Source organism: Choloepus didactylus, chromosome 22 (genome assembly GCF_015220235.1).
Source record: "Choloepus didactylus isolate mChoDid1 chromosome 22, mChoDid1.pri, whole genome shotgun sequence".
In the NCBI taxonomy this organism is placed as follows: Eukaryota; Metazoa; Chordata; class Mammalia; order Pilosa; family Megalonychidae; genus Choloepus; species Choloepus didactylus.
Window position 1 is genome coordinate 27624553 of NC_051328.1, and position 288358 is coordinate 27912910.

At 38.3% G+C, this 288358-nt stretch overlaps 3 protein-coding genes, 1 long non-coding RNA gene, 1 other non-coding gene and 4 pseudogenes across 9 annotated transcripts; 5 read left to right on the forward strand and 4 right to left on the reverse strand.

Annotated features, from left to right (window-relative positions):
- The first annotated feature begins 2499 nt into the window (after nucleotides 1-2499).
- On the forward strand, nucleotides 2500-136672 carry AP1G1 (adaptor related protein complex 1 subunit gamma 1). 3 transcript variants are annotated; one of them, XM_037815484.1, is made up of 24 exons: nucleotides 2500-2519; nucleotides 51692-51895; nucleotides 67031-67155; nucleotides 68916-69057; nucleotides 77486-77582; nucleotides 78729-78805; nucleotides 79613-79621; nucleotides 81897-81992; nucleotides 82445-82525; nucleotides 82721-82819; nucleotides 94777-94832; nucleotides 96339-96452; nucleotides 98387-98527; nucleotides 99233-99287; nucleotides 104724-104846; nucleotides 105043-105132; nucleotides 105718-105845; nucleotides 123315-123419; nucleotides 124059-124200; nucleotides 124395-124521; nucleotides 128492-128599; nucleotides 128731-128891; nucleotides 131221-131319; nucleotides 132472-136672. In XM_037815484.1, exons 2-24 carry the CDS (start codon nucleotides 51695-51697, stop codon nucleotides 132571-132573), a joined length of 2478 nt encoding a protein of 825 aa, XP_037671412.1. In that variant the 5' UTR covers nucleotides 2500-2519; nucleotides 51692-51694; the 3' UTR covers nucleotides 132574-136672. The 3 variants fall into 3 exon arrangements, with proteins under 3 accessions (XP_037671412.1, XP_037671411.1, XP_037671413.1); XM_037815483.1 differs by lacking the exon at nucleotides 2500-2519 and adding an exon at nucleotides 15569-15890; XM_037815485.1 differs by lacking the exons at nucleotides 2500-2519; nucleotides 79613-79621 and adding an exon at nucleotides 15569-15890.
- LOC119518567 lies at nucleotides 29511-30289 on the reverse strand (annotated as a pseudogene).
- Nucleotides 42976-45148, forward strand: LOC119518382 (annotated as a pseudogene).
- On the reverse strand, nucleotides 47026-48960 carry LOC119518568 (annotated as a pseudogene).
- LOC119519077 lies at nucleotides 96763-96847 on the forward strand. The gene has a single exon (XR_005213937.1). It is a non-coding gene; the product is annotated as a small nucleolar RNA SNORD71 (small nucleolar RNA).
- Nucleotides 136673-140091: 3419 nt separating the features above from the next.
- Nucleotides 140092-215764, forward strand: PHLPP2 (PH domain and leucine rich repeat protein phosphatase 2). 2 transcript variants are annotated; one of them, XM_037815780.1, is made up of 19 exons: nucleotides 140092-140215; nucleotides 146358-146647; nucleotides 153136-153272; nucleotides 184631-184821; nucleotides 186184-186309; nucleotides 187589-187743; nucleotides 189037-189183; nucleotides 189593-189823; nucleotides 190860-191062; nucleotides 194246-194306; nucleotides 196951-197046; nucleotides 198291-198446; nucleotides 200380-200580; nucleotides 204758-204920; nucleotides 205146-205276; nucleotides 205729-205839; nucleotides 206666-206860; nucleotides 208232-208463; nucleotides 210708-215764. In XM_037815780.1, exons 1-19 carry the CDS (start codon nucleotides 140117-140119, stop codon nucleotides 211860-211862), a joined length of 4080 nt encoding a protein of 1359 aa, XP_037671708.1. In that variant the 5' UTR covers nucleotides 140092-140116; the 3' UTR covers nucleotides 211863-215764. The 2 variants fall into 2 exon arrangements, with proteins under 2 accessions (XP_037671708.1, XP_037671709.1); XM_037815781.1 differs by having other exon boundaries at nucleotides 153139-153272.
- LOC119518562 lies at nucleotides 155992-157176 on the reverse strand (annotated as a pseudogene).
- Nucleotides 215765-217542: 1778 nt separating the features above from the next.
- Nucleotides 217543-230660, reverse strand: MARVELD3 (MARVEL domain containing 3). Of its 2 annotated transcripts, none has more exons than XM_037815782.1 (3): nucleotides 230224-230660; nucleotides 227713-227840; nucleotides 217543-218931 (listed from the first exon to the last, which is right to left on the reverse strand). In XM_037815782.1, the coding sequence occupies exons 1-3, from the start codon at nucleotides 230577-230579 to the stop codon at nucleotides 218294-218296; spliced, it is 1122 nt and encodes a 373-aa protein (XP_037671710.1). In that variant the 5' UTR covers nucleotides 230580-230660; the 3' UTR covers nucleotides 217543-218293. The 2 variants fall into 2 exon arrangements, with proteins under 2 accessions (XP_037671710.1, XP_037671711.1); XM_037815783.1 differs by lacking the exon at nucleotides 217543-218931 and adding an exon at nucleotides 221859-223356.
- Nucleotides 230661-231065: 405 nt separating this feature from the next.
- On the forward strand, nucleotides 231066-238339 carry LOC119518563. The gene is made up of 3 exons (XR_005213804.1): nucleotides 231066-231279; nucleotides 232485-232692; nucleotides 238214-238339. It is a non-coding gene; the product is annotated as an uncharacterized LOC119518563 (long non-coding RNA).
- The last annotated feature ends 50019 nt before the right edge of the window (nucleotides 238340-288358 follow it).

Below are 288358 nucleotides of genomic sequence, written 5' to 3' on the forward strand. Positions count from 1 at the left end.
GTACATAATCAACGTTTGCTGATGTCAGCATTGGCCTAATAGCAGTTTAGCATTTGCCTAATAGCAGTTCAGCATTTATCTGAAACAAGTCCAGTTCTACTGTTATTTATTTTCAGAACAAAAAAAATGTTTCCTAATTTGGGCTTGGCTAAGTTTCCTTCCAACCACTGACCTCTGTTTTTACCTCAGGTTCAAATGTAGTCTCATGTCAAGATTTTTTTGCAGTAACAGAGTGACTCTTTTCATGATTCAGTTGTGCATACCACTTTTTGGGCATGGTAGTTAGACAGGGCATATACTTTGGTGGCTCAGAGGTTTTTCCTGTTCTTCTTGGAAAGACTGTATTTCTCCAGGCTCAGTCATCAGCTGATAAGACAAGGTAGTGATCCCTGGGACAGTTGACGTTTGTTACATCTCCGACATGACTCCACTTATTCATTTTATGGCATGGTGTGGTTAAAAAAAAAAAAGGTAGGAATTTGTAGCCTGAAGATTTTGCCTTGAGTTCCCATTTCACCACTTACTCCTGACCTTATGACCGTGGGCAAGACATTTAACCTCACAGAGCCTCAATTTTCTCAGCTGTAAAATGCTGGAGCGATGCAAGTAGCAATACAAACCTTCCACTAGGATTGAGAGGCATGCATGCATTTTAACTTTTAAAATAACCAATCTTTTTATTGCAAAAGCAATAAATGCTCATTGTGGAACATTTTAGAAAAATAAAGGCAAGCTATTTAGAAAAATAAAGGTAACCTGCTGTTCTAGTTTGCTAATGCTGCAGGAATGCAAAACACCAGAAATGGACTGGCTTTTATAAAGGGGGTTTATTTGGTTACACAGTTACAGTCTTAAGGCCATAAAGTGTCCAAGGTAACACATCAGCAATCGAGTACCTTCACTGGAGGATGGCCAATGGCGTCCGGAAAACCTCTGTTAGCTGAGAAGGCACGTGGCTGGCGTCTGCTCCAGAGTTCTGGTTTCAAAATGGCTTTCTCCCAGGACGTTCCTCTCTAGGCTGCAGTTCCTCAAAATTGTCATTCTTAGTTGCACTTGGGGTATTTGTCCTCTCTTAGCTTCTCCGGAGCAAGAGTCTGCTTTCAATAGCCGTCTTCAAATTGTCTTTCATCTGCAGCTACTGTGCATTCTTCAAAGTGTCCCTCTTGGCTGTAGCTTCTCTTCAAAACGTCACTCACAGCTGCACTGAGTTCCCTCTGCCCATCAGCTCATTTATGTGGCTCCACTAATCAAGGCCCACCCTGAATGGGTGGGGCCAGGCCTCCATGGAAATATCTCATCAGAGTTATCACCTACAGTTGGGTGGGGCGCACCTCCATGCAAATCTAATCAGCACCAAAACGTCTGCCCCACAAGACTGCAGCAAAGAATATGGCTTTTTCTGGGGGACATAATGCATTCAGACTGGCATACCTGCCAAACCACCATCTACAGCAGAGACTCAAAATCTTAAATAGGTATCAGAAGCCACAGGAGGGCATGTTAGAAAATACAGTTTGCTGACCTCCATGCCCTAGAGTATCAGATTCTGTGGGTCTGAGGGTCTGCTATTGCTGGACTTTGCCAACCAGTGACCGAACACAGAACACTGATAACGTTTTTCTGTTCATATATGGTGTATTGTTAAGTGTATATTGTTGTTTATTGGTTTTTATAGAAACATTGTTTCACACTATTGGATAACTGTTTTTTTTTAATTCAACAAAACATTCTTTGCACATTCAGTTTTCTATGTGTGTGCTTTGTGCTGCAACTGAGCAGGCCCAAACAGTAAGGAAGGAGATTGCCAACTATCTGACTGCTGGGAAGGGTGAAGGGGCTCACATCTAAGGGTAGCATGTTATCCTGGAACTGTACTGGAACCTGCTGCTGGCTTGGTTTAGTTTGATCCAGGCCACAAACTGAGACCTGTTGAACTTAACATCATTTCTCAGGCTGATGGGAATAGTAAGGCACCCCTTGCACCTGGTGAGGGAGGAGGTGAGCTCTAATTTGTTGGGACTGCGGTAAAGAACTTTGACTCTAATTTTGTAGTAAAAGCTAGCCTTATTTGAAGAGAATAAATCAGTCAAAAGGGGATTTTTAAAAAAACAAACAGTTGTTCCCCCCCACCCCACCTTAGTTATGTGGATATGGTATAAACTTGTGGTAGAAAAATTGGAAAATACAGGCAAAAAATTTATCCATAAGCATTTTGGTATATTTCCTTTCAGTCTATTATATCTCTCTCCATATAGACACATATATGTGTGTTGTGTGTACAGAAATATACACAGGTTTATATTCTAATTTCAATTTTTGAAAAATGTATTTATTTACCTTTATATTGTAAATACTGTCTGTGGGCCACCTTGAAAAGAGAAAAAGAAGGAAATATAAAACCCTGAGTTTAATGATTTTGTGCTTTCCTTAAGGAACTGGATTCTGGTCTGGCTGAATATATGTCTACACCAAGTTCGGCTGCCCCTTGACTCCAGTCATAGGAACCTGAGTTGAAAATAGTAAGTTTGACCCATCTTATCTGCCTGTGACACGATTGTAGGTAAGGGTATCGCCAGTGTTACTTTTTTTTAATTGTAGGATTATATGGGGTAATCTTTTCTTCTCTTAAGGGATAACCTACAAAATATTTTCTTCTGTTGGTCTTTAAGTGAAAAAGAAATACTTTTTTATGGCAATGGTAGAATAAAAAGGAAATCTGACTTCAAAACAACAACAGCAACCTTGTAACTGGGTTTCTTTTGGGGGGAGGTATAATTTATCGGGTATTTAGAATTAGAGTTTTAAGATTCACATTTAACAGACTCTTAAAAACAAAGCAAAGCATTTGTTTTGGTTTGTTGTTGTTTGGATGCTGTGCTGGTTTGGATCTGTTATGTACCCCAGAAAAGCCTATGTTCTTTTAATCCAATCTTGTGGGAACAGACCTATTGTGGGTGGGATCTTTTGATTAGATTGTTTCCATGGAGATATGAACCTGCCCATTCAAGGTGGGTGTTGCAGCCCATGAGGGCCATGCCAGTCCAGAGGCCAAAGAAGACAACGAGCATTTTCTGATACATGAACTTTTATTCAGGGCTTACTTACAGGGTGAGAAGTCGTGGAGAGATCATGATGGCTTTCTCAGGCTGGGCAGGCATCGCATTTTTAGAGAAGACGACCAAGCGATGCAAAAAGGCCAGACAGCCTTTTACAAGGGTTTAAGACAAAGGCCTTCCTAAGGGTGGGGGGAACATATATGCAGGAATAGGTCACCTGGGGGGTGGTGCAGGAAGGACTAGAATAACATTTGAGCAATTACATTTTGCTCTTTTTGTGAGACGAGAGCCTCTCACTTCCTGCCTGCTTGCATAAAGTTAAATTTTAAGGTCAATTTACCCTCTTTCTCTTTACTGACTTAGAAAGACAATAGGTTAAACATTTAGCTGCCTAGGTCATGCAGACTGCTGTGCACCAAAGATCTGCAGGCCTGTTTTGCTCAGGCCACGGGTTGCCACAATCCACCGCTGCACAACAGTTTGCATTGACCATAGGACAGACTTTACATCCATAATTTACAACAACAATACAATAAACAACATAGTAATAATACACTGATACAGAGAGATAATAAACTTATTAGCAAGTGGTGCTGTGGCCAGATTGAGTTTTACTATTTAACGTAAGTACTGCCTGGGCTAAAATAGCTAAAGGCATTTTGCTTTATTCTGTATCTAGTTTTTACCATTTTTTTTTAACTTTGACCACAGAAATAAATTTCCTTTTCCACCAACTTTCTGCAACTTTCTATATTCATTCAGGTTTTGTTCCATATCTCCTTTTTTTTTTTTTTTCTGATAGAACCAGTCATTTAGGACAGAACGACTTCCTTTTCCTTTAATAAAAAAAAAGACATCCCTCATTCCCTCTACATTCAAGTCATCAGAATAATTCTGGAAATTGTTCTTAAGCATTTCACAACATATTATTACTAATAACATTACACTTGTTAGAAGGCTAAATATTGAAAACATTTTAGTCAATGCATTATTGAAATAGTAACACTTTTTTTTAACAAGAATTAACAACACATGTAAGCATTAAATTGGACAGCTGAGTGGTTTAACAATATATATATACTGAGTCTTCAAAGTAGATAGAAGGGTTCCAGGTGAGGGGGTTTTAAATACCATGTTTCCTCCCCCTGCAGGGAGCCCCTCAGTGTCAGAACTACAGTTAGTTTTCTTTGTGATTCTAATACCCATGGGCTTAGGATTCTCAACCAGCATGGCTGCATGGGCCAGAACCAGAGCCAATTGACCATATTTTCCCCAATTTCTAGTGTTTGTGGCACAGGCAAAAGAGAGTTATTATCATTGCCCCATTGTGGCTTGAAGGCAGCCAGGCTCTTTTTCTGGAGTTAATGCTGATACAGTCCTCAAGTCCATCGTTTCTATCATCCTTTAAGTGTTTAGCCATATTCATGGTGGTGAAGGCATATTTTGTCCCTTTGGACAGAGGAAAGGGGCCAATATAGTCTACTTGCCACCAGGTGACAGCAATCTGGTGTCCTTGGTGCCCAGTCTTCTGTCACAGTCATTAAGCCACTTCATGCGTTGTTGATGTTAGGCTGTGGAATTTCTCTAGGGCATCCTTTTCTATGTTACTTGGTAATGAGTTGGTGGTGTGGGCAGAGACATGAAAAACAGTTACTATATATTTGTGGCAGGGAGTCCAGATGTCTTCCTACCAGATGGTGTCAGTACTGGGCTGGACAGTCACGGCTGTCCAGGTGGCAGGTCGTCCATGTGCCAATTCAAGCAGAGTCAGGTGCATTTCCTTGTCCATCAATGGTGGGCATGGGAGGAGCCACCTTGGGAGGATCAACAGGAAACAGGGCATGCTGCTCTTTCACGTAGGAGGCCAGTCCTAAAATTTCGTGCATCTCTGTACTTAAAGAGCCATTGTTAAAAAATGCCACATTGTAGGAGGTAGACTTTCCATTCTGTCAGTGTGCTCACCTGAGGACTCCCAAAATGGGACTCATTTATAGCGTCCTGTATCTGCATATCTGGATGGGTATGCTCTTCTGTAAGGTCACTGGACACCTGAGTTAGACCTTCAACACTTGCAACAGAGGATTACAAACTGTGCACAATTGCTCTTTTAAAGGGCTATATCTGAGTTCTGTGCCCTTCCATAGTTGAGACCAGAATCTAATAGTTACACATTTAGCTTGTTGCCTTTGTCTCAAACCCCACCCAAAGCCAATGTTGGCACTGGTCACATCCAAATCACAGGGTGTATCAAGGTCCACCCCCCTTAAAGCCTGTGCTTGCATAATAGTTTGCTTAGTCTTTTTAAACTTAGCCTGCTGTGGAAAATCCCATTCCCACACTTTTCCTTTTCTAATTAGGGTATACAAAGGTTTTAAAATCATACTAAATAGAGTATAAACACTTCCCAATAACTTAACAAACCAAGAAAAGCCATCAGCTGTTCAGAAGTAGGCAATGTGGGATAACTTTGCATTTTAACAACAGCTGAAGGAATAGCCTTAGTTTTACCCAACCAGACAAAACCCAGTCAGGCTCTTCTGGAGGTTTCCACATTTGAAGGTATCCTTGTGGAAGCACAGCAAATGTCCATTGTTATTTTCCCCACATGAAGCCTAACACAGGTTGACTGGAAAAAAATCTAAAAATATTCTAAATAACATATTAGCAAGGTTTAACACAAAATGAAATAGCAACCAGTTTGCTAATGGCTCCCTAGGTTTTTGTCAATATTGGTTACTAATAATCTCCTAATTCCCCTGGGGAAAACTCCCAGGATGAAATGAGCACCCTCCAATCAAAAGCTGCTCCCATTGCCCCGCCTTCCTCCCTCCACGGGGGATCAGGGTGCTGAACTTCCTCTGCTTTAACCCTTTGTTTTATCAGAGGTTGAGTATTTCTTAGTATCAATTTCACAGTCAGACAGGGGCTCATCATCTTTTGATGAGGAATCAGCAAGGTCCCACACTTTAGGGTCCCAGTCAGGGGAAGCCAGGATATGCCTAACTTGCCCTTTGGGCAGCTTATTCCCTCTTACTCTAGTGTGCTGGTGTGCCAATATTTCTAAACATTTATTGAGAGCATCTTTCAATTCTGCTTGTGCTAGCCTCATATCTTTTTCTAGCTTTAATTTACCTCCCAGATGGCTTAAAGCCACCTCTGTTGCTAAAGCTCCTCAGTAATGGTGTATACAGCCTCTAACAATGGGCAGCCCACCGCAGCCGCAATCTGGTGGCCCTTTATTTCTTTCTGAGTCCCCAGTGGTCCTGTGGCCTGATACAGGATGGCTATCTGTCCAACCAGAGAGTTACAAACATTTCCATACTCCTTTGGCAGATTCCACTCATCTAGGAGGGTAGCCACCCCTCCCCACATACACATCCTTTCCACTGGGAGGGTGGGCAGCCCTTCCCACATAGACATCGCAGGCCTCCCCGGCATCCCACCCGGGGCCTTCTCCTTTTCGACTGGCAGCTATTTGCTTCTCCTGGCTGGCTCACCCATTGTCATAGCCCATGAGGGACATGCCAGTCCAGAGGCCAAAGAAGACAACAAGCATTTTCTGATACATGAACTTTTATTCAGGGCTTACTTACAGGGTGAGAAGTCGTGGAGAGATCATGACAGCTCTCTCAGGCCAGGCAGGCATTGCATTTGCAGGGAAGACGACAGAGCGATGCAAAAAGGGCAGAGAGCCTTTTACAAGGGTTTAAGACAAAGGCCTTCCTAAGGGTGGGGGGAGCATACATGCAGGAATAGGCCATTCTGACCTGGGTGGTGGTGCAGGAAGGACTAGAATAACACTTCAGCAATTACATTTTGCTCTTTTTGTGAGACGAGAGCCTCTCACTTCCTGCCTGCTTGCATAAAGTTAAATTTTAAGGTCAATTTACCCTCTTTCTCTTTACTGACTTAGAAAGACAATAGGTTAAACATTTAGCTGCCTAGGTCATACAGACTGCTGTGCACCAAAGATCTGCAGGCTTGTTTTGCTCAGGCCACGGGTTGCCACAGTGGGTCTTAATCCTCTTGCTGGAGTCCTCTCTGAGAGAATAAAAGGCAAAGACATTTTGGAGAGAGCAGAGAGAAGCTAAAATATGTAATCCAGAGTTTGCCCCCAGAAGAAGCTAAGAGAAAAGCTGAAACAGAAGCCCAGAGACATTATGGAGAAAGCCACTGAAACCAGAAGCTAAACCTGGGAGACAAGAATGTGCAGAGCCAGCCATATGCCTTCCCATGTGACAGCGGAACCCCGGATGCCATTGGTCTTTCTTCAGAGAAGATATCTGTTGATGCCTTAACTGGAGCAGTACCTGATAGAAGTTGGTAAGAACAATAATGTGCTATATAAATCCAAGTCCACCATTAAGGTGGGTACTTCAAGAGGAGAGACCTGATTTAGAGCTGAGATTTTTATTGTGCATTAGGGGATATCTTCTACTTAGGGATGTGACTTCCAGAGTACATTTTATCTGCCCACATACTGTTCTTAACAGAGTTTGATTTCTGCTGTCTGATGACATTTCTAAGTTCTTAGCAATAGCATAGAAAACAGAGATGAATATACCCAAAGTGCGGGCAATTGTGCGCTTCTTTCTCATCTCAGTTAATGGTAGTTCCATGTTAGGGCAAAAAATCTTGGTGTCTTTCTTGACTCTTCACATTCTCTCAATTGCCCCCCTCCCCCCATGCTCCCAACCAATCTCTTCAAATCCTGTTGACTCTACCTTCTAAGTACATTCAGAACTGTGCCACTCCCAGTACAGCCCACAGTGATCTCTTGCCTGAATTATTGCAATAGCCTCTTGACTGGTTTTCCAGCTTCTATCCCTTTTCCCCATTAACTGATGCTCAATATAGCAGTCCTCTTAATACCCAAGTGAGATCATGTCATCCCTCTACATTTCTTTTCTTATATAATGAAATGGCTAAATTTTAAAAAGTGTGATAAATATATATAACATCAAATTTGCCACATTAAAATAGTATTAGCATCTTGCTAGACTTTTCTGAACCCTTGAAGCTCTTTATCCAAGATTTTATATTTTAGATATAATTTACACTGATTTACTTGTTGAAATTATTTGTCTGAGTTACACCTTCTGTATTGCTCAGCTTCTACTCGTGGAATGCCAGTCCTCTGGTTAAAAATGAAACAAAAACAACTTTATTATAGAAATTTTAAAACACAAAAATTAGAGGGAATAATGTAACAAACTCCTATGTACCCATCACTCAGTTTCAACAGTTATCAACATTTTGGGGCTGTTATTTCATGTATCTCCTGTTGTTCTAGTTTGTTAATGCTGCCTTTTCACAAACACCAGAAATGGATAGGCTTTTATAGAGGGGGTTTATTTGGTTACAAAGTTACAGTCTTCAGGCCATAAAGTGTCCAAGGTAAGACATCAACAATCAGGTACCTTCACTGGAGAATGGCTGTTGATATCCAGAAAACCTCTATTAGCTGGGAAGTCACATGGCTGGCGATTGTTCCAGATTTCTGGTTTCAAAATGGCTTTCTCCCAGGACGTTCCTCTCTAGGCCACAGCTCCTCAAAAATGTCACTCTTAGTTGCTCTTGGGGCATTTGTCCTCTCTTAGTTTCTCTGGGACAGAAGTCTGCTTTCAAAGGCCATCTCCAAAATGTTGCTCTGTAAGCTGCAGCTCCTCTCTCAGCTCCTGTGCATTCTTCAAAGTGTTCCTCTTGGCTTAGCAAGCTCACTCCTGTCTGAGCTTTTATAAGGCTCCAGTGAACTAATTCAGACCCACCCTGAATGGGTGGGGTCACACCTCCATGGAAATTATCCAATCAAGCTCTTGTCCACAGTTGATTGAGTCACATCTCCATGGAAATAATCAATAGGTTCCAAAATCTAATCAACAGTAATGCAACTGGCCCCACAAGATTGCATCAAAGAACATGGTGTTTTGGGGGACATAATACATTCAAACCGCATACCTGTCAACAATTTATTTTTCTGGAATACTTTAAAGCAAATTTATTGTATTCAATAAAGTTTAGTTTTCTCCTGGATCCTTATTTCTTCTGTGATTATCTCTTTTGCCAGGGAGGCAGAATGATGTGTATTTATATCCCACTCCTATATTACTAACTATAAGACTTTTGGCAAATGGTGCCTCCTGTCAAATTTGTGTGAGATAGAAGTTAGAGGAATGAATATCTTTAAAAAAAATGAGCGTCTTAAAGAAAGAATGTGTAAACATAAGAGTGAATGAAAGAAGTGTTTCCAGGAAACAAGTGGAATCCTGCATGCCTGGGTTCAGGTTTAGACTCTGCCACTTACTAGCTGCGTGCCTCCTTTTTCTCATCTGTAAAATGAGGACAAGTAGTTAGGATGAAATGAAATAATGTAAGTAAAGTTCTTTAGCTCTTAGCAATTTCAATAAATATTAGTTTACTTTTCAGTTTCTACTATTTGCTATGTTCTAGTGGACTCAGTATTAGACGTTCTATAAGACTGGAGAAAGGAGAAGCTGAGAAAACAAGACCAAATTAACGCAATTATTGGTTATGCAAAAATCTTTACTTCAGAATCCTATTTTATGTTGCCTGTTTTGCTCGTGAGAAAGTGATACCTGTAAACCAATTTCTCTTTTTAAAAAATCAGTTTGGTCTTGAATGTTTCATGCTAGGATTTTCCTCCCCTTGTAGAAAAAAACAAAAAAGTTTATTCAAAGATTATGGAGTTAGAGGGAGGCTCTTCCAAATCCAGGGCCAAAGGCCCACATGCACAGTAAACTGGCTGCCTCTCCTCTGGAGTAAAGCACCATACACTGGCACCTGCTGGGTTCCTAGACCGTCCTCTGGCATGTGTGAGTGGTTTGGCAGAGATGGAGTTTGGCACCAGGGATGGCTGCCTCACTTACTGCAGATGTCCCAACACTTCCTTGATTTCTTGGGCTAATTTTAAAGCCTTGTTTCCAACTATAGGAAGGATGGGGCTATGCACCTGAAGGAAAACAAAAACAACCATAGATCCTTCTATGCAGATGGTGGTGTCCATATTAAGGAAATAAAATTACTTGACTAGAAAACAATGAGTCAGAATTTTTCATCTGTTTTAGGATGGCATATACTCCTCTGATGGTCTCAGTTTTGTCTTACCTAACAGGAGAATAAAACCATTTCCTCCCGTTGGGTTTGAGTTGATTACAGTCTGATACCTGGTGAGATTTTCCCCCAAGGTGCCAACATAATACAGAATAATTTACAAACCAAGTGTTACTACTCTACAAAATAGAACATATTAGGACATAAAGCATCTCAGGTGGCACTTTGGGCTACCTCTTTTAAAATCTCAAAAGCAAAGAGAGAGTTTGGCTGAACTTCATGTATTCTGGGCTTTGGTCTTCACTTTGAGGGAACCTATAGTAGACTTCCCAATACTCTTGGTAGGAGGTCAAAGAGCGTATTAAGTAAAATAAAATGGCCATCTGCATTGGGCAATGCTGGGAGAAGACCACTTTCTGAGAAGGACTTTTCTAGAGGACAGAAACAATTAGCCCGCAGGGGTTTTCTGAGGAAGTGGAACACACCCTATAGGGTCGCTAATAAGCAACACCTGGTGATAAAACTGGTTTTGGTCTAGTAGAGAGAGCTTATCAGAATTGACACGCATACCAAGCTAATCCATGTGTATCTGCTCCCCACTTTGTAAGACATCCCCCTTATGTAAAATGGAAACTTCATGTCAGCCAATCAGAACATTTCCTCACTTGCTACCACATTCCCTCTATATGAGCTTCCTCTTTCCAGCCCCTACTTTCTTTCTGGGATGCTGCCCGATTCATGAATGGCTCAATAAAGCTGGCTGATGCTAAGTTGTATGAAAAGTTTTTCTTTTATCAAGTGTATAGAATTGGCTGTTGGAATTTTAATTTTCACATCATTTCTGGCTTTTGTCATGACTGAAGGATTAATTCCTAATCCCTTTTCTCAAACCAGAATGAGTTGTGATTAGAGACCATTTTTAAAAGAATTGTAAAAATGCTTTTTGTGAAAACATAACATAAAAAACAACAGAGGGACTAATTTCTCCCTGACTTTCAGGCAGATTTATAGATTTGGGTGACTCAAATGATAACAAAACAGGTCAGTGGAACTGCCTCTTTGACTCACATCACTGAGTTTCCAAGGTGGTTAGTGCCCCCTCCTCAGTCACCTTTCTCAGCTGAGATCTCTGTCAGGTGGAAAGCAGGAACTGACCCAGTTTGGCAGGAAATTTCACGTTCTGCTGTAAAGGTCATAGGGCCTCAGCTGCTGCAAATGACGTCATTTAAGTACCCCACTACATCCTTAAATCCATAAGAGAGGGCCCTCTCTAGTACTGTAACCGAAAAGTTAGAATTTAGGGGAGGATTATGATTACTGAATCACTATATAGATATTTCTTTCTACTTTTCTGGTAGGTTAGAATAGAGGAAAACACCTGAAATCCAGCTGCCTTGACCTCTGATAATGATTGTTTAACTATATAGCCATTATCCTGTGACCTTGTGATTGTAAAAACCTTGGAACTGACTCTCACTTGTACCCCTATTTCCAGTTTTTCAAATTTACAGTCTTATGATTACTAAAGACAGCCCCTAATGTTTATTAATGAAAGGTCTTGAGTCAGCCTAGCACTAACCCACTCCAATTCCAAATAATCTCTAACCTCATCATCTGGAGTCATTGTGCTCATTATCCTAAAACCTGCCCATCTTTTATTCCTATAAAACCATCAGAGTTACTGCAGTTTGTGGAGACAGATTTTTGGACCAATAGGTCATCTGTTCTCCTGCATCGCATGTAGTATCAAACTCTTTCTCTCTTTGAAACCCCAGTGTCATGGATTAGCTGTTATCCACATTGGGCAGAGAACCCACCACTTTTTTTCAGTATCAGCACCACAGGTGAAAACTGACATGTAGTCTTCTTCAACAAGCCCCAAGGAGCAAATGAGTATATGAAATACTTCTGTAAATTTTTGGACACTATGTGCTACTGTTACTTGTGGTATGCAGTCAATAAATGCTTTAGTTGAATTGTGAGGTGTTAAAACAAGTTTTTATACTGGCATCCTCTTCATGCTTTATACTTTTCAAAATGCTTTCACACATTTGATCCATTCTGGACAACAGGCCAGTTCACATCCATTTTGAAACAAGTGAAGTCATAAATAAATACCGGACTGTTGAGGAACAGGTCCAGAGATGCTAAAAGCCTTGCTAAGGACATAAAGTCATTTAAACTGAGCCAGAATGGGAACCCAAGAGGTCTGAGTCCTGGCCAATGCTTCTTCAGGTTTTTGTTGTTGTTGTTATTTAATTGAAGCATACAAGTTATCAATCATAAACAAGACCATAAAAATAATGACCTTTTCTCCCAGTTACTCGCTCTTCCTAGAAGTTTGTGAAATATCTTCAATCTATTGCTGTTTTTTTTTAAGTTTTTATTTCATAATCATAAACTTAACTCTGCAATTCAGCTAGTTTTGGAAGGGGAGGATAATGAGGAACCCAAAGAACTGCGGCGAGAGCACAAAGATGATAGGATATTGAGAGCAGACCAGGGTAGTGGAGTGCTCTCCTGAGCTACAGAAGGAATGGTTTGATGCTTAAGACAAACACAAATCAAATTTATTAACTTGTCCACTGTTGGAAATCGTGATTTCTGGCTGGTTTCGCTATTCCTGGACCCAAAGTGCTCCACAGCTTCCACAGTATTCATGCCCTCTTTTACCTTGCCAAAGACCACATGCTTGCCATCCAACCACTCAGTCTAGGCAGTGCAGAGGTAAAACCGGGAACCATTTGTTTTGGGTCCAGCATTGGCCATGGACAAGATGCCAGGACCCGTAGGCTTCAGGATGAAGTTTCCATCGTCAAACTTCTCCCCGTAGATGAACTTGCCATCAGTGCTGCAGTGGCGTGTGAAGTGACCACCTTGGCATATAAACCTAAGAATAACTCTATGAAAACAGGAACTCTTATAACCAAATCCTTTCTCCCCAGTGCTCAGAGCATAAAAATTCTCTGCTGTCTTTGGAACTTAGTCTGTGAACAGCTCAAAGGAGACACGGCCCAGGAGCTTGCCTTTGAAGGCCATGGAAAACCAGGGTGGGGCTGACCATAGCTATTGGCTGGCCTCTGCATCTTCAAGGCCTATTGCTGTTTTAAAAACAAAAATCTCCTTTGGCATTTGGATCCATACCACTGCATTATCTTATAAGGACTTTTTTCCCAAAATGTAAAGGACTGTGTTTTTCCCAATTATAAAAGTACAGTATGCTTATTGCAAAAAATAAATAAAAATCACCTGTAATTCCACCACCATTTGTAAAAAAAAATTTTTTTTACATTTTTATATTGCCCTTCAAGTTTTTCTATGTATATGTACAGTTTTTACAAGCTCATTTTATCATACTGTTTTGTAATATTGTTTTTAAAAATCTGCCATATCATGGTAATAAAGATAGAACTATAGCTTTATTTTCATTGGCAACATAGTATTCCACTGTATGGATTTTACTGTACTGTAATTTATTTATTTGGAATTAGGGATTATGTTTGAGAAGATGGGGAGTAAGAATTCCTAGATTTTCGTCATTGCCCAGGGAAACCAAAAATCACAGGATGATGATTACCACACTTTATACTGGGTCAATTATTTAAAAATTTTCAGTTGCATGTGGGAGGTGTTTGGTAATTATAAGTAACAATAAATACAAGTAAAAAATAAATGGACAGGTTTATATTTTATAATATTTATCATTTTCTCTTTAATGTTCTGCCATTAGGCAGAAAAAAGCATTTTCTTCCTTTAAGAAGATACTCTTTTCTTTTGTGGTTAGCAAACACTAACCACAAAACGTTAGTAAACATTTAAATTCCAACTTCTAAGTAAACTTTTGTGACTTTCCATAACTGAAAACTAACTCTTTAGCTAACTTTGCTTTGCAGCATGCAAAATCCTTAGTTTTATGGAAACTCCAAACTGTACTTTGGCATCTGTTCCATGCATAGCTATCCCTCAGAGGAATCAAGAGATATGGCATCATTATGGTGTTCTAGTTTTACACTACCATGTACTAGTTTATGTGATCCAAGCTGCTTTGGAGAGTAGTGCAGGGGAGAGGGTAGGATGGTGCTGAATTCCATAAGCATTCCAGTCCCCAAACCATTTGCCATGGTTTCAGTTCACCGTGTGTGTGTGTGTTTGGGGTGGGGTTACCACATCCTAATCTGCAGGATGGCACCAGATAGCAGAACTCCATTGGCAGAGGGCAGAAAAGAGAGGGTTGGGGTGGGAGCTTCCTTCAGCAGCTCACAAGTTTCCCTGAGCCTCAGTCTCCTTATTTGTAGTCTCCTTATTTGCCTAGTCTGACTCAGGAGGTCATTGGGAGGGTCAAGTTAGATCATATATACAGAGGTGCTTTGCAAACATTGTGATATCCTTAATAATAACAATAATAAAGCAATTACTACTATTATGCTCTTGGCTTCCCTTCTTTCCCATCACTTAGCATGCCCCAGTAGTTCAAGGACAAAATTGTAAAAGTGGGCCTACCCAGTTTTTTTGTTTTTTTTTTTAAGTTTTGAAATCCCTAAATGCAAGTGTCTAAGGCAAAACAAAAACAAAAACAAAAACAAAAAACAAAAAACAAAAAAAAAAGCTCTTGTCTATAACATTCAGGTCTTAAGCTCAAGATTTGTGATTAGTTCTTTTCACTTAAGCATCCAGTCTGGTGCTGTGCTTTATTCCCTTTTGGGAGTACTTAATCACCAATCTTCCTGAAGAGTTTTGGTCTGGGTAGGTCACCTTTCGTTTAAGTGGGCCAAGATATCATGGTGTTCTTTACGTTCACATGGAAAATATTTTTGTCATGTGTTAGTAATTATTTATCAAGCCAGGAATTGTCTGGTTAGAGTTTCTTTGGCTCAACTCATTAGTTCATGAAGTCACAAACAGAAAGCTCACACTGGAAGGGTTTTAGCTGTCACTAGTTCAACCCTTCTCTTTTTTATATATGAGGAAACTAAGGTTCCAAGAATTTAGATGACTTGTCCAATGCAGGAGGTAGAGGGGTGGTACTGGTTTGGAACCCATTCTTCTGAGTCACCCTCTCACGCTTTTATGCAATATATTATAAAGAAACCATAAAACCAGAGAATTCAAAATCAGTTAGAGCATGTTCCTGAAGTTGAACTAAGAGAAAGCTAAAGTCTCACAGGTGCTTGGAAAGAGGATTCTGTGGGTTAAGCGGATCAGCTGGGATCAGTGTTCTCTGCCCAACCAGCCTCGCCTCTCCCACTTCCTCCTCTACCTTGCTAGCCCCGCCCCTTCAGGTGCCTCCCGTCGCTTCCTGGTAGCCCAGTTCTCCCCACCGCCACAGGCGGAACCAATATGCGTCGGCTCCGGGTTTCGTCGGATCTTTCTCGCTCAGACTCTTCACAGAGGTGACTCGGCAGCAGCGTCTCGCGTCATCAGTGACAGCCCTGACTCTTGCTACGCTTTGCGTCGCTCTACCAGGAACAGTCGCTTCCTCCGTGGCAAATAGTCCTCGGCGGGGTCGGATTCTTGAATAAAAGGAGAAGGGAGGCACGGGAAGTTGCAGTCAGGGGACGTGGAACTGACAGAAAGAGGAGAACAAGACTCGGAGTTTTTGCCACAGTGTGTGAAGTTAGTTAAAAACTCCCTCCCTCCTAAGGATCCCTCCGCCTGCAGTAGCGGTGGTGAGGCCGAGGGAGCCGCCATTTTGGATGTTCGGTTCCTGCTGCCACTGCCGCCGCCGCCCCCGGAGCTGCTGGTTTCATTCGAGGTTTCGGGCCGGTGAGTGTCACTTGCGGCGCCCAGAGCATATTGCTTCTTTTGCCCCGCGGCTGCCGCGAGCGCTTGGCCGGAAGCTTCCTGTCAACCCCAGGGATCCGGTCCCAGGCTCTGGGAGGTGTGAAGATAGGACAGAGGCTGAGCCAGGAGGGGCACGGCGCCCCAGGGGCTGCTCCGACTTCTTGAAGGACCTGGAGGTTCCGCGCGCGGCCGCATTTCGTGCTGTGGCGTTGCCGGGCGGGTGCGGACCTCCTTGAACCCATTGACTTTCTCAGGCTCCGATCCTCCTTTGAGGGCTCATTCAGTGAGTTGGGTTAGCGGGGCGGGCCCACTTGCGCGTGTGTGCTCTGAGCCACGTATCAACGTTCTTGTGTCCTGTACCCGGGTCTCTCTCACGGAAACTCTCCTAGCATTTCTAAATGCTCGTTTAAGCGCTGTCTGTTTCTGCAATGCCGTCCTCACGGAACCGGACATCAGCCTCTCCTGATTCTAACCTTCCAACCAACTTCTTTCCCAACGGGTTTGTTTGTTTGTTTGTTTGTTTTTGTTTTTCAAACTCACCTGCGAGTATACCGGTTACCCTCCTCTCAGACTCCTTGTCCTGCTGATGTCAGTTTCTGATAATTCTCCAGATCTGACCTCCTTGACTGCCTGAAAGATTTGAGACTGTTGGTTATGTTTCCCTTTTAGGGTTTCGTGTGTGGAAGATCCGTCAAACCACCCGCTCAAAGTGTACTTCGATAGTAAATGCTTATAAAGCAGATTAAATGGCTTTTTGTGGGTGGCTGGGAGAGGGCTGTCAAATGTTTTCTCATTTGTGGATTACCTTCTGGTGCTTAGTACTTAGCTTTTTGGCTCTTATTGACACTTGTATATTTTTCGTGGTGTTGTGTATCCTTTTTAAGAATATTAATCTGATTTAGGTAGCAAGCAGGGTAACTTTTTTGGCTAATAAAGGGGCTAGTAACACTAGAGAGGAGAGAAAGAAGATTTTTTTAGTGTTGTTAATTTTCAGGTGTTTTGTATAGCAATGACCTTTGCTGGCTGACTGGAATGGTTCAGTGATTCCTCCCCCCGCCCCACACACACTCCCCCTTATGTTACAGAATTTAATTACTTTGAAAATACTTCATGAATTGGGTTTTCTGGGGATAATTGGATTGTAAATATTCGCTTCTGTTTTCCATAATACTTGTGAAACTATATACATCTTCATTTTGTTTTGAAAAATATGGACCTCCAGATACCATAATTTAATTACTTTTATGCTACTACTAAAATATGCTTGTAATATAGTATGTTTGGATAAAAAGCATTTCGCAGTAATTCGCTGATGATTTCCAACATTTCAAGTTAAGTAAGTGTATTGAATCACTACTAATGCACATCTCAGCCTGGGTTTTTACATCTGCAAAAGAGAATAATTTATTTGAGATCACAGCAGTCCAGTAACTGCTGAAATTTAAATTTCTAACTTGAACTGAATCAAAAAATTTTAATTCTTCTAATACATATATAAGTGCATTTTTCTTACCAAGTTATTGAAATGAGACTATAGATAAATTCCCATACAGGTCATACAATGTTTCAGTAAAGACAGTGTTTTCATTGTAAATGCTCAATGTTCTTGTTAACTTGTTTTAAGGAGAATTTTCAAAAATATATTATTTACTATTAGATATTAGTGAGTTTTGTGAGGATATTTACTTGGAAGCTATGCAATTTTCTCTTTTTGGTTTAAAGGAGCTGTCAGACACTGAACACTTATGGAATGCTCATTCATTCACTTAGTATCCCCTTGTAGATACTACTGAAATGTTCCATTTCTAGTTACATTTTTACAACATAGTATTCGAAGAGCCAGCAGATCGATGTTATTCATTTCATTTCATGGTATAATCTACCGATATTTAAATGTCATTCATTTTTAGGTGGTTTGCATTCATTTGGAGAAGGTGTCCTTTTTTTGCCTCCAAATAATAAGCAAAGTGCTGTTTAGTGCCTTACAGATTGATCAGCGTATGCTTGAATGTCTCCTTTGTCTCAGGTTGCTGGGATTACATTTGAAATTAACATTAGTGTTTAGGAAACCTTAATTATTTTCTTTTGGGAGCGGTTGCCTGTTCTTTGGTCTTTCACTGACAGTTCTGCGTTTGCTAGTGAACTGTAGAGTGAAACTGTAAAGTATAGAAATTTGCCAGCAATGCTTTGGTGATACTTTATCCCAGTCTTTACTTTATTTTAAAAAGGAATCTTAAATTAATGGTATGCCAAAAAAAGTTTCTTATGATTTACAAACTCTTTAACTTATACAGAATTAAAAGGTTGAACCAGTATTTTCCAAAACAACCAAGATTATTTTTATTAAAAAAAAAATTGAATTGGGAAACTGCATACCAAAACAGATTTTCACAATGCTTAATCCCCTTATTTACATTTTATGAAGATTTAAAAATTTGTGTGTACAGCAGGACTTAATTGATATCAAAGCTCTAAAACTCTCCTTTGCATTTAGTTTCCAAAAAATCTAAAATGATTATGTCTTCAAACTGCCAAAACTTGTTTGGCTGTTTTAGTTGCTTGTAATTTAATCTTTCTTTGCTTTATGGATTGAGTTTAGTTCTTGATTTTATTTTTTTCATTTCTTAGTTGCTTTTATTCAGTTTCTTTAATGAAGGATGATATTTAAGTAACAAGCAATTTTAAAATTGAGAACATGGATTTATATGAATTTATATAACCTCTTATTTCTGGCTTATAGGTTTTAAAAATCGTATCTTTGTCAAAATGCCTGTATTAAGATTTTTCCAGCTGCTTTTTTTTTGGTAGGAAATTTTACTTCAATGAAGGCAGGGAAGAGAAAGGGGAAAATAGGTGTCATTTCTATCTTGAAGATATATGTAAGATCTTTTTCTTCCATGACGGAGTTACACAAAAAACTTAATTGGCATGAGTTCTGGTTGCTGGAAGAACAATCTCCTGTCAAATTTGAAGGGTCAAGAAGTAGAAAAAACAACAACAACAACAAAAATCCACACTTGCCAAACTTGTTGAGTTAGCATTAACTGAGACTTGAGCATAAAAGGTCAAGATGTAGGATAATATGATTGGAAAAAAATGCTTTTTTCACTAAGTACTTGGAAGTTTGGCTTTTTTTTTAAGCCTACTTGGAACATTAGAGAGATAAAATTTATATTATAAATGTTGTCAGTGAAAATAAAATAAACCTAGAAGAAAAAAAGTCTTAGTTTTTTAAAGTTGGGGAAAATATGTGACCTTTGTACTTTGTGAATGATTAAAGACATTGTAAAGGCAAATAGTTTTTACCCTTCTTTCTTTGTTAGAGTACAGCAGTTACAGTGCAACCTGATATGCAGTTGCTTTACTAACTTCAGCTTGTTGTTTGTACTGACCAACCCAGGCTTTTCAGCTTCTCAGGCTTTGAGGTTAATTTTATGGATTTTTCTGAATAGTAAATATAAGAAAGACATGAATTTAGACTTTGGAACATGAAATAAGTTTTTTTTCACCCCCGTTCTCACAAGCCTTCAAGTTAAAATTAAGACCATCATAGAATATTTGGTTAGAAGAACTAACTTTTCTAAATGATTTGGCACTTGTACAACTCAAAATGAAAGGAGCTCCTTTTGTGTTTCTGCAGCTCAATTTTGTGAAGCTATTTACTGAGCGTCACTATTGGGAAATTGTTCAGTTTCAAGCTGAAGAAAAGGAAGGGAAGTTAATTTTTTATTTTATTTTTTTAAGTCTGCACAAAGATTTGGTTGCCTCCCACTTTTTGAAATTTTTGAAAGCGTTATACTTTTAAAAGTATGGTGAAAATACTGGTTTGTGATGGGTGGTTGGGAAAGTAAATGAAAATATTTAGGCATACAATGTAGTGTTAATTGAATTTTTGTAGATATTAATTTTTTGACATGTTTATTGAAGGGAAAAAACCTTATCGTAAGAATGTACCACACCAATGCAAGGTGCCAATAATAGGGTGGTATATGGGAATCCTGTATTTTATGCGTGATTGTTCTGTAAACTCTGAATATCTTTAATAAAAAAATTTTGAAAAACCTTTATTGTAAGAAGAAAGAGCCTCTTTTTCTGATAGTGCACAATATATTTGATTTTTTAAAATGTGTATTTAATTTGTCTCTATCAGTGAGGATTGTGTATTTTCTTTAGAAACTTGCCATGATGAAAGCTTAATAGATAGTGTTGATTATTCAAGAAGGTAGAATGAGGAAGTAGCTTACACTGTGATTTTACCTCCGTTTGGCTGTATTGTGTTTATTTATACACACTGAACTTTTTGTTGTTCCTTGAATCCTCTGTGTTCTTTCATTCTTATTGTTCATGTTCCACCTATACCTGGAATGCTTTTCTTTTCTCTCTTCTACCCAGTGAACCTTTTCTTCCTTCTGTACTCCCAGGCAAAGGGTAGTGTAGCACTTTTTAAGTACTTGTCCGATTGTTGTTTTTTTCTTGAGCTTCCAAAGGATATGAACTATCTAATTTATTTTGGTATTCCTAGTACAAAGCACAGTGCCTGGCACTTAGTAGTCACTTGAAGGAGTAAATGATACGAATGAAAAATGAAAAAAGTGTTCTGGTACTCAGACATGCCATAATTGGTCAATGCTAGAGTCTAAAGCAGTCAGGGTCCCAACTGAGTTATAGGAATCTACTGCAGATCATTTACTTGTGGCTAGTGGTGTAGATGTCAGTGAAATTTATTTTCAGGTTTAGATAACATGTACAAAACCTCCTAGTCTTTGAAAATATTGGAGTATTTAATATTTTACTTCCGAAATTGACATTATCCTTTCCTCTTTGTTGTTTACTCAGACTCCTATGCAAAAGCTCTAAGAGGCAGCAAAGAAATCTGCTTTTCCTGTCCTTTTCTTTCCTTTTTTTTCTTTTTTTATTAATTCCTAGTATGTAATCTTTATATTGTGGAAACCAGGTATAAGTAGGGAATGTCACTTCAGTCTTTTTTCCCCAACATCAGAAATAGGTTGATAGTTCACTGATTTGTTACTGCTTCTCCCCTTGGTTTTGAATAGTCTGTTTGTATAGTGCTGTAATTTTAAATCTGTATTTCATTTACGAAATAATAGGTGTCCATTTTAATAAGTGAAAAAAATCTAAGGATATGCTTTTTAAAAGCTATTAATTTTCCCAAACCCTTCCATTATTCCTCCCCAACCATTTTACCAGTTTATGGATATCCTTCCATGTTTTTATCCATGTTTAGTCATGTATATACTAACATAAATCTGCATATATAGGGATTCTTTTTTTTTACAGATGGAGCTCATACTATTTATATTACTTTGTAACAAACATTTCTTAAATTGTATTTTCAGTAAATGTATTTCTATCTTGTTCTTTTAAACAACCCTCTTATTTCTCATAGTATGGGTGTACCATAATATATTCAGGTATTTTCCTGTTGCCCATAAGGTTGTTTGTAGATTTTGCCACTAACAGTGTCACAATTATCATCCTTGTACCTGTATTCTTATTTTCTGATGTTTTTATTTCTTCAAGGCTAGTGTCTTCAAGATGGGATTTTGGATTAACAGAGAAGTATGTCTTAAATATCAGTAGGTTATTGCCAGATTGCTTTCTAAAATGTTTGTAATGATTTCCAGTCCCACTACCAATGGTTTGTTTATCATCACATCACTAGATGTAAAACTGTTAATTTGATTTTTACCGGTCTACTAGGGCGTAAGTGGTCTCAATTTTGTCTTAACATTAATTTCCCTGACAATTATTGGGACTAGCCTCTTGAAATAGCCATTTGAGTTTGGCCATTTGAGTTTCCTTTATTGAGAATTGTCTGTTCATGTCCTTAGTCCATTTTTCTTATATCCTTAGTCCATTTTTCTTTTCCTTTTTTTTTTTTTTTATCTTGTAGGATCACTTTATGCAATAATTTCTTTGTCCTATGGCACATGTACTTTTCTTGTCTTTAGCTTTATATATACCTTTTATGTCACAGCCATTTTATTATTTATTTATTTTTATTATGGGTTTACAGAACAATCATGAATAATATATAGGATTCCCTTATACCACCCCACTATCAGTGACTTGCTTTCGTGTGGAGCGTTTGTTACAACTTATGATAGCACATTTTTGCATTTGTACTTTTAACAAAAGCTCATGGTTTAATTTATGGTTCAGTTCCATGGATTTCCTTTAAATTTTTTATTTTGTTACCATATATAGAGTCTAACCTTTGCTGTTTTAATCATATTCAGGTGTATTTCAGTGCTGTTAATTGCATTCAGTATTGTGCTACCATCACCATCATCCATTACCAAAACATTTCCATCATTCCAAATGGGAACCCTGTACATTTTAAGCGTTAACTTCCTATTCCCTATCTCCGCCCTGTCCTTTGTAACCTGTATTCTAGCTTATTCTAATTGCTTCAAAACACTGAGATCACACAATATTTGTCCTTTTGTGTTTGGCTTATTTCTCTCAATATGATGTCTTCAGGGTTCATCCATGTTATTGTATGTATCAGGACTTCATTCCATTTTTAAAAAAATGTGATTTTATTGAGATATATTCACATATCATACAGTCACGCAAAGTGTACAGTCAGTTCATATTATCATCACATAGTTGTGCATTCATCACACAGTCAATTTTTTGAACATTTTCATTACTCCAAGGAATAAAAATGAAAATAGGAATAAAAATAAAAAGCACAAAAGAACACCCAAAACATCTACCCCCCCCCATTATTTGTTTACTTTTTGTCCCCCTTTTTTCTACTCATCTGTCCATATACTGGATAAAGGGTATATGAGCCACAGTGTTTCACAATTACACAGTCACAGTGTATAAGCTGTATAGTTATACAATTGTCTTCAAGAATCAAGGAACCAGGATTGCAGTTCAACAGTTTCAGGTATTTCTTCTAGCTATTCTAATACACAAATAACTAAAAAGGGATATCTTTAAAATTCATAAGAATAACCTCCAGAATAACCTCTCAACACCATTTGAAATCTCTCAGTCACTGAAACTTTATTTTGTTTAATTTCTCTTCCCCATTTTGGTCAAAAAGGCTTTCTCCATTCCACGATACCAGGTCCAGGCTCATATCTGGGAGTCATGTCCGATGTTGCCAGGGAGATTTACACCCCTGGGAGTCATGTCCCATGTAGAGGGGGAGGGCAGTGAGTTTACCTGCAGTGTGGGCTCAGAGAGAGAGGCCACGTCTGAGCAATGAAACAGATTCTCTAGGGGTGACTCTTAGGCACAGCTGAAGTAGTCTTAGCCTCTCATTTGCAGTAACAAGCTTCGTAAGGGCAAGCCCTAAGATTGAGGGCTTGGCCTACTACAATGGTAGTCCCCAGTGCTTGTGAGAATATCAGGAATTCCCCAGGTTGGGAAGTTTAATCTTTCCAGTTTTCCCCCAGTCCCCCAAGGGGGCTTTGCAAATACATTTTTGTTCTCTGCTCAAATTACTCTGGGATGTATCAGGGTTTCATGCTAATCTGTGCAAACCTACCAGATCTCACCCCCTATTCAATGTTCCTGTAATTATGGTGTTTGAATAAACTGACCATACAAGTTAAATTATATAGCATGCTACAGAAAATAGAGATTTTCTACCAAATAAACTCAATTCCTTTGGTCTCACACAGTAGTTGAGGTTTTAAAACATAGTATCATCCTTTTCTCTTGAGTCTGGTTGGTTTACCTTAGTCTATTTTATTTATATCTCTCATTAAATTCTGATATTTTTTTCAGCATCTTTGACATTTGCTTTATGGGGTAATGCTGACATTCATACGTGCTGAACTCTGTATCTGAGTCTCAGGTGTCACACAGATACCTGAAGTTCCAGGGACTGACCAGGTTATACACAAACAGCTCATCATCTCAGAATTTAGAAATCACCATTACAACTCATGAATAATATGACTGCTATAAGAGCTTACAATCTCGGAACCTTTACCAAAAGCCTTACCCTGATAACCTGTGCTCTCAGATTCAATTCTGAGAGTTTGCACATTATTGTTAGTCCATGTTAGTGAGGCGTTACTATGTTTATCTTTTCGATTCTGGCTTATTTCACTCAACATATTGTCCTCAAGGTCTATTCACCTAGTTACATACGTCACAACTTCATTTCTTTTGTGGCTGCTCAGTATTCCATTGAATGTATACATCACAGTTCACTTTCTGTGTATCAGTCAGTGTACCCTTAGGTCACCTCCATCTGTTATGAATTGTGAATACTGCTACCACAAACACCAGTGTGCCATGTCCATTCATGATCCTGCTCTCATTTCTTCTAGGTATATACCTAATAACGGGGTTGTAGGACCATATGGCAACTCCATAGTTAGCTTCCTGTGGAACCACCACACTGCCCTCTAAATGGGCTGCACCATTCTACTTCCCTACCAACAGTGAATAGGTATATCCCTCTTTGCATGTTTTCTCCAGCACCTTTATCCCTGTGACTATTTTTTTTAATAGTTTCATTGACACCCCATATAAACCATTCTAAATAAACAGTCAATGATTCTGGGTATACTCATGTAGTTATGCATTCACCTCCACAACATATATGAGGACATTTCTATTTCTTCCCCAAAGAAAGAGGAAAAGGAGAAAAAAAATGAATAAAAATATAAAAGATAGAAGAAAAATAAAAATAAAGTGAAACACAATGAAAAGGTCAGACACCACCACCACCACCAAGAATCCCATTGATAACCCCCTCTTATAGACATTTGGCTTTGGTATATTGCCTTTGTTACAATTAATGGAAACATCTTACAATGTTACCATTAACTATAGACTCTAGTTTGCATTGATCGTATTTTTTCCCCTTGTACCATCCAATTTTCAACACCTTGCAATGTTGACATTCATTTGTTCTCCCTCTTTAAAAACATTTTTATACTTGTACATTTAATCACCATCATTGACCACTCTAGGTTTCACTAAGTTATACAATTCCAGTCTTTATTTTCTGTCTTTCCTTCTGGTGTCCATGCTTCTAGCCTTCAACTTTGAACTGTATTCACATTTATCCTTATTCAGAGTACTTATGATATTGTGCTAACATCCCACAGTATTATGCTATCCATTTCTGCATCTCTACAATCAATCCTATATGGACCATACTCCCCTTTGTCCAGTGTATGGATGGATGAGTCAAATATCCAATTTCTAACCTCTTTCTGTCTCCTGATAACTCTGTGTTCTAAACTTTAACTCTCAGATTTTGCTCATAACTGTTAATTCATGCTAGTGAGTCCATAGAGTACCCATGTTTTGTTTCTGTCTATTTTCACTCAACATAATGTCTACTGTCTACCATTTTGACTTTTGGGATTTTTGCATCATACCTCATTTTATTTTATTTTCCCGCTCTCTTTTTACTCTCACTGATAGTCTTCATTTCTACTCTCTTCTCCAAACCTCTCTCTCCTGTCTTTCCCGATTAACCTGTAGTGCTCCCTTTACTCTTTCTTGTAGAGCAGGTTCTTGTTCACAAACTCTCTCAGTGTCTGTTTGTCTGAAAATACTTTAAACTCTGCCTCATTAAAATTTTTTTTTATTTTTTATTAATTTTTATTGAGGTATATTCACATACCATGCAGTCATACAAAGTGTACATTCACCTGTTCACAGTACCATTATATACTTGTGCATTCATCACCAAAATTAATTTTTGAACATTTTCATTACCACACACAAAAATAATAAGAATAAAAATTAAAGTGAAAAAGAACAATTAAAAGTAAAAAAGAACACTGGGTTTTTGGTTTTTTTTCCCCCTCAATTTTCTACTTATCCATCCATACACTGGACAAAGGGGAGTGTGGTCCATATAGGTTTCCCAATCATCTTGTCATCCCTCATAAGCTACATTTTTATACAGTTGTTTTCAAGATTCATGGGTTCTTGGTTGTAGTTTGATAGTTTCAGGTATTTACTGCTAGTTATTCCAATTCATTAGAACCTAAAAAGGGTTTTCTATATTGTGCGTAAGAGTGCCCACCAGAGTGACCTCTGGGGTCCTTTTGGAATCTTTCTGCCACTGAAGCTTATTTCATTTCCTTTCACATCCCCCTTTTGGTCAAGACTATGTTCTCCATCCCATGATGCCAGGTGTAGATTCCTCCCCGGGAGTCATGCTGCCAGGGAGATTTACTCCCCTGGGTGTCAGAGCCCACGTAGGGGGGAGGGCAGTGGTTTCACCTTCTGCCTCATTTTTGAAGGACAGTTTTGCCAGATACAGAATTCTTGGTTGGCAGTTTTTTCTTTCTGTATCTTAAATTTATCATGCCATTGCCTTCTTGCCTCCATGGTTTGTACTGAGAAATCTGTACATAGTCTCACTGAGCTTCCTTTGTATGTGATGTATCACTTTTCTCTTGCTGCTTTCAGAATTCTCTCTTTGTCTTTGACATTTGGTAATCTGATTATTAAGTGTCTTGGAGTAGGTCTGTTTGGATCTATTCTGTTTGGGGGTGTGCTGCACTTCTTGGATCTGCAGTTTTATGTCTTTCATAACAGATGGGAAATTTTCAGTGATTATTTCCTCCATTATTGTTTCCACCCCTTTTACCTTCTCTTCTCCTTCTGGGACACCCATGACATGTATATTCACATGCTTCATGTTGTCATTCAGTTTCCTGAGACCCTGCTCATATTTTTTCCATTCTTTTCCCTATCTGTTCTTTTTTGTTGGATTTCAGATGTCCTGTCCTCTAGTTCCTGAATCCTTTTTTCTGCCTCTTCAAATCTGTTGTATTTCCCCATTGTGTTTTTCATGTCTTCTATTGTGCCTTTCATTCTCTTAAGTTCTGCCAATTGTTTTTTCAAACTTTCAAGTTCTTCCTTATGTTCGCACAGTGTCTTCTTTATGTCCTTCATCTCTTTTGACACATCCTCTCTCAGCTCGATGATTTGATGTTTGAATGGATTTAGCATATTTGTTTGAAGATCTTTAATTAGTTGTTTCACTCCCGTATCTCATTTGAAGTGTAAGTTTTTTCCTTTGCCTAGGCCATATCTTTGTTTTTTCTAGTGTGAATCATAATTTTTTTGTTGTCTAGGCGTCTGGTTTCCTTGATTACCCTAATCAGATTTTCCTAGACCAGATGGGTCCAGGTCTCAGGAAGAGGGTGTTATCAGTATCAAATTTCCCTGAGGATGAGACCGGGAATGTTGTCAAACTTTCCTGTGAGGCCTCTAGATGCTGTGCTTTTCCTATCCTGCCCAGCAGGTGGTGCTTGTCAGCCTGCCGCTCCCCACTGGCATAAAGAGGTGTGTTGCCTTTAATTCTCAGTATACCCTGTCCCTGCCAGGGGCTCAGTGTGTCAGAAGCCAAGCTTAAGCTGTTTCTGTTTCCCCTCAACCCCCCGCCCCAGGCCCTAGGGTCTGAATTCTCTGAGGGAGGACAGACATTTGAGTAGTCCCTGCCTCCCCCTTTTCTTAGGGAAGGTAAGCCATTCAGGGATTTATCTCCTAAATTTGAATTCTTCCTTTGTCTCTCTATTTTAACTCCATCCTTGCCTGAGTCAGCACTGACAATTGAAAATGCCTGAGGCTTTCTCTAATGAGCAACTTAGAATGAGTGGAAAAAAAGAAAAAAGAAAGAAATCCCCTTTTCAGAGCCAGTCCCCCAGTCCCCCAGTTACCATGCAAGAAACAGAGTTGGTGCCCGGGTCTTTGTGCTCCTTTTCTTGGCACACGGGTCTTTTTCGGTATTCTGAGCTCAGTCAACTCCAAAATCCCGTTTTTATTTATTTTTGTAATTCTTTTCTGTCAGCCCTGCCTCTGTGCCGGGAGAAACCACTGGGTTCCTTTCCTGCTTGCTCCGGTTTTGTCTGTGCTCATGGCTTGTATTCAGTAGTCCAGATTCTTCAACTAAAACCACAGCTGGAGCTTGGTTGAGTTACCTTCCCTCCCTCACAGTAGACTGCTGTTTTTTTCCCACAAGGAAGTGTTTCAACTCAGCCTGCTGTGCTGGAGGAGGTGGGGAGGTATGCTAGCTCTGCAGTTTAGGGGGCTTTACTTACAGTTCATATGTTGAGATCTCAGCTTTTCCACCCATTCCAGACTGGTGTATGCTGTGTATTTGGTCACAGATATCCCCCAACAGTTGTTCCAGACTATTTACTAGTTGTTCCTGGCTGTATGCTAGTTGTTTCAGAGGACTAACTAAATTCCACACCTCCATATGTTGCCATCTTGCCCTGCCTTCCAGCTCTATTTTTTATGGCTGAATAATATTTCATTGTATGTTTGTACCACATTTTGTTTATCCATTCATTGGTTAATGGACACTTGTATTGCTTCCACATTTTGGCGGTTGTGAATAATGCTACTGTGAACATTGGTGTGCAAATATTGGTCACAGCCATTTTTAAGTAGTTTTAAAGTAGTCATATAGGTTCATCTTTTCCTATATTGCTTCTGAATCTCTGTTTTAGAAAAGTTTTTTCCACATCAATATTACACAGCTATTCACCTAGATATTCCTTTTTTTTTTTTTAAGAGAATGAGCATGGCTGTGCTTCAATAGAACTTTATTTATGAACACTGAAATGTGAATTTAATATTAATTTTCATGTGTCATGAAATTCTTGTTTTTTTAACCATTTAAAAATATAAACACAGTTGAGGCCATATAAAGCAGGCTGCAGGCTGGATTTGGCCCACAGACCAGATTTGGCACATGGTCTGTAGTTGGCTGTTTTCCTCATATAAGGCCTTTAGATGTTATGCAAAATGTTTAGAAATAACACGTATAAAATTTAGAGACTGTTGTTTCTAAATCTCTCATTTTAAAACTTAGATAAGGTCTCTACTTTTTGGATAAATACACTAACCCACCAATGAGAAAATAATTCAGAAAAAAAAATTAATTCCATAGTTACAAAAGACACTATAAAACCAATGTTTCACCTTAAAACACATAATTTGGAAACGTAAAATTAAACAAAGAAGGAATTTTTTAATTCTGTGCAATATAAAACAAAATGCAAAGATTTGGTACATAATCTTTTAGTTTTTACTTTAGGAAAAAGACAATGAGGGAAAAGTTTATAAATCTCTCAATCCCTTTTTTGAATTATATGTAGGAATTGGAGTTTTACCTACATCAGTTCTGGCTGCTTTTTAAAAAATACACAATTGCATCACAGAATACTGGCTTCTACAATTTGGGAGAATTTTGAAAAGCAAACTCCTGCCTCCATAATATACAGAAACAAGAATAATCTTTCCATAGTCTTCATCCAGCATGAAAAAGTTCACAGTCTGATTTACCTTTATCAGAAGGTAAAATGATACACTGCTACATTTGCATACATTATCTTGATCCTCAGTAGTTCCTAAACACAAAATAAATTTAGCCTGAACTTGTATCTGTTTGGATTTTCTAAGGCAAGATAATAATACATGATATATTAAATTGGCAGAAGTCCCTGGGCTAAAGAAAAAAGAATCAAATACAAAATGTTTCCAACTTTATCCAATTTTACAAGTTTCAGGTACTGAGACCTAATTGGTTTCTTGAGCCTATCCATTATGGATATAACTCAATCTTATATTTTAAGATGTCTCAGTGCCATCTTTTGTTTGGTACTTCACTTTGCGATGTATAAGATCATTTCGGCCAACTTCAGTCATTTGCTCTTCCCATGATTTCATTTCATTATCATAACGAATTTTATCATCTTTAGCAAGCTGAATATATACTTGCTTTTGAGAACCAGGCAGATTTTTCCAGTTTTCATTTACAGTCTTCAGCTTTGCCTGTGATGAATTTTCCTTACATTCTTGGAAGCTTTCAGATATAAAAATGTTATAAGCTGATCGAGGTCTTTTCGGTTTTCCAAGCATTGTTAACTGTCTTTTTAATTCGTGCTTTCTTTTTTAAACGTTTCTGCGTGATTTCTTTTTCTAAAGATACGATCTGACTTGGAGTTAGCCGATCTTGAATTCTGTTTATCTCTTCTTTGTATGCCTGCCAGTCTGTCCTGTAAGCATCTTCATATATTTTTTTCTCTGCATCAAGAAGTTCACCCCATAGCTGGGCGATTTTCTTAATTAAATCTGAATTTTTTGCATCGGGGTTCTGAGCTTTAAATATGGATAGCTGTTCTTTAGAAAAGCGAATGTATGAAGTCAAAGGTTTCTTTGGATAACTATCCAAGGTAGATGAAAACCATCTCTGTGTACACGCATAACTTAGACAAAAGTGCAGTCGATTTCCACAACCGGAGCAGAGCTCCGCTCCCAACTTTCCCAGGGAACTCAACAAGCCCCACATGCTCCGGAGAAGCGCCATCACACCTGCAGACAACGCAGTGACTGGGCTCCAATCTCGTAGAGTCACCTGGCTCAATAAAACCCCAACAATGACAGCCCCTCACCTAGATATTCTTTTAATATTGTGGTTTTAAAAAATTAAATACTGACACGGGGCAAGATGGTGGAGTGGTGAGGAGCAGAATTTCGTCTCTCCCCTAGAGCAGCTGGCAATTACCCAAGAACTATATGAAACAGTGTTTTCGCGGTCTCCAGTAACCAGTTACACATTGGACACAAGTTTGGAATTGGAGGAAAAGCTGAGATCGCAGCGAACATTGTAAGTTCCCAGGACCAGGGGTCTGGCGCCCCTCCCCACCCAGACCTCACAGAGTGTCTTGCTGCTGGCTCCCTGAAAGGGGGGGAAAAAAAAACAAAAAACAGCAATCTGCTGAGGGTAAGAAGGGAGGCTCAACCCAGCCTCAACTGCAGAATTAATTAACAAATTAATTAACTAACTTTGGGAGCTGGGGTGCTAAAGAAGGGCTGGGCTCCAAGAAGTGGGGGCACGTAAAAGCGGGCACCCATTCCCAGATTCCAAAAAAGCCATTTTTTTTTTCCCCCTACATTTTGTCCCTTCTGGCTTCTCACTGATCCCTTATCTTTTTTGCATTTCAGTAGCCCCAGGCAGGGGTGGAACTGAAGCTGTTGGAGAGTAATTATCAGACAATAGCCCAAAGCATATCTTTAAATGCTCTATTCTGACACTGACAAAACTTCCAGGCTGGAGAAAGACTTTTAAAAGAGACTCTTTCTTTTTTTTTTTTTTCCTTTTTTCTTTTTCTTGATTTCTTTTCTATTTTTTTTTTTTTTTTTTTTTTAAATATAAAATTACTGTATGTGGTTATTTTCTATCGGAAAGCCCAGGTTGAGGGACTAGGCTGGGCTTGAAGGGAGACAGAGTACCCACAGTGTCTCTGAATTCCGTATTCACTACTGAAGGCCCCCAGCCCCGTCTTTAATTGGCAACTCAGGCTGACCAAGGAATCTACCTGGAGAGGCCCCAAAGAGGAGAGAGGAGAAGGGAATAGTGCCCCTGAAAGACAACTGGAGTTCTGTGGATTGGGAGAGTGGAGGGAGGCCCAGCTCAACTGGCAGTCCTCCTTCCGGGAATTCAGACCCCAGGGGCTGGAATTCAGATTCCAGCTTCAGTCAGCCACGCCCCTGACAGGATCAGAGTCACCAGGAGAACTAAAGGCTCCATACCTCCTTACACTGGTGGGGGAGCTGCGGGCTGGCCAGCGCCACCTGCTGGACAGGAGAGGAAAAGCACCAATTCTAAAGGCCTCATAGGAGGGTCTCATTCTCAGGAAAACTCCATACCCTCCCAGTGAGACCTGGGCCTCACTAGACTGGGAAAATCTGACTAGGGTCGACCATATCTGAGGAGGCCCACTCACAGAAAGGTTACATAGAGGCAGAGCAAGAAACAGAAAAAACAAGAGGGGAAAAATTCTGATCAACTAAATAGAACCTAAGTTAGAGGTCTAGAATAAGTTCAACTGAATAACAGAGGCCAGAGAACAAAGCCAACCAACAAGAAAACCACTAGGTAAAAGACAGAAAACAAGCTCCAAAATAAACTAACCAAGAGAATCAGATGCCTAGACAACTTAAGATAACAAGCCATACCAGGAAACATGAAAACCTGGACCAGCCAAAGGAACAAACTAATAGCTCAGCTGAGACACAGGAGTGGAGGCAATTAATGCTAAATAAATTTAATGAAATGAAGGAAGATATAGCAAAAGCGCTGAAGGATATAAAGAAGACACTGGCTGACCATAAAGAAGAATTCATAAACTTCAAAAAACAAATGGCAGAACTCATGGGAATGAAGGCCACAATGGAGGAGATGAAAAACACAATGGAGGGACACAACAGTAGATTTGAACAGGCAGAAGAAAGGATCAGTGAACTGGAAGACAGGTCATTCGAATTCATACACACAAAAGAACAGATGATGAAAAAAATGGAAAAATATGAGCAGGGTCTTAGGGAGCTGAGTGACAACATGAAACGCACAAGTATACGTGTTATGGGTATCCCAGAAGGAGAAGAGAGGGGAAAAGGGGCAGAAAGAGTAATAGAAGACATATTCACTGAAAATTTCCCAACTCTTATAAAAGACAGAAAATTAGAGATTCAAGAAGTACAACGTACCCCAAATAGAATAGATCCCAATAGACCTACTCCAAGACACTTACTGGTCAGATTGTCCAATGTCAAAGACAAAGAGAGGATTCTGAAAGCAGCAAGAGAAAAGCAATCCATCACATACAAGGGAAGGTCAGTAAGACTATGTACAGATTTCTCTGCAGAAACCATGGAGGCAAGAAGACAGTGGCGTGATATATTTAAGATACTGAAAGAGAACAACTGCCAACCAAGAATTCTATATCCAGCAAAACTTTCCTTCAAAAATGAGGGAGAGATTAAAACATTTTCAGACAAACAGACACTGAGAGAGTTTGTGAATAAGAGACCGGCACTACAAGAAATACTAAAGGGAGTGCTACAGGCTGATAGGAAAAGACAGGAGAGAGAGAGTTGGAGAAGAGTGCAGAAATGAAGATTATCAGGAAAGGTAAAAGGAGAGGAAAAAATAAGATATGACATATAAATTCCAAAAAACAAAATGGTAGAAGAAAGTACTGCCCTTACAGTAATAACACTAAATGTAAATGGATTAAACTCCCCAATAAAAAGACACAGACTGGCAGAATGGATTAAAAAACAGGACCCATCTATATGCTGTCTACAAGAAACTCACTTTAGACACAAGGACAAACATAGACTGAAAGTGAAAGGTTGGAAAAAGATATTTCATGCAAACAACAACCAGAAAAAAGCGGGAGTAGCTATATTAATATCAGACAAGTTAGACTTCAAAAGCAAAACAATTAAAAGAGACAAAGGAGGACACTATATATTAATAAAAGGGTCAATTCATCACGAAAACATAACAATCATAAATATTTATGCACCAAGCCAGAATGCCCCAAAATTCATGAGGCAAACACTGCGATCACTGAAAGGAGAAATAGATACCTCTACAATAATAGTTGGAGACTTCAATACACCACTCTCATCAATGGATAGAACATCTAGACAGAGGATCACTAAAGAAACAGAGATGTTGAATTGTATAATAAATGAACTAGACTTGACAGACATTTATAGAACACTACATCCAACAACAGCAGGATACACTTTTTTCTCAAGTGCTCATGGAACATTCTCTAGGATAGACCACATGTTGGGTCACAAAGCAAGTCTCAACAAATTTAAAAATATTGATATTATACAAAACACTTTCTCAGACCACAATGGAATGAAGTTGGAAATAAATAAAAGGCAGAAGGTCATAAAATTCACAAACATATGGAGGCTAAACAACACCCTCTTAGAAAACCAGTGGGTAAAGGAAGAAATTACAAGAGAAATTAGTAAATACCTCGAGGCAAATAACAATGAAAACACAACTTATCAAAACTTACGGGATGCAGCAAAGGCAGTGATGAGAGGGAAATTTATTGCCCTAAATGCCTATATTAAAAGAGAAGAGAGAGCAAAAATTGAAGAGTTAACTGCTCACCTGGAGGAATTAGAGAAAGAACAGCAAACTAACCCCAAAGCAAGCAGAAGGGAAGAAATAACAAAGATTAGAGCAGAAATAAATGCAATTGAGAACAGGAAAACAATAGAGAGAATCAACAAAACCAGAAGTTGGTTCTTTGAGAAAATCAATAAAATCGATGGACCACTGGCTAGGCTAACAAAAAAAAAGAGAGAGCAGATGGAAATAAATGCAATCAGAAATGGGAAAGGAAATACAACTACCGACCCTGCAGAAATTAAGGAGATAATGAGAAGATACTATGAGCAACTGTATGCTAATAAACTAGACAGCTTAGATGAAATGGACAACTTCCTAGAAAAGCATAAACAACCAACATTAACTCAAGAAGAAACAGATGACCTCAACAAACCAATCACAAGTAAAGAGACTGAGTCAGTCATCAAAAAGCTCCCAAAAAGGAAAAGCCCAGGACCAGATGGTTTCACATGTGAATTCTACCAAGCATTCAAGAACGAATTAGTACCAATCCTGCTCAATCTCTTCAAAAAAATTGAAGAAGAGGGAAAGCTACCTAACTCTTTCTATGAAGCCATCATCACCCTAATACCAAAACCAGGCAAAGATACTACAAAAAAGGAAAATTATAGACCAATTTCTTTAATGAATATAGACGCAAAAATCCTCAACAAAATACTCGCAAATCGAATCCAGCAGCACATTAAAAGAATTATATGCCACGACTAGGTGGGATTTATTCCAGGTATGCAAGGCTGGTTCAACACAAGAAAATCAATTAATGTAATACACCACATCAATAAATCAAAGCAGAAGAACCACATGATCATCTCGATTGATGCAGAAAAGGCATTTGACAAAATTCAACATCCTTTCCTGATGAAAACACTTCAAAGGATAGGAATAGAAGGGAACTTTTTCAATATGATAAAAAATTAAATACTAGCATATTTATGCATCTGGAATAAACTTTTATAATAGTGTGAGGAAGGTTATCTTATATGGTCTTTCTTCGTATAGGGAGCCAACTGTGCCAGGACTAAATAGAACATCCATTCCACAACAAATTGAAATGCCACCTTGTCATATGTTCTTGTATATGTTTGATCTCTTTCTGGATGTTCTGTTTTTTTCTTCTTGTACTATTGTTTTTCTTTGAGTGTAATAGTTTTAGAGAAAGTTATTATCTGTTAAAAGTTCCTCTCACTATACTTTTTCAGTTCCTTGACTATTCTTAAACCTTATTATATCTATGTGGGTTGAAAATAATTTTGTTGAGTTTGGAAAATCTCAAAAAAGTCTATTGAGATTCTCCTTGGAATTGTAATATGTTCATGTACTAATTTTGGGAGACCTGACATTTTTCATTGATAGTGAGTTTTCCTTATTATGATGAGTTCAGGTCTTGTTTTAGGTCCTTCAATAAAGATTTCATAGTTTTCTTCATATAATTCCTATACCTTTTTTTGCAAAATTTATTCCTAGATATTGTATAGTTTTTGAGGCTGTTGTCAGTGGGGCTCCTTACCTTCATTTCTAGCTAGTTTATGGCAGAAACATGGGTTAAAAATGAATACTATATTTAATTTTCTACAGACTCCCCCGTCCTCATTCTTGGAATTTTGTATTCAGAATTAACAGAACTTCGATTCATGAAGACTATGCTAGGGAAAATTTGTTATCATAGTGTTGAATCACTTTCTAATATTTCTGCTGTTATCCTGTAGAAAAATGCTCTTAAATTAAGTATGACTGTCCTTTTGGAATGAATGACATCTTATTTGTTTGAAAGTTTGCAATTTTGCTTTGTCTGTTTTTGTAGTTTTGTTAGAGTTCAAAACAAATTTTATTACCAAATTTGTACATGTTCATTGTTTGAAAGATTGCAGAAAATATATAGAAGTTACGGTATCTGTATTTACACCCTGCATCAATAATCTTCCTTAACATTATACTCTTTGGTGCATGTTTTTAAAAAATTTAAATTTTGAGAATTTTGTAATGCCTCTTGATAATTGAGGACACCTGAGAATTTTTTAAAATATTGGGGTGAGTATTAGGAGAGTGAAAATGATTAGCGTCAAATTGGACCTTATTTTATTTACCTATGATTGTTTACTTTTTTTTTTGGCCTTTATTCCTTTTCATGCATCTTAATGCTATTCAGTTGTTCAGTAGGCATGTTTGCTTTTTTTTTTTTTTTTAAATCTTCATTTTATTGAGATATATTCACATACCACGCAGTCATACAAAACAAATCGTACTTTCGATTGTTTACAGTACCATTACATAGTGGTACATTCATCACCCAAATCAATCCCTGGCACCTTCATTAGCACACACACAAAAATAACAAGAATAATAATTAGAGTGAAAAAGAGCAATTGAAGTAAAAAAGAACACTGGGTACCTTTGTCTGTTTGTTTCCTTCCCCTATTTTTCTACTCATCCATCCATAAACTAGACAAAGTGGAGTGGCATGTTTGCATTTATGTATATCTTTTTAAAATCTCTGTTTTGGTAAATATTAGTTATGGATAATTAAACATAACAGAAGATTCTTGTAATTACTGAGGGAATTTAGGGAGAATTGAAATTGAGACCTCTTGAAGGGTTGCCACCTGGCTTCATGCACAGGGTAAGGTGGTATCTTGATGTGGTCACACATTCCACAGCCTGTTCTTCAGTCTTGAAGATCCAGAAATTCCATTTTAGTAGTTCATCTAGGGATGATTCAGGCTAATCAGATGCACTTATGTGTAAGTTAGATTAATAATAATTGTAATTCATAAGTGGGTTATATGCTTTTCTAGTGAATTATCTGTGTCTGTTTTCCAGAGCACTCCATTCTTTGTATGGAGGTACCTGGGAGGGAAGCAAGGTACTTGAGAATAATCAGAAAGCTGCATTCTGAGCCCCAAACCAGAGCATACAAAGTTGGATGGTCTTGAGTGTTTCATCAATCTAGGACTTAGTGACACCTGTTTAAAGAGCTATCATTGTCTCATAATGGTGTTTGCTTCTCCAGTGACAACTACTTAATCCCCAGATTTAATATCTTGTATTCAGTGATGCACTAACACTGGTCTCCCCTTTTCTTCACTTGTAGACCAATTCCCTCCTATGAGCACATTCTTTATTCATATAGGAGAAGTAGATTTGCCACCCTCTCCCTCTCCCCACTTCCACCCCCCAAAAAAAGAAAAGAAACCACAAGAACACAAAGACAGTGAAAAAAAAAATTAGGCCAGTTTAATGAGAGCTGATATTCTATATGGTATAATAGAAAGTAAAAGTCTGATTGAAGCAGAGATCAATTTGGTTTGAGCTTTCTTAGTTAGAGTCACACTCTGGTTATAGTATTTTTTTTTTCCCATTTTTATTGAGATTGTTCAGATACCATACAATTATCCAAAGATCCAAAGTGTACAATCACTTGCCCCTGGGCACCCTCATACCATCACACTTAATTTTTGTTCAATTTTTAGAAACTTTTCATTACTCCAGACAAGAAATAAAGTGAAAGATGAAAAAAGAAAAAAAGAAACAGAAACTCTAAACCTCCCCTATCCCTAACCAACCCTCCTCAATTGTTGACTCCTAGTATTGATATAGTACGTTTGTTACTGTTTATGAAAAAATGTTGAAATACTACTAACTGTAGTATATAGTTTGTAATACGTATATAGTTCTTCCCTATATGCCCCTCTATTATTAACTTCTAATTGTATTGTCATACATGTGTTCTGGTTCATGAAGTGATTTCTAGTATTTGTACAGTTGATCATGGACATTACCCACCATAGGATTCAGTTTTATACATTTCCATCTTTTGACCTCCAACTTTCCTTCTGGTGACATATATGACTCTGAGCTTCCCCTTTCCACCTCATTCACACACCATTCGGCGCTGTTAGTTGTTCTCACATCTTGCTACCAACACCCCTGTTCATTTCCAAACATTTAAGTTCATCCTAATTGAACATTCTGCTCATACTAAGCAAGAGCATCTACATTTCTTCCACAAGGCAGGAGAAGAGTCAAAGAAGGTAGAGAGGCAAAAGAAAGAGGAAACCAAAAAAATGACAGCTAGGAAGCAGCAAAAGGAAAAATAACCTTAAATCAAAGTAGAATAAAGAATCAGACAATACCACCAATGTCAAGCGTCTGACATGCCTCCCCTATCCCCCCCTCTTATCTGCATTCACCTTGGTATATCACCTTTATTACATTAAAGGAAGCATAATACAATGATTCTATTAGTTACAGTCTCTAGTTTATGCTGATTGCATCCCTCCCCCAATGCCTCCCCATTTTTAACACCTTGCAAGGTTAACATTTGCTTCTTCTCCCTCATAAAAGAACGTATTTGTACATTTTATCACAATTGTTGAATACTCTAGATTTCACCAAGTTACACAGTCCCAGTCATTATCTTTCCTCCTTTCTTGTGGTGTCTCACATGCTCCCCATCTTTCTCTCTCAACCATATTCATAGTTACCTTTGTTCAGTGCACTTCCATTGTTGTGCTACCATCTCCCAAAATTGTGTTCCAAACCACACACTCCTGTCTTCTATCACCCTGTAGTTCTCCCTTTAGTATTTCCTGTAGGGCAGTTGTCTTGTTCACAAAGTCTCTCATTGTCTGTTTGTCAGAAAATATTTTGAGCTCTCCCTCATATTTGAAGGACAGCTTTGCTGGATACAGGATTCTTGGTTGGCGGTTTTTCTCTTTCAGTATCTTAAATATATCACACCACTTCCTTCTTGCCTCCATGGTTTCTGCTGAGAGATCCGCACATAGTCTTATTAAGCTTCCTTTGTATGTAATGGATTGCTTTTCTTTTGCTGCTTTCAGGATTCTCTCTTTGTCTTTGACATTTGATAATCTGATTATTAAGTGTCTTGGTGTAGGCCTATTCATATCTCTTCTGTTTGGAGTACGCTGCGCTTCTTGGATCTGTAATTTTATGTCTTTTATAAGAGATGGGAAATTTTCGTTAATTATTTCCTCTATTATTGCTTCTGCCCCCTTTCCCTTCTCTTCTCCTTCTGGGACACCAGTGATACGTACATTATCGTACTTTGTTTCATCCTTGAGTTCCCAGAGATGTTGCTCATATTTTTTCATTCTTTTCTCCATCTGCTCCTTTGCGTGTAGGCTTTCAGGTGTTTTGTTCTCCAGTTCCTGAGTGTTTTCTTCTGCCTCTTGAGATCTGTTGTTGTATGTTTCCATTGTGTCTTTCATCTCTTGTGTTGTGCCTTTCATTTCCATAGATTCTACTAGTAGGTTTTTTGAACTTTTGATTTCTGCCGTATGCATGTCCAGTGCTTCCTTTACAGCCTCTATCTCTTTTGCAATATCTTCTCTAAACTTTTTGAATTGATTTAGCATTAGTTGTTTAAATTCCTGTATCTCAGTTGAAGTGTACGTTTGTTCCTTTGACTGGGCCATAACTTTGTTTTTCTTAGTGTAGGTTGTAATTTTCTGTTGTCTAGGCATGGTTTCCTTGGTTATCCAAATCGGGTTTTCCCAGACCAGAACAGGCTCAGGTCCCAGAGGGAAGAAATATTCAGTATCTGGTTTCCCTGCGGGTGTGTCTTAGAAAATTGCTCCACCCTTTGATACCTCGGGTCACTGTGCTTTTCTGCCCAGCAGGTGACGCCTGTTAGCCTGTAATTCTTGACTGGTGTGAGGAGGTATGGCCGTGTTCCCCCAGGCTCTGGGGTCTGGTTCTGAATGGAAAGGGCCCCACCCCTTTCCTCCTAGAGAAGACAGAGCCCCCAGGTGGAGGTCATTAGCATTTCAATGGTCTCACTCTCTGCTTGTGGTGTCTCCACCCTTCCCAGAGTCACAGCCCTGGAAACTGAAAATGACTGGGGCTTTCTCTACTGAGCCAAAAAAGAAACAGATAGTCCCCTTTAGACCCAGTCCAAGGCAACCCTCTGGCTCTCCCAAGTCAGTCGTCACCCAAAGCCTCTGTCTGTTTTTTTGGGCTGCATACCTGTAGTGAGCAGTTCACACTCGCTACTTAAAACCCCAGTTGGAGCTCAGCTGAGCTGTATTCGCTTGCTGGGAGAGAGCTTCTCTGTGGCACCACGAGGCTCCGCAGCTCGGGCTATGGGGGAGGGGGTCTCCCGACCTAGTTCCGCAGGTTTTACTTACAGATTTTATTCTGTGTTCTAGGGCATTCCTCCCAGTTCAGGTTGGTGTATGATGAATGGATGGTCTCGTTTCTCCCCCCGCAGTTATTCTGGATTATTTACTAGTTGTTTCTGGTTTTTTGTAGTTGTTCCAGGGGGACTACTTAGCTTCCACTCCTCTCTATGTGGCCATCTTGTGCCTCTGGTTATAGTATTTTGTAAGTTGTAAAATTCTGTTATACATTAGAAATAAAATATGAAATAGGGGTTCTGTGAGGAGCCTAATATAAAAACATAGGCCATATGGAGCAGACAAGAGGGAACCCACAGTAACTTCTTTGGGAGAGTTTTGCATAGTGTTACATAGGTCACTTGAACATTCTCAGCCATAGTTACAAATCTATGACTGGATGTTACACAGTAATCAGTGGCAAAGTTAATTGAATTCTGATTTCCTTTCTTGAATCTTTTCTCATTGCTTAGCAAGAAAGAGTTCTTCAAATACAAGCTTTGTGTTGGTTAGAAAGGGAGGTGATTTTATTACTGAAAAATTACTTTTAGGATTTTTAAAAATAAATTTAGAGCTCAAATACCTTTAGGTTCAGGGAAAGGAGGACCACGTAGCAGCAGGAGCTCTAGCATTTTGGTTATGTGTTCTTTGTTGACACTGGGTATGTATTAAGCTGCCGATTGGTAAGAGCTCACAGCTGGGTAGTGAGTTCAGAAATGAGAAGGGTAGAATAGTGGACTGGGTTGTACTGGCTTGAGTCCTGCCTGCCTTTTTCCATAGTTGTTGGTGAGCAGCTGGTGCACCTTTATTCAGTGTGCTTTGGAAATGACAAACACATTTTCTTTAGGTAAGAGTCTTCTAGCATTTAGGATTCAGTAAATTTAGTTCCTACTCTTTTAGGCAAGGGGAATATAGTGGTGAACAAGTCAAGGATCTAGCCTTAGGAAGAATATATTTGAGTGGGAGAAACAGACATTTCAAAGAAAAAAGATAATCGTGGCTTGAGAATGGATTACTTTATGAGGAAAATCTTTATCCCCCAAAAGGATTTGTGAAAATTTTGGAAAATCCCTCATTTTGGGGATAAATTTTTAGGAGAACTGGAACATGTGAAATCATTGTTTTGTTTGTTTGTTTTGTTTTTTTTTAAACTGCTGTTTAAAACTTTTTTTCCCTATAAGCATTTATAATTTTAATTACTCTTTGAGTATATACAGTAATCTCATTTAGTTCAAGTTTCAAAACCTGATTTTGTTTAACCATTTTGGATAGAAATCTTTCTAAAATGAATTTCACATTTCCTTTTTTCCCCCTCTGTATTTTCCTTATTAATCACATATAAACATTATGAAATACATTTATCCACAGACCCTCCAGCTCAACAAATCAAACTTTCAATTTCCATGCTTGTTCGCATATTTTTACTTTTTATTATTTGTTTGAACAGAACAAAGAGGAACATTTTATTTTGATAGTGTACAAGCCATAGTGAATATAAAACATACACATACTCATTGAATAAAGCCATTGAAATACTGAATGTAAACTTAACTTAAAAAGGGAGAAATTGATGAAACAGTCATGGTGGCAGACTTTTATGAGCTGGTTATTCCATAGATATGATTTTGTATATCATATATACATTATATACTAAGTGCTGGTCTTATTTTAATCATTTGATGAATCAGGGTGCTGTTAGAAAAATTTGTTATTTGTAATTTATTGCTGTTTTTGGACTTTAGGAGGAGTTGAATGTTTTTTGCTAGCATACTGAGTGGCTTCATACCACCATGCTTTTTAATGCTTGTTTCTGCTATATATAGGTTTTGTTTTTTTTTTTTTTTGCTGTTTTTGTTTTTCCCTTTGCTGTTAGATGACTTTTTTTTCCCATTGACTTTCTTTTAAAATTCATTTTATTGAGATACATTCACATACCATGCAGTCATACAAAACAAATCGTACATTCGATTGTTCACAGTACCATTACATAGTTGTTCATTCATCACCAAAATCAATCCCTGACACCTTCATTACCACACACAAAAATAACAAGAATAATAATTTAAGTGAAAAAGAGCAATTAAAGTAAAAAAGAACACTGTGTGCCTTTGTTTGTTTGTTTGTTTTTTTCCTTTCCCCATTTTTCTACTCATCCATCCATAAACTAGACAAAAGGGAGTGTGGTCCATATGGCCTTCCCAATCCCATTGTCACCTCTCATAAGCTACATTTTTATACAATTGTCTTCAAAATTCATGGGTTCTGTGTTTTAGTTTGATAGTTTCAAGTATCTACTGCCAGCTACCCCAATTCATTAGAATCTAAAAAGAGTTGTTTATATTGTACGTAAGAGTGCCCACCAGAGTGACCTCTCGGCTCCTTTTGGAATCTCTCTGCCACTGAAGCTTATTTCATTTCCTTTCACTTCCCCCTTTTGGTCAAGAAGATGTTCTCCATCCCACGATGCTTGGTCTGGATTCCTCCCCAGGAGTCATTCCATGTTGCCAGGGAGATTCACTCCCCTGGGTGTCTGATCCCACATGGTGGGGAGGACAGTGATTTCACAAGGTGACATTTTAAACTACCATCAGTGTCCTTTCCTAAAACAGCTTCCATCTCCTTGACCACTCCTTTCCCCTCTCTTTCTCCTCTGTTTTTCTAATTTGTAGCTTTCATTCTGGAACAAGCTGATGAGAACCTCTCTTTGGAGTAAAGTAGATATTTTAGTATGTGTAAGTGATGATCTCTATATTGGCTGCTCTCGATCATAAAAATGTTTTTTTTGGATTCTCAGCTATGTTCTTTATAGCTGAGTCATTCTATATGTTATATTCATGTTTTATAAATTTTTTAAAGGATAGCATTTGTTATTATTAATGATAGGCATTTAAGCTTTTGTATTTTAAGGAATCTCATGGTTTCTGTATAAAAACTTTCAAAAAATGAAGAGATCCTCAACATTGTAATAAAATCAAGTAGGTTGCTTTTTCGCAACGGGTGTGCTGCCAGAACACAGGTGTCATGAAAAGCATAGCTGATTCTTAAGCCAAAATGGGACAGGAAAAGACTCATATCAACATTGTCGTTATTGGACACGTAGATTCGGGCAAATCCACCACTACTGGCCACCTGATCTACAAATGTGGTGGAATCGAGAAAAGAACCATCGAAAAATTTGAGAAGGAGGCTGCTGAAATGGGAAAGGGGTCCTTCAAGTATGCCTGGGTCTTGGATAAACTGAAAGCTGAACGTGAGCGTGGTATCATCATTGATATCTCCCTGTGGAAATTTGAGACCAGCAAGTACTGTGTGACCATCATTCATGCCCCAGGGCACAGAGACTTTATTGAAAACATGATTACAGGCACATCTCAGGCTGACTGTGCTGTCCTGATTGTTGCTGCTGGTGTTGGTGAATTTGAAGCTGGTATCTCCAAGAATGGGCAGACCCGTGAGCATGCCCTTCTGGCTTACACACTGGGTTTGAAACAACTAATTGTTGGTGTTAACAAAATGGATTCCACTGAGCCACCCTACAGCCAGAAGAGATACGAGGAAATCATTAAGGAAGTCAGCACCTACATTAAGAAAATTGGCTACAACCCCGACACAGTAGCATTTGTGCCAATTTCTGGTTGGAATGGTGACAACATGCTGGAGCCAAGTGCTAACATGCCTTGGTTCAAGGGATGGAAAGTCACCCGTAAGGATGGCAATGCCAGTGGAAACGCTGCTTGAAGCTCTGGATTGCATCCTGCCACCCACTTGTCCAACTGACAAACCCTTGCGTCTCCCTCTTCAGGATGTCTACAAAATTGGTGGTATTGGTACTGTCCCTGTGGGCGGGATGGAGACTGGTGTTCTCAAACCAGGCATGGTGGTCACCTTTGCTCCAGTCAATGTTACAACTGAAGTAAAGTCTGTTGAGATGCACCATGAAGCTTTGAGTGAAGCTCTTCCTGGGGACAATGTGGGCTTCAATGTCAAGAATGTGTCTGTAAAAGATGTTCATCGTGGCAGTGTGGCTGGTGACAGCAAAAATGATCCACCGATGGAAGCAGCTGGTTTCACTGCTCAGATTATCCTGAACCATCCAGGCCAAATCAGTGCTGGCTATGCACCTGTACTGGATTGTCACACAGCTCACATTGCTTGCAAGTTTGCTGAGCTGAAGGAGAAGATTGATCGTCGTTCTGGTAAGAAGTTGGAAAGATGGCCCCAAATTTCTGAAATCTGGTGATGCTGCCATCGTTGATATGGTTCCTGGCAAGCCCATGTGTGTTGAGAGCTTCTCTGATTATCCTCCTCTGGGTTGTTTTGCTTTTTGGGATATGAGACAGACAGTTGCTGTGGGTGTCATCAAGACAGTGGACAAGAAGGCTGCTGGAGCTGGCAAGATCACCAAGTCTGCCCAGAAAGCTCAGAAGGCTAAATGAATATTACCTATAACACCTGCCACCCCAGTCTTAATCAGTGGTGGAAGAACGGTCTCAGAACTGTTTGTCTCAATTGGCCATTTAAGTTTAATAGTAAAAGACTGGTTAATGATGACAATGCATCGTAAAACTTTCAGAAGGAAAGGAATGTTTATTGGACCATTTGTTTTTGTGTGGCAGTTTTAAGTTAATAGTTTTCAAAATCAGTACTTTTTAAATGGAAACGACCAAAAATCTGTCACAGAATTTTGAGACCCATTAAAACAAAGTTTAATGAGAAACCTGTGTCTTCTTTTGAAAAGTCAGCCTTGAATTGCTCAGGCAAAAGACAAGTGCTCATAACCTATTTCCGGTGTTTCATCTGCTGAAATTTGATATGATAGTTCAGTTAAACAGTTTTTTTAGGACAAATTGAGGCATTTTTTCATCCGCTAATTGGAGGGATCATCATTTAAGTTGATTTAAGTACTTAGTAAAAAACGGGGTGGTTTATTGGTGGCAACCTTAGAATGGAAAAGCAAAGGGTAATTTGTAATGTTCATAAGCTACCTTAGAAGGCCAAGTTCTGTTACAGAGGCCATGTGTTGCATATAGAATTTTAATTTTGTGTAGTTATGTCTATATCAATATTGAGTAAATGAGTTTATTGTATCTAGGAAAAATAAAAGATACTGGAAGTTGAAAAAAAAAGTAGGTTAGGTTTTACAGATTGTGTGGCTCACAACATTCACTACATAGATTATATATATTTGAATTTAACTTTTAATATTAAATATTTCAGATGTAAAAAGTATGGAAAATAATAATCATCCATTATCCATTTACGTACTGCCTAGTCTTAAGAAATAGAGCATTCTCAATATTGCTGAAGCCTCCTGTATATCAATTTGTCCCTGATGATTTTCTGCTCCCTCCCTAATGTACTACTGTGTTAGATTTGATACCTCTTTCCCATGCATGTTTTATTACTGCACTTTTGTATCCCTAATGAATATGTACTCTTACATGTTTTAAATTTTTATGCTCACATGGTGGATGAGTTATGACATATAGTATATGTCATATACTATATTACCTTTCTAAAATCCAAAAATTCTGAATTCTGAATCATGTCTGCCCTAAAGGTTTTGCATGAGAGGTTGTGGACTTGACTGTGCTACAGATCTCTTTCTATATGGGATTTTTGAGTTGTTGGACTGATCCAGAAAGAATTTCATAAAAGAAAAAATGCCTAAATATATTGAATTACTTTTGTCGTGACAAAATTTGGCTTATCAGAATTTTATATTTTAAAATTATAATGTAATTTTCTGTTCTGTCATTGGTCAGCAAATTCTCCGTTTTTATTATTTGGCTGGAATTGTAAAATCTGTTTCCCTCACTACACTTTTGAATTCTTTAAGATAAGATGTCCTTGGCAATCCCAGTACCTACTGCATTGCCTGGCATAGAGAATGCTTAGCAACCATTTGTTAAATGAGTGATTGGCACTTTTTGATATAGTATGTTTCCCCAATATTTATATCATCAATGGGATAGTGTAACTAATTGAATTGAACAAGGAGGAAAAAAGATGTGCATCCAGCTGACTTCTAATTCCATTTTTTATGATAGTCATACTGATGTCATTTATGATATTTTTCTCTATATTCTTAAACTAGATAGTATTTTATAACTGTAGTCTAATGAACCCTGAACTGTTAACTATTTTTTTCACTTTTTTGATTAAAGACCTTGATTCTGCTGTTTTCTGAAATCAAGATTTTCAAATTTAATGGCTGCGTTTTGGTTACTTCCTTATTGAAGTTTGGTTTAACTTATCTTTTCCTTGTAGTGATATATATATATAATATGATCATCAAATATTTGTTTTCATAGATTTTTAGAGCTAATTCTATGCCCTTGATTTTCAGTTGATGGACCAAAGGCTTAGAGAAGTCAGAAGGCTTCAGCTAGGTTGCTTGATTGACCTTGCTAATTGATTATTAGGATTTTTCTTTTATTGTTTTGACTCTAGACTTATTTTTTCGTTTTCCCTTTTAATTGAAGATGTTTTTGCTTAGTACACCAAACAGAATGCAAACGCTGTCTTAACAAATATATAGAAATATACAGATCAATGCAAAATAGCAATTTAGTTTAAATGAAGGGAAATCTTTAAATGTCCTGGTGACATAGTCCCAAGAAAAATCTTTTCTTCAGTTAATTATACATTTCAATAAATAAAGGGTGGTGATAGATTAAATAGAAGTTAGCTTGTGTGAATTTTCCTGAAAAATAAAACTCCAACATTGAATCCATATCAGTTAAACACTATAACCCAGATTTTCAAATAGGTATAAAAGGAGAGAAAGGAGTTAGTTGCTTTTTTTGTTTGAACAGTCCAGAGAAAAATGGTACTACACATACAACAGGCAAACTGTTAGGACTGACTTATCTAAAACATAGTGTAATACTGAATTTCAATCTCAAATTGTGCTAAATGCTCTGCATTAGGTTGGCACACATTGGTCCTTGATGTGGTTTAATGCCCAGCTAGATCTCTGTTTGTTACAGAAACACATAGATTACTGTTGCTTTTTGTTTGTTTTTAAATATATATACATATATTTAAAAGCCAGGTATACTTCTACATTCAGAGGCAGGTTTTCTGAGGAGAAATTTAACAGGAAGTAGTCTGGAGTGCACTGGGTATCATGAGGCTCTCCACAATGAAGCACTAGGTCATAATGAAGGAAGTAATATTTTAAAGTGTCATCTAATTCCATGATAACAGCTTGGTTTCCGCATTGATAACAATAATTGGGTGCACTGACAGTAGTAAACACATTCTGATCATGACACCTATTGTATCCCTCCATTACAAGTTGGTGAGCATGAGAAACCAGTGTGAGACCATTGGCATGGTTAAATATTTTTAGAAATGTTTTGTCCAGATGTGTAGCCAGCACCATGTGGAGATACCACCCACCATGATCATCTGGATCTGACCATAACAAATCATACAGTGGTACCCTCATGTGGAGCATCTTGTAAATGATCCAGGGTTCTTATATGATCCAATGTATATACAGATAGATGGAGGCCACCAGGGAGGCAGAATATCTGTCCATCTGCTAAAGTTGTAGGTGGAAGATAATCATATATATCTGTGAAATATTATTTCCAAACCTTGGCATTTCCATATTTTTATAGACATTCAACCTAAAAGCCATATGCTTGGATAATTTGTTAGCTTTTATGGTTTCTTCTCAATATTGTAATGAATTCTGGATATTGCATCTTTAATAACACAGGAAGAGTCAGTTTCCACCTCTCTCAACATACTTGCCCATAAATAGATAGTTTGGGTCTGGTGATTTTCCACCAGTTCTGAATGGCTCCATGGAATTTACCATGCACATCTCCACAGGCAGTTAATAGGACAGCGAACCTCTTGCACATTTGATTCTGTTGTTGAAACTTCTGCCTTTTTGCCCAGGGTTCACACTTGTTTCTCGCTAAGCTGTTTACTTTCTTTCAACTGCTGGAACCACTGGTTCAGCTCCTCGGTGAGCTTATCATTGATGGTGGCCTAATCCCCTTCCTAGTCGTCTCCCTCCCCTTTCCCTGCACCCACCTAAATTTTCTTTAAGTATGTTCTTTTCTTTAGTGGAATTTCCTGTGTCTGAGGAATATTTTTTATATATATATATTTATTAGAGAAGTTGTAAGTTTACAGAAGAATCATGCAGAAAATACAGAGCTCCTATATATCCCCTCTATTAACAGTTTGCATTAGTGTGTTACTTTTGTTACAGTTGATGAAAGGATATTATTATAATTGCACTATTAACTATAATCCGTGGTTTACAGTAGGGTTCACTGTGTTGTACAGGCCTATGGCTGTTTTTTTTTTTTAATTTTATTCTTGTAACATACAACCTGAAATTTCCCCTTTTAACCACATTCAAAATAAATAATTCAGTATGTTAATTACATTCACAATGTTATACTACCGTCATCACCATCCATTACCAAAACTTTTCCATCACCCAGGTAGAAATTCGTACCAATTAAGCATTAATTTCTTGTTCTCTACCCCTACCCTGGCTCCTGGTAACCTTTATTCTAGTTTCTGACTCTATGAATTTGCTTATTCTAATTATTTCAAATCAGTGTCAGGCATATTGCACTCAACATAATGATTTCAAGGTTCATCCATGTTGTTGGAGTTATCAGAACTTTATTCCTTTTTATGGCTGAACAATATTTATTCTTTTGTATATATATACCACATTTTGTTTATCCTTTTATCAGTTGATGGACACTTGTGTTGCTTCCACATTTTGGCAGTTGTGAATAATGCTGCTACAAACATTGAGTGTGCACATATCTGTTCAAGTCCCTGCTTTCAATTCTTTTGGTTATATTCCTGGAAGTGGGAGTGCTAGATCATATGGTAATTTTATACTTACCTCTCTGAGGATCCACCAAACTGTCTTCCACAGTGGCTGTACCATCTTACGTTTCCACCAAAATGAATGAGTGTTCCTATTTCGCGACATCCTCTTCAGCACTTGTAATTTCCATTTTTTAAAAAAATAGTAGCCATTCTAGTGGGTGTGAAAAGTTATCTCATTGTGATTTTGATTTGCATTTCCCTCATGACTAAAGATGTGCATCTTTTCATGTGTTTTTTGGCTATTTGTATCTCTTCTTTGGAGAAAGGTCTTTTGAAGTCTTTTGCTCATTTTGTAATTGGGTTGTTAGTCTTTTTGTTGTAGAGTTGTAGGGTTTCTTTATGTATTCTGGATGTTAAACCCTATCAGAAATGTTGTTTCCAAATATTTTCTCCCATTTTGTAGGTTGTATTTTTACTTTCATGGTAAAGTCTTTTGATGCACGAGTTTTAAATTTTGATGAAGTCCCATTTATCTGTTTTTTTCTCTTGTTGCCTGTGCTTTGGGTGTAATACCTATAAGAAACCACTGCCTAACATAAGGTCATGAAGATACTTTCCTATGTTTTCTTCTAGGAGTTTTATAGATTTAGTTCTTATGTTTAGGTCTTTGATCCATTTGGAGTTAATTTTTGTATTGGTATGAGGTAGGGGTCTACCTTCATTATTTTGCATATGTATATCCAGTTTTTCTAGTACCATTTATTGAAGAGACTATTCTTTCCTCATTGATTGGATTTGGCACCCTTGTCAAAAATCAGTTGGCCATAGATGTGAGGGTTTATTTCTGAACTCTCAATTCAATTCCATTTGTCTGTATGTCTGTCCTTGTTTCAGTACCATGTGGTTTTGATTACTGTGACTTTGTGATAAATTTTAAAATTGGGAAGTCTGAGTCCTCCATCTTCATCTTCTTTTTCAAGAGGGTTTTGGCTAACCAGGACCCCTTACCTTCCATATAAATTTGATGATTGGCTTTTCCATTTCTACAAAGAAGGCTATTGGAATTTTGGGATTGCATTGAGTCTATAAGTTGCTTTGGGTAGAATTGACATCTTAACAATATTTAATCATCCAACCCATGAACGTGGAATGTTCTTCCATTTATTTAGGTCTTCTTTGATTTCTTTTAGCAATGTTTTGTAGTTTTCTGTATACAAGTCCTTTATATCCTTGGTTAGATTTATTCCTAGATAGTTGATTTTTTTAGTTGCTGTTGTAAATGGAATTTTTTTCTTGATTTCTTCAAATTGTTCATTATTAGTGTATAGAAACCCTACTGATTATTGTTGTGTTGATTTTGTACAATGCCACTTTGCAGAATTTGTTTATTAGGTATAGTAGCTTTGTTGTGGATTTTTCAGGTTTTTCTGTATGTAGAATCATGTCATCTGCAAATAGGGAAAGTTTTACTTCTTCTTTTCCAATTTGGATGTCTTTTATTTCTTTTTCTTGCCTGCTTGCTCTGGCTAGAACTTCCAGTGTAATGTTGAATAACATTGGTAACAGTAGGCATCCTTGTCTTCTTAGAGGGAAAGCCTTAATCTTGGTAGGTGAGTGGGTGGTAGAGACTTCATGTGGATTGGAGGAAATCTTTATTTCTCAAGTGAAAATAAAACTGCAGTGAGAGTTGTTACTGTGGTATGTCTGAGTCACTTTAAGAAAACTGTGAAGTCACTGACCCTGGAAATGTAGCTCTCCTTCCCCTTCTTCACCATTTCCACCTGGACAGAGTCTGCTTTTCTACACACACACACACACACACACACACACACACACACACAGCAACTGCAGGAAGAAAATCCAAACAACTGCCTAACCCCAAGATCACACACACACACACACACACACACACACACACACACACAGCAACTGCAGGAAGAAAATCCAAACAACTGCCTAACCCCAAGATCACACACACACACACACACACACACACACACACAGCAACTGCAGGAAGAAAATCCAAACAACTGCCTAACCCCAAGATCACACACACACACACACACACACAGCAACTGCAGGAAGAAAATCCAAACAACTGCCTAACCCCAAGATCTGTTACCAGAGAAGGAGGAAAAGGGAAGGGACTCGGAAGGACACCTCTTGTCCAAATCATGGCTTTTCAGAGTGGAAGGGCATTAGCTTCTGGTCCAATTTGCAGACAAGGAAGTAGACTCAGAGAGAAGTATAGTAAGTTAGTGACAGAGCTGAGGGAAAGTGTAGGTTCCCTAACTCATGATTGTGTGCTGTGAAAATTGCCACACTGATCTGGATAGCACAGAATATTTAGTATGCCAGATTTTGAAATGGGCATGTTTGTGCTCTCCCTTTTCCCCCCATTCTCTTCATTCCACAGGTTTCAGTTTTGTGAGCCTCAGTAGCTCTTTCAGAAGGACAGCTGGCAATTGGCACACTCTTCTTAGGAAGAGAGCTCACATTACACTTGTTTAATATGAGCTGCATTTCTGTCTGAGCCACCACTCCTGGTAACCCAGCCCAGGCCTAGGCACCACCCTGAAAGCTCAGTAATTTCAGATGATACATCCATAGCCTATAAGTCTGTTCCTAAGGTAGAACAGCCACTTTTTCTCCAAGCCTATCACACATCCCACTTGTGTCCTCACCTTCCCAGTTGAGGGGTTTTGTGGAATAGATTTGCTGAAACTTTGTCATTAGAACTTACCAAGTCTTGAATTCTTAAAAATCAAAAATTTATGTGGGAAGTCATATGAACGGTTTTTGGCAGTAAAAAATATGAACATTTCTGTTTAATGTCTTTTCATATCCAGAGGATGCCAGCCCCCATCAGATTGAGGGAGCTGATCCGGACTATCCGGACAGCCCGAACCCAAGCCGAAGAACGAGAAATGATCCAGAAAGAATGTGCTGCAATACGGTCATCTTTTAGAGAAGAAGACAATACATACCGATGTCGGAATGTGGCAAAATTACTATATATGCACATGCTGGGCTATCCTGCTCACTTTGGACAGGTAGGCTGGTCTGAGACTACATCTAGCAAGGGTTTTCATGTTTAAATGACATTGTAACTTAGGGGATGTCATCATGTTCCTAGCAAAACATTCTTTTGATAGCTCTGTGGTCTGGTGATTATTCTAGAACTGAGGGTAGGTTTGAGAGGGCAAGTTGCACACTTGGGAGGGCATGATTTTGCCATCAATTTTGTTTTCCATTGGGAATTTCTCATCGTATGGATCAGAAGAATGTTTTGGTGGTGGTAGTTAGCTTATTTAAAGATTGACTAGGATTAAATTGTGATTGACACATCAGAGGGTCTACACTATGTGGGTATTCAAGAAATATTTCCTTATTTATTTTCTTTGTGTATAATATACTATAAAAAACTCATGACAAATATTTTTAAGTTAATTTAGATGGTTGCCAAGTAGTGACATCCAAGGATTTTGTATTAATTACCTCTGCCTTGGTTGCTACATTAACTTTCATGTGGTCTCCTGCTGATTCTCTCTCACACAGTAGTGCATACTATTTGCTATAGCCAGTCTGGGCTTTGAGCATGATGTACTTTGGTGATAAGTGTTTTTTTCTTTCCTTGTTTGTATTGTGGTAAGGGGGATTCGAGTCATAGAAAAGAGGGTAGTGGGTTGTTTTCTATTTCTTACCAATGCTCTTAAATTGTATTTCACTGAAATTTAAGAATTGTATTATATACTAAATAATCTTTTAAAGAAAAAATGCTGCAAAATTAAAAGAAATGATATGCAACTGTAGCTAGAAAGGGAAAAATACCACCCATATTTCTATTATTGAAAGATAACCATCACTAATATTTTGACATATTTATCAGGAAGGTTTTCCTCTAGGGTATAATGGCCACCTGCTTATCTCCTATTTGTTATGTAACTTCAGTGGAAAGAGAAACTCCCCTTGCACCCTCCCTACATAGTCCCTTGTTTTTAAAGAAAGTACTGGGATTGAATTTTTTTCTTTTAATTCAGTTTTATTGAGATATATCCATATACCATGCAATCATCCACAGTGTACAAATCAGTTGTTCATAGTACCATCATATAGTTGTGCATTCATCACCAACATCAATTTTTGAACATTTTCCTTTATCCAAAATAAATAAAAATAAAAGCAAAAAAGAACACCCAAATCATCACCCCCTGGTTTTCATTTAGTTTTTGTCCCCATTTTTGTGCTCATCCATCCATACACTGGATAAAGGGGGTGAGAGCCACAAGGATTTCACAATCACACTCTCACTCCTTGTAAGCTACGTAGTTATGCAATCATCTTCAAGAGTCAAGGCTACTGGGTTGGAGTTTGATAGTTTCAGGTTTTTACTTTTAGCTGTTCCAATACATTAAAACCTAAAAAGAGATATCTATATAGTGCCTAAGAATGCCCACCAGAGTGACTCTTGACTCCATTTGAAATCTGTGCCTGGCTTTTTCACTTAGAATAATGTTTTCAAGGTTCAGCCATGCTTAATTGCCATTTGATTTTAAGTAGACAAGTCAAGGCAATGTGATTGGGAAAGCCATATGGACCACACTCCCCTTTGTCCAGTGTATGGATGGATGAGTAGAAAAATGGGGGCAAAAAAAAAACAACAAAAAAACACCCAGTGTTCTTTTTTACTTTAATTGTTCTTTTTCACTTTAACTTTTATTCTTATTTTTGTGTGTGTGGTAATGAAAATGTTCGAAAATTAATTTTGGTGATGAACACACAACTATGTAATGGTATTGTGAACAATTGAATGTACGCTTTGTATGATTGCATGGTATGTGAATATATCTCAGTAAAAATGTAAAAATGTAAAAAAAAAAATAATGAAGTGTAAAAAAAAAAAAAAGAAGATGGTCAAGGGAGGACTTTAATTCCTCTCACTCAGAGGTAACCACTATTAAACAATAGATTTACGTATTCCCAGGGGAGTTCTTTTTTTTTTAATCTTCATTTTATTGAGATATATTCATATACCACGCAGTCATACAAAACAAATCGTCCTTTCGATTGTTCACAGTACCATTACATAGTTGTACATTCATCACCTAAATCAATCCCTGACACCTTCATTAGCACACACACAAAAATAACAAGAATAATAATTAGAGTGAAAAAGAGCAATTGAAGTAAAAAAGAACACTGGGTACCCTTGTCTGTTTGTTTCCTTCCCCTATTTTTCTACTCATCCATCCATAAACTAGACAAAGTGGAGTGTGGTCCTTATGGCTTTCCCAATCCCATTGTCACCAGGGGAGTTCTTTAAAGACACACTCTTGAATTTTAAATCATAGGATGGGTTTATAACTTTTGGAATATTTCTTTTCATGAAAGAGCTATATATATTTTTTGAAGATTCATTTCCCTAACATATTTAAATAAAATCTGCTTCCCAGGTTTGTCTAGATAGTATTTCTTCTTGTTATGGAACATAATTATTTGATAATAATGTAATTCTTAGATAGAAAGTGTTAATACTCAAGGAACCCCCCCCCAAAAAAAAAAGATTTTTCCAAGTGGGAATAGGAATCATAATTTTAAGCCCTGTTTTCTGTTGAAGGGTCTATCCATATCAGTAATTTGGTATCCCATAAAAAGGTTCATGTCAAGATTCTCTCTTGCATGAATGAATCGCAGTGCCATTTTTATTTAATTAGTATAATGATAGTCACTTTTTAATTCCACTTTATGTGTTGACTTACGCTTTTCATTACTTTATCCACTAGCCATGTGTAGCTGTTGATATCTTCAAATGTGGTTAGTGTACCTGAAGTGAAAGAAAATGATTTTTTTTTTGGTACTTGGCCCAGGTATTGGAAAACTTATAAATATGTTTGAAACAACGTGGGCATGTGAAAATATTTAATCAATTGCAAATTTTATGAAATCTGAATACAATTCAAGTATTTCTGATGAAAAGTAGTATTCGAATTGAGATGTGCTATAAGGTAAAACACATACTGTATTTAGGAGACTTTGTACAAAAGAAATGTAAAATATCTAATTAATAATTTTTATATTGATTATATGTTAAAATGATAATATTTTAGGTAAAATATATTATTAAAACTAATTCCAACTGTTTTTACTTTTTACTGTAGTGTCTAATATGGTACTGTCAGTAGAAATAAAATATGAGCCACATATGTAGTGCTAAAATTTCTAGTAGCCGCATTTAAAAGTCTCAGTTAAATTTACAGGAAACCAGACTTTACACCAAAAGCATGAGCAACAAAAGAAAAAATAAATTGGACTTCATCAAAATTAAAAACTTTTGTGTATCAAAGGACATTGTCAAGAAAGTGAAAAGATAACCAGTAGAATGGGAGAAAATATTTAGAAACCATTTATGTGATAAAAGTTTAGTATCTGGAATATATAAAGAACTCCTACAACTCAGCAAAAAGGAAAAAATAACCCAATTTAAAAGTGGGCAAAGGACTTGAATAGACATTTCTTCAGAGTGTATATACAAAGGAGCAAATAAGCCCATGAAAAGATGCTCAGATCATTAGCCATTAGGGAAATGCAGATTAAAACCACGATGAGGTACCACCTCATACCTACTAGGATGGCTGTTGTTTAAAAAATGGAAAATAGCAAGTGCTGTCAAGGATGTGGAAAAATAGGAACCTTAGTGTACATAGTTGGTGGGAATATAAAATGGTGCACTCACTGTGGAAAATAATTTGGCAGTTCCTCAAAAAGCTAAACATAGAACTACCACATGACCTGACAATCCCACTTCTAGGTATATACCAAAAGAATTGAAAGCAGGAACTCGGGCAGATATTTGTACAACAGTGTTCATAACTATTGTTCACAATAGCCAAAAGGTGGAAGCAACTCAGATGTCCAGCAGCAGATGAATAGATAACAAATTGTGGTATATGAATACAATGGAATAATATTTAGCATTATTAAGGAATAAATTCTGATACATACTACTACATGAATAAATCTTGAAGATAGTATGTTGAGTGAAGTAGGTCAGACACAAAGTGGCAGATTGTTCTAGTTTGCTAATGCTGCAGAATGCAAAACACCAGAGATGGACTGGCTTTTATAAAAAGGGGGTTTATTTGGCTATACAGTTACAGTCTTAAGGCCATAAAGTGTCCAAGGTAACACATCAGTAATCAGGTACCTTCACTGGAGGATGGCCAATGGCGTCCGGAAAACGTCTGTTAGCTGGGAAGGCACATGGCTGGCGTCTGCTCCAAAGTTCTGGTTTCAAAATGGCTTTCTCCCAGGATGTTCCTCTCTACACAACGCTTAGTTGGCCTCTTTGGGTTTTGGAGACAGCATATTCCTCATTTAGGTGTGCTACTCCGGCCCATTTACCAAGTGACTAGAAAAGCTTCTAGTTTTGAGTGGGGACCAGAACAAGATGAGGCTCTGCGACAGGTCCAGGCTGCTGTGCAAGCTGCTCTGCCACTTGGACCATATGATCCAGCTGACCCAATGGTGCTGGAAGTATCAGTGGCAAATAGAGATGCTGTTTGGAGCCTTTGGCAGGCTCCTATAGGAGAATCACAATGCAGGCCCTTATTTTGGAGTAAAGCTTTACCATCCTCTGCAGATAACTACTCTCCATTTGAGAAACAGCTGTTGGCCTGCTACTGGGCCTTAGTAGAGACAGAACGCTTAACCATGGGCCACCAAGTTACCATGAGACCTGAGTTACCTATCATGAGCTGGGTGTTGTCTGACCCACCAAGCCATAAAGTTGGGTGTGCACAGCAGCACTCCATCGTAAAATGGAAATGGTATATACGAGATAGAGCTCTAGCAGGTCCTGAAGGTACAAGTAAGTTACATGAGGAAGTGGCTCAAATGCCCATGGCTCCCACTCCTTCCACCTTACCTTCTCTTTCTCAGCCCATAGCTATGGCATCTTGGGGAGTTCCTTACAGTCAGTTGACTGAGGAAGAGAAGAGTCGGGCCTAGTTTACAGATGGTTCTGCACGATATGCAGGCATCACCCGAAAGTGGACAGCTGCAGCACTGCAGCCCCTTTCTGGGATGTCCCTGAAGGACAGTGGTGAGGGGAAATCCTCCCAGTGGGCAGAACTTTGAGCAGTGCACCTGGTTGTTCACTTTGCTTGGAAGGAGAACTGACCAGAGGTGCATTTGTATACTGATTCCTGGGCTGTTGCTAATGGTTTGGCTGGATAGTCAGGGACTTGGAAGGAACATGATTGGAAGATTGGCGACAAAGAAGTCTGGGGAAGGGGTATGTGGATAGATCTTTCTGAGTGGGCAAACAACATGAAGATATTTGTGTCCCATGTGAATGCTCACCAGAGGGTGACTTCAGCAGAAGAAGGTTTTAATAACCAAGTGGATAAAATGACCCGTTTGGTAGATACCAATCAGCCTCTTTCCCCAGCAACTCCTGTCATTGCCCAATGGGCTCTTGAACAAAGTGGTCATGGTGGTAGGGATGGAGGTTATGCATGGGCTCAGGAACGTGGACTTCTACTCACCAAGGCTGACCTGGCCACAGCCACTGCTGAGTGTCCAGTCTGCCAGCAGCAGAGACCCACACTCAGTCCCCGATATGGCACTGTTCCCCGAGGTGATCAGCCTGCTACCTGGTGGCAGGTTGTGATTACATTGGACCACTTCCATCATGGAAGGGGCAGCGATTTGTTCTTACTGGAATAGACACATACTCCGGATATGGGTTTGCCTTCCCTGCACGACATGCTTCTGCCAAAACTACAATCCATGGACTTACAGAATGCCTTATCTACCGTCATGGTATTCCACACAGCATTGCTTCGGACCAAGGAACCCAGTTCACAGCAAATGGAGTGAGGGAATGGGCACACGCTCATGGAATTCTGTGGTCTTACCATGTTCCCTATCATCCAGAGGCAGCTGGGTTGATAGAACGGTGGAATGGCTTGTTGAAGACTCAATTACGGTGCCAACTAGGTGGCAATACCTTTCAGGGTTGGGGCAGTGTTCTCCAGGAGGCTGTGTATGCTCTGAATCAGCATCCACTCTATGGTGCTGTTTCTCCCATAGCCAGGATTCATGGGTCCAGGAATCAAGGGGTGGAAACAGGAGTGGCACCTCTCACTATCATTCCTGGTGATCCACTAGGTAAATTTTTGCTTCATGTCCCTGCAGGCTTCAGCTCTGCTGGTCTACAGGTCTTGGTTCCAAAAGGAGGAGTGCTTCCACCAGGAAACACAACAATAATCCCATTGAACTGGCACACAGATATTGTATGATTCCATTTATATGAAATAGAATATGCAAATTCATAGAGACAGAAAGTAGAGTACAGGTTACCGGGGGTGGGAGGAGAGAGGAATGGGGAATTGAAGTATAATGGATACAAGGTTTATGTTTGGAGTGATGAGATGAGAAAGTTCTGGTGATGGATGGTGTTGAGGGTAGCACAACTTCGTGAATGGGATTAATCCCACTGACTTGTATGCTTGGGAGTGGCTGAGATGGGAAAGTTTATGTTGTATATATGTCTTCACAATTTACAACTATGAGGGTTAGGTTCATGTGTCATCTTGGCCAGGTGATGGTACCCAGGTGTCTGGTCAAGCAAGCACTGGCCTAACTGTTACTGCAGGGACATTTATGGCTGGTTAATAAACCAGAAATCTGGTTTATTAAATCATCAGTCAATTGGCTGCAGCTGTGGCTGATTACATCCATGAAGGGGTGTCTTCCACAATGAGAGAATGCAATCAGCTGGATTTAATCCAATCAGTTGAAGACTTCAGCGAGACAGATCGAGGACCTTCACTTCTGCTTCCGCTAACCAGCAAAGCATTTCCTGAGGAGTTCATCGAAGTTGCCAGTTCATTCCTGAGGAGTTCTTCAAACACGTTAATTGAAGTTGCCAGTTCACTGCCTGAGTTCATCGAGTGTCTTCATTGGAGTTGCCAGTTTGTTGCCTGCCCTGTGGAATTTGGACTCGTGCATACCCACAGTTGCATGAGACACTTTTATAAAATCTTATAGTATCTCTTGTTGATTCTGTTTCCCCAGAGAACCCTAACTAATATAACAACAGAGGGAGAGACTAAAGAGGCAATAGCAGTTAAATGCAATACATGATCCTGGACTGGATCTAATAGTGGAGGAGAAAATGCCCTGAAGGACATTGTTGGGACATATGGAAAAATTGGAATATAGACTGTAAACTTTACATCAGTGCTAAATTTCTTGAATTTGTTAACTGTACTTAAGGTGGCTACATGAGTGTAATATCTTTGTGCTTAGAAATTGTACATGGAAGTATTAAGTGTTTAAGGAGCATGATGTATACATCCTCCTCTCAAGTGTTTAAAAAATGGATGGATGAATAGATGGGTAGAATGAGACAGCAAATGTGGTTAAATGTTAAAAGTTGGTGGATCTGGGTATCTGGGGGTGGGAGGTGGAGGGATCTGGTAGAGTTCTCTGTATGGGTTTTGTATTATTTTTGCAACTGTCCTGTAAATTGGGAAATATTTCAAAATTTAAAGTTAAAAAAAATTTTTTTACAAGAAATCCCATGAAATAGGTAATTTTACAGATGAGAAAACTGAAATTCAGAAGCTTTGTGACTTAAATTCACACAGCTTGTAAATATAGAAGCGGGGATTAGAATTTACCCCTGTATAAAAAATCTGTTGACTCTTTGGGTTTAGTCCAAATGTATAAATGGCTGTTTCTTTTAAGCTTATTATTTATGTAACTGTTTTATCCCTGCCTTGATGTGCAGAGGATTTGAGATGCCATATACTACAAGCACCTGATTAGGAGAAGAAAAGTGGTAGAAAGTAAGTAATGGGAGGAAGGAGGAATGCAGAACATAAGTCCAGTGTAGTTGCTTTTGGAGAGACAGCTAAAGCAAGAATGGAGATATTCAGTTACCTGGTTGAATTTAAGAGTACAACCTCAGAGACCAGACTGTCTGGATATGAATTCTTGCTTTGCTGCTTTATTATGTAAGTGACTTTGGGCCACATCTTTAATTTCTGTGTCTCAGTTTCCTCATCTGTAAAATGGGGACAAGTCAGTGTTTTTATGAAGATTAAGTTAATAGATGTAAAATAGTCATAAGTATTTTATACAGTTAAAACCCTCATGTATTCTTGATTTTACTGTTTCCTCAAGGACAGTGAAGAAAGCTTTTTGAAGCACAGAATTTTCAAAGAGATTTTCTAACTTGGGTCTTTCATATAGGGTCTCTTTGTAATATGATGGACAATATCCTTAACATTTTTACAACAATGACAGTAGTAGATATCCTTTAACCTTTCAAGCATCTGTTTTTTTTAAACACAGTCCAAAAGTAAAGTTGAGTATCTAATGTAGGTAGACTGCAGGAATAGAAAATTGGTAGCTCAGATACCAGATTCTTCTACAGGTGTGTTTTGTTTATCCTGCACAATTAAAATTGTTTTGAATTTGCTGTTAACATGTAAACTTTGAGGAACTTCTCATAGAAATCTGGATTTCTGGTTTCTCTTAGAAAACCAGAAGTTTTGGCAATATTGGGCCCATATTTCCATGTGGCGTTATTGGGCTTGTGACTACTTCCCCAGTTCCAGCCTGGTCTACTACATCCAATCACCTGTCTGTAACAGTCTTCTCTTCCATCAATTTGGTATAGCACTCCACTTCTTTAGGTTCTCTACAGTTTTACAATATTCTCCATAAGACCTCACGTGTTGTTGGTGAAATTTATTCATAGATTCCTTAAGGTCTTTGTTTCTACTGTAAATATTATTTAAATTTTTTTACTCTTTATGTTACAGATATATAGAAATGTAATTTTTGTGTATTTCTCTACCTAGCAATATTGCTGAATTGAACTCCATTATTTTCAAATAGACAGCACTATTATCTGCAAATAATGGCAGTTCTCTTTTTTTCCTTACCCATCCTTACGCATTTAATTTCTCTTTTTTATTTCTTGGTTATGATACTGTTTTTTTGTTTTGTTTTGTTTTGTTTTGTTTTACATTGCTAGATTTGCCTTGGCGATATTTTAACGTATATTTTATCTTAAAAAGTACTGCATTTAATTTCTCTTTCTTATTTCTTGGTTGTGATAATGCTTTTTTTTTTTTTTTACATTGCTAGATTAGTCTTGCTAATATTTTAACATATGTTTTATTTTAAAAAGTACTTAACTTAGGTCTGTTCTCTGAAAAGTCCTAGAAACAATAACCAAACCAATAGAAATAGAAAGCTCAGATTGTGGTCCCCAATACCATTTCACTCCAAAGGTACCAAAACCCACTGGAAAAATGACTGGTAACAAATCTGGAGCAGGAGATGTACAAAATAAATGTGAGATATCTTATTGTGCCAGAACTCAACAAAGACTATGGAGATCATGTCAGAAAGGTTCAGTAGCTACTAGAAGAGGCTGTCATGCCAAAAATGAAATAAGTTGAACCTTAATAAGAATAGTAACTGCAGTACCAAGTAAGTTTAAATTCATGAGTTCAAAAGAATACTTAAACAAAAATTCATGCATAAAACTTCATTGGTCATCTTTGGAGGATACTGGGGGCCAACTCTCTATTTTGAAAACTAGTAAATGAAAGGAAGGAAACAAATGTGTATCTTGACTTTTCTTACCATTGATTCCTTCAAAAGAAATCTAATGGTATAGAGAGAGAAGTTGTGCTGTAGAGCATTATTTCAGCTAATAAATGAAGAAGGGATGAGATAATTAGATTACTTTTTGGCAGCCTCTGATGATCATCACGTTGCTGATGTCACAAAAGAGATAATCAGAAATAATTATATGCTTCCTGATGAAAGTTCATACCACCATCCATGAAAGCTACTTGAAAAGCAAAACAAAAAAATAAAAACCTGAATCTCGTGAAGCCTTTTTAGGTATATAACCTAAAAAAATTTTCATCCATGTGTACAAAGAGGATACATAGAGTATTCATTGCAGTATTGTTTCTAATAGTAAAACATTGGTAACAATTCAATGTATATGTCTATAAAAAAGAGAATATTTGTAAATGAAATGCTGTATAGCAATGACTATGGCTGAATTAGAGCTTTTCTCAATGTGAATAATACTCTTGAGTGAAAAGAGCAGGAATCGGAAGCTTAAATACAGTGCAGTATTTATATGAAGTTTAAATCATTCAAAAACAGTTCTATGTATTGTCTTTAGATACTACATGTCTAGTAAAATATAAAGAATGGCAATAATGAACAGCAAATCTTGGGTTTTGGTTACTTCTGGCATATAGAGAAAGGAAATGGAATTGAGGAAGAGTATGTGGAGGGCTTTGATTGAATTTGTAATATTAAAATAATTAGAGTATCAATGGCTAAGAAAGTTCATATAGAGTTGAGAGGTCATTCTGGAGGTTACTCTTGGGCAAGCTTCAGCCAGATTTTGTAATTTGCCACAGTATGCCAAGCCCCAACCAACAGTATTCCTGTAAACCCTAAAGAACCTGGACTCTAAGACTATATAAAAGTTTTACTTATTAGTTTATTTTTCCAGAAACTTAAAGCCTCCTGGTTGTTCCTATGCCAGATAAACCCTGAAATCCAGAGGTACTAGTCTTTCCAAGATCATCAACCAGTTTCATTCCTTTACCCCGTAATGTCAACACCCCTTTTCAGCACCAAGAAGTTAGAATGGTCATTGCCTAGATATCCCTGAAGATTGAGAGAATGATCAAAGGAGAGGAGAGAGTTGTAACAGAGAAGTTAAGATTTAACAAATGAGTATGATCACTGACTCATTATATAAATATATTTTTTTTAGTTTTTAGTGTATTAGACTAGCCAGAAGGAAATAATGTGAAATTATTGAATCGTAATCCAGTAGCCTTGATCTTTGATAATGACTGTAGAACTATATACCTTTAATTTGTGACCGTGTGATTGTAAAAACTTTGTACCAACACCTCCTTTATCCAGTGAATGGGTAGATGAGTAATAAAGACATGCATTAAAAAAAAAAAGGTTGGGAAAATGGGGAAAAACTACCCCTACATAATCTGTGGACAATAGTTAATAGTACTACTTTAATAATCTTTCATCAATTGTAACAAATGTAACCACTGTTAAAAAATAGTAGAATTACAAAAAAAAATGCTCTCTTCAATTGTAACAAATTTTCCGGAACACAAGTGTTGGTGGTGGAGTGGTGTATAGGAATCCTGGAATTTTATGCATGATTGTTCTATAAACCCACAACTTCTCTAATAAAAATTAGAGTAAAATGTTAAAATTTTATAAATCTTGGTGAGTCAATGAAAGTTATGTGATTTTATGTACTTCTAAGTGAAATATTTTGTAAGTTTCTCAAGAGAAAAAAATAGATTCAATAGATTGTCAGCATCTTTTTCTTATTTAGTGCCGTAAGAATGAAAAAAAGTCTTGGATCTATATAGATTTTGTGTTGCCAGGCTACATAATGGTAAAGCAGTTACAACCGCTTTGTTCTTCAAAAAAATTATGTGCATGTGTATATAAACATACCTATATTAACTAGAAAGTTACTCATTTAACTGATTTGTATTTTCATAAGATCCTAGTCTTAACTTTTTGAAACTTTTCATTAAACTATTCCAAGACTCAAATGCCTTTTGTTAATTTTCAAATGTACTATCAGCTTTGGACTGGAAAACAAATGATTTTCCTTTTTCTTCCCTTTTAAAATTAATATTATATTAGCTTTTCTAACTACAAGTTGGAAATAAGTTCTCTTTACCTTACAGTTTTAAATTTTTTCTCCTAATCTAAAATTATTCATCTTTGGAAGAGATAATGACAGTTAATTGATTCAAAATTTAGAAGACATAAAAGGATATATGATGAAAACTCTCCTTTCCATCCTTGTCCATCCTTCATTTCCCTCCTTATAGGCAAATTGGTGGTGTCAGTTTCTTGCCTTCCCTTCCAGAGATGTTTTATGCATCTCCAGTGGAGATGCATATGTGTGTGTGTGTGTGTGTGTATAAAAGTATATATTGCATCATATAGTTTGCACTGTTCACTTAATCTGTCTTGAAGATTAGTCCATATCAATATATGTAAAGAGTTTCCTCATTAATATTTTTCCCTTTTTTTGCAGCTTCATGCTCATAATACTATATTCAGCATAGTATTCTCTTATATGTGTGAATCAGAATTTATTAAACTGGTGCCTTATTAACGGACATTTCCAATCTTTTGCTTTTTTTGAATGCTACTACAGTTGAATAATATCCATTATTTTGCATGTGTGGGAATATAAATGTAGTGTAAATTCCTTAAAGTGGGATTGTTGAGATATAACTCGCTCTCTCTCTCTCTATATATATGTATATATATTTATATATTTATATTTATATTTATAATTTAGGTAGGTAGGCCAGATCTTTTTCTCTCATGCTTGTGCCTGTTTATACTACCACCAATAATGCCCTCATATTGTTATGAGAACTTTTGATCTTTGCTAATCTAATAGGTTAAAAAGCAATATCTAAGTGTAATTTTGATTTGCATCCCCCTTTTGATAACTTTTTGAGGCATATTTTGCATATCATATAATTCACCCTTTTCAAGTATACAGTTCAATGATTTTATAAGTAAATTTACCAAGTTGGATTTGCATTTCTTTTATGAGGAGGTTGAACTCTATTTCATATGGTTGAGCTATTGCTGTATTTTTGTGAGCAGTCCATCCATATTCTTTGTCTATTTTTATATTTGATTGTTGGTCTTTTTTTTTTAATATATTTGTAGGAAACTGTTATATAGCATCTTATGTCTGTGAATTGGGTTGCATGTATTTTTTCCCAGGTTGTTATTTGTCTTTTGACTTTGCTCATAGAGTTTAGAGTAAAAATAAGTTTCCATTAACTCTGTGGTGTTGTAAGTATAAAAGCTGTACTCTTTGCCTTGGTCTTATAACATATGCTATATTTGTGGGTTAGACATGTTTGGGGTGGGTTTTTCAATAACATTTAAGTGAGTATAGTACTGAGTGAATTTGAGGTTGTTACCTAAGGGGCATATTCATTTAACTGTTTACTATTTTTCTTCTGTTCTTTAACTCATATAAAGAGAGTGTTAAGTTGTGTTATTAGTGATTGCTGCTCAAAAATGGATGCCCTTCCCTCACAAGCACCTTTTCATTGTAAGTTTTTTCCCTAGCCTTTATCTTTATCAGTTTTTGAAAACTTTGATAACATTCTTAATAATGAAACATGGTACTTTCTCAGCACTGTTGCTAGCCACCAAAGTGTAAAGTGTAATTAGAGTTAATCCTTCACTGGATGTTTTTCAGATATTTCTACTCATGTAAGTTTATATTTTCCCTCAAATTTGTCACCACATAAACAAATGCTTATTTTTTTAGCAGAGTCACTGTACAAATGGGTTTTATAAAGAATTAATTTAGTGTTTTTCCCTTTAAATTTAAATTTTCGTTTTTGCTGTTCAGTTTTTAGGTAACTTTTAAACAACTTCCACAAAAAGCAGCAAATTTTGTTCACCAGTAACTGAAGACTATCTTAAAACGTGGCCCTAAAAAATACAAAGTAATGTTAATGCCTAACAGTGTGTTCTACTCATTAGAGCATACTGATAAAAATTTTTGGAATAAATTATTAGACGTTAGCCTAAGGAAGATTCAATGAGAAAGATGAAAACTTCAGTCTGATTCTTGGAGCATTTTCTTTTACCACTAAATATTTACTTATAGAATTATTAAATGGGAAGATTTTAAAACCTTCAATTTGGAAAAGAGTAAATCATTTTTCCTAATGTTTTAGCATCTGATTTTCTTATTCATTTAGTTCAACGGTAATTTTTCAGTTGACATTGTAAAAATGACAGCAACTTCTATCTCAGAAATTGTTTTTTTAAATTTAAATTGAATGTATAGAAAGAAGAGAAGGGTTGTTATATAACCTTTTTCAGTCTCACAGGGTGTTTTAAGTTTTTCTGTTTTGACCCAGGTTATTCTCCCTGGGAGGCTTTGGCATGCTCATGGTAGTATAGTCATGGTGGGATAGTCATTTAGCTACCTATGGTGGTGGCTTTTTTTTTTTAATTTTTTTTAAAGGCAGGTATATTGAGAGAGTGGTATTTAGCTTGAAACAACAATTTAGAGGTGAGGTTTTTTTTTGTTATTTGAGAACTCACCTTTGTTATTTGTAAACTGTTTCACTTTCCACAATTATTTCACTTTCTAACTTCTTAGACTAGTTAGCACATGAAAAGTAGTCTCATGGGATCTTTGTTTTCTGTGTACCTAAGTCTCCATTTGAACACCTTTCCTTGGAATGCAGTGATTACAAATGGGAGCACAGTTTGAAAAGTTATTTTTGGAGAGTCTGACTTATGTACACCCTTTGAAAACCACTGCTCTAGAGAGAATGCTTGACTTCTGTTATGTTTTTCAAACTGGAATGATAAAGTATATCAGTGATTGTGACTTTCAAGAAAGGCTAAATACAGAGAGCTATTTAATTAACTACAAGGATTCTTAAGCTCTGATGAGTTGTTTCTAACAAGAAACCATATGAAACATTTCAGGTTAATTCCACTACTGAGTTTTCTTCTGGAATTTTTTTTTTCTGTATTTCATTCCTAATCTTTCAACTCTCCATATTACTTAGTTGAAGCCCTGAATGTAGCACTTTACATTATAATAAAGTCAATAATTTGTCTCTTCTTCAACTGTGTGTTCCCAGTGTTTAGGAAAGTATTTGGCACTTTGATGAATTTCTAAGTTATTATTGAGTTTTTTTGATATTCAACATAGGAACGACTCCTTAAATACATGTATGAGTTAGGTGCGCATTTAATATAACCTGGGGGATTAAGTTAGGAATTTGGCTAATTAATGTTTTAGAATAATGCTTTACTAATTTGTGTTTGTATGAGTCAGTAGAACCAAGGTAAAATTCACCCACTATTTGGATGGTGAGATATCATAGGACTTGATTAGATAATGTACTCCAGAACTTGATTACTATTTACAAGTTAAAAGGTCTTCACCTTTTAATTAGGTAGCTTGTTGACCTTATGTTTGTTTAATTTAATCATTTATGGTTTCTGGGTTAAAAACATTGCTTTTCTAAATTGTGGTAGTAATTTTTTAATTTCTTGATTTTTTTTTTTGGCAGTTGGAGTGCCTCAAGCTTATTGCCTCTCAAAAATTCACAGACAAACGGATTGGCTATTTAGGGGCAATGCTGCTTTTAGATGAAAGACAAGATGTTCATCTTCTCATGACCAACTGTATCAAGAAGTAAGTCTTAACCTTTCCTTCTAACAGATTCTTGGTTCTCTCAGGTCTTTCTTATAATATATGACATCAAATGTTTCTATTTACTGATTTTATATTTAGTGTCCAGAATATATTTGAATTGCTCTTGGTTCTGTAGCTTATATGTAAATAGACTAAGCAAAGAATTAAAATTTCTGTAGGGTATAATTTTGTTAAATGAAGGTATTGCTTTGCATCTTCAGGCAGAGGAACACATTTTAGCAATGAAATAAACATTTGGGCCTTTGTAGAAAAGAACAAGCATTGGTAAAATCTGGGATTTTTATATTTTCCCCAGTACTTTGAGTACTATGAATAATGAAACTTTACCATTTACTAAAGAATTACTAGTGCATATTCTTAGTAAATACTGTCTAAAGGTAAAAAGAGAAATCTTGCTTGTCAGCCATCTAATCCATTGAAATTTCAGTTGCATAGAATTATACTTTGCCCTGTGAATTATTGTGTATAGTCTTTTTTCTCTAATGGCTGTTTTGCTGATATACCAGTCCAGATATGTTTGTTTAGCTTGCTTACAAACTGAGGAAGGCTTACCATTGGGAGAACTTAGAGGACCTGAGCTAGGGAATTAGCAGTTCTTTCCAGTGTCCTTCCTATAGGAATATTCTGTTCTAAACTATGGAAGTTCTGATGGCCATAAAAGGTTAAAGGTACTTTTTGGTTTTGTTTTAGTTTGGATTTGATTTGGCTATCAGGCTAATTTCCTTTTTAGATGTCTTTTTCATTTGACAGAAAGTATGGAAGGAGGGGGATGTAGATGATCACATTTGCAGACAGAATACTTTTCTGTGGTAAATAATGTTCTACTTAAAATTTTTTGGTTGGGTAACAAAATTCTAAATGACAAACATGATTTGGTTGTAAGTATAGAATGTAATTTTAATATGTTGAGTCTGTAAGCTTTGTTTTGGGAGAATTCTTACTCTTGAGCCTTGAAATAAGAATTAATAATGAAAATATGTAGTTGATTCATTCATTCAACAAATATTTATTGCATACCTAGGTGCAGGAGCTGTTCTAGGTACTAGGGATGGAAATTGAACAAAATAGACAGAAATACTGCTGTTCAGCCTGATTCTTTTGTACAGTTTACTTTGAGACAGGTTCCAAAGAGTTTCCTAAATTCTTGTTCTTGCATGCTCTGTTGCCCTTATTACTCAGGCTTTCAGTCACATGCTGATAATTTGACTATTCTGCTTAGCAGCAAATTCATATTAGAGAGTTAATACCAAACTTAAGCATAGGTTTGTAGCTTAATAAAAATTGAAGAATGAGGACCAGCCAAGCCCCAAGTGAATTTAGGAGAGAATGACTTTTCAGGTAGTTGGCAGTTGATCTGGTATGTTATTCCAAGCTCACTTAACATACTTTGGATCTTTTTTATTTTATTTTTTATTTTTAATGACTCATTAAAGAATGGTTTTTTTTTCCTTTTTTTGTTATTACAGAATATTATAGTCTGCCAGAAGTTTTTATGCTTAATAATGGAAATTCATTGGCCTAAAAAAACTCTAATACATTAAAGATCTTGGAATTGTATCTTTATGTGTTGGTAGTTTTAATGAAGTTGGGATAAACATTTTATGAAGAATAATCCTGCTAATTATCTCCATTCTGAGAAAACTCTGAAGTCCTTCTGAGCTAACTCATTAGATTGTGAAGCTTCTTCATGGGGAGTACCAGGCAGAGTGTGTTCATTTCTACCTTCCTTTCTTTTGCAGTGATCTTAATCATAGCACACAATATGTACAGGGACTAGCACTTTGTACTCTTGGCTGCATGGGCTCCTCAGAGATGTGCAGAGATCTTGCAGGAGAGGTAGAGAAACTCCTGAAAACCTCCAACTCTTACTTAAGAAAAAAGGTAACTTTTAATGAAACCGAATATCTGTGTTTATATAAGGGAGTATTATGGAAATGAGAAGGCAAATTATTCTATTATTAAAAACTGATAATAACATTAAGTATTTTTCTTTATGCAGTAATATATTTTAAATGATTGTATAGGAATCAAAATATGCTTTTTTATGCTGACTAACTTTGGAGACACTTTTCTTTATTGCCTGTTACCTTCTAGTTAATAGTGATTGTGAGCATTTTAATTCTTCTCTTAATTCCTCTTCTTTCAAGAAAATGATTTATAAACAAACATTACTGGATATCCTAGATGGCCTACTTAATTACTTCCTAAATTATCTGATACTTAACAGTAGTATTCATACAGTGATAATAAATAGATCTTTAAGAATTTGCTTTTATTTTAATAGTGCCTTTTTCTTTGTATTAGTGCCTTTTGTATCTCTGGTAGGGCAAGTGTACTGGGACCTAGATAATTATTAGGGAATGATATAGAATCTACTTTCTAAAATTTGTTTGTCTAAATGGAAAAGTAATGGAAGAGAATTATCTTATTCTCTTAACCTCTAAGCTTTTATTTCTTGATCTAAACATTTTAATGAGTTATGTTGTGCTTGAATCCTAGAACCTTCTTAAACAAAGATATAAAATTTAGAAGTCCAAAAAATGAACATATGCTCTTGTCTGGCTGGCATTTCTATCCCCGTGTATTAATTGTGTGAGATAGAAGTGTTGAAATAGTGACACTATTTCCCGGATCATACAATGTTAATTATGGCTACAAACAAAATTAAATTCTTCCCTATTAAGCCAGTTCTTTCTTTCAAAGACTGCTGCTCTTGTTCAGAAGGCACATTATTCAATTAAATAAGATATACCTTTCTTTTTAGAAAAACGTCTCTTCAACTCCCCCAAGCATAAGATGGGAGGAATCAGCAGAAATCTTTTCTTGTTCATGTATCTAAACTTTTATGGTATTTGACGCCAACAAATTAGTTATGGTTACTTTAGGAGTTAACCAAAGTCAGTGTTTGAATGTACCTCTCTTTCCAGTGAACAAGTTAAGTTTATCTTTTCTTGAGTAGGGATTATCTTTCAGATGACTTTCTTGATGTCAGTAGAGAAGTGAATTGATATGGATACCATAAAACCTAACAGCAGATGTATAGCAACTGTAGTATAACTCATCATTCAGTTGCATGATTTTTTTTTTTAACTTTTTATTTTGAAATAATTCAATACTTACAGGACAGTTGAAAAAGTGAATAAACATAAAAACATACAGAGACTCCAGAAATCCCCCACCCCTCCAGATACCCAGAGCCACCAATTTTTAACATTTTTCCACATTTGCTGTATAATTCTGTCAATCTATCAGCTTATCTATTTATCTCTTCCTATCTGTATATCTATTTTCTATAAACATTTGAGAATAGGTTGTATACATCATGCTCTTTGAACACTTAATACTTCCATGTATATTTCCTAAGAACAAAGATACAGGCATACCTTGGACATATTGTGGGTTCAGTTCCAGACAATTGCAATAAAGCAAGTCATATGAATTTTTTGAGTTTCCAGTGCATATAAAAGTTAGGCTTACACTATGCTGTCATTTATTAAGTGTATAATAGCATTATGTCTGAAAAAACAATACCTTAATTAAAAATACTTTTTTGCTCAAAAATGCTAACCATCATTTGAGCCTTCAGTGAGTCAACGTCTTTTTGCTGAGTAGAGAGTTGTGCCTTGATGTTGATGGCTACTGCTGACTGATCAGGGTGGTGGTTGCTGAAGGTTGAGGTGGCTGTGGCAATTTCTTGAAATAAGACAGCAATGAAGTTTGCCCCATCAATTAACTCTTCCTTTGATGAAAGATTTCTCCATAGCGCGTGATGCTGTTTTGATAGCATTTTTACCCACAACTTAGTTTAGTAATATTCTAGATCCTTTGTTGTCATTTCAACAATATTCATAGCATCTTCACCAGGAGTAGATTCTATTTCAAGAGACCACTTTGCTCATCCATAAGAAGCAACTCCTCCTCCGTTAAGGTTTTATCATGAGATTGCAGCAATTCAGTCACATCTTCAGACTCCACTTCCAAATCCAGTACTCTTGCTATTTTCACCACATCTGCAGTTCCTTCCTCCATTGAAGTCTTGAACCCCTCAAAATCATCCGTGTGGGTTGTAATTAACTTCTGCCAAATTCCTGTTATTGTTTCTCTTTTGACCTCTGCCCATGAATTATGAATGTTCTTAATGGCATCTAGAATGGTGACTCTTTTCCAGAAGGTTTTCAATTTACTTTGCCCAGATCCATCAGAGGAATCACTATCTATGGTAGGTATAGCCTTACAAAATGAATTTCTTAAATTATAACTCTTGAAAGTTGAAATGACATCTTGATCTGTGCTGCAGAATGGATATTGTGTTAGTGGGCATGAAGACAACATTAATCTCGTACATCTCCATCAGCGCTCTTGGGTGACCAGGTACATTGTTAGTAATATTTTGAAAGGAATCTTTTTTTCTGAGCAATAGTCTCAACAATGAGCATAAAACATTCAAGAAACCATGTTGTGAACAGATGTACTATCATCCAGGCTTGTTTTTCCACTTATAGGGCACAGGTAGAGTAGATTTAGCATAATTCTTAAGGACCCTAAGATTTTTGGAATGGTAAGTGAACATTGGCTTCCACTTAAATTCACCAGCTGCATTAGCCCCTAACAAGATGGTCAACCTATTCCTTGAAACTTTGAAGCCAGGCTATCCTAAATAAAAGGCTGTTTCATCTACGTTGAAAAATTTGTTGTTTAGTGTAGCCATCTTCGTCAGTTATTTTAGCTAGATCTTCTGGATAACTTGTTGCAGCTTCTGCATTAGCACTTGCAGCTTTACCTTGCACATTTATGTTCTAAAGATTAATTCTTTCCTTAAACTCATGAACCAACTTCTCCTAGCTTCAAACTCTTCTCCACTTCTTCACCTCTTTCAGCCTTCGTATAATTGAAGAGAGTTAGGGCCTTGCTCTGGATTGGGTTTTGGCTTAAGGGAATGTTGTGGCTGATTTGATATTCTGTCCAGACCACTAAAATGTTCTCTGTTTCAGCAATAAGACTGTTTCCCTTTCTTATCATTTGTGTATTCCCTGGAGTCGTACTTCAGCAACTTCCTTCAAGAACTCGTCCTTTGCATTCACAACTTGGCTAACTTTTTGGTGCAGGAGGCTTAGCTTTTGGCCAATCTTGCCTTTTGACATGCCCTCCTCCCTAAGCTTAATCATTCTAGCTTTTGATTTAAATTGAGTGGCATGTGTGACTCTTCCTTTCACTTGAACACTTAGAGACCATTGTGGGGTTATTTTTAACTGGCCTGATTTCAATAGTGTTGTGTTTCAGGGAACAGGGATGCCAGAGAAATGGGGGAATGGCCACTCAAAATACACGGTATTTGTAATCAATTTTGCTGTCTTCTATGTGCATGGTTTGTGGCTCCCCTGAACAGTTAGAATAGTGATATCAAAGATGGCTGATCACAGATCACCATAACCGATATAATAATAATGAAAAGTTTGAAATATTACGAAAATTACCAGAAGGTGACACGGACACAAAGTGAGCACATGCTGTTAGAAATATGGCACCGATAGGCTTCCTCAATGCAGATTTGTCAAAAATCTTCAATTGTAAAAATGCAGTATCTACAAAGAACAATAAAGTGAAGCATGATAAAACAAGGTATGCCTGTATTCACATAATGTAACTACCTTAAGTACAGTCAAGAATTTCAAGAAATTTAACTTTGCTGTAAAGCTTATAGTTTCTAATTTTATTATTTATCCCATTAATATCCTTTTGGGCATATTCTTCTCCATTATTAGATCCAGTCTAGGTTTATGCATTGCACTTGTCATGGTTTCTTTAGTCTCTCTCTTTTTAAACTGCACAAAAATATGCAACATAAACTTTCCTATCTCAGCCACCCCCAAGCATACCATTCAGTGGGATTAATCACATTCGTGATATTTTGCTGCCTTCACTGCCATCCATTATCAGAACTTTCCCAGTAAACATAAACCTGACACCTGTTATGCATTAACTCGTCCCCCCTTCATCCCTGGTAACCACTATTCTGGTTTCTCTCTAAATTTGCATAGTCTATTTCAGATAGGTGGAATCATACAATATCTGTCTCTAGTGTCTGACTTTTTTCACTCAGTGTGTTGTCTTCAGGGTTCGTCCATGTAGTGGCATGTATCAGAACTTCATTCCTTTTTTGTTGTTTTCTTTTTTTTAATGCAATTTTATTTTGCCTTTTTTTTAATAATTCAATTTTATTGAGATACAGTCACATACCATACAATCATACAAAGTATAAATTGTTCACAGTATCATCACGTACTGGTGCATTCATCACCACAGTCAATTTTTTGAACATTTTTATTACTCCAAAAAATAAGAATAAAAATAAAAATAAAAGTAAAAAAGAACACCCAAAACATCTCATACTTCTTTTTCCTTCCTATTATTCATTGCCTTTTGTCCCCCTATTTTCTGCTTATTTGTCCATACATTGGATAAAAGGAGTGTGAGCCAGAAGGTATTCACAGTCACACTGTTTAAGCTATATAGTTATATGATCATCTTCAAGAATCAGGGATATTGGATTGCAGTTCAGCAGTTTCCTTCTAGCTATTCTGGTGTACTAAAAACTAAAAAGGGGTATCTATATAATGTATAAGAATAACCTCCAGAATGACCTCTCAACTCCATTTGAGATCTTTCAGCCACTGAAACTTTATTTTGTTTAATTTCTCTTCCCCATTTTGGTCAGAAAAGCTTTCTCAATCCCACAATGCCGAGTCTAGGTTCATCCCTGCGAGTCATGTCCCACGTTGCTGGGGAGATTTACACTCCTGGGCCTGGGAGTCATGTCCCACATAGCCGGGAGGGCAGGGAGTTTACCAGCCGAATGTGCTTAGAGAGAGACAGGCCACATCAGAGCAACAAAAGAGGTTCTCTGGGGGTGACTCTTTGGCACCATTATAAGTAGGCTTAGCCTTTCCTTTGCAGTAATAAGCTTCATAAGGGCAAGCCCCAACATCGAGGGCTCAGACTACTACAATAGTAGTCCCCAGTGCTTGCGAGAATATCAGGAATTCCCCACTGGGGAAGTTTCATGTTTCCACATTTTCTCCCATGCCCTTAAGGGGTCTTTGCAAATACTTCTATTCTCTGCCCAGATTACTCTGGGATGTATTGGGGTTTCATGCTAACTTGTACAAAGTAACCAGATCTTACCCCCTATTCAAGGTTCCATGTAATTATGGTATTTGAATAAATTGACCATACAAGTTAAATTATATAGCATGCTGCAGAAAGGATAGATTTTGCACCAGATAAACATCTCTTCCTTTGGTCTTGCACAGAAGTTGAGGTTTTAGAACACAGTCAATATCATCCTTTTCCCTTTAGTCTGGTTTACATTAGTTCTAATCAAATCCCTTTCGTTCATACCTTTAATTGAAGACTGATCTCTTTTTCAGCTTTTTTTTTACCATTTGCCTTATGGGGTAATGCTGACATTCATAGTTGCCAAATTCTGGCTTTGAGTCTCAAGTGTCACACGGATACCCAAAGTTACAGGGACCGACCAGCTCAGCATCTCAGAATTTAGACATAACCATTATAACTCATGAATAGATGTGACTGCTGTAAGAGCTTACAGTCTAGGAATCTTCATCACAAGCCTTCCCCTGATAACCTATGCTCCCAGATTCAGTTCTCAGAGTTTGCACATTATTGTTATTCCATATTAGTGAGGCATTGTAATGTTTGTCTTTTTGTTTATGGCTTATTTCACTCAACATACTGTTCTCAAGGTCCATTCACCTAGGTGCATACCTCATGACTTCATTTCTTCTTGCCGCTGCTCAGTATTCCATTGTATTTATACAACACAGTTCACTATTCCGTTTATTAGTCGATGTACCCTTAGGCCACTTCCATCCATTGCGAGTCGTGAATATAGCTGCCATAAACACCAGTGTGCAATGTCCACTCATGTCCATGCTCTCAGTTCTTCCAAGTATATACCCAGTAACAGGGTTGCAGGGCCATATGGTAACCCCATACGTAGCTTCCCGTGGAACCACCATACTGCTCTCCTGCTGGGCTGTGCCAGTCTGCTTCCCTACCAACAGGGAATAGGTACATCCCTCTCTCCACATTTTCTCCAGCACTTGTATATCTCTGTTTATTTTTTAGAAGTTTTATTCACACATCATACAATCCACCCTAAGTAAACAATCAATGATTTCCAGTATAATCACATAATTATGCATTCACCACCATAATGTGTATGAGGACATTTTCATCTCTTCCCCAAAGAAAAAGGAAAAGGAGGGGGTGGGGGGAGAACAAAAATACAAAAGATAGAAGAAGAATAAAAATCAAATACAATGAAAAGGTCAGACAGCATCACCACCACCAAGAAGCCCGTATCACTCCCTCATATCGCCCTCTTATAGACAGTTAGCTTTGATATATTGCCTTTGTTACAATTAATGGAAGCTTCTAACAGTGTTACTGTTAACTAGACTCTTGTTTGCATTGATTATATTTTTTCCCCATACTATCCAATTTTCAACACCTTGCCATGTTGACATTCATTTTGTTCTCCCTCGTTTAAAAACATTCTTAGATTTGTACGTTTAATCACCATCATTGACCTCTCTAGGTTTCGCTAAGTTATACAATCCCAGTCAATATCTTGTCTCTTTCCTTCTGGTGTCATACCTGCCCTTAGCCTTCCTCTATCTACCGTACTCACACTCATCTTTGTTCAGAGTACTTACAACATTGTGCTACCATCCCACACTATTATGCTATCCATTTGATTTTTGGATCTATACAATCAATCCTGTTGAACGATCTGTATTCCTTCACCATCAAATGCCTGTGTTCTAACCTCTTTCTATCTCCTGATAACCTGTGTTCTCAACTCTCAAATTTTGCTCATCAATATTAGTCAATATTAGTGTGACCATACAATATCTGTCCTTTTGTTTCTAGCTAATTTCACTCATTGTAATGTCTATTGTCTACCATTTTGTCTTTTTGATTTTATATGTCATATCTTATTTTATTTGAATTTTTTCCTCTCTCTCTTTTTACCCTTACTGATAGTCTTCATTTCTACAGTATTCTCCAAACCCCTCTCTCCTGTCTTTTCCTATCTGCCTGTAGTGCTCCCTTTAGTATTTCTTGAAGAGTAGGTAGCTTGTTCACAAATTCTCTCAGTGTCTGTTTGTCTGAAAATGTTTTAAATTCTCCCTCATTTTTGAAGGACAGCTTTGCCAGATAGAGAATTCTTGGTTGGCAGTTTTTCTCTTTCAGTATCTTAAAAGTATCATACCATTGTCTGCTCGCCTTCATGGTTTCTACTGAGCTTCCTTTGTATTTCTCTTGCTTTTCTCTTGCTGCTTTCAGAATTCTGTCTTTGTTTTTGCTATTTGATAATCTGATTATTAAGTGTTGGACTACTCAGATCTGTTCTGTTTGGGGTATGCTACGCTTCTTGGATCTGTAATTTTATGTCTTTCCTAACAGATGGGAAATTTTCAGTGTTTATTTCTTCCATTATTGTTTCTGCACCTTTTCCCTTCTCTTCTCTTTGTGGGACACCCATGACACGTATATTCATGCTCTTCGTGTTATTCAGTTCCCTGAGACTCGGCTCATATTTTTCCATTCTTTTCCCTATCTTTTCTTTTGTGTTTAGGATTTCAGATGTCTTGTCCTCCAGTTCATGAATCCTTTCTTCTGCCTCTTCAAATCTCCTGTTGTATGTCTCCATTGTGTTTTTACATCTCTTGTATTGTGCCTTTCATTCCCATAATTTCTGCCAATTGTTTTTTCAAACTTTTGAGTTCTTCCTTATGTTTTCTTTTGAAGGCTCAATAATATTCTGTTGCATTTATATACTATATTTGTTTATCCATTCATCTGTTAATGGACATTTACGAGTTGCATGATGGTTTATGTGTTTTCATCATTTTACTCAGAAATGGTTATCACAGGTGGAAGACTTTATGTTTTTCACTTTCCCCAAACTCCCCATAAGTTAAGTTTAACTTGTTTGATAAAATTCATATTAACCATGGTCTAGTCTAAAACTTTTTGGTCCACTTGTTGAGCAATGTATGAACAAAGAAACAGGTGAGCTACAAGTTAGCCTTAATGCAATGGTGTAATCGGGAAAGCTCTAATCAGTTAAGAAATCTGATAGCTAAATTCTTTCCTTTTTCTCTTTCTAGTGAAACTAGTTGATGAGTTGTGCTTTTTTAAGAAAAAAATAAGATTTGTTGCTTTGGCTTAATTGAAATAAATCTTTTGTCCTTCTATTTTTTTTTTTTTTTTTTAATAGGCTGCACTATGTGCTGTTCATGTCATCAGGAAAGTTCCTGAACTTATGGAGATGTTTTTACCAGCAACAAAAAATTTATTGAATGAGAAGAACCATGGTAATGTAATTCGGAGGCTCCCATAAAGTAATGAGGGCAAAGGGGTTGAAGAGAAAATGCTTCAGGTAGTGTTAGGGTTATGTTTTAGCACAGATGAACTTCCTTTCTGCTGTGCTTAGATGGTTTTCCAGGAAGTTCTGGTGGCCCAAATCTCTTCTACTCTGATGTCCTGGTTTTATGATTAGAGATAAAATCCTTCATAGTCAATTTTTGTCTCTGATGTTCTTTAACTATATTAAAATACTGTATTAAATCACTGATAAACAATGTAATACACAAATGATCCTAGCCTTGATTTTCGTGTGTGGAACCTTTTGATCTCCTTGTTATTTTATAATAGAAGAAAGAAGTATTTTTTATGGTAGGAATATATGATTTGAAAATTCTTAACTTTATTTGCAACAGGAATTTAAAGTGGGTACTCAGATATTTATAATACATGGTTATTCTTTCCCCAAACATTTATTCTTACTTTAAAGCCAGTGAAACCAGTTTTGAGTAAGGAAAATTCATGTCCTAAATGCTAAGAGGAAAAAATGGTAAAGTGCATTTTATTGTGATTAGGTTAGGGCTGTTCTGCCCACAAGTCTCAAAATATATTTGTTGAATAAATGAGTTATTTAGGGTGCTTATATATTACTTACTGAAAAGTATTGGAAGATTTTTCTCACTCACTCTGAAACAAACAGATTCACTTTGTTGTGCACAATTACCTTGAAGTTCTGATATGTTTTGCCTAGAAATTAAAAACCTTAAGATTTTTGCCTCTTGAGTTACTTATTAGTGCTAAGCTAGTAGCTCATTGATTAAGCATGGGGCAGGTGATAACTAGCTCATTTTGACTGTGAGCATGTCTTTATGGATATTCTCAGATGGAGAGACACTTGAGGTTGTCGCTTTTTAGCAATTATTTGGGTCACATAATGTTAAAAATATCCTGATTTGAATGAATTGGTCAGTATTAAATCAGCAAGTGTCCATTAAGTACCTCCTTTGTATTCACTTCTACGCTTAGATCCTTTGGGGAATTAAAAAGCACAAGTAGCAGCTATCCTTTTGGAGATGACCTTCAGGAAATCAAAGCCCTGTTCTATCAATTGAATAATTTAGCCTTGTCATTAGTTTTCATTGTATCTTTTCTTTTAGGTGTCCTTCACACATCTGTAGTCCTCCTTACAGAAATGTGTGAGCGAAGCCCGGACATGCTTGCACATTTCAGAAAGGTAAGTGCCATTTTGTATACTTAATCTTTGTTGATTAAAAAATGACTTTCTTGAAAAGTACATGTTTTTTTCACTTGCTAATTTTCTTTTGAAAGCAAGCTGTGGAACCAAATAGAGGATTTAACCAGCCCTGCTCTATGGTAGGGCTGGAAGCCTGATATAGACATATACAAACTGGCAGTAGTATAGGGTTTTCCCTTTCGTAATAGAAGTGTTTTCTCATTGTTGGCAGGCACACCGTTCTCTCATGTGCTTTATCTTCTGTTTCCACATTGAAGTCAGGAACTGTAATCTGAGATCAAATTACAAATAGGAATTGTTTGTTGTTTTATTTTTTTTTATTAAACAGGTAATCCCCCCCCCCCCACTTCCTTCCTGGAGAATTACGAACTGAAATTTGACCTTTATTACTTTTACCTAATCCAAAGTGGTCCCCTGCATTTCCTTTAGCTTTCATAACGACCCCCTCCCTTTTTTACTAGCATTCTAAAATGCACGTTTTTGTTTTCTCCACTTAATTTTGGAAGGCAGTAGTGAGAAAATTCAGAGAAAAACTGTTCTTTGCGTAATTATATGTATTTAATTCCTTATTTTATAGGGTGCAGATCACTCCATAAGTGGGGCTCACTTTGTACTTTAGCTCTAATGAGGCTAAAATAGCATTTTTTTTTTTTTTGGCTTTTTTTCCCTTAGATGTTCATGTCTTGATTAAATTATTGTAAAATAGTATGAAACCCGTATCTGTCCCTAATGCTTGCTTTGTATGTTTTGTTCCTGTTGTCTGTTTGGAATCCTGCTGTATGTTAGAATGAAAAGGTAAGAATTAACCCTCTTTTAGATGGTGCATGCTGGCATTAGGTCCTTAGTACCTTTTGTGTATCCATCCACAGATGTTGCTTTTAAAAATATACTAATGCTGAAACTGTGCTTAATATTATGAGTTATTTGTTCTAGCATTTTTGGCTAACTCCCTAGTTCAGTTTTTGTCTTGTCACTTAAACCCCTGACTCCAAAGTCAGCCTTGGATTTCAGTTGCAGCCTTTCCTGAATTGTAAGCCTCCTTCTCTGTCTTTCCCTTATCTTCCCTTAAAAAGCTTTGAACAGCTTCCCAGTGGTTTTAGTGATGGCAATTCCAGGTCAGTCTGGAGCCTTGACATAAAACACTGCTTCTTTTTGAAGTTGACATTTTAGAACTGTATGGATAACCTCATACTTTAAAAAGCTTCATATGTTCTGCTGAGCTTTTGGTTTGGACTGAGAACTTTTATTTCTCCTGCACATATACTTGCTTAAAAGTTTTGGAATGTTAAAAGAATTTTGAGGTAGAGTGGGTGGGCACCAACTGACTTTCATGGCTGCAGCTTTCCTTTGTCATCTTATTTTGTTTGTCCTGTTACCAGTTTTAGTAACTTGCATTTTTGTCTGCAATTTAAAGCTGGGTTCCAAGAATTTGTATGCTGAATACTTAGATACTTGTGCTTTCTGTCCAAATGTGATCTTATGTGATGTGCCCAACCTTTTAACAGTGAAGACAACAATTTCTGCATTTTAGCAGCCCAAGGAAAAAGGGCTTCTCCAAGAAATAAGCCAGATTTCAAAAAATAATTAGGTATATGTGTAGTACAAGAAAGCGGGTCATTTAGTTTGCAGGATGAGATACCTGGTTTTTGTGCAGTGCTTGGCAACTGGATGGCCCTTGTTTTATTACCACATTTGAGAGCAGTTTAAAAAATTATATTATTCTTTCATCTCATAAAATCTACCCAGAGAGCTGACAGATTTAATGAAGATTCTGTTTAGAATTTAAAGATCTCCATGGCTTAGATTTGTTTTAATCTGTAAGTTGTCCAAATTAGACTCTTCTTTAGATGACTTCGGAATCACTTAATTCTGTTCTTATGGTCAAACTTATTGAAATTCACATAGTTTATGTTCTCTTGTGTTTAGAAGTGGCCTTATGTTGTGAATGTTTTGAGTGCACTTGGGCATAGCTTGGCTTTTCATTTTAAGAGTTTGGGTATGGGAAGGCACAAATTCTGCATACAGTGACAAAAATGATTTAGTTGCAGCAGAGTCGGGGCTGTTTATACTACCTTTAAAAGAGATGTGATTCATTTCATTGTGGATACTTCTTTATTTAATTTTAGGTTATTAGAATTATTTATATACCTAAATTGAGTTTCAGGTGAGAATGGGACAGTTCTTCTTGTTTTAAGCATTTTGAAGTAGGATTTTTAACATCAAGTGATTGATCAATGGAAATGAAATGAATGCTAATATCTGTTAAGCATGGTAATAAAATGGCCTATAATATGCTGTGACTTCAATGGGCAAAGTAATGAAAAGGACAAGAAAGGAATTTCTGATCATAAGGCATATAAAGTCTCATTCATAAGATAGGACAAGAAAACAGGCAACAAATCAGTGTGTATAATTAAGCCCTGAAATTAAATTCTACCGAAAATTGTGTCTTGAGAGTTAAAGAATAGAGAGAAGAAATTATTCATGGCCTTGAAATCTTAAGTTGAAAGATATAATTTCTCACGTGTCTTTTCCACTTCGTTCATTTTGTAGGCTTTTGTATTCCGTTGTTTGTTGGAAAAGGACATAACTGGCTAAATCTTTTCTCTATTTGAGGTGATACATTTTAAAGCCATAGTTTTAATAAGATCACCAGTTATATTTTGTGTATGATAACATTGCTATCCATATGTTTGAATGGATAAAAACGGCACATGTTTTTGCCACCTAGATATATCAAGTTCTACAGAAGTAGAAATGCAATATGTTCCATAGATAACTGTTTTACTTGGTTCCCATAGGCTTTCTGACCAACTGTTATTTGTAATATCTTTGCATCTATAAATCTAGTTCTTTTTGTCCAGATAAAATGTGTACTCATTCTCAAGTTCTTTGGCCTAAGTACTCCTGAGTTATATTTATCAAACAACAACAATATACTAGTATATTGCATCAATAGAATTTTCTTGGACTCCAGACTCTTGCATCCTTTTTTCTAAAAATGAATCTGCCTATTCGTGTGCTATTCTTTGATATTCATAGTTTTATGATGCATCTTTCTTTTCTGCAGCTTGTGCCCCAATTAGTTCGTATTCTAAAGAACCTCATCATGTCCGGATACTCACCAGAACATGACGTTTCTGGTATTAGTGACCCCTTTTTGCAGGTGAGGTTGAAAAAAAATTTTGGATAAATGTAACATGAATTTAAACCTTTTGAATGGGCCATTTCCTTCCTCTTAAATTTGTACTAGATAGAAATTTGGTAGTTTATTGATTAAACTAATTGTATTGATAAGTGAATAGTAACACAGTTCTATATTTTATTAGATTAATAGTACAGAATTATGGTTGTAATCAAAATTTAGTATTTAGACAGAGACTTGATCAATATAATATTGCTCTGTAGGTGATGGTATCCTTTAGTGAGTTGCCTAACTACATTGTTATAGAGGCATGTATAGCTTCTCTAAAGATAATGTTTAAAATTCTTCTGTTAAATTTTTGACCATTTCTAATGGAATCTAAGACTTCATTTAAATTATTTGAATTTCATACCAAGTGAAGTTCCTTTGAGCCAAGCATAATCTGTTGACACTTCTCATAATTTGCATATTAGGTACGAATTTTGCGGTTATTAAGAATTTTAGGACGAAATGATGACGACTCAAGTGAAGCTATGAATGATATATTAGCGCAGGTGAGTGGACCAGACTTGCATAATATTAAATGTTCATTTTAGTATAGCAGAGAGTAGAATGATTGCAGTTATGTAGAGCATATTTTATCTGTGTTTCCTCATTGGTGTTTTCAATCAAAAAAAAGTCTCTTGTTATCCCCCACAATTTTTGGAAGCATTGTTCTGTCACTTATGTATTGCCATATGTCTTTTCAGGTTGCCACTAATACAGAGACTAGTAAAAATGTGGGAAATGCTATTCTTTATGAAACTGTTTTGACTATCATGGATATTAAGTCAGAGAGTGGTCTGCGAGTAAGTCTTTTTAAATCTTTTTCCCCCAAAAACATTTTTTTAATAATGTTTTTTATTGTGGAATATAACATATACATAGAAGTGATAACTTTCCAAGTGCAATTTAACAAGTTAGCAAATTTCAAAGACTGTTATGGGTTGCAGTTCCACAGTGTCAGTTATTTCCTTATTGTGAAGTATAACTTACATGCAAAAAGGTAATAACTTTCAAAGTATGATTTAACAGGTAGTTATAAAGAAAATTTCCAAAACTGTTGTGAATTACAGTACCATAGTTTTCAGTTATTTCCTTACTGTGAAATATAGCATATATACAAAAAAATGATAACTTTCAAATTACAATTTAACAAGTAGCTGTAGAGCAAATTTCAAAGAATGCTATGGGTTGCAGTTCCATCATTTCAGTTCTTTCCTTTTCTAGCTATTTTAATACCCTAGCAACTAAGAAGAAGAAAATTATATAGAGATTCAGTTTTCATAATCGTTTGTTATATTCCATCTTGTCTGTTGCTACCTCTTCCTCTAGTTTAATCACTTTCCCAATCTTCAGGGATGTCTAGGCAGTGACCACCCTAACTTGTTCATGTTGAAAAGTGGTGTCGACATTATGGGAAAAGGGGATGCATCTGATTGATTTTCTTGGAGAGGCTGGCATAGGACCTCTCTGGAGGATTTAAGTTTCTGAAGAATAAACTTAGTGAGTGAAACTTTTTTATAGAGTCTCAGATAAGGATCCTGTAGAGTTTTCAGAACTATTACTGACTTGAGTTTATCATACTGTGGCCATTTGGCATATCTAGCTGAAGCTTGCATAGGAGGAACCTCCAGCACAGCCTCTTGACTCTGTTTAGAAATTTCTTAGCTACTGATACCTTATTTTGTTGCCTTTCTTTTCCCCATTTTGGTCAAAAAGGCATTCTCAACTCGTCAGTCGGCCCAGAATCTGTGTCCCACGTCACCAGGGAGACTCACTGAGACTAATCCTGGGGGATCCTGTCCCACATCAGGGGGCAAGTGATGAATTTATGGGCAGAGTTGGGCTTAGAGAGAGAAAGTTCACGTTTCAGCAACAAAAAGGTTCTCTGGTGGTTAATTATAGATGGGCTTAGCCTCCCGTTAAAACCGTAAGTTTCACTGGAGCAAGCCTCAAGATCATGGGCTTGACTTGTAAAGTAGGAGGTTCCTAAGTTCACATTGCATACATTATGTCCACGATAATCCATCCATATCTCATGTTATCATTACTTAGTTTTAGAGTCCTCATCACTTTCCATTTTAAACAATTCTCATGACCCAAAACACCCCATAACTTTTCAGCTCTTAATTATTTGTCCCTGGTGTTTGTGTGGTACTGTCAAGGTATTCCTATTAATTATAGTCCCTAGTATGCAATAGATTTTTTCTGTATACCATTCTGTTGTCAATCTCTGTACCAGTGTCATACCTTATAAATATATCATGCAAGCAGCTATTTAAATTTGTAGTGCCGATCTGTGGGATATATGCCTTTAAATAGTGCCTTTCAATCCTGTTAACCTTCAATGCAGCTCTGATTCTTATACTCCCATTAACAGTCATCACCCCATCCATTCCCATACCTTTGAATTCGTATCTGAACATACTGGATTATCATTCCCCCTTCACTAGCTTCTGTCTATCACTAGGTCCCCAATATTCTACGTTAGAAGACATTGATTTTACATCGTTCAGGGAGTTCATAGTAGCGGTAACATACAATATCTCTTCTTTTGTGTTTGACTTATTTCACTCAGCATTATATCTTCAAGGTTCATCCTTGTTGCCATGTTTCGAGACCTTGTTCCTTCTTCCTGCTGCATAGTATTCCGTTGTATTTATATACCACATTTTGTTTATCCACTCATCTGTTGGATTGCTTCATCTCTTGGCAGTTGTGTACAGTGTCAGTGTGAACATTGGTGTACAAATGTCTGTTCATGTCACTGCTTTCAGGTCTTATGCATATCTACCGAGAAGTGGAATTGCCAGATTTTAGGATAATTCGATCTCTACTTTTCTGAGAAACCACCAAACTATCTTCCACAGCAGCTGTACCATTATACATTCCCACCAGCAATGAATAAGAGTTCTAATTTCTCCACATCCGCTTTCGCATACATTGTTTCCTGTTTGTTTAATAGCAGCCATTCTTATGGTGTGAGATGGTAACTCATTGTGGTTTTGATGTGCATTTCCCTAATAGCTAGTGAAGGTGAACATTTTTTCATGTGTTTTTTAGCCATTTGTATTTCCTTTTCAGAAAAATGTGTTATATCTTTTGTCCATTTTATAATTGGGCTGTAGGATTTCTTTATGTATGTAAGATATCAATCTCTTATCAAATATATGGTTTCCAAATATTTTCTCCCATTGCGTTGGCTGCCTCTTCACCTTTTTGATAGTCCTTCAAGGCACAGTAGCTTTTGATTTTGAGGAGTTCCCAGTTACCAATTTTTTCTTATGTTACTTGTGCTTTGGATGGAAGGTCTAAGAAGCTACCCCTTATTACTAGGTTTTTAAGATGTTTCCCTATGTTATATTCTAAGAGTTTTATTGTCTCTTATATTGAGGTCTTTGATCCACTTTGAGTTAATTTTTGTATAGGGTGTGAGGTAGAGGTCTTCTTTCATTCTTTTGGTTATGGATATCCAGTTCTCACAGCCCCAGTTCTTGAAGAGACTGTTCTGTCCTAGTTGAGTGGATTTGGGAGACTTATCAAAAATCAGTAGACCATAGATCTGGGGGTCTGTTTCCAAACTCTCAGTTTGAGTCCATTGATTAATATTTCTATCTTTGTGCCAATACCATGCTGTTTTGACCACAGTGGCTTGGCAGTAGGCTACAAAGTCAGGAAGTGTAAATCCTCCCACTTCTTTTTTAGCATGTTTTTGGCAATTCGAGGCCCCTTTTCCTTTCCTAATAATTTTTTAATTCAGTTTTATTGAGATATATTCACATACCATACAGTCAATAGCAGTGTACAGTCAAATGTTTACAGTACCATTATATAGCTGTGCATTCATCACCACAATTAGTTCTTTAACATTTTCGTCACCACACACAAAAAAGAATAAGAATAAAAGTTAAAGTAAAAAAGAATACCCAAAACATCTCATACTCCCCATCTCTCACTATTATTCATTTACTTTTTGTCCTCATTTTTCTATTCTTGTGTCCATACACTGGATAAAGGGAGTGGGAGCCACAAAGTTTTCACAGTCATATGGTCACACTGTATAAGCTGTATAGTTATACAGTTGTCTTCAAGAATTAAGGCTACTGGGTTGCAGTTCAGCAGTTTCAGGTATTTCCTTCTAGCTATTTCAATACACTAAAAACTAAAAAGGGATATCTATATAATGCACAAGAATAATCTCAAGAATGACCTGTCGACTCTATTTGAAATCTCTCAGCCACTGAAATTTTATTTTGTTTCATTTAGCTTCCACCTTTTGGTCCAAGAAGGCTTTCTCAATCCCACAATGCCAGGGCCAAGCTCATCACTTCAAGTCATGTCCCACATTGCCAGAGAGATTTACACCCCTGGGAGTCATGTCCCATGTAGGTGGGAGGGCAGTGAGTTTACCTGCAGAGTTGGCTTAGCAACAAAAACGGTTCTGTGGGAGTGATGCTTAGGCACAATTTTAAGATGCAGTAACAAGTTTCATAAGGACAAGCCCCAAGATTGGGGTCATAGCCTTCTAAATTGGTTGGCCGCGATACTTGTGAGAATATTAATTCCCCAGCTGGGGAAATTTAATATTTCTACATTTTCCCCCAGTCCTTCAGGGGGGCTTTGCAAATACATTTTTATTCTCTACCCCAATTATTCTGGGATGTATTGGGGCTTCATGTTAACCTGTACAAGCCAACCAGATTTCACTCCCTATTCAGCTTTCCATGTAATTATGTTGTTTGAATAAACTGACCATACAAGTTAAATTATATAGTGTGTTACCAAAAAAGTATCGATTTTTCACCTAATGACCATTGACTGGTGAACGGAACAGCGAACTGTGGTGTAAACATACAATGGAATATCAGGCTTCTACAAAAAGGAGTGAAGTTGTGAGGTGAATGGACGTTGAGGATAGTATGTTGAATGAATAAACCAGAAATGAAAAGAAAAACATTATAATGCTTCACTAATATGGACTAACTATAATGTGCAAACTCTGAGAATTGAGAGCATAGTTTATCAAGGGAAGGCATATTGTAAAGGTTCTTAGAATGTAAGCTTTTATAGCAGTTGCATCTGTTCCTGAGTTGTAATGGCTATTTCTGAATTCTGAGATGCTGAGCTCTTTGTGTATAACCATTTAACAGCAAGTGTTAACAAGTTTGAAAAAAGAGATCAGATTTCAGTTATAGAGATATGAATAAAATGGACTTTGTTAGTTCTAAGGTAAATCAGACTGAAGGGTAAAGGATGATATTGATGGTGTTTTTGAAGCTTCAGCTTCTATGTGGGACCAAAGGAAGAAATGTTTATTAGGTGTAAGATCTGTTTTTTTTTTTTTTTTTTTTTGTAACACATTATATAATTTGACTTGTGTGGTCAGTTTATTCAAACAACATAATTATATGGAATGTTGATTGGGGAGTGAGGTCTGGTTGGTTTGTGCAGGTTAGTGTGAAGCCCCAATACATTCCAGAACAAGTCTGGCAGAGAATGAAGATGTGTTGGCAAAGTCCCCTTGAGGGACTGTGGAAAAATGTGGAAATATTACATTTTCCCCACTTGGGAAATTAATTATATTCTCACAAGCATTGGGGGCTATCAATCTAGAAGGCCAAGCCCTCGAACTTGGGGTTTGCCCTTATGAAGTTGATTACTACGCTAAGCCTATTTAAAATGGTATCTTAGAGTCACCCCCAGAGAACCTGTTGTTGCTCAGATGTGGCTTCTCTGTCTAAGCCAACATTGCAGGTAAACTCATTGCCCTCCCCCCTATGTGGAACGTGACTCCCAGGGGTGTGGATCTCCCTGGCAATGTGGGACATGACCTGAAGTGATGAGCTTGGCCCTGGCATTGTGGGATTGAGAAAGCCTTCTTGGACCAAAAGGTGGAAGCTAAATGAAACAAACTAAAATTTCAGTGGTGTATTGTAATAGCTAGAAGGAAATAATTGAAACTGTTGAACTGCAACCCAGTAGCCTTTATTCTTGAAGATGGTTGTATAACTATATAGCTTACACAGCGTGATCATGTGATTTTGAAAACTTTGTGGCTCCCACTCCCTTTATCCAGTGTATGGACATAGGAATAGAAAAATGAGAACAAAAAGTAAATGAATAATAGGGTTGGATGGGGGGTGGGATGTTTTGGGTGTTATTTTCTACTTTAACTTTTATTCTTATTCTTTCTTGTGTATGGTAATGAAAATGTTCAAAAATTGAATGTGGTGACGAATGCACAACTATTTAATCTTGCTGTGAACAATTGTACACCAGGGATGATTGCATGGTATGTGAATATATCACAGTAAAATTGAATTGAATTAAAAAAAGATATGCTGAGTTTTGTAAAATACTTTTTCACTGTCTGTTGAAATGATCATTTGTTTTGTCCCTTTTGATTTGTTAATGTGTTGTATTACAATGATAGATTTTCTTATGTTGAAGTACCATTGCATGCATACCAGGAATGAACCTCACTTGGTCATGGTGTATAGTTCTTTTAATGTGCCTTTGGATTCGATTTGCAAGTATTTTGTTGAGAATTTTTGCATCTATATTCATTAGGGAGTTTGTGCTATAGTTTTCCTTTTTTGTAGTATTTTTATCTGGTTTTGGTGCTGAAATTAGCTTCATAAAATGAGTTAGGTAGTGTTCCTTTTTCTTCAGTTTTCTGAAAGAGTTTGAGCAGGAATGGTGTCAATTCTTTCTGGAAAGTTTGGTAAAATTCCCCTGTGAAGCTCTCTGGCCCTGGGCTTTTTTTTTTTTTTTTAATTCAGTTTTATTGAAATATATTCACATACTGTACAATCATCCATGGTGTACAATCTGCTGTTCACAGTACCATCATATAGTTATGCATTCATTACCCCAGTCTATTTTTGAACATTTTCCTTACACCAAAATCAGAATAAGAATAAAAAATAAAAGTAAAAAAGAACACCCAAATCATCCCCCCATCCCACACTATTTTTCATTTAGTTTTTGTCCCCATTTTTCTACTCATCCATTCCATACACTAGATAAAGGGAGTGTGATCCACAAGGTTTTCACAATCACACTGTTACCTCTTGTAATTTGCATTGTTATACAGTCATCTTCAGGAGTCTAGACTACTGGGTTAGAGTTTGATAGTTTCAGGTATTTACTTCTAGCTATTCCAATACATTAAAACCTAAGAGATGTTATCTATATAGTGCATAAGAATGTCCACCAGAGTGACCTCTCGACTCTGTTTGAAATCTTTCAGCCACTGAAACTTTATTTCATTTCATTTTGCATCCCCCTTTTGGTCAAGAAGATATTCTCAATCCCACGCTGCCAGGTCCAGATTCATCCCCAGGAATCATATGCTGTGTTGCTAGGGAGATTTGCACCGCTGGGAATCAGGTCCCATGTAGGGGGGAGGGCAGTGAGTTCACCTGCCAAGGTGGCTTAGTTAGAGAGTGTGGCCCTGGGCTTTTATTTGTAGGTAGTGTTTTGATGACTGATTGGATCTCTTTGCTTGTGATTGATTTGTAGAGGTCTTCTGTTTCTTCTTGGGTCAGTCCTGGTTGTTCATGTGTTTCGAGGAAATTGTCAGTTTCCTCTAAATCGTATAGCTTGTTGGCATACAGTTGTTCACAGTACAGTTGTATGTTTTTTTTTAAATTTCGTTGGGATCCATAGTAATTATTCTCTCATTTCTGATTCTGCTTATGTGGGTCTTCTCTCTTTCTGACTTGTCAGTCCAGCTAAGGGTCTGTCAATTTTGTTGATCTTCTCAAGGAACCAACTTTGGTTTTATTTATTCTCTCTTATTTTTTTATTCTCCAGCTCATTTATTTCTCCGTTAATCTTTGTTATTTCTTTTCCTTTGCTTGCTTTAGGGTTAGTGTGCTGATCATTCTCTAGCCTCTTCAGTTGTTCAAGTAGTTATTTGGTTTTAGCTTTTTCTTGCTTCTTGCTCCCCCACTATGCACTTCTTTAATCTTTCTTGATTTTAGATGTATGCATTTAGAACTATAAATTTCCCTTTCAGCACTGTCTTTGCTGCATCCCTTAGATTTTGATATGCTTTGTTCTTGCTTTCATTCGTCTCTAGATATTTACCTATTTCTCTTGCAGTCTCTTCTTTGACCCACTGTTTGTTTAGGAGTGTGTTGTTTAACCTTCATATATTTGTGAAAGATATCGTTCTTTGGTGGTTGTTGATTTCTGGTTGCATTCTCTTGTGGTCAGAGAATGTGATTTGAATAATTTCAATCTTTTAAAATTTATTAAGACTTGTTTTGGTCTATCCTGGAGAACATTCCATGGACGCTTGAGAAAAATGTATTCCTGGTGCTTTGGATGTAATGATCTATATACGTCTGCTAAGTCTAATTCATTTATCATATTGTTTAGGTTCTCAGGTTCCTTATTGGTCCTCTGTCTTGTTGTTCTACCTATAGAAGAGAGTGGTGTATTGAAGTCTCTCACTATTATTGTAGACATGTATATTGCTCCCTTCAGTGTAGCCAATGTTTGTCTCATGTACTTTGGAGATCCTTGATTGGGTACATAAACATTTATGGTTGTTACTTCTTCTTGGTGAATTGTCCCTTTTATTAATATATAGTGTCCTTCTTTGTCTCTTATGACATCTTTTCCTTTAAAGTCTATTTTGTCTGGTGTTAATATAGCTACCCCAGCTTTCTTTTGGTTGCAGCTTGCATAGAATACCTTTTTCCATCCTTTCACTTTCAGTCTCTTTGTGTCGCAGAGTGTGAGATGAGTCTCTTGTAAATAGCATATCGATGGGTCATACTTTTTAATCCATTCTACCAGTCTGTATCTTTTAATTGGAGTGTTTAATCCATTCACATTCAAATTTATTACTGTGAAGGAAGTTCTTGGACCAGCCATCTTATCCTTTGGTTTTTAGCTGTCAGATCTATTCCCCCCCACCTCTCTTTTTTCCCTTTAAGTTACCCTTACTAATACTCTTCAGTTTTGTGCCCTTCTCCAGACCTCTCTCTCCTGTCTTTTTTTCTCAACTGGTAGAACGCCCTTTAGTATTTCTTTCAGGGCAGGTCTCTTGTTAACAGATTCTCTTGGCATTTGTTTGTCTGTGAAAATTTTAAACTCTCCATTTTGATGGAGAGCTTTGCTGGATAAGGAGTTCTTGGCTGGCAGTTTTTCTCTTTCAGAATCTTAAATATGTCCTACCACTGCCTTCTCGCCTCCATGGTGCCTGCTGAGTAGTCAGTACTTAGTCTTATGTTGTTTCCCTTGCTTGTTGTGAATTGCTTCTCTCTTGCTCGCTTGAGAACTTTCTCCTCGTCAGCACTCCAGTTTGATCAGTATGTCTTGGAGTGGGTTTATTTGGATTTATTCTATTTGGAGTTCGTTGGGCATCTTTGATTTGCATATTTATGTCATTTAGAAGTGTTGGGAAATTTTCCTCAACTGTGTCATTAAGGACTCTTCATATCCCTTTTGTCTTCTCCTTGTGGGACACCAGTATTCTTATATTTGTTCACTTCATGTTTTCCGTCATTTCCTTGATATCCATTTCAAATTTTTCAGTTTTTTTCACTGTTCTTTTGTGCATTCACATTCAATTGTGTTGTCCTCTAGTGCACCTATTCTTTCTTCTGCCCCTTCAAATCTGCTGTTGTGTGTCTCTAGGATATTTTTAATTTGAACCACAGAACCTTTCATTTCCGTAAGATCTGCTGTTTTTTTTATTTACTCTTTCAAATTCTTCTTTATGCTCTTCTAGAGTCTTCTTGTTGTCCTTTATGTCTTTTGCCATCTTGTTGAAGTTGTTTCGAGATTTGTGTATACTTCTTTAATTAATAGCCCCAAATTTTGTGTCTCCTCTGGCTTTTTAATTTGTTTGTTTGTCTTGTCCATATCTTCTAGATTCTTTAGGTGTTTTATGATTTTCTATTGGCTTCAGGGCATTTTCTTGTGTTGATAAGGTTATTTTGGGAAATGCAGGATTATTTGAGCATTAGTATGTAATTTGGCAGAGCTTCAGCTTGCTGGAGTGCAGTTTCCCTATCTTAACAGCAGGTAGTGCTCCCGAGTTCCCTTACTCTCAAGCCAGCCTTCCCTGAAGATCTCCAGTATGCTGGGTGGAGTCCAGACTGGGTTGGTAACCAATCAGTGCACCAGTTCTCCATGTACATTGTGGACTGCCTGCCCAGGGGGTATGATTTTGGCCCTGTGCTATTGGCTGGGAGTCCGCTCAGGAGTACCCTTCTGCTCAGATGTGCCCCGCTCCCTGCCTGCTGTGTTCTCGTGAGCCTCTTGGGTGTTGGAGGGGCTCCGGATGCTTCCATATGACACCCTGTCCTATGCCTGCTTCTTGCCAGTGCACACTCCTTACTTCCATGGGAGGAGAGTAAATGCTGCCTTTTGGGTTCCTTTACTGGTTGCTGTTCCCCGCTGTATGGCTGTGGAGGATCCCTTCTGCAGCTGACTGCCAAGATGGATGCACATTATTGGTGAGCTGCTGCTCACTCCCTTGCCCAGCAGCTGTGTTGCTTCTGCTGACCCTGGTAGCAGTCCCAGCCAAACAATCTCACCCTAGCCCTCGAGGCATAGTCACTCCGCATGTTTGTCCATGTCCCCGCTGCATGCTGTAGGGGGTCTCTCTGTGGCCAGACACATCCCAAAACAATGGTCCTGGGTGTCTCTGGCCCCTCTCAAGTTTCTTTAACTGAGGAGAAACCTACTCCTCCTCACCTCACCCTTCCCCCTAAACATTTGATTTAGAATGTTAGCTCTAAGAGGAATAATGCAGTATGTATAGTCTTGTGGTTTTGGTATCTGAAGTATCATTCTGTTTCATCAAAGGCTTAACATTGATTATAATAAAGTTTGGAAGATCTTAGATGTAGTTAGATATATAGATATTTTGTAGAGAAGGAAACATTTCAGAGTAAACTTTTTCTAGAGCCAGAATTTGAGTTGTACGCATTGCTTCAAACAAGACATCTTATTTGGGTCAATTTATTTTTATTAAATAATAGTGTTTGTTTGATAAATCCAAATAATAAAAGGTGCACAGGAAGAAAATATCTGCCTTGTAGGTTTCATGTTTTAAGTCTCAGTTCTCCTTCCAGAAGGAAATACTGTTACCATTTTTTAATTCTTTTCTCCAGAGATGTTTTATCCATATTCAAATGTGTATGTATGTGTGAATTTATTCTTCCGTTCTCCACTTTAAAAAAAAAAAACTTTCTATTTGAAATCATTTTATACTTAAAGAAAAGTTGCAGAAATAGTCCAGAGAATTCCCATATACTCTGCACCCAGCTTCCGCTAATGTTAACATCTTGAATAACTATGGCATAGTTATCAAAACTAAGAAATTAATGTTAGTACTATACTATTAACTAAATTACAGACTTTATTCATATGTCACTAGTTTTTCTACTAATGTCCTTTTTCTGTTCTGATATCAACCAGTGATCCCACATTGCATTTAATTATTGTGTCTCCTTAGTCTCCAATATGTAACAGTTCCTTAGACTTTCCTTGTCTTTCTTACTTTTTCCTTGACTTTGATACTTCTGAAGAGTTTTGGTCAATTACTTAGTTGACTGTGCGTCAGTTTGGGTCTGTCTGATGTTTTCTCCTAATTAGATTGAGGTTATGCTTTTTTAGCAAGAATACCACAGAAGTATTGTGTCCTCTGTATATCATGTCATGGGTACATGATGTCAATATATCTTATAACTCGTGGTGTTAATCTTGCTTATTTGGTGAAGATGGTATCTGCAACATCTCTCTACTGTAAAATTACTATTTTTCCCTTTGTAATTAAAAATATTTTGGAGAAGATTCTTTTGAACTATGCAGATATCTGGTTCTCCTCAAACTTGTCCACTAACTTTAGCATCCACTTTGTATCTTGCTTGCATAATTATTAGAGTGGCATTTTAATGATAATTTTCTGTTTCCCTCATCCCTTCCACATTAAATAATTAGAATTCTATATGGGAGTGTGCCTCTTCTCCCCCATCTATTTATTTCATCATTCATTTAGTCATTTATTAACCTATATTCTTGTAAGAAACAAATTTACTAACTGAAGTACAATATTTGTGTACAGTTCTTTTTGTCTTTAGCATTACAGTATCCAGTCAAATAACTTAGCCAAAGTAACTTAGGTTAGTAATTTTCCTCTCCCCTCCTTTTAAACAAAATGGGAATGTGTTACATATGTTGTTCTGCATCTTTCTTTTTAACCTAACATTATTTTGGAGATAGTTCCATATTCAGGTACAGGGACCACTTTCATTCTTTTAATGACTTCATAATATTCCATTGTATGGTTTCACCCTAGTGTATTTAACAAGTTTGCTATTAATAGATATTTGGAGTGTTTCCCATTATTTGTGATTATAGATAGTGCTGCACATGTACAAGTATATCTGGATATAAATTCTTAGAAGTGTAATTGTTGAAGCAGGGGATATATTTTCATTTTAAATATTTATAGTTATTGTCCAATTTCCCTTCAATGAGGCTGTTCCAATATCTCTCCACTAATAGTATCTAAACTTTAAAATATAATTTTTGTATAATTTTTGTTGAAATAGAATATGATTTTAAGCCTTTGCCTTTAGATTTATTTGTTTATTTTTTTGCTAGCTGTCTTTAAAGTACCAACTACCACAGTTGAGTAGTTTGCACCTGTCAGAAGCCAGGAAGTGATCCTTAATTGTCAGAAAACAATATATTTAATTTTCCTAGAAATTTAACCTATGCTATTTCTCATTAGGTCCTAGCCATAAATATCCTGGGTCGTTTCTTATTGAACAATGACAAGAATATTAGGTAAGTAACTGGAAAATATCCTGAATATTATAAACTCTGTGTTTTTAAAAAATAACTTTGCTCAAGATCGAATACGTATTGAGTGACATATCTAAAACATCAATCCAGGATTTCTATTTTTGGTATGGTCTTAAAACTGTTTTGTAATAAATTTGTGGATTTGCCTCCTGACTTAATTTTTACTGCTATTAATACTATAAATCAGGAGTTGGCAAACTTTCTGTAAAAGTCTAGATGGTAAATATTTTAGGTGTTATGGGCCTTACAGTCTCTTTGACAACTGCTCATTCTGCATGAAAGCAGCCATAGACAACATGTAAATAAACCACTGTGGCTGTGTCCAAGTAAAACTTGATTTACAAAAGCAGGCAGCAGTGGGCTGGATTTTGTTATAGGCTGTAGTTTAAGGTAGCAAATCTGAAAAGTCTTTATGAACTCCAGATAGTTTTTTAGTAGATGAATTGATCAGTGTTTTCTTTTGTTTCTTTTTTACATTCCTATATACAGTATGTCCTGCTTGCCTTTTTTTCTTTTACCCAGGAGAAAATTTTCTTCCTTATGTTAAACATGAAAAAATGTGGGCATCCTGATTGTGGTATCCTGAATTATCTTCTTTTCAAAAAGAATTTGTAATACTTGGATTTTAAACTCAAATTTTTATAGAGGCAGTTTTGGTACTGGTATCAAATAAGAACAGTGAAAATACAAATGGTAAAATTGAAATCATTTTCTTCTTGCATTTGGAGGTTAAGGCAGTGTTTTAGTTTCCTAGCTGCTGAAACAAATACCATACAGTGGATTGGCTAACAATAAGAATTTAATGTTTCACGGTTTCAGAGTCTGGAAGGCTTGCTTCCTCCAGGGTTTGGTATCATCTGGCTGGCTTGCAGGCAGTCTTTGGGGTTCCTTTGCTTTCTGTCATATAGCAATGCATATGTTGGTGTCTTCTCCTTTCTCTTCTGGGTTCCATTTACTTCCAGCTTACTTCTCCTTGTGGTTTCCCTTCCTGTGTCTGATTTCCTTTGCTTATAAGGACTAAAGTCATACTGTATTAAGGCTCACCCTCATTCAGTTTAGGCACACCTTAACTAGTAACATCTTCAAAGATCCTATTTGCAAATGGGTTCACACCCACAAAGGTTGGAACCTGAACATGCCTTTTGGGGGCATATGATTCCATCCTCAAGAGGCAGTCTGAAAAGGCATATTTTATTATGTGATTTTGTTTTACTGTTTGGAAGAACTGAATCATCACTTCTAGAAATTTAGATGAATTTGACCATGAATGCAACTCCTGTACGTCTCCTGGCTATCACTACTTTAGATTATGTATCACTGTTTTTAAAATTTGATCTTTATACTCATTATTGCTCTCTTTTCCTATTAAGTATTTTTAAATGTGTGCTTTTCCTAGTTATGAGGCATGTTCTTTGTCATGTAGACAGAGGAAAACTCTTCTGGGTTTTATGTTTTAATTCTGTTTCTCTGCAATTTTGTTGTATCCAGATACGTAGCTCTGACATCTTTGTTGAAGACTGTGCAGACAGATCATAATGCAGTACAGAGGCACAGAAGCACAATTGTGGACTGTCTAAAAGACTTGGATGTCTCAATAAAACGGTAACAAATTGAGAATCTTTATCAATGTAGGTTTTTTGTTAAGTGAAATTAACAGATTATTAATAGGTCTAGGCCCCTCCCTTCAAATAGTTTTGAGAGCAGGAGTGTTGACATTTATTCAGTTAATCATTATGTTCACACATGAACATAATCCTTTTTCAGAAAGGGGGATTAGCAGGGAGAAGTTTAGGTCAATTAAGGATGCCAATAAGAAATAATTAAATGCACACTGGAGTTTCTTGGTTTATTGATAAATACAGCAGATACAGATAAGCTGGGCAGAAGTTTACTTAACAGAGGTACTGTGCTTTGTGTGTTGGAGGATGAAAACAGGAGTGATCCATCGGCTAAGTGTCTTACCACAATGCTGAAATTCAAATTACTGACAACACACATTTTGTCATAGTATACTTATAGCCCAGGATACTGGAGGCAGACCTGTTACTTAGAACAGTGCATCTAGGAATGACTGTTAGGCAGCAGATAGCACTTTGAAAATGGATTAAGTCCTTGATGAAGTAACTCTGTGGTTCTTCTCTTAGAAGAAGTGCAGATGATTGTGAAACCCAGTTATCGTTGGCCTCGATGAACTTTTGGTTATGTGTTTAAATCTAGAACAAATTGGAAATAAAATGATCCATAAAACCATTCACTTAAACATTTACTGAATTGCTTTCATTTGCGAAAAACAGGTATTAAATGTTTAGGCAATGTGAAGATAAACAAGACCAAGGCTCAGTAGCACCAACTTTTTATTTAGTGCTTTTCTCTCAGTTGGTTCTAAGAGCAAGCCTGTGAGAGAGACTAGGCAATTACTTCTGTCCCCAGTTAATAGATGAGTTAAAATACACTCCTAAAAAGATCAAATGACTTACCTTAAATCTTACCCATTCCAAAGGACAGAACTGAGAACAGAACTCAGGCCTTCTGACTCTGTTGTGTTGTTTCTTTATAGCTCATTATTGAGCTTTGCATTTAAGATATAATATTTATGTCTCTTTGAAAGGCTGTATAATAGAGTAATAGCTCAGAGAGCCTCCTTTCAAACCTGGTTCTACTCTTAATAATTTAGTCAAGTTGCTTACCCTTTCGGTGCCTCAGTCACCTCATGTGTAAAATGTGGATAGACTAATACCTGCTTCCTGGGGTTACGCAGGATTAATTGAGTCTAATATATGTAAGGTACTTAAGCACTATATAAGTGTTAGCTATTATTGTATTTCTGTAACAGTTGAATTTTTTTGCTTGTGTACTAGTTACGCTGAAAGTAGTTTCAATTTATTAAATTGATGTTTGTGGAAGTCTGTGTATATATTGAATGAAATTATTGACCAAATATGAAAAGGTGGATATAGTAACCTGAAACTTTTATGTTAAACATTTCCATTTGTGCCTTGGTTGCAAATTTGATAGCATTGTATTTGCCTTCATAGCATATGTCCATTTTTCCTTTTCATGGCTCTCATTTTCTCTTTCATTTGTTTAAAGTCTAATTTTTACATACCTTTTGATGTAAGCTATGTCATATCATGTTTGGACAGAAGTGGGGTGTAATAAGAGAGAGTGGTGACTTAAGTCACATTTTTAAAGGAATAATGCAAAGAGGTATTTTCTTTGGGTAATAGTTTTGTGGCCTCTCTCCTTGAGCCTTTTAAGCGTTCTAGAATTTCCGCTTCATAGAATGGTTTATTGAACCCCAAATTTTGGTTACTAGTAGTATATCTCTTAGGGATTTTTGAAGACCATAGTTGAATAGAGATTCAGAATGTTAAACATAACTTTCATACATAGCCTAAGAGCAAATCTTTGTTATCTTGCATGCAAATCAAAAATTTGTGCAAAGACATTAACACATCTGCCGGAGTGAGAGTATATGTGGGTCTTTATTTCATTCCTGCTATAAATATCATGATCATTTGTTTTTTTCCTGCAAGGCGTGCGATGGAATTGAGTTTTGCCCTGGTAAATGGGAATAATATCCGAGGCATGATGAAGGAATTACTTTATTTTTTGGATTCATGTGAGCCAGAATTTAAAGCAGACTGTGCATCTGGAATCTTTCTTGCTGCAGAAAAGTAAGATTTAATTTTTGTCTTTTTTGGTAAAAGATGCCTGGGGCTTTTTGAAGACATCTTCAAAACATGGAGAAAATGCTGTAAACATGTTTAAAACAAGTAACATTTATTTCAATCTCAACATTTATTTCAATTATAAGTTAGCTTTGAAAAGGCCCTTATAACCAGTATTTTAAAACTATGCTAAGGACAAAAAAAAAAAAAAAAGACAAATCTCACTTTGACAAAATCTCCTCTTATATCTGTTCTTTAACCTCTTCTTATGAAAGGAATACAGAGGTTACAGCTTCTAAATTGTAGTTCTATGCAAAACTTCAAGGAGCAAATACCTCAAGATTTTAGTAGTAGGGCTACTTTCTTCTCTTTCCACCCTGAATTTAAAAGAATCCATTTTCTTCTTTCTTCTTCTCTGATCCTCTCCTGCTCTGAGTTTACAATTTATTTTCTGAGAAACTGGAGACAGAATCCCCTTTCTCAGCTTTGTATCTCCTATTGAAATGTTACATGAAACAGCTGAGTTTAACTATATGCCATTTCATACCCTTTGAAATGGGGTTACTGCTAGGTTTGAAGTTGAAGTTTCTCTAAATATTATCACATAACCAGGGAACCTAAGAAAGACATAGGAAAGGATTTTCAGAGTCACTGAGCAAAGGTTAGTTTACCAATTCCAGTTTTTTTACCCTGTGGCGTTGTTTTTTTCAGGTATGCACCTTCCAAACGGTGGCATATAGACACAATTATGCGTGTTCTAACAACGGTAAGTCAACAAGTGTTGGGGATGTACTGATAAGCCCTTGTTCTCATGGTGCTTACATTCTAGTGGGGGTTATAGAAAATTCACAGGGAAGTATGTAGTGTAATGTTATGTAGGGATAAGTGCTATGAAGAAAACTTAGGTAGCATAAGGGGATATAATGATGGCAGGGTAGGGTGGCATATAGGACAACTGGTCAAATATTTTAGATAGTGTAGTCAGCACAGGTCTCTCAGAGATGGCAATTTGAGTAGAGACCTTAAGGAAGTATGGATCAAGCCATACAAAGATCAGGAGGAAGAGTGTGCTATTCAGAGGGAGCAAGTGTAAAGACCCTGAAGTGGTAACAAGCTAGGCCTGTGTGGAGAGCAACAAGATGGCAAGTGAAGCTAGTAGAGTTAGAGAGGCAGAGAGTGGTTGAATTTAAGTCAGAGACAAATAGGGACCAGATTATGTAGAACCTCATAGGAGTTTGGATTTTATTTTGAATATGCTAGGAAGCCATTGGAGGGTTTTGAATGATTAAATTTATTCTAGATTTAGAATGACTCTGTTTTAGAAGATATCCTTTGCTTGGTATTCTTCCAGAATTTTGAAGTTTCTCTGTTTATCATTCAATTAATAGATAGGGATTAAAGAGTAAAAATGAAATTTTAGTGTCTTTACAAGAAAACATGACTATTTATATCTAATCAGGTCATCAGAAGTAGATAGCATAAAGGATATTATTCACACATCTGACTACATAAAAGTCAAAAACCTGTATAGCAAAAGAGAAAAATGTGACATATGACAGCTTAACTGTAAATAATTTACAATTAATAAGTAAAATAAAACACTCTAATAGAGTGTTTCTCAAGGCCATTTGAACAGAAAGAAGTGGCTAATTAACATTTGAAAATATATGCTCACTGAAAAGAAATAGTCAAATAAAAATGATGTGTCATTTTTTAGTTATCAAACTTTTTAATCTAATTCCTAGTATTGGTTAGGAAATAGAGAAAAAGGCAGTACTCTTTGTTGTTCTTTTGTCTGCTCGAATTTGGATTCTCTGTCTTCTAGCTCACCTATCTTTTCTTCTCCCTCCTCAAATCTGCTGTTGTATGCCTCTAGTGTCCTTGTAATTTCATCTATTGTGCCTTTCATTCTTATAAGATCTGTTGTTTTTCTTTGCATGCTTTCATGTTCTTCTTTATGCTCACCCAGTGTCGTTTTAATATCCTTTATCTTTTTAACCATCTCTTTGAATTGATTTAAGAGATTTGTTTGAATATTTTTGATTAGTTGTTCCAAATTCTGTATCTCCTCTGATTTTGTAATTTGCTCCTTTGGGTCATATCTTCCTGTGTCTTAGTATGGCTTATAATTTTTTGCTGATGCCTGAGCATTGTTTTATCTTGATGAGTTCACTCTGAAGGTTGGGTTGTTTCTTTTGTCTGAGATTTTGTTGTTGGTTTGCTTTGTGATAATGCTCTTCTTTGACACTTGGTTCATCAGTATTAGCCAACCAAAGCAGGGCCAGGGACCCACGAATGGGGCACACACCAGTTCCACAGGGCCTTGGAAAGAGGGTCAGGTAAAGATGCCAACAAGCCTTTAATTCTGCTCTCAAGGGTGTGCTTTCCTGGCGTGCCCAGAAGTTGTGTTCTTCAGCAACCCCTCAGCCCTCAGAAGGCAGGCTATTGATAGCTCTCTGCCAGCTGGAAACAATGGCTGGCTGGGCCTGGCCAGGTGAGTTGAAACCACAGGACCCAGAAATCTAAATTCGCCAGCAAAAGCTGAAACAGTGCTCAACCATGTCCCACCCTTTTCTTGGGAAAGTGGATTTCTGTGGCCCTCTCAGTCTGCTGTTGCCTGCCAGATGGGGACCGGATAACCTGAAGAGTTGGGAATGGGCACCAGAAGCTGGGGCTGAGGGAGTTACTAACAATCGCTCACCACAGTTTTTCCATCTTTTTGCCTGCACTTTATTTTTTTATTTTTTAAATTCATTTTTATTGAGATATATTCACATACCATGCAGTCATACAAAACAAAGCATACATTCAGTTGTTTACAGTACCATTGTATAGTTGTGCATTCATCACCAAAAGTAATTTTTGACATTTTCATTACCACACACACAAAAATAATAAGAATAAAAATTAAAGTGAGCAATTAAAGTAAAAACACTGGGGTGCCCCCCCTTTTTTTTTCTTCTTCCCCCATTTTTCTACTCATCTATCCATAAACTAGACAAAGGGGAGTGTAGTCCATATGGCTTTCCCAATCACATTGTCACCCCTCATAAGCTACATTTTTATACAATCGTCTTCAAGATTCATGGGTTCTGGGTTGTAGTTTGATAGTTTCAGGTGTTTACTGCTAGCTGTTCCAATTCATTAGAACCTAAAAAAGGTTGTCTGTATGTGCGTACAAGTGCCCACCAGAGTGACCTCTCGGCTCCTTTTGGAATCTCTCTGCCACTGAAGCGTATTTCATTTCCTTTCACATCCCCATTTTGGTCAACAAGATGTTCTCCATCCCATGATGCCGGGTCTACATTCCTCCCCGGGAGTCATATTCCACGCTACCAGGGAGATTCACTCCCCTGGATGTCAGATCCCACGTAGTGAGAGTCACCTGCACTTTCTTGAGTGCTGCACATTCTCCTCCTGATCTCTGGAGCCGTACAACAGTTGTTCTGGACAGTTTCTGCCTGTCCCTAGCTGTTTTTCTGAGAAAGAAGTGAGCCTGCAACTCCTTAATCAGCCATATTCCCAAAGTCTCGGCATCCTGCAAATTATAATAGATTATATTTTCTTTTTTATTTAGTTCCAAATATTTAAAAATTTCTCTTGAGACTTCTCTTACCCAAGTGTTATTTAGAAGTGTGTTGTTTAATTTTCAAATATTTTGGGATCTCCAGCTATTTTTTTTAATAGGTCAGAAATAGATATTCATTATATGAGAAAGTAGACATTGACAAACAGCAGGAAAGAGACGCATTCTCTAATAAATGCCGTGGAGGCAAGTGGAAAGTAACCTGGGAAACCAGTACAGCAATCCATATGGATTAAGAAGTCATTAAAAAAAAACAAACAAACATGAAAACCATAGAAAAAAATAAACTGCAGAAAAAGTAGTTGAAAACAATATAGAATACTTATCTCAGATGTAGAGAAAACTTTCTAAGGACTGAAAAAAGTGAAGATATTATAAAGCAGATTTGACTAGCTGGCAAATTAAATTTTTGGACAATACAAAGTAACAGTGGGCAATACCAACCCAGGGCAAAATAGGCCACAAACATAAGACACTAATTTACACAGGTAGACAAGCAGAGTGCATGTTCCCTGGTGAGAAGGTAAATGGTGGCAGGTGCGTCACCTGACTAGGAAAGAAAAACATATTCAAACAAAGAGGTGTGACCCACAGTTAGGAACTCAGAGAGCACGGACCTCTACCCAATGCTGGATGTGATGAGGCCGTTGAAGTGCTGATGTTGGCATGGACTGCCATCCTGCAGGTCCAGGCTTGTGTGGTGCTGTGGTAGTGACACCAGTGGGGCTGTGCTGGCCCCTGTAATGGGGATGGCTGGCCGGGAGGAGTCACAAGCCATGAAGGGACAGCCCCGGCCTCTTATCCTGGCTCTGCCTGTCTTTGCCTCCAGAGCTCCTGCCTGGGTCCTGGGGATATGTGGGTTCATGTGAGCACACTCCAAACCCAGGAGGCTGGGGTTTTTGAGGAGCAAACCAGGAGAGCAGACAGCAAGCTCTGGCAGCCCAGGAGTTCTGGAAGGCCCTGATGGGCAGCCTCTGTGGCTGTCACCTCACCCTCCACATGCCCACACACATTGTCCAGGTCCCTGGTGTTGGCACTGGACTCCGAGCACCACCTGCCTGCCATTATGGTTTCAGAACATACTTTGTACGATTCCTGTTCTTTTAAATTTTGTTAAGATGTAGTTTGTCACCCAGAATGTAGTCTGTCTTTGTGAATGTTCCATGTGGGCTTGAGAAGAATGTATTCTACTGCTGTTGAATGAATTATTATATGAATGTCAATTAGATCATGTTGAGGATTTCTCTTATTTAAAACACTCTGCTTTCTCTGGTTAGGGAAGAATGTCAATATCTTAAGTCACAGCACAGATTACCTGCTTTTTGGCTTGTCAACTTTCCTTTTCAGTAGTTTTTTCAAACCTCTCCCTGTTCTTGTTTGTGTGTGTGTGTGTGTGTTTGTGTATTGTGTTTAATGTTTATTGTGGTAAAATAAATACAACGTAACATTTTCCATTTTAACCACTTTCAAGTATGCAGTTCAGTGGTGTTAATTATATTCGCAATGTTATTCTACCCTCACTTCCATCCATTAACAAAACTTTTCTGTCACCCCATATCAGCAACTCTGTACCCATTAAGCATTAACTCTCCATTGTTCTTGAATTTCTTAACAAGGGTGTGCATCCCAATCACTTGGGATTCATTCTGTCTCTCTTTTTCTTTCTTTCTTTCTCTCCTCTACAAAATAACACGTGGTTAGGCTTGGTTTCAGTCTTGCAAATCAAATCAACTGCTCTGGGAGCTAGACCAAGGTTAGTTGATATTAGCCATAGGTTTCTGCTGTTTGTAATAACTGTCCAGCCTGGTTAGTTATTGTAATGCTCTAACAAGGCCAAGATTTAGTTTCCCTATAGGTTAAATAGCTTTACTTTTTTCCATGGTTATAGATTGTATTTTCACTAGTCATAGAAAGAGGATGTTAAGGATACAAAGTTTGTGTTTTTTTCGTTTTGTGTGTGTGTGTGTGTGTGTGTGTGTGTGTGTGTGTGTTGTGTATGGATAAGTAAATACAAAATACCTTTTATTCCTGGGACTAATATTGGTAAGTTCCATAACGTTTATAAACACTAGTTTTTAAAGGACAGTGTGACATTTTAAATATATTCAAGTTTTGGAAATGTTATTAATTCCATTTATCTTATTTAATATGCCCTTTCAAACTGTACATGTAAACCCCTCCTCTTTCCATCATCCAGAGTAACATGACTACTAGAGCTAGCCCATACGATTTCAGCACCAGTGTTTGGTGGTTGTAGGAGGGGAGAGATTGTTGCTTGTACTGTTTTACTGTAATTATGTTCCCAGTGAGTGTACTTTTGAATTTTTGAAATTTTAGGCCTTAATCTGTTTTGAGTAGAAAAGGTCTTTCTTGAAATTTTAAACCTTTATATTTTACTTTTAATTTGGACAAAATATCTTTTTAATAAATTTAAAAATATTTACTTAACCAAGTAAGACTTGCAGTTTGAGCTGCTTATGAACCTGAGATTTAGAACCACCTTTATCTTTGTATCTTTCTTTTATAGTAGTCTCTTAACAGCAGTAGTAATAATAGCTAACATTCATCATCATTGGTTTGTATTTCTTGGGATAAACTATCTCCCTTTCCTTTTAGGCAGGAAGTTATGTTCGTGACGATGCAGTTCCCAATCTGATCCAGTTAATAACTAATAGTGTAGAGATGCATGCCTATACTGTCCAGCGCTTATACAAAGCGATTCTTGGTGATTATTCTCAAGTAAGTATTTCATTACAACTGCCTTTCTGCTTTTGGTGGTGGCAGAAATTACTCTTTCTTTTCCTGGTATGTCCTTATTACTAACACTCTAGATATGCCTCAGTTTTGACCTTTATGACTAGATGACATATGACTTACATTAAATATTTTTGAAAGGATTGAAGTTTTTGACAAGCAATAACATTTCTCTTGACAGCAACCTTTGGTACAAGTGGCTGCATGGTGTATAGGTGAATATGGAGAGCTACTTGTATCTGGCCAGTGTGAAGAGGAAGAGCCTATTCAGGTACCCATTGTCATTCTTGGTTAAGGAGGAGCAGTATCGTAGTTTTGATTATGGTAGAGTAATATTTAATGGGATGTACAGGTTGATTCTTTGAAGATTTTTTGAAAAAGTAATACCAGACTTATTTTGGGATACCTGCCATTTTTTTGAGATGGAGCTTATTGGGATTTCAAAACCGTCTTAGACCATCTCTCACAGCCCCCTCCCCCCCGAATTATATTGTTTTTCTTACCTTCTTGCCGATGAACAGTCCATGTTCCCATTTGCGCATTAAAGGACAGGCTTTAGGGGAAATTATTGCAATAGTACTTGAAATCTATATGTTTACTTTTCTTCCTCTGCCTCTGCCTCTTGAAGCTGTAATACGCTTCTCAGCCCCCAATTGGTATCTCTCTCCCTCCTACCTGCTTCTGGTTAATGGAGCTTTGTAGCTTGGACAGTAACCCTGTCAAAGCACAGGGTTGTGTTAGAAGCTTTTACATGGAAGGATTGTCTTTCTGGTGGCATCCTCTGACTTGGTATCAAATGTAGATGCTTACTGTTATCATCCCTTCTATGTGATTTTTTTTTTTTTTCTCTCCACAGGTAACAGAGGATGAAGTGTTGGATATTTTAGAAAGTGTCCTAATCTCTAATATGTCCACCTCTGTGACACGAGGTTATGCCCTTACTGCCATTATGAAGCTTTCTACTCGATTCACCTGTAGTGTAAAGTGAGTATTGAGGGGAAATAAACAGGTGGTTTTGCAATTTAAAAAAAATGTTTTATTATGGAAATTTCAACATTAACAAAAGTAGAGAGACTGGTCAGGCAAGCTTCCATATATCTGTTGCCCATGATAGCATTCCTCAATTTATGGTTACACCTTGTTTGATCTCTATTTTTCTCCCTCTCCTGTCATGTCCCCCATCACAGTGGATTATTTTGGAGGTCAAAAGTTAGCTTTTGAAAATCAGATTCCTAGCGTGTTTAAGTAGATGTTATTTTCCCATATAAGGGCTCTGATTTATTATTATATTAATAATTTATTTTTAATTGTGAAAAATACATCACATAATCATTTTAACCTATTTTAAGTGGACAATTCTTTGACATTAAGTATGTTGACAATACTGTGTACCTTTCACTAGTATTTCCAGACTATTTTCATTATCCCAAACCAAAACTGATGCTTGTTTAGCAATAACTCCACATTCTCCCCTTCTTCCCCTTCTTCCATGGTAAACACTATTCTGGTTTCTGCTCTACTAATTTGCTTATTCTAATTATTTCCTATAAGAGAAATCATACAATATTTGTCCTCTTGGGTCCGGCTTATTTCACTAAACATAATGTCTTCAAGGTCATCCATTTTGTAGCATGTACCAGCATTTCACTTCTTTCTATAGCTGAATAATATTCCATTCTTTGGATATACTACATTTTGTTTTTTTTTTTTTTTTTTTACAAAACAAATTGTACTTTCGATTGTTTACAGTACCATTACATAGTTGTACATTCATCACCTAAATCAATCCCTGACACCTTCATTAGCACACACACAAAAATAACAAGAATAATAATTAGAGTGAAAAAGAGCAATTGAAGTAAAAAAGAACACTAGGTACCTTTGTCTGTTTGTTTGCTTCCCCTACTTTTCTACACATCCATCCATAAACTAGACAAAGTGGAGTTTGGTCCTTATGGCATTCCCAATCCCACTGTCACCCCTCATAAGCTACATTTTTATACAACTGTCTTCGAGATTCATGGGTTCTGGGTTGTAGTTTAATAGTTTCAGGTATCCACCACCAGCTACCCCAATTCTTTAGAACCTAAAAAAGGTTGTCTAAAGTGTGCGTAAGAGTGCCCACCAGAGTGATCTCTCGGCTCGTTTTGGAATCTCTCTGCCACTGAAGCTTATTTCATTTCCTTTCACATCCCCCTTTTGGTCAAGAAGATGTTCTCCATCCCACGATGCCGGGTCTACATTCCTCCCCGGGAGTCATATTCCACGTTGCCAGGGAGATTCACTTCCCTGGGTGTCTGATCCCACGTAGGGGAGAGGGCAGTGATTTCACCTTTCAAGTTGGCTTAGCCAGAGAGAGAGGGCCACATCTGAGCAACAAAGAGGCATTCAGGAGGAGACTCTTAGGCACAAATACAGGGAGGCCTAGCCTCTCCTTTGCAGCAACCGTCTTCCCAAGGGTAAAACTTATGGTAGAGGGCTCAACCCATCAAACCACCAGTCCCCTATGTCTGTGGTCATGTTAGCAACCATGGAGGTGGGGTAGGCGAATACCCCTGCATTCTCCACAGGCTCCTCAAGGGGGCACTACATCTTTTTTTTTTTTTTCCTTGTTTGTCTTTTTTCTTTTTTTTTTTTTTTTTTAAATTTCCCTTCTTTTTTCAAATCAACTGTATGAAAAAAAAAGTTAAAAAGAAAACAAACATACAATAAAAGAACATTTCAAAGAGACCATAGCAAGGGAGTAAGAAAAAGACAACTAACCTAAGATAACTGCTTAACTTCCAACATGTTCCTACTTTACCCCAAGAAAGTTACATAATATAGCAACATTTCAGTGAACTTGTTCCTACTACATCCATCAGAAATTAACAGACCATAGTCATTTCTAGGCATCCCCAGAACGTTAAATAGCTTATCTGTTCTTCTTGGATTATTGTTCCCCCTTCCTTAATTGCTCTCTACTGCTAGTTCCCCTACATTCTACATTATAAACCATTTGTTTTACATTTTTCAAAGTTCACATTAGTGGTAGCATATAATATTTCTCTTTTTGTGCCTGGCTTATTTCACTCAGCATTATGTCTTCAAGGTTCATCCATGTTGTCATATGTTTCACCAGATCGTTCCTTCTTACTGCCGCGTAGTATTCCATCGTGTGTATATACCACATTTTATTTATCCACTCATCTGTTGAAGGACATTTGGGTTGTTTCCATCTCTTGGCAATTGTGAATAATGCTGCTATGAACATTGGCGTGCAGATATCTGTTCGTGTCACTGCTTTCCGATCTTCCGGGTATATACCGAGAAGTGCAATCGCTGGATCGAATGGTAGCTCTATATCTAGTTTTCTAAGGAACTGCCAGACTGACTTCCAGAGTGGCTGAACCATTATACAGTCCCACCAACAATGAATAAGAGTTCCAATTTCTCCACATCCCCTCCAGCATTTGTAGTTTCCTGTTTGTTTAATGGCAGCCATTCTAACCGGTGTTAGATGGTATCTCATTGTGGTCTTAATTTGCATCTCTCTAATAGCTAGTGAAGCTGAACATTTTTTCATGTGTTTCTTGGCCATTTGTATTTCCTCTTCAGAGAACTGTCTTTTCATATCTTTTGCCCATTTTATAATTGGGCTGTCTGTACTATTGTCATTGAGTTGTAGGATTTCTTTGTATATGCAAGATATCAGTCTTTTGTCAGATACATGGTTTCCAAAAATTTTTTCCCATTGAGTTGGCTGCCTCTTTACCTTTTTGAGAAATTCCTTTGAGGTGCAGAAACTTCTAAGCTTGAGGAGTTCCCATTTATCTATTTTCTCTTTTGTTGCTTGTGCTTTGGGTGTAAAGTCTAGGAAGTGGCCTCCTAATACAAGGTCTTGAAGATGTTTTCCTACATTATCTTCTAGGAGTTTTATGGTACTTTCTTTTATATTGAGATCTTTGGTCCATTTTGAGTTAATTTTTGTGTAGGGGGTGAGGTAGGGGTCCTCTTTCATTCTTTTGGATATGGATATCCAACTCTCCCAGCCCCATTTGTTGAAAAGACCATTATGGCTCAGTTCGGTGACTTTGGGGGCCTTATCAAAGATCAGTCGGCCATAGATCTGAGGGTCTATCTCTGAATTCTCAATTCGATTCCATTGATCTATATGTCTATCTTTGTGCCAGTACCATGCTGTTTTGGCAACTGTGGCTTTATAATAAGCTTCAAAGTCAGGGAGTGTAAGTCCTCCCACTTCGTTTTTCTTTTTTAGAGTGTCTTTAGCAATTCAAGGCATCTTCCCTTTCCAAATAAATTTGATAACTAGCTTTTCCAAGTCTGCAAAGTAGGTTGTTGGAATTTTGATTGGGATTGCATTGAATCTGTAGATGAGTTTGGGTAGAATTGACATCTTAATGACATTTAGCCTTCCTATCCATGAACATGGAATATTTTTCCATCTTTTAAGGTCCCCTTCTATTTCTTTTAGTAGAGTTATGTAGTTTTCTTTGTATAGGTCTTTTACATCTTTGGTTAAGTTTATTCCTAGGTACTTGATTTTTTTAGTTGCTATTGAAAATGGTATCTTTTTCTTGAGTGTCTCTTCAGTTTGTTCATTTCTAGCATATAGAAACATTACTGACTTATGTGCATTAATCTTGTATCCCGCTACTTTGCTAAATTTGTTTATTAGCTCTAGTAGGTGTATCGTTGATTTCTCAGGGTTTTCTAGATATAAGATCATATCATCTGCAAACAATGACAGTTTTACTTCTTCTTTTCCAATTTGGATGCCTTTTATTTCTTTGTCTTGCCGGATTGCCCTGGCTAGCACTTCCAGCACAATGTTGAATAACAGTGGTGACAGCGGGCATCCTTGTCTTGTTCCTGATCTTAGAGGGAAGGCTTTCAGTCTCTCACCATTGAGTACTATGCTGGCTGTGGGTTTTTCATATATGCTCTTTATCATGTTGAGGAAGTTTCCTTCAATTCCTACCTTTTGAAGTGTTTTTATCAAAAAGGGATGTTGGATTTTGTCAAATGCTTTTTCAGCATCTATTGAGATGATCAATTGATTTTTCCCTTTTGACTTGTTAATGTGTTGTAATACATTGATTGTTTTTCTTATGTTGAACCATCCTTGCATGCCTGGAATGAACCCCACTTGGTCATGGTGTATGATTTTTTTAATGTGTCTTTGGATTCGATTTGCAAGTATTTTGTTGAGGATTTTTGCATCTATATTCATTAGGGAGATTGGCCGGTAGTTTTCCTTTTTTGTAGCATCTTTGCCTGGTTTTGGTATTAGATTGATGTTAGCTTCATAAAATGAGTTAGGTAGTGTTCCATTTTTTTCAATGTTTTGAAAGAGTTTGAGTAAGATTGGTGTCAGTTCTTTCTGGAAAGTTTGGTAGAATTCCCCTGTGAAGCCATCTGGCCCTGGGCATTTATTTGTGGGAAGATTTTTGATGACTGATTGGATCTCTTTGCTTGTGATGGGTTGGTTGAGGTCTTCTATTTCTTCTCTGGTCAGTCTAGGTTGTTCATATGTTTCCAGGAAATTGTCCATTTCTTCTACATTATCCAGTTTGTTGCCATACAGTTGTTCATAATATCCTCTTATAATTTTTTTAATTTCTTCAGGATCTGCAGTTATGTCACCTTTTTCATTCATTATTTTGTTTATATGGGTCTTCTCTCTTTTTGATTTTGTCAGTCTAGCTAGGGGCTTGTCAATCTTGTTGATCTTCTCAAAGAACCAACTTTTGGTGATATTTATCCTTTCTATTGTTTTTTTGTTCTCTATGTCATTTATTTCTGCTTTAATCCTTGTTATTTCTTTTCTTGTACTTGGTTTAGGATTGGTTTGCTGTTCATTTTCTAGCTTCTTCAGTTGATCCATTAGTTCTTTGATTTTGGCTCTTTCTTCCTTTTTAATATATGCGTTTAGTGCTATAAATTTCCCCCTTAGCACTGCTTTTGCTGCATCCCATAGGTTTTGGTATGTTGTGTTCTCATTTTCATTCGTCTCTATATATTTAGCAATTTCCCTTGCTATTTCTTCTTTAACCCACTGATTGTTTAGGAGTGTGTTGTTTAACCTCCAGGTATTTGTGAATTTTCTAAGTCTCTGATGGTTATTGACTTCTAATTGTATTCCATTGTGGTCAGAGAATGTGCTTTGAATAATTTCAATCTTTTTAAATTTATTGAGGCTTGTTTTATGTCCCAGCATATGATCTATTCTGGAGAAAGTTCCGTGAGCACTAGAAAAGTATGTGTATCCTGGTGATTTGGGATGTAATGTCCTGTAGATGTCTGTTAAATCTAATTCATTTATCAGATTGTTTAGGTTTTCAATTTCCTTATTGGTCTTCTGTCTGGTTGATCTATCTATAGGAGAGAGTGATGTGTTGAATTCTCCCACAATTATTGTGGAAACATCAATTGCTTCCTTTACTACATTTTGTTTTTGCATTCATCTGTAGTTGGATGCTTGGGTTGCTTCTACTTTTTGGCTATTGTGAATAACGCTATAATGAACATTGTTGTACAAATATCTGTCCAAGTCCCGTATTTGAATCCTTTTGTGTAGATAGCTAGGAGTAGAATTGCTGGGTCATATGGTAATTCCTTGTTTAACTTTCTAAGAAACTGCCAGTTTTCCACAATGGCTGCACCATTTTACATTACTGCCAACAATGTACAAAGGTTCCTCTTTCTCCACATCCTCACCAACACTTGTTATTTTCTACTTTTTATTTTCCTAGTGGGTGTGAATTAGTGTCTCATAGTTTTAATTTGCATTTCTCTAATAGCTAATGATGTTGAGCATCTTTTCATATACTTACTGGCCTTTTGAATATATTCTTTGGAGAAATGTTCAAATTTTGACCCATTTTTCAATTGGGTTGTCTGTCTTTCTGCTGTTGAGTTATAGGAATTCTTTGTATGTTCTGGACACTAAACCCTTATCAGATATATGATTCTAAGTATTTTTTCCCATTTTGTAGGTTGTCTTTTTACTTTCTTGATAATGTCCTTTCATGCAGAAAAGTTTTTAATTTTGATGAAGTCCATTTTTTATGATATTTTTTTCTTTCGTTACTTGGACTTTTGGTGTAAAATCTAAAAATCCATTGTAATCACTCCGTAACTGCCTTTTTTCTGTATTTAGTGTTTTTTTGTGGTGTTCCGTTTTGATTTCTTTCTTCTTTTATTTTCTCTATATTTTTTAGTTATTTTCTTAGTGGCTATTTTTGTAATTACAATGAACCTCTTAAAATAACAATCTAGTTCAACTAACTCCAACCTAATTTCAGTACTGTACAAACTCTCTACTCCTATATATCTCCTTCCCTCCCCATTCTTATTGTTATTGTCTCAGATTACTTCTTTACTCATTGTATACCCATTAACAGATTTAAAATGTTGTTTTACACATTTGCCTGTTAAGTCATATGGGTGGGGTGGGAAGCAGTTGTAAAGCAAAAGTACAATAATATAGGGTTTTATGTTTACCTATGTAATTACTTTTACCAGTTTTCTTTATTTCTTCTTGTGGCTTTGAGTTATTGTCTAATGTCCTTTTATTTCATCTTGAAGGACTCCCTTTATTATTTGCTGTGGGGCAGTTCTTCTGGTAATGAACCTTTTCAGCTTTTGTTTCTCTGTAAATGTTTTAATTTCTTCTTCGTTTTTGAAATATAATTTTGCTGAATATAGAATTCTTGATTGACAGATTTTGTACTCTAAGGACTTTGGATATGTCATCCCACTGTCTTCTGTCATCCATGGTTTCTGATGAGAAATCTGCTGTTAATCTCAGTGGAGCATCCCTTGCATGTAACAAGTTGCATTCTTCTTGCTTCTTTTAAAATCCTCTCATAGTCTTTGAATTTTGACAATTTCACTGTAACATGTCTTGGTGTAGATCTCTTAGAGGTTTTCCTGCATGCAGTTGGTTGCACTTCCTGAGTGTGTATTTTCATGTCTTTCATCTGATTGTGGAAGTTTTCGGTTATTATTTCTTCAAATACTTTTTCTGCCCCTTTCTCTCTATCTTGTCCTTCTGGGACTCCAATGATATGTATCTTGATGCCTCAGGCTCTGTTCTTTTTTTTCGGTTTTTCTTTCTGTTTCTCACACTGGATAATTTCAATTGTCTTGCCTTCAAGTTTTCTGATCCTTTCTGCTGAAATTAAATCTATCGTTTTTCATTCCAATTACTGTACTTTGCAGTTCCAGATTTTCTGTTTGGTTGCTTTTTATAATTTCCATCTTTTAATTTTGTTCAAACATTGTTTTCCTAATTTCCTTTAGTTTTTTGTATGTGGATTCCTTTAGCTCATTGAACATATTTAAAACAATTGGTATAAAGCCTTTGACTAATAGTGTATGAGCTTTCTCAGGGATGGTTTCTGGCAAATTGTTTTTGAATGGGCCATACTTATCTGTTTCTGTGTGTGTTTTATAATTTTTTTGTTGAGAAGTCAACATTCTATGTATTATACTGTTATAGCTTTGGAAATCAGGTTCTCCCACTCCTTGGGGATTGCTAGTTTGTTGTTGTTGTTTCTGAAGGCTGCAGCCATCAGTTTGTGATTTTTCCAAACTATTTTTGCTCCTAGACAGGGAATGGAAAGAGAAAAGAGAAATTATTTTAAAAAAAAGGTACTGTCTCTTTAACTCCTTGGCCACTCTTGCCTGAGGGGTTTGGGGACAGTGGCCTCTGTCAGAGCCAGCCAGCTCTCCAGCCAGTTAATTAAAAACACTGATCAGCAGTCACAGCCCAGGATTTTGCAGGACTAGGTCCTTGTAGCCCACCCTGGCACCAACTGATAGCACCAGGATTCCGGGTGGCAGTCCCCACTGCTACCTGCCACACATCTGGGAGAGGGGGAATGGTAGCCACTGCATGGAGGGTGAGATTTACCTGTTGACAGGCTCTTCCTCCAGCTCTTTTCTGGATGCTGCACGGTAGTTAAACAGCAGAGTTTCAAATAGTTGATTCAGACAGTTCCTGCCAGTTTGATAGTTGCTTTGATGGAGGGACTGATGTCTGTAAGTTCCTTCACTTCTTTTTTCTCACCTGCATATTATTATAATGTTTTGAAACGTCTTAATAGGAAAATCATGACGGATTTTGTGCTAAAGTCTTCAAATTCTGCTCTTTGCTGTTTTGAATAAAAGTCATTCCTTGGTATGTCAAGCCCTCAATCTTTGGGCTTGCCCATGTGAAACTTACTCTTGCAAAGGAGAAGTTAAGCATTCCAGTTTGCTAATGCTGCTGTTATGCAAAATACCAGGAATGGATTGGCTTTTATAAAGGGAACTGATTAGGTTACAAAATCACATTTCTAAGGCCATAGAAGAATCCAGACAAAGGCATCAACAAGATGATACCTTCACTGAAGAACAGCCTATGGTGTCCAGAACACCTGTTAGCTGGGAAGGCATGTGACTGGTGTCTGCTGGTCCTTTGCTTGGGATTGCATTGCTTTCAGCTTCTGATTCCAGCGGCTTTCTCTCTAAGTGTCTGAGAGTCCTCTCTGAGCTTCTCTGGGCAAACTCTGGCCTTCATCTCTTAGCTTAGCATCTCTAAACGTCCTTCTGTCCTCATCTCCAAGCATCTCTAAGTGTCAGCCAGCATCTGGATCTATTGGCTCTTAGCTTCTCTCCCTCGCTCTCTTTTCCAGTTTAATTCAAGCTCTCTTTAATATGAATCTAGAAAACCCCTCTTTAATCATACAAAGCAACTAGTTTTTATTGTTTCTTTGTTTTATTCTTAATTCAGTCTTATTGAAATATATTCACATACCATACAGTCATCCATGGTGTACAATCAGCTGTTCACAGTATCATCATATAGTTGTATATTCATCACCCCAATCAATTTTTGAACATTTTCCTTATACCAAACAGAATAAAAATAAGAATAAAAAATAAAATTAAAAAAAACACCCAAATCATTCCTTCCCCCTCATCCCACCCTATTTTTCATTTAGTTTTTGTACCCATTTTTCTACTCATCTGTCCATACATACAGGGAGTGTGAGCCACCAGAATTGCACAATCACACAGTCACACCGTGTAAGCTATGTAGTTATGCAATCGCCGTCAAGAATCAACTGGGTTGCAGTTCTACAGTTTCAAGTATTTCCTTCTAGCTATTCCAATACATTAAAACCTAAAAAGGGATATCTATATAGGGCATGAGAATGCCCTCCAGAGTGACCTGTTGACTCAATTTGAAATCTCTCAGCCTCTGAAACTATTTTGTTTCATGTTGCTTCTCCCTTTTGGTCTTAGCTTTTCTCTTAAATACTCCGGTGAACTAATCAAGACCCACCCTGAATGGGTGGGTATGCACCTCCATGGAAATAACCCAGTCAAAGGTGTCACCCACTGTTAGGTGAGTCACAGCTACATGAAAACACTCAATCAAAATATTCCATCCTAATTGAAAGACTGATAAGCCTGCCCTTGCAAGATTGCATCAAAGAACATGGCTTTTTCTGGGGGACAAAATATATCCAAACCAGCACACTAAGCCTACTTACAATTATGCCTATGAGTCACTTATCCCCAGAGAACCTCTTTTGTTGCTCAGATGTCGCCTCAAAAGGGGGCAAAGAAATGAAACAAAATAAAATTTCAGTGGCTAAGAGATTTCAGATAGATTCGAGAGGTCATCCTGGAGTTGTTCTTTTGCATCATATAGATAACACCTTTTTAGTTTCTAGTGTATTAGAACAGCTAGAAGGAAATACCTGAATCTGTTGAACTGTATTCCAGTATACTTGTGTGTTGATGATAATTGAATAACTATATAGTTTTTATTGTATGACCGTGTGATTGTGAAAATCATATGACTGACACTCCCTTTGCCCAGTGTATGGGCATATGAGTAATAAAGACCAAAAAAAGTGTGTGTGTGTGTGTGTGTGTGTGTGTGTATGTAAATAATGGGGATAAGGGGTATGGGATGTTTTGGGTGTTCTTTTTTATTTTTATTTTTTTCTTTATTTTGACGTAATGAAAGTGTTCTAAAATTGATTGTGGTGATGAATACACAACTATATGATGATACTGTGAGCCATTGAATGTATACTCTGGATGGATTATATGGTGTGTGAATATATCACAATAAAGTTGCATTTAAAAAAACTAAAAAAAATAAAAAGTTAATTCTTGGGTCAGTTTCCTTGCCAAGTGTATTTAAGAGTTTAAGGCAAACTTAGTTCTCTTAGACTATTTGCGTCACATTTTAATGTAAGGTTTTGTGAATCATGGTATTTTTGACTCATTTTTTAAATTGAGAACTTTGGGGTCATAAGTCTGATGCTATGACCCTTTTGTTGATAAAAGTTTATTTCAGTTGTTAAAGAAGAGAACGAGCAGTAAAAGTTTCTTCTTTTGTGATGTAATAATTGGTACTTTTGTCAACAAATTTTAGGGTATTGCATATTTAGCAGATGAAAGTCTAGCATTACAATTAGAATAGTGTAATGGTGAATGATGTTGTGGAGGTATATGTCAGACGAACAGATTAACAAAGAACAAAAGGTGTTTTGCTTTTGAAAAATTATGTGAATTAAGAAGTTAAGGGCCAGTGTGCTGGTTTGAATGTATTTTGTCCCCCAGTAAAAGCCATATTCTTTGATGTAGTCTTGTGGGGCAGACGTTTTGGTGCTGATTAGATTTGCATGGAAATGCGCCCCACCCAACTGTGGGTGATGACTCTAATTGGATAATTTCCATGGAGTGTTGGCCCGCCCATTGGGTGGGCCTTGATCAGTGGAGCCATATAAATGAGCTGACAGGTGGAGGGAACTCAGTGCAGCTGTGAGTGACGTTTTGAAGAGGAACTACAGCCAAGACGGACACTTTGAAGAATGCACAGGAACTGACAGAGGAGCTGCAGAGGATGGGACAGTTTGAAGACAGCCGTTGGAAGCAGACTTTTGCTCTGGAGAAGCTGTGAGAAGAAAAACGCCCCAAGAGCAACTAAGAGTGACATTTTTGAGGAACTGTAGCCTAGAGAGGAACATCCTGGGAGAAAGCCATTTTGAAACCAGAACTTTGGAGCAGATGCCAGCCATGTGCCTTCCCAGCTAACAGAGGTTTTCCAGATGCCATTCTCCATCCTCCAGTGAAGGTACCCAATTGCTGATATGTTACCTTGGACACTTAATGGCCTTAAGACTGTAACTGTATAACCAAATAAACCCCCTTTTATAAAAGCCAATCCATCTCTGGTGTTTTGCATTCTGGCAGCATTAGCAAACTAGAGCAGCCAGTGTTAAATCTGTTTCCATGACTAAACAGAGAAAACTGCCTATGTATTGGTTTGTCCTTGTGACAGATGAAAGGAATTATTGGTTCCAGTCACAGATGTAGTTACTGTGGGTACTTCAAGTTTTGGAGCACTTTCAAGACTGGTAAAAATAGATAACCCGTGGATATTACATGTTGAACCGTGCGTATCTATAGAATATACAGTTACATTGTTCACACCTTTGACTATAGCTGCACACCTTTGACTATAGTTACTTTGCACAAAATTGTGACCCAGTTTACTCTGGAGAAGGGCGGAAATGGTTCCCATTGCATTATTTGTAAAGTTACCTCTTATTTGCTTTATTTTTCCTACACTCATTTTATTTTTTTTGTTTTAAGCAACCTGAGAACAAACGTACAAGTAACAGTGCAGTATAATGAGTCGCTTGGTATCCATTACTTCATGTGTATCAAGCACAGCAGTAAAACAAAACAAAAAAAACCATATATTTAACTTTTTTTTAGTTTTTTTTTTTTCTTGATTCTTGTATAACGTATTTGCTGTAAAAAAGTTAACAGGGAAATAACTTGATGACTAGTGTTGTTTAATGTCCTATGTAGATTAGTCTTTTTGTTTTGAAACTTCTCTGAAAGAAATTATACATTTTTATAATTTTCTTTTTTTGTAGTATTTTTGCCTGGTTTTGGTATTAGGGTGATGATGGCTTCATAGAAAGAGTTAGGTAGCTTTCCCTCTTCTTCAGTTTTTTTTGAAGAGATTGAGCAGGATTGGTACTAATTCGTTCTTGAATGCTTGGTAGAATTCACATGTGAAACCATCTGGTCCTGGGCTTTTCCTTTTTGGGAGCTTTTTGATGACTGACTCAATCTCTTTACTTGTGATTGGTTTGCTGAGGTCATCTATTTCTTCTTGAGTTAATGTTGGTTGTTTATGCTTTTCTAGGAAGTTGTCCATTTCATCTAAGCTGTCTAGTTTATTAGCATATAGTTGCTCATAGTATCTTCTCATTATCTCCTTAATTTCTGCAGGGTCGGTAGTTGTATTTCCTTTCCCATTTCTGATTGCATTTATTTCCATCTGCTCTCTCTTTTTTTTTGTTAGCCTAGCCAGTGGTCCATCGATTTTATTGATTTTCTCAAAGAACCAACTTCTGGTTTTGTTGATTCTCTCTATTGTTTTCCTGTTCTCAATTGCATTTATTTCTGCTCTAATCTTTGTTATTTCTTCCCTTCTGCTTGCTTTGGGGTTAGTTTGCTGTTCTTTCTCTAATTCCTCCAGGTGAGCAGTTAACTCTTCAATTTTTGCTCTCTCTTCTCTTTTAATATAGGCATTTAGGGCAATAAATTTCCCTCTCATCACTGCCTTTGCTGCATCCCATAAGTTTTGATAAGTTGTGTTTTCATTGTTATTTGCCTCGAGGTATTTACTAATTTCTCTTGTAATTTCTTCCTTTACCCACTGGTTTTCTAAGAGGGTGTTGTTTAGCCTCCATATGTTTGTGAATTTTATGACCTTCTGCCTTTTATTTATTTCCAACTTCATTCCATTGTGGTCTGAGAAAGTGTTTTGTATAATATCAATATTTTTAAATTTGTTGAGACTTGCTTTGTGACCCAACATGTGGTCTATCCTAGAGAATGTTCCATGAGCACTTGAGAAAAAAGTGTATCCTGCTGTTGTTGGATGTAGTGTTCTATAAATGTCTGTCAAGTCTAGTTCATTTATTATACAATTCAACATCTCTGTTTCTTTAGTGATCCTCTGTCTAGATGTTCTATCCATTGATGAGAGTGGTGTATTGAAGTCTCCAACTATTATTGTAGAGGTATCTATTTCTCCTTTCAGTGATCGCAGTGTTTGCCTCATGAATTTTGGGGCATTCTGGCTTGGTGCATAAATATTTATGATTGTTATGTTTTCGTGATGAATTGACCCTTTTATTAATATATAGTGTCCTCCTTTGTCTCTTTTAATTGTTTTGCTTTTGAAGTCTAACTTGTCTGATATTAATATAGCTACTCCCGCTTTTTTCTGGTTGTTGTTTGCATGAAATATCTTTTTCCAACCTTTCACTTTCAGTCTATGTTTGTCCTTGTGTCTAAAGTGAGTTTCTTGTAGACAGCATATAGATGGGTCCTGTTTTTTAATCCATTCTGCCAGTCTGTGTCTTTTTATTGGGGAGTTTAATCCATTTACATTTAGTGTTATTACTGTAAGGGCAGTACTTTCTTCTACCATTTTGTTTTTTGGAATTTATATGTCATATCTTATTTTTTCCTCTCCTTTTACCTTTCCTGATAATCTTCATTTCTGCACTCTTCTCCAACTCTCTCTCTCCTGTCTTTTCCTATCAGCCTGTAGCACTCCCTTTAGTATTTCTTGTAGTGCCGGTCTCTTATTCACAAACTCTCTCAGTGTCTGTTTGTCTGAAAATGTTTTAATCTCTCCCTCATTTTTGAAGGAAAGTTTTGCTGGATATAGAATTCTTGGTTGGCAGTTGTTCTCTTTCAGTATCTTAAATATATCACGCCACTGTCTTCTTGCCTCCATGGTTTCTGCAGAGAAATCTGTACATAGTCTTACTGACCTTCCCTTGTATGTGATGGATTGCTTTTCTCTTGCTGCTTTCAGAATCCTCTCTTTGTCTTTGACATTGGACAATCTGACCAGTAAGTGTCTTGGAGTAGGTCTATTGGGATCTATTCTATTTGGGGTACGTTGTACTTCTTGAATCTCTAATTTTCTGTCTTTTATAAGAGTTGGGAAATTTTCAGTGAATATGTCTTCTATTACTCTTTCTGCCCCTTTTCCCCTCTCTTCTCCTTCTGGGATACCCATAACACGTATACTTGTGCGTTTCATGTTGTCACTCAGCTCCCTAAGACCCTGCTCATATTTTTCCATTTTTTTCATCATCTGTTCTTTTGTGTGTATGAATTCGAATGACCTGTCTTCCAGTTCACTGATCCTTTCTTCTGCCTGTTCAAATCTACTGTTGTGTCCCTCCATTGTGTTTTTCATCTCCTCCATTGTGGCCTTCATTCCCATGAGTTCTGCCATTTGTTTTTTGAAGTTTATGAATTCTTCTTTATGGTCAGCCAGTGTCTTCTTTATATCCTTCAGCGCTTTTGCTATATCTTCCTTCATTTCATTAAATTTATTTAGCATTAATTGCCTCCACTCCTGTGTCTCAGCTGAGCTATTAGTTTGTTCCTTTGGCTGGTCCAGGTTTTCATGTTTCCTGGTATGGCTTGTTATCTTAAGTTGTCTAGGCATCTGATTCTCTTGGTTAGTTTATTTTGGAGCTTGTTTTCTGTCTTTTACCTAGTGGTTTTCTTGTTGGTTGGCTTTGTTCTCTGGCCTCTGTTATTCAGTTGAACTTATTCTAGACCTCTAACTTAGGTTCTATTTAGTTGATCAGAATTTTTCCCCTCTTGTTTTTTCTGTTTCTTGCTCTGCCTCTATGTAACCTTTCTGTGAGTGGGCCTCCTCAGATATGGTCGACCCTAGTCAGATTTTCCCAGTCTAGTGAGGCCCAGGTCTCACTGGGAGGGTATGGAGTTTTCCTGAGAATGAGACCCTCCTATGAGGCCTTTAGAATTGGTGCTTTTCCTCTCCTGTCCAGCAGGTGGCGCTGGCCAGCCCGCAGCTCCCCCACCAGTGTAAGGAGGTATGGAGCCTTTAGTTCTCCTGGTGACTCTGATCCTGTCAGGGGCGTGGCTGACTGAAGCTGGAATCTGAATTCCAGCCCCTGGGGTCTGAATTCCCAGAAGGAGGACTGCCAGTTGAGCTGGGCCTCCCTCCACTCTCCCAATCCACAGAACTCCAGTTGTCTTTCAGGGGCACTATTCCCTTCTCCTCTCTCCTCTTTGGGGCCTCTCCAGGTAGATTCCTTGGTCAGCCTGAGTTGCCAATTAAAGACGGGGCTGGGGGCCTTCAGTAGTGAATACGGAATTCAGAGACACTGTGGGTACTCTGTCTCCCTTCAAGCCCAGCCTAGTCCCTCAACCTGGGCTTTCCGATAGAAAATAACCACATATATTACTTTTAGATTAAAAAAAAAAAAAAAAAAAAAGTAGAAAAGAAATCAAGAAAAAGAAAAAAGGAAAAAAAAATAAAAGAGTCTCTTTTAAAAGTCTTTCTCCAGCTTGGAAGTTTTGTCAGTGTCAGAATAGAGCATTTAAAGATATGCTTTGGGCTATTGTCTGATAATTACTCTCCAACTGCTTCAGTTCCACCCCTGCCGGGGGCTACTGAAATGCAAAAAGATAAGGGATCAGTGAGAAGCCAGAAGGGACAAAATGTAAGGGAAAAAAAATGGCTTTTTTGGAGTTTGGGAATGGGTGCCCGCTTTTACGTGCCCCCACTTCTTGGAGCCCAGCCCTTCTTTAGCACCCCAGCTCCCAAAGTTAGTTAATTAATTTGTTAATTAATTCTGCAGTTGAGGCTGGGTTGAGCCACCCTTCTTGCCCTCAGCAGATTGCTGTTTTTTGGTCCCCCCCCCCCCCCTTTCAGGGAGCCGGCAGCAAGACAGTCTGTGAGGTCTTGGTGGGGAGGGGCGCCAGACCCCTGGTCCGGGGAACTTACAATGTTCGCTGCGATCTCAGCTTTTCCTCCAATTCCAAACTTGTGTCCAATGTGTGACTGGTTACTGGAGACCCCGAAAACACTGTTTCATATAGTTCTTGGGTAATTGCCAGCTGCTCTAGGGGAGAGACGAAATTCTGCTCCTCACCACTCCGCTATCTTCAGAAATTATACATTTTTGAGAATTTATTTTTTATTTCCTTTTGGCAGCTAATGGGCTATTACCAAGTTTAAATACAAAGTTTATCATAATGACAACTACTACTCATGTAACTCCTGTTCCCAACTATGCCCCAGACTCCTTTTCCTCCCTCCTCCCCCCACCACAAATCAGTTTTTATTGGGGATGAGAGCCTGCCAATCGGATACAAGTAGTGTGTTCCATTTAAATTTTTGAACTGTAGCATTTTTTAATCATGAAGTCAGAATCCACAGTGTTCTTGGCCCATCATGATGTTGGGTAACAGTAACTGTTAAGTTTTGTGCTTCCACTTTTGGTGTTTAGGAATTTCTTGATACTCTTGTAGCCTGCCTTCAGTTTTGATCCTTTATTCTTTTTATTTGCCACGTGCACAGGATTAACTTCCCTTCTTAGGCTTCCTCTGCCTTGTCGCCAACCATTCCTACTTGGTGGCTGTGTACTTGGAGAAAAGGCCACATTTTTCTGGCTCTATTCACTGTTGTAGATACTACCCTACTTCTTTGCTTGCATCCCACAAACTATTTTCCTCATTCTTTTTACTGCAGCAAATCTCTCCTTATTTGATGAAATTGTGTTTATCTCCATATAAACCCTGCCTATCTTGAATGGTCTGTCATTGTCTGTCTTTAAATCATTCCTCTTTCTCTAAATAATGATGGAGATATGTTATATCCAAAGCTCATCCTACAGACTATTTCCTCAGTATCTTGTAGAAAACACCAAACGAAAATACCATTTTAAAAGGGGTGTATTTTTCTTTCTGTTAGATTGTAAGCTCCTCAAGAGCAGGGACAATGTTTTCTGTATGTTCTGTTGTACCTATTACACTATTAAGTGCTCAGTAAATATTGATGATAGAAGGCATCAAGTCTTGATAAAGTGAGAAACTGAAATCCTAAATATTGTTTTATTGATATTGTATTATGGCCTCAGATTAAATTGGGAAATATTGGCCCTTTTGAAAATTGTCCCAATGTTACATTGAAATAAAAGTGCAATGGAGGCCTTGGAGTCTTTCTTTCAAGGAGAAAAGATCTCTCTTGTACGTATTTGGGACAACATGCTAATGCATTTGTACTTACAACTCTTTATTTTACCTTGTCTATTGATTTCTCCCGAACCCCAGGCAAAGGAGGGGAAATAATCATTTCATAGCTAAGGAAAATTAAGCTAGACTTTGGAGGTGGAAGTGGATCTCATTCAATTAAATTACAAATAAAATCTAGAACTTGTAAAAAAAAAAAAAAGAAAAAAAAAAAGGAAAGATGGGCACTTCAAATTTTTAACCATTTAAATCTTATATAAATGTTATTCTTTCTGTTTCTTCATGAATTTTCTTTTGGGTATTTGATTTCATTTGTCATTTTATCCATAGCCGAATTAAGAAAGTGGTTTCCATATATGGAAGCAGCATTGATGTGGAACTCCAGCAGAGGGCAGTGGAATATAATGCACTTTTTAAAAAATATGACCATATGAGGTAAGTGAATGAAACTAAGTAATGCATGTGCCTCCTAGCATCCCAAACAAATTGTCATGATAATCCATAAAGGAGACTCATTCCTGGTGCTTTATTAACTAGACGTCACAGCCCTACTTGGTTCTAATTGGTTGGCTGCTTCTGTTTTGTCTATCTTCTAATCTCAGCATCTAAAGAAACCCATTAACTGTGTTCTTTCATCTACCTTGCTCCCTTTCTTTGCTGTGCAATGTTTGCTTCATTTTCTATTTTTGAAATATTTGGTTAAGGAAGTGGGAGTTTTTTGACAAATAATCTCATTCAAATCCTATTAACATTTTAGTGTATGTCATTTTTCCTATTATTCAGTGTCTTGATTAGAGACCATTAATATATATTGATTTTCTTTCATTCTGATTTCTGTACCACTGAAATGTATGCTTTGGGGTTTAGTTGGACAGTTTGTCCATTTAAAGTTTTTTGTCTGCCCTTAATCTATGCAGGAATTTAGGTCGTGTGTTCTTGTAATCCAGCTCTATTTTAGTTAGGGGGTAGGGAAGAGAGATGACACAAGTTTGACTTCAACATTGTTGTAGTGATTGTTTTGGGTAGGGAATCTAGTTTAACTGTCTAGAGTTTAACCACTTTAGGTTCTTCCAGGTCTGCCCTGCTTGAAAGAATGCCAGTCATGGAAAAAGTGACCACAAATGGTCCTACTGAGATTGTGCAGACAAATGGAGAAACAGAACCAGCTCCGCTGGAGACCAAACCACCACCTTCTGGGCCACAGCCCACCAGCCAGGTAGCTTTTCACTGTGTATCTGGGGATCCTGATGATCTTAGATTGCTTCAGCTTGTCTCTTAGCTGATTACCTTTAATGTTATTCCTGGATTAATTGATGATTCCCTTCCTTATTTTTAAGTAATGAAAGAGCTATTCATGCAATGTGAATTAGACAAATGACTAATGAATTGAGGTATTATTTTTGTGTATAGGCCAATGATTTATTGGATTTGTTGGGAGGAAATGACATAACACCTGTTATTCCAAGTGCACCTACAAGCAAACCAGCTTCTGCTGGTGGAGAACTTCTTGATTTGCTGGGAGATATCAACCTCACAGGTGAGACCAGACTGGAGCTATTTAATGTTTGATAGGGAAAAAGGCCTTGAGGTAGGGGGTTGGGGGGTGGAAACTACACTGAGCACAGCTTTTCTGGCACATGAATCAACTGAAGATGGGAGAGACTAAGTGAAAAGCAAGAATAGAAATCTTCAGAATATCTGGGATATAAGCTGCTATACTAATGCTTTAAGGAATTCGTGGTGATTAAGGGCCAATTTTGAATTTGGGGAGCATAAATTATTCATCGTGTTTTAAGATGGAAGGGTCAGAAAGGATATTTCCCAAGTCCCCTCTGCTTTTAGTTAGTGTCCCAAGACATGACTTTTTCTAGGTTTCTTTCTACTAGTGGTTAGTTTTCAGTAGGTACAGTCATTCATGGGAAGTGGAGAGATGTTAACCTACTGTCATCTTTTCTTTTCGTTTCTCTTTCTCAATTATTAAAGCAACAGGAGGAGGACATCATCTATAATTCTAACATCAAACATTAGCTCTTTTAGTTTTGGAATTTTTTTTCTTGTCTTTGTTTATATATAGTAGACTTTTTGTAATTGATGTTTTCAGAGATACTGTAAATCCTTGAGTCCAAGAATATCACTGCAGCTTGTAATTTCTATTCTAAATTGCAATATAAAGTATAACTGAAAAGTTAAAATGACTCCTTCAAAATATAATGGGAAAGTTTCGGTATATATGACATCAAACAGAAAACAGTCATAGGATAAAGATTTATTCTGAACACAGCTGCTTCCCGTATTCTAGATTTAATATCTGCATTTTAATAAAATTTTAGAATGTTGCTTGTCATGTACCTCTAAATCATTCACACATAGTCAATTTCAAATCCTCAGATGCCAAAGGTATACTGAATGCATGGAAATGCAAAAACAACCCCGTAGTTAAAACGTTGTATACAGATGATATGCTTCACTTAACACATTAGCACTTCCCATGATAGTACATAGACTTCATAATTATAATTTTAAATGGCTGTCAAATATTTCATCAGGAAGTTTGCACCATTATTTTCTCAGTTCCTAACTTATGGGCATTTTGTTTATTTGTAATGTTTTTTTTTATAAATAATGCCTTAATCTTCATCAATTTGTCCTTATTTTGAATTCCTTTCTTGGGCTAAATTATTTAATCTTTCTGGATCTGTTTAAAACAAGGATGATATACCTCATAAGGTATTTGTGAGTAATGGTGACAAATTGGTCCTATTATTTAGTTAATTTTTATTTCTTTGATCACACAGAATGTTTAATGTCCACATACTTGCATTATACATGAATTTCCTTTTTGCACATTTCTTTCTTATCCTTAATCCATTTATCATGGAGTCTTAATGTTTTGTTTTTGTTTTTACTTTCTTGTTTTTCTAGTGTTATGAAAAAGCAGAGTGGGAAAATATTTAAAAACCTGGATTGTCTTTACATTTTTAAGTTAAAATTTTTTGAACTCTAGATTTTTTAAGACATCATTATAGTTATACTCTGATGCACAGTAATTTAAATCAGTGGAAATTAGGAAGTAAATTTAGTATATCCTTTCAGAAAACTTGAAGCAGTGAGTTTTTGTTGCCCCTCATATGTTTGTACCTCATAGGAAAAAACAGCTGAAATTTGATGGTGTTGGGGATCCGTATGCTGCCTATCTTGGGTATCCTAAGAGTTTTCATAGGAATAAATTTTAAAAACTGTTTTGAAAATGGGAATTGATGGGAAAACTATTAGATTTATAGAAAAACTAGGAGAGCTATATGAATATTTCTTTGTATATACTTTGTTGCTAATCTACTTGACTACATTCCATGGTGTTATTTGTTTTGCTCCTTGTGCTTTGCCTAGCCAACTGTATTTCTACTTTCCTTGCTAATTTTTAGTATGTGCTTTTTCCCCTAGTGTTCTTTAGTACTTTTTTCTTGGTGTAATGCACTTTTTAATGACATATTTTTAATTTCATTAGTAGTTTCAATTTGAACTTAAAACGTATTCTCTTTGTTTTGCTAACTTTTCTTACACCTCTCTTTAGAATCCTGATTTCTCTCAGTTTATGGCCGTGTTCTGTGTTTTTCCTTTCATTTTTGATCCTCGGTTTGTTCTTATTTGGAAGGCTCAAATTAAAATAGTAATCTGGCAATTTCTCATTTCACCACACTCCATACCACCCTTTGCTGTGTCTGTGTGTGTGTGTGTGTTTTAAAATTTTATTTTTCAGTATTTAACATCTGCTAAATTCAGTAAATGCCTTGATCTGCCTGGCTTGTAAAATGAAATATTAGGAGAGTTGATGTCCCCTGTGTACTTCCCTCTCTGCAACCCAGAGTAACTAATGTCTTTCTTATAGAAGTGTTGACCATTGGTGTATATCATTCCCATGCACCACTTGCTAACTTTACTACATTTTGTGTTTACTACTCAGTGTTTTGCCAATTCTGACCTTTATTTAAAAGGTATCCAACTAAATGTGCTTTTTGTACCTTGCTTTTTGTTTGTTTTTGCTAAACATTGTATTTGTGAGAACAATCCATGTTAAGTGTATTCTAATGTATTCGTATGTTCACTGTTGTATAATATTTTATTGTATGCATGTATCACAGTTATCTGTTACCTTGATGATGGACATTTTTTTCCAGTATTTCATTGTTAGAAACTATCTCACTATGAGCACTATTTTGTACGTCTGCTTGTGTTGTACATATGTAAGAATTAATCAAAAGCATTTCTAACAAAGGCAGTGCCCCCCACCCCCATCCCCTCAGGGGGTATTTGGGAAGTCTAGAGACAGTTTTGATTGTCCAACTGGGAGAGTACTACTAACATCTAATGGGTAGAACCCGGGAGTGTTGCAAAACCCCCTACAATACACAGAAGAACTTCTCACAACAAAGAACTATCCAGACTAGAATGTCATTAGTACTGAGGTTAAGGAACCCTAGTTTAAGGATATACTTATTTTCAACTCTACTATTCCCAAATTATTCTCCCATTTTGTTGTACCAGTTTACATTCCTACAGCAGAGCTCAAAAGTTCCCATTGTTCATTTTCTTACCTATATTGGTATTGGCATTCATTGTCAATAACAGTGATAATAGATATTATCAGACATTGAAATTTTCTTCATTGTGATGCATTTGAACTGGTATCTTGTGGTTTTAAATTCCATTTCCCTATTACTTGTAAGATTTTAGCATCTTTTCATAAGTTTCCTTCTCACTCAGGTTCTTTCCTATGAATTGCTTGTTCATATTTCTAGCTGCTTTTTAATTGGGTTATCTTTTTTCTTAATGATTTATAGAAGATATTTATAGTTCTGGATATTTATCCATTTGTTATTGTATAGCATACATTTTCTTCTGCTTGTGATCTTTGTTACCTTTTTTTTTAATAATTCAATTTTATTGAGATATATTCACATACCACGCAGTCATACAAAGCTTACAATCAGTTGTTCACAGTTCTACCATATAGTTGTGCGTCCATCACCAAAATTAATTTTTGAACATTTTCATTACCACACACACAAAAGTAATAAGAATAAAAATTAAAGTGAAAAAGAACACTGGGTGTTTTTTTTTTTTTTTTTTTTTTTTTTGCCCCCGTTTTTCTATTCATCCATCCATACACTGGACAAAGGGGAGTGTGATCCACATGGCTTTCACCCCTCATAACCTACATTTTTATACAATCATCTTCAAGATTCAAGGGTTCTGGGCTGTAGTTTGATAGTTTCAGGTATTTACTGCTAGCTATTCCAATTCATTCTTCCTGTTACTTTTTTACAGTGTTTTTTAAAGAACAGAATTGTTAATTTAAAAATAGTTAAATTTTTTTTTTCCATTATGGTCTATGCTTTTCACGTCTTAAGGAATCCTTCCCTACCATCATAATAATTTTCTCCTATATTTTCTTGGTGAGTTTTGTTATGCAGGCTAAGATTGACCTTCCATGGGAATGTTTCCTTTAGGTGCTCCAGCTGCTGCTCCTATCCCTGCCTCAGTCCCACAGATAGCTCAGCCCCCCTTCTTGTTGGATGGGCTTTCGTCACAGCCTCTCTTCAATGACATTGCCACAGGTAGGATTACCATTGTTACCATCATTACATGGAGAATTGGGCAATGGGATGTGCTTATTGAGGAAAGAAAGTAATAATATTGCAAGCATTAGATTGACTACAATTATACTGATCTTCCTGTTCTTTCCCAGGCATCCCCTCCATCACAGCATACAGTAAGAATGGCTTGAAGATAGAATTCACCTTTGAACGGTCAAACACCAACCCCAGTGTCACAGTGATAACAATACAGGCCTCCAACAGCACAGAGCTAGATATGACAGACTTTGTTTTCCAGGCTGCAGTACCAAAGGTACTACAGTGACTTCCTTGCCTTTTTCCTTTGAATTAAAGATTGGCTAGTCTTACATGTGCTTGGTAAGGGATATATTTTAACATTTAGAGATAAAACTAAGTTTGCAGATATAACCTAAATAAATGGTGATGTAACTAATATGGCTCATTGAAGCATCTCATCTTTAATGAATAGTTTTTCCTTGGTTGCAATATTCTTATATTTAGAATTGTAGGATAAAAAAATGAAATTCTAATAGTAGTTAGCAAGAGAACAGAATTCTGTAAGGTGGTCAGTTAATGCTCATAGTATTGGGATAGGTTAGGGTTTAGTAATACAGTGGAAAGACCTAATCTACCATGGAATTAAAGTTAATCAAGATGAGAGACTTTATTTGGTATTCTTTTCAAGTTAATCAGTGGATCAGAATTAAATTTTTTCATCTCTTGATATATAAGTGAGAAAAACATTCCTCCTTATTGATATGACCGCTTGTTTTTATGAATTGAGGTTTTGTTTATACCAAATCTTAGTTTGAGTATTCATGTTTATTTTTAAATAATGAACAGTTTTTGAATAAACAAAAGTTTAGAACGAGGGATCAGCAAAGTTTTTCTGTAGAAGACGAGATGGTAAATATTTTAGATTATGTAGTTGCATCTACTTAGTTCCACCAAAATAGGTTCTAATAAAACTTTATTTACGTAACATGTGGTGAGCTGTATTTGGCCAGCCCATGGGCCGTTATTGGCTAGTCTCTGATTTAGACTAAACTAACGTATTTCTTTACAGTGACATGTGAAGTACGACTTCCAGGCAATACACTTTTGGACATTAAAGACATTTTATTTGTGGCTACTGCTGACTTTGCAGTTTTCTTTGCTTGCCATTTTTGGAAGTAAGAATAGTGTAGATGTTTTAGAAGCAGGTGAAGTAGTTAAGAACATGAGTTCTGATGCCATTCTGTTTGGCACATTATTTAACCTCTATGGCTCTGTTTCTCCATTTTATAATGATGTCTGCTTTATTGATTGCATGCTATGAGGAATAAATGAGTTTCATGTGCCAGTTCTTTTTTAAGCACTTTTCATGTGTTCATTGCTCAGTTCAGGTTAGTTGCTTCAGCTTAGGATTTTACACTTGTTACTTTAGGCTACTGTTCTAGCAACGTAACATGTCTCCTCTTAAAGCATGGCCTCATCCTTGGTGCTGTACTGCATAATAACTTTTGCATATCATAATGATGTATCCTGAACTTCAAACTGTGGTATTTCAAAGATTCTACTATGTACTCTTTTAACTTTTTAATAAATCTCTAAAATTTGGTTACATTTAAAAATTGATAGCTTGTTAGAGTTTATTGGTAGCATTTTTTCTTTCTTAATGATACCTAAAATAAGGTTTGAATTACAATTGATGGCATCTTACGTTTAATGAAACATACTAATAATAAATCATATTTTAACTTACATAATTTATCTTGACTGTAGAATTATGAATAAGACCCAAAATAATTGGTGCATTGAGATTGAATCTTTACCTTTATAATTTTTTGCCTTATAGAAGACTAAGTAGATTTTTTTGGGAAACATTTTAGAAGACTAAACTTTCAGGAAGGACTTTTTAAAACTCCTAGTATGTAGAATAGCTTTATAGTACAATTTAATTTACTTAGCTTTCTCATAGCACTGTCATATCTCATCCTTGTAAGCAAACAAACAAAGCTCCCCCAGCACTCAACAAATTATGGCAGTGATCCTGATGTGTTCTGCTTATTAACAAGTTGACTCTTTCCAACTTCCCTTCACCTCTGTCATGTTAGGGAGGCCTTGAAACATTCTGGATTATCTAGGCTTTATGAAACAACAGTTCATAAGACTGGGTTCCAATTATCCAAATACTCAAATGCATAAATGCCTATTTGGTTGGTGATCCATGTACTGCCTTGTTACCTTTGAAAAGCTTTCTGTTGGTTTCTCTCTGGCTTTTTTTAACCTATGAGCACTCATTTTTGATGCATAGTTGATAGTTGAATTACTATTAAATTACCAGAATAAGAATTGGTTGTCTTTTAAAAAGTCATAGGCTAGAGTTCCTTCTGCCAGAAAGAGGAAAAGGGCTCATTGCTAGTTTTCAAAGACGTAATAATAGGTTTTACACATGTGGAGTAACAGCCAGCCCACTTACCATGAATGACTGATATCTGGAAAGCAAATAAAATTTAGTAGTAGCAAATCTGTTACTGGAACCATCAGCTGGATGCCTAACTTTTTTTATTCATTAACAATCTGTGCCATAGTATTAAGTTTTTTATGTTTTCTGAAGAGTGTCCCTTTTCCTCTCTTAGACATTCCAGCTGCAGCTTCTGTCTCCTAGTAGCAGCATTGTCCCAGCATTTAATACAGGAACCATTACACAAGTTATTAAAGTTCTGAACCCACAAAAGGTGAGTAGCACATTTGAAGACAATATTTGAGCAAGGGGTAAGCATATTTCCTGAAATAAAATTCTGCTTTGTTTCTCTGGGTTTTTCTGACTCATAGTCATAGAAGAGATCTGTGAAAACATCTGGTCCAACATCCTTGTTCTTTTGTAGATAATAAGCTGAGCCAGAGACATTAAATGACTTTGTGGCATCTTGTTAAAAGGCAGCTTAAAAAACCACCACCACCAACAACTCTATTTAGAGTCTTAAAGGTCTAGTTTTCAGGTGAAAAAAGCTTAGACGTTTAAATCTTTAAACAAGTTGAAATCTGGAGTAAGAGCACTTAGGCAAATACCCATACATACTAGTTTAACTATTAAGCAGACATAGCAAAAATGAAGGCATTTTTATGAAGTAGCCAAATAAAAAATAGCTTTAGAAACTGAAGTAAAATTAAGCTATGTTTTTAGTTTATCTTCTGAAAGACATAAATTGGCTCCTGTAAATAACAAGCAGTTTACTGATTTTCAAACAGTTTTTGAAAATACTTCAGATAATTTCTTCACATGGAAAGATTTCTGGTAGTACCCATAAATACTAGTATGATTTCTTCCTCTTCTAACAATTTGCCTTTTCTCTGCTGCTGGTTACTGTATAAGACAATTGTATTAGACAATCTGATACATAGAGTAAAAATTGTCTTAGTGCATTAATATTTGAAATCTGCCACATAGAGTACATATAATTGAGTTCTCTTATAACTCTTGCTGTTAACTGCAACAGTACATCTAAATGTAGAGCATAAGATGAGGACGTGTTTATCTCAGTTTTCTAGAAACTTGGATAAAAGGGTTGAGTCCTTTCAAAAAGCATCCAGTAAATGTTATTATGCTCTTACATGGTTCTGTGCTTTTAGTAAAATTGTAATATTAAAGCCCATGATGTATTCTGAGGTGTTCGGGAAAGGCACTTCCTCTACTTGACAGCATGATCATTCATAGCTAGAGTGCTAGGTGTTTTGTTTTGTCTATATGTGATTTTTAAGAGACAGCTTTGCTTTGCTTTTTATAAAAGTATTGATCCCTAAGATTAATACTTAATTACTTAATTGTTAGGCTGGACAGATTCTAAATATTTTATTTCAAGGTATAATTTGTGATTCTCTTCTTATAGCAACAGCTACGAATGCGGATCAAGCTCACATATAATCACAAAGGCTCAGCAATGCAAGATCTAGCAGAGGTGAACAACTTTCCCCCTCAATCCTGGCAATGAGGGTTTGGCATCATTCTCATTCTTATCCCACTCAATCAAAGGAACTCTGGGAAGGAGGTTGTGATCACTGGCAAGTCCCCCCACCAACTGTACCATGGGCATGAGGAGCCGAAGAGAACTGTTGAGGAGGATTTTCCTAAAATTATTGCTGACCTTGAAGCATTGTTAAAGACTAATCTCCTCTCCTCCACTGTTGAGGCTGGCTGCTTCTGGAGGCTACTTCGCACTCTTCCTCCTCTTCTCCTTTTTCCGCACTTCCCTACCCCTTCCACATTTACAGCCAGAATCAACATTCCCTGGGCCCCTGAGGAAATAAGCAGCTGGTCTGGAGGAGAGGACTGGAATTCATGGCAAGAAAGCACTCACTCTGTCTCTGCAGCAAAGAGTTGCCCCTTCTTTATCCTGTTGTTTCTCTGTGGAGTGGGCGAGGTGGGGTATTTATTCCTCACAAGCTGGGTTACCATCTTCAGACACTTTTTACATCTGGCATTCAGAATGGAAATGTAACAATGGACATTAGGGAGCCCTGCCTTTTTCTACTGGTTCCCCCAGTGTTTGAAAGAGGCATTAGGCTCCTGGTAGCCTTTTTTGTGCATTGCTGTATACACACAGACACACACATTTACGTATGTATGTTAGCAAGAACTGGTCAGACCTTGAGAGGTTATTTGTAAACACTGGACAGATGCAGTTAAAAAGAGCTAAATTGTTGAGATTTGGCATGAAGGATATGGTGCTCTATTTGTAATAGAAACTTCCAAGGCTCTTCCAGCTCCCCTTTCTCATCATTCTTTAGCTGTAGTCATGACTACTCTCCATGATTTTCAGAATTGATTCCCTTTAAGTGCAAAGTGGACAGCTTCTAAAAGATATATTGATAATTATTACTGCCCCTATTCCCACCACAAATTTTAAAGTTTCTCCTAAGACCATAACTTGCCTGTTGAACTGCGGTAAATGGGTGGAAAGAAGAGTTCGCCAATTTTAAAGATCAAACTCCTTAACAAAAGAAACTTTGCCCATAGGAAGAGTGAGTATCAGACTCATCCTAGAGTATATTGGAGTCATTTCTCCAATACTCCAACCTCCCTTTTTATTTCCTGAGCCTGGCTTGGACCTTGGCATTCCGTTTGAATTCCTTCTTCTAACTGGAACATTTGTGTTGTATCTGTAACACTGGCACTGAAATAAAGACCACACGGTTAAAGAAATCTTTCCTATATTGTACTTTATGGTGTTGGAATGAAGCCTTGTGGCTTCCTTGCCTCCTGTGTCAGAGCAAGTCTTATGGACACCATAGGAAAAGAATATTCTTAGTCTTAAGAAATTGGTCCCTTGAGAGAGACCAAGCTCATGAATATCTGCATCAAAGACTTGAGGCCTGGAGAGTGGAAACTCTGAGTGTTTTTTAGAAAGGAACCTTGTGTTATTAAATCTTAAAATTGAGTTGCTGGAATGAGGTAAAGGTGACTGCTGTGGCACGTGTTGAATATACTATGTATATTCAAGTATACAGGCACAATGTCTTATATAATAAAGAAGAAAGAAAAAATGAGGCCACCTTCTCTTAAAATGTTTGCAACCGTTACTGTATTTAGTACAGTATAATGACCACTTTGGCTTCAGTCTTAAACCCGGGTACAAATACTCATTTTTTTTTCTCCATTCCACCAAGCCTTTACTTAAGGTCTTCAGTGTCTTGTCAAATCTAGCTCTGTATCAGATGCTAGACTATTCCTAACATTTGACAAACTGGAGTTGATCCAAAGGCTCCAAAGGGAAAACTTTGTGGTTTTACTAGTATACAAGAGCAAGACCTGCTAAAACTTAACTCCTGTGGATAAATGGTTGACTGAATCAGTAAGAGGATATTATCCTGGTGCATAGTTTTCAGTAAAGTAAGTGAGGAGTAGTGCATATTTTAGACAACTGCTCTGCCTGTGAAATGAAAAATAGCCTTCAAAGGTTTCTTTTCAGACCGACTTCATTGGATGGTTACTTAATGCTGTGAAACATGATGGGATTAACATGCTATTGGTGGATTTCTTGAATAGAATTTTTGTCTTACATTCCTCTTTGTGGTAGAGGCTTTATTTTTCTCTCTCACAATTGTAGTTAACCAGCTCAGGTTTTCTGTTTTTGTTTTTTGTTAAACTGAGTTGAAGCTATAAAGAAATCTGCTGAAGACCATGCTAAAAGATAGTGCTAGCAAATGGAACTAGAAAGGGTCTGTGTGACTGACAAAGCCTCTCTCTCCTTGGTTGATCATAGTCCTGAGGTAGTGTTATATGATCATCCTTACCTTGTCTAGAAGGAATAAAATATCATGGCCTTAACACAAAGGGTGCTGCTTAAAACAGGAAGTGATTTCGGAGACTGAACCTGAGCAGCCGTACTGAAGTATTAGCAGCCGAGTAACTGCCTAGGATACTGATGGTTGTGAAAACCATTTCAAATGACTGGATCTTTGAAAGCTTCAGCGTGCCTTAAGTTTCCACGATCAGAGTTAGTTCTCCTCTCACTTGGCCTTGCAGCTAAAAGGAGAAATCTCTCAAATATTGTGAACACTTGCACATTTCTGTAATTCCCTAGCATAACCATTCAAGGGGGAGCAAATTTGCATGACGTTACAACTTTAGAGCCATTGTGAGGAGAGTGATTTCCATGGCTGCTTTAATAAGCCAGGGTGATAAGCAGTGAGCCTACACACACACTTCAACAATTTCCTATGCACTTTTACCTCATTGTATTCCTCTTCCAGAGTAGTTTGTATCCTACATTGCCCTCTCCCCTTTCCACAAGCAATCCTAAGGGAGAATTCATCTAAATAATCTCAAAAAACTGTAGGAAGGATGCTTTCCCTGAGAAGCTTTTCCCACAGTGCTCAGGTGCTGTTACCTTGAGGCGGTTTGGACAGTCATGGAATGTTTTATGCTGTGTATAGTGATCATCTGTTAATTTTAAGGTCTTTCTCATTTAAAGAAACATTCTTACTGTAACATTGGGAAGGGGTTCTTTCCTCTTGCTAGGTTAAAAGTGTGGTTCCTACCCTTTGTTTGTCCCATTAATACATGAAAATAGACTTTTAAAACGGTTGAGCACTAGTGGTTTGAGTATTTCTATCCACTGTATAATGTGCTTTCCATATTTATGTCCTAGAAGAGGTTGGAAGTTAGGGACTACTGTTTTTGAGGTTCAGTGTCATCTTCTGCATTGGAAAATATTTTGGCCATGAGAGCTAGGGGAAAGAAAGTTTGAATGTTTATGTTTTTTCTTAGTGAATGTATTTTAACCTCAGTGTCCTAAACTGAGAGAGAGCTAGAGAGCAAAAAATGGACATTCGAGAACTTTGGAGAGAAGTTGTACATGTCTGTGTACTTAATGAGTTTGGGAATAGGGAGAATTACTGAAGAGAGTTGCTCAGAAAGAACTGAAGTTTAATACACTTTTGACCAGCTTTGGCTTGGGAGGGTGGGGCTGCTCTTAAAACTGGATGTGAATAGCTCTTTTTTTCCCAAGCAATAGCAGTGAGTGGGTCCCATCTACAGAGTTCCAGAACCTGGGACACTTAAACAGAAGAAAATGCTGAAGCATCTTGAACAGTTGCTTCATGAACTTCCATGAGGCTGATTCTGGTTTCAGGATGGAGCATTGAATTTTTTTTTTTTTTTTTTTTTCCTTCTTCTCCCCATTTTAAAGAACCTGCTGTTGTTCTTTGTGTGTTTTGTTTTTGTTTCCTATTTGGGGGCCTCATGGTAAAGAGCCTCTGAACTCTTTCCTTTGTGAACTCTCACTATGTTCCTGTAAAGTCCCTTTTCTTTCATAATGTTGTAAGTTACATTTTCATTAAACCCCATCACATCTTCTTTACTGTAAAAATATTAAAAGGCTGTTTCCAAGTGGGATGGCTAATGAAGTTCTAATTATTGCAGACATATTTTTGAGATGTAAAAAAATTTAATGATAAGTCTTAGAGGTGAGTGAGGAATAAAATGGATGTAAACATTTACATGGGATGCATTAGTATTCTGCTGTGTGTATTGTCTTTTGGTTGAAACAAATTATGAACAGTGACTAATAATAAAAAGTCAATACTCAATGATTTAAAATTTGCTTTCTTGCTTCTTACTAGTAGATTTGAAGACTTGGATGAATTTTTATTTCAGTTTTGAGCTAAACTTACCTGATAAATGTTCCTTTCACAATCAGAATTCTCACCAAGAGAAATTTGAACAACTTAAAAACTAGTAGGCATTATAGACAGTGGAAAAGTCTTAATTTTCACTATAATATGATTGCTTATATGCTTCTTCACATACGTAAATTCTCAAACATGGGGAAAAAAGTGAAATGTGTTTTAGGAGTGGTCATAGGGTTTCAGTTATAAGCTTCACTTTGTGATATGTTCAGGTAGATGTTCTTGGTAAAAGGAAGTCCTCATCAGCCAAAATGAGTCAATATCCTTGTCTAATGTTATATGAACTTTTCCATAGAAATGAGTGGTTGGAAGCTTCAGGTTAGTTCTACTACTCGGATGATCCCTGACAGTCCCTTGATTGAGAAGAGGAAGGTGTAGGCCTAGGCAGTTATCTACTTTACACAGAATTGCCCTTTGGCACTGTTTGATAAGCTATATTTCTATAATCTTTATATACAGCTTAGTTAAAATTCATCTTTGTTCATATTAAATTTAGTTGACACTTTATATGTAATTAGATGAAAATACAGAAACTACAATGGAAAAGTTGGAGTCTAGAAAATTACTTAACACAATGACATATTAAGATTTGAACTTTAATCGCAAAGAACCAAATTCATTTTTTATCACTTTTAAGGGTTTTCCATGCTATTTACTTTACCAGTTCAATTGTCACCATATTTGAAAATATAAAAATATTCAGATAAAAAGTTTCTTCAAATCTTGAAGGCAGGTGAATACTGCCTGCTTATTTGGAACTGAAGTAAGGAATATCTAAATCCAGATTTAAATCTAAATCTGTCCAATCTATGGTAGTATAAGAAGGTATTCAGTCCTAAAGATGACTTTGTTAGAATCAGAGGATTGGGAACTAGATGTAAATAGGTGAATGTAGTATCTTATGGCTCCTTTACCAAAATCTGATAGACACAAAATTTCCTTCTCTAGACTTTGTTCCTTTTTAGCAGTGAGGATCAGGAAAAGCTCCTATGATAAAGTCTGTATGTGAATTGGGGTTGAGGGGACTGCAGATTATGCATAGCTGTTATGGGAAGGATACAGAGTAGGGAGGGCTTCTAATGACTGCTCTGTCTCTTGGCTTAATCCAAACTGATTTTTATAATGATGAACCTGCAGTGAGGGCAGATGGATTTTTGCACAAAAAATCCCAGAGGAATTTATTTTTAGGGTTAGTCTCAGCTGTTTACCATTTCTGGAAATTGTAGTTACATAACTCTTGGCATACATAATGCAATTGCTTTGAACTGGGAGAGAGCATGAATATGTGACCTTTGAAACAGTATAAAATGTTAATGACAGTACATAATTTGAAAAGAAAACTCAACTGGTTGTCACTACTGAATTGGAAAAAATCAGATCTTAAATCATGGGGATGTTTAAAGGGATTGGCATCATTCCCTGAAATCTTGGCTGGTGGCTTCTTTTTCCCCCCTTTTAAAAGAGGTGCTGTCTTCGTAGTGTTTCCAGTATGGAGTAGTAAATCCATAAACTTTTAGCAATACTTTTATTATGAATTGATGCTTTAGCTGACTATCCCATTAATTAAAAACAAAAAGCCATTTGCCAATTATTCCCCAGCATGAACTCAAACCCTGGTCCTGGGACAAGATCCTTCTTTTTCAAGTGATCAAGTATTAGAGATCTGCTCATGAAATCTGGAGAGGGTAATGTGTAATACCTCAAGAAACAAGCTTTTGGAATCACTTATTCTGAGCCACATTTTTTATTCCTCACTACCTGCCTGCCCACCCTCGTTAAATTCCACTTCTTTCTCCATATTGGGGGCTGACCCTAATATAATTGATTTCTTGCTGGAAAGAAGACTAGCAGCACTGAAATGGGAATCTGACTAGTTTTGAGTAGCTTTCTTGAAAGGAACATAAAGGTAGAAGGAAAACCAAGCAGGGTGTACAACCTAAGAGCTTTTCCACCTTTTACCAGACTCAAAAGATGACTTAATTCATTAAAATGAGACCAAGCAAAAGAAGATTACTGGAGATTGGAGCTTTGGTATATTCAAAGTAACTCATGGTAATGAGAAAAAGTAGTGACCATCCTTTTTCTTTTACAAAAGTAATTTGTACAGAGTTAAGAGTTTTTGCAAGAGCCAAATTTTGTCTTGGAATTTAAAAATCTTCAAATAGATACAGTTCCACAAGAGAGGAAAACAGACTGCATAGTTAGCCCTCAATTTTTCTTGTGCTAAGCCTGCAATTTCCATTTTTTTAAACAGGTAACTGGGCTGGACTAGGCAAACTGAAGCAATGGATAATAAATGATACCATCTTTACCAGTTATTCGAAACTCCAGAGATTATTAGTTTTCTGTCGTTAAATATCCTTACAAATTACTTTCAGACTCATCAACATCTTTGTAAGAGAAGCCCTAAAAGCCAGAAGTCTTGGGAAATTCAGAATTAGAATGGCTGCTATGATCCCCTACATGTTATGCTCTTTGTATGTGATACTCAATAAATTTTCAAGAGTAGCTATTCAGCCAATATTCACTTCTGTTTCAGAGTTTAAGAACCAAAAGTTTAAATCAATTTGCACAAGGGAATAGGTCTAATAAGTTAGAGCTGAGATTTCAAATCAGACTGACTCCAAATTGGGCCCACTGACTACAAAACTGATCACTGCAGGAGCTAAAAGAAAATGAAAAATTAACTTTTAAAGACTTTCTTTATTAACTTTGCCAATAATCAGTGGTTCATAGACGTATTATTGCTTGAAGCAGAGAACAGAATTCTGATAATTTCGCTAAATACGGCTGGGAAGTGAACTGACATTTTGTTTCTGAGGTTGGGTTGCATTTACTGAAGGTCGTAATCATCTCTAGTAAGAAAGAGAAAGGGCCTTGGTAAGGTAAGTGTTGTCAATAAATAGTTCATTCAAGGGCTATGCAACGGAGGGTGACAGGCCAGTTTTCAAACAGAAAGAGGGTTCTTTGAGAGGTAAGTTATGAGAGCCGTCCTCAACGGAGGGTAGCGCTAGTCCTCCTGCCGGTACTTGGGTGGCGTGGACAGCAGTAAATAACTCTCCCAGCACCTCAGTCCTCCAAACCGAGCGCGGCCCGCAGTGGAGGCCCATCCCTGCGGAGTCGCCAGGCTCCACCCGGCCGGCCCTTGGCCGCCAGCCGGCGGGGATGCGCCTTCACGGCGCCAGAGCCACGCGAAGGCCACGCCGAGCCCGCAGCAGCGCAGGTCCGGCGGGGCTGCGGGAGGGGCGGGGCCTGGGGCGGGGCCCGCGGCCTGGGGGCGGGGCCGCCGGCTGCTCTCGCGCGCCGTCGCGCCGGCCGGCGAGCCCTGTGCAGCCTCCGCCGCCGATGGGGGAGGTGGAGCCCGGGCCCTCGGGCCCGCTGGAGCCCCCGGAGCCGCCCGAAGCGCCAGCGAGCCGCCGAACGGCAGGGATCCGGGTACTGAAGGTGAGGCGGGCAGGAGGGCAGGCAGGCTGGGGAGGGAGCAAGCGAGGGACGGGAGAGGCCGCCTCCGCCCCGCGCTGTGGCCGAGGCTGCGATGACCCCTGCCCCGCCTCAGTCAGTCAGCCTCGCGTCCCGGCCGTCCCCCGCGTCCCCCGCGCAGCCGAGCTGGGAGCGCCGTGGTCCCCTCGGAGGCCTTCGCGCCGCACCCCCGCCGAGGCCTGGCCGCCTCCGCCCCCACCGCTGCCCATCCCTGGCCGCGCGCCAGCCGCCTCGCAGGCCCACGCCTCTGTCCGGCGTCCGCCTGTTCGCCGCCGCCCACCCGGCTCCTCCGGGACCCTGGGTCCCGCCTTGCGCACCCGGACCGCGCTCGGGGCCCATTCGGGTGCTCCGAGGGCCGGCGGGCTCCTGGAGGACAGCGGGGCTGGAAGTACGCAGGGCTTTCTCCCCGGACACCTGAAGACATCACCCCAGCGGGAGGATGGCGGCGGTGATTGGCCGGGCGCTGCGGGGTGCCCGGGGCTGTGCCGGGAGGGGCCGGCAGACTCTGCCCTCCGGGCTTACAATCGAAGTGCCCCCCCCCCCCCAACCCGCGGCTCCCCGCTCGGGAGACGCTGGCGAGGAGGGATGACCTGCTCCGCCTAGAGAGAAAATCCCCGGAAGAGCTTAATCACCGGGAATGGCTGAGCATGTTGCAGAAGAAAGGAGGGGGTGATCAAAAAGGGGCATTCCTGCTTGCGGGAGCCGGACTAACAGTCCTGCGAGACTGTAATGGGGGAGCAGTTATGCAACAGGCAGCAAGCGGGGCTTTGGCAGGAATTAGGGGAATGGGAAGAAAAGAAAACAGTTGCGGGCTAGGGTGTTGTGGAGCCTTGAAGGTGACGACGAGAAGTTTGAAAGCATATGGAATGTAGAGTGGGGAGGGGACGGTGAAGATGGTTAAAGGGAGGAGTTGTGGGAGGCTCTCTGGGTGGAGTTTTCTATTAGCCTTCGAAATACAAAATTTTCTGTAGGTCAAATATGTAAACTGAGTGTCCTTCTGGAAGTGGAATGGAATTCGTTCTCGAGTTCTAGAAGAATGTAGCCAGGGAAAAGGAAGAGAGAAAATTGTAATCAAGGACAAAATGGGATAACAACAAAAAGATTGGAAGAATCCAGTGAATTGAAAGAACAAACTGTAACTGTAAAATATAAAAACAAATTCTGCCACTACCTCCCAATCTTAATGCAGTGACTTAAATAAATAACTTCTCATACTTTGACTTCTGCATAGACGTCGTACATAACTATTGTAATTTATTTAATCGTAAGTTGCAAATATAATTGTCCAACAGCTTTTGGATATTCAAACTATAAGGTAAAAATGTAAATTGAGAATGAATTCAATTTAAAAAAAAAAAAGTTCAACTGGTTTGGCTTATCAGGAAATGGCAGGTCTGAGAGATAGGCTTTGCCCTCTGGCCTAGAAGGTAAACAACCTTGGCTTTTTTTTTTTTTTTTTTTTTTTAATAACTTTTTTTGGGGGGATGGTGGTGGTGAGTGATTGAATTGTGAGAGGGAAGTAATTGAGAAATTTAAGACTTTTATTGAAGACAATCTACCTCTGGTTCCCAGATTCCAACCTGGGAATCATCAGAAGGATGCCAGAAATTGATCTTAATTGCAGTATTGAGCAGGTGTAGTGGGAAGCTGACAGTCTCTAAAGACCTTTGCAGCACTTGCTTTATTGCATATAGTAAACACTTTAAATAATCCTTGCAAATAAATGGGATCAGCTATGGAGATTAGGGCTCTGTGTCTTACATTAAAAAAAAATTCCCTTAATTAGCTGAGCCATTGAATTTTGTGCCAAGGGAAGCTAGAAAAGAACATGTACATATAAAAGTTCCTGATTTGGGAAGAAAGTCATAATCTCCTTCGTTTTCTTCTCTGAAGACCTTTTGAAAAAAAAAAAACTTTGTACTTTTTTACACATAAGAAGAAACTGTGAACTTAATTATTGTTAAATAATATAGATTTTCATTAAATGGCTAGTATCACTAAGACAATATAACCCTGGCAGACTAGCTCTAGGTCCATCTGTGTGGGTTATTGGAAAATTTGATTCAAAACTTGCCCCTAGGTTCATTCAACAAATGAATCTATTTAGAATATATATACCCCTTTACATTTGTAGCTGGAATATAAATATGATATATTTAATACTCTTAAAAATATTAGAAGTACCTTTGAAGCATAAGTTTGAAACTACTTCAAATATTTCCTGTAGTTTGGGATTATGGTATATTTTCATTTGTTTTATTTAGGCTCCAGAAAACATGAAGTTACAACGAATCTAGTCAGTGAAGACCATGAGATTTTTTCAATAATAGTTTAAAAATTTTATCAAAATAATATATGTACATGGTTTTAAAAATCAATATCAGAAAGATTTTAATGAACTAAAGTATTCTTTCCCTTCCAAAATGTTCTTTACCATGTATGTATATTCTCAGAGATGAGCTGTTTTAGTTTCCTAGGCTGCTTAAAGCAGGTGGCATAAAATTGGTTGGCTTACACAGTGGGATTTATTAGCTTACAGTTTTGAGGACCAAAAAATGTGCAAATCAGGGCATCATCAAGGTGATGCTTTCTTCCCAAAAACCTGTGATCCTTACTGCCAGTGATCCTTGATTCCTCTGTCACATGACAAGGCATGTGGGGTTTCTCCTGGTCTCTCCCTTCTTTTCCTGGTTCAGTTAATTTCAGCTTCTGGCTGCTCCATCTGTGGCTTTCTCTCTTTGTCAGAATTTCATTCTCTTATAAAGGACTCCTGTAAGAGGATTAAGATCCATTCTAATTGAGGTGGGACACACCTTAACTGAAGTAGCCTCGTCAAAAGGTCCTAACACTGGGTCCACACCCACAGAAATGGATGAAATTTAAGAGCATGTTTTTCCGGGGTACATAAAGGTTCAAACCACCATATGAGCCCATCTTACTTTAGAAAGTTTTGAATGCAGGAATGTATCTCCTCCCTTAGGGTATTTCATGTTCTAGAACTCACTGAAGATGGAGAGGTTTGTTTGTTTTTTTTTCCTTACTCTGCACACCTTACAGTTAACTGTGTAACTGTATGTGGTATTTGATATGTTTATCACCTTTGAACTATTCAGAGCCCTCATATATTATCTTTGTTTTTGGAGACTTTAAAGCATAAAATTGAAGTAGTGGGTTCTTAATTCATGACTTACTCTAAAGACTGGTTTCTAGAAATATCTTTAATCATAAGTGTGCTCTTTATACACTTCCTTGATGTGAGAGTTGATTATAGTTGTGTTCTCTTTTAGATAAGTTTGTCAGGAGAACAGTTCTAGTTCTTATACAGAAGTAAGGGAGAAAATGAGTAAAGCGTTCTTGATCTAGCAATTCTAGTGGAATGGTGATTCTAAAACCTGGAATAGCTCAGAGGACAGTGTAATCGGCAGCACTAGTACTGGCTGCTAAGAAGACCTCTCCAGCAGTTGCCTGAAGCTTTGGGCAATGGAGCAGGACATTCTTGAGAAGGAAACACTAAGTAACTCACCAGTGGCTACAATAGCTAAACAGATCCTCTAGACAGTTGCTGGAAGGCTTTTCTTTTATTAGTATCAAGGCCTTTTAAATGCCCATTGAACTGGCTTAAAAGATTGATATTAAAATTCTAACTCAGCAGGGTATCTTCCTAGGATGGACTATATCATATAGACAAGAGATATATTCTTTGAGGTAAATGATGACCAACAACACATATGTTTCAAAATGTAACATTCCTTAAGGAATTTACAGTCTTAAAGGAAATATAATGCATACACATTTTTAAAAAATGACTGTTAAAAATCCTCACAGAAGAAAAATCATGGATGAACTAACATAAAACTTCCTGGGTTCGCCCTTGACTTTTTTAAGACCGAAAAGGCCAGTGGGCCATTATTTAAGCCTAAAAGCTTTTAAAGAAACTATTTGGTGGGTGTATCTGCTTGCTCTCTTTTAACATCAGTGAGCAAAATTTCTCTCTACTGAGTGCAGAATGCATAGTAGTTTCTTTGCATAAATGTTACTGTACCATATAGAATACTGTTTTTAGAGGGACCAGTTGATCTTACCCAAAGATTAAAAAAATCAGGAATATTTAAAATTAACCAGCGGTTAAAAGTATTTAGTGGTACACATAGGATGGTTCCGGTGTTTGAAAAATAAACATTCCAAAGCCCTTGGTTAATTCAACTTTGAGAATCTCCCAGTTCCCACTTGTAGCAAGGGTTTATCCTACTTATCTAAATTTAGAATCGGTAGTAATCCTCATGGTTTTGTATAGCTATGCCCAAATCATGCAAAATGATCGATTTACTTATTTTGTTCTAAATTTAAACAAGAAAGCTCTGTTTTTCCTTTTTCTCAGATGGGGTTGTCTTCTAACTTTTGCTTCCCTTTCTTTGCTGTCTTTGGAAGTTGAATTTTAGGTACTACAAATATCTTCAAATAATATTTGCCTTATTTTTAGGTATTTCTGTTTAGGAATAATAATGAAAGAATTTATATTATTCCTTTTCACTTTGTGGCTGATACAAAGAAAAGACTGTAGGTTTCTCTACAAAAATGGAGATATTTTCTAAGTATGATCAACTTTTGCCGGAGATAGTTGGGCTAAAGTACAGGTTGGGAATAAATTTCTGTGATGACAGCTGAATCTTGGATACATCTGTCTCCCTAGGTGTTAAGAAACTATAATAGTCTCTCAGTGGAGAAGAGAAGAAGACATATCAAATGAATAATTAAAACACATTGTAGCACATGTAATAATAGAAGTATGTTCAAGGTGAAGAAATTCTACTAAGGAGAGAGTGGAGTCATTAATTCTTTCTAGAAAAGACAGAAGAATGGGGATGGGGGGAGACATAGAGTGCTCCATAAGGAAATTTATAAATACTCAAGTAGCGTTTGAAGAATAACTCCATACTAGTCAGATGGATGTAGTGGAGAATGATGTTTCTAGATAGTCACAGAGTTTTAGAACAGTTTGTGGTGTTTGGGGAGTTTCAAGTAGTTGGATATGACACAGTGTGAAGAGCAGTGGGGAATGAAACGGGAGATGTATGTCACTGTAATTGTTACTGGGGATGTCTGTTTTATAAAGTGAACAAAAATGGCCTGATCCTAAAAATGATCAGAGGTGAACGTTGAACTTTAAAAACTTGTTATATTGGCTGTAGCAGTTGTTTTTGCTTTGAGATAATGTGGTTTCACAATATATGAATTTCACATACCTATGGTTATCAAATGCAACAGTAATTTTTTTTAACATGACGGGAGTAGAAAGAATGTGCAATATTGTGTTGAGATGGTACTTGCTTACTTTGGGGGCAGGGGGTCAGGATGCTGGAGAATCTTACAGATTTGCGTTGAGATTCGTTCATTGTAGCACTGTTTCCAATAGTGGAAAATTGGAAACAAACCAAATGCCAACAGCAGGAAAATGGATAAATTGCTGATATATTCATAATATGGGATATTATTCAATAGTTCAAATGAATGAGCTGGATGTGTTAATATAGATACATCTGTATACCAATGTTGAACTAAGTTAAAAAAAATTGTAGGGTGAAGCATAAGCATAAGATTTAGAGTTTTAAATTCTGTTAAATAATACTGTATATAACTTGTGTGTATATGTGTGTGTGTATGGCAAACATTAAAAAAGCATGGGATGAGAAATACCAAATATGGTATGGTGTTTGTTTCTGGGGGAAAGGGAGAGAGGAATGTGGTTGTGGTGGGATACCTGCTGGCTTCAGCTGGATATGGAATAATGTACGTGTGTTCTTTAGAATAATAATCTGAAGCAAAATGTCAAAATATTAAAATTAGTGGTAGCTGGATAGTAGGTGCTATTCTTGACGCTTTTCTGAAAACTTAAGAAAGGGTCAGAGAGCATGATGGATGGAGATATGAATACCCAGCAGTAAAAAAAATGAAGTTATCCAGATTAAGAATGGGGATGAGAGACATTGGAAAGTTCTATAAGGGAGTGGCACCTGAGAAGAGTGTAGGAGGGGGGAGATGAAGACTCAATACGTCTAATTCAGTTAGGTGTTCTAGCTAATGAATTCTTTCTCTGGATATTTTTTAGCGAAACATGAAACACAGTGGGAGCAGAAGTTGCTTGAATAGGAGAAGTAGGTTTGGTTCTCGAGAAAGAGACTGGCTGAGAGAAGATGTGAAGAGAGGCTATGTTTACCTTTATGGAGCAGAAGCGACCACTGCCACTACAACCACTACCACCTCCTCCTCCTCCTCCTCCTCCTCCTCCTCCTCAGACTTACGTCTTGTCCTTTGCACGGTAGAGACCCCAGCATCTGAAATATGTGCTGGTGAGGGAAAGGAAAGCCTTTATTTACAGCTTCATGGAGACCTGGTCAGGTAAGTTCTGAGGTTTACCATTTTTATTCTATTGGAATATAAGTAATAAATGTTTCCTGCTTAGAAGTGGATTTTAGGATTTTAATTGTACCAGAACTAATGTTGATGATGGAGTCATTGGTCTTGAAAAATGATTTGTCTTTGGAATTTGTCCTGAATTTAAAAACTGTTGGTGAAGGAAATTTGGATGGTTATTTCATTTGGATTATACTGTAGATCAGATATCTAAATGTAGCATAACATTTTAAAAATTATTTTTTTTGAAAAAAGTAATACATGTAAGAAAGAAATTGAAGTCTTCCCAACTACCCAGACCTTTTCCTAAAGGCAATAATTATTTCTACTAGTTTCGTAAAGGCAATGTTTATTACCACTAGTTTCTTATGCATCCTAGAGATGGTCTATGAATTTATAAGCATGTGTATGCTCATGCGTGAGTATGATGTATCTCTATATATAAATTTTAAAAGTAATGGTACTATATGCAGCATATTGTTGATTTAATATCTCTTAGATCTCTTTCCACATTAATATTTGTATAGTTTTCATTCTTTTAAATAACTTCATACTATTCCATTATGAATCCACTATAATTTTAGCCAGTCTCTTAATAATGGACATTTAGGTTGTTACCAGTTTCTTTCTCCCACAAAGAATGCTGCAATTAATATCCTTGTACTTATGATGTTTCTTGTATATGGGGGTCTGTAGGATAAACCCCGAGAAGTGGAATTGCCGGGTCAATAGACCTATGCATTTATAATTTTGATTTAAATTTTGAATAAAAATGAATTATGTAAAAATTAAATGTTAAGTGAATATTTAAAAATTAATTACAGATAATTGTCAAATTCTTCTTAGAGGTTGCACTTCTATCAATAATAGAAAAGTATACCTGTTTCCTCCTTACTTTCTCCAACACATTAGTGAAAATTTATGTATATTATAGACACATACTAATGCATGAGCCACATACCTGTTTGTAAATAGGAATGAAGGCTGGCAATTTTTAAATTGAGGAATAATAAGAGTCAGCATTCCAAGGACAAATAAATAGGAATTTTATTTCAATCTGCATTTCTCTTAATGAGTGCAATTGAGCATATTTTCATGTTGAAGAGCCATTTGTGTTTCCTTTAAAATTTGTTATATAATGTGAAGAGAAAAGTATTCTCATAGTAGTCTTATAGTGTGCAAGTGAACTCTTTGATTTTTCATTCAGGGTTGTGTTTTTTGTTTTTTTAAATTACTGTTAGTTCTTTGAACTAAACGTCAAATAGGAGTTCTTTAAATGCCTGGTAATCTTTTTTTTCGTCTCCCTTCTATGTAATAAATAAATGTTCCTCTTGAGACAGAATTAAAAACTGTGGATTCAATACTGTTGAAAGTGAGGAAGGAAGCTCCCACTCACACCTGAAGAAGTGGTAATAATAGTAACACTTCAGCTGAGCTAAAAATGGATGTTATTTTAAATGTCTAAACTGAAGTTTACTATGTATTCCTTTTAGGATTTGGACTAATCCCAGAAAAAGGAGATTAGCATTTGAATGTTTTCCTTGTTCACCCGTTAATGTGCTCAAACAACTACATTTCCTAAACTATTTGTAAAACAAAAGGATCAGACTGGGCGATCCTTAGACAACACTGATTCCGATCCAGTTTTTTCAGTTGGGAAGCCTTAACCTGTATTATAGCTGATAGTGGTTGATGAGTTCATTTATTTAAACATTTGACTTATTCATTTGTATACTAATGTATAGGTATGCCAAGATGTTAGAAATGTGGAGAAATCCCACTTGAAGTGGCCTGCTATTACTTGTTAGGTAGGTAGTTTAGAAGCCAAATATAATATAGTGTATTTACTTTTGTGAGTCATAAGCTGCAATTAAAATGAGGAGTTGTCTCTTTTCAGCTATGTGACCTTCATAATTTATAATGAAATCGCTCTTTCAAAATATAATTCATTAGAAAATAATGAAAACCCTTGAACTGTGGCTTGAAAGAATCAATGCATTTTTATTGCTGGAGTAGGAACTCAAGAAGGATGACGACAATGATTTTAGATTTTAGCTAACATTAGTTGCTTTCTTGGGTTAGTCAGTATGCTTAGTGCTTTAAACACATTTTCTCATTTAGCCCTCACCAAAACCCAGAGGGAGGTAGTATCATGTCTTTGTCATATGAGGAACATTTAGGCGTGGAGAGGTCCAGTGACTTGCTCAAGATCAGTAGCCGCCAGACAGTGAGAATGCCTAAATCATTCAAGATACTGTGGACTTCGTTCTGAGTAAAGGCCCTTGAGGAGAGGAACTCACACAGCTTCCCTTACTCAGTTTCAGTATTTAATCATGCTTACTTAAAGTTCTTTTTTAGATCTCTTACTCAACTTTTAATTGCTAGAATGCAGAAAGGAATAAGTACTTTCTTTGGAATAACCCTTTATGAGATAGTTGACAATCCAAGGCATTATCTTTTTTAATGACCTTTTTTTTGCTGAAGTATAATGTATGTTCATTGTAGAAAATTTGGAAAAACAAAAAAGAAAAAGAAATAATAATATTCAATGCTTATGATTTATTTATGTAGATTACCTCATTCAATCCTCACAATGATCCTGTAAGAGAAGTCCCCATTGTATAGATAGGGACAGTGAGGCTTAAAGAGGTGGAGCATCTCACCTGAGATCATTCAGCCTGTGAATGAGAGAACTGGAATTTGAACCCTGGCCTTCAGACACCAGATCCCCAATCCATAACCTTCAGTGCCTCCCCATGGTAACATGTTTTTTTCCAGATCTTTTTCTAAGTGAGTGTATATGTACTTAATAAATGCTCAATAAACGTTATCTTTTTGGGTTTTTTTTCACATCATTCACCTCTTAGAAATAGTGTTGTGATGATTGAACCTTTGCCCATAAATCCTTCCATTGCTGATTACTTCCCTAGGCTAGGTCCTGAAAATGGAATTACTAGGACTAAAATTACCCTATGTGTTGTGTTAATCATCCTGTATTTCCTTCTTTGCTTCCTTTTTTTCCAGTCATGGACTTGTCACTTGAGTATAATTGAAGGATTACGCATTTATAGAATTTTAGCATTTGCAGAAATCTTAAGAGAGACTTAGTGAAACTAAGTCTGCCCAACCTAACACCCCTGTCCGCCCTTTCCATTTGGTAATACGGGGATGGGGTGGGGGCAGGGTTATTTTAGTTAGGGAGATTTACTGGCATTTGAGGAGCAATGGGCAGAGAGGCTTAATGTCCTCAGTGTGTGTGGGACAGTCCTGTACAACAAAGAATTGTCTTGCCCCCAAAGCCAGTAACTTTCCTAAGATTTATTTGAGAATCACTGACACCATTTTCTTTGTTTTGTGGATGTGAAACAGGCCCAGAGCGTTCTGCTCTTAAAGCACGGTCCCAGAGCTGGCTGGTGGGAGAGCTGTGGTTGGGACTCAAGTGTCTTGACTCCTGTCGACTGCTCTTTCCATTGTATTATTTGGTCTTTTTTATTGAACTGTTTAAGTGATAAATGACTAGTGAAATTTAGTGTAATCATGGCCTTCTGTCTGGAAAGCTGTAACATGATCATATGGAATAAAATAGATTGCCCTTTGGCTCATGGCCATATATTTACTTTCATTCTTAATCGTCAAAATGACTTGAGATTTCTGAGTGATAGGCTGTCTTTTAAGATAAGCTGAGAAGTAATAGAATGTGTATAACAGAAAATAACAACACCCCTGGGATTTGGAATCCTGAGTTCTAATTCCTTTGCTGTCACTGACTTCCTGGGTGACCTCTGGCAAGCTACTAAAATTTCATTTATCATATTTTGATGTTACGAAAAAAGGAAAGAAAAATCCTGTTTCAGGATGCACACTGAACTGATGATTATCATTGAGTAGGGGAAAAAGAGATTGTTTTATGCTTCATATTTCTGTAGTATTTTAAAAATTTAAAAGAATGCACTATATATGAAATAAAAATTATTTTCTTTTATTTCTTAAAATAATTTTTTTTCAATTTTACTGCTTCAGAGTCAGGGTTTGTCTTACAGTTGATGGCAGGTCATAGTTTAATTGGCAGTGTTTTTTAACTTACAGTACATAAAAAATAGTGTATCTTTAAAGTAATAGTGTAATTAGACTTAATGGAGTATGGTTATTTTAAAACATAACTTATGTTTCTTGGTATAAGGTAATATGTTTTATTATTTATAGTTATTTTAACTATATAAAATAATGTGGTCTACCCAAAAGCAGCTGGGCTTTGTAATCAAACCAACATAGGTTCAAACCCTGATGTCGTTATGTACTAATTGTTGACTGTGAGTCTGTTATCTAATTTCTCTGATACTCGTTTTGCTTATTTGCAGAATACGGGTAGCTTTGTAATATGTAAAACATTATGGCATAAACATTCATTGAAGTATCATTATTGCTGTTTGTATTATTATTTGCATTATTGATTTTAACATATGCAGATTTTACCTTTATAGATGACCAGGGATTGAGTTTTTATTCTGAATTTGATGACGAGAATGCTACTGGCTTCTGTTAGGATTTTTGATACAGTGTATTGCTGTTCCCTTTGTTGGATTTTAATAGTGTTTTTGCCTCCCACTTGGATATTTGGAATGTATATATGTTAACTATGGGCACTGTTTAGAATACCTATAATGTAGAAACATACTACTCTTGGCTAAGAGCTATAAACTGCAATTGATAGCATTACTGTATTGGTTGGCTGGTTTGGAGAGAAATTACTATACGTATATTTATTAAGATTTTCATGGATTAAATACCACATCAAAACTATTGTAGTTTTACTGTCTCCTTAAAGGAGATAGTAGTAGAAGTAGTTTAAACAGTGAATGGAACATGTTATTGTTAACACTGCTCTCTCCTACCTGCTTTGCAGTATATAATTTCCTTTTGATTTGCAAGAGATTTAACAAATAGCTAATTAATAGCCTGTTAAACTTTTGGAACTTTGAAACACAAAATTGAGCTGTAAGCAAATTATAGCATTTCCCTCCCCCTCTACTCTTAAGCAGAGGAGTTTAATGAATAAATGGAATTAGTCCCTCATTTTACTTGTTGCTGCTGTTCTTGAAATATTGCTACTCAGTTATGCTAAATTAATGAGAATAGATGGTAAGTTTTTCTTGATTTTTTTTTTTTTTCCTTCTCCTTCCAGCCGAAGTACCTTCTTTGGAAGGAAATATATAAAGAGATTTTTGAAATCTACAGAACCTTTAGATTTGACCATTTGATCAAAATGTCAAGATGGATTAAGTTTCCATTTCTCATGGTTTTCTAGAGAGAAATAGAAAAATTGAGCTAGTGTGATTTAGCCTTAAAATGTAATTATTTCTTGGTCCTAAATATGTGGTCATTATATGGAATTAAGATATTTAAATTCATTGAACTCTGTATCCCAATATAATAGCCACATTCAGGTGGAATTTGTATTATATTAGGAAGATGTCTTAGATACCTCGTAGAATCTTGAATTCTAAAAGACCCTAGAGATCAACCTGATTCTTATAGGAGTGCCTTCTAAAATATCTGTGTAGATGGCTCTTGAGCTCTCTGTGAGCACTTTTGAGAGGCTCTCTGTTTCATTATTGGGCATCTCTGTTATTAGTGTTCTCATACTCAGTCCCAATTACGTTTACAACTTCTCCCTATTGCTCCCGGTCCCATCCTTTGGAACAATACAGAGCAAGTTTAATCCTCCTTGACATTTGAAGAAAGCCCTTTAATTACTCTCTTAGTCTCCTTGTCTTCAAGTTATTCTTCACATTACATCCTTACTTTACCTCTCCAGGATGCAGTTTATCAGAAGTCCCTCTTCAACCCTTTTTAGAAGAATTCTTCCATGGTACTGAGAGAATGCCTAATGTTGTCATAGACCTTGTGAATTTTTGTTTTATTTGACTAGGAATTAATTGAAACTGATGTTTTTATTTTTCTTTTTTTTTTAACTTTTAATTTTGCAATGCTTTCTAACTTATAGAACAGTTACAAAAATAATATAAATCCCAAACTGAGAACTCCAGCATACACCTATTCCCACAGATCCCAGATCCACCAATTTTAACATTTTGCATATTTGCTGTATCATTCTATCTAGCCAGCCATCCGTTTATCCACTTTCCATTTTCCGAAAAAGTAGAGTATCTGAAACAAAACCAAAAAGCAAGTATTGGAAGTCTATGTGTTCAAAAGGCCTTGAAATGCACAATAGTCCAGATGAGTAGAAATATCAAATTCTCAGTCGTAGAAAGCAGATTGGAGGTTATAGGGAGAGGGAGAGGATGGGGGAAAAGGAGGAATGTTTGATGTAAAAAAAAGGGGGGCATATTGGGCATGTACATGAGAATGGCCCAATGGAAGATGGGGGAATAAGGAATATATTAAAAGATTTTTAAAATTAAACGATAATTTTTATTACTTTATTAATTTTTTTTTTTTAATTGTGTAAGCAGAAGACTGGAACCTACTGAGCGCCCTCTTCAGATCGTTTATGATTACTTATCCAAGCTGGGATTTGATGATCCTGGGCGCATACAGGAGGAGGCAGCAAATCCTGACCTCGGCTGTATGATTCGATTTTATGGTGGTAAGAATTTACCGTAGCTTTGTGAATATTTTAAGTTTGCCTCTTTCTGCTCAGTTCTTTAAAAGTATTTTATCAGAAGCTAGTTTTAGGCCAGTTAACTAATCTAGTTACAAAACAAAAACCAGGAGCTCATGGAGTTAGAAGTATTAATCAAAAGCATCTTTCCTTTTTGCTTTTTTGTTTTGCTAGCTTAGAATTACTTTGTACCTTTGCCAGACTCTTGATCAGACTGTTATATCAGTTATATTAACAAGCTCCTGGTAAAACCCCAGGAACTTCTGGATTGTTGGGGTTAGTTGGATAGCTAATAACTTTGGAAAGTAGGTGGTTATTATCATACATAATTTAACATTTAATGAGTACATCTGTCAAATTTTTATGTTGGTGAAACTAAGTCTTTAAATCTAGAATTTTTAACTGCCTCTTTTGGTGTATTTTTTCCCCCTTAGATTCTTTTTTCACCCAATCCCTTTAATAATAAAGACAGACTTGTTAAAATCAATTTCCCTTTCTAATATTACTTTGCAGATACCCTTTCTAAAGATTACTTCCCAATTATACACATTCTACTAATACTACTGCTAAGTAACATTTATTGAGTGCTTATTTTGTTCTACTTTTTTTAATACATTTTTTACTGTGAAATTTAGCATATATACAGAACAGTGATAACTTTCAAAGTACGATTTAACAAGTAGTTATGTAGGTAATTTCAAAGAATATGGGTTACAGTTCCACAATTTCAGTTATTTCCTTATGGTGATATATAACATATATTGTATGCTACTTTTATATGTATGAACTACCTAATTTACTCTTCGCCACTACCTTGAGATAGGAACTATTATGCCTACTTTACAGGTGAGAAAACTGAGGCAGACAGAGTTTAATTAATTTGTTCAGGTTCATACAACTAGTGAGTGACAGAGCCTTTTACTTTTTTTCTTTAACTTTTTATTTTGAAATAATCTCAAACTTATGGAGCAGATGCAAAAGATAATATCGTCCGTGCAGGCGCTAGGAGCATGCTTGTCTGCCCAGTCTGTCTGGTGGTGGCCTGAGGGACTTGCAGTCCCAGAACTTGCCCTATATGTAGAAGATAGCTCACATAGCCCTCCTACCAAACACTGTGGGAGAGCAGTTAAGTCATGGCTGCCTGGGGCAAGGTATCACTGGCTGTAGCACATTCATTGCAGTGCCAGAGACCCTGAGGAAGCTGTTCCTAGGGAAGAGGGGACATTCATATTTGCATAAATGAGGTAATTCCTAGTACCACAGGTACATGCTCAAGACAAGACACATGTGCACAAAGGATCAGGGTGGCCTCTGTGCTTTGCCTGGAGCTATTCTTCAAACTCATTGTATGGATAATCTCTGAAGGAGAACAGTATGCTCAGGTCAGTCTGCAAAGACTGGGAAAGGAGTTTACTTTTTTCCTCCCCCCACGCCCCCATCACACTGCATTTATTATCAGAACCAGTAGTCAACAGTGAATGATTGGCTGACTGTGCTCTTTTGTTCATGTTGGACATTATCTTGATAACTGCAATAGGAAAACAGGATTGTTTTTATGTTACAAAGGTTATGCCTGGCCTCTGACTTCCAGCAGCAGGTAGATTCTCAGGAATTCATGTCAGTGGCATTTACCATATGGGAGGCACCTTCCCTTTGCGTCAGAATTTTTTGTAGGGCAGGGGAGCACCCAGTGTTGGGCTGAAAACATCTGAAGATAGAGAGAATAGCCTTAAATAATCATTTATCATGGAGGGCTTCTAAGTGCCAAGTCATAAGAAGTCTCATCTAGACACTTCCAGTGCCAAAGTAGGCATACTTTGGGGATCACCGAATTAAAACTTTCTAACTTTATTCATTTCTGTAAGAGACAAGTTGACTAGAGAAAAGCGGTATCACCCAAATGAAAAGCAGTAGCAATTAGAATGGTTCCAGTACTTCAAAGCTCCACAAACATGATGTGTTTTCTTTTGCCTGTTTAGGCTTTCTTTTCTTTCTTTCTTCTTCATTCTGTCTTTTTCCAGTTTCCATTAGGTTTTTTGCCCACACACACAACTGGCATCTCAACGCTTGCTTCTTTCTTCTTTTCATCTCTCTCTTGCTACTTTCTATAGTGGCCAATACAATGCACCATAATACAGTGACATTCAAAATGCTTCTCTACCACAACTCTGAGTCTGGTAACTGGTGATTTGGTGAGTTGAGTCAGTTCGTTTTGAAAAGGGCAAGTAAGCAGTGAAAAAAAGGAGAAAGCCTCAAGGCCAGAAGCTGTGAACTCCCCCAAGTCCATCTCCTCTCCATAACAGACTGGCTAGGTGCTAGACCATGTATAGTATAGTGCCTCTATGATTCTGTCCCATCCTTTGTCTTCTTGGAGGGCCTGATGACATCGTTAACAGAGTCACTGATGCCTTGAAATATTTCAAACATATGATGATCTTGGAACACGTGGTGAAGAATTCAGGATCCAGTTACCAAGTATTTAAAGAACCCATACAGTTCATCTAGAATATGGTACTGAGTTGGAGGTGGGACACAGACTGTGCCTTTGTACTCAGATCATTTCTAGAGCCTTTCAGTGATTCTGAAGCTCATGAGTACCAGCTTTTTTTCAATATTTAAAAGTTCATAACTGTTGAAGCATGCTTTAGAAAGCAAGTGGTGCGAAAATACTTTCAAAAGATCTGCTTGTCAAATCTCCCTTCCCTTACTTACTTGCATTGTTTTTTTCCTGAGTGTTACCTGCATCAGTGTTAGAGCTGACAGAATGACTATCTGAATTTTTGTTGTTGTCACCTAACTTTTTAAGCCTGTTGAAATGTTTATCAGTTTCTCTGAGTCTATATTTGCTATTGATAGGAGGAGCAGGTGCAGGCAGTCCCACTCTGGATTTAAAAGCACCAGTTCCCCATCTTTGACAAGTGTAACACTCAGAACTCATTATTTTCTCCAAAGACTCCATCTCCGTAATAGCAAGAAATTTCTTCTCTAGGATGAGTATCTCTCAGAGCCTTCATACATGCTGTATCTTGACCAGTTGACTCAAACTTACAGTTGGGTCTGCAGTCATGATTTATAAGTGCAGCAGAACAAGCCAGACTTGAGCAGTTTTTCCTTGTGGGATACATTATTTCCTTGTGGGATTACATACGTGAAGTTGTTTTCTCCATGACTAAGTAGCGTGTTCTCCTCATTTTCTGAAAGTTGGGTAATACAACCCATCAGTAATTCTGTTTTGTCATTTTGTGTACGTTATTGTTGCAACTATTTTGGCTCCATTTTGTTCTAAATATCTATTACAAGGCAGCATTTCAAATCTATCGGTTGCAAACATTCACAAGTAAATGCATGTTTCTTAAATAATTTCTCTTCTATTTTGTTCTTGTTAAGAAAACAGTGTTGCGCACATTCTTCTGAAGTCAAACATTTGAAGGCTTTCTCTTAAGTGTTCATCTTTTAAAAACTTCCAGTTACTTTCTTTAGTTCTTCTTGTCTTCCTCTAATAGGCCAAAATCTCAAAGGGTTGTTGTGAGGAAAGTTGTCTGATTTTGAAAAATGCCTTGCACTCCTGTAAGGAAAGGCACTATTTTTCATTTTGTGTGTTTGAAAACCTCAATAAGGATCAAGAACCAAACTGGTTGCAAGGTAATCATTTTCACACAGTTCCTTAGCAGGCATTCCAGAAGATGGTACATATCAGCTCTGCCCTTCAAATCCCAAATTACTGTTACATCTGCTTGACCTGCTCTCAAGTGCTCTTTTGCCAGTCTTCAGGGTGTCCTTTCCTGCGTGCTGTAATATTGATTGATTCTGCTGATGGTCATTAGACAACTTGCTAACAGTTCTCCTGCCAATTTACCACCATGTTCTTGGATTCTCCCGACCACTTCATATGCACAGACAGCCTGATCCAGGTACATTTAGTCACTCTCTTAAAATAGCTTACAGAATAATTTCTATGTTCTCTTCCCCTTGCATGCGGCCACGGGGTCCAAAGGGCATCTGCCGGCTGTGGGTTCCGCAGGGCATCTGCCGGCTGTGGGTTCCGCGTCCTATGTCTTCACACCACGCAGTGCTGCCTCTCGCCCCTGGGCGTCCTCACCTCACAGCCCCGAGCCTGAGCCTCACCACCCACACCTGCAGACGCATCACCACCCCCGGTGAGCCCCTGTGTGCTGCCCAGAAACGGGAGAAGGATACGGAAAGGAGTCTGTACTGGCCGCCCAATGACACAGGGACACCCACGGGCCCCTGCAGCCACCAACCCTCCACCTCCTGTCTGTGCCTTCGGTTCTTCTCCTTTTTTTTTTTTTTGTTGGCTCCTGGTATTCAAGGAAAGCTCTGTCATAAAACTAGCTGGATACAGGCTTAAGGAACAGATGCCTCAGAGTCTGAATTCTCACAATTATGCATTAAAATATTAAAATGTCCAGGTTTCAATGCAAGGTTATAAAACATACAAGAAGACAGGTAGCAATGGCCCTGGCCCAGGCAGAGGAGAAGATTAAAGCATTAGAAACCATCAGCGAGACATTCCAGACCAGGGACATACCAGACAAAGACTTTTAGTTGCTACTGTGAATGGAATTTTTTTTTATTGCCATGTCAGTTAGGTCATTATTATTAATATATTTTTAATTTGAAGTTATACTTTATTAACAAATGTATACCACAAGTTTACTATAGTCTTTGAGTCCAAGATATTTTTAAAAATCTTTGGTTGCTGAAGAAGACATAAGTTATAGTATGCATCCTTGTTCCAAAAGTTTGGGCCCTTCCATCCACACCAACCCTTTTCCCAAATAACTTGCAGATCTTCAGGTTTTGTTTTTACATAAAAGGTATCATTTGGTATTGACCTTTATACTTTTTTCACTTACCAATACGTCTTGGGGATCTTTCCTTATCAACATTTATAGAACTGCATTCTATAAGGATTTTAAAAATTGCCTAGTAATTTGCATGTATTATGGTTTCTGTAACTATTTCCCTAGTGATGGACATTGACATTATTTCCAGTTTTTGACTATTACAAACAGTATTGTAGTAAAATTGCCTCTTTGTGCATCTTGGTTTCTTCATGAAATTATTGGCTTCTAGAATACATACATTTCAAATATTAATACTTAGTACAGTACTGCTGTGCTGATTTGGAACTGTTAGGTACTCCAGGAAAGACCAGGTTCTTATTTTTGTTTTTAATTTAATTTAATTGAGATTGTTCACACACCATACAATCATCCAAAGATCAAAAGTGCACAGTTGCCCATGGTACCATCATACAGCTGTGCATGCTTCACCACAATTAATTTTTTTTTCAATTTTCAGAACATTTTCATTACTCCAGAAAAGAATTAAGACAAAAAAAGAAAACTCAAATCTTCCCATACCTCTAACCACCCCCCTCCATTATTGACTCTTAGTATTGGTATAGTACATTTGTTACTGTTGATGAAAGAATGTTAAAATACTACTAACTGTAGTACACAGTTTGCAATAGATATATTTTTCCCTATATAACCTTCTACTGTTAACTTCTGGTTATAGTGTCATACATTTGTTCTGGTTCATAAAAGAGATTTCTAATACTTGTACAGTTAATCACAGACATTGTCCATCACAAGATTCACTGTTTTATACATTCTTCCCATATTTTAACCTCCAACTGAACTTTGGTGACATATGTGACATACTACACCAAGTGTCTTGGCGTAGGTCTATTCAGATTTATTCTGTTTGGGATACGCTGTGCTTCTTGGATCTGTAATTTTATGTCTTCCATAAAAGATGGGAAATTTTCATTGATTATTTCCTCTGTTATTGCTTCTGCCCCTTTTCCCTTTTTTCCTTCTGGGACACCCGTGACATGTACATTCATGCGCTTCATGTTGTCATTCACTTCCCTGAGACGTTGCTCATATTTTTCCATTCTTTTCCCTTTTCTTTTGTGTGTAGGATTTCAGGTGTCTTGTTCTCCAGTTCCTGCATGTTTTCTTCTGTCTCTTAAAATCTGCTGTTTTATGTCTCCATTGTGTTTTTCATCTCTTGTGTTGTGCCTTTCATTTCCATAGACCCTGCCAGTTGTTTTTTTGAACTTTATATTCGCCTGGTGTTTTCTTTATGTCCTTCATCTCTTTTGCCATATTTCTTTGAAAATCTTCAATTGATTGTTTCATTAAAGTGAAACAATATCTCAACTGTATCTTAATTGAGGTGTGAGTTTATTCCTTTGACTGGGCTATATCTTCATTTTTCCTAGAGTAGTTTGTAGTTTTCTGTTGTCTAGGCATCTGGTTTCCTTGGTTACCCCAATGAGATTTTCCCGGACCAGATAGGGTTCAGATTTCAGAATGGGGTTATATTCAGTTTCAAGTTTCCCTGAGGGTATATCTTAGAATATTGACAGACTTTCCTGTGAGCTCTCTAGCCACTGTGCTTTTCCTAAGCTGCTCAGCAGGTAGTACCTGTCAGCCTGTCACTCCTGACTGGTGTAAGGAGGTATGGTCCCTTTAGTTTCTGTTTTGGCTGTTTTCCCCCAGGCTCTGGGGTCTGAGTTCTGAAGGGAAGGTGGACACTATAGCTGGGCCCCACTTCTTTCCTCTTAGGGAAGATACACCCCCCCTAGAGAGCTGTCGTCTGCATTTGAATTGCTCCTTTGACTCTGCTATCTCCACCCCTGTCTGGGTCAGAGCACTGCGAACTGAAAATGGCTGAGGCTCTCTCCACTGAACCACTCTGGTGGAGAGAGAGGAGAAGGGCAAGAAAGCCCTCTTTCAGAGCCAGTCCTCGGCCCCCCAGTTTCGCCCGTCAGCCAGAGATAGCACCTGGTTTTCTGGGCTCCCTGTCCCGGGACACAGGAGTTTTCTGGCTCTTTAAAGTCAGTCATCACTAAAAGCCACTGTCTGCTTGTTAGGGGTTTGTCTATGTTTGTAGCTTGTATTCAGCAGTCCACATTTGTTAATTAAAACCCCAGTTGGAGTTGGGCTGAACTATATTTGCTTGCTCCAGGACTGCTGGTTTCTCCCACAGCGAGGTTTTGCAGCTCAGCCTGCCTTGGGGGGAGGGGGCTCCCGACGTGATACTGCAGTTTTTACTTAGAGATTTTATGCTGCTATCTCAGCCATTCCACCCAATCCAGATTGGTATATGATGTGTGGACAGTCACAGTTGTCCCCCAGCAGTTATTCCAGGTTATTTACTAGTTATTTCTGGTTGTTTATTAATTGCTACAGGGGACTAACTAAATTCCACTCCTCTCTATGCCACCATCTTGCCCCTCCTGGCCATGTTCTTTTAATCTAGTCTTGTGGATGTGGACTTATTGTAGGTGGGACCTTTTGATTAGGTTGTTTCCAAGGAGATGTGACACACCCAACTGTGAGTAAGATCCTTTGATTAGATTATTTCCATGGAGGTGTGACCCCCACCCATTCAGGGTGGGTCTTAATTAGATCACTGGAATCCTTAATAGAGCTGAGAGCCAACACAGACCCAGACGCTTGGAGATGCTAAGCTAAGAAATGAAGTCCAGAGTTTGCCCTGGAGAAACTAAGAGAGGACCCCCCCAGTTACTTATTGAGAAATGCCCTGGGAGAACAAGGAAGGATGCACAGAGGCTGAGAGAGAGAAGTTAAGAGACACAGAAGCCATTTTTGAGGAAGCCATTTTGAAACAGTACTCGTGAGCAAAGGACCAGCAGACACCAGCCACGTGTCTTCCCAGCTGACAGAAATGTTCTGGGCGCCATTGGCCTTTCTTCAGTGAAGTTATCATCTTGTGGATGCCTTAGTTTGGGCACTTTTATAGTCTTAGAACTGTAAATTTGTAACCTAATACATGTCCTTTATAAAAGCCAGTCTATTTCTGGTATTTTGCATAATGGCAGCTTTAACATAATGGAACAATTGCATAACAAATTTATATACCATCAGTATATCAGAGTACCTTTGCCCGCACTGTCACCTTCCAATATTAGCATTTTTAACTTTTACTAATCTGATGGATAAGATGATAACCTCATTATTTTAATTTTTGTTTTCTCAATTAATAGTGTGGTTGTATATTTTATTTTATTGGATATTTAGGTTTCTTGTTTGAATTACCCATTCATATTTTTGTGCATATTTTTGTTTATCTTTTTCATATTGACATAAAGGACTTCTTTATATAGTCTGTAAATTCACCCTTTCATTACTATATTTGCGACTAATTTTTTCCATCCTTTGATTTTTCTTTTCTGAGTCTTGTGTTTTGCAGATGTTTAAAATGTTAGCCAGATTTATCATACTTTTCCTTTAATGCATTTACATTCTTCCCCATCCTAAGTCATAAACATAATTTATATTTTCTTCCAGTACTTGTATATTTTAAAAATATTTGGTGTTCTTTCTGCCCTGGTAGCCAGTTTCTCCAACATTTATGGAATTAGCCCAACTGATTTGAAATGTCAGTTCTGTAATTTCTGAGTTCCTATACAGGCAGGAGTCTATTTCTCTTCCGTAACCTATTACATTGATCTGTTTGTCTTTTCTTGTGCCAATACCAAAGCTATTTAATATACCTTTATGATATATTATGATAGGTGCTAGTGAAGTCCCATTCAGTGTTTTTCTCTGGAAAATCAGGGAAGGGGGTCTCTAGAAATCTGGAAAGTTTGTGAAGAAGTACTATTTGAGTTGGTTCTTTAAAAATTGACAGAATTTCAATAAGCAAAAATGGAAAGGAGGGCAGAGGTGGGGAATTAGAAATGCGTGCTCTGTGAATCAGATAATTTGAGTCCATATTGTTCAGGGCCTTGTATGCAATATGAGGAGTTTAGCCTTCATTTGGCAGATGGTAGTAGGAAGTAATGGGATCCCAGTGAGCCAGAGCAAAATGAATCTGGCACCAGTGTGGATAGTAATTCAGGTATGCATTATAATAGGGGTCTAAGGAATGTGAAAGCATCATTAATGTGAGACATTTTGTAGGAATAATCAGTAAGAGTTGAAGGTTGATTGAAAAAGATAGTTCAGGGAAAGAACCGATGAAGTGAAGGTGACTCAGGTTTTGGGGGTGACTGGGAGTGTGACAGGGCTTGTGTTTCGATAAGTAGCTGGTTTGCAAGGATGGTGATAAATTGGTTTTAGACAAGTTGAATTTGAAGTCGTGGTAAACATCCAATTGGGAATGTCTGGTAGACAGTTATAAATGTAGGATTAGGGCTTAGGGAATACAGGTCTAGGACTCAAGTACATGAGGATGTTAAAGCTATAGCAGCTATTAAAAATTGTCTTGAAGAGTATACTTAAACATAGGAAAAAAAGGTTAAAGGCAGAACTCTCATTATCCTAACTACCATCTGTTACACCCTTACTCTGCTGAGCTCCTAGTAAAGTACTCCAGACACTACATAGCTTTTCTCATTTAATCCCCACAACCCTGGGAAGTAGATATTATTAATATTATCCCAGAGGGGTTGTAACTTGCCCCAGTCAGATAGTAGAGCTGGAAGCTGGTAAGCCTGTCTGGTTTTAAAACTCATCATCATAACCTCTTAGATACTTCACATTTTGTTGATGGAGAAAGAGTTTGGGAAATCCATAGTATGTGAGAACTGGAAAGGCCTAGGGATCATCTAACCCGACTCCTTGGTTTTAGACTTGGGAAACTAAGGCCTAAAAGACGTGAGAAGACTTGGTCAGGGTCACTGTGGGTGTAAGGCCTAAAATTAATATTATGTACTGCTTTGACATCTAGTAAAATCGGGAGGGCCTCAAATCACATAAATCCCCTCTCCACTCTGCCCCCACAGATAAGTTCCCTAGCCAGGTACAACACCAGGTAATCGGTGAGTCGTAGGCTTCAGTTCCTTGCCAGCCAGCAGAATTATTCAAATAAGCCAATCATATCCTCCTGCGGGAACCAGGGGCGACTCACCCTCTTGGTACTACAAAGCCTGCCTCCCACAGTCCCTAGTTCACTCTGCTCCCATGTGCAGCCCTCGGGTGGCCCTGCTTGCTGTGGTATCCTTCTCCCCGGGCTGTCAGTATATGTGCCTGATAAACTGCTGTTGAGCTTATCTGTCCTGTGCCAGGTGTCATGTTTGGCCATCCCCGTAACCCTGGGGTGAGAGTGTCTCCCTCACCAATGGGGTGAAGAGGAAATGATTGAAACAGTCACAAAACCAGGTGGTGGAATTGCTTAGTCACCACTGCTTCTCAGTTTTCTGCTGAAATACCTCAAATAGGGGTTTTTGGTGTTTTATAGGAAGCTATTGTAAGTCTGAAATTTATTTTCAGGTTTCATGTTTTATTCTTTATATGTATTTTAATATTGAAGTTTTATTCCAAAATATGTCAGCCAGTATATGTTTGTTTGTCTTTTTATTTTGAAATAACTTTAGATTTACAGAGTATTTGGGAAGATAGTTTAGAGAGCACCTACATACCCCTTTTGCAGACATTCTAATTGTTTTTCCACTGTAAACAGTGCTTTATTTTTCTCTGGCTTCTTTCAAGATTTTTTCTTTGTCTTTAGTTTTTAGCAATTTGTGATGTGTCTGGGCTTGGATTTCTTTGGGTTTCACTGAGTTTGTTGAATTTGTTAAGTTTATGTCTTTCACCAAATTTGGACGTTTTCAACCATTATTTTATCAGGTAGTTTTACTGCACTGCACTCTTTCTTCTCTCCATTTGGGTATATCCCTTAGTTAAAATCTCTGAATCTTTGTTTAGGATGAGATCCATGCTTGTGCACTTGAAGGGTGAGACCAGGAATTCATAAACAACTTTATGAGATTGTTTTCTCAAGCTCTTCCTCTTCACAGTGTCCCTGGGACTTTAACCTGCTCTGTTTTGTACTTCCTGCAACTACACCCACTTCTAGGGCCTGGCAGCAGGAGGGAGAAAAGTGCACCGAGCTTTTCATCCCACTTTCTTGAACCACAGTCCTCAGTCAGGGAGGAAGGTCCCCTGCCTCAGAATTTTAGTGCCTGTGTCTCCTCACTCTCCCCTTTTGGTGTGGCTGCCTTGATGAGGGCTGGGGCTTGAAAGAATAAGGAAAAGAAGGGGAAAAAAAAAAAAGAAAAGAAAGGAAAAATGAGAAATTTCTTCCAATCTCTGAGCCTTAGGAGATGCTTTACTCTCCTCAAGCTGGAACTGTAGGGCCGCTCCTGGAGCTGTGTGTCCAGGCCAGGGTCCACTTATGGGTTTCCAGCTTCCTTGAGTCCCAGCAAGGGCATACCAGAGGAGGAAAATAAGATAAACTTGCTGCTGCTTAGACAGTGTTCCGAATTCCCTAACTTACCTGCTGCTATGTGCTTTTCAGAGTCTTCATACAGCTGATGTATGCAGTCTGTCCAGATTTTATAGCCACATTCAGTGGGAAGGACAGGGTGGAATGTGCTTTCTCTGCCTCAGAACCAGAACTTTAATGGTGCCTTTTGATTATAAGAAGTACTTATTTTTTATATAGTCCAATTTGAGTCTTTTCCTTTATCAGTCATGAAGATTTTTCCTTTGTTACTTTCTGAAAGCTTTTCTGTTTTGCCTTTCAATTTGTATTCACAGTGTGTCTATATGAGTATCTACTTGTCTCAGCACCATGTATTGCATCCACTGTGTCCCAGCCCAGTGTGTCAAAGTCTGTCCTTCCATAGCATTGTCGGGACTCAGTGTCCATATATGCATGGCTCCGTTTCCATTCTTGCAGCAGTGCTCCTCCAACTTAATTGTTGTAGCTTTGTAACGTAACATGCAGCCAGTAGAGCAAGGCCACTCATCTTGTTCTTCAAGTGTCTGCATTTCTGTTTCCATTTTAGAATTAGCTTATCACACAGTCTTTTGGGAATATACTTGGGATTTTGGGGATCAGCTTGGGAAAAACTGGTATCTTTACAACAATGAAAATTCTTGATTTATGAATATGGACTTTATTTAGATCTACTTTAGTGTCCATTTAGGTAGTTCTCACTTTTGCTCAGTAATATTTTATTTATGGATTTTTAGCATGAGGTCTTACACATTTGGTTAGGTTTATTTTGTTGGGTTTATTCTTAGATAAACTTAAATATGCTACTATTTAAAAATTTTTTAATTTCATTTTCTATTTGCTGATACATAGACATACAATTGACTTTTTTTCCTGTTTGCATTCACAATTGATTTTTATATGTTGTTGACTTTATGTCCAAGTACTTTATTCATTCTAATTAATTCTTACTAATTCTAATGATTTATGTATAGAGTCTTTTGGATTGTTTATGTGCACAGTCATCATGTATAATGACTGATTTATTTCTTCCACTTCATTCCCTGTACTTACTTCTTTTTCGTACCTTACTGCATTGATTCCAGTATAATGATGAATGGAAGTGGTGATGGCAGGCATCCTTCTCTTATCTCAGTTTCAAAAGGACAGGTTTTAATATTTCACCATTAAGTACTATCTTTGCTATGGGTTTGTTTTCTTTTTTATTGTTTGTTTTTTAAAATTCCTTTTATAGGATTAAGGAAGTTCTCTATTTCTAGTTTGCTAAGCGAGTTTCTTACCTTTTTTTTTTTTTCTCTTGAATATGTGTTGAATTTTATCAAGAACTTTTGTCTATCTCTTGAGATGACCATATGATTTTTTCTTCTAAAGTAGACATAGCTTTTCATGATGTGTTATCCTTTTTATATATTGCTGGCTTCAGTTTCCTAATATTTATTTTAAGACTTTTTCATTTTTGTTTGTGAGTTATATTGACCTAGAATTTTCCTTTGTCATAATTCTTTGATAAGTTTTGGTATCAAGATTATGCTGGCCTCATAAAACAAGTTGCAGTGTTCTCTCTTTTTTGTTTTCTTAAAGGTTTTCTGTAATACTGGAAATTTATTTCTTCCTTAATTGTTTGGTAAAATTTTCCAATGAAGTCATATGGCTTTGGAGGTTTCTTTATAGGAAAATTTGAAATTTTTGATCCACTTGCTTAAAAGTTACAAGACTATTCATATTTCCTATTTCTTTTTGTATCAGTTTTACTAAGTTATGTTTTCCTAAGAATTCATCCATTCATCTGAATTTTTAGGTCTCATGGCATAAAGTTGTATATTATATATTTTTATCTTTTTTTAAACCACCTTGAGTACAGTTATCAAGTTCAAGAAATTTAACATTGATACAAAGGTTATAGCCCCAGTAATGTCCTTTTGACCCTTTTCTCTTCCCTTGATAGAATCCATCCTGTATACATACTCTTTGTATTCATCTCTCCATTTCCTATTTCCTTTAATTCTTTGTCCATGCTTTCCTCTAGCTCTTTGAGATATTTAGGAGCATTTTTTGAAAGTCTTTTGTATGTCCCAGGTCTGGTCCTCCTCATGTCTGTTTTGTAATCTTTTGTTGAACCCTGGACATTTTAGTATTTGATGTGTTATTTGGGAATTTAGACTCTGAGGCGTCTTCTTAAGCTTGTATCCAGGTGTGCCATAACAGAGCTTTCCTTTAATGCCTAGAGCTAACAAAAAAAAAAAAAAAAAGGAGACAAAAGAAAACATCCTTCCAGTCTTTGCAGATCTGCTGGTTTGAGAGTGTCTTCACGGCTTATCCATACAATGAGTTTAGAGAATAGCTCCAGGCCAAAGCACGGGGACCTCCTGGATCTTTCTGCCCATGTGCTTTGTCTTGGGCATGAGCATGTGACTCTAAGAATTTTCCTGTTTACGCTGATATGAATGTTCTCTCTTCCTTAGGAAACAGTTTTTCAGCAGTCCTTTGCCCCAGGCAGCCACAACTTAATGGCTTTCCCAGTGTTCTGTAGGACAACTCTGTGAGCTGTCTTCTACATGCAGGGCAAGTTCTGGGACACTTAGTCCCTGAGGCCACCACCAGACAGATTGGGCCAGATATATAAGAGCCAGTACATGCATAACGGTTACTCTGTTCCCTCTGAAACTGGGATCCAGGGATATGCACTGGGAGCCTTGGCTGGCTCCACAGAGCCAGTGGGGGGTAGTAGCGGGGCCAGCCTGGGTACCATGAATATCCTACTGCTTTTAAGTTGTCTTTTTCTTGATTTAGTGCTGTCCCTGTTACTGTAGTCCTTTACCTTTTTTTCTCTGGAGCTTTGAGAAAGATGTTTCTACCAGTTCTTGCTGGTTTTTCAGTGCTTCTCTTAACTCCATCTCTGCCATCTTGGTTGGGGCAGGCATTATCTTTTAAGTGTCTGTATAAGATATGTTTTGGTGTTTGTTCCCTTTTTCATTCTTGACATTAGTTATTTATGTCTTCTCCCTTTTTTTCCATAATCAGTCTAGAGATTTATCAATTTTATAAGTCTTTTCAAAGAACCAGTTTTGGGATTTTTTTTTTTTAATTTTGTTGTATGCCTGTGGTTTGTTTAATTAATTTAGCTCATTTCTTTATTATTTCCCTCTTTCTACTTTCCTTGGGTTTACTTTACTGTTCTTTTTCTAAAGAAAAGCCTGGAAACTTAAGATGGTGACTTATCTTTTGTCTTCTCTTTTAATACATTCAATTAAAGTATGTCACCTCTAAACCTGGGATTGGTTATGTCCCACAGGGTTTGATACTTTGTATTTTCATTACCATTCAATTCAAAATATTTTCTAATTTTTATCTTGATATTGTCCTTGACTTTTGCACTATTTTTTGTAATTTCTTAACATGGGAGAATCTTTCAGTTTGTTTTTGATTTCTAGGTTAAATGCATTTTATTTAGAGAATGTACTTTATGTGATATCAGTCCTTTATCATTTATTGAAACTTGCTTTATGACTCAGCATATGGTCAGTTTAGGAAGATGTTCTCTTAAGTACTGGAGAAGTGTGTGGTTCTGTAGTTGCTGAGTAGAGAATTTTGTGTATGTCAATAAAATCAAGTTTCTTAATTGTGTTTTTAAAAATTGAATATCATTTTTTTCTCTTTATCAGTTACCCAGAGAAATGTGTTAAAATTTCCCGCTCTTGAGCAGAAAATAAAAAAGTGTTTGCAAAGTCCCCTTGAGGGGCTGGGGAAAATGTGGAAACATTAAAATTCCCTACCTGGGGAATTCCTGATATTCTCGCAAGCATTAAGGACTCCCAATTTAATAAGTCAAGCCCTTTATTTTGGGGCTTGCCCTTATGAAACTTATTCCTGCAAGGGAGAAGCTAAGCCTATTTAAAATTATGCCTGAGAGTCAGCCCCAGAAAACCTCTTTTGTTGCTCACATATGGCCTCTTAGCCAACTCTGCAAATAAACTCACTGCCCTCCCCCCTGCATGGAATATGACTCCCAGGTGTGTAAATCTCCCTGGCAACTTGGGACATGACTCCCAGGGATGAGCCTGACCCTAGTATCATGGTATTGAGAAAGCCTTCTTGACCAAAAAAGGGGAAAAGAAATGAAACAAAATAAAATTTCAGTGGCTAAGAGATTTCAGATAGAGTCAAGAGGTCATTCTGGAGGTTGTTCTTACACATTATATAGATACTCCTTTTTGTTTGTAATGTATTGGAATAGCTAGAAGGAAACACCTGAATTGGTTGAACTGTAATCCAGTAGACTTGATTCTAGATTATGATTGTACAACTATATAGCTTTTATTGTGTGACTGTGTGATTATGAAAACATTGTGACTGACATTCCCTTTACCCAGTGTAAGGGCAGATGAGCAGTAAAATTAAGCATACAGTTTGTATAATAGGGGGTATAAGGAGTATGGGATGTTTTGGGTGTTCTTTTTATTTTTATTTGTTTTCTTTATTTTGGAGTAATGAAAATGTTCTAAAATTGATTGTGTTGATGAATGTATAACTGTATGATGATACTGTGAGCCATTGATTGTATACTTTGGATGGATTATATGGTATGTGAATGTATCTCAATAAAATTGCATTAAAAAAATCCCGCTCTGTGTGGATTTGTCTATTTTTCTTGTAGTTCTGTCACTTTTCACTTTATATATTTTGAGGCTATGGTATTAAGCACCTACACCTTTGGAGTTGTTACCTCTTCCATGAATTCAAATTTTTTTCATTTATAGTGTTACTTATCTCTGGTCATCCTATTTTTTAGTTAGTGCTTACATTTTTGCCCTTTTATTTTCAATTTGTATTGTATTTGTATTATTATTTTTCTCTTATAAACAGTAAATAATTTTTCTTTAATCTACTCTGATGATTTTGCTTTTAAGATAGCTACTGATGTATTGGGTTTAAATCCATCGTCTTACTAAGTATTTCCTATTTGTGCTACTTGTTCTATATTCCTTCTCTTGTCTTCTTTTAATTTTAATAGTCTGTATTTTCGCCTCTGTTATCTTGGAAATTATAAGCTTTTTAATGTTCTTTTAGCAGTTACGTTAAAACAGCCTTTCTCAAATGATACTCCGTTAGAGAACTGAGCCTTAAAGAAAATGATTTGACTGTTTTCTCCATTCTCTCAATGGTAATGAAATTGGATTGTGGTGACTGGAAGCTTAAAGCTGCAGTTCTGAAAGGGCCTATGCTTTCAATTCACTCTTACTCCTAGGATGTTAGTCTTTCTGGGTTCCAATCCACAGTGAGTGCAGGTCAGTAAACAAAACATGGCAGGCCCTGGACCTTAATTCCTTTTCCCCCAGCCCAGTGACAATATCAAATACACTTGTCAGCTACCTCTCATGGAATAAGAATATGTTCTCAAGGCAATAGCTACCCATCCCAGGCCTCCTTCCTTCTTGAGCCTTAGACTCATTATTCTTCACTATTTTGTTAGCTCTCTGAAGACTTCAAATTGGTATGTTTTATATTTTTCCTAGCTTTCCTTGTTGTCTTCAGGAGCAGAATTGGCCCACATTACCTAGTTTGCCATTACTAAAAGCCCCCTTGACTTAAAAAACTTTTTTATTATGGAAAAAAATTTAAATATATACAAAATTATAAAGAATAGTATAAAAACTCCTCTAGGTAGTCAGTCCTTAACTTCTGCAGTTATAAATATTTTGCCAATCTTATTCTATATATCCACCCCCCCTAACCATTGCATACACTTTTTTTTTTTTTGCTGTGGTATTTTAAAGCAAATCTGAATCTTATTATTTAACCTACACACTGCCATTATTACCTTACAAAATTCCCAATAAATTCTTAATGTCATGTAATACTGCTCAGATTTCTCCAGTGTTTATAAAAAGTCTTATTGCAGCTTTTTTGTTTGTTTTTTATAATCAGGATCCAGATAAGGTCTACACTTTGCAGTTGGCTGGCATGTCTCTTTTTTTTTTTTTTTTTTTAATTCAGTTTTATTGAAATATATTCACAAACCATACAGTCATCCATGGTATACAATCAACTGTTCACAGTATGATCATATAGTTATGCGTTCATCACCACAATCTATTTCTGAACATTTTCCTTACATCAGAAAGAATCAGAATAAGAATAAAAAATAAAAGTGAAAAGAGAATACCCAAACCATCCCCCCATCCCACCCTATTTGTCATTTAGTTTTTACTCCCATTTTTCTACTGATTTTTTTTCAATTTTTTAACTTTGTTTATCAAAAAATTAAAAACAAACAGGCAAACAACAACCAAAAAAACCCCACAACATTTCAAACAAAGCAATGGATTAAGGAAAACAAATAACCTAAAATAACTACTTTGCTTCCAATATGTTCCTACCATACCCCAAGAAAATTAATAAACCATGTCCAAACAGAGGAGTAAGAAAAACAAATAATCTAAAATAACTACATTGCTTCCAACATGTTCCTACCATACCCCAAGAAAATTAACAACCCCTAAGAAAACAAAGGAATAAGAGAAAAAAAAAAAAAAACCTAAAATAACTCTATTGCTTCCAACATGATCTTACTATATCCAAGAAAGTTTACAAACCATAATCATTCCTGAGCATTCCCATAACATTGAGATTACCCTCCATAGTTTAGCTGTTCTTATTAGATTATCATTCCCCCTCCACTAATTGGTATCTCTAGGTCCCCTACATTCTACAGTATAAAACATTGTACATTTTTCACAGAATTCACATTAGTGGTAACATACAATATCTCTCTTTTTGTGCCTGGCTTATTTTGCTCAGCATTATGTCTTTTTTTTTTTTTTTTTTTTTTTTAATCTTCATTTTATTGAGATATATTCATATACCACGCAGTCATACAAAACAAATCGTACTTTCGATTGTTCACAGTACCATTACATAGTTGTACATTCATCACCCAAATCAATCCCTGACACCTTCATTAGCACACACACAAGAATAACAAGGATAATAATTAGAGTGAAACAGAGCAATTGAAGTAAAAAAGAACACTGGGTACCTTTGTCTGTTTGTTTCCTTCCCCTATTTTTCTACTCATCCATCCATAAACTAGACAAAGTGGAGTGTGGTCCTTATGGCTTTCCCAATCCCCTTGTCACCCCTCATAAGCTACATTTTTATACAACTGTCTTCGAGATTCATGGGTTCTGCGTTGTAGTTTGATAGTTTCAGGTATCCACCACCAGCTACCCCAATTCTTTAGAACCTAAAAAGCGTTGTCTAAAGTGTGCGTAAGAGTGCCCACCAGAGTGACCTCTCGGCTTCTTTTGGATTCTCTCTGCCACTGAAGCTTATTTCATTTCCTTTCACATCCCCCTTTTGGTCAAGAAGATGTTCTCCGTCCCACGATGCCAGGTCTACATTCCTCCCCGGGAGTCATATTCCACGTAGCCAGGGAGATTCACTCCCCTGGGTGTCTGATCCCACGTAGGGGGGAGGGCAGTGATTTCACCTTTCAAGTTGGCTTAGCTAGAGAGACAGGGCCACATCTGAACAACAAAGAGGCATTCGGGAGGAGGCTCTTAGGCACAACCATAGGGAGGCCTAGCCTCTCCTTTGCAGCAACCGTCTTCCCAAGGGTAAAACCTGTGGTAGAGGGCTCAACCCATCAAACCACCAGTCCCCTATGTCTGTGGTCATGTTAGCAACCATGGAGGTGGGGTACGCGAATACCCCTGCATTCTCCACAGGCTCCTCAAGGGGGCACTACATCTTTTTTTTTTCCTTGTTTTTTTTTTTTTTTTTTTTTAACGTTCCCTTCTTTTTTAAATCAACTGTATGAAAAAAAAGTTAAAAAGAAAACAAACATACAATAAAAGAACATTTTAAAGAGACCATAACAAGGGAGTAAGAAAAAGACAACTAACCTAAGATAACTGCTTAACTTCCAACATGTTCCTACTTTACCCCAAGAAAGTTACCTGATATAGCAACATTTCTGTGAACTTGCTCCTACTATATCCATCAGAAATTAACAGACCATAGTCATTCCTGGGCATCCCCAGAACGTTAAATAGCTTATCTGTTCTTCTTGGATTATTGTTCCCCCTTCCTTAATTGCTCTCTATTGCTAGTTCCCCTACATTCTACATTATAAGCCATTTGTTTTATATTTTTCAAAGTTCACATTAGTGGTAGCATATAATATTTCTCTTTTTGTGCCTGGCTTATTTCACTTAGCATTATGTCTTCAAGGTTCATCCATGTTGTCATATGTTTGACGAGATCGTTCCTTCTTACTGCTGCGTAGTATTCCATCGTGTGTATATACCACATTTTATTTATCCACTCATCTGTTGAAGGACATTTGGGTTGTTTCCATCTTTTGGCAATTGTGAATAATGCTGCTATGAACATTGGCGTGCAGATATCTGTTCGTGTCACTGCTTTCCGATCTTCCGGGTATATACCGAGAAGTGCAATCGCTGGGTCGAATGGTAACTCTATATCTAGTTTTCTAAGGAACTGCCAGACTGACTTCCAGAGTGGCTGAACCATTATACAGTCCCACCAACAGTGAATAAGAGTTCCAATTTCTCCACATCCCCTCCAGCATTTGTAGTTTCCTGTTTGTTTAATGGCAGCCATTCTAACCGGTGTTAGATAGTATCTCATTGTGGTCTTAATTTGCATCTCTCTAATAGCTAGTGAAGCTGAACATTTTTTCATGTGTTTCTTGGCCATTTGTATTTCCTCTTCAGAGAACTGTCTTTTCATATCTTTTGCCCATTTTATAATTGGGCCGACTGTACTATTGTCATTGAGTTGTAGGATTTCTTTATATATGCAAGATATCAGTCTTTTGTCAGATACATGGTTTCCAAAAATTTTTTCCCATTGAGTTGGCTGCCTCTTTACCTTTTTGAGAAATTCCTTTGAGGTGCAGAAACTTCTAAGCTTGAGGAGTTTCCATTTATCTATTTTCTCTTTTGTTGCTTGTGCTTTGGGTGTAAAGTCTAGGAATTGGCCGCCTAATACAAGGTCTTGAAGATGTTTTCCTACATTATCTTCTAGGAGTTTTATGGTACTTTCTTTTATATTGAGATCTTTGGTCCATTTTGAGTTAATTTTTGTGTAGGGGGTGAGGTAGGGGTCCTCTTTCATTCTTTTGGATATGGATATCCAACTCTCCCAGCCCCATTTGTTGAAAAGACCATTATGACTCAGTTCAGTGACTTTGGGGGCCTTATCAAAGATCAGTCGGCCATAGATCTGAGGGTCTATCTCTGAATTCTCAATTCGATTCCACTGATCTATATGTCTATCTTTGTGCCAGTACCATGCTGTTTTGGCAACTGTGGCTTTATAATAAGCTTCAAAGTCAGGGAGTGTAAGTCCTCCCACTTCGTTTTTCTTTTTTAGAGTGTCTTTAGCAATTCGAGGCATCTTCCCTTTCCAAATAAATTTGATAACTAGCTTTTCCAAGTCTGCAAAGTAGGTTCTTGGAATTTTGATTGGGATTGCATTGAATCTGTAGATGAGTTTGGGTAGAATTGACATCTTAATGACATTTAGTCTTCCTATCCATGAACATGGAATATTTTTCCATCTTTTAAGGTCCCCTTCTATTTCTTTTAGTAGAGTTATGTAGTTTTCTTTGTATAGGTCTTTTACATCTTTGGTTAAGTTTATTCCTAGGTACTTGATTTTTTTAGTTGCTATTGAAAATGGTATCTTTTTCTTGAGTGTCTCTTCAGTTTGTTCATTTCTAGCATATAGAAACATTACTGACTTATGTGCATTAATCTTGTATCCCGCTACTTTGCTAAATTTGTTTATTAGCTCTAGTAGCTGAATCGTCGATTTCTCAGGGTTTTCTAGATATAAGATCATATCATCTGCAAACAATGACAGTTTTACTTCTTCTTTTCCAATTTGGATGCCTTTTATTTCTTTGTCTTGCCGGATTGCCCTGGCTAGCACTTCCAGCACAATGTTGAATAACAGTGGTGATAGTGGGCATCCTTGTCTTGTTCCTGATCTTAGAGGGAAGGCTTTCAGTCTCTCACCATTGAGTACTATGCTGGCTGTGGGTTTTTCATATATGCTCTTTATCATGTTGAGGAAGTTTCCTTCAATTCCTACCTTTTGAAGTGTTTTTATCAAAAAGGGATGTTGGATTTTGTCAAATGCTTTTTCAGCATCTATTGAGATGATCAATTGATTTTTCCCTTTCGAGTTTTTAATGTGTTGTAATACATTGATTGTTTTTCTGATGTTGAACCATCCTTGCATGCCTGGAATGAACCCCACTTGGTCATGGTGTATGATTTTTTTAATGTGTCTTTGGATTCGATTTGCAAGTATTTTGTTGAGGATTTTTGCATCTATATTCATTAGGGAGATTGGCCGGTAGTTTTCCTTTTTTGTTACATCTTTGCCTCGTTTTGGTATTAGATTGATGTTAGCTTCATAAAATGAGTTAGGTAGTGTTCCATTTTCTTCAATGTTTTGAAAGAGTTTGAGTAAGATTGGTGTCAGTTCTTTCTGGAAAGTTTGGTAGAATTCCCCTGTGAAGCCATCTGGCCCTGGGCATTTATTTGTGGGAAGATTTTTGATGACTGATTGGATCTCTTTGCTTGTGATGGGTTGGTTGAGGTCTTCTATTTCTTCTCTGGTCAGTCTAGGTTGTTCATATGTTTCCAGGAAATTGTCCATTTCTTCTACATTATCCAGTTTGTTGCCATACAGTTGTTCATAGTATCCTCTCATAGTTTTTTTAATTTCTTCAGGATCTGCAGTTATGTCACCTTTTTCATTCATTATTTTGTTTATATGGGTCTTCTCTCTTTTTGATTTTGTCAGTCTAGCTAGGGGCTTGTCAATCTTGTTGATCTTCTCAAAGAACCAACTTTTGGTGATATTTATCCTCTCTATTGTTTTTTTGTTCTCTATGTCATTTATTTCTGCTTTATTCCTTGTTATTTCTTTTCTTGTACTTGGTTTAGGATTGGTTTGCTGTTCATTTTCTAGCTTCTTCAGTTGATCCATTAGTTCTTTGATTTTGGCTCTTTCTTCCTTTTTAATATATGCGTTTAGTGCTATAAATTTCCCCCTTAGCACTGCTTTTGCTGCATCCCATAGGTTTTGGTATGTTGTGTTCTCATTTTCATTCGTCTCTATATATTTAGCAATTTCTCTTGCTATTTCTTCTTTAACCCACTGATTGTTTAGGAGTGTGTTGTTTAACCTCCAGGTATTTGTGAATTTTCTAAGTCTCTGATGGTTATTGACTTCTAATTGTATTCCATTGTGGTCAGAGAATGTGCTTTGAATAATTTCAATCTTTTTAAATTTATTGAGGCTTGTTTTATGTCCCAGCATATGATCTATTCTGGAGAAAGTTCCATGAGCACTAGAAAAGTATGTGTATCCTGGTGATTTGGGATGTAATGTCCTGTATATGTCTGTTAAATCTAATTCATTTATCGGATTGTTTAGGTTTTCAGTTTCCTTATTGGTCTTCTGTCTGGTTGATCTATCTATAGGAGAGAGTGATGTGTTGAAGTCTCCCACAATTATTGTGGAAACATCAATTGCTTCCTTTAGTTTTGCCAGTGTTTCTCTCATGTATTTTGTGGCACCTTGGTTGGGTGCATAGACATTTACGATTGTTATTTCTTCTTGCTGAATTGCCCCTTTTATTAGTATGTAGTGGCCTTCTTTGTCTCTCAAAACATCCCTGCATTTGAAGTCTATTTTATCTGAGATTAATATTGCTACACCTGCTTTCTTTTGGCTGTAGCTTGCATGAAATATTTTTTTCCATCCTTTCACTTTCAGTTTCTTTGTGTCCCTGTGTCTAAGATGAGTCTCTTGTATGCAACATATTGATGGTTCATTTTTTTTGATCCATTCTGCGAATCTATATCTTTTAATTGGGGAGTTTAATCCATTTACATTCAACGTTATAACCGTGAAGGCATTTCTTGAATCAGCCATCTTATCCTTTGGTTTATGTTTGTCATACTTTTCCCCTCTCTCTATTAATATCCTTTATTGTACCCATACCGAATCTCTTTAGTACTGAACCTTGCTCCAAGTCTCTCTGTCCTGTCTTTGTTTCTCTGTCTGTAGGGCTCCCTTTAGTATCTCCAGTAGGGCAGGTCTCTTGTTAGCAAATTCTCTCAGCATTTGTTTGTCTGTGAAAAATTTAAGCTCTCCCTCAAATTTGAAGGAGAGCTTTGCTGGATAAAGTATTCTTGGCTGGAAATTTTTGTCACTCAGAATTTTAAATATATCATGCCACTGCCTTCTTGCCTCCATGGTGGCTGCTGAGTAGTCACTACTTAGTCTTATGCTGTTTCCTTTGTATGTGGTGAATTGCTTTTCTCTTGCTGCTTTCAGAAATTGCTCCTTCTCTTCTGTGTTTGATAGTGTGATCAGTATATGTCTCGGAGTGGGTTTATTTGGATTTATTCTATTTGGAGTTCGCTGAGCATTTATGATTTGTGTATTTATGTTGTTTAGAAGATTTGGGAAGTTTTCCCCAACAATTTCTTTGAATACTCTTCCTAGACCTTTACCCTTTTCTTCCCCTTCTGGGACACCAATGAGTCTTATATTTGGATGTTTCATATTATCTATCATATCCCTGAGGTCCATTTCGATTTTTTCAATTTTTTTCCCCATTCTTTCTTTTATGCTTTCATTTTCCATTCTGTCATCTTCGAGGTCACTGATTCGTTGTTCAACTTCCTCTAGTCTTGTACTATGAGTGTCCAGAATCTTTTTAATTTGGTCAACAGTTTCTTTAATTTCCATAAGATCATCCATTTTTTTATTTAGTCTTGCAGTGTCTTCTTTATGCTCTTCTAGGGTCTTCTTGATTTCCTTTATCTCCCGTACTATGGTCTCATTGTTTATCTTTAGTTCTTTGAGTAGCTGCTCTAGGTGCTGTGTCTCTCCTGGTATTTTGATTTGGGTGCTTGGGCTTGGGTTATCCATATCGTCTGGTTTTTTCATATGCTTTATAATTTTCTGTTGTTTTTGGCCTCGTGGCATTTACTGAACTTGATAGGGTTCTTTTAGGATTTGTAGACAAATTAAAGTCCTTATCTCTAATTTATCAGATCTACAGCTTCGTGGAGTACACTTTCTCTAACTAACCAGCAGGTGGCGTCCACGAGCCACCTGTTCTCCACAAGCCAGTTCTCCCCTGCTTAGCCTTTTTGGTGAGTGGGGGAGTGAGTCTTGTGGGGTCCAATTGGTGTACCAAGCTTGCGTGTGTAGTTGGTGTTGCCTGCCCTGTATATGGGGCGTGTTTCTGGGCAGTCAGGGAGTGGGGGGTGGCTCTAACAGTCAAATCTCCCTGGTTATCCTAGAGTTTTAAAGCTGCTGCAGTAGTCTAATCCTTCAGTTCAGTCCTGCCACAGTTTGTCTCTGCCACTGACCCACAAGTCCTTGGTATTGGCGTATGGCTCCTGAGACTTGCAAGTGGGCCCCTCTTCCAGGCGGTGCACCCCGGGTCCTCTGTTGAGGGATGACTGTGCTATGTCACAGGTGAGTGCCGTTCCCCCAGGGCAGTTCTGGGCTGCTGGGCTGTGTAGGGAGGCTCCCAGTCTGCTGAAATGATGGCTGAATGGGGCTTTGTTAATTCACACTGCTCTACCTTCCCAACTCTGGGACAATCAGCTGAGGTTGCAGGGAAGGCTAATGTCCACGCCCAGTTTTGTGGTGTGTGCCTGTTATTTGAAGCACTTCCGTCACACTGGGTTGTCTGGGGCAGTTCTGGGCTATGGGGCTGGCGATGGGCAGGAGTGTTTCCTGTCCACCAGGATGATGGCTGTGAGCGGACACCCCCCTTTTCTTGGGAAGTTGTGGTGTTTAGTGAATTTTCTCAGCCACTGGATTATTGTGTTTTGTCTCAGAGCTCTCCTAGTTCTGCTCTTGACTTGACCTGCCCAAATAGCAAGTCTTTGAAGCTTTCTGTATTGGGCTTCTTAGAGTAATTGTTTTAGAAAAAGAAAAAAGGATTAAAAAAAAAAAAAAAAAAAAAAAAACAGGCCCTCCTCAGAGATCTAATGGGTTATTGAAATGCTAAGAGACAAAGCAACCAGGGCCATTAAGGAAAGGTCCACAGGGCAGAGAGATCAGCTTTTCTTCTGGATTTGCATATGCGCCTCAGGGCCCTTCCCCTTTCTATGTTCACCAGAACTCCAAAAATCCTCCGCTTTTATTTTGGAGTTTTTCGTGTTGTTTTTTTTCTATGCCTGTCTCCTCTCTGCTGGGCTGGCTGCTCTCAGATTCTCTGGTGTCTGGTCTCAGTCTATCTATGGTTGGAGTTTGAATCAGTAGAATGAGTTTCCGATAAGGGCTGCCACTGCAGTTCTCCCTTCTCCTTCCCGGAGCTGACAGCCCCTCCTCCCACGGGACTGAGCCTGGCAGGGAGGGGCGCGGGTCCGCTGGCCACAAAAACTTACAGATTTCGCTGATCTCAGCAGTTCCACGTTTTCATGAGTGTTGTATGAAGTATGCCCAAAGTCAGATTGCTCTGTGGTGTCCAGTCCACGCAGTTCCTGGCTTTCTACTTACTTTCCTGGAGGAGTAACTAAAACATACAGCTCACCAGTCTGCCATCTTGCCCCGCCCTCTGGCATGTCTCTTAAATCTCTTCATCTCTAAAGAGATTCTCTTTAGAGAATCTTTCTAGAGAATCTTTCCTTTCTCTTTTTCTTAAATATCATTTTAAAGGAAATTTGTCCTGTAAAGTTTCCCTTATTTTGGATTTTGTTGCTTCCTCATGGTATTGTTCATCATGGTGTTTGATCCCTCATATTTCCTATATATTTGTAGTTAGATCTAGAGGTTTGGTTAGATTCAGTTTTAGTTATTATTGTTGTTTTTAAACAAGAGTGTTTGGTAACCAGTGTTCTGTAGCTCCTTGTTCACCACATCAAAAGCCTGGTTGTCTAGTTGTTCCATTTTGGTGACATGAAGGTTGTCAGTGGATCCCATTGTCATCAGCCTCATACATCCATTTAAAAATTTTCCAGCAACTTCTCAAATTTTTCTGGCATCCTTTGATGATGTTGCCTAGATTTATTATTTCATTAGGAGGTGTATCCCAGTATTCTTTGATAGCATTCTGGATTTTCCATTAAGTTCTTACACAACAAGATGTCCTAAGCTCAGCTTTTTCATAGTGTGACCCAGACCACATATAGGCCATTTTTCTAAGGACTCCTGGTTCATTTTAGTGAAAAGTGGTATTTAGAGATTATAATCTGTCAGTAGCAGTACTCTTTGCTACAGGATGCCCTTGATTTTTTTTTTTATAGAACATTGGAAAGTATAAATAAACAAGAAAATTAGAAATATTGCTGACTTTCCACTCAGAACCTTGGCTTTTGAGATTGGAAAACTAATTTTAAATTAGAATGATTAGACATTCCAAACACTTATCGAAACTTGCACATTCTGTTTTTTATCGCTTTCAGTAGATAAGAGACTTGAGGTACTTGGTCATCTAGTAACCTCCCCCTACCTTGTTAATAACAAAATTGCAGTGGGGGGGTGGGGATTGGAAAAAAAAAATTGGAGAGAATGTTGAGGTTTTTTTTAAATAACAGCTTTATTTGGATATGCTTCACATACAAAATTCATTCCTATAAAGCATACAGTTGAGTGCTTTTTAGTATATTCCCAGAGTTGTGTAACCATCACCACTGTCTAATTTTAGAACACTTTCATTACTGTAGCGAGAAACCCTGTGTCCATTAGCAGCCTCTCCCCATTCTTCTCTCCCCTAGCCCCTGCCAACCACTTAATCTACTTTCTTTCTATAGGTTTGCCTTCTGGACATTTCATATAAATGGAATCATACAATTTTTGTCTTTTGTGTTTAGCTTCTTTCATGTAGCATAATATTTTCAAGGTTCTTGTATCAGTAGCATATATTAGTTATTCATTTTTTAATGCAATTTTATTGAGATATATTCACACACCATATAATCTATCCAGAGTATAAAATCAGTGGCTCACAGTATCATCATATAGTTGTTATTCATCACCATAATCAATTTTAGAACATTTTCATTACTCCAAAATAAAGAAAAAAATAAAAAAGAACACCCAAAACATCCCATGTCCCTTTTCCTCCCCTACTATTTATTTATTTATTTTGTCTTTATTTTATTACTTATCTGTCCATACACTGGATCCAGGGAGTGTCATTTATTTTTATGGCTGAATAATATTCCGTTCTATGGATATACCACATGTTGTTTATCCATTCATCAGTTGATGGACATTTGAGTTTTTTCCAATTTTTGGCTATTATGAATAATGCTGCAATGAACATTCATGTACAGATTTGTGTATGATCATATATTTCATTTGTGTTTGTTGGGTCATATGGTAACTCTTGAACTTTTTATGGAACTGCCAGACTATTTTCCAAAGCATTACAACATTTTACATTCACAGCAGCAATTTATGATGGTTCCAGTTTCACCACATTTTTGCCAACACTTGTTCTCATCTGTCTTTTTTTATTATAACCATGAGGCATCTCATTGTGGTTTTGATTTGCATTTCCCTAATGAGTAATGTTGAACATTGTTTCATGTGCTTATTGACCTTTTATATATCTTCTTTGGAAAAATGTCTATTCATTTTTTAATTGGGTTGTCTTTTTATTGTTGAGTTGTAACAGGTTTTTTGTTTGTTTGTTTGTTTTGCTTTTTGCTTTCAATTACAGAACTTTATTTCTAAATCAATTTTAAGTGCTCAAAGATTAAAGCTCATAAAAGAAAAACAAAACAAAAGAGAACATAAACACCTATAGTTATTTCTGTGCTGCTTATTCTACTGGCCAAAGAGGAATTTTAACAAATGCCAAACAAGTGATGTCCCTGAACTAGAGACAAGTTAAAGGTTTTTGTTGTTGTTGTTGTCATTGGTGTGCGCTTTCTTGGAGGAACTCCTGCTCTTTCCCATTTAAGGGCCCTCTTGTTTTACTTATCAAGCATTCCTTTTCCTAGAGGAAATGACCAGTAATAGATACTTAAGTATGGTATATTATGTAATATCTTTCACTAGAGCCTCAGAAAACCTCAGTAAATACAGGAGTGAACTCCTTAACGACTAAGTGAGGCCCATAATTTTAAGGATTTTTATCTTGTGTTCACTGCTGTAACCTCAGCCTTGGAATAGTGCCTGACAGTGGTGATTCAGTAATGCTTTACTGAATGATGAACTCTTTTAAACTTCACTTGCACTTATTCCTCTCCCATCTCAGAAACATATAACCTTGATCAAGCCCCAGTGTCACTAGTTGGGTGACTAATTCAAGCAGGGCCAGCAGGAGAGCTAACTCATAAGCCTTATGACAAAGGCACTCGGCTCAGGCATCCTAAAATCATTATCTGGACCAAGATAAGTTACCTATGCAAACTATCTTACAGTCTACCCCTGGAAGAAGCAAATTCATGTAAAAAGAGGGAGAAAGTAAGAGATCAACATCCTTAACACACTGTATGCAGCATGAGTTCTTTATTCTGGATACAAGTCCCTTATCAGTTAAATAATTTGTCATTATTTTTTCCTATTCTCTGGGTTGACTTTTCACTGTCTCAATGGTGTCCTTTGAAGCAAAAGTTTTAGTTTTTAATGACGTCCATTTTATCTGTTTTTTCTTTTTTGTTGTTTGTGCTTTTGGTGTCATATCTAGGAAACCATTACCTAATCTGAGGCCCAAGATTTACTCCTGGGTTATTTTCTAAGAGTTTTATAGTTTTAGTTCTTTTATTTAGGAGTTTGATCCATTTTGAATTAATTTTTGCATATGGTGTGATATTAGGGGTTCAACTTCATTCTTCTGTATATGTTTATCTAGTTGTCCCAGTACCATTTGTTGAAAAGAGTGTTTTTTCCCCATTGAATTATCTTGGCACTCATCAAAAATCAGTTCTCCAGAAATGTAAGGATTTATTTCTGGACTTTCAGTTCTGTTCCGATGATCTATACGTGTATCTTTATGTTAGTACCAACCCTGACAGATTTTTAAATCGGGAAATGCGAGTTCCCCAACTTTGTTCTTTTTCAAGATTGTTTTGGCTATTCTCAAATTTCCTCACATTTCCGTTTTAATTTTAGGATCAGCTTGTCAATTTAGGATTGTATTGATCTGTAAATCAGTTTGGGGAGTATTGCCAGCTTTAACAATTTATGTCTCTCAGTCCATGAATGTGAGATGTCTTTACCTATTATTTAGTTCTTTTTAGTTTTTTCAACAATGTTTTGTAGTTTTCAGTGTACAAGTCTTACACTAGTTTCATTAAATTTATTCCTAGATATTTTCTTCTTTTTCATGCTATTGTTAATGGAATTATTTTCTTAATTTCATTTTAGGATTGTTTGTTGCTAATGCATAGAAATACAATTAAAAAAAAAATCTTATATCCTGCAACCTTGCTGAACTTTTTTGTTCTAATAGTTCTTTTGTGACTTCTTAGCATTTTTTACAGATAAGATCATAACATCTGTGAATAGAGATAGTTTTATTTCTTCCTTTCCAATTGGAGATTGATTTCAAAGCTGTAAAACTGAGGTTAATGGAGATCTTTTGAACGTGTCTAGCAGGTTGTTGGATATTTGTTATCAGAACTAAGGAGCAATTAGGCAGGAGATGAAAATTGAGAGCAGTGCAGTTTGGCAGGATGGTAGCCAGACTGAAATAAATTGAGGAGTAAATGGGAGGTTAGGGGACAAAGAAAGTGAATATAGAAGCACTGATGAAAAGAAGAGAGCCTCAGAAGAGTAAACTCATAGTGTTTCTCAAAATATGTTCTGTGTATCATCCGCATTAAAATTACCTGGAATATTTGTTAAAAATACATTTTCCTATGTTCCCTCCTGGCTGCTTCAAGTCAGACTTCGTGGGTGGGTCTTGGCATTCTACATTTAAAACTAATTTCAGATAATTCATGGGCACATATAAATTTGAGCATCACTGAACTAAAGGAATTCTAGAGTTGAGACAGGGAGGGAATGGGAGAAAACTTGAGTGCTTTTGTAGCTTTGATAAGGAGGGTAGAGTTGAACAGTGGGAAGAAAGAAATTTTGTGAGGAAGGATGGAATTTAGAGTATAGATGAAGGGGTTGGCCTAGAATAGAAGGAGAAATGGCTACCCCATATATCTAGCATTATACAAAGTTTTATTGAATAATATGATTTTAAGGCTTTGAAGTAATCTAGCCCAGTTCCCTCATTGTGTATATAGGGAAGAACAAAGTTAAAAGGGCAAAGTGATACCCAAGGTTATATAATCAATAGTGATTGTATCTGGAGTACAAACCAGAGTTCCCAATTCCCGCTTCATTATTACTCTTTGTACCACTTCATACCACTGCTGCTCCTGTTCTCTTTTGAGTATAGGTACTTGTCTATTAGTACTGCTTTTACTAAGAACTTCACATCTCTTATTCATAATCTGCTGTCTTCTTCACTATAGCTTAGCCGTACACAGACCTCTGGTGAGGGGAAGTGGGGCTGCAGAAAGAGCAGCTCTTGCTTGCATGTTTCACTTCTGCCACCATGATTGGGGTGATTGGTTGAAATACCTTCGTGAGGGGCAGAAAGATAAAGGATTGTGCACAGAACCGGATTTAATTTCTTCCTTCTAGAATTGACTAATAATAATAGTTGACATTTATTCTGTACTTCTTTTGTACCTAAAGTTATGCTAAGTACTTTACATTCCATATCTTAATTTTCACAAGAATCTCCTGAAGGTAGGTAGTATTAAGATCCAGACTGTATAGATGAGGAAAATAAAGCTCAGTGAGATGAAGTAGTTCAAGGAAACAGTAAGAGACAGAAGTAAATTGAAACTCAAGTGTGTCTGACTCCAAAGTCCATGATCCTAACCGCCCTGCCCTACTGCGTTTCTGCATATACGAAGGAGATTTTGCTTGTTGCAAGAGGATTAACAGTGGCATCCAAAGTAAAATCTTGCGCAGTAGGTAAAAATTCACAGGTATTCCCACTACATAACTTCTTTCAGAGTTCTTATACTACTTTCATGGTCGAGTCTGAAGTACTGTTTTCTTTTCAGAAAAACCATGCCAGATGGATCATTTGGATCGAATCCTTCTGTCTGGCATCTATAATGTACGCAAGGGAAAGACCCAGCTGCATAAGTGGGCTGAACGCCTAGTTGTTCTCTGTGGCACCTGCCTCATTGTTTCCTCAGTGAAGGACTGTCAGACTGGAAAGATGCACATTTTGCCTCTGGTTGGGGGAAAGGTAAGACTAACAAAGGTGAATTCATTTGATTTTTTTTTTTTTTAATCTTTTTCATGGCTTTTAAAAATAACTTTTCAGAGAAACCAATGTGAGCATTATTGCAGATTACATTACAAGGTATGTCTTTTAGAGTTCTTAGGTATAAACACAAGAAACTCAGGTCAATTTAAGCAAAAGAAGAGGTTTATTTACATCACAGAATCTCTGGGAATTCAAAGGTTATCCATGCCCAAAATCCTGCTGCAGAAACAGTACTTTGAATATAACCCTGCATCCACTGCTGGGCACTAGATGATATTGCCTGCAGCATCAAGAGCAGAGAGAGGATCCTGCCACTGGAAGCTGCCTTTGGAAGCTAGAAGTAGCTGCCAGCATCCGTCACCAAAATAGGTTCTCCCCAGTTTCTCCCTTTCCTACATTAGATTAACATTCAGAGTCTTTGGTCATCACAAGCCCTTATCCAGCAGCCAGGAAAACATGAAAGCTAGGAATTGCTATTTTTTTTTTAATCTATACTGGACAGTTCCCCATCATAAGAAAGGAGTTCAGATACTAGTCAGTTGAACAGAAAGATTATTGTAAACTGATAATGTTGTTTGTTTCTTATAAAGTTATGATCTAGCAATTCTCCTAGGTATTTATCCAAGAGGAGCAGACACATGTCCTTATGATGCCTTGTATGTGAATTTTCATAGCAGTTTTGTTCATAATAGCCAAAACTAGAAACAACCCAAAAGTCCATTAACTGGTAAGTTGATAAACAAATGTGGTGTATCCATACAATGGAAATTACCATCAATAAAAGAGAACAGACTGCTGAATCACACAGGAACAAGGATGAATCTCAAAAGCATTAGTCTAAGTGAAAGAAGCCAGATACAAAAGTCCACATACTGTATGATTCTGGTTGTATTAAATTCTAGAAAAGGCAAAAAGTTATAGTGATAGAAAGCAGGTGTGGGGTGAGGGAGGGAATTGACTGTAAGGAGCACAACAGAAATTTGTGGGGTCAAGGATAGACTTCTCAGTATTATTCTTTTCTGTGTGAAACAGATGTTAATCCCATTTATTAAGTTTTAAATTTCAGTAACTGTATTTTTATTTCTAATATTCTAAATGACTAATATCTCCTTACTCTTATTTTAGAATTTATTTCCTTTTCTGTTCTTCCATTTTCTCTTGAAAATTTCTAAACACATTTATCTAGCAATTTTACTTAGCCTTTTGTATATCTTCTCTGGAGAAATTCTTTGTCCATTTTGCATTTTTTAATTGGGTTATTTGTCTTATTGTCATCGTCCTTTGCTTTTTGACAAGACTTTTTTCAGTGGTTCTGCTATTCTCTCCTCCCTTCCCCTGCAGGTGGAAGAAGTAAAGCGAAGGCAGTATTCTCTTGCATTCAGCTCAGCTGGAGCCCAGGCTCAGACCTATCACGTCAGCTTTGAGACTCTGGCTGAGTTCCAGAGATGGCAGCGGCAAGCATCCAAGGTGAACAAGCAATGAGACGTCTTGATGGGCAGATAAGAATAGAGAAGCCCAGTGGAAACAGATTTTGTAACTGAACTTAGTGTAATAATGAATTCATGTCATTCCACTGGAAGATGGCAGGTCCTTAATTTATTATTTTTATTTGCATAGAACAAAAGGCTTTTAAAAGTTTTTTCAGGTGCCTTTATAACCTTTATAACATTTCTGTCAGGAAGGTAGGGCAAATATATCCATGTGGCCCTTGAAAGAATTGAGACACGAGATTAAATGATTTTTCCTTGACCATAGTCGTCAATGATAGATGCAGTCATTCAGTAACTTGTACCCAGTGCTTGGTCTGTATTTATTTAGCACAACCCTGATAAACTACCTCAGATTTATTGATTGCTAAGGCAAAAACCTGTAATCCTGTTGCAAGCCATTATTCCTATATGCCGAGGATAATTAGCTAATTTGCTTTCAGATTAATTTCAGCTTTTTAACCTTTAAAGATGAACTATTCTAAAATTGAATTGCAATTTCCAAATTCTTATTTTCATAGCCATCTTGTACATTGTTAACACATTTTTTTGTGGATCTAAACAGTTGCATAAGCATTTGCTTCAGAATAAAGGCAGGCCATCAAAACAAAAATGATTTTTTTCCACTGACATTTTGTTTGTTTTTCTAGACCCATTTTCACAACCCGTATTTTATCATCATACTATTATAGAAATTTAAACCCTGTTTTGGTTTTATTGAATTTTTGTAGTTAAATTGTGTTGATTATAAAATGTGCTCTGTGTCAAACTGATTCCATTTTTCTTCTGCCTTAAGAGAGATTAATATTTTGGGGGCACTTTTTACATACTAAATGCTTGGTTATTTAATTTTGTCCTCACAGCAGATGAAACTGTGCTAATAAGTAGCAGAGCCTGTGTGGCTACAAAAGACTATGTCGTTTCATGCCACACTGCCTCCCAAAGTTTTGAACTGTTTTTGTAAATAATCTTAACATTACTTCTTGAAATGTTAACTTTCCATTTTTATGATTTTTTTTTTTACCTTTTATTTACAGAGATATTACAGTTTATACCTTTGTGTTTTTCAAGCAGCTTATAGTTTTAGGAAAAAGTAAAAATTAATTGATATTTTAATGAAAAGCTTGATCTCATAACCTTTTTTTTTTTCTTTCCCATCTTTTTAATTGCTGCCTCTGTGTAAATTCCATTCCATCCCTTGCTGGATGATAGATACTCAGTACACACTCAAATGGGCTCTTCTCTTTGACCCTACTCAGGTGGTGTCCCAGCGAATCAGTACTGTTGACCTCTCATGTTACAGCCTTGAGGAGGTTCCTGAGCATCTCTTTTACAGTCAAGATATCACCTACCTCAACTTGCGACACAACTTTATGCAACAGGAAAGACCAGGGGGCCTTGATACTCTCCACAAGTATGTGAAGAATTGTTTTCTTTATTAAATAGATTCCAGGCTAACTTATTAAAACCAGACAGTATTCAGTCTCAGTGGTTTGCATCTGTAAGTGATGAGAATGCTTACCATCATGCATATATATCCATCCTAAAATTTCCCCTCCATTTTGACAAGTAAAATTTTTTATTCATACAAATTCTCCCACTTTCCCCCCTTTTTCTCCATAAGACAAAATATGCAAATGTTCTCTTATGGAGGCAGCAACAAGCTGCCATGGCTCTTAAATCTTTTTATGTAATCATTGACAATGATACACACTCTGCAGTCAGGATGAATTTAGAGAGATTCAGTATATGGGAAGTTTTTGAATAAAAAATATCAAACTTAAATGACTTAAAAAAAACTGGACTAATTCTAAGAATTCTACTCTTAGCAGCAGGGCTTTTATTTTTCCCTTGTACCTACTACTTCCAGCTCTTGAGCCTGTCAGCTATGAAACCTCTCTCCTAATGAAGGCACCATTCTCACCTGTAAGGGACTATGACCCATGTATTTTTCTGTCTCTTTTGTTAGAATATATAGACCCCCCATTATTATTTTCCACCTGTTCCACTTCCCTACCCCACAGAAAAATGGATAAAAGGGAAAAAGTAATTGGATGATACCCTAGGTATAATTACCAGAGGGACTCTTAATGGATCCACTGTATGGTGATACCATCTCTAGATAAGACAGTATAGATAATTTTACTTCTAGAACAAAAGAAAAGCACAAAAAATTACTATTTTATGCTGTAAATTGTATCCCAGTACAGTAAAACTCCATGTCTCATTCATATTTTCAAACTCTTAAGTGGCCCATTCATTTCAAGCTGCATTTGAGCCAACATAATTTCAGTGTGAAAAAAGAAGTTGCTTATAAAATCGGATTTGGAGCCATATATTTGTTACTTGTTCCCATGTTCATAGGTTGATTGATTGTTATAGGTCTGTTTTATGTTGCATGTAGAAGTTTTAAAAAGGAAAAGATTTCAAGCATTTCAAGTATGACTTGATACAAAAGAATTGTCCCAGTTTGAGCTTTTGTTCAAGGTTTTCTGCCTTTTTAATGAGAAAAGAACTCTCATCATACTAGACCTAATTTCTTTCATAGCATGGGCTTTGCATTAGTCATCTTGGTATCTTCTGTGCCAAGCATGTTGCTTATCCTGGAGTGAGTATGCAATAAATATTTGTAGAATAAATTCTGCAGAGGACATTTAAAATAGATCTTTTTGTCATTCAATAGTATAATTTGTATCTTTGCTCTTAGGTTTTCTCAGCTCAAGGGCCTGAACTTGTCCCATAATAAACTTGGGTTGTTTCCTATATTGTTATGTGGAATCTCCACCCTGACTGAGCTCAACCTTTCCTGTAATGGATTTCATGACCTGCCCAGTCAGATTGGCAATCTGCTGAAGTAAGTATCTGACTTTTACTAGATTCATCTTTTCCCTTTGCAACATGAGAAACTTGCCTGAGTTTTGGAATGAAGGTAGTATCATGAGCTCTTGTAGTGAAAAGAATCATGTAATTATTAGGATTCTAGTCACAGCAGTTTTTTGACATAAAAAATCTAATTGCCTAAAGTGGTGCCTAAGCCCCCAGTTTCAGTAGCAGAGGCTCTGACTATTTTTAATGTTGGAGAAACCATCCATGTGAATTATATATAAGTAACCTGTTAAGTCTCAATAGATAGAGATTTAGGATGTTTTACCATTATTGGATTCATAATAAATTAGTGACATAAGTCAGAATCCATAATTCTAATTCCATCCATTCTAATTATGTTCTTCATAAAGTACATTTGTTTTGTTTTCTTCTTACAGTCTTCAAACCCTCTGTCTTGATGGCAACTTTCTGACTACTTTACCTGAAGAATTGGGAAATCTGCAACAGCTTTCCTCCCTGGGAATTTCTTTCAATAACTTTAATGAAATTCCTGAGGTTTATGAGAAACTCCCTCTGTTGGAAAAAGTGGTTATGACAGGAAATCAACTGGAAGTCCTAAACTTAGGGGTGCTGAACAGGATGAGTCATATAAAACATGTAGACTTAAGGTAAGCTCATTCCTTACCACATCTTCCTTTAGAATTCTCTCTGGACCTTTATTAAGTTTTCTCTCATAAAGACTTCTTTAACGCATTAGAATTTTAGAACAATATAGAAATATGTATTTTCAAAACTATCATAGAACTTCATTTATCCCTCATTAGCAGAGAGATAGGAATAACAAATGATAAATACTGGCAAATTGCCTTTGCAAAGGTTGTTTTGACTTAACCCTTCTGGCAGCATTTTATGAAAATTCTTGTTTCCTGACATCCTTATCAATATTGGATTTTAGCATTCATTTTTTTCATTTTTGTCAGTCTAGTAGGTAGAAAATTGTATTTCATTGTTTTAATCAACTTTTATTGACTTATGAGGTTGAGCATCTTTTTATATGTTTATTGGTAGTTTGTTACCCATTTTTCTATTGAGTCATTGGGTTTTTTCTTCTTGGTATCCATTTATTATAATTAAAATTATAAAGTTTTCACTACTGAAAACTTTTTATAGTTTGATGCTGAACTATTCCATATGCTTTTAACATATAGATTATTTTCCTCCCCCTTAATTAATGTGATACAAATCCTTACACTAGAGGTAGAGCAGGCACAGCAACAAGAGGAGGAAGTATGGCCACTTCCTCATTCTCTTGGTATGGCACTCCTGGGACTTCTTAGGTGCTCACTAACCCAAGCTGTTATGCTCATCTTTTTGTTCCTTTGTCCTAGTCCCAGTAAATTGTACCTAATCTTATCAGGTGTTTGAATGTAAGTATTTAGCTAACTGTGGATATGGTTGCTGTTTTCCTTTTCATTTAACTTGTATGTATATTTGCCAATGTGGATTGTCTAACTTGGTTCATAAATATAAATTCAGGGTACGGCTTTCTGGTTATTTACGTAGTGCCTTCTAAAATTAGCCAGGTAGTGAAATCCTTAAGTCGTTTAGGAAAAAGAAAAGGGGATCATAGCTCTGCTATTTTTCTTTTGTTAAGCACATTTAATAGAATTTATCTCTGATTATTTCCTTGTTTCTGATATTAAGGATGAACCATTTGAAAACCCTGGTCATTGAAAATCTGGAGGGAAATAAATACATCACCCACATGGACTTGAGGGACAATCAGCTGACTGACTTAGATCTTAGCTCCCTATGCAGCTTGGAGCAGCTGCATTGTGAGCGGAACCAGCTGAGGGAGCTAACACTCAGTGGCTTCTCCCTTCGAACTCTGTACGCCAACTCAAACAGTGAGTTCTCTATCCATTCTCCTGATTTTTCTCTGGCAGCACTAGTCAGAACTTTCTAAGAACAGTGGCATCTGTGGTGCTCTTTGGCCAGTAAGATGGAGTTTGAGATTCAAGACGTAGCTTTATCTTTTAAGTTCGCTGTCAGCACTTAAGTGGTTGAGATGTATAAAAAAGCCATGGCAAGATACTTTGAGATGCATGAATTGAGGATAGTAAGAGGCATTTTGCAAAATAACAGAGGGAGGCAAGTGTGTTCAAGATGGAATGTCAGTAGTAGTCTAAAGGAGGGCCTGGCAAATTCCAGGGCCACCACCTATTATTGAATGGCCCATGAAGAATGGTTTTTATATTTTTTTAATGGTTGGGGAAATAAATAAAAAGATGAATAGTATTTTGTGACGTGTGAAAATTACATGAGATTCCAATGCCCATAAATAAAGTTTTATTGGGACATGGCCACAGTCATTTGTTTATTGTCTGTGACTGCTCTTGTGACCCATAGAGCTTAAAATATTTACAATTTGACTCTTTAAGAATAAGTTTGCCAACCCCTGGTCTAAAAGTTTGTGCTATGTCAATCCTTGAATGAAAAGTCCTTCATTTCAATTGTGATTTGCCCCAGGAATATTTTTCAACATAAAGGGCCTCATATCTGTTGAGGTCTTTTTTTTTTTCTTTTTTTAATACTTTTTAAAATTGTGAAATACAACATATATACAGAACAGCGATAACTTTCAGAGTACAGTTTAACAAATATTGTAGTTAGCAAAATTCAAAGAATGTTACAGGTTATAGTTCTACAGTTTCAGTTATTTCCTTATTGTGAAATATAACATATTTACAGAAAGGTAATAACTTTTAAAGTACTATTTATAGGTAATTCCAAAGAATGTTATGGGTTGCAGTTCCACTGTTTCAGTTATTTCCTTATTGTGAGAGGCCATATTTTTTTATGGAGAATTCTTCTTTACTAAAGAAGTTATACTTACTTTCACTGTGTTTAAAGAATTAAAGGAAAAGATGTTCAATTTCACTAAGAGGAATGCAAATTAAAATGCCATTTTATACTCACTGAATAACAAAAAAGAAAAAGTAGATAATGCTAAGTGCTACCAAAGATGTGGAGATGCAGATACTCTTAGTACATGGTGGTTGGAGAGCAATATGGCAGTGTTAGGGAAGTTGAAGACACATGTATTCCAAATCCTAGCAGTTCCCCTGCTTGGAATATATCCCAAGACTTGCACAAGGAAATGTGCACAAGAGTGTTTATCACAGCATTGTTTGTTGTAGTGGGAAAAAAATTGGATAGTAATAGGGAAATGGGTAAATAAATAGTGATACATTCACACAGTAGCATTTTGTATAGCAGTGGAAATGAAAGTATCAAAGCTTCATTTATTAACAAGAAAAATCACAGACATTTTTGAGCAAAAAAAGAAAGGGCAAATAATATGTATACTATGATATATCAAATTTTGAAACACGAAAATACTGTTTTTTTTAGCTATAAATATGCAATAATAGTATAAGAGAATCATGGGAATGATTAAAAACCAAATTCAGGATGATGTAGTACTTTAACACACACAAAATCTGAAGCATCAAAGGCAGAATGTAAAGATTTGTTGAAAACTAGACAGTGGGTGAAAAAGTGTTCATTTTTTAATTCTCTTTACTTTTCTGTATCTATAAAATATATTACTAGGCTATAAGAAAGTTAAGGACTTCTGTGTTCTTCATTTTTTATAATATTGTAAAAGCTTCAAATTGTAGCTTAGATCATTGCTTAGGTGAGAATAGTCAAAGGTGATGAGTATTAACATGTGCTGTTTGTTGATATTGTGAGATGGCAGTAGGTCCTTTGCCAAGGAAATATTTATTATCAGGCCCATTCTCTATTCTTAATATATCTAGAGAACCTGAATGATTGGTCTTATTTGAAAAGACTTCCTTGACATACATGCAGTCCTTCTTAGTAACTGAGATTCTGTCACACTAATGTACCAAAAAGGGCTTTTTCAAGTTAGCCCACTCTGCTTACAGAATGCTTAAAATTCTACAGACTTGGAAAAATTGACATAAACCCTTTGCAGTATGATACCTCAAAAGTAAAGAACTCAGCTTCACAAAAGAAATTATCCAAATGCTCAATAAATATAGAAAAGAAATTGCAAATAGAACCTCAGGAAACTGCTAATAGAACCCCAGTGTGATACCATAAAAAAGGCTAGAATGAAAAAGACTGATGAAGAACGAGTGTCAGCTGTTGGGAGTGTGAACTGGTACTACCACCTTGGCTAACAGTTCAGTAATGTTTACAAAGCTGAACATATGTGTACTCTGTCCCCAGCAGCTCCTTTCCTAGGTTTATACTCAACATAAATTCTTATATTACTCCACAGAAAAAAATGGACAAAAAAAATCATAGTAGTACTATTCGAAGTAGCTGCAAACTGGAAAATATTTAAATGCCTTTCAGCTGTAAAATGGGTAAATAAATTGTGGTATATTCACATAAAATAATTTTATACAGCCATGAGAGTGAGTGAACTATAACCACATGCAACAATATGAACCAATCTCACAAGCATAATACAGAGTGAATCAAGCTAGATAAAAGATTATATATGCTATATGTGTGTGTTCATATGTAAACAGACAAAACTGGTCTGTGGAATTAGAAGTTAGGATAGCGTTGCCTTTGTGGAGTAGTGACTGGAAGGGAGGACAGGAGGAGGGTAACTGGAGCCAGTAATGTTCTGTTTCTTGACATGGGAACTAGTTACACTTGTGTTCTCAGTTCGTGAGAATTCATTGATATCTTCAAGCAAGATTGTTGTACTTTTCTGATTTATGTTATATTTCAATTAACAGTCAAAAATACTGTTAGTTAAGAATCCGATTCTTTTTACGTTAGAAGGCCAAGTTAACATTTAACAACTGCTTGATCCAGTACACAAGATCTTTCAATAAGTAGTTATATTTGTTTTCCAAGACAGATTGGCATCCGGCATTTAAAGTTGGTCAAAGTGAGCTACCCAGTAGTTGTTATTTTAGTTCATTTCAGTAGATGGCAGCAATTTTATCTCTGCCGGTTTCATTAAGCTACTATTCCCTTGTTTACTCTCAGTTACTTCTTCTTTAGAGAATGTCACTAATGCCTATTTGCTTTTTGATTAGGGCTGACAGCAGTGAATGTTTATCCAGTACCCAGTCTACTCACTTCCTTAGAACTCTCTCGGTGAGTGTGTACAGGGGGTGATGCTTATTGATTCTTGATATTTAAGATATATATGTGGATACTTTGGCAATTTGGAAGTACAGGAAATCTAAATATATTCTAGTATTTGGATAACCTGGGAAAAGGTAAAAAGTTGAGTAGAGGAATATGTTTAATAGCTATACTATATTTTTAAGGGAATGGTCCGTCTGAAACAGAAGGTGCCTGTGAATTATTCGTTTTTAAAGTCTTTGGATTTAGGATGAGAGGCAAACCAAAGAGACAACCTGTCTTTCCCTTCTTGGCAATGATTTCCTTTTTGCCAATTGAAATCATGTCATTCTTGATTTTTAGATAGTAGCTTTTTGTTTTTATTCTATTATGCTTTTTTGATACTCTTGGTCTGATTTTTGTAGAGATACTAGTTACACTCAGGATTTTATTTCTGTTGGTGATCAAAAATAAACATAAGTGAGGTTTACTTTCATTCATTCATTTTTATGCTAGGCACTCAGGATTCAGTGGTTAAGTTTTATAGTACGGTGGAGAGTCTAGTGGAGAGAGACAAACAAACAAGCAGTTACAGGGCAGCATCATAATTGCTATGAGAATAAAAGTGCTAGAAGCATGTAAGAAAGGGCAGCTGACAGGGCCATGTATGGTTGGGGTTCTTGTACGGGATGAGATAATAAATGTCTAATATATAGCATGGTACCTGACATATGATAGCCTCTTAGGAAATAGTTGCTATAGCAGAATTGCTTAATTATCATTAAGCTACTGTTCTGGATTCCTTTCCATCCGTTTCTTTGTCACACCTCCTCAGCAGAACCCCAACATGGATCAGAACTAAGATTTACCTTTTCTAAGGAGCTTGAGCATTGCTGAAGAAAATTGTGTTCACACAGACATCTCTGTAAATTTATGATTGCCGACCTCATCTGATGCTTATCAGTCTTTTCTTGTTAGTTTCTTCTTCTAGTGTCTTAAGCATCTACTACAAATTGCTTTACTTTGCTTAATCCCATTGATCTGTATCTCCTCGACTCTGGAGCTTAGTGCCCTACTTGATTGAGAAGAGAGAGGCCACCTCAGGTGATTTCCCTCAGCCTCCTTCCACCTTGCTTAAAATTCTGTAGATTCATGTTTATTCTCAGCTTTTTTCCTTTGTTCATTAGTTCGGCCTTTGATCTCATTCTCTTCCACTGCTCTGGGACCTAGCTCTATTAGTCATCATGCCCCTTCTCTCTCATCTGTTCAGTGTCTTCCTTTCTTTCACACTCATATCTTTTCTGTCTTAATAAACAAAAAAGTTCTCTTTAGTCATAATTCCCTCTAGCTACTATCCAATCTCTTTCATCCCCTTTTTGTCCAAATTTCTTAAGAATTATTTGCACTTGTTGGCTCAATTTCCTCAGTTCCCATTTGCTTCTTATCCCACCACAGCTTCTTTCTCTTATGGGACTTTTTAATGTCAGTGCTATTAATCATGCTCTCTTTTTTTTCAAACATGCTGTGCCCTTGGCTCCTCAGTATGAACTGATTTTATTCATTGTACTTAAACAATTCGTTCTCTTTTGTCAACTCTTCTTCTTAAGCGTAGCCCTTTAAAAAGGTTCCTTATCTCCAGTGTTCTGTCCTTGGTCCAGTATACTTCTCATTCAACATGATCTCATTGATGCCAATGGTTTCAGCTATACTTAAGTGTCAGTGCCACTCAGATCTCCAGCCCAGGTGCTCTTCCACCCGGCCTTGTCTCTTAACACTCTCTGCTCCGTATTTGATGCTTCAGCATCAACAGATGGCCTGTTATTCAACCCATATATCTTGTCATTTCTTTTCTTGCCTCTACGCCCTATCTCATGTTGTCATCTCTTGCTTGGAATGTGCTCCTTACCTCAGGTTATCGTACAGCATTCTTCAAATTCTAACCAAAATGTCATCTTCCTTAGGGAGCTTGCCTAAATCCATTTCAGGCAATGTGTTCCCATCAGTAGGCTATCATAGCAGTATCTGTGTTTCTCTTATAGCACTTATTTTGTTCTTCTTACTATAATGATTCATAGATACATACATACATACATACTTTGAGGCCCAGAGAAATTAAGTAACATCTAAAAATAAAACTTCTTATTAAGTATCTACCCAGTGTTCTAAATATTTGAGACCACATTCTAAATGGTTTTAAACTTTTTTACTTTTTTCTCCACTAGTTATCTTTTTCCCTTACTTCTTTCCTCACTTTTATTTATCCTGTTCATTTTTCTCAGAAGTTGCTTGTCTTCTCTCCTAGTTATCATCCAGTGTTGAAATCCTATTCAACTTTTCAGTTTGTTTAAATGGTACTTCTTCTGTTAAGTCTTTTCTCATCCCATCCCATCCCATCCCATCCCATGCAGTCTTTCCTCCTGTTGAAAACCAGGATGCTTTGTACCTTCTTTGAGCATGCATCATGATTGATTCAATAATCTACATGTTCGTGTCCTTGTCTCCCCCACCCTGCTAATTCAACAGTGTTCGCTTAGCACCTACTTAATATATTGCCAGGGGATGCCTTGGAGAGAGTGTCCCTGCTGTCAAGGAGCTCATAGACTGGTTATAGTCTAGTGTAATGAGTTCCACTCCTCATCTTAAATGATGCCTTTTAATTATTGATTTTCTGCAGAAACCTGCTAGAGTGTGTCCCTGACTGGGCCTGTGAAGCAAAGAAGATAGAAATATTAGATGTGAGCTATAATCTCCTCACAGAGATTCCCTTGAGGTATGTGTGTGTGTGTGTGTGTATGTATATGTGGTATGTATTTCCCTAGATTAGGATTGCCTTTCAAAGGTACTTTTCATTCATTTGTTCGGTGAATATTGAATACCTGTTCAGTGCAAGGCAGTGTGAAGTTCTATAAAGAAAATAGTGATGGCTAATGCATGATCTTGGCCCTCAAGGAACTTAATAAGGGAGTAGAAGAGGTGACCTGTGTACAGGTAACATTGATAAAAGGTAACAAGAGTTTCTGACTAGGCTGGTGATATGATAATAATAGATCATTTTTATTGGATGAGTTATGAGCTAGGCTTATTCTAAGAACTTCATTTTTATTATCTTATTTAATCATTAACAGCGTTATTATATAGGTGCTCTTAACCTAATTTTACAGGTGAGGAAAATACGATTTAGTGTCATTGGGTAACTTTCTCAAGGTCAGACACAACTAGGAATTGATATGAGCTGGCATTTGAATGTGTTCATCCTTACTCTGGAGACTTCGCTCTTAATCACTACACTGTAAAAATAAAATGTTTTAGAAATTCAGAACTTTGTCTGAATAATTAAAGAATGTTTTATGGAGGAAACAGCATTTAAGTTAACCTTTACCAAATGGTGGAGGTAGAAAGTGGTGGTGGGGTGGGGAATGATATATTCAATGGTGTGGTCACCCAAAGGAGTCCTTTAAAATCAGAGGCTTTGTAGCATAGTAGGTGTGAATGGTCTTCAGAGACTTTAGTTCAGATCCTGACTGCACCACTTACTGCTTTCAGTTTGAGATTTTTGCAAATCAAAGTCATTTAGCTTTTCCAGACTTCATTGTTAAATGGCCTAACACATTTTAAACACTCAATAAGTAGTAGTTTTGTTATAATAAAATTTGTTATTAATATTGTTATTAATCATATTATTATTTAAAAATAAATACATTTAATTTTTGGTGCTGTCTAAACTTAAAATTTAAATTGATTTATTCTAGAAATCGCTTTTTTAGTGTGGATTTGCTTCTCTGCCTCTTCGCTTTTATTAATTCACCTCTTCTCAAAATGACCTTACTGTCTTCCTGGTGGGAAAACATATGGTCGGGGCTGCTTTCCTGGCTCATGCACTTGTCTGGGATTATACTGTCTAGAAGAATATGTTTCTATTAGTTCATTGATTTCAGTTAAATAGCCTAGGGACAGACTCAGAAAAAAGCATTTAAATATGTTTGTTATTTGTTCCTTTGTATTGTTCCCCCTTAGAATTCTGAGTAGTTTGAGTCTTAGAAAACTGATGGTAGGACACAATCGTGTGCAACACCTTCCAGTGCTGATGGAGCACATCCCCCTTGAGGTGTTGGATATTCAGCATAACTTACTCACCAGGCTGCCAGATACTCTCTTCTCCAAGGCCTTAAAGTAAGTGCCACAGAATTTTTTTTTTAGAAGAGCAGAATCATTGGCTAAATAAACTGCACTGATTTGTCATTGGAGTGATCTTTGGAACTACGTTTACAAGGTGTTTGCCTGATAGTCTAATGATAAGTGGAGATTTATTTGCAACTTGTATGAAAAGGGATAGGACATTGGTTCATGAAGCAGTAATCTACCCTAAGTTGAAATAATCAAGTACTTCAGAAGATTTTGTATTGCAAACAATTTTAAACAGGTTGAGAAGGTTCAGCCTTTCATCTTAGAAAATGAATCTAGTTATGACCTTGAAAGAGAAGTTAAAGTATTCTTAAACAGCTTCCTTAAGCAATTTTCAGCTTTTGTACTGGGGAGAAAAGAACATACCACTAAAGTCATGTTAGTTTTTGCTTCTAGCTTTACCAGGCTATCACTGAGTTACAGTCTTTATTTGCAGAGCTTTTTTAGTGCTTCCTTTGAAAACTGTGTATTTAAGGTAACGTCATTCCGAAAGGTCTTATTTGTTTCTCATTGTAAATTAGCAAATGGATGGTATGTCTTTCCATTTTGAGACTTGTAATCAGGTTTATCTAATGTGTATGTTACCTTTAAATGAAAACTAGTTTTTAATTATAGTCTTCTGCAATATGGAGAAGTCAATATTGTCCTTAATTTAGAAATGGGGAGACAAAAATAAGCAGTAGTAATTTAACATAAGCTACATGAGACACAGAAAACATTTGGCCCACAAGTGTCTGGCTTGTTCTCTGCTTAGCAGTTTATAGCTCTTAATCTGTTATACACTTGGTTGATGTTTCCTAAAAGTAAAATCTTTGAAAGTTCTAAAAGATGTTTGAAGGGAGTTTTCTTTTTTGGAAAGTTTATTTGGAGTCTCCTTGCAGTAACATTTGTTATCTAACAAGTATTTTTTAACAATGCATAACACTGCATTTAGTTTGAATAGAATTAGTTTACAACCTTAGAATCTGTAGGAAGGAAGTTATTAAGCAGCTGTAGCAAACTGTCAATGATATTTATTTAATACTGAGTCAACACAGAGCATTTTTGGGCATACAAAAAACACAAGTAGATACACAGTACTCCCAACAAACTTAAAAGCAAATCAGGGATGTAGATCATACAACATGAAGAAGACTTAACACAACATGTTTAATTATTAGCTGCCTTTTGTTGAGCCCATTCTATATATACCAGCACTATATCAGGCACATTTTTAAAACATACCATGCTTCACCAGTTAGATTGGCAAAGATTGAAATGAGTTATGATACTTGGTGTTTACAAAGGTGTGAGAAAACTGGCATTCTTATATATATCTTGTGGAAGTATAATTTGTTATGGCCTTTCTGGAGCTCAGTTTGGTAATACATGTTAAAATCTTAAAAATATGTGTGTCCTTTGACTCCACAAATTCTGCTGCTAGGAGGGTAGCCTAAAGAAATAATTGGCTCATTATGATGCTCATTATGATGTTTGTAATAGCAAACAGTTGGAAACAGCCTATATTCCATTATTAGGGGATTGGCTAAATAAATAATGATGCCACTAACATTAGTCAGGAATTTTTCTGAATGGTATCTTCATAGTTCAGATATATGTAAACATCATACTCAACAACATCTTTCATTAAACACATAGATAGTAAAAGATGAACTTAGATTAGAATCAGGCCACTACATAAACCTGGAACAAAACCACCAAGACTGTATTGTTTCCTCTCTACTTGACTTGCATGAGTTGAGTAGAAGGACTTTTGGATTGATAGAATCAATTAGAGAAGACTAGTTTGAGAAAATTACTTTTATCATATGTTGGAGAGCATAAAATGACAGTATTCCATACTGAGATGGCTAGATGGTTTCTATATAAGACGGCAACAAATAAACATCAAGGAAATGATTATTTGTGTGTCTTCTGTCAGTCTCAGGTACTTGAATGCATCCGCAAATAGTCTGGAGTCTTTGCCATCTGCTTGCACTGGGGAGGAGAGTCTGAGTATGCTGCAGCTGCTTTATCTGACCAGCAATCTCCTGACAGATCAGTGTATTCCTGTCCTGGTGGGACACCCACACCTGCGAATCTTGCATCTTGCAAACAACCAACTACAGACCTTTCCAGCGAGGTAAATGCAGTCAAACTTTGATCGTTTCAGACACATAACATTAATTCTACATTTGTCAGATTAAGTTATAGTTATCTTATTATGTACTCTTGCTTCTATTGAGTGATTTACTGATGCTGTGGTTTCAATAGTTGAATGGGAAAATCTCACCTTCATAGTTTGTACCCAGCTGTTGAGTATCAGTAACCAGAGTAATTGTGGTTAAAATGTGTTTAAAATCCTTAGTTCTGAGAATGCTCAAACTAGAAAAGAACAGCCTTATGGAATAAATTAATAAAATTCTGAAAATAATTTTTTCTTTTCTCTTGTCAGCATTGTTTTATAAAATACTGTTGAGTCCATTAATTTATTCATTATATATATATGCATATGTATATAATGAGTACTGTATGCCAAGCACTATGTAAGAATTGGGGAAATAGCAATGATAAAGTTACAGTCCCTGTCCTTGAGGAACTTACAGTCAAATGGGGAGGTGGACAAGTGCACAGGCAGCTGCCTTGCAGTGCAGTAACTGCATCGGGAGCCGACTGCCCTGCCCTGAGCTTGGGGGTAGGGGTTAGGCTTCCTGGAGGAAGAGTCACCCCGGAAGATGAGCAGATAAGGAGTAGCCAGGCTACGACTATAAGGAGGTGTACAAGAGACATTTAATGCTATCCTAGGGTTTTAATGTCTTTCAAAAATACATTTGATTTAAAAATTTTGGAAATTTACCAGAAAAATCCACCTATACCATGGAAGTAGTTGTTAAAAATCATGTTTTCAATAACTAAGAATGTGGGGGGTGGCATTTGATGCAATTTGAATGAAATTATATTACATTTATCATATAAAGTTATATAATGTTTGAAATAATTTGAATAAAAATAAGATAAAACCATATTATGATTCTAATTTTTCTTTTACAAATTTTCTTAGGAATGTGATAAACTCAAAAGTCTTATAGAAATAATAACATTTGTGAAATTAGATACTTAAAGTTTATAGAAGACAGGCAGAATAAATTTGATTACTTCCTCAAGAGAATTTGAACCATGACTTTTAAAGTGAAATGTGGAATCTTATTTCAGGATGTGGTGGATCTCTTGAAATCTTATTAGATTAAATTACTTGGCCTCAGGTATGTTTACGTAAAGTAAAAATGACAGACCATTGACAAGTTATATCAGATTATGAAGCTGTTGAAAGATGTCAGATGTAATACCCAGAAGCTAAATGAATCCTGCCTGATTTGATGACACATTGTTGAAGAGGGTCAAAAGCAGGCTGAAATAAACCTTATAAACACATCAAAGAAAATGAAAATAAGAAATTAGAAATAAAAGAATTAACAGGAGAGCATACAAAATTATAGTAATATGAATAAAGATAATAAAAACAAAATGGAATGGAATTTAAGAGAGTATATCAAGAAAGTATATGTTCCATACTGAATAATAATTCCACTGTCAGGGCGTCCTCTAAGCAGTGTTATAACTGCATAGGTACAATCCAAATCTTCTCTTTTGGACTCTTCAAAATCTAGCACAGTTCTGGGTCCTCAATAAGAGACTAATTGAATTGGGATACAGAATTTCTATCTGCAAGTCAGATCCAGCAGGGAGTAAGTAGTATATGGGAAAAGCATGAGATTTGGAATCAGAAGATTTAGGTTGAATCTTGGCTCTGTAACTTACTAGCTGTATCATGTTCATCTACTTGTGTCTTGAAAATAGAAATGAAATCTTATGGTTTGAAAATTATAAAAGGAAATATATTTGGAAGTGATCACCCAGAGGCTTGCTCTATTTAAAAATGCTAAAAGATTTTTCAGGAGTCAAAAGCCAGTGTAAGAAACATAGCAGTTACCTGTAGGACAGGTTAGGACTCAAGAGAGAAGAGTAGCACAGTAAAGAATGATGAAAACATTTTCAGTAGGAAGGAACAAATAAAAGTGGAGTGAAGGCAACTCTAGCTTTGAATGATCTGGAGGGAAATTAGAATGGAAGTATTTATTATTCACAGATACCTTCCAGGAATGCTCAGAGTCTGAGCTTTACCTACTCTTGAAGCTGGTATTATTCTTATGAGTTTTTAATTTAGAATACTAGATTTTAAGTTTCCTGAATTTATTTACAAATCAATAGGTAAAAGACAAACAGCACAACAGAAAAATAAACAAGGGTTATCAACAGGAAATTCTCAAAAGACCAATAAATGTCTGAACAACTATTCAATCTCAGACATCATCAGAGAACTGCCAATTAAAATAACAATGAGATATAATAATGTTTTTAAATTATATAACCCAGTGCTTATGAGAGTGGAGGAAAATAGGTAAATTCACACTTCATTAATAAGCATGCATATTTGGTATAATTTTTCCAAGATGGTAATTGGGGAATAATTATGGACTAAACTTTAAAAATGAGCATACCCCCAATCCCAGCAGTTCCATTAAAAAAAAAATCTATATATATATAGATATATATAGATATATATAGATATAGATATATAGATATAGATATAGATATATGAAGCCTTGTCTACTCTTCGTTGGTAAAGAAATCCTTGCAAAATAAGACTAAACCTTTAGACTGTTGAATTAATATACAAAGTTTCCTATGTGTTGTTTTTAAAATTGTGTTTAAGGCAAGAAGTATCAGGTGCTTTAGAATTAAAGATTTTTTTTTTAAGATGAAATAGTAGAAAAATGTTTTGTGACTTAGAAACACTTTGAAAACATATTAAGTGAAAAAAATCAAATTATAAATCAGTATACATAATGACCAGAATGCTATCCACCAGAATGTTTCAGGGATTATTTCTGGTAATGGGATTAAAAGATTTTTCCAACTTTTTTTCTAGTGAGTATGTATTATTTTTGTAATAAGAAAGATAATTTTAATATACTGAGCTTAATTATTCAAAAGTATTATGAATTTTTTAACAATAGAGATTATGTAATTCATATGAACAATTTTGTAGGAAATTCAGGAAAATGATGATAGTAATTCTTTCAGATTGGTGGTAATATTGGTGATTTATTTTCTATATTCTCCAAACTTTCTCTCCATGTTACAGGGGTTTTATTATTTGTATAATTTTTAAAGCCAATAAATTAAAAAGAAACCAGAGCGGTTTTTAGTAATCTAGATAAAGGTGTTAGACTGTCTTAAGACTTTTATTTATTGTATAGAAAGCTTTGCACAGTCCAGTGGGACAGTGTCATTCACTTGCGTCACAGTCCCTCACTTAGTGCCGTGTGCGTGGTAAGCATTCGCCAAATGCTTAGTGAAGACAAATTGTGTTATGAATAGATAACTGTAGAAATTTAAAACTGAAAGGAATCTTAGTGAAGACTTAGTAGAATTACTTTACTGTCGAGGATACTGAGGCCCACTGACATTAACTTACCCCATATTTTGCAGCTAGTTAGCAAAGCAAGGATGAGAACTAATCTACCAACTTGAGTCCACTTCTCTTTCAGCCACATCAGTAAGTCAGATATCAGGAAGATGTTCGTGCCCATAAACTCTATTGGAGATTGAATCATGTCTCCCACAAGAGACATGTTCCAGTCTTAATCCGTGTTCCTGTGGGTGTGAACCCAATTGTAAACAGGACCTTTTGAAGACATTGTTATTAGTTAAGGTGTGGCCAGATTGAATCAGGGTGGGTCTTAGTCTGCATGACTGGAGACCCTGTAAGAAAAGGAGATTCTGGGGTTAAGAAGAAGCCAGAAGTCATCAGAGACCAAGAGAGCAGACATGAGGGAGAGAGATGGCCCCATGAGGGAGGACTGCCGTCCCCAGGATGCTGAGGCCTGAGAGAAAACATGGCCTTGCGGGCATCTTGATTTTGAACTCCAGCCTTCAGAACCGTGAGACAGTACTTTCCAGTTGATTAAACCAACAGTTTGTCGTATTTGTCATAGCCAACATGGCAAACTAAAACAAGATTCAACTACTCTAGGAAAAGCAAGGGGAGCTTCATCCCTGAAACACTCTGAGGGGCAGGTTAGGCTGAGAGTTAGCAGGAGCCATCATCTTTGCTGGTGTCTGGTTGGTTAATTCTGACCAGTCATCTGGCAATGTGACAGGCCAGCCCTCTGTACTCTGTGGCTGTTGTAAACTAGCACTTGCTTGGCAGCTGCTTGTTTTTGGTGCAGTATGTTATTTTGGTGTTTTCTTTTCAGCAAACTGAATAAATTGGAGCAATTGGAGGAACTGAACCTAAGTGGCAACAAGCTAAAAACTATTCCCACGACCATAGCAAACTGCAAAAGGCTACACACCCTTGTCGCACACTCCAATCATATCAGCATTTTCCCAGAAATACTTCAGTTGCCTCAGATCCAGGTACTTTGATGTGCTGGAATAACCTTAGTGGGGAAATGGCAGGGGTGTGAATGAGATTATTCTCTTCAATAAGGACGAAAGTGTCAGTTTGAGAATACAACATACTTAATTCATTCCTGGGAAGAAACTAAGTTCCCCTTTGAGGATATAGTAGGAGACCCACAGTTTGGGAGTACAGAAATAGCCATCATGTATTTTCTTTTGATTTCTCCATTTTTCTCTCAGTTTGTAGACCTAAGTTGCAATGACTTAACAGAAATCCTGATTCCAGAGGCTCTGCCTGCCACATTACAAGACCTTGACCTGACTGGAAATACAAATCTCGTTCTTGAACACAAGACACTGGACATATTTAGGTAGGGAAAGTTCTGAAATTGAATTCACACATGTTCTTATTAACTGTAGTTCATTGTTTTATATTAGGGTTCACTATGTGTATTGTAAAGTTCTTTTACATGGCAGGCATAGATATTTTGGTCGGCATAGATCACATTACATTACAGCATTTAAGAGACACACACGTTTCATTCATTGTACCAAGACTTCACTGTATCAGAATACTTCAAATAAGTAAATCGTTGGCTGCAACTTAACAATCTTGTGCTTAGTTTTCCATTGAAGTGAATGGCATTAGTTGTAACGATATTTGGCCCCTATTTCTTTCTCCCACCACTTTTCATTCAGTCTATCATGAAATGAATGTTAGTCTGTCAACAGATTATTTTACAAAAGCATATATTATTATTGGGGTAGTTTCATAAAATACAGAAGAGTATATGCTTTAATGTTCCCTTCCTACCTGACACAGCCATATCACAACCCTGAAAATTGACCAGAAACCTTTGCCAACCACTGATTCTACAGTTATATCAACCTTCTGGAGCCATGGACTGGCTGAGATGGCAGGGCAGAGAAACAAGTAAGTATGTTGGCTATGGGTGCTGAGAAAGAAGAGAAACATGTAAGTACGTTGGCTATGGGTACGAGAAAGAAAAGGCAGCCCCTGGCATCTGGGAACTGGTTTGATGCTTACAGCTAGGCCATGTTGCTCTCCTATTGGACATAAATCAGAGCATTAACATCAGACAAGATTCCTTTCCAACCAAGAGAAAGTGAGTCCAAAACAAGATCAATGTATAGCCCACAAAATACCAAACACTCTTCTATTGGCTAAAATAGGTGACTGCTGCTACTTTACCCATTAGAGCTCTATCGTCATGCTAATCTGCCTTCCCTAGAGATAAAATTTATTGAAATAGCCAATCATAGAATGGCCCTTGCTTTCTGACAGCTCCCAATCTAGAATGATAGGCCACTTCCTTAGAGCCTTCCTCAAATTACCCAGCCAACGCCCAGATCTTTCCAGCAGCCTCTTACCTATGTGCCTTAGGGTCCCAGGATGTGCATTCTCCCTCACTGCAATGAACAACAGATTTTCAGCTACAGACGTGCTCCTGCTGGTCTGTGGCTGAAGAGCACTTGACAATACTTTCCACCTTTGCAGCATTGCAAACCTAATAAGTACTGCCCTTGAATATGGCTGAATTCTGCGTTTCCTTATAGCACCAACTCTCAGATGCTGCTTAATTATCTTATCTAGAGACTTTTTTTCATGTATAGATTACAATTTACTACTCTTTTCTACCCTCCCTCAATGCTTACTTTTTAAAAAAAAGGATCTCTGAAGAATAATCCTTTACCAATAACTTTCTTTGGTGTTTGCCTTTCTCATATTTCTGATCTAGGCTATGTGTATCTGCCCTAGCAGTGGATAACTTCGCAGAGGGTGTGGGAGCTGTGTATGGGATGTTTGATGGGGACCGAAATGAGGAGCTTCCTCGCCTACTGCAGTGTACGATGGCTGATGTGCTTTTGGAAGAGGTGCAGCAGTCAGTAAATGACACAGTTTTCATGGCTAACACCTTCTTGGTATCTCACAGGTAAGCAAATGGGTCGAATAATCCCTAACTCAGTTCTACTTCCAGAAAATAATTCTCTATAAACTGGCAGAGGGACCAAAGAGAGATCGTGTGCCTTCTTGCGTGATCATTCTCCCTCTTTCAGCATGGAGAGTGGGGAGTTTGGCTCTTTAAAGAGCTGTGGAGCCATCTGTTTTTTCTGTCCAACCCAGAGGCTCCTGAGGATCTGTGAGGCCCAGAAATTATGTGCAAGAGAGGGGGAAGGAAGGTCCTAAGCTTTCATAAGATTTTCCAAAGAGTCAGTGTCCTACAAAAGGTTCACAAGCACTGATAAAATTCATGTATTTAGAATACTTGTTATTGTGAATTTACCCAACTAATCTTCTTCTTGAAGTTCTAAGCCTCTTATGGGCAAAAACCCTATATAGCCAACCCATTATAAATCCTCTTGGTAGCTAATGGAGTGTCTTGCACATCAGGTGTGGTGCATAAGGGAGATACATAACTAAGAGGTTGTAAATTTGGATAATCAAGGTTGAAATGGAACAACTTGTAACTTGAGCTAGTTTTATCTATTATAACACAGTGCATAGTATTGGGAAAGGAGTCTGATTTTCAGACTAGGGACTTGACAAAGTAAAGAGGTTGGGAAAGGGAACTCAAACATTTTTCATATTGTATCTTTAATTTTCAAAACAAGCCTAAAAGGGGGGTATTTTATTGGAAAAATTTCTCAGGGAAATTGAAACCAGATCCTTCTGATGGCATCTACTCTCTGCTTAACATTGAATGTCCTAAGTGTTGGGGGATGGACATCATGTGTAGGGGAAATACAAGAATTATGGTCCTTCCCTCAAGGAGCTTACCAACTAATCCCTGGTCCTCAGAGAGTTGTCTCCAGGACCAGCAGCCTCAGCACCATCTGGAAACTTGTTAGAAGTACAGATTACTGGGCCAGCACCTTACCCACCGAATCAGAAATGAGGTGGAGCCCAGCAAGCTGTTTTAACAAGCCCTCCAGGTGATTCTGATGCACTGAAGTTTGAGAACTACCAAATTTTGTTAATTATAGTCTGTGAGCAGACACAAGCAGAAGCAGTAGAGAAAGATGAACCTTTATTGCCCCCCCCAATCCCCACCCATTTTTGTAGTTTCTTTTTCAGTCAATTAAGAGTGAAAGGCAAACACTTCACAACCCTCACCTATGGCAGCAAACTGCCTTCAGGTGGCTAAGGGTGAGGCAGGTTCACAGTCACATGGCAGAAAAACAAGGAAGTCACTTATCTCCATCCCTTTGGAGGAACACCATGGATTTCTTCCCCCACCAAGATTGATTTTTAAGGTACCTCCTACGTCTTCTAAAAGTCTTTGCATTCTCTTCTTTCTAAACAGAAAATTAGGAATGGCTGGCCAGAAGCTGGGCTCCTCTGCTCTCCTGTGTTATATCCGACCTGATACTGCCGATCCAACAAGTAGTTTTAGTTTGACTGTGGCTAATGTTGGAACCTGCCAAGCAGTCCTGTGCCGAAGTGGAAAACCAGTGCCCCTCTCTAAAGTCTTCAGCCTGGAACAGGATCCAGAAGAGGCGCAAAGGGTGAAGGACCAAAAAGCCATAATAACAGAGGTGCATCTTGGTGTCTTTAGTCACTTCTGTTTCCCAAATCTAGTGTATGCTGTCTTGTATAGAGGCAGTGAGGGCCCAGATTCTTCCTTGACTTAGTTTAGACTTAGCTCTTATGTAATCATAGCTTGCTGAGTGGTAGCACAAATAAAACTATCAACATTTCCTATGGTGCCTTGTAAATTGTATCTAATACAGCAGGATGCTCAGGTCACATGATTTCAGTAGTAGTACTAGAAGAAAACCTAGTGATAAGTTAATGACTAGCTAAAGAAAAATTAGAAATGAAAAATCTATTTGTAATCCTTTAAGTGCATAACTAGCATATAAAGTGGATTTAAATGTCACCCTTAATTTCCTATTCATCTGGTTTGTCATTCCAAACAGAAGAGGAATGTAGTTTGGCATCCCCACTCTGAAACAGAAATTTTAAAATATTTTTCTGTTTATACTATATATGACTTAGTATGCTGTGGTGTTCGATTTTTATTTGAAGCATCAGTGTTTTGACTGTTTTTAGCTTATCTCCTTTTTTTAAAAAAAAAAATGTGACATAACATTTTTGCTTTAAAGAGACTTTAGTGATTACATGTGAACATCATCCCTTTCCCCCTTCCGCATAATTCATGACATCACAACACCAGCTTTTCCCCTTTTCCTTGAGACTCAGTTGGGCCAAAGCAACAGCCTTTTCCTTTTTTCTCTCTCCCCTACCGAGGGTTGAAGGAAGAAATCCATCCTTATTGTTCAGAGGTGCCAACTTCCTCCTCTAAATCAGGCTGTCAGAAGGAACCGGCTTGCACTTACCTCCTCCTGGTTGTTTTGCCTTCCCACCCCAGTTTATTTTTTGTTCTCCCTTTACCCCCCATCTCTGAAGCCATTCTATGAACTTCATGTGCCACCTGAGCCTCCAGTAAAAACAAAAACAGGCAAAGGAAAAAAATAAAGCAGAACTCTGTTCATCCAAGGAAGCAAGCACAAAACCAAAAAGTGCCATTGTAATGTGGTTGATACTGAGGATACTGGAAATATGAGGCAGTGGTCTTAGGATGATCTTTCATTCAAACCAAATGAAAGATAAAAGATAACTTTTGCTTGACTATTTCATTTTTACAGAATTTAGATAATACTGTTTAGATATTTCTTAGGGGGTCCTATACAAATATGAAATCTGGTTTTCATTGGATGAAACTATATTTTTTAATATATTAAGCTCATACAAAAGGAAGATAATACTATCCTGACAGTAGAAAATACTATCCTGATCAAATAGATAAATGAATTACATTTGTTTGCTGTTTATTTTTATGTTGTTATAAAAACAAACATTGTGTGTATATTATTTGCCAAACATTGTACTTTCATTATCTTATTTAATATGCACAGTAAATCCCACAAGAGAAGTTGCTTTCATTCCCATTTCACAGATGAGGAAAATGAAGTTTAGAGTTTGTGACTAATTCTGCTTAATGAGAACCAGAATTTTAACACCAAGAATGACTGTAACTATGAAATAAATTTATTTATGACCTTAGAACAGTACAAAGTGTCTGGCAGGTGGACATTCTCAATCTTCAATTAAGGTTATTCCTTTTCCTGTAAGTTTAGGATTAAAAGGGCTCTGATTTGATCTACTTTTCATTCTTGGTACAGTCATTAAAGAGTAGGTAAATTATGCTGTACTTCAGTTTAGATTTCTGACTTCTTTTCTAGGCTAAATAACCTTAGAGGTTATTTAATGCTTTAGCTACAGAGATTCTCTTAGCCATTTGATAATATTCCTGAATCTTCCGAGTCCAAACTGTGCCTTTAATGAGAAATCATTTGTAGTGATCCATCTGAGTCTTGACCTCTGAAAATACTAGCAGTGGATAATTAAGACAGTTGTACTTACTGTTCTTCTAACACATTTCTCTATTTAAGGACATGCTGTGGCCAGTACTTCACATTAGAGCAAGCAAATAGCTATTGAGATGGTGGTACCTTTTAGTCACTTAATTTTAATTGGTTTTAACTAATTAAATGGTCCTCTGAACCATTTGGTATAATAAACATGTATTTTGCCCTTTTAAAATTTGATACATTTGTTTTTAAAATCTGCTTAAAATTATACAGGTCCTAAGAAAAAATCATGTAACATGTCAATTCTATTTTATTGTAGATTCCTAAGCATTGTGATCTAGAAAGATATAAAGTTGCCTATCATTGATGGTTGTTTCTCAAGATTTGCATTCTGCTTATCTCTAGGACAACAAAGTGAATGGGGTAACCTGCTGTACTCGGATGCTGGGCTGTACATACCTCTACCCTTGGATCCTCCCCAAACCTCACATATCTTCCACTCCGCTTACCATTCAAGATGAATTGTTGGTTCTGGGGAACAAAGCATTGTGGGAACACTTGTCATATACAGAAGCTGTCAGTGCAGTGCGTCATGTGCAAGACCCACTGGCAGCTGCCAAGAAGCTGTGTACTTTAGCACAGAGCTATGGTTGTCAGGACAATGTGGGGGCGATGGTGGTTTATTTGAACATTGGTGAGGACGGTTGCACTTGCGAAATGAGTGGGCTCACCCTCCCAGGTCCTGTGGGATTTGCTTCAACCACCACCGTCAAGGATCCCCCCAAACCAACCACTCCTTCCTCAAGTAGTGGTATTGCCTCCGAGTTCAGCAGTGAAATCTCCACGTCAGAGGTGAGCAGTGAAGTAGGCTCCACTGCTTCTGATGAACATAACACTGTTGGTCTGGACTCTGGCTTGCTCCCAAGGCCAGAGAGGCGATGCAGCCTTCATCCAACACCCACCTCTGGGGCTATTCAGCGCCAGCCTTCATGTGCGACTTTCTCAAGTAATCAGTCTGACAATGGCCTGGACAGTGATGATGACCAGCCTGTAGAAGGGGTCATAACAAATGGCAGCAAAGTAGAAGTAGAAGTAGATATCCACTGCTGTAGAGGAAGAGAGCTTGTGAACTCCCCTACTCTTCGGGAGAATTCCCCTACCCCCTGTCCTGAGGAGCATCCTAGAGGGTTGTTTTTTGGGATCCGAAGACAGAACAGTGTGAATAGTGGCATCCTTCCACCAGTGAGCAAGGACAAGATGGAGTTGCAGAAGTCTCCCTCCACATCCTGCCTCTATGGAAAGAAACTCTCCAACGGCTCCATAGTGCCCCTGGAAGATAGCCTGAACCTCATTGAAGTGGCCACAGAGGCACCCAGGAAGAAGACTGGCTATTTTGCTGCCCCTACTCAGCTGGAACCAGAGGATCAGTTTGTTGTACCTCGTGACCTGGAAGAAGAAGTGAAGGAGCAAATGAAACACCACCAGGAGAGCAGGCCTGAGCCCGAGCCCAGTGACGAGGATCGGACCGAGCTTCCCGAGGAGTTTGACACAGCGCTATAACTTTCCCACGGGAGCCACGGTGTTAGGCACAGCTGTGTAGTGTTGGCGAGGGACCCTTCCAGAGGCATTTTGCCTCTGCATTTCTAAACCATGACGAATGGGGTAGAATGCAGAGCCAAAAAAATGTGAGCGCTATCAGAGTCTTGCTCTGGATAAGCTAATCGCCACCATCAGTGTTAAGTTTCACATTAAACCTGCACTGGAATCCCCAGATTTACTGGGAAGAAAGCCGAGGTCGTTCTCTTATCAGTCCTACCACCTGCCATTAACCCTTTCTCTCCTAGGATAATATTGAGAATTTGCCTGCCTGGGCAGGAAAGGGACTATTTCTGTGGAGGAAATAACTGAAGATTGATTCTCTTTACTAATTGCTGCTGATGGATCTCTGTGACAGAGAAATCACCTTAAATCCCAGCCTAACTGATGGGCTGGGATGGGATGTGATGTGACTAGTCACATGACTCTTCATTCTTCTCTACGAGAATACAGTCTATCAAAATGACATTTATTGGAAATTTAGAACCAATCCAATCAAACAGATAATTTATGTATGTAATGTAATCAGAGCACTTTTCATTGTGAACTTTTTATTTTTGAATCTGCACTCGAGCCAGTCTTAGAGGCAGCTGGCATCTTTGTCCATAGGGAGAGAGAATCAGGTGTTGCAGCCTTCTGTGAGGGTACTAGGAAGGACCACAGGAAATGGATTTCACTGTTGGATGTCAGACTGTGAAAGCTCCTGAGAAACTCAGGGGGAGTAGAATCTTCTTTAGGGGATGAAGATGAGGAAGGAGTGAGGACTAAGACTACTTTCCCTCAAATCCAAAAAAAGAGAATAATTCCTTGACAAATGTGAACCTGCCAGGAATTTCCCAGCAGATCACAAGGTGGGAATTTGGAGATTGGCCCCTTCCAGTAACACATGATAGAGTCGGCAGTCAGCCTCCTAAGAGGTAAGGCCAAGGCCGACAGAGCTCATGTCCAAGTAACCTTGAGTTATAGCAGATGACTGAACAGAGGGAGGCTGAACGAGAACAGATGGACGGATGGAACTCACATGTCAGATAGGTTCCTTCTCTTATTCTAGAGCAGAGGGATGGTTTATGGAAACGTTGGAAGTGAGTTGCGAGTTCACCTCTTTGAGGTTTAGCAGAGTACTCTCCTGAATACCATTTACCCACCTTCCATGGTTTCAGAGTACTGGGCTCAAGTACTAATATAAGACAGACTCTTAGTTGAGAAAATCCTGAGCTTACAGAAAACCTGGTTCACTATATTTTTTGCACATTCTCTGCATCTTTCTGTTCAGCTTCCTTTTCCAGTAGATTTACTTAGGAAAATTAACGCCTATTTATTCATGCAAAACTTTGACATCGCTTGACTTTATCTGATGGGGAATGTGCTTTAAATTTTTGGAATACTTTCACAATTAAAAAGGAAATAGAGTGGAACTATTTTTAATTTGTTCCGTCAGGGAAAAAAAAAGCTAAAGGTAGGATTGATTATAAATATGTTCCTTTGTGGTTTGTGAAGTAGAAAACCAGATGAACTGTCCATGAATGGGTATATAGTCTTCATTTTCTCAGAGGCCCCGTACGTGTGTGTGTGTGTGTGTGTGTCAGTGGGGTACACTTTGGTAGATTCTGTACCCTTCCAATGCACAACCCCTTGAGAATCTGAATTTGAGTCCCCAGATTGCTAGGAACACTTTACTTCTCTTTGTCCAGCTACTGGTCAGCTACTGAAAAATTTTATAACTCAGGTCTTGGATTTGCAGTGGGGAACATGGGGGCTCCTACAAAGTTAAGGTGCTGTTGAAAAGATGGGAACAATAGTGTGCCACCTTATTTTTATATGGGAAAATGAAAAAAAGAAATGAAAATGAAGGAAAAAGCCAAGAGTATAGTGATGGGTGGTATAGAACATGTTCCTACCCAGATAGCAAAATTTTGTGTTATAGAATAGCAATGTCCAAAAATAAAGGTTATTTTGGGAATGTACCACTTTAATAATAATAGTTTTTAAAAAGTTGTCTTTTATCTGTGAATCCTTTTCTTCTATTTGTTTCTACCCTCTGGAACCACAACAAAACCCAGTTCGGAAATGACCTTACCAAATGTAAATGTATTCAGCAGAATTCTGAAATTCCAAATGTTCTTTTATGTGGTAGAAAATTAATTTTAAGAAACATTAGGTTGTATTGAAAAACATTAGTATAAGCTATACCAAAATTTATTATTCTTTTTGTAATTTTAACCTAATTAATTGATTTCCCTGTACAGTTTCTGTGTTCAGAGGGTAAAAGGGGCATAGCCTGCTAACCAAAAGCATAACAGAACTCTTTAAACCTATGAGGTAATTTACAGAAATTGTGTTACCTGATTAGGCTGGCAGATGGTGAAAGCCAGTAATCTCTCTCCAGGTGAATGTAATTTATTACCCAGTTCTTTACTGAGAGGATGTGTTCCCCAGAGAACAGTTGATCTCTAGCCCAGAGAGTCTGGCCTCTGCATGATTCTCAGGTCTCTGTGTGTACCTCCCATTTAACAGAAGAGCTTAACAGAATTTTGAAAGAAGAATACTCCTGATTATGGGAGCAGTTCATGAGTCCCATGGACAAAAGGAAATACATGAGTCTTGGCAGCCCTGGTATTCTTATTTTTATCCAGATGGATTGGAAATATATTTGAAAATTTGAATGTCAGTATGACATGAAGTTACAATGCTACTACAGAGTCATTGAATACCACTCCTAAAACAAATGAGGGCTTTATTATACTACTGTAGACTGTATGTGTGCAATAAGTTTACAAATTCATTTTTCTGGTGTATAGAAGAGCCAACTCAAGCAGCTTGGTAATCATTGGGTGCTATTATAATTGTTAGTAGCGAGTGCTGTTTTCCAGGAGCTGGAGCCAGTTAGGTTTGGCCGATCTACTGAATATTAACTGATGCTCTTCTTTCCATGTGGAACTTCAGCAAAAGCAGGTACTTGGAAGCCACAGGCTCACCTTCTCTATCTGTTCAATAATTATCAATGAAGAGACCTCCATAAGGGAGCACTTGACTATTATTGATAAATTACCAATTACTAAATAGTCTCCAAGCCATTCAGTGATGTCTGCAACATAACTATAGAACTGTCTTGTGTCCCTTTTTACTTCTTTCTGGGTGGAGCCTTTTAGGCTCCCCAATCATGGAGGCAAGTTAATCTTTCTCTCCGGTTAGTGACTTTTGCCTCATAGTTGGGTGTAAGCATTTCCTAGATTGAGAAAAGCAGCTACAGTGAATCCTGCCCTGTTTCCCTCATTTGGTGATCACACATAAGCTCCTTGTATTCTGAATTTCATGCACTTCTCCCAGATGCTAAAGGGTTTTCTCTCACTGTTGCCAGTGGACGTCATCCAGACAGTGGGTTCATATCTTATGGTTTTGTGCAATCATTGTCATATTGTAGTCTTAAGACTCATTATAGTGTATTTTTGATATTTTTGAAATGTGTTAAATTTTTTAATTCAGTAATATGAGCCAGAGCATGTTGCAGCAAATCTATTGTTTGTAAAAAAAAAATAACAGTAACAACAATAATAAATAAAATAAAATGGAGTATCTTTTTCATGGCTTTGTTTTAAGATGGAGTACCTATTATTTTACAAAAATTTTATTTTAGCATGAAACTGTAATTTTCTCTCTTAACTTGTATGTAGAAGTAGTTTCTTAACCAAAAGCACCTTTAGGATTCTTCTGTTTCTTAATTTAGGGGAAGATAAGCAAGAACAAATGAATATTTGAAACCACATTCCATCATGCTTTATGAAGCTGTGAGTTAAGGCAAGAATAAATATTTTTGATTGCTTTTTCAGCTGAAACAGCAATAAAGATTTTTACTTTAAGAATCATTATATTCTGACTTTGTTTATATGTTTCAAGACATCACAAAAGCAGGAAGTCTTATTTACATGCAGGCTATTAGCTGACTAGAGGAAATTGTTTTGTGAGCAATCTTCAGCTCCTCTTCATAATCACAGAGTGGATGATGACACAGAGGAGCTAGGTGCACACCTGGCCATCATGGTTTTCATAACATGGCTTTGATGTTAGAAAGAACTTTAGACACAGAGGTGAGTGTTGGCTCCCAAAAGTATTTATAATCCAGTGAAGCCTATAAATTGTTGACTCCCTACCCTCATTCCCCAGTGATTGTCTCCCATAATCTCTTGACTTCCAATGCCAGGCAAGATTTACCTACCTCTCACTCCAAATAAGAGCCAAGTTAAAAATGACTTTGCAGGCTTCCTCTTCATCTAGCAGAATGAACATTTTAAAAACTTGGTTCACCAACAACTGCTTTTTGAGCACATTCAGTGGGCTGGGCACTATGCCCATCTATCTCAGTGCCTCAGATCTGCACGACACCTCCCTGTTCCACAGTGGCAGAAATGAAATGCTCTGCGTGTACTGTTTGTTGCTTTGTGTGATATTAATTTCCTGATACATCAGTCTACAAGAGCACATTAATAAGAACAAGTTTCAATGTCTGATTCAATGGGTCTGAATTCTGCCTCTGCTACTTCATAGATTTGACTGTAGGTAAGTACTTAAGCTCTCTTAAGGCTCAGTTTTTCTCTTTGTTAAAGGGAAATCATAGTTTCTCTCATCAGTTAGTTGTGTGCATAAACGAGTTAATGTAAGCAAAGGGCTTCCTCAGCACAGGACAGTACCTGGCACATAGCATTGAATGAAATGTTAACTACTGGGTAAGCCTCTTAATCCCCTCGATCCTTAGCCTCCTCGTCTGTAAAATATGGATAATAAATCCACTTGCCTGTCTCACAAATGCTGGTAAGACAAGGTTTGCTAAAGCATTTTGAACTTGATGAAACTGTACAAACATGCTCAAGTGTTGTTATTACAATGACCAGTGGGCTCAGAGTGGCCAAAGCCCCATTTTATTAAACATAAGGTCTAGAGGTGGGCAAAGAACTGTTATGAGCGTGTTTCAGGGAACAAATCCTAAAGAAGAAAAGTGTACAGGTTTCAGTCTGGGGGTACAGGTGAGAGTGGCGAATGGGTTGTTTGATTTTTCCTGCCACTGAAGATAAACTGGAAGCACCTTTCTGTGACACAAAGGGTTTTTATATTTTAACCTAATGCAGATATCCAATTGATTATTTTCCTCTAAGCTTTAATGTTTATAAAAGTAAACTCCAGATATTTCCCACTTCTGTATGAGGTTTAGTTTTTGTATGTGTGTGTGTTCTTTTTTGTTTTTTTTTGTTTTGAGGTGTGATTTTGATTCTTGATCTTGGATGGGTTCTATAAGAATTAGTTACTGAAAAGCAAGAGGATAGTTAAGGGAAAAATACTGCATAATGAGTGTGTTTCTGGTTGCATCTGATATGAACTGATATATTTGAAAGTATAAGAAGAAATTGCTGAAAGAACTTAAAGGTTCGATGTTAGTAATCTCTTACATTTTGGAAACAATTCAGGGTAATGAGAGATTGCTATTTGCCTCTGAAGGTCAATTCTGTAGGGTACTGTGGGACAATATAGGTATTAAAAGCCCTCCAATAAACTTCTGTAGTTTTACTAAATTTAACTGCTTTATCTTTTAAATCAGTTGGATAACACGTTTAAGAAAAGTATGAATTTTATTTCTCACTAATGAAGCCTCGTATTTCAGAAAATGATAAAACACTCAGAAAAGTGAGTTCCACTCGAATGACTTAACCACAAAAAAGACACTGACTTGGAATGACTAGCAAGAAAACATTTTCTCCTGGCCCTAATGCAGAAAACCTTGAGCAGGAACACACATGCTAAAAATCTCTTAATGTATCAGGAACCTAAGCTCCCACCTCTGACAGAGTGGCTCCTTGGACCCATGGCAGTCACAGTTCGTTGCTGTTGCAACCCATAAATGAATGGAAGTTTCTCTCTGGGAGAGTGAGAATGTAATTACTCATTTAGAATTAAATTACAAAACTTTCCACTGGGGCCAAATAGTGGGAAAGTGGCCCGTTTCTTCTGGGATCGTCAATAGTTATGGTAGGTGAGGTATTTCCACACTAGCACTTGCTAACCTCTGATGTGTAGTTAGTTCTCACCTTTCAGAATTTCTCTGGCTAATTGGCTCTTACCATTACCTAATCATTTCTGTAAAGGAAGAGCCATCATATAAAACCATACCCAAACTTCTGATGTTGCCCTTTGTAGCAAGAGATATTTTTTTCAAGCTCTCATCAGTCAGCCAACATAAGATTTATTGATCTCCTTTTACAATAGACAATCACCTAGCTTTGTGTTGGTACCAAAGGGAGCATTTGTAAAATCATGTGTGTAAAAATCATAGTTGTCTAATTTGTGATTTTAAAGGGCCAATCTTTTTGAGAGCAGCAATGAGAACAGCAATTAGGTTCCAGACGATCTCAAAGTGTTCCAGACCATAAGTATTCTGGTGGATCACTGTAATTTCCGTGCTGTTCCCGGCTATCTCTGTAGTGCTTCTGTTCTCGGTAGCTCCGTAGGGCCAACACCACGCTGGCACCATACATAATCACAAGAAGGCAAGCAAAGGTGGCTGCTGCTCCATCAGTGCCTGCCAGCTGGCAGTTCATCCAGGTGAGGCCCTTGCGGGCATATAGCCTCTCTCTCGTTTTGCAAGTGTCCGTGGAATTGATCTGCAAAGCCACATGGAGATAAAGGCCAATGCCTATGCAGTAGCCCACTGCTGCCAGGAGGCTGAAGGCGGCCTCCACGAGGAGCCACTTCCCGGGCAGTTTTGTTAGACTCTTGGCTCCCTGGACCAGAACGCCCATGGTGAGGACACCCAGCCCCAGAGAAACAGCCACACCGCTGTATATCAGGGGTGCCCGGAGGACCGTGTACTGCTGGTCCAGCTGCCGCACCTGCTCCAGCTCAGTGCCCTCAAATGGTGAGTAATAGTTGTTCCCAAAGCCACCGCCGCTGGAAAAGCCGGCACTGAATCCAGCAAGGACAAAGTAGGAGGCCACGATACACATGAGAACCATCCCATTCAATATCACCTCCACTATCTGAACCACACCTAGGAGGAGAGAGATTTGGGATTTAACACTTACAGCACTCACCCAGAAAACTGTCCAGCCCACTACTAAAGAGGTAGCACTGGTGAACTGATTTTAAGGACATGGTCTGATTCAGTATTAACATCCTTGGTGGTTTTTCTTTTTCTTTTTCTTTTTTTTCCTTTTTTAAAAAAAAAAATTCATATGTCAGAAAGATCAAAATGCCGCTTCTGAAAACTGTTTAGCAATCTCTTAAGAAACTAAACATACACTTACCATTTGACCCCACCAGTCACACTCCTGGGCATTTATCCTATAGAAATGAAAACTAGTGTCTGCACAGAAACGTGTACACAAACATTAGTAGTAGCTTTATTTATGGTAACCAAATATTGGATGAACGGTTTAACAAACTAGTATATCCATAACACGGAATACTATGCAGCAACAAAAATGGTGCACGTGACTTGGACGAATTTCAAGGGAATTATGCTGAGTGGGAAAAAAGCTAGTCTCCAAAGGTTACATACTCTATGATTCTGTTTATATAACATTCTTAAAATGACAAAATTTTAGAGATAGGAAGCAGATCAGGTTACCAGAGGATAGGGATGAGGAGGGTGGGGGAGGAGATGAGTGGAGGCTTTAAGAGGGATCCCTGTGGTGATGAAGCAGCTATGTACCTTGATTGTGGTGATTATGTGAATCTACACGTGATAACATTGCACAAAACTCTATACACAGACAAGTAAATGTAAAAGTGGTAATGTCTGAATAAACTGTGGATTCTCCCAATGTCTGTTTCCTGGTGTGATATTTGATATTGCACTATAATTATTCAAGATGTTACCCCTGGGAGAAACAGAGACACACAGGATCTCTCAGTACTTCTTTTGCAACTTCCTGTGAATCTATAAATATTTCAAAATGAAAATTTAAAAAAAAATCAAAATGACACAAGATATAATGTGAGAAATTACTCTTCTGTCCGCATCCACCTTTTTTTTTCACTCCAGTCACTTTCATTAATTTCTAGAATAACTTTCCAGTGTTTCTTTATGCAAATAAAAGCACACACAAATATACATTTTTATCTTTCCTCCATGCTTTTTTACAGAAGAATCCCAGATACACTGTTCTGCATCTTGCTTTTTTCACTTAGTATATCCTACAGGTGTTTCCAGATCAGTTCCCAGAGCATCCACATTCTTTGTAACATGGCCTCTGGCTTCATTGTATGGATGTGTACGGTTTGTTCAACCAGATCCTACTGATGGACACTTGGGAGTTTCTTACATGTGTAAGGAACCCACAAAGGCCACGAGGCAGCAGGAACAAACAGGTGAACTCAATCAGTGTGTTCTTGTCCAATGTCAGCTTTCATTTGTCACTGACAGAGGCCCCGGACTCTTCTTAGCTGAATTCTGGGAGGTCTCTTGCCATTCCTTTGGGGCTCACAGATGAGAATTAAGAACAGCACATGGAGTTCAAGGTCCTGCTCTTTACTGTCTTGTGAACTTGCTTAAGTCATTCAGTCTTTCTAAATCTCAAACACTTTATCTCACAAATGAAGACCATGCCTGCCTTTCTTAACCCACAGGGCTGTGGTGGGGCTCAAATGAAAGCAAGTATATGAAAATGCTTTGAAACTTGTAAAATGTTATACAAACAGATGGTGATGCTACTCAGGGACATTTATAAAATGAAAAGGGATTAGTGACAGATTTCAGAATGGGGACCAACTAATGAAAAGCGTGGTCTTCCAGAAACCAGGAAAACTCTTACACACTAGCCAGTCATATGAACAGGGCAGTTCAGGACAAGCATCTCTAAAGGCAACAGCCATGAGGCTTGCTGATCCCATGAATTCCTGGGAGGTCAATCGGACATAGCAGTCAAGAACTCAGAAAGTTGAGAAGCTACATTCCTCCTACTTAAAACAGCAAATAACATCAGACCAAAACAGCCCATTCTCTGTCCAGGCACTGTAAGCTAACGGACATTCTCTCCCTACAGCCAAGAGGGTGAATTGACCCAGACACTGTTCTAATTCATGTATGGTGATAGTTGTCTCCCCCACCCAAAACTTCTGTCTGCCTTGGTTTTCCCTCTGCATGCATGTTAGCATCTCACTCCTTGAAGGAAAACAGGCATCCCCTACAAGATGTAGAAACCTGAATGTTTTCCTTCTGGGACCGATCCTGCCGAAACAGTTAAGTCACATTCCATGCAGCACGTGTCTGCTTGGCTGAAATGAAATAAATCTAGATCTTGTTAACAACCCCTACTTTTAACAATTGAGAGACACAGTTGTCTTCTGCTAGGTCAGGTGACATTGGGAATGCCGAAGGTAATATGGACACTGAATTTTATCACCAGTGACAGCCAAGGCAGGCCTGATCTGTCCTAGCTATCACTAACAAACAAGTCCAAATATTCCCAAGCATGCTGTTAGTGCAGAAAAATAGAAAAAAAGAAAGAAAAAGGGTGATTGTCGGAGCGAGCAGTTTATTTCTATGGCGGGATGGGACAAGTCTCTGGAAAGCCTACAGAGTGCAGAGGGCTCTGTAGAGGGAAGTGGAAACTAGGAAACAGAAATGAGATTTTTGTTGTAAACAGCTTCTTTCTGGGTGAAGCTGCTTTTGTGGGTGATCATAAATCCTCTGCTTAATTATATATCTACTTCTGCGTTTGCATTGTCAATGTGGTCCTGAAAAATCTGAGACCAAATTTTTTATTTTTTAAAAATAAAATGAATACATATGCAGTCAAACCAAGCATAAAATGAAAAATAAGATTCTCCTTCTCTCCAGAATCTAATACTATTAATATTTATGTATTTATCAAGAAATTTTCTAATCATATGCAAGCATATATATATATGCTTTTCTAACCTAGATGGAACTCAATTTTCAAATGTGTTGTCTGTATTTAAAAGAATAGTATTATAAATGTATTGTAAAGAAAACCATCACCTCCAAATTAAAATATTCTTTAATTTTTATTGGATTCACATAAAGCAAAGAATGTATTCACTTGTACCAAGAATATATTTTAACGTTCCATAAGCTGTATTTTAATGTGCAATAAGAACCCATGAAGTTGGCCGGTCAAAAGTAACAGATCCTTCTGCTGGGAAAGATTTTAATTTCTTTTATTCTGAATGAATCCTGAATTCCTGAAGTTGGGTTTAATTCTTCGTACAATGGCACATTTACAAGAGGTACAAAACACTTGTTGAGCTTTTGAGGCAACTGTAAGGGACTCATAGAATTGTTTCTTTGAAACCCAGTGAATTAATTTGACTCCTTTCCTCGGCCCACGCCTACCTCCAAATTAAAATTTTGCAGGAGTAGCCTCCCCAGAGCCCCCACCCCCTCCATCCAGAGCATAAGGACCTGGAAGGACTGGAGAGTTCAGTGTGGAAAAAAATTCTAGGCTAATTCTGCTGAGGACATCTATGTTTAGAAAAGTTTAGGACAAAATATTGTCTCATGTCTTTGGGTTTTCATGAACTTAGAAGATAAAGTTCTTCAAATTCACTTATCTCCCTGTATTTAATCAAGATGCACTTTTCTGCAGCACTTGCCTTTTTTTCTGTGGGTTTTTGTAATTGTTGCAACTGTCGTTAGTCCCCCAGCCACCGAGGACTCCAGAAACCAGAGCTCACACCAGAGAACACCACTTCCGGAAAATGGAGCTTCACCCACCATACCAAATTTGGCCGGTTATTTTCCCAAGTGCTTGGCAAGTTCCCCAACAAAGTTTTCTTGTGAAAGAGACCAGTTTGGAGTCACTGCCATCACTTCCATTTAGCAGAGCAATTTAAGAAGCCTAAAACTCAAGCATTTCTGCTGGCTTCTCTTTCAGCTGCCTGACTTTCCGGTAACCCTTGAAGGCCAGGACGGCCCCCAGAACGAAGATGCCAATGCCCAGAGCAGCGAAGACCCCTGCGCCGATACCACCCCCATGGAAGGTGCAGCCGAAGCCGCTGTAGCCTTTGCTTTGGTAGAGGGCCTCCCTCTCTCGACACACAGGAGAGTCATAGGCAGCAGAGAGGTAGCGGAAATAGAAATACAAAGCGGGGACGTAGGCACTGGCAATGAGTACGTGCAACAAGCCTTCAATCACCAGCCATAGCGGGCAGTGCCACGGGACCCGCAGGACACCCACGGAGATGAGGAGGCAGCCGAAGGCCATGAGGGCTCCACTATAGGCCATTGCTGCGGTGACCGTGGGCAGCTTTAGCTGGTAGAACTGGATGTCCAGCTGCTGGGCTTTCTCCCCGTCAGCACCATCGAAACCACTGTAAGCCCCTCCGAACTGGTAGTAGTAAATGCCCCCCAGGCTGGTGATGCCTGTGTAGCCCCCCGTGGAAGTATAAGAGACAGAGGTGCAGACCAGGATCAGCAAGTTCAGGAGAACCTCCAGCATCTGGCAGCAGGCTGCAAAAGAAGGGTGTGTTACCTGGTAGGAGATGCTGTTCCGCCCTTGGAGGTTCTTCCAACTTGAAGCTCACAACCCCGTCTCTTTACTCTGTCCCCTTGGTGGCCTGAGCAGTCAAAGCTGCCTCATCAGCATTGGATGAGAGCAGGGAACTGTGGTTTCCAGAAAGTGTGTCAGAAACAATCATGACTGACCGGAGTAACTCTCAACAGAGCAAAGCAGCCTCCCCAGAAGAGGTCCAGGAAGATGGTAGAAGCAAGCAAGCCAGTTAGCAGAAGGAAAGTCTTCCTATATGGAAGGGCAAGCACATGTCCCACTTTCCACCAGAAAACAGAACAAAAGTCCTCTCTTTATATACATATTTTGTGGCTACTTCAATTTGAAAGTAGACTTTTTTCCAAGTTTGAAGAAAATCATAATATAGAGCTTTAAAAACATAATGAAGTTAGAAGAAAGCATGGATGGTATATAATGGAATGTTAACTGTGGTTCGCATGTATTAGGAATATGGGAAAGAAATACAAGCTTTAAAAATTAAGTTAATTAAAACCCAAAATGCTTACTGAATTAAAGAAACATATCTGCTTTATTGTTCTTAGACTTTAACGCAATTAATATGGGTAAACTTCATTTTCTTTGCTCTCCCTAAATAGCACACCTGCTTGAACTGTGATATTTTCAGAGCTGGATTCTCTCAGGGCCCTCAACTTTCTCATACTGGACAAGAAAGGGCTCTAGCTCTTGCACCAAAGCTGAGTACTTTTCTTAAAACCAACTTTATTGAGATATAATTTATACACAATAAAACACACCCACATTAATTATATGGCTGGATGCGTTTTAACAAATGTATATACCCTAGAACATCTGTTCAAGGTCTAGAACAGTCCATCAACCCCAAAATTTCCCTAGTCAATCCCTCACCTTCCTGACAACCACTGATTTGTTCTCTGTCATTATAAATTAGTTTAGGCTTTTATAGCATTTCATATAAATGGAATCATACAGTGTGTACTCTTGTGTTTGGTTTCTTTTGCTCAGTATAATGTACATCTGGGTGCTTTTGAGCTGGAAATGGTACGTGCAGAAGGATCCAGTGTGTGAGCTAACTCTGGACCAAACTGTAAGCATCTCTCTACTCTTAGATAACTAGATTTTTGTGCCTGGTTCCAACTGGTCTATTTGTGAAGCTGTATTACATACATCTACACATTCTCTAATTGAAATGATTCACTCTCATGTATTATCTTTACATTCTACAATTTTCCTCCCAAATGCAAGTAGCTTTATTATTTTCCTTAATTTTGAAAGTAACATGCTTTTTGCAAAAAAAGAAAATATAAAGGTAAATAAATGTAAATAAAAGGGAAACATAATGTGAAAACTGTCTATAATTCAACCATTAAAAACTAACCACTGTGAGCATTATTTATTTCTGGACTTTCCCCCCATAGATTCATAATTTTTATTGTTGTTTGCTTTTAGGTAAGAACAGAGTCCTATTCTGTCTACAATTGTATAGCCTATTTTTTATTTTTACTTAACAGTATAGTGTGAACATTTTCCAGGTCAGTAAAAATACTTCATAATTTTAAAGGATATATAAAATACCACAACGAATTTAAGTAATTCCAGCATAAAGAACACTTAGACTTTCCCAATGTTCTGCTATTTGGCAGAGTTTCTTAATAGAGTCTGGGGAGGACTAGGGCCCACACTTTATTCCTGCTTTGGCTGTAGTAGAAACAGACAGGCATCACTGGACTGGGGGAGATGTTGAGTGGTGTTGGTTTTTTTTAAATAAAGCTCCAAGGCTTTCCTGGTCTTCGATGTACATAGAGGAGCCCTCTCTGCTCCCTTTACAAGGAGCAACTCTCCAAATCAGCAGCCCTCTCTTTTCTAAAAACCAGTAATCCTTTCTAGGTCATTTCTTCCTCTAACTCTGGTTTACTCTTTAATGCTGTTAAGGAGTTAACACTCGCAGCCAGTCGTGGGTTGAAACTGACATAAACTCAGTCCAGATAAGTGCTGGATCAGGGTATTAAATAAGTATTTTTAAAAGGGGGTTTGAGAATGTATATTTTTTAAAAATCACCACCTTCGTCCCTGAACCTTTTCAGCGTGATCACAAGTAAATGCTCTTGGCATTGGGAAGTCTGTTTTACCCCTGCAGACTCTGACGGACAGCCCTCTTAACAACTCCAATCTCAAATTCCTAATCAGGAAACTGCCCCTCAAATCCAAACTTAAAATACTCTTAAAACCTAGCTCACAAGGTTTAGAAGGACGGACAAGCATTACTGACTATGATTACAGCCTTCTTGGGAGAAAAATAAATTAAACTTTCAAAGATGCTTTGTGGGTAGGTTAGAAGCTGAATGCAAATCATTTTTGAGATTAAGAGTCTAAGGGGAGAGGGAAAGAACCAAAAAGAAAAGGAGAAGCTGCTTCACATGCAAACTAGGGGAGGCAGGGAGGTGAGCAGGGAAATGTACCTTCTCACCAGGGAACTTGTAGGGCCTCATCTGTCCTTCCAAATAACAAATGAGCATAACCTATAGACACACAGCACTCCCTGGTGACCTGATGCACACTTTGCGACGTTTATACTAACTGTTGGCTTGCTCTTTATCCTCAGCCCCTAAAGATTATCGTATCTGAGTGGTCTTGCCTATAGAAGTGAATTTGGGGCAGTCTCTTTTGATTAATATATATCCTCAGTGTTCCACTGAACTTCCTAAGAGTTGAATCACGACCCCAAACTTCAGGGTCTCCCTAGGAAGTTAAAGAGGTCCTTAGCTGCCCTCCTACTTTTGCAAGTTTGCTGGAGGAGGAGATGATTTCGCCGATAAGGAAAAGAAGTCACAAAAGATCTACTCTAAGGCTGGGCTAAAATCTTCTGATGACCTTTCTCTAGGTCTTTATTTCCTACTTGAGACAAGTTCCTGGTGTTTAATGATTGTTTCTGTCAAAACAAGGAGGTATTGTAAATTTATATGGGTCTCCAGAGTCCAGAGTTCTTTACAAGCCCTCATTTGTTAGCTTCCCACTGCTGAACCATCCTTTCTCTTGACTCAGAACCTAACATCCAGGCTCAAAGCCAAATAGGCAGAAGCAATCCAGGCTAAATCAAAGTGTGTTTTGGTCCGAAGTCTCAAGCCCTGCCCTCTTCCCTTGGGAAATCAATCACAGAAGAAAAAAATATCTCTGCCAAGAAACCTGTTACCCAGCCCCTGGTTTACTCCTGTTGTTTTAAATCAGAAAAGGAGAAAGGTCAAGTAAGAAAACCATTTCAGGCTTTTCAGTCAGATTGTGTTCCAATTTCAGCTCTCCCACATACCAGCTGTGTGACTTTGGGTAACTTACTGTACTTCTCTGAGCCTCAGGAGTTGTGAGAATGAAAGGCAATGAGGTGGTACCAGCTTATCTTAAGGAAAGGAGAAGGAGGATCCTTGTACCTTGTACCTTGCCTAGAGCCCTTTAATGAAAGTTCCTTATAAATCTTATAATCACCTATATCATTGTAATCAGACTAAGACACATTTTCAGGTATGAGCTTCATGATTTCTCTCCCTTAGGGCTGGGGTGTTTTCACTTTTAGTCATTGGTAGTTTAGGAAGTTTCTTACCAAATCATGTAAGCCTAAAGGCTCAGCCTGACAAACCAGATTTTCTTCATTGCTGGCCAGGCTGGACCGGTGCTAGGATGGGAATTTGATAATATGTGGAGTTGACACATATTATAAATACAGTGGTTTTCAAGCTGCAGGTCAGGATAAGCGGTTTGTGTGTGCGTTTGTTTTTAAGGAAACAACATAGATGAGAAAATACCAGGGCACTTGGTATGCAATAGGGTAAGAATTGTATCGTGACGTTCTGTTTCAGTGTGTATGTGTATTCTTAGTCTTATATACTGTATATGTAAAAAATATTTCCTATCTGACCGAGTATGTGGGCATCAGATCTCCAAGGAGACCGTCTGATCCTGTCCATGTGGCTTGACCAGCTGCTCCCCCCAGGTGATTTTCCGTCTCTTCCCCACCTTGCCAGACTCCTCCTCTGACAGCTGGCAGCTCACAGCTAGCAGCACAGGCCACTGCAGTTCTACCCGGAGCCTGACAGTTGCTGCAGGGCTGCTGCTTGCCTTGCCAGTCCCCCGGGGACGTTTGGGGAAAAGCATGGGAAATCTAGCAGCACTTTTCAGACCGTCCTACCCTTTTATAGAAAATGAAAACCTTGTGCAGGTATGGAAACTAAAATGCTAGGAACCAAAGCATTTCTGCTTCCCTAACTGAGACCACCCCTTCCAGAACCACAGCCACAGTAAATGGTCACACCGCCTGCAAAATTGCTCACCTCTCCCAGTGCACAAATATCTGCATTTATGACATTCCAGGAGTCCTTCAGCCTCTGACTGGTAATATTCCACTTCCTCCTGTGTAGGCCTGGGGTTTGAAGGCAGATATCTCCCAGAAGCAGGTTCGCTATAACCCCAAAACAAACAAGGCCATTAGGGAGCTTAAAATTCAATGGTGTGTTCAGTATTAGAACCCCTGGCTCCTCATGCTGGGCCCAAACATGAAGGAATAGGCAGAACAGAAATAAAATTTGCCCCAGTGTTTGATACTTGAGAGAGACTTCTCTGGTTTAGCAACCCCATACAGGACATCCAAACACTTGACCAAGCTCTGCTAACCAACAGCCTGCTGTATGCCTGTAATCCCATAAGCCTGGGAAACAGCCTTTGGTGCTGGTCTGTCAGCTAGCGGGAGCTATCTAACCAGGTGGCTGTGAGCAGCATTCTTTGCTAGCTTGAGTTCTTGGTTCAGCATGGACCAGACTGCTTCAAAATTAGTTTGCATTCAGGAGATGGACACCCAAGCCAGCATTCTCTTTCCTCGTTACGTTGGAAAGAGCTGAATCAGCAATAATTCTTTAGGCATATATGGGTGGCACAGATAGCTTCTGACATCTTTATATCATCTCTTCCTCTCCACCTGCCAGCCATAGCATTTTTTGTCCCATCTCCCCTCTTCCCCACCCCCTCTGCCCCTGCATTATCCAGTATATTCTGGCTTTGCTTAGGATTCTATGTGGGCTGCATTTCCACTTGCTGGGCTCCAGGGATCTTTCTGAAACATAGATCTCATCATGTCTCTCTTATGTTTGAAATCCTCTTGGGCCCACGGATGAAGTCCAAACTTTCAGCATGGCACAGGAGGCCCTTGTCCCTCTCACCACATTCACAACTTCCCACTCAAAGACCCAGCCACAGCAAACTATCCCCATGCTCTCCCACACCTCTGCATCATTGTAGAAGCTACCCCTCTGCTTGGAACACCTGTCATCTTTTGCTCCCAGCCTCACCCCTTCTTACTCCTTTTCCAGAACCCAGTTTGAGGTGATCTCTGGGAAACTTTCCTGAACCCACTTCTGTTTTCTCTGAACCCACGTTTCCCCTGCAACTGGCCCGTTTATTCAACAGCCTCCTAAACCAGACAGTGAAACTGGTGAGGGTAGATCTCTGTAGTCCCCGCCCCAAGGGCCAGTCCATTAAACTTGCCATATGGAGGAAAGATGGAAATAAATTGCCCATTAGTTCCAAACCACCAACTGGCTGTGAGCAAATGAAGCAAAATATTTTCTTCACTTGCTTTGGTGGGGTGGGGGAGGTGTAGAACTGGGTCTCCTGTTTTTAAAGAAACCTAAAAATATACCTCTGTTTCAATGCAAGTGGCTTTAGTTGGGAAACAATAACCAGTGTCTGTGACTGTATCTGGGTGCACCCTTTGTCATGCTAGTTGGTTTCAGATAATGCAACATAAACTCAGGATAGCTTTCCCGCTGTGTGGACACAACAGGCAGAGAGACTTGGCTTAGCCCTCCAAGTCCCACAGTAGAGAGGAGCCTGACAGAAGGTGGGCATCACCCCAGTCTGTCTCCTTGTTAGACTAAACTCCGAGCAGGCAGGGGCAATACCCCAGTTCACAGTGCCTGGCACATAATCTGGACATTCGATAAGGTTTGTGGAATTGGGTCAAATGTTTGATGGGAAAGAGAACAATTCCTAGGAGGGGTGGTGGAGACTCGGTTGTCTCTCCTCCCCCTTCCATCCCCATCCTCTCCTAGCACAAAGCCTTCCAGAAGAACACGAGGCTTTCACCTGACAAGGGTTTATGGGAATTCTCTGTTCTCTACAAGGCAGGGATGGCCAAGTTTGTTCATTCAAGAGGTGGGGGTAGCTAACAATCATGGGATTTGAATGAGGCTGCCCAGAAAGACCTCACTGACCAAAGAGAAAAAAAAATCTCTGTCCTTCAGCTGGGAGTTCTGCCTCTTTAAAGATGTGGATTCTCCCAGTTGTCTGTTTTTGAAATGCATATACCCCCAAGGAGGGGTAACGCATTAAACTATTAGCCCTTCATTGGCTGACTGTATCAGGCCCCAGCCACCAGGGAACTGGACTTTGAAAGTCGGGGAAGGCTGATTTGGGGACACAGGACAAGGGGCAGTCTTGCGAGCAAGTGGGTGTGTGGCGGGGGTGCAGGGAGGAGCCGCAGGATAACCCCACCTCCCTAGTCTCCTTCCCTCTCCTTCCCTTCCCTGAAGACTTCTCCTCCTTACCTGATACCCCGACCCTGCCCCTGCTAAAAGGGGTCGTTTCTGCCTTGCCAATTGGGTTCGGGTTAAGAAGTGGGGCGCGGTAAGGTTCTCCTCCCTCCCAGGTCACCTCCGAGAGCGCGAAAGGGAGGAACCGCACCGTCTTGCTTTAACCCAGCTTCCGCCCGGACACGCAGCCGGGGGAAGGGGGCGGGGGTGACCTCTGACCCAGCCTTCCCCGGGCGGTCCCACCTCACCTCACCTCACCTTCCCAGTCCCCGGCGCGCGAAGCCCTCCTTCCTCTGGGGCGGCGGCTCGGGGGTTTCCCGCTGCGAGGGCCAGGGGGCGGGGGCCGCGTCCCGGGTGGGCCCCCGAGGTCCGTCCCGCGGCCGGCGCGGGCGGGACTCTTCCCAAACTCTTCGCTCCTCCGGGCGATGGCTCCCGCCCCTGTGTCTGTCCCGGCGGGGGTCTCGGTCCCTCCCCCAATCCCGGTCCGCTCGCCGGTCCCCGGGTCTGTCCCGCTGTCGCTCGGGGTAGCGGTCTCGGTCCGAACGGGGCTGCCGGTCCGGGTCCCGCTCTCGCGGACGGGCCCGGGCCTCGCGCGTCCCCGACGGCTCTCCCATGGCCCGGCTCCGCGTCTCCGCCCGGGAGTGACCCGAGGGCAACAACCTCCCACAGGTTTCCCGGGCAGGTGGCCCAGCCCAGTGGTGGGGCGGGGCGGGAAATGCACCTGCGCGCATGCGCGCTAGCCCTCCCGGGTCCCGGACAGAGCGCACCTGAGCGCCCGCGCCGGCAGGGGGCGCAGCTGTGCGCGGCCGGGCCCCGCGGGGCTGAGCGCGGCGTTTCCAGGTCCCTGCGGGAGGCTGTGAGTGTGTCGGGGGAAGAGAGGGGTGAGGAGAGGTGTGGGGGGCGGGGGGCGGGAACGGGGAGCAAGTTACTGCTGTAAACCCCGGGGAAAGGACAGCCGTCCGTCGAGCCCGGTCTGTTCTGAAGTAGCCCCTTGGTGACCCCCCAAAGCGGGCGGCCCTAGGGAAGCGAGCGGCCCTAGGGAAGCGAGCTCTGGCCACCTCAGTGGCTTAACTTATTCAGCATCTTGGGTTTGCTTTCCCAGCGCGTACCATCCACTCACGCACCCACCCATCCACCCACCCATTCACCGTCCTTCCGTCCCTCCATCCCTCCCTCTTTCCCTCAGCTGCTGTCCTTTACAGTGACTCTCGTAGGGCGGCTTGAGGCCAGTTCATCTATTGCAATAGTCCCAGACTTAGAAGACGTTTCTTTTGAGACGAGAATAACAGAAATGGCAGCTTTTTATTTTACCAAGTAAGGATGATTAAAAACCCATGAAAATGTGTTGATTCTGTCAACAAATGTTTGAGCACCTCCCGTCTGTAGAGGGCGCAGGAAATACCGTGGTCAACTACGAGTCTGATGCTTCCTTTCTCGTGTGTGTGTGGGACAAGGGGCAACAGGCAATAAACAAAAAAGACAATGTCTACAATTTAATCAGGGGAAGGCAGGATTCTTTATATTGATCTAATAACACGACATTTGAGTTGAGACCTGAATGATGAAGCGGCTTTGAGGATGGCCGAGAGAGTGTTCCAGAAAGAGAAGATTCTCAGAGCAATGGTATAACATTGAAGGATTTTGAGCAGAAAAGTTACTTGATCTGATTTTAAATTTTAAAACATCATTCTGGTTTCTGTGAGAGAGTTAGAAGTAAGAGAAGAGTGAGGAAGCTACTGATGCAATCCAGGAGCGGGGTGATGGTGTCTGTGGAGAGGTGGATGGATCCAGGCTGCAGTTTGGAGGAAGAATTTACAGGATGGATTGGATGTGAGGAAGTGACTGGGTGGATGATGATACTGTTTTCTGAGATGGGGAAGACCAGAGAAAACCAGGTTTGGGGGAAAATTCAAGAATTCCATTGTGGACATGTTAAATTTATGATAGCTATGATTCATCCAAAGATAGGTGTCTGGTTGTAGTTGGGTATGTGAATCTGGAGCCTGGGGAGGGGGCTGGCTGGGAGATACAGGCCATGGGAATAAAGAAGTTCACCTAAAGAGGGAGAAGAAGAAAGCCTTGGACAGAGCCCCAAGGAACTTGAACATTAGAGCTAAGATGCAAGGGGATTAAGAAAAGTGATCGATAAGGTAGGAGTGTGGGGGGGCATCAGGCCTTTAGAATCTGTCAGGACCCGTGTGCCCAGACTTCAATCCCCATCTCACAGAAGCAACCCCAGCCTTTTTTCCACGAGTGGAGAGGATGGGGCCAAATCCTAAATCCTTCTGGAAATATTTATTGAGTAAGGCCCTGTTCTGAGCTATGGCTAGTACAGGGCCATGTTAGACAGGATGATGACCCTTTAAAACTGTCTCCATCCTAATCCCTGGAACCTGCGAATATGTTACCCTACATGGCAAAAAGGGTTTTGCAGGTGTGATTGATTTAAGGATCTTGAAATGGGGAGATTATGCTGCATTATCCAGGTGGGCACAATGTAATTGCAAAGGTCTTTATAGGTGGAAGGCAGGACGTTCACAGAAGGAGATGTGAAGACAGAAGCAGAGATCAGATCGATGCACCCACAAGCCAGGGAATTCAGGCAGTCTCTAGAAGCTGGAAAAGACAAGGAATGGATTCTCTCCTAGAGCCTCCAGGAGGAAAGCAGCTCTGCCGATACCTTGATTAGCCCCATAAGACCCATTTCGGACTTCTGATCTGCAGAATGTAAGATAATAAATTTGTATTGTTTTCAGGCAGTAAATTTGTGGTGATCTGTTACAGCAACAATAGGAAACTAATACAAGGAGACGTGGCAAATAAACTAGAATAAGTAAACACAGGATATTTGTGAAGTGACCCAAGCCTTTCCTCTCTTAGCCCTCCCTTTTGGGCCACTGGAACACTCTTTCTGAGTAGACAACTCCCTACACCAGCTGGTCTTTTTGTTTGGTTTGTTATCTTTACCTTGATACACTAATTATTATCATTTTGCCACCTTTGTTCTACCTCTCTCTATATAGACATAAGCATTGTCTGATGTAACATCTGAGTATAAGTTCCAGACACATCACTGTTTGCCCCTAGATACTTTGGTGCATATCTGCAAAGAACAACATTCTCCTCCTACATAACCACATTGTAATGATCACAGTGCAGACATTTAGCTTTGCTATATTGTCTAATATATACTCTATATCCAAATTTTCTCTGTTGTCTCAACAATGTCCTTTATGTCTCCCCCACTTTGGATCCAGGATTCAATCAAGGATTATTCATGGTATATATCTGTGATTGAAAGGTCTCTTTAGTCTCCTTTAAATCTCCTTTAATCTATAACAGTTTCCCAGCCTTTTTTTTTTTTTTTTTTTCATTCAAATCGTTGACACTTTGGAAGAGTCTAGTCCAATTATCTTTTTCAGACCATCCTTCAATTTGAATTTGTTTGTTTATTCATGATTAAATTTAGGTTGAACATTTCTGGCAAGAATATAAAAATAGGTGATGTTATGTCCCTAAGATATCAATTTGCTCCATAATTGGTGATGTGAAATTTGATCACTTGATTAAGACAATGTCTGTTAGATTCTCTATAGTAAAGTAACTTTTTCCCCTTTGGATTTAATAAGTTTAAGACTATTTAGAAACAGTTGTTACAATGGTGGTTACAAAGTTGTGGTTTTCGAATTCTATCAGTCCTTCTCTGTTAAATTATTGTCATTCTTCTATAAAGAAGAGCTCCCCACCACCACCACCCACCCACACACTTCAAAAAGTGTCTGTTATGATGACCCTGCAAAAGCAGGATCCAAATTTTGGTTCTGATGTCAAGAATGATGATGTCACACATGCCCAAAGAGGATATGAAATGTTTATTGCTCACATAGTGATGCTCTCTGGGGACAGCAGGAAAGGCCCCTGTGGTGGTTTGAAGCTGTGTGTACCCCCAGAAAAACATGTTCTTAAATCTAATCCATCCCTGTGGGTGTGTACCCATTGTAAGTAGGACCTTCTGATGAGGTTACTTCAGTTGAGGTGTGTCCCTCCTCAACGAGGTCTTAATCCTATTACTGGGGTCCTTTATAAGAGAATGAAATTCAGACACAGAGAGAAAACCATGGAAGCAAGAAGCTGGAAGCAACAAGCTGAAATCAAGGGAGAGACCAGCAGATGCCCTGCCATGGGCCTTGCCACATGACAGAGGAGCCCAGGATCACTGGCAGCTGGTCTTTGAGAGGAAAGCATCGCCTCGATGATGCCTTGATTTGGACATTTTCCAGGCCTGAACTGTGAGCGAATATATTCCCATTGTTAAGTTGAACCATTTTATGGTATTTGCTTGGAGCAGCCTAGGAAAGTAAAACAGCTCCCAAGTAGGTACAAAAATGGCTTGAGAGAGCAGGAGGGGGTGACTGGCTTTGGGTTTTATTGTGGTTAAGGGATGAGTATGGGGTGAAGGTTCTTGCATGAGAACTGGGGCTTGTGTGGTTTGAACTTTCTGCCAGCACCAGGGGAAGGAGTAGCTGGGCTTTCTTATGAGCTTGTCCAGATGTGGGCTGAAGGGTAAAGGGGAGTGGTGGGGCTTGAAAACTGCCAGTTCAACACCAAAAATGGAGTCATACTCTTTATTACAGTATCACTATAGACTAATTAATATTTTTCCTAGCAGTGTGCTATTTATTAATGTTATTATTCTTTTTGATACTAAAATTGCCCAAATTTGGCTAAGGGAAATCTTGTCAAGCTGCCTCCTGTGTACATTTGACATCTAGAGAAATACCCTGACATGCCCATCAGTTGTTGTGGCTTCATCTTGTCCCTGAACTGCTTTCCCTTCTAGCTTTAACCTGCCTCTCCCTTGAAGATCCCACTTCCCCTTCATGCCCTCTCAAGTGGAGAATGCTCATTCTTAAACCCACTTAGGATCGTTCTGTTAGCTTCCAAATTCAGAGCAATCCTCCTTTCCTTGCACAGAACTTTGTCTTTTCTGTCAAGGCTTGTTGTAGTTAGGTTGTAAGTTTGGCTGGGTGGGCAAGTGGGTCAACATAAAAGTGCCTTTAATGAGACAGAAAGTTATTTTTCTCTTGGAAAAGTCCAGGCTGATCTGATTAGGAAGACTCCAAGGAGGTGTTTGCTGGAGGTTTCTAAGAGCAAAATGCCCTCTTTCTTTTTGGGAGCTACCAGAAAAGAAGCCCTCTTTTGCTCTGGGTGGTGCAAGATAAGAGTGCTGCAGCCATGCAGACACTGTCACTGCCACGGGGTACCCAGTCTGAGACTAGAGCTGGCACACAGAAGCAGTCAGGGCTGAGAGAGCCACAGAGAAGAGTTGGAGACCTAGCGATGCTGTGAATCTCAGGATCAGACTGTGCCTGAGGTCAGCCATCACTGGGTTTTCGGGTCTGGGAGCCTGATCCCAAAACAAATTGTACCACAAAATCAGTCCCACTATGAGGCAAGGGGACTAGCCTTTTGTACCATGTCAGTCAGTCATGGGCTGAGGCCTGTCCTGAGTAGGGGTTGGGGGGTTAGTGTTTCCAGTCAAGCTGGCCCCTTGTTGGGTGGAGGGTGGTTCTCCAGAGAAGAGGTAGCTGTGAATTGTCATCAGTCAACATGATGGCAGCTGGGGGATGGGTGCACCTGCAGGTAAAGGAGATCTAGCTCTCCTTCAACAAATCATCATTGTAATGATTTCCTTGTGAATCATTCTACATTTATGTAAATACAAGCAAAACAAATTTATTATACCCTGTGCCGGTTTGTATATTTATGTCCCCCAGAAAAGGCCATATTCTTTAATGCATTCTTGTGGGGGCAGAAGTATTAGTGTGGATTGGGTTGGAACCTATTGGTTCAGTGTCCCTGGAGATATACTCACCCAACTGTAGGTGATAACTCTGATTAGATAATTTCCATGGAGGTGTGGTCCCACCCATTCAGCATGGGCCTTGTTTAGTTTACTGGAGCACTATATGAGGTCAGACAGAAGGAGCTCAGAGCTAGCTGGAGCTGAGACAGACATTTTGAAGATGGCCTTTGGAAGCTGATGCAGACATTTTGGAGAATGCCATTTTGAAATGCAACCTGGGAGTAAGCAGATGTCAGCCACATGCCTTCCCAGCTAACAGAGGTTTTCCGGATGCCAATGGCCTTTCTCCAGCGAAGGTACTCTACTGTTGATGGACACATTATGGCCTTAAGACTGTAACTGTGTAACCAAATAACCCCCCTTTTATAAAAGCCAATCCATTTCTGGTGTTTTGCATTCCGGCAGCATTAGCAAACTAGAACACACCCCCCACTCTGAAACTCCCATACTTCATGTAAAAGGTAGCACAGTATACTCTGTTCTATACCTTGCTCCTTTCACTTAATTTAGCTTGGACATCTTTCCATGTCCATAAAAAGTATCTCCATTTCTTTTCTTCAAGCTGCATAGTGCTCCATTGCATGGATGTATCAGAATTTATTTAATTAGTACTCTCCTGATGAATATTTAAGTTATTTCCAATCTTCTGCTACTACAAACAAACTGCACAGGCAATCTTGCACATAGTGTCATTTTGCATGCTTACTCTTACACCTGTGGGATAAATTCCCAAAAGTTGACTATCTAGGTCAAAGAGATATACATTTACAATTTCAATACCAAATTGTCCTCCACAGGAATATATGTTTATATTCCCATCTGTTTAAACAGTGCCTGTTTCGCCATAAGCTCACCAGTTGTGTGTGTTATCAAACTTTTGGGTTTTTGCTTTAAAATATTTCAAGAACTGTGCTGGTTTGGATGTATTATGTCCCCCCAAACACCAAGTTCTTTGATGTAATCTTGTGGGGGCAGGTGTTTTAGTGTAGATTGGGTTGGGATCCTTTGTTTCCATAGAGATGTGACTCAATCAACTGTGGGTGAAACATTTGATTGAATTATTTCTGTGGAGATATGGACCCCGCCCATTCACGGTGGGTCTTGATTTAATCACTGGAGTCCTATAAAAAGAGCTCACAAACAAAAGGACCTCAGAGTAGCTGTGAGTGACATTTTGGAAAATAACTGAGAGAGACATTTTGGAGATGGCCATTGAAAGCAGACTTATGCTAGCCCAGAGTTTGCTCCGGAGAAGCTAAGAGAGGACAAAATGCCCCAGGAGCAACATTTTGAAGAACGCACAGGAGCTGAGAGAGGAGCTGGAACATGATCCAAGATCAGCAGATATCAGCCATGTGACTTCCCAGCTAACAGAGGTTTTCCAGACACCACTGGCCATCCTTCAGTGAAGGTAGTCTATTGTAGATTCCTTAGTTTAGACACTTTTATGGCCTTAAGACTGTAACTTTGTAACCAAATAAACCCCTTTTAGAAGCCAATCCATTTCTGGTGTTTTGCAAAATGGCAGCATTAGCAAACTGGAACAAGAACCTTCTTTTATGATTATAAAAATAACATATGCCTGTTTCAGTTTGCTAAAGCTGATGAAATGCAATATATCAGAAATGGACTGGCTTTTAACAATGGGGATTTATTAGTTTATGAGTTTACAATTCTAAGGCAATGAAAATGTCCAAATTAAGGCATCAGCAAGACAGTGCCTTCTCTGAAGACTGGTTACCTGCAAGCTTGGGCTCCTCTGTCAGATAGCGAGGCACATGGCGACATCTGCTGGTCCTTCTGTCCTGGTTTCGTTGCTTCCAGCTTCTGGCTTCTGTGGCTTCCTCTCTCAGCTTCTGTGGGTGTGTCCTTGAGTCTTAGCTTCTCTGGGGCTTTTTCCATGAGCATCTCTTAATTTCATCTCTCAGCTTCTGTATGTGTTTTATCCTCTTATAAAGGACTCAAGTAAGAGGATTAAGACCCACCTCACTTTGAACGGGGTGGATCACATCGCAATTGAAATCACTTAATCAAAAAGTTCCACCCCACAATAGGTCTGCACCCACAGGAATGGGTTAACCCAAGAACATACTTTTCTGGGGTCCATAAAGCCTCCAAATCATCACAATGCCTAATGTAGAACATTTGAAAAGTATAGCTTTTAAACTTGTTATGTTTTGCCTATGTTTAAACATTTAAGAAAAATAAATTTTATCTACGTTGTCTAAGGGTATTTTCCCCTTGATTGCCTAGAAGTTTGTTTACAAGTAATCAAAATGCTTAAAGTACCAAAACTTAAAGAAATATGTTATGGGTTGAATTTTGTCCCCCAAAAAGATATATTGATGTCCTAACCCTCGGTACCTCCGAACGTTGTTGCAGATGGAATTGGTTAAATACAGATGAGGTCTGGAGAAGGGTGGCCCCTAATCCAATATGACAGATGCCCTTCTAAGAGGAGGAGAGACAGACACCAAGGACAATGCCATGCAAAGATGGAGACAGGAAAGAAGGCCATGTGGCAGGAATTAGACTGCTGCATCCACAAGCCAAGAAATTCCACGGTTGCTGGCAAACACCATATGCTGGAAGAGGCCAGAAAGGACTCTCTCCTATAGGTTTCAGAGGCAGCATGGCCATGTTGACCTCTTGATTTCAGACTTCCGGCCTCCAGAACTGCAAGACAATAAATTTCTGTTGTTTTAAGCCACCCAGTTTGTGGTACTTTATTATGGCAGCCCGAGGAAACTAATATAGAATGCAAAATATACATATATTTAAAGTAAACAGAGTGTTCCTAGAGTCTCGTGTCTCAGGGACCCTCTCCATGGTTCCCCATGAATGTCTGGGGTGCACTGTGGCGGGACAGACCTCCAGGACCTCTTCATTCCTGCCGCCCGTCTACTGAGAACATGAGAGCAGCAAGTTCCTGCCTCAGGGCCTTCGTTCTCATTGTTCCCTACACCTGGAGCACAGCTCTTTCCTTGCTTCACCTGGAGAGCTCTGCCCAAATAGCACCACACCACGGAGGTCTTTCTGAACAGTTTATGCTTCAATGGTGTTTCAGTGGCTGGGAGCAAGGGATGGAAGGATGAATAACATGACATTTTTAGGGCAGTGACACTACTCTGATACTCCAGTGGCAGATCCATGACATTATGCATTGTCAAAACCCAAAGAACTGTACTTCATAAAGAGTGAACCCTAATGTCTACTAATAAGGTGTCAATATTGTTCATCAACTGTAGCAAATGTTTTGCTCTAATGCAGGACTTACTAGTAAGGAAACTTTGTGTGGGAATGCATATGGGAACTCTGTACTTTCTGTGCAATTTTTCTGTAAACCTAAAACTGCTCTAAAAATAAGTTTATTTAAAAATAAGAAAGGCTTCAGCAATATTTCCAGGCCCACATGTTCTTCCAGAACCTAGCTACTCCCCCATCAAGAGAGGAATCTATGCCCCTACCCTGTGAACCTGAGTGGGCCTTTGTGAGTACCTTAACAAATAGAATCAGGACTGGCTGCAGAAATTGCAGGCTCAGAAGAACATGAAAATGTGGGATCCTGTTAAAAAATTATTACGAATTTCAAGACAGTGACAGCAAAACATTAAACAAATTTCAGGGCCCTTCTAAGTGTGGGCCCCTGTAAACCTCAGAGTTTGTTGTACCTATGAAGCCAGCTCTGACTAGAATGCAGTGGAAGACACTGGGTGACTTCCGAGACTCATCACAAAAGGAGATACAGCCTCTGCCTGACTCTCAGGGTGCTCCACTTGGAATTTAGCCACAATAAGTAAGGAATCCCAGGCTCTATGAAACCGCATTTATAGATTAGGGATATTGAAATGAATGTAAAAATGGAGGCAAAATTTTTTTTCCCCAAAGGAGAGAAGAGCAGGAAATCAATCAATGGAACCTCTACCAGACAGGACAGAAATTGTATATTTTAGACAATAATTGTTTTGCATTGCTCTCAATTCCTTACAATTTACAGAATTTAAAAATAGCTCACAGACAGTGAAAGGCCAGAATCGGACAACCCAGAAGGAGTGTCCCCTAGGCACTGCATGGTTTTCCACTGAAGCACCATTGAAGCATAAACTGTTCCCTAAGGTGGAAAAGTGTTGGATTTGCTTAAACTGTAAAAGTGCGATGTTTAATGGTTTTAGAGCTTCTGGGGTTTGGAAGAATATCGTCTCAGGGGAACCCTAAGGAGTAGTGTCTACAGCAGTTCTGATTTAGCAGGCTTGGAATGGGGCCCGGCCATCTGTTTTGTTTGTTTAGGCTTCTGAGTTTTTGAATATTTCCATGAGGAACACCTTTTGAGAACCAGTCCATTGATGTCAGTTGGCATTCAATTTCCTATCCAAAGGTCAGCCTAATGTAAAAACAATCCAAATACTTAAGTTTCAAAAATGACTATTTCTGTTGGTTTTGGGTGCGTTCTATGGCATTTGGGGGCAGAGGGCTTACCTTCCCAATTTGTATCCTTGCATGGTTTCATTCAGTCATCCCCTCCTAGGGAGACAGTCCTTGGAGTATGTAAATCAAGGGGAAACGCTTGCGTATTTCCCGTGTGCTCTGGCCCCCTTCTCCCCTCAGAACGCCCTGTGCTGGTCGTCAGACCCCAGACTCAGGCTCAGGAGGCAGAGGGGACAGCTGACGCAGCTGGTTCCCGCCAAGCGGCATTGCACGGAGGAAGGCTGCAGGGAGGCACAGCTGGCCAGCAGGGGGCAGCGCAGGCTCGCCGGGGCCTGGGTGACTATATTTCTCACCCGGGTGGTAGAAGACACGCAGTTCGGACCAGCTCAATACTTCCTGAACTTCACATACGGGTGCGTGACCTTGGGAGGTTCACCCAGCCCCTCTGTGCCCATATGCCTTATCTTCAAAATGGGGATAATCCTCATAGGTTTAAGGTAAGGATTACGTGAGCTAAGAGGTGTGAAACACGCGCAGCAGCGCCTGGCGTGTATTAATACTACAAAAGCACTAGCTGTTATCACCATTGTTTTTGTTTATCAGGTGCTGTGGAATCATCCTTCAGAAAGCTCACAGCCTAGTGAGAGAAGCAGATGAGTAAACACTGTTTAATACTGAGAAGAAAAAGATGTGCATAGGGTAGGCAGGCAGATTTAACCAAGGGCGGCTTTGAGAAGAGAGCCCCGATGGAGGGAGGCTTTTAGGAATGAATGACAGAGAGACTTGTGGCTTGAGGAGACAAAGCAGGGAAAACCTTTCCAAAGCAAGACAGCCTCAAGGCGAGGTCCTGACCTGAAGGTGTGTTTTAGGTCCTTTATGTTCAAATCGTTCTAATAGACCAGAGTCCTGGGAGAGGAAGTGGAGGGAAAACAGACAGAGGAGTAAGCAGGGAATGGATCATTAGAGGCCTTAGAAGTCAGGCATGTGTGCTTGGACTTTCCCAGTCTCCAAGCAATCCAAGCAAGCCCACACAACCCACTGGGGTATAGGAAGAAAATATTATATTAGAACTTCTATTTTGTTTGTAAATGTTATCTCTTTCGAATTTTTTTTTCTGTCTATTTTATAATCTAAAATAATGTATAATGTAAAATCATGGATATAATTTATAAATAAATATTTGTATATTGGAGTGCATGCTAGATTTGAGATTACAGGTGGAGAGATGACTTTTAATCAGAGAAGTTCCTATGTTCCTGTTTGCTAATGTTGCCATTTTGTGAAACGCCAGAAATGAATTGGCTTTTATAAAGGGGGTTTATTTGTTTACAAAGTTACAGTCTTAAGGCCATAAAGTGTCCAAGTTAAGGCATCAACAATCGGGTACCTTCACTGAAGAATGGCCGCTAGTATCCGGAAAACCTCTGGTAGCTGGGAAGGCACATGACTGGCATCTACTTGCTCCCAGGTTGCGTTTCAAAATGGTATTCTCCAAAATGTTGCTTTTGGGGCGTTTTGTCCTCTCTTAGCTGCAGCTCCTCTTCAAAATGTCACTCTCAGTTGCTCTGAGATCCCTCTGTTTGTGAGCTATTTTAATAGGCTTCCAGTGAACTAATCAAGACCCACCCTGAATGAGTGGGGCCACATTTCCAAGGAAACATTTAATCAAGAGGTCAAACCCTAATCAAAAGTGTCACTCACAGTTGAGTGGGTCACATCTGCATGGAAACACTCAGTCAGAAGGTTCCAACCTAATCAACACTAATACATCTGCTCCCACAAGATTGCACTAAAGAATATGGTTTTTTCTGGGGGACATAATATATACAAACCAGCACAATCTATGTCAAGTTTGCTATAGAAATAATATTCCAGAAAGTTTGGAGGGAGAGAGGACCCAGCCAAGGCCTTGGCATTGCTGATGGAGAGAAAGTGGATTTGAGAGACAGTGAGGAAGGACAATCACATAAGCAAGAAGGAGTGTGTGCCCAGAGGTGCCGAATGCCTAGAAGCAATGAGCTGCTGAATGTGCATGCACAACAGATGCTTAGTGAACCTCAAGTACTCAATCAGTGTCAAATACTGGAAGCTACAACATTTTTATTATAGAGAAGCTGAGTAAGTTCAAGATTGGAAAGTGTTAGTTGTGTTTGGAGATTGCCCATGACCTCAGCTAGATCATTTTCAGGAGAGGGTTGTGGGGAGGGAAGCAGATGGCACTGGGTTAGGGATGATTGCAAAGTGAAACCCCTTCGATGAGAAGTATGGGAGAAAGGGCCAGAGCCAGGGGGAATGGAGAGTGGCTGAAGGTTATTCTTCTGGAAGAAAAAGTCTCAGACCTGTTTATGGGTTCAAGAGAAAGGAGATAAATAAAGAGTTTACAAACAGAAATAACTCCTTCAGCTATGGATCCTCAGAGCTTGCTCTCACATCAACATCTCCCCACCACCTCCTACACCCTTCTTTTATCAAAGCATATTTTAGAAAGCTAAAAGTATGACTCATACGAATGTAAAGTTAATATGGGTCCAAGATTTATTTAGCTCATTAACAAGAGAACAGCATATGGTAAAGCTTGTTCAAAGGCATATGAGAAAGAAAGTATTCCTGGCCAATGAGAGACAGAATGCTGAAGTAAGATTGCAGAGTTCCAAACTGGTTAATGCCATGCAGATGCATATTGGTTTCCTATTGCCATTGTAATAAATTAGAACAAATTTACTAACTTAAAACAACACAAATTTGTTATCTTAAAGTTCTGAAAGTGTTGCTGGGGGCGACGCAGAAATTAAGATTAGAGACAAAAATATCTTTTGGAGACTGGGAGCAGGGGACACACCACCTGTTGGGCGAGTGTGTGAGTCCTGTTCCCAAGACCTTTATTTATTATGCTTTTAGGGTAGAGTAATGCTTTACTGTGCACGTAGACATTTTCCCATGGTTGTTTACATCAGTCTGCAAATGGTTTTTATCTTCATCTCAAGGACAATAACAGAAAACAGTCCTTCAGCCACTTTCTCACATCCGTGCATACTTTAATGAGGTGTGCCTTGACAGTGTTCCATCTCAGCAGGAGCATAGTATTCCAGGCCCCCACCTCAAGTATGCGGGAAGGAGAAGAGAAACTTCAGGCTCTGGTTCCCACAGAAAGTCAGAAATCTGAAAGGGTCTCACAGGCTAAAATCAAGGTGTTGGGGGAGTTGCATTCCTTGTTGAGCTTTTAGGGAAAAATGTATTCCTTGACTTTCCCAGCTTCTAGAGGCCGACCACATCTCTGGATTTATGACTCTATCACTCCAACCTCTGCTTCTGTCATCGCTTCTCTTTCTCTGACCCTTCTACCTCCTCTTCCATCTTTGGAGGACCCTTGTGATTACATTGGGCTCACCTGGATAATCCAATACAAGCTCCCTATTTTAAGATCTTTAATTTAACCATATCTGCAAAGTCCCTTTTGCCATGTGTCTTAGTTTGCTAATGCTGCAGAATGCAAAACACCAGAGATGGACAGGCTTTTATAAAACAGGGGTTTATTTCACTACACAGTTACAGTCTTAAGGCCACAAAGCGTCCAAGGTAACACCTCAGCAATCGGGTACCTACACCGGAGGATGGCCAATGGCGTCCGGAAAACCTCTGCTAGCTAGGAAGGCAGCTGGCATCTGCTCCAAAGCTCCGGCCTCAAAATGGCTTTCTCCCAGGACGTTCCTCTCTAGCAAGCTTGCTCCTCTTCAAAACATCACTCCCAGCTGCACTCTCTTTCCTCTTTGAGGCAGCTCATTTATATAGCTCCACCGATCAAGGCCCACCCCGAATGGGTGGGGCCACGCCTCCATGGGAACATCTCATCAAAATTATCACCGACAGCTGGGTGGGGCACATGTCAAGCAAATCCAACCAGCACCAAAAACTTCTGCCCCACACAAGACCACAAAGATAATGGCATTTGGGGAACACAATACACTCAAACCGGCACACCATGTAAGGTAACATATTCACATGTTCTGGGGATTAGGCCTGGATCTCTTTGGGGGCCATTATTTTGCCTACCATACTATGGGTTAGACTTTCAGGAGCAGCTTGGCTGGGTGGTTGCAGTTAAGAGGTGGGCTGGGGCTGTAGCCCTCTATGCCTCATGGGCCTGAAGGATCTGCTCCATAGGAGGTTCACTCACATGGTTGGCAGGTTGATGCTGGCTGTTGCTGGGAGTCCTCAGTTTCTCTCCACTGGGGCTGCTTGAGTGTCCTCATGACATGGCATCTGGCTTTTCCCAGAGTAAGCAATCCAAGAGACCAAGGTGGAAGCTGCAATGCCTTTTTTGACCATTGCCTTGGAAGTCACAGGCTATCACTTCTGCAGTGTTCTATACAGGTCAGCCCTTACTTAAGGCAGAGGGGGCTGTCCAAGGCGGTGAGCACTAGGTGGCAAGGGTCATTAGGGGCCATCTGGAGACTGATGACCACAGTGGTAATTATCACTCTTCTTTTCATAGGTGGCATCCATGCGATTTTTCCAAGATTGCAGAATTTTTCAAAGTGTTCTCTGTTTTTAGAAAAGATCAGTACAAGCATGTGTGTATATTAATTGTAAAAGCAATGTAACAACATTAAAAAAATGCTTTCTCAAACTGTTTTCATTTTTGCATATTTTGTTGCAACTTTGTTCATAAAAATATGCAATTTTGGAAAATGCAAAATATGCAAAAATGTAATTATTTTATTAAATCATGTTTAATAACAAAGAGAACCAGGCTTGTCTAACAAATTTTCTGTCAACAAATATGTGCAAATGTATTGCCTATGTAGTTTTACACATCATCTCATTTACTAGAATTGTTGAGATGCCTGTATATATGATTTTTAATGCAGTTTTACTGAGATATATTCACATACCAGATAACAATCCAAAGTGTACAATCAGTGGGTCACAGTATCATCATATAGTTGTGCATTCATCACCACTATCAATTTTTGAACATTTTGAACACCACAAACATCCCATACCCCAAATCCCGCCTTTTATTTATTTATTTAGTTAGTTAGTTAGTCTTTATTTTCTTACTCACCTGTCCATACACTGGATAAAGGGAATGTCAGTCACAAGGTTTTCACAATTACTCGATCAGACCATAAAACTATATAGTTATACAATCACCTTCAAAGCTACTGGATTTCACTTCAACAGTTCCAGGTATTTCCTTCTAGCTGTTCTAAAACACTAAAAACTAAAAAGGGATATCTATATAATGCATAATAATAACTTCCAGAATGACCTCTTGACTCGATTTGAAATCTGTTAGCCACTGAAACTTAATTTTGTTTCATTTCTCTTCCCCTTTGTGGTCCTATATATATGATTTTAAACATAAGTTGATTTTTTTCTTGTTCTTGAAAGGAGTACTTCTTTGTGAAAGCAGTTCTTCCAGCTTTGTTTTCAACCAGCTAAAAATGTTTTATATATTTCTCTAACTTGTTGTCTTCCACTTTCTATTGTCCTAATTGTTCTGTTTTATAATTTTTATTTGTGTCTTGAGACAGTAACTTTTTGAATAGAAATAAACCTACAAAAAAGCTTGCTTCCACTACTTATTAGCTATGTAACCTTGAGAAAGTAATTTAACCTTTCTACACCTCAACTTTCTTATCAGTAAAATGAGAATAATAATACACAATAAGAGTGTTGTGAGGATTAAACAAGTTAACATATATAAAGTGTTCAAAACACTGCCTGGTACATAGAAAGTGCAAAATAAACATTTGTTACCCACTTGGAGTCATGTCATAAAACATTTTCCCATGATGGCAGATAGTCCTTATAGCTGTATTTTAATGGGAACATGCACCTGTGATTCACTATATTATAATTTACTTAGCTATTTTCCGATTGAGGGCATTTAGAATATTTCAAGTTTTCAATAGGAGAGCGAATGCAGAAATAAGCATCTTTATAATAACAATTGTTGTCAGCAGTGTGCCCGAGCAGCTTGTGCTGTGATCATGTGCATCTCTTTCCAACTCTGCATCCAGTGACATCATATTGGTGACTTGAAATCAGTCATGGTGGGAGTATTTACATTAAGGGAATTGGCACACACTACAGATCAGGGCTTGTCCACCTGGAGTTAAACATTCACAGCACACCACTGATCAGTCAATACATATTGAGAGATTGTTATGTGCTAGGTTCTACACTCTGCTCTTTCCTGCGTCATTTATTTCTTACAAAACTCTGTGAAGTAGAAAAAAATATTATTTCCACTTCACAAATGAGGAAATGGGCTGTCAGGGAAGTTAAGGAACTTGTCCAGGGTCACACAGTTGGATTCAAAACCTGGATCTCTCTGATACTGAAGTCCAATTATTTTGTTTTTCCAAAGGGCTAGTCTCGTGGCCCACGTCTGAAACATGGCCACAGCAAATCAATGCCCTGTGTAATTATTTATCTTTATTCTGGGACTCTCCAGTGCTTCATGCACTTTGTAGTTATCTTCCGAGCATCAGTATATTTTTCATCATAGCATCCAGTGAAGAAGACTGGGAGGTGCTAGAGAAAACCAGCAGTTCTCTAAGCCTTAAGATGTCAATAATGACACATGTACAATAACCAGAACCATGTTGGTTAGTTCCTCCAGCCTTTTCATCTCGGTAAACATCCAGCATGCTGGCTTTAAATGTGACTCAGAGACAGTGCACCACCCTGCCAAGGAATGGCACTCTCATCAAATGAACTGGGTGAGTCCGTGTGGCTTTCTGTTTGCTTATGTCAGTAGTACACTCTGTCCTGTGCTCAGCCCCAGCTTGACCAGCAATGTCTTGCTGTTGGTGATTCCTCACTGGGGTTTCACAGTGTCCCAAATAAGGTAGTTGAATGCAGCTGGCGGCCTCAGTTAAGGGAGGGTGGAGCTCTGGCTTCAGGAGCCACTTTCCAGTAAAATCTAGACACCAGCAAAGTATGTTGCTCACTGCCTTCACAACTCTCTGCTCAGCATTATTTTCCTTCTTTGGGGTCATAGATCAACCTCAGCAAGTTGCAGTCTCTATCCCCACGTGCCCTACCCCCAAAATCTGCTCAATGTCAACTTTTTACATAGAGGGACAATGATCTGTGCCTCCTCCCTCCAGAGTGGAAGTCCATAAGGACAAGGATTATCTGCGTTGTTCACTGCCTGGCATTTAGTAAGTGCTTAAGAAATATCTATTGAATAAAAGAATAAACTTCATCTTTTAAAGTTATTATTATTTTGAATTACTAGAAGTATATGCTTATTGTTGAAATTTTTGAAAATATAGGAAAAGGCAGAGAAGAAATTAAAATCACCCATAAATCTATTACCCTTTGTTCCAAATAATGTTAATGTTTTAATTTTTTTCCGTAACTTTGACATCCAACTCCATCTACTTGTTATTATTAAAATAGTGTAAGGTGGTATTAAAAAATAATAATGGCTTATGATTTCCCCACAGCAGTCCTTTGGTGGTCACCAAATAATCCCTGCTCCAGTTTTTCCTGTGCCCAGTGCCATCTGTTCTTCTTCTTTTTTTTTTTTTTTAATCATCATTTTATTGAGATATATTCACATACCACGCAGTCATACAAAACAAATTGTATTTTCGATTGTTTACAGTACCATTACATAGTTGTACATTCATCACCTAAATCAATCCCTGACACCTTCATTAGCACACACACAAAAATAACAAGAATAATAATTAGAGTGAAAAAGAGCAATTGAAGTAAAAAAGAACACTGGGTACCTTTGTCTGTTTGTTTCCTTCCCCTACTTTTCTACACATCCATCCATAAACTAGACAAGGTGGAGTTTGGTCCTTATGGCTTTCCCAATCCCATTGTCACCCCTTATAAGCTACATTTTTATACAACTGTCTTCGAGATTCATGGGTTCTGGGTTGTAGTTTGATACTTTCAGGTATCCACCACCAGCTACCCCAATTCTTTAGAACCTAAAAAGGGTTGTCTAAAGTGTGCGTAAGAGTGCCCACCAGAGTGATCTCTCGGCTCGTTTTGGAATCTCTCTGCCACTGAAGCTTATTTCATTTCCTTTCACATCCCCCTTTTGGTCAAGAAGATGTTCTCCATCCCACGATGCCAGGTCTACATTCCTCCCCGGGAGTCATATTCCACGTTGCCAGGGAGATTCACTTCCCTGGGTGTCTGATCCCACGTAGGGGGGAGGGCAGTGATTTCACCTTTCAAGTTGGCTTAGCCAGAGAGAGAGGGCCACATCTGAGCAACAAAGAGGCATTCAGGAGGAGACTCTTAGGCACAAATACAGGGAGGCCTAGCCTCTCCTTTGCAGCAACCGTCTTCCCAAGGGCAAAACCCATGGTAGAGGGCTCAACCCACCAAACCACCAGTCCCCCATGTCTGTGGTCATGCCAGCAACCATGGAGGTGGGGTAGGCGAATACCCCTGCATTCTCCACAGGCTCCTCAAGGGGGCACTACATCTTTTTTTTTTTTTTCCTTGTTTTCTTTTTAACTTTTTTTTTTTTTTTTTTTTTTTTTTTTTTTTTTTTTTTTTTTTTTAAATCATCATTTTATTGAGATATATTCACATACCACGCAGTCATACAAAACAAATTGTACTTTCGATTGTTTACAGTACCATTACATAGTTGTACATTCATCACCTAAATCAATCCCTGACACCTTCATTAGCACACACACAAAAATAACAAGAATAATAATTAGAGTGAAAAAGAGCAATTGAAGTAAAAAAGAACACTGGGTACCTTTGTCTGTTTGTTTCCTTCCCCTACTTTTCTACACATCCATCCATAAACTAGACAAAGTGGTGTTTGGTCCTTATGGCTTTCCCAATCCCATTGTCACCCCTCATAAGCTACATTTTTATACAACTGTCTTCGAGATTCATGGGTTCTGGGTTGTAGTTTGATAGTTTCAGGTATCCACCACCAGCTACCCCAATTCTTTCGAACCTAAAAAGGGTTGTCTAAAGTGTGCATAAGAGTGCCCACCAGAGTGACCTCTCGGCTCCTTTTGGAATCTCTCTGCCACTGAAGCTTATTTCATTTCCTTTCACATCCCCCTTTTGGTCAAGAAGATGTTCTCCGTCCCACGGTGCCAGGTCTACATTCCTCCCTGGGAGTCATATTCCACGTTGCCAGGGAGATTCACTTCCCTGGGTGTCTGATCCCACGTAGGGGGGAGGGCAGTGATTTCACCTTTCAAGTTGGCTTAGCCAGAGAGAGAGGGCCACATCTGAGCAACAAAGAGGCATTCAGGAGGAGACTCTTAGGCACAAATACAGGGAGGCCTAGCCTCTCCTTTGCAGCAACCGTCTTCCCAAGGGTAAAACTTATGGTAGAGGGCTCAACCCATCAAACCACCAGTCCCCTATGTCTGTGGTCATGTTAGCAACCATGGAGGTGGGGTAGGCGAATACCCCTGCATTCTCCACAGGCTCCTCAAGGGGGCACTACATCTTTTTTTTTTTTTTTTTTCCCCTTGTTTGTCTTTTTTTTTTTTTTTTTTTTTTTTTTTTTTTTAACTTTCCCTTCTTTTTTTAAATCACCTGTATGAAAAAAAAAAGTTAAAAAGAAAACAAACATACAATAAAAGAGCATTTCAAAGAGACCATAGCAAGGGAGTAAGAAAAAGACAACTAACCTAAGATAACTGCTTAACTTCCAACATGTTCCTACTTTACCCCAAGAAAGTTACATAATATAGCAACATTTCAGTGAACTTGTTCCTACTACAACCATCAGAAATTAACAGACCATAGTCATTTCTGGGCATCCCCAGAACGTTAAATAGCTTATCTGTTCTTCCTGGATTATTGTTCCCCCTTCCTTAATTGCTCTCTACTGCTAGTTCCCCTACATTCTACATTATAAACCATTTGTTTTAAATTTTTCAAAGTTCACATTAGTGGTAGCATATAATATTTCTCTTTTTGTGCCTGGCTTATTTCGCTCAGCATTGTGTCTTCAAGGTTCATCCATGTTGTCATATGTTTCACGAGATCGTTCCTTCTTACTGCCGCGTAGTATTCCATCGTGTGTATATACCACATTTTCTTTATCCACTCATCTGTTGAAGGACATTTGGGTTGTTTCCATGTCTTGGCAATTGTGAATAATGCTGCTATGAACATTGGCGTGCAGATATCTGTTCGTGTCACTGCTTTCCGATCTTCCGGGTATATACCGAGAAGTGCAATCGCCGGATCGAATGGTAGCTCTATATCTAGTTTTCTAAGGAACTGCCAGACTGACTTCCAGAGTGGCTGAACCATTATACAGTCCCACCAACAATGAATAAGAGTTCCAATTTCTCCACATCCCCTCCAGCATTTGTAGTTTCCTGTTTGTTTAATGGCAGCCATTCTAACCGGTGTTAGATGGTATCTCATTGTGGTCTTAATTTGCATCTCTCTAATAGCTAGTGAAGCTGAACATTTTTTCATGTGTTTCTTGGCCATTTGTATTTCCTCTTCAGAGAACTGTCTTTTCATATCTTTTGCCCATTTTATAATTGGGCTGTCTGTACTATTGTCATTGAGTTGTAGGATTTCTTTGTATATGCAAGATATCAGTCTTTTGTCAGATACATGGTTTCCAAAAATTTTTTCCCATTGAGTTGGCTGCCTCTTTACCTTTTTGAGAAATTCCTTTGAGGTGCAGAAACTTCTAAGCTTGAGGAGTTCCCATTTATCTATTTTCTCTTTTGTTGCTTGTGCTTTGGGTGTAAAGTCTAGGAAGTGGCTGCCGAATACAAGGTCTTGAAGATGTTTTCCTACATTATCTTCTAGGAGTTTTATGGTACTTTCTTTTATATTGAGATCTTTGGTCCATTTTGAGTTAATTTTTGTGTAGGAGGTGAGGTAGGGGTCCTCTTTCATTCTTTTGGATATGGATATCCAACTCTCCCAGCCCCATTTGTTGAAAAGACCATTATGGCTCAGTTCAGTGACTTTGGGGGCCTTATCAAAGATCAGTCGGCCATAGATCTGAGGGTCTATCTCTGAATTCTCAATTCGATTCCATTGATCTATATGTCTATCTTTGTGCCAGTACCATGCTGTTTTGGCAACTGTGGCTTTATAATAAGCTTCAAAGTCAGGGAGTGTAAGTCCTCCCACTTCGTTTTTCTTTTTTAGAGTGTCTTTAGCAATTCAAGGCATCTTCCCTTTCCAGATAAATTTGATAACTAGCTTTTCCAAGTCTGCAAAGTAGGTTGTTGGAATTTTGATTGGGATTGCATTGAATCTGTAGATGAGTTTGGGTAGAATTGACATCTTAATGACATTTAGCCTTCCTATCCATGAACATGGAATATTTTTCCATCTTTTAAGGTCCCCTTCTATTTCTTTTAGTAGAGTTATGTAGTTTTCTTTGTATAGGTCTTTTACATCTTTGGTTAAGTTTATTCCTAGGTACTTGATTTTTTAGTTGCTATTGAAAATGGTATCTTTTTCTTGAGTGTCTCTTCAGTTTGTTCATTTCTAGCATATAGAAACATTACTGACTTATGTGCATTAACCTTGTATCCCACTACTTTGCTAAATTTGTTTATTAGCTCTAGTAGCTGTATCGTCGATTTCTCAGGGTTTTCCAGATATAAGATCGTATCATCTGCAAACAATGACAGTTTTACTTCTTCTTTTCCAATTTGGATGCCTTTTATTCTTTGTCTTGCCGGATTGCCCTGGCTAGCACTTCCAGCACAATGTTGAATAACAGTGGTGACAGCGGGCATCCTTGTCTTGTTCCTGATCTTAGAGGGAAGGCTTTCAGTCTCTCACCATTGAGTACTATGCTGGCTGTGGGTTTTTCATATATGCTCTTTATCATGTTGAGGAAGTTTCCTTCAATTCCTACCTTTTGAAGTGTTTTTATCAAAAAGGGATGTTGGATTTTGTCAAATGCTTTCTCAGCATCTAACGAGATGATCAATTGATTTTTCCCTTTTGACTTGTTAATGTGTTGTAATACATTGATTGTTTTTCTTATGTTGAACCATCCTTGCATGCCTGGAATGAACCCCACTTGGTCATGGTGTATGATTTTTTTAATGTGTCTTTGAATTCGATTTGCAAGTATTTTGTTGAGGATTTTTGCATCTATATTCATTAGGGAGATTGGCCGGTAGTTTTCCTTTTTTGTAGCATCTTTGCCTGGTTTTGGTATTAGATTGATGTTAGCTTCATAGAATGAGTTAGGTAGTGTTCCATTTTCTTCAATGTTTTGAAAGAGTTTGAGTAAGACTGGTGTCAGTTCTTTCTGGAAAGTTTGGTAGAATTCCCCTGTGAAGCCATCTGGCCCTGGGCATTTATTTGTGGGAAGATTTTTGATGACTGATTGAATCTCTTCGCTTGTGATGGGTTGGTTGAGGTCTTCTATTTCTTCTCTGGTCAGTCTAGGTTGTTCATATGTTTCCAGGAAATTGTCCATTTCCTCTACATTATCCAGTTTGTTGCCATACAGTTGTTCATAGTATCCTCTTATAATTTTTTAATTTCTTCAGGATCTGCAGTTATGTCACCTTTTTCATTCATTATTTTGTTTATATGGGTCTTCTCTCTTTTTGATTTTGTCAGTCTAGCTAGGGGCTTGTCAATCTTGTTGATCTTCTCAAAGAACCAACTTTTGGTGATATTTATCCTCTCTATTGTTTTTTTGTTCTCTATGTCATTTATTTCTGCTTTAATCCTTGTTATTTCTTTTCTTCTACTTGGTTTAGGATTGGTTTGCTGTTCATTTTCTAGCTTCTTCAGTTGATCCATTAGTTCTTTGATTTTGGCTCTTTCTTCCTTTTTAATATATGCGTTTAGTGCTATAAATTTCCCCCTTAGCACTGCTTTTGCTGCATCCCATAGGTTTTGGTATGTTGTGTTCTCATTTTCATTCGTCTCTATATATTTAGCAATTTCTCTTGCTATTTCTTCTTTAACCCACTGATTGTTTAGGAGTGTGTTCTTTAACCTCCAGGTATTTGTGAATTTTCTAAGTCTCTGATGGTTAGTGACTTCTAATTGTATTCCATTGTGGTCAGAGAATGTGCTTTGAATAATTTCAATCTTTTTAAATTTATTGAGGCCTGTTTTATGTCCCAGCATATGATCTATTCTGGAGAAAGTTCCATGAGCACTAGAAAAGTATGTTTATCCTGGTGATTTGGGATGTAATGTCCTGTATATGTCTGTTAAATCTAATTCATTTATCAGATTGTTTAGGTTTTCAATTTCCTTATTGGTCTTCTGTCTGGTTGATCTATCTATAGGAGAGAGTGATGTGTTGAAGTCTCCCACAATTATTGTGGAAACATCAATTGCTTCCTTTAGTTTTGCCAGTGTTTCTCTCATGTATTTTGTGGCACCTTGATTGGGTGCATAGACATTTACGATTGTTATTCTTCTTGCTGAATTGCCCCTTTTATTAGTATGTAGTGGCCTTCTTTGTCTCTCAAAACATCCCTGCATTTGAAGTCTATTTTATCTGAGATTAATATTGCTACACCTGCTTTCTTTTGGCTGTAGCTTGCGTGAAATATTTTTTTCCATCCTTTCACTTTCAGTTTCTTTGTGTCCCTGTGTCTAAGATGAGTCTCTTGTATGCAACATATTGATGGTTCATTTTTTTTGATCCATTCTGCGAATCTATATCTTTTAATTGGGGAGTTTAATCCATTTACATTCAACGTTAAAACCGTGAAGGCATTTCTTGAATCGGCCATCTTATCCTTTGGTTTATGTTTGCCATATTTTTCCCTCTCTCTATTAATATCCTTTATTGTACCCATACCGAATCTCTTTAGTACTGAACCTTTCTCCAAGTCTCTCTGTCCTGTCTTTGTTTCTCTGTCTGTAGGGCTCCCTTTAGTTTCTCCAGTAGGGCAGGTCTCTTGTTAGCAAATTCTCTCAGCATTTGTTTGTCTGTGAAAAATTTAAGCTCTCCCTCAAATTTGAAGGAGAGCTTTGCTGGATAAAGTATTCTTGGCTGGAAATTTTTCTCACTCAGAATTTTAAATATATCGTGCCACTGCCTTCTTGCCTCCATGGTGGCTGCTGAGTAGTCACTACTTAGTCTTATGCTGTTTCCTTTGTATGTGGTGAATTGCTTTTCTCTTGCTGCTTTCAGAACTTGCTCCTTCTCTTCTGTGTTTGACAGTGTGATCAGTATATGTCTCGGAGTGGGTTTATTTGGATTTATTCTATTTGGAGTTCGCTGAGCATTTATGATTTGTGTATTTATGTTGTTTAGAAGATTTGGGAAGTTTTCCCCAACAATTTCTTTGAATACTCTTCCTAGACCTTTACCCTTTTCTTCCCCTTCTGGGACACCAATGAGTCTTATATTTGGATGTTTCATATTATCTATCATATCCCTGAGGTCCATTTCGATTTTTTCAATTTTTTTCCCCATTCTTTCTTTTATGCTTTCATTTTCCATTCTGTCATCTTCCAGGTCACTGATTCGTTGTTCAACTTCCTCTAGTCTTGTACTATGAGTGTCCAGAATCTTTTTAATTTGGTCAACAGTTTCTTTAATTTCCATAAGATCATCCATTTTTTTTATTTAGTCTTGCAATGTCTTCTTTATGCTCTTCTAGAGTCTTCTTGATTTCCTTCATATCCCGTACTATGGTCTGATTGTTCATCTTTAGTTCTTTGAGTAGCTGCTCTAGGTGCTGTGTCTCTTCTGGTCTTTTGATTTGGGTGCTTGGGCTTGGGTTATCCATATCGTCTGGTTTTTTCATATGCTTTATAATTTTCTGTTGTTTTTGGCCTCGTGGCATTTGCTGAACTCGATAGGGTTCTTTTAGGGTTTGTAGACCTATTGAAGTCCTTATCTCTAATTTATCAGATCTACAGCTTCGTGGAGTACACTTTCTCTAACTAACCAGCAGGTGGCGTCCACGAGCCACCTGTTCTCCACAAGCCAGTTCTCCCCTGCTTAGCCTTTTTGGTGAGTGGGGGAGTGAGTCTTGTGGGGCCCAATTGGTGTACCAAGCTTGCGTGTGTAGTTGGTGTTGCCTGCCCCGTATGTGGGGCGTGTTTCTGGGCAGTCGGGGAGGGGGGGTGGCCCTAACAATCAAATCTCCCTGATCATCCTAGAGTTTTAAAGCTGCTGCAATAGTCTAATCCTTCAGTTCAGTCCTGCCACAGTTTGTCTCTGCCACTGACCCACAAGTCCTTGGTATTGGCGTATGGCTCCTGAGACTTGCAAGTGGGCCCCTCTTCCAGGCTGTGCACCCCGGGTCCTCTGTTGAGGGATGACTGTGCTATGTCACAGGTGAGTGCCATCCCCCCAGGGCAGTTCTGGGCTGCTGGGCTGTGTAGGGAGGCTCCCAGTCTGCTCAAATGATGGCTGAATGGGGCTTTGTTAATTCACACTGCTCCACCTTCCCAACTCTGGGACAATCAGCTGAGGTTGCAGGGAAGGCTAATGTCCACGCCCAGTTTTGTGGTGTGTGCCTGTTATTTGAAGCCCTTCCGTCACACTGGGTTGTCTGGGGCAGCTCTGGGCTATGGGGCTGGCGATGGGCAGGAGTGTTTCCTGTCCACCAGGATGGTGGCTGTGAGCGGACACCCCCCTTTTCTTGGGAAGTTGTGGTGTTTAGTGAATTTTCTCAGCCACTGGATTATTGCCTTTTGTCTCAGAGCTCTCTTAGTTCTGCTCTTGACTTGACGTGCCCAAATTGCAATTCTTTGAAGCTTTCTGTATTGGGCTTCTTAGAGTAATTGTTTTAGAAAAAGAAAAAAGGATTAAAAAAAAAAAAAAGGGCCCTCCTCAGAGATCTAATGGGTTATTGAAATGCTAATAGACAAAGCAACCAGGGCCATTAAGGAAAGGTCCACAGGGCAGAAAGATCAGCTTTTTTTCGGGATTTGCATATGCGCCTCAAGGCCTGAGCTCCGCCCTTCCCCTTTCTGTGTTCACCAGAACTCCAAAAATCCTCCGCTTTTATTTTGGAGTTTTTCGTGTTGTTGTTTTTTTTTTCTATGCCTGTCTCCTCTCTGCTGGGCTGGCAGCTCTCAGATTCTCTGGTGTCTGGTCTCAGTCTATCTATGGTTGGAGTATGGATCAGTAGAATGAGTTTCCGAGAAGGGCTACCACTGCAGTTCTCCCTTCTCCTTCCCGGAGCTGGCAGCCCCTCCCCCCACGGGACTGAGCCTGGCAGAGAGGGGCGCGGGTCCCCTGGCCGCAAAAACTTACAGATTTCGCTGATCTCAGCAGTTCGACATTTTCATGAGTGTTGTATGAAGTATGCCCAAAGACAGATTGCTCTGTGGTGTCCAGTCCACGCAGTTCCTGGCTTTTTACCTACTTTCCTGGAGGAGTAACTAAAACTTACAGCTCACCAGTCTGCCATCTTGCCCCACCTCCCCGCCATCTGTTCTTGATTACATCCTTGCTAGATGGGGAAGAATTATTTTAGGGTATGATGAAATTTACAAAACTTAATTAATTTTTTAAGCTTTTTTATTGTGAAATACATAAAAGTGATAACTTTCAAAGTACAATTTAACAAGTAGTTATAGAGCAAATGTCAAAGAATGTTATGGGTTACAGTTCCACAATTTCAGTTATTTCCTTATTGTGAAATATAACATATATATAGAAAAATGATAATTTTCAAAGTACAAATTGACAAGTGGTTATAGAGCAAATTTCAAAGAATGTTATGACTTACAGTTCCACCATTTCAGTTATTTCCTTCTAGCTGTTCTAGTACCCTAGAGACTAAAAAAATATTTATGTAATGATTCAGTATTTGTAATCCTTTGTTAAATCCTATCCTGTCAGTTGCTATCCCTGTCTCTCATTTGATCACAGTCTTCAGGGATATCTGGGCAGTGACCACCCTAACTTGTTCATACTGAAAAGAGGTGTCAACATTATGGGGAAGGGAGATGCACTGGTTGATGTTCTTGAAGAGGCTATTGCCTCTGGATTTTAGGACTTGGCTGGCATAGGAACACTCTGGACAACTTAAGTATCTGAAAAAAAAAAAAAAAACAAACTCAGTGAGTGAAACTTTTACAGAGTCTCAGATAGGGACCTGGGTATTCTTTAGTATTTTAGGACCACTGTTGATTTGGACTTGGCACCTAATTAATATTTAGAAGTAAGTTTATGTTCGGCAGTTCTCTGTGCTGGGGATGGGGGAGAGGGAAGCAGCAGGATAGTGGTCAGTGTCACAAAATCAAATCGATAACCAGGACATGTTGAGTGTTCCAACTCCAAAAAGGTTGGCAATGAGCCCAGCCCTGTGTGATGGCTCTGGGACTCTGTGTGTGAGGGTACCCCTTCTTGCAGGCCAGTCCTGGGGATCCCGTCCCTCTTCATGGCTCAGCCTTCTCAACAGGTCTCTCTCTCTCTCTCTCTCTTTTTTTTTTCCAAACCAAAATGTGTCCAGCATTATTAAAGATACTTTTCATAAATAGTCATGGTATTTCAGGCAGGATATGGCAATCATTGGCAGTCTATAACAACTTCAACCTTCCTTCTTCATTGGACTACCAAAATCAGAAAGCCACCATAAAACTCAGGGAAGTCTTCATTAGATGCTTTGAACAGGAAATGTTTAGAGTGAAGGTTGATATTTCACATTTAACAGGTTGTTTATAACTTTTCACGAGCTGACCCTGACTTTCACAAATTAAACAAAAATACCAGAATTATTGGATGAAGATCCACAATCTAAAAAGAACTCGCTGCTCTTTTGAGGGACGCCATCTCAGGGGCATCGCATGAAAGTCCAGATTGCCAGACATTCTGGTAACCAATTCTTTTGAGTCAGGCCCCAACAGGTCACTGGGTTTAAGTCAAGTCTATACTGAAAGCTGGGAGGGAGAAGAGGACACGAGGGCATAAAAACAAATTTTAGTTTTTCCATACCATAAGGTGTTTGTGCCAAAGTGGCTAATGTGTATCAAAGTCAGGGAATCCCACCTCCTGGGGAAAGATGTTTTCTCCCATATCAATCCAGCTTTGGAGACATTCTATTAGTGACATTTGCTCCTCCCCCCCCCCAAAAAAAAACAATGACAAAGTGTTCTATGTGCTAACAACATATCTTAAAAAAAGTAAAACAGAGTTCTGCATTTTTATAAAACTTGATTAAAAAAATAGTATTTCAGATGGCACAGTCACCAGAAGTACACAGAGATCAGAAATGTACATACTTCCCTTGGCATCACCATCACCTTCAACTTTCTGTGCCTGGTCTGTTTTGGCATCTCCATTTTCTGCAGGATTATTTCCACTCTTGCCCATGTCAGTTTCCCCATTTTCCCTTTGGGAACATTCTCTCCCTTCTGTGCAAGGGCCTTGTTAGGCTTGGGTTCTGGCTTTGGATGAGCAGGTTCAGCAGATAACCTTGCAGATCTTCTCCATGGTTCATCCTTTACCTTGACTTTATTTCCTTTAGCATTCCCTTCAGCCTTTCTCTTGGGCATGGTGGTGACAGCCCTGGGACACAGATGCTGGATGTGGGGATGCAGTGGCACATGGGCTTGGCTGGTCTGGGGGTCATTCTCACCTCTTCACCTGCTCTAGAGGTCTCTTTTTTAGTCAATGGTTTGTTCAAAACCAAAAATACAATTCAAAATTTATTTTGAAAATCCCCTCATCGCCATGCTATTTTAACAACAGCAGGGCTAGGATATGTTCTTGCCCTCATGGAGCTTATAACTTAGTGGGAGAGACAATGGACAATGAAGATATAATCACACCATTAATGTGAAATTGCACTCACACTTTATGCCAAGAAGGAAACTATTGTGAGCCCTGACAGTCAGGGGTATCAGGGAAGGTTTCCCCAAGGAAGGAACATTTGCATTGAGAGCTGTAGGGTAGAGGGGAGTTTGTTAACTGGGGAAGGCGGATGGAGAGCTCAAGGCAGAAGAAAAAGCATGTTGAAAGGCCCTAAGGCAGGAAGGAGAATGGGAGAATCCTGGAATGTAGAGAAGACAATATGTTTAGAAATGCAGCAATGGGGATGGACAAGACCAGACAACCCAGGCCCTCTTAGAGAGAGAACATTGGAAAAATTTTAAATCTTTATCCTAAGAGCAATGGAGAGTCAGTGAAGGGTTTTAAGCAGGAGTGAGGGAGGGAAGTGTGACACAATCAGAGGATGCCCTTGGGCAGTATCATCCTGGTTGCAATATGGAGAACATATTAAGATGAGGGAAGACTACCAAGGAGGCCAAGACATGATGTAGCTAGGACTAGGAGAAAGTGGAGGAAAGGAAGAGAAGAGAATGGATTATGGATATATTTAGGAAGTAAATTTGATAGAATTTGATGATTGATTAAATATGAGGGTGAAGGGGATAGGACTTCTGGAATGGCAGAGTGAGGTGCTTGGAAAATCCCTTTCCAAAAAGCAATGATAAAACTGGCAAAAGATCAGCGATCTTGAATATAGACTACTGAAAATTATCCAATCTAAAGAACAGAAAGAAAAAAGAATGGAGAAAAATGAACAGAGTCTCAGAGACATTTGAGACACCATCAAACATGCCAGCATACAAGCAATGGAAGTTCTAGAAGGAGAGGAGAGAGGGAAAGGGGCAGAAAAATATTTGAAAAAATAATAACCAAAATCTTCCCAAATTTGATGAAAATCATTAATCTATAAAGTCAAGAAGCTAAATGAACTTTAAATACTTAGGATAAATACGTAGACACACCATAGTCAAAGTGCTGAAAGCCAAAAAGAATGAGAAAATCTTGAGAGTATAAAGAGAAAAATGACTCATCAAGTATAGGGGAAACAATAAGATTAACAGCTGACTTTTCATTTGAGATAATGAAGGCCAGAAGGCAATGGGATGGCATATTCAAAGTATGAAATGAAAAAAGAAAGAAAGGTCAATCAAGAATAGAATATAAAAACTATTCTTCAAAAATGAAAATGAAATAAAGGCATTTATACAGATAAACAAAGACTGAGAGAATTTGTTGCTAGCACTTCGGCCTTAGAAGAAATGCCGAAGGAAGTCCTTCAGACTGAAAGGAAATTGGACTACATAGTAACTTGAATACATATGAAGAAATAAAGAGTACTGGAAAGGTTAACTATGTAGGTAAATATGAGGACTATATATATATATTTTTTCTTTTATTTTCTGAACTTATGTAAAAGACAATTACATAGATTTCTGCTCACCCAAAGCCTTGTGTTGGAAGCATCAGGAAGTTCCATACTGGGCACTATATTCCCACTATTTCTAAGAGACTGGAAGCTCACCACAAAGCAGCAGTAGGTGATTACAATTCTGAGAAGCACAGCTTGATGCCTAAACAGGAAAAGACCTCGAAGAAGGGAGAATTTGACCTCAAAAGAGCAAAGCATCCTAGGAGGGCGAGGCAACGTAGAGTCAGCAATCCCTTCCTGGAGACACTGTGGATCCATTTTAGACACACCAGAAATGTTGATTCCTGGCAGGTATAAATGCTGGAACAATACCTGGACCTGTTACCCAATCAGGTCAGAAGCAGGTTCCAAAAAAAGAGTTTCCTGTATAAAAAATGTTTCCGGAGACAGCAGAGATCAGCTGGATATGTATTGGACCTACAACTATGGCAGCAGCAAGATCAGCTAAAGTTCCTGCCTGGAACAAAAGCCCAGAGTTTCATAATCCATGAGACAGATCAGAAACAAAGTCTGTGGAAGGCTGTTACAAAGATCCTTCTCTGCATAAAAGACTTCTAACAAACTTCTCCAGGTACAAGCCATTAGAACTTGCTCCAGTGTCTTCAGACATCAACTCTATTTTTTCTTACATCAATTCTAATTATATGTATTTATCAGCTCACCTAAAAACAAAAACAAACAAAATTTTCCTGCTTTGAATTCCCATCACTCAGTTGTTCTCCATCCTTTTCAAAGTCAAATTTCTTGAAAAAGTAATCTCCATTCCCTACCACTACTTTTTCTTTTTTAAAAAAATAATTTTTTTTTTACATTTTCCACTGCAAAATATATCATGTATACAGAAAGTGACAACTTTCAAAGTACAATTTAACAAGTAGTTAGCAGATTTCAAAGAATGTTATGGGTTACAGTTCCACAATCTCAATTATTTCCTTATTGTGAAATGTATCACATACAGAAACGTGATACCTTTCAGAGTATGATTTAACAAGTAGTTATATAGGTAATTGCAAGGGATGTTATGGGTGACAGTTCCACATTCTCAGTTATGTCCTTATTGTTCAAAGAATGCTATGGGTTACAGTTCCACCTTTTCAGTTATTTCTTTCTAGCTATTCCAATACCCTAGCATCTAAAAAAAGTATAATATAAAGATTCAGTATTTGTAATCCTTTGTTAAATCCTATCTTGTCTGTTACAACCCCTTCCTCTCATTTAATCACTTTCTCAATCTTTGGGGATATCTAGGCAGTGCCCACCCTAACATGTTCCTATTGAAAAGGGATGTCAACATTATGGGGCAGGGGACTGCATCTAGTTGATGTTCTTGAAAAGGCTGTTGCCTCTGTGTTTTGGGACATATCTGGCATAGGAACACTCTGGAGGATTTATGTTTCTGAAAAATTTAGTGAGTGAAACTTTTATAGAGTCTCATATAGGGATGTGGGTATTTCAAGACTACTGTTGGTTAGGGCTTGGCATACTGTGGCCATTTGGGATCTCTAACTGGAACTACTGCTACTTTCATATGTTTAATTCATGCTATTCCAAGAACTGTCAGTCACCAGTGAAAAGACTTTACTATGAGATGTTACTTTTTGTGGAAAAATGTCTTTTTGTAAACTAGTACTGGGAATAGTCTGAGGTTGACTTTGTTTTAATGTCATAACTTGGCAAAATTAGAAGTTTTCAATTTTTTGTTATCTGCCCTTCCCTACCTGCACATCTGATATTGAGTCTAGGTTTGCAGTGTTTTGTTATGAGAACTTATTAATCTGTAAAATACTTTTTAAAAAGCTCATCTATTTATAAATCACAGGTTATGTATTTTTCCTTACACTTTGAACATGTTAATATTAATATTTATTAATTAGGCATTTATAATAAAATCACCAACATATTCCTGTATCCAGTGGATTCTTGCCAGTCCTTATTTTAGTAAACCTCTCTGCTTTGTTGCACAGTGGAATCCATTCCTTTCTTCTTGAAATCCTCCATTTCTTTGGATACTATAATGTGATACTCTCTTGACCAATTTTGTTTTAGTTTCCTTTTTGGACACGTCTTTCTGTCCTGCCCCAGAGATCACACTTGCCTAAAAATCTACAAATGTTCTTCCGTAACCCTCCCATTCTGAGACATCACTAAGACTGTCTAATGAATGTTTAGTACATTCAGTTTGGCTTAATCCAAAAGATTTCTGATGGTTTTAGGGAAGTCATTAGTTAACAGATACCTTTTTATAACTACTAGCTAAAATTTTTTGAAGATTTTTGGCCAGAGTACATAAAGAACATTTACAACCCAATAATAAGACACATGCAAAAACAGCTAAAAATAGGCAAAATTAAAAAAAAAATACTTTACAAAAGAAAATATATAAATGGCTAGCAATCACATGAAATGATGCTCAACATCATTATTCATCAGGGAAATGAAATAAAAATCATAATGAGGTAATATATATACTCTTTAGAATAGTAAAATTAAAAAGTATCAGCAAGTCTCATATATTGCTGATAGTTAAACATACCTTTATCACCTGGCCCAGTAATTCCACTCCTAAGTAAAATTAAAATTTTTCCCAAGAAAAATTAAAACATATGTCCACACAAATATTTATGCAGAGATGTTTGTAACAGCTTCATTCAGTCAAAACCTGAAAAATAACCCAAAGAGTCATCAACAGATGAATGGATAAACAGATTGGATTATTGTCAAAAGTCATCAAAATATATACCTAAAATGGGAGCACTTTATTGTATGTAAACTATTCCTCAACAAGGTAAATTTAAAAAGTAAAAAAAAAAAAGAATTGCATAAAACATATATTACAAAACTGTATTGTTGGACTTATATAAAGATTTAACATCTATAATGCAACAACAGCACAAAGGAGTGAAGAAGTAGAGGTGTTCTGGAACAAAGGTCTATATTTTATTGGAATTAGTTTAGTATTAACTTGAAGTAGAGTGTGATAAAGATATATATTGTAACCTCTAGAACAGCTAAGACGATAACTCCAAAAATGTAGATTAAAAAAAAAAACAACAAAGGAATTAAAATGGAACACTAGAAAATATCTATTTAACACCTAAGAAGGAAGAAAGAACAGAGGAATAAAAAAGGCATGAAACATACAGAAAACAAATAGCAAAATGGTAAATGTTAATCCAACCCATCAACAATTACATTAAATGTAAATGCACTACACACTTTTGTCAAAAGGCAGAGAGTGTCAGACCGGACCAAAAACAAGATCCAATTATATGCCATCTACAAGAGACACACTTCAGATTCAAAGACAGAAATGGGCTGAAAATAAGAGGATGGAAAAGAATATACATGCAAGCAATTACCACACAAGAACCAGAGCAGATATACTAACATTAGACAAAATAGATTTTAAGACAAAAAGTATTTTGGAGACACGTGGAATATGACTCCCGGGGAGGAATGTAGACCTGGCATCGTGGGACGGAGAACATCTTCTTGACCAAAAGGGGGATGTGAAAGGAAATGAAATAAGCTTCAGTGGCAGAGAGAATCCAAAAGGAGCCGAGAGGTCACTCTGGTGGGCACTCTTACGCACACTTTAGACAACCCTTTTTAGGTTCTAAAGAATTGGGGTAGCTGGTGGTGGATACCTGAAACTATCAAACTACAACCCAGAACCCATGAATCTCGAAGACAGTTGTATAAAAATGTAGCTTATGAGGGGTGACAAGGGGATTGGGAAAGCCATAAGGACCACACTCCACTTTGTCTAGTTTATGGATGGATGAGTAGAAAAATAGGGGAAGGAAACAAACAGACAAAGGTACCCAGTGTTCTTTTTTACTTCAATTGCTCTTTTTCACTCTAATTATTATTCTTGTTATTCTTGTGTGTGTGCTAATGAAGGTGTCAGGGATTGATTTGGGTGATGAATGTACAACTATGTAATGGTACTGTGAACAATCGAAAGTACGATTTGTTTTGTATGACTGCGTGGTATATGAATATATCTCAATAAAATGAAGATTAAAAAAAAAAGTATTTTGGAGACAAAGAGGGATATTTCATAATCATACAAGGGTCAAATCACCAGGAAGATGCAACAATTGTAAGTATAGATTGGCCTAACAACAGAACTCCAAAAACATGAAGCAAAAATGGACAGAACTGAAACAAGAAATATACAATTCAACAATAAATATAAGGGTGAGGGAGAGGAAGTGGTCAACAATGACCTGAGATTTCTGGTTTGTATAACCTGATGAATGGTGGGAGAGCCAGACTCCAAAATGGCCCACAACTCTCATCTCTTGGTATTAATGTCTTTCTATAGTCCCCTTCTTCACTGAATATGATTGATTTACGTAATTAACAGGATATTGTGGAAATGACAGTGTGGCTTCCGAGGCTAGGGAAAAAAATAATTTAAAAAAAGACATTGGGCTTCTGCCTGGTTATTTCTCTTGGATTGTTTACTCTGGGGGAATCCAGTTGACATATCGTGAGGACACTCAAGCATCCCTCCAGAGAGGTCTACATAGAAAGGATCTGAGGGCTCTTGCCAGCAGTAAGCAAGGAATTGACGCTTGCTGCCAACAGCCATGTAAGTGAACCATCTTGGAAGTGGATCCTCCAGGCCGGATCAAGCATTGGGTGACTGCAGTCCCAGCTGATATTTTGACTGCAACCTCATGGGAGACACTGAGCCATAACAATCCAGTTAAACTGCTCCCAAATTCCTGACCCACAGAAAATGTGAGAGATAATGTGTTTGTTGTTGTTTTAAGCCTCTACATTTTGGGGCAATTGAGCCCCTATTGTTTTGCAGCAATGGATAAATAATCCAAATGGCGATATTATTCACTAAGTGAATCCTGGGAGAGAACTACAATTTGGGGTAGAATATAATGAATATGGTTTTGGATATTGTGGCACAGATTAGTAAGATGTTCTTCATGGGTCCTTAACAAACTACGTTTTCCAGCCTCTTTATACCTAGGTGGGGTCATATAACAAGTTCTCACCAATGGAGAATGTGAGAGGAAGTGATGTGTGTCACTTCCAGTTTGAGACCATCAGGAATGGTTATGCCTTCTCTACATTCACTCTCCATATTCTCTACTTCCTCTACCCCCAAACCAAGGTGTCACTGAGGCCATCTATTGAAAATGGCAGAACCGCAGTGTGTAAGGAGCCTGGATTCCTGAATCATTGCTTGGAGGAGAGATGCCCGGGAGAACGCCCAGTCACGAACACCTGCTTTGAACTTTATGTGACTGAGAAGTAAACATTTATTGTGTTAAGCCACTGAGAGTGGAGATTGTTACAACAGCTAACCTAACTAATAGGAACATGACAAGTTTGTTTTCTTTGAGATATCAAAGTGGAAATATGGAGGAGGCAGTTAAAAATACTAGATGCCTAGAAGGGTCTGAACTGGAAATAAGCTTGAATATCAAAGATCCCCAAGTGTGCTGGTGTGGAGCTGTTATGTACCCCACAAAAGGCTATGTTCTTCTAATTCATCTCTGTGGGGGCAGCTCTGTTGTTGATGGGACCTTTTGATTAGGTTATTTCCATGGAGATGTGACCCACCAGTTCAAGGGGGGGTCTTAATCCTTTACTGGAGTCCTTTAAGAGAGCTCATGGAGAGAGAGATCTTATACAGAAATGCCTGGGACAAGCAAGGAAGGACCCACAGATACTGAAGGAGCCAGACCTGAGAGAGAACGGAAGCTGGGAGAGAAGGATCACATGCTTCTTCCCATGTGATAGAGGAACCCTGATGCCATTGGCCCTTCTTCAGAGAAGGTATTGTTCTGTTGATGCCTTAACCGGGACATTTTCATGGGCTTAGAACTTTAAATTTGTAATTACTAAATCCCGATTGTCAAAGCCAACCCATTTCTGCTATATTGTATTCTGGCAGCTTTAGCAAACCAAAACACCAAGCTTCAGGGAATTTCCATTCTCAGCTATCATGTTACCAAAATACACATGCCACATACGTCCAATAATATAAAGTGAGTTTTACATACTTTGGAATTTGGTTGATCTCTTTTTTTCAGTCTGTGGTTTTGCTGTGGCTTTTAATAAAAATTTGAGAGCCATTATATCACTTATTAAGCACCCAGGTCAGCAATACTCATGATAAAGATTAAGGGTGACTGGCAAATTCTTGAAGTTTCATTCTGGCCATTTATCAGTGATTAAGGCTACCTGGCTTTGAGTCCCAGATCCACTGCCTGCTAGACTTGTGAACTTGAGCAAGATACTTAATCCTTTCTGGGCCTAGGTTTCCTTCATTGAAAATGAGAGTAATAGTAGACATGACCTCATGGGGTGATTGTAATAATTCAGCTAATATATGCAAAACATCTGGAATTAGGACTGTCACATAATAAGCTCTATCAGCGTTAGCTATTTTTTTTCTCTTGAATCATTCTACATCTTGAATTTATCCATATCTTGCACAGGCAGGGAAAGCACAAGCATGGAAAAAAATCTATGATAGATATAACTTGAAGATGCATGGAGAAAGACAATTGGTAATTGAAGCTCTACTGCTGTGCTAGAATTTTCTTCTGACCCTGACCCCATCAGACCCAAGTTGTGGTCGTCCATTGAGAATTGTTGCTCAATGCTAATCAGTCAAAATATGCAAGCTTGCCCAAATTGTCATTTTTATCTATGTGGATGTATATTTTGGTCTGATTTATTTGGCATTTGTAAATCAATATTTCCACATTGTTGCCTATTTATTTTATGATTTTTTAAAAATTGAGACTTGCATGAATGTGCTTGTATTTTAACCCCCTCTCAGAAATAAATATCCCCTCTGGATTAAATTGGGTTGTTCAAGCACTCCTTCGTATGTGGAGCTGCCTAAGACTGTATAAAACAAGTTAAACAAATATAGCCCCTGCCCTCAGAAATGCACAAACATGAAAAAAAAAAACAAAAAAAACCAGAGATATACACATTCCCAGAGTCAACACTTTGGCAAAAACACAAGCCAGCAGTGCATTGATCAAATATTTACAAGACATATAAGCATTTTGTTAATAATTTTCATGTTAGGGCTCACTGACATGGAAGTGGGAACTTAGGGATCCTCAAGGAATCGATAGAGCAGCAAAAATCAGTAACTTGCAAGAAGACTTCTTGGTCACTTTGATAGATCATATATAAAATTTCTTGAAGAAAACACTGATACATGTATATGTGAAAATATAACCATAATTTTATTAACTTATTTTAAAGAAAGGAGACAGATATTCCTAGGAGACCCCAGAACAGCTGGGGTCACATTTCTTGTAGTTATGGACTATTGCTTGGACATCAGGCAATAGTCCATCACCTTCTCCCCACACCCCATGCCCTTGTGTGCAGAAAACTTTGCAGAATTACTCTTGGGTCGCTCTTTTTCAGTGCTTTCCTCACTCACTTCGTCCTTGGGTGGCACCTAGCTCTTCCCACATCCCATTTACCAGGATTTTGCTCTGCCTCAGCCATAGGATTCTCACCATGGTGGGTGGTGATGGGGGTGGATAGAGCCATCCCTAAGGCACACGCAATAAGGTGCAACACTGAAGTCACCAAGCCTGATATTTCTCAATATTTTCTCTGGCAGAGATGGGGAGCTGGAGCTGATCTCTTGTTCCAGGAGACTGAAAACCATTTTGTAAAGATGGGAATAAATCCATCCAGCCTTGAGTCTAGAGGGCAACAGGTTTTTAGGGTAGTAAGTCCAGCCTTCCTTTGCTTGCCCACTTGGCAAACTGTGACTCCTCTTTCAAGTTGCAGGTCTAGGGTCGCTTCTCTTCGTCTCAGCTCATCCCAAACCTCCCCTCCTACAGACCTCCACTGTGCTTACCATGAGCTCATCTGCCCCTTCCCTCTGCTTTGGGAGCACCTGTATCTCATCTCTCCAACCCCAGCCCCTAGCACAGTGCTTGCCACATCAAGGCATCCATCAGGTATCAAGAAAACAAAAGCTAACCAGAGCAAGTGGCTCTAGCTTCCTTTTTGCCACTTGACATTCATGGGCCAGAATACTGAATAGCCTCATTAACTGGGGGGTAGGGGTGGAATGTCTCTTTGGTTAAAGTGACCAATACATTTGCTCACAAAAGTTAATGATTTTTGCTGCTTTATTGATTTCTTAACTGCCACATAACTAACATCAACACAGGATCAGAATATGTCAGGGCTGTAAGTCCATGTAGCCCAGTGGTTAAGAATGCAGATGCTAGAGTAGGCTGCATGACCCGAGTTTTTTTTTTTTATATATATATATTGCCTTTGTTACATTTAATGGAAGCATACTGGAATGTTACTGTTACCATAGACTCCAGTTTGCTTTGATTATGTTTTTTCCCGAATACCATCCCTTTTTTTGAACACTCTGGATGGTTGACATTCATTTGTTCTCCCACATGTGAGAACATTTTTATATTTGTACATTTAGCAACAACCATTGGCCACTCCAGTTTTTGCCAAGTTACACAGTCCCAGTCTTCATCATCTATCTTTACCTCTGGTGTCATACATTCTCCTATCCCACCTCTTTCAGCTTTACTCACAGACATCTTTGTTCCATGTGCTTACAATATTGTGCTACCATTACACAGTATTATGCTATCTATTTCTGGATCTATACAATCAATCCTACTGAACATTTCTGTAGTCCTTCAGCATCAAATTTGGCCTGAGTTTTGACTCTGCCATTTAGTAGCTGTGTGGTCTTGGGCAAGTTCCTTAACCTTTCTGTGCTCTGGTTTTCTCATTTGTAAAACAGGGCTCATGATAGTACCTATCTCAAGGTGGTGTGAGAATTAAGTGAGTTAACATATGAAAGCATTTAGAACTTGAAAAAGTGTCAAGAACCTACAGGTGCTCGCCAGTATTTATTTATTAAAATTATTTTTAAAATTTTCTGAACATTGTTAAAGATGATATTTAGACACTTTTTTTTCCTTTCTGTCACACAATTTTATCTTCTGGTTAGGCTAGTTATTGAAAAAGTATCACTTCCTGGATTATTGCTAATTGTTAATAAATTCTCATTCTGATAAAATATTCAATACAATTAAAAGAGTTAAGACAAGTGAAGACTGAACAGTGTCTGACACAAGTGCTCAGTAAATATTAGCTAGTATTATATATTTATGTCTTATTTTGTTCAACAAATACTTTTTGAGAGCTTACTATATGCTAGACACCAGGAATACATCAGTGTACAAAACAGACAAAAATCTTTGCTTTTGTGGAATTGACATTCTAGTGAGGCAAATAAACATTAAAAAAAGTTTTTGTTGATTTTAAGACACAATTTTTTTTCACATGTTAATATTTCTGAAGTTGGGATGCATCTTACAACTGATAGCATCTTACGATGATGATTGTCAGCATTTTTTTGGTGCATAAAATAATGATACATGTTTAAATCAATGGTATCTTAGATTGATATAATCAGTGATATGGAAAAAATAAGGAAGGAAAACAGGTAGGGGATGTGTGGATGTTTGCAGTTTAAATATGATATATTCTATGTCTTTTTATTTACATTTATATATATTAGAAGTCAAGGGCCACAATTATTTAATAAGATAATAATTTTAAAGACATTAGTGCTAAATGCAGTTGGGTATCCTGGATTGGATCCTGGAACGGAAAAAGAACATTAATGGAAAAACTGGTGAAATCTGAATATAATCTTTAGTTTAGTAAATAGTGCTGTACCAATGGTAATTTCTTAGTTTTTGATAATTGTACTAGGGGAAACTGGATGAAAACTATTCAGAAACTCTCTCTACTATCTTTACAACATTTCTGTACATCTAATATTATTCCATAATTAAAAGTTTAATTAAAAATATTATTAGTGTCCTTGAAGCCACTCCATTAACCAAGAAATAACTGACTAGTTTGGCCAGTTTCTTTATATGAGATTTTACCCCGTAGGCACACTCATGCATGTAAGCAGTTCTGGATTATATGACCAAAGGCTAGAAAAGACAAGCGCTTCCTACACCAGAAATAATAAAAGCTAACAATGTTTTAAATGTATTATGTGTATTGATTCACCAAATCTTCCCATAACCCTATGGCTTTAGTACTATTATTATTCTCATTTCCACCAACGAGGAGACCAAGGCACAGAGAGATTAAGTGATTTACCCAATCTACACAGTTAGTAAATGGTGGAGTTGTGATTTCAATCTCGCTGGGCAATGGCCCTCCCTGGGGATGAACTTGGCTTGTTCAAGGACCCAAAGGGCAGAGCTTGGGTAGCGGGCGAAGAGAGGCAGGACATGATGTGCAAGATATTGGTGGGGCCCAGGTCCAGAAGAGCCATATGGAAAATTTGGATTTTATTTCAAATGCAATGGGAAGCCATCTGAAGAGCTGAAGGAGGACTGTGGTGTTTGAGATTGCTCTGTTGATGAAACTAGCAAGGGGGCTCCAGAGGCGAGCAAACTGACTGAGATTTGCCGGTTACATTGCAGTGGTGATGAGGACAGGGATCTGTGTCCCTTAACTCAGCTCTGTTTCATGCTGTTTGCAAATGAGCCCCCGTCAGTGGACTCTGAATGGCAAAACCACCCCAAGCTTGTGTCCTCCTAGTACTGGATAATTTTTGTTCTCAAAACATAGTTCCATTATCCTAAAGGAGCAGCAAACCACTCCCGAGGTAAGTGCCACACGTCTCTGCAAAATTCCTTTAAAAGATCAGACGTAAAATAGAGTCTGTGGCCTTTCTCCAGTCCAGACATTTTTTTGTGTTGCTTTATTTTGGATTTTTGTTTCTTTTTTTGAGGAATAAAAAAAAAGTTAGGGAGAAGGGATGACTACAATGAGAGTGAATTTTAAAAATTAAGGTATAATTTACATACTGTAAAATTCATTCTTTTTAGTGTACAGTTCTGCAAGTTTTGTCAAATGCATGTAATTGTGTAGCCAGCACCATAATGACAGTACTGAATAGTTTCTTCACACCCCAGATTCCTCTGTGTCTCTTTGTAGTCATCCCTCCTCCCTAACAAATTAGTGATCTGTTTTCTTTTCCTATGGTTTGCCTCTTCCAGAATATCATATAAATGGGATCACCCACAATGCAACCTTTGGAGAGTGGCTTCTTTCGCTTAGCTTGATGCATTTGAGATTCACTTGTGTGGATGTGCGTATTGGCAGTTCATTCTTTTATATTGCTGAGTAGTATTTCATTTTGTGGATGTACAACAATTTATCCGTGCACTAGTTGAAGAACAGTTAGACTGTTTCCAGTTTTTTGGTGATTATTCATAAAGGCACTATAAACAGTCACATACAGGTTTTTGCGTAAACATAAGTTTTTATTTCTTTTGGGTAAATACCTAGAAATGAGGTTGCTGGGTTGTACGTTAAGTATGTGAGTAATTTTATAAGTCACTGTTAAACTTTTCCAGTCCAGGGAAACATCTTAAAGGAGTACATCACAGAAAACTGTTATCTTTAACAGTGACCACCAGTATCATAATAATGAGCAAATTTGGGTGTAATGGATCATCAAGTATTATCTTTAAGAATATTTAGATGCTTTTCTTTTTCCCTTCATCATATCCTTCCTCTGCTGATCAGCCAGCAGCCTCATTTCACATGAATGACTAGGACTGTTTTAGCAGAGAAAGAGTTTATGCTCAGCTTCCGACGTCCAAAAAAGGATCCTTGAAGACTGTGGTGGTTTGAAGCTATGTACTCCAGAAAAACACTGTTCCAGTTTGCTAATGCTGCCATTAAGCAAAATACCAGAAATGGATTGGCTTTTATAAAGGGGGTTTATTTGGTTACAAATAACAGTCTGAAGGCCATGAAGTGTCGAAGGTAAGGCATCAACAATCGGGTACCTTCACTGAAGGATGGCCATTGACATCTGGAAAACCTCTGTTAGCTCAGAAGGCATGTGGCTGGCATCTGTTTGCTCCCAGGTTGCATTTCAAAATGGCATTCTCCAAAATGTCTGCATCAGCTTCCAACGGCTGTCTTCAAAATGTCTATCTCAGCTCCAGCTAGCTGTGAGCTCCTTCTCTCTGAGCTTTTATAGGGCTCAGTGAACTAATCAAGGCCCACGCCAAATGGATGGGGCCACACCTCTATGGAAATTATCTAATCAAAGCTATCACCCTACAGTTGGGTGGGTCACATCTCCATGGAAACAACCTAATCCAAAGATTCCAACTTAATCAACACTAATACATCTATCCCCACAAGATTGCATTAAAGAATATGGCTTTTTCTGGGAGACATAATATACAAACCAATACAAACCCATTCTTAAATCCAGTCCATTCCTGTGAACCCACTGTAAGTAGGACGTTTTGATGAAGCTACTTTATTTAAGATGTGACCCACCTCAATCAGAACGGGTCTTAATCCTCCTACTGGAGTCCTTCCTTTATATGAGAATGTAAATTTAGACAGAGAAAAAGCCATGGGAGCAATGAAACCTGGAAGAGAAGTGAGAGGCCAGCAGAACAAGGATCAGTGGCAGCCAGGCTTCAGGAAGAAGGTATCGCCTTGATGCTGCCTTGATTTCACATCTTCTTGGCCTCATACTGTAAGCTAATAAATTCTCATTGTCTACGCCAACCCATTTCATGGCATCTGCTTTCATCAGTCTAGGAAATAAAATAAAGCCATTTCAGAGATAATAGTTGTGAAAGCCAGAGTTTTGGGTAGTCCTTGCTGTATGAGAGGAAGGAAAAAGGCTTTTGGCGAATCAAATAAAGGAGCATAGTTTATGTACAATGGATTGAAATGAGTGATGAGGAAAAAGCTAGACCACCTTGCTCTGAGGAAGGGGTAGGATTTGGAGAAGTTGGGGATGGGGTGAGGTGGGAAGGCTGAGGCTAAGGAACCCTGTTGCTCTCCTTGCCCTTCCCTGACTTCCTGCCTTGGAGACTCCCAATTTGGAGATTCTTGGAACTGCCCTGTATGGACAGTCAGCTCGTCAACAGCTCAGGTACTTAGAGAGTGTACCTATACCAGAGCACCAGTGGAGAGGGGGTAGGGATTGCCTAGCCTGGAAGGGAGAAGACCAGCTCAGGCTCTTGGTCAGGATGGAACCAGCCTGAGACGAGCTCCTCACAACCTGTGATGCCCAATGCAACCCTACTATATTTGCTTAAGAGAGAAGTCCTGTAATCCAGCAGTCAACTATTCTGGAAATAATTTCTAGAATAAGAGTGGGACATTAAAAAAAATAATAAAGCAAGAGCAGCCCAAGGTAGTGCTTTCGAATTCCTCTTAGAAAACACACTGGGGTCCTGCAGCCTTAATGATTGACATCATTGTTCACTCAAGCCATCTCCCTGCTGGACTCTTGGAGAAGGGCTAAGGGATAGGCTGGGTTAGGTCCTTGGGTGAGGTGGAGCAGGGCGTGTGTGAAGTCCCTGTGGGGTAGACCTGCTTACTGGGGGAGGCTGCAGAGGTTTCCTGAGCAGAATGCTAGTTCTGTACGGACTCAACCAAATGCCACCACCTTTAATTCCCATCTGCATCTCTGTACGGCCCCATGGCTCTGAGCCCAACCACTGCAGAGTGGGGTGACCCTGCTCACGCACCCCCTCACACATGCCTTCTGTGTGGTTTGGTTGGGGAGGTATTTTAGTTTCTGAGTGGAGTTGTGCTGATGCAGACACACTCTCCCATCCCCTCATGTCCAGAAGCATCTGTAGATGGAGAATTAGGGTAGAGTCCCAGTCTGGGACTATGTATCAGAATTTTTCTCTGTGTTAATCCAGTAGCCCTATTTGGTCCTAGAGGAGTGTCTCCCTGACTCATCTCTGCTTTCTCCAGCTCACTCTCCTGGAGGTCCCCTGAACACCCCAAGCACACTCCCCACTCAAGGCTGTTCCCTCTGCCTGGAACACTGTTCCCTTAGTCATCTGCATGACTCATTCTCTGCCTTCATTCCCATCTCCCATTAAACAACACTACCCAGGGCTGCTTTCCTGAGTGATTTCATACAAGATACCACCCCTTCTAACCCCACATCCTGCTTTAGTTTTCTTCATGGCCTCAGTGCGTCCTAACATTTTATCCACTTCTTTGTTCATTTCTTTTCTTTTCCTAAGGGAATGTCTGCTCTGTGAAGACAAGGGCTTGTTTTCTTTCTTTCCCTGCTGTATCCCCAGCACTTAGAACCGAGTCTGGCCCATCTATGAGTTTATAGATGAAATTCAGTTGCAGAACTCTTGCAATAGAAGATCTTTAACTGTCAAATATGCACAAGGCCCCACCTCTCCAGGTTTGATTTGGTTTGAACCTAGATCCCATTGTCTTGTCCCATGTTCTTTTTCGTTCTCTTTCTACCAGTTTCCCACTGACAGAGAAACATACCCCATGGTCCCCTTGTTAAACTCTGGAGACTCCATTACGTCTCATCTTTGTTTTGTCCTGGGTCCTGCAGGAACTTAGTGTTCCCAGACTTGGGCAATTCACAATGATTTGGCTCCCATCAATGGTGCTTTCCCCTTGGTGGCTCACAGCAATGAATCTGGATAACGTTTGCTGAGTTGCATCACCCTCTGGTACTTGTTTCCAGGCAGAATAGGGAAAGAATGGCCTTGGGGCTGCACTGGGGGGTGGCAGCAAAAACCACTTTAACCTTTGGAATCTTCAATGCTTCTTGGCTGAGAGAAGCCTTCAGAATTGCAGACTCAGGCAGATCTTCCTAGGATGTTCTGCAGCACAGAAGCCAGGCTCAGCACCTGCCTTTTCTGGTAAAATCTAAGGAAGACCTTATTTTTCCCACGAAGGCACAGTGCAGGGGATGCTTAAGTTTGGGCTGTGCCACCAGGCAGATACTCTTCCTCTTCCTCGTGGAAAGTCCTATCTGGCTCAGAGCTCTCACTGCAAAGGGACATGAAGGCCTTAGTGAAAATATAAAGGGTAGGACCCCTAAGCCCAGGACTCCCAAAGAGTTCAGCAAGAGAGTGAAAAGTTTTGGATTTCATGTCGTTATTTAAACCTTCCCCTTAGCTGATTGTCCTCCTCTTATTTACAGAACAAATTAGGCCTTGACAAGAGAAGGCTCAATTTTTGCCACCACCACTCATGAGATTTTCCAGGAAGAACAAGGAATAAAATGCAAGGGTTGGTGAGAGGCTTGTGGGAAGATGGTGGTATAGGACATTCCAGGAGTCAGTCCCTCCACCAGAACAACTCTTAGACAAGCAGAACGATCTGAATCAACTATTTTGGAATTCTGCAATCCAGTAGAACAGTGTACAGGATCCAGGGAAGAACAGGAGGAAGAGGCTGGTAAAATACAGTAAATATCAATAAATACCTGTAAAGTGGTCTCTTCACATGGTGATTACCATCACCCATCCCCTACTCTTGCTGCAGGCAGCAGTGGAGTCTGGCCCCTAGCATAGCTTGCTGGTGCCAGAGAGGGACATAAAAAGCCACTTCTCCAAGATCTGGGGTGGGCATGGGCCGGCCCCTGGTCACAGCTTTTGACTAGCTACTTCAGATTCCTCAGGGCTCAGCTCTGAGGGCAGCCATCGCTCCAACCAGCCCCAGACAAAAGTGGCATGCTTCCTCAGAGCTGTGGAGGATAGTTGAAGGGCTGCTTTTGCTGAGCAGAGGTGGTGTCAAGAAAGCACAGATTTGGGGAGCCATGGAAGAAGCTCCTGGCTCCTTTCCTGGCCCCTCCCCAATCCCCTCTCCAGGGCAGTTTGGAATTGTCCAATACTCCCTTTGTCAGTCCGTGGCCTGGTTCTAGCTGGGAAAGACAGACAGGGGAAACTCCTCTTCAGTATTCAGAATTTGCCCTCCAGGCTAAAAACAGCTCGAGACAACAAAAGCAGTATAAGAAACTATTAAATTACTGAGGTGGACAGCCTGGGGCAAAGGCTTACCTGCTTTAAATCTGGCAGCCGAACACCTGGGAGACGGAGAAGGTTTGTCTCTTGGGAAGTAGAGGGGGCATTCAAACTCCTGTAACCAGGGGAATTCCTAAGGCCACTAGCAAGCACAAGCCCAGGACAAGACACGGGCCCAGGAAAGACAGGGAGGACCCTGTGCTTTGCATTCACCTTGGACAGACCTTCCTGCTAGCAACTGACACTCAAGAAAATCTCTGCCAAGTTACCAGCTGGTTACAAACTCAAGGAACAGACATCTTAGGGAATAAATCCTAAGAGTTAATATTTTAAAATATTAAAATGTACAGTGTGCAACAAAAGATTACAAACAAAGAAATAGGAAATGATGGCCTATCCGAAGGAAGAGTATAAAAATCCAGAACACATCAATGAAGACGACCAGACCGTGACATACTAGACAAAAACTTTTAAAACATGATCATCAATATGCTCAAGGAGATGAAGGAAAATACGGAGAACAAACTAAAGGATATCAGGAAAACAATGAATGAACAATATGAGAATCTCAATAAAAAGATTGAAATTTTTAAAAAAGGAGTCAAACACATCAACCGGATGCAGCCCCCTTCCCCATAATGTTGACACCCCTTTTCAATATGAACAAGTTAGGGTGGTCTGTGCACCTGAAGATTGAGAAAGTGATTAAACAAGAGGAAGGGGAAGCAACAGACAAGATAGGATTTTACAAAGGATTAAGAATACTGAATCTTTATTTAAAATATTTTTGTTTAGATACTAGGGTATTAGATAGCTGGAAGGAAATAACTGAAATGGTGAAACTGTAACCCATAACATTCTTTGAAATTTGCTATGTAACTACTTGTTAAATGTACTTTGAAAGTTGTCACTTTTCTGTATATATACTATATTTCACAATAAAAAATGTAAAAAAAAAAAAAAAAAGAGTAAAACAGAACTAGTGGAGTTGAAGACCACAATAACTGAAATGAAAAATTCCCTGGAAGGTTTCAATAATAGATTGGAGCTGGCGGAAAAAAAAAATCATCAAACTCAAAGACAAGACAATTGAAATGAGTCAGGCTGAGAAGAAAAAGATAAAAGTATTATAAAAAGTGAAAATAGCCTAAGAGACATCTGGGACACCATGAAGCATACCAATACATGCTTTATAGGAGTCCCAGAAGGAGAAGAAAAAGAGAGAGCAGCAGACAGAGAACTTCCAAAACTTAGCATGCTTAGCAAAAGACGTGAATGTGAACACCAAACAAGATAAACATGAAGAAAAATACGCCCCACTGCATACTGATCAAACTGTCAAATGCAAAGGACAAGGAGAGCGTATTGAAAGCTGCAAGAGAAAAGCAACATGTTATGTACAGGGAATTCCAATTAGATTAGATGCCAATTTCTCATCAGAATGGAAGCATGGAAGCAAGAAGGCAGTGGGTTGAGGTCCTCAAAGTGCTGAAAGAAAACATTTGCCAACCAAGAACTTTGTATCTGGTGAGACTTTCTTTCAAGAATGAGGGAGACACCCAAAGCACAAGCAACAAAAGAAAAAATAGATAAATGGGAACTCCTCAAGCTTAGAAGTTTCTGCACCTCAAAGGAATTTCCCAAAAAGGTAAAGAGGCAGCCAACTCAATGGGAAAAAATTTTTGGAAACCATGTATCTGACAAAAGACTGGTATCTTGCATATATAAAGAAATCCTACAACTCAATGACAATAATACAGACAGCCCAATTATAAAATGGGCAAAAGATATGAAAAGACAGTTCTCTGAAGAGGAAATACAAATGGTCAAGAAACATGAAAAAATGTTCAGCTTCACTAGCTGTTAGAGAGATGCAAATTAAGACCACAATGAGATACCGTCTAACACCGATTAGATTGGCTTCCATTAAACAAACAGGAAACTACAAATGCTGGAGGGGATGTGGAGAAATTGGAACTCTTATTGTTGGTGGGACTGTATAATGGTTCAGCCACTCTGGAAGTCAGTCTGGCAGTTCCTTAGAAAACTAGATATAGAGTTACCGTTCGATCCAGCGATTGCACTTCTCGGTATATACCCGGAAGATCGGAAAGCAGTGACACGAACAGATATCTGCACGCCAATGTTCATAGCAGCATTATTCACAATTGCCAAGAGATGGAAGCAACCCAAATGTCCTTCAACAGATGAGTGGATAAAGAAAATGTGGTATATACACACGATGGAATACTACGCGGCAGTAAGAAGGAACGATCTCGTGAAACATATGACAACATGGATGAACCTTGAAGACATAATGCTGAGCGAAATAAGCCAGGCACAAAAAGAGAAATATTATATGCTACCACTAATGTGAATTTTGAAAAATGTAAAACAAATGGATTATAATGTAGAATGTAGGGGAACTAGCAGTAGAGAGCAATTAAGGAAGGGGGAACAATAATCCAAGAAGAACAGATAAGCTATTTAACGTTCTGGGGATGCCCAGGAATGACTATGGTCTGTTAATTTCTGATGGATATAGTAGGAACAAGTTCACAGAAATGTTGCTATATTATGTAACTTTCTTGGGGTAAAGTAGGAACAGGTTGGAAGTAAAGCAGTTATCTTAGGTTAGTTGTCTTTTTCTTACTCCCTTGTTATGGTCTCTTTGAAATGTTCTTTTATTGTATGTTTTATTTTTTTTTAAAATTTTTTTTCATACAGTTGATTTAAAAAAGAAAGGAAAGTTAAAAAAAAAAAAAAGATAAACAAGGAAAAAAATATGTAGTGCCCCCTTGAGGAGCCTGTGGACAATGCAGGGGTATTGGCCTACCCCACCTTGATGGTTGCTAACATGACCACAGACATAGGGGACTGGTGGTTTGATGGGTTGAGCCCTCTACCATAGGTTTTACCCTTGGGAAGACGGTTGCTGTAAAGGAGAGGCTGGGCCTCCCTATAATTGTGCCTAAGAGCCTCCTCCCAAATGCCTCTTTGTTGCTCAGATGTGGCCCTCTCTCTCTAGCTAAGCCAACTTGAAAGGTGAAATCACTGCCCTCCCCCCTACGTGGGATCAGACACCCAGGGGAGTGAATCTCCCTGGCAACGTGGAATATGACTCCCAGGGAGGAATGTAGACCTGGCATCGTGGGACGGAGAACATCTTCTTGACCAAAAGGGGGATGTGAAAGGAAATGAAATAAGCTTCAGTGGCAGAGAGATTCCAAAAGGAGCCAAGAGGTCACTCTGGTGGGCACTCTTATGCACACTTTAGACAACCCTTTTTAGGTTCTAAAGAATTGGGGTAGCTGGTGGTGGATACCTGAAACTATCAAACTACAATCCAGAACCCATGAATCTCGAAGACAATTGTATAAGGATGTAGCTTATGAGGGGTGACAATGGGATTGGGAAAGCCATAAGGACCACACTCCCCTTTGTCTAGTTTATGGATGGATGAGTAGAAAAATAGGGGAAGGAAACAAACAAACAGACAAAGGTACCCAGTGTTCTTTTTTACTTCAATTGCTCTTTTTCACTTTAATTATTATTCTTGTTATTTTTGTGTGTGTGCTAATGAAGGTGTCAGGGATTGATTTAGGTGATGAATGTACAATTATGTAATGGTACTGTGATCAATCGAATGTATGATTTGTTTTGTATGACTGCGTGGTATGTGAATATATCTCAATAAAATGAAGATTTAAAAAAAAAAAAATGAGGGAGAGATTAAGACATTCCCAGATAAACAAAAGCTGAGGGAGTTCATTACCACTAGGCCTGCCATATGGAAAATTACAAGTGCTGGAGAGGATGTGGAGAAATAGGAACACTCATATTGCTGATGGGAATGTGAAATAGTGCCGCTGCTGTGGAAGACAAATTGGCAGTTTCTCAGGAAGCTAAGTATAGAATTACTACATGACCTGACAATTCCACTCTAGGTATATACCCCAAATAATTGAAATCAGGGACTTGTACAGATATTTGCTCACCAATGTTCATAGTGGCATTATTCACAATTACCAAAAGATGGAAGCACCCAAATGTCTATCAACTGACGAATGAATAAATAAAATGTGGTATATGCATACAATGGAATATTATTCAGCTGTAAAAGGAATGAAGTTCTGGTACATGCAACAACATGGATGAACCTTGAAGACATTATGTTGAGTGAAATAAGCCACACACAAAAGCACAAACATTGTATGACCTTACTGATAGGAAATAATTAGAATAAGCAAACTCATAGAGTCAGAATCTAGAATACGGGTTTCCAGAGGACAGGATGGGGATAGGGAGTAGGGAATAGGGAGTTGAGGCTGAAAATATAAAGAGCTTCTGTTTGGGACGGTGGAAAAGTTTTGGTGACAGATGATGGTGATGATAGCACAACATTGTGAACATAATTAACAACATTGTGTTATATATTTGAATGTGGTTAAAAGGGGAAATTTTAGGTTTTATATATGTCACTAGAATAAAAATAAATTAAAAAATATCTGTGGACCTGCACAACACAAACAGTGAACCTTAAGTTAAACCATGGACTATAGTTAATAGTACAATTATAGAAATGTGCTTTTATCAATTGTAACAAATGTACCATACCAATGCAAGGCATTAATAATAGGATGATATGTGAGAATCCTGTATCTTATGCATGATTATTTAGTAAACCCACAATTTAGCTATTAAAAAAAAAAGGCAAGGGTTGGCTAATTATAAGTCCTTTGAAGATGCAACAAAAACTGATGTGCTTAGCCTAGAAAGTCCCTCAGACTTCTCTATGTGGCTCCTCTCTCCAGAGAGTAAACTGGATTTCCTACACAGAGGCTGAGGGTCCAAGAGCAGGAAGTGAAGGCTGGTAGGTCAGTTATGGCTTATACCCCAAACTGACACAGTGCTAATTCCCTCCACTTCCACTGGTGAAAACAGCCACAGGGCCTGCCCAGAATCAAGAGGGTGGGGAAATGGCAAGGCCACATTGCTAAAGAGCATGTAGGAGAGAATGTTGTTGCAACATTCTGGAGAATAAAGTCTGCCACAAAAGATGGGAGCAGGAATTAGCGAAACCAACAGTGGAGCTGTCCCTACTGAGGCCTGAAAGGGGAAGGGGAGGAAGTGATTACAAGAACCCTGAGACCATAGTTGTATGGAGATGACCTCCTGATAGAAGCTGTGGTCTTCAGAAGAGGCAATGCAGCAAGGAGGGAGCCAGAGAATGATTACCACAACTTCACTTTCTCCCCTTCAAATCTCTTGCCCACAATGGTCCAAAGAGCCCGTGGATGGGGGTCCATCAGGTCAGCCTCTGTGGACACAGCCCAGGATGAAGAGGGGTGAAGAGTTTACTTGGAAAGGGAAAATAGGAGATATCCAGCTTACAAGTGGATAACAAAATATCTAGGATCATGTTACGTGTGGGCTAGAACAAGACTTGGGACCAGAATCACTCCTTACAGGACTAGAGGAAAAGCAGCTGGAAGGACTTCTAAATGCCCTGGTGTGTTGGAAGACAGTTCCAGCCTTATCCTTTGGTGAAACAATGCTGATCACCTTATCCATAAGCCTAATTTGTCCAGCCTCTCTCCACCTCTCTAGCCTCATCATCTACCATTCTCCCTCTTACCCGTAGTGCCCACCACCTTCTCTCAAGCCCCCAGCCCATCAAGGTCCTCAGCAGGCTATTTTCACAGCCTGGAATCTCTCCCTTCCCTCTTCTGGCCAAATCTTCATCTTTGCAACTCAGCTGAAATGCCACTTCTTCAGAGAAGGCTCCTTTAACCCTTCCTCTCACCCCAAACTATTCTCCTCATACTTCTCCTCTATGGCACTTACACCAGTAGCAATTTAAATACTTATTTGTATAACAATGTGCTTAATGTGTATCTCTGTCACTACACTCTAAGCTCCATGATAGCGGAGTCTGTATCTATCTTCTTGACCCTTACATTTGTAGGGCTTACCATACTGCTTAACACATAGTACTCAGTTAATATATGTGAATCAATTACTGCATGAATGTGATGGAACAATCAGCAATAGTGTCTACAAAGGTGGTCTTTTGGAGTTTTTTATGTGTTTATTTATTTCTATAGCCACTGTTTCACCATGTTTTGTTTGGAGGGCTGGAGGTAAGACACAGAGATTAACAAGTAGGAAGACAAAGTATGACACCAGAAGCTGAGTCAATTAGTAATTATTGATCAGCCTTCGAAATACATAATTAACTAGGAATCAACCCATATATCTATCAGTTCTAGAGTGTGTAAACAAAATGTGGTACATCCAAACAATAGAATATTATTCAGCCATAAAAAGGAATGAAATATTAATATATGCTACAACATGGATGAACCTTAAAAACATTGTGTTAGGTGAAAGAAGCCAGATGCAAAAGTCCACATATTATGTGAGTCCAGTAACAGGAAATGTCCTCCAGAATAGGCAAATCTGTAGAGACAGAAAGTGTATTAGTGGTTGCCAGGGAATAAGAGTCATTGATAATGGGTGTGGGGTTTCTTTTTGGATTGATGACAATGTTCTGGAACTAAATAGTGGTGATGGTTGCACAATCTTGTGAATATAGTTACAACCACTGAATTGTGCACTTTAAAAGGGTGAATTTTATGGTATGTGAATTATATCTTAATTTAAGAAAAACACAATCAACTAATGCATTATCACAAAAATAAAGAGAAATTGTGGTCCAGAGATAGGCTGATGGGTTGGAACATGGTTTACACTCTGGAATATTCTGATCATTAGAATATTAGGACCACAGACTTACTTTCCAAGAATCTAGGCTTATTTTTTTTGGTGGATTCCTCTGTAAGTACAAATGACACTCTTTCTTGATAAGTGCTAAGAATTGGATGGGATTGAAGTTCTAGCCATCTGAAGATGAAGGAACACCAAGCTCTGAATTTTAAAAATGGCTGAGTTTATGAGACATGGTTTCACTGGTTATGCAAACCAGAAAACAAACAGGATGGGGTTATTTGCTAAGCTCCATGAGAGAGGCGGCCAGCAGGTGCCTCAATCAGCAAACAGATGGAGATTTTACTTTTTTTTTAACCTTTAGAGCTCTGAGTGGAGTGAATGATCATAACTTTAAAAGCTCAAGTGATCTTCCCTAAAACCCAAACCCCACATAACAATGAGAAAAACCCACACTGAAGGACTAACTAAAGCAAAACTGCAAAGGTTGTGAAAAACAAGGAACAAAAGTCTGAGAAACTGTCACAGCCCAGAGGAAACTAAGGAGGCATTATGGACTCCTGGAAGAGAGAAAGGATGTAAGTGGGAAATCTGTGGAATAGGAATAAAACGTGGAGCTTAGTTGATAACTAATGGACCAATGTTTGTTTCTTAACTGTGACTAAGAATGTACCGTGGTGACAGAAGATGTTAAAAATAGGGGAAACTGGGTCAGGGGTATGTGGGAGCTCTCTGGGGCTCTCTTGGAGCAACTTTTCTGTAAATCTAAAATTCTAAAATAAAAAGTTTATTAAAAACTTATGGATACACAGATGGAGTTGAGAGGTTACTCTGGAGGGCATTCTTATGTGTATAGATGTCCCTTTGTAGTTTTCAGTGTATTGGAATAGGTGGAAGAAAATACCTGAAACTGTCGAACTGCAACCCAGTAGCCTTGATTCTTGAAGACGACTGTATAACTATGTAGCTTACATGGTGTGACCATGTGATTGTGAAAACCTTGTGTCTCACACCCCCTTTATCCAGTGTGTGGACAGATGAGTAGAAAAATGGAGACAAAAATTAAATGAAAAATAGAGTGGGGTAGTGGGATGGGATGTTTTAGGTGTTCTTTTTTACTTTTATTTTTATTCTTATTTTTTTTTTGGAGTAATGAAAATGTTCAAAAATTGATTGTGGTGATAAATGTACAACTATATGATGATACTGTGAACAATTGATTGTATACTGTGGATGATTGTATGGTATGTGAATATATCTCAATAAAACTGAATTTAAAAAACCTATGGATACAGATGTTTACACATAGAAATAGTTATAGGAATGTGTATATTTATGGGTCTATACATACTGACAGCCTTCTGTCTAGCTCGCAGGGTTTTGTTTTTTGTTTTTTTGGTTTTGTGTGTTTGTGTGTGTGTGTGTGTTTGTTGAGACTCACATGAGAAAGTGAATGTGGGGACAAACTACAAAGTTCTCTAATAAACGTAAGGTGGCATTATTAATTATCACAGTCCAACGAACCTAGCCTTCTGATCCCTGCTAAATTTCCCACCCCACCATCTTTAAATACGCGAGGACTTTGACCTCCCCTCATTTACCACTCCTTCTATGTTCCTTCTCCTCTGGTTTATGTATTATTCATAGCCAACTGGGAACAAGCAAACAAGCACAGCTTGCATACAACTTCATGCTGGACTCTAAGAAGCATAAGGAATACGCCTCGCCTGGTACTTCCTCAGGGAGCTTACAGTCCACTGAAGGAGTTAAAACGTACAGCCCTTTGCACCCAGTGGAGAAGTGTTAGTTGGTGATGATTTAGGATAATTTAGGATGAAAAGATACAAAGTAACTGGCAAGCAAGTAATCAATACTTAATCCATTTTCATTTTTCCCTTGCCTGGCTCTCTCATCATGTTGGCTCTTTTCACCCTCCCTCTCAACTCCCTTTGCCTTCTAAAGAGAGGCAGACTTGCATAATGGGGTCTGGGGCCAGATTTCAAGGCTTTAGTTTTAACTCACCACTCGCTGCCTTTGTGACCTCCTTTCACCTCTATAGTGGGGTTTAAACAGCCCCTATTTGTGGCACTGACGGAAGGATTATATGAGTTAATTCTTGGAGAATATGTTGAATGGTGCTTGGCATTCGATAGGTGGCCAATTACTGGAGCTATTATGCCACTCTGCCTGGGTATAGAGGAGAAGGGTGTAGGGAACACGGGTATAAAAACGAAGGGTTCAGAGTTTAAGGCAACCATTAAAAAGCAAGTTTATGAAAAATTTTATAGACCCTAGGAAAATGTTCACAATATAGTGTAAAATGAAACCCACAGAATACAAAGCTCTGATATATGAAGTATATGAATGTATACCTACAAAAAAGTATATATTTCAAAATGTTAGCAGAGGGCAAAATGGTTAACAGTGGTTAATCTCAGTCGTGGAATTATTCTAAAAATACTTTTCTATGTCAAACAGAATAGTTTAATTCTTAGAAATACAATCAATGAAAGATGGTTGTTTTTTAAATAAAAAGTCTTAACTGTGGCTGGTGGGTATAGCCTTTTGTGACGATCCAGGAAAGTTTACTTGGTATTAGCAATATGTAGGGTTGAGTCCTCTCACTTCTTTTCCCCGCTCAGCTTTCTATTGAGGGAAAACATTAGGCACAGAATCGGGGTATTGGCAACACTGTTTGCTTTGTCTGTTTTTCCTTCTGATCTTGGTTTTGTTGTCAGCTAAGGAAGCAGAAACAAGGGCCTGTCGGTGGAGCTGACCCTGTCTGATACAGCAGCCCCTGCAGGGCACAACTTCAGCCCTGCAGATTCTGCGTCAGCTGCACTGTTTGCAGAAACACCAGCCAAAATCCTGGGCTGATGGCTGTTCTTTGATCTGTAAACCTTAGCCCAAGCCGGTGAGTTGAGAGAGAGAAGGCCCGGGGCCAGTGATCCCAAAGCAGCTGTTTGTTGCCTCGTAGTTACTTCCTAGACCTACGTCTCATCCAAGAAGAAAATGGCAGGTGAGTAATGCGAACAGACAGTTCACAAAATACAAAGAGCTAATAAACATCTGAAAAATGACTGCCCTCACCTCAGTAAAAGAAACAGAAATCAAAGCAACACTTTATTAGCTTTTTTTTTCTGTCAATCAATTTGGCAGAGATTTTTTAGAAAATGATTCCCAGGGTTTGCAAACAACTACTGACAGGAAGGTACTTGGCCTTTCTGAAAGCAATCTGGCAGTGCGTATCAAGAACCGTGTAACAAGAATTTATTTAAGGAGTGCTACTTTACAGAAATTACTAACTGAAACTAAAACATTTTCAATTAAAAAATAATAAATCATGTTACAATAGTAAGAAAAAAAAAAGAACCTTATAACTGTACATTCTAGAATAGAGTGTGTCATAAACAGATTCAGGAATATATAGGAATTTAGTACAAGGTAAAAATGACATTTCAAATTAGTGAGGAGAGAGATTTCCATTGCTGGCAATACTGAGGACAGGATGACCTGAAAAATCTTTGGTTATAGAAATACCTAGAAATATTGGATAAAATATAACAAAATGCCTAATTGTTGTCCAAAGAAAGAGAGGGAAATCCCCAGGAGCCAAACAATGAGAAAGGACTAACAACCAGAGATGGCAGCAGGTGGCTGTCACTGCTGCTGCTGGAGGTGACCATCAGTCTGATGCTTTAATGTCCACACCTGGGCCGGACACCAAGCCTAGAGCCTGGGGTGGGGGGAGGGAGCCCTGCATGTATCTGGGGTAAACCTCGGGTGGCAGAAACCAGTCCCGGTAGCCTTCTAACTCCGAGAGAGTCCCATCCTTGATTTATTTAACTCTCGTAAAGGTCATTATCACAGAAGGGTCTTGACCTCTGAGACTCTGTCCACCTGGAGAACCCCTGGTATGAGTCAGTCATTCCTCATGTCTTCCCTCCAGCTTGATATGTTGAATGTCCTCAGGAAGTCCGAACCCTGAGGGTGTGTCCAAAAACCACATATTTGCGTTGTCATCTCTTTCTATAGCCTGTCAGCTCATCAATCTGGCAGGTCTTTCAAAGTTTAGAATGTAATTTCATGACCAGGAAACCATCCCACATGTACCAGGATATTCAAAAAAGTTCTCAATCAGAAAGCATACAAGAATGTTCAGTATGCTTTATTTGTAACGGAAGCTGTCCCATGTCCAAGAGAGTGAAATGGCTAAACAATCTTCATTTAAAGGAATGAGGTTCATCTCTAGATATGAAGATGTGGGCAAAATGTCCACACAACATATTGTTAAGATTTCTAACATGTAAGCTATAGAACAGTGCTCTCCAATAGAAGGTAATGAAAACCAGTTAGTAATTTCAAATTTTCTAGTAGAAATATGTTAAGAAGCCACAAGAAACAGGTGAAATTAATTTCAATAATATACTTTATTTAACCCAATATATCCAAAATATTATCATTTCAACATGTAGTCATGTGTATTTTACACTTGACTCAATACAGACCAGCCACATTTCAAATGTTCAATAGTCATTTTTGACTACTGGCTACAATATTGGACAGTGCAGCTATAGAACAAGTGTATAGAATATGTATGTATATTTTATAACAACTCCCAAAACAACTATTTAAGTGTTGTATAAACAAGAAGACATTTGGAAGGACACACAAGAAATAGGTAAAGGGGGTGATATCTAGGGATAGAATTTGGGAGAGGAAAGGTGCTCAGTGTTTAGTTCATAAACACCTATATTCGAATTTATTACATGAGGAGATATCATACTTTAATTACCAAAAAATTAAAAATAAAAGAAAAAATGTTTATTCTCTTCAATGCAGTAAGTTAATGTGTAGGAATTTATACATTTCTAATATATGAAATAACAAAATATATGAACAAACATTTTATTTATGTACAAGAATGTGTATGGCAGCATTATTTACAATCATAAAAATTAGACTCCATCCCACGTCCAACAATAGGAAAAGTATTCAATAAATTCTGGTACTTCTTTATGACAGGATGTTTTTCATAACATGGGAAAATATTCATGAAATAATTAAAAAATTCAAATACAAAAACTATGCACCCAATGACCCAGCATTTCCACTCCCAGGTGTACATACAAGGAATAAAGAATTGATGAATACTACAACATGGATGAACCTTGCAAACCTTCACTAAATGAAAGAAGCCAGACACAAAATAACAGATTATGTGAGTCCATTTATATGAAATGCCCAGATTAGGCAAATCGGTAAAGACAGAAAGGAAATAAGTCGTTGCTAGAGACTGGGAGATATGGGGTCTTTTGAGGGGGGAGGTGATGAAAATGTTCTTGAAT

Excerpts from the sequence above, each read along its gene's own strand:
- AP1G1 (XM_037815484.1), top strand. The coding sequence starts at position 51,695 with ATGCCAGCCCCCATCAGATTGAGGGAGCTGATCCGGACTATCCGGACA. Across the intron at positions 104,847-105,042 it reads TTCTTGGTGATTATTCTCAA|CAACCTTTGGTACAAGTGGC; the intron begins GTAAGTATTTCA and ends TTCTCTTGACAG. Across the intron at positions 105,846-123,314 it reads CGATTCACCTGTAGTGTAAA|CCGAATTAAGAAAGTGGTTT; the intron begins GTGAGTATTGAG and ends TTTTATCCATAG.
- PHLPP2 (XM_037815780.1), top strand. The coding sequence starts at position 140,117 with ATGGGGGAGGTGGAGCCCGGGCCCTCGGGCCCGCTGGAGCCCCCGGAG. Across the intron at positions 200,581-204,757 it reads CTACAGACCTTTCCAGCGAG|CAAACTGAATAAATTGGAGC; the intron begins GTAAATGCAGTC and ends TTTTCTTTTCAG. Across the intron at positions 208,464-210,707 it reads AAAAAGCCATAATAACAGAG|GACAACAAAGTGAATGGGGT; the intron begins GTGCATCTTGGT and ends GCTTATCTCTAG.
- MARVELD3 (XM_037815782.1), bottom strand. The coding sequence starts at position 230,579 with ATGGGAGAGCCGTCGGGGACGCGCGAGGCCCGGGCCCGTCCGCGAGAG. Across the intron at positions 227,841-230,223 it reads GCGCGCCGGGGACTGGGAAG|CGAACCTGCTTCTGGGAGAT; the intron begins GTGAGGTGAGGT and ends TTGGGGTTATAG. Across the intron at positions 218,932-227,712 it reads ATATTTGTGCACTGGGAGAG|GTGTGGTTCAGATAGTGGAG; the intron begins GTGAGCAATTTT and ends CTCTCCTCCTAG.